The sequence below is a fragment of the Curcuma longa genome, unplaced genomic scaffold, assembly GCF_044706935.1.
Source record: "Curcuma longa cultivar G26 ecotype Majalengka, Jawa Barat unplaced genomic scaffold, ITB_CL_G26_1.1 utg2798_np1212_758248_RagTag, whole genome shotgun sequence".
NCBI lineage: Eukaryota > Viridiplantae > Streptophyta > Magnoliopsida > Zingiberales > Zingiberaceae > Curcuma > Curcuma longa.
The window spans coordinates 1-240,726 of NW_027435600.1; the positions used below are offsets into that span (position 1 = coordinate 1).

At 37.5% G+C, this 240,726-nt stretch overlaps 28 protein-coding genes, 1 non-coding gene and 4 pseudogenes across 32 annotated transcripts; 15 read left to right on the top strand and 18 right to left on the bottom strand.

Moving 5' to 3' along the window:
• The first annotated feature begins 2,750 nt into the window (after positions 1–2,750).
• LOC141820249 (cytochrome P450 CYP94D108-like) lies at positions 2,751–4,490 on the top strand. Its single transcript, XM_074707540.1, has one exon. The coding sequence runs from the start codon at positions 2,756–2,758 to the stop codon at positions 4,397–4,399; it is 1,644 nt and encodes a 547-aa protein (XP_074563641.1). The 5' UTR covers positions 2,751–2,755; the 3' UTR covers positions 4,400–4,490.
• A 59-nt stretch (positions 4,491–4,549) lies between these two features.
• On the bottom strand, positions 4,550–8,781 carry LOC141820164 (putative prolyl 4-hydroxylase 4). The gene is made up of 7 exons (XM_074707438.1): positions 8,602–8,781; positions 8,464–8,521; positions 8,277–8,381; positions 6,264–6,321; positions 5,429–5,604; positions 5,152–5,221; positions 4,550–5,018 (listed from the first exon to the last, which is right to left on the bottom strand). Exons 1-7 carry the CDS (start codon positions 8,718–8,720, stop codon positions 4,723–4,725), a joined length of 882 nt encoding a protein of 293 aa, XP_074563539.1. The 5' UTR covers positions 8,721–8,781; the 3' UTR covers positions 4,550–4,722.
• Positions 8,782–9,717: 936 nt separating this feature from the next.
• LOC141820242 (uncharacterized protein At4g15545) lies at positions 9,718–16,224 on the bottom strand. The gene is made up of 9 exons (XM_074707528.1): positions 15,700–16,224; positions 15,549–15,617; positions 12,846–12,902; positions 12,619–12,682; positions 12,396–12,497; positions 12,111–12,317; positions 10,713–10,755; positions 10,183–10,261; positions 9,718–10,089 (listed from the first exon to the last, which is right to left on the bottom strand). Exons 1-9 carry the CDS (start codon positions 15,973–15,975, stop codon positions 9,997–9,999), a joined length of 990 nt encoding a protein of 329 aa, XP_074563629.1. The 5' UTR covers positions 15,976–16,224; the 3' UTR covers positions 9,718–9,996.
• Positions 16,225–17,108: 884 nt separating this feature from the next.
• LOC141820155 (uncharacterized) lies at positions 17,109–17,963 on the top strand. The gene has a single exon (XM_074707427.1). The coding sequence runs from the start codon at positions 17,109–17,111 to the stop codon at positions 17,961–17,963; it is 855 nt and encodes a 284-aa protein (XP_074563528.1).
• A 268-nt stretch (positions 17,964–18,231) lies between these two features.
• LOC141820229 (uncharacterized) lies at positions 18,232–20,887 on the bottom strand. The gene is made up of 4 exons (XM_074707516.1): positions 19,981–20,887; positions 19,040–19,247; positions 18,748–18,877; positions 18,232–18,666 (listed from the first exon to the last, which is right to left on the bottom strand). The coding sequence occupies exons 1-4, from the start codon at positions 20,760–20,762 to the stop codon at positions 18,413–18,415; spliced, it is 1,374 nt and encodes a 457-aa protein (XP_074563617.1). The 5' UTR covers positions 20,763–20,887; the 3' UTR covers positions 18,232–18,412.
• Positions 20,888–25,275: 4,388 nt separating this feature from the next.
• LOC141820139 (putative protein phosphatase 2C 35) lies at positions 25,276–26,505 on the bottom strand (annotated as a pseudogene).
• Positions 26,506–30,489: 3,984 nt separating this feature from the next.
• Positions 30,490–32,259, top strand: LOC141820219 (putative galacturonosyltransferase-like 4). Its single transcript, XM_074707506.1, has one exon. The coding sequence runs from the start codon at positions 30,922–30,924 to the stop codon at positions 31,972–31,974; it is 1,053 nt and encodes a 350-aa protein (XP_074563607.1). The 5' UTR covers positions 30,490–30,921; the 3' UTR covers positions 31,975–32,259.
• A 969-nt stretch (positions 32,260–33,228) lies between these two features.
• LOC141820137 (uncharacterized) lies at positions 33,229–38,268 on the top strand (annotated as a pseudogene).
• A 1,997-nt stretch (positions 38,269–40,265) lies between these two features.
• LOC141820168 (RNA demethylase ALKBH10B-like) lies at positions 40,266–44,228 on the bottom strand. The gene is made up of 7 exons (XM_074707441.1): positions 43,526–44,228; positions 42,288–42,418; positions 42,026–42,143; positions 41,739–41,840; positions 41,427–41,542; positions 41,168–41,322; positions 40,266–41,025 (listed from the first exon to the last, which is right to left on the bottom strand). The coding sequence occupies exons 1-7, from the start codon at positions 44,094–44,096 to the stop codon at positions 40,569–40,571; spliced, it is 1,650 nt and encodes a 549-aa protein (XP_074563542.1). The 5' UTR covers positions 44,097–44,228; the 3' UTR covers positions 40,266–40,568.
• A 7,719-nt stretch (positions 44,229–51,947) lies between these two features.
• On the top strand, positions 51,948–59,284 carry LOC141820169 (elongation factor Tu, mitochondrial-like). Its single transcript, XM_074707442.1, has 12 exons — positions 51,948–52,155; positions 53,028–53,103; positions 53,333–53,425; positions 53,501–53,575; positions 54,244–54,348; positions 54,437–54,527; positions 54,610–54,815; positions 55,069–55,152; positions 55,445–55,510; positions 55,596–55,658; positions 55,943–56,183; positions 58,794–59,284. The coding sequence occupies exons 1-12, from the start codon at positions 51,974–51,976 to the stop codon at positions 58,862–58,864; spliced, it is 1,353 nt and encodes a 450-aa protein (XP_074563543.1). The 5' UTR covers positions 51,948–51,973; the 3' UTR covers positions 58,865–59,284.
• A 2,104-nt stretch (positions 59,285–61,388) lies between these two features.
• LOC141820224 (putative serine/threonine-protein kinase PBL7) lies at positions 61,389–63,874 on the bottom strand. Its single transcript, XM_074707511.1, has 6 exons — positions 63,560–63,874; positions 63,229–63,470; positions 62,308–62,699; positions 62,084–62,216; positions 61,894–61,983; positions 61,389–61,817 (listed from the first exon to the last, which is right to left on the bottom strand). The coding sequence occupies exons 1-6, from the start codon at positions 63,852–63,854 to the stop codon at positions 61,608–61,610; spliced, it is 1,362 nt and encodes a 453-aa protein (XP_074563612.1). The 5' UTR covers positions 63,855–63,874; the 3' UTR covers positions 61,389–61,607.
• An 11,392-nt stretch (positions 63,875–75,266) lies between these two features.
• On the top strand, positions 75,267–82,448 carry LOC141820234 (protein ALTERED PHOSPHATE STARVATION RESPONSE 1-like). The gene is made up of 4 exons (XM_074707519.1): positions 75,267–76,468; positions 77,772–77,953; positions 80,589–80,812; positions 81,526–82,448. The coding sequence occupies exons 1-4, from the start codon at positions 75,406–75,408 to the stop codon at positions 82,334–82,336; spliced, it is 2,280 nt and encodes a 759-aa protein (XP_074563620.1). The 5' UTR covers positions 75,267–75,405; the 3' UTR covers positions 82,337–82,448.
• A 2,753-nt stretch (positions 82,449–85,201) lies between these two features.
• Positions 85,202–89,926, top strand: LOC141820206 (large ribosomal subunit protein uL3c). Its single transcript, XM_074707487.1, has 2 exons — positions 85,202–85,787; positions 89,485–89,926. Exons 1-2 carry the CDS (start codon positions 85,223–85,225, stop codon positions 89,772–89,774), a joined length of 855 nt encoding a protein of 284 aa, XP_074563588.1. The 5' UTR covers positions 85,202–85,222; the 3' UTR covers positions 89,775–89,926.
• A 556-nt stretch (positions 89,927–90,482) lies between these two features.
• Positions 90,483–93,007, bottom strand: LOC141820140 (TPR repeat-containing thioredoxin TTL1-like; annotated as a pseudogene).
• A 649-nt stretch (positions 93,008–93,656) lies between these two features.
• Positions 93,657–96,520, bottom strand: LOC141820222 (cation/H(+) antiporter 19-like). The gene is made up of 3 exons (XM_074707508.1): positions 96,326–96,520; positions 94,920–95,918; positions 93,657–94,834 (listed from the first exon to the last, which is right to left on the bottom strand). The coding sequence occupies exons 1-3, from the start codon at positions 96,518–96,520 to the stop codon at positions 93,716–93,718; spliced, it is 2,313 nt and encodes a 770-aa protein (XP_074563609.1). The 3' UTR covers positions 93,657–93,715.
• A 1,991-nt stretch (positions 96,521–98,511) lies between these two features.
• On the top strand, positions 98,512–103,322 carry LOC141820208 (shaggy-related protein kinase alpha-like). Of its 2 annotated transcripts, none has more exons than XM_074707490.1 (13): positions 98,512–98,678; positions 100,041–100,189; positions 100,266–100,358; positions 100,496–100,555; positions 100,684–100,956; positions 101,179–101,253; positions 101,777–101,833; positions 101,917–102,057; positions 102,141–102,191; positions 102,274–102,369; positions 102,600–102,683; positions 102,790–102,892; positions 102,983–103,322. In XM_074707490.1, exons 2-13 carry the CDS (start codon positions 100,082–100,084, stop codon positions 103,063–103,065), a joined length of 1,224 nt encoding a protein of 407 aa, XP_074563591.1. In that variant the 5' UTR covers positions 98,512–98,678; positions 100,041–100,081; the 3' UTR covers positions 103,066–103,322. The 2 variants fall into 2 exon arrangements, with proteins under 2 accessions (XP_074563591.1, XP_074563592.1); XM_074707491.1 differs by having other exon boundaries at positions 98,516–98,678; positions 100,060–100,189.
• A 1,741-nt stretch (positions 103,323–105,063) lies between these two features.
• Positions 105,064–106,879, top strand: LOC141820209 (polygalacturonase At1g48100-like). The gene is made up of 6 exons (XM_074707492.1): positions 105,064–105,468; positions 105,544–105,711; positions 105,783–105,827; positions 105,916–106,123; positions 106,196–106,277; positions 106,369–106,879. Exons 1-6 carry the CDS (start codon positions 105,064–105,066, stop codon positions 106,877–106,879), a joined length of 1,419 nt encoding a protein of 472 aa, XP_074563593.1.
• A 4,139-nt stretch (positions 106,880–111,018) lies between these two features.
• On the bottom strand, positions 111,019–114,798 carry LOC141820178 (putative boron transporter 2). Its single transcript, XM_074707452.1, has 12 exons — positions 114,350–114,798; positions 114,162–114,244; positions 113,877–114,069; positions 113,627–113,765; positions 113,220–113,385; positions 112,982–113,148; positions 112,718–112,891; positions 112,503–112,598; positions 112,278–112,415; positions 111,870–112,189; positions 111,512–111,779; positions 111,019–111,448 (listed from the first exon to the last, which is right to left on the bottom strand). The coding sequence occupies exons 1-12, from the start codon at positions 114,463–114,465 to the stop codon at positions 111,146–111,148; spliced, it is 2,163 nt and encodes a 720-aa protein (XP_074563553.1). The 5' UTR covers positions 114,466–114,798; the 3' UTR covers positions 111,019–111,145.
• Positions 114,799–119,717: 4,919 nt separating this feature from the next.
• LOC141820153 (uncharacterized) lies at positions 119,718–135,035 on the bottom strand. Its single transcript, XM_074707425.1, has 14 exons — positions 134,621–135,035; positions 133,539–133,651; positions 133,362–133,458; positions 133,085–133,209; positions 131,272–131,806; positions 130,863–131,048; positions 129,907–130,200; positions 128,500–128,652; positions 126,118–126,272; positions 124,967–125,072; positions 123,877–124,812; positions 123,702–123,783; positions 121,494–121,850; positions 119,718–120,428 (listed from the first exon to the last, which is right to left on the bottom strand). Exons 1-14 carry the CDS (start codon positions 134,723–134,725, stop codon positions 120,238–120,240), a joined length of 3,435 nt encoding a protein of 1,144 aa, XP_074563526.1. The 5' UTR covers positions 134,726–135,035; the 3' UTR covers positions 119,718–120,237.
• Positions 135,036–137,831: 2,796 nt separating this feature from the next.
• On the top strand, positions 137,832–144,669 carry LOC141820154 (pyrophosphate-energized vacuolar membrane proton pump 1-like). The gene is made up of 8 exons (XM_074707426.1): positions 137,832–138,057; positions 141,114–141,688; positions 141,853–142,232; positions 142,549–142,635; positions 142,755–143,085; positions 143,656–144,066; positions 144,172–144,231; positions 144,302–144,669. The coding sequence occupies exons 1-8, from the start codon at positions 137,832–137,834 to the stop codon at positions 144,509–144,511; spliced, it is 2,280 nt and encodes a 759-aa protein (XP_074563527.1). The 3' UTR covers positions 144,512–144,669.
• Positions 144,670–146,768: 2,099 nt separating this feature from the next.
• Positions 146,769–154,343, top strand: LOC141820180 (AMSH-like ubiquitin thioesterase 3). Its single transcript, XM_074707454.1, has 14 exons — positions 146,769–147,008; positions 147,816–147,880; positions 148,061–148,124; positions 148,201–148,368; positions 148,540–148,643; positions 150,154–150,259; positions 150,343–150,389; positions 150,490–150,808; positions 150,891–150,980; positions 151,098–151,160; positions 151,702–151,776; positions 152,369–152,431; positions 153,437–153,489; positions 153,802–154,343. The coding sequence occupies exons 1-14, from the start codon at positions 146,895–146,897 to the stop codon at positions 153,980–153,982; spliced, it is 1,512 nt and encodes a 503-aa protein (XP_074563555.1). The 5' UTR covers positions 146,769–146,894; the 3' UTR covers positions 153,983–154,343.
• Positions 154,344–157,389: 3,046 nt separating this feature from the next.
• Positions 157,390–158,713, bottom strand: LOC141820190 (uncharacterized). The gene has a single exon (XM_074707468.1). The coding sequence runs from the start codon at positions 158,690–158,692 to the stop codon at positions 157,583–157,585; it is 1,110 nt and encodes a 369-aa protein (XP_074563569.1). The 5' UTR covers positions 158,693–158,713; the 3' UTR covers positions 157,390–157,582.
• Positions 158,714–159,827: 1,114 nt separating this feature from the next.
• Positions 159,828–165,157, top strand: LOC141820212 (agamous-like MADS-box protein AGL30). 2 transcript variants are annotated; one of them, XM_074707496.1, is made up of 12 exons: positions 159,828–159,988; positions 160,106–160,406; positions 161,420–161,479; positions 161,566–161,584; positions 161,713–161,777; positions 161,857–161,872; positions 162,188–162,249; positions 163,371–163,467; positions 163,696–163,740; positions 163,812–163,939; positions 164,241–164,598; positions 164,812–165,157. In XM_074707496.1, the coding sequence occupies exons 2-12, from the start codon at positions 160,222–160,224 to the stop codon at positions 164,818–164,820; spliced, it is 1,044 nt and encodes a 347-aa protein (XP_074563597.1). In that variant the 5' UTR covers positions 159,828–159,988; positions 160,106–160,221; the 3' UTR covers positions 164,821–165,157. The 2 variants fall into 2 exon arrangements, with proteins under 2 accessions (XP_074563597.1, XP_074563599.1); XM_074707498.1 differs by having other exon boundaries at positions 160,148–160,406.
• Positions 165,158–165,968: 811 nt separating this feature from the next.
• LOC141820243 (exocyst complex component SEC15B) lies at positions 165,969–168,677 on the top strand. Its single transcript, XM_074707529.1, has one exon. The coding sequence runs from the start codon at positions 165,969–165,971 to the stop codon at positions 168,441–168,443; it is 2,475 nt and encodes an 824-aa protein (XP_074563630.1). The 3' UTR covers positions 168,444–168,677.
• Positions 168,678–172,380: 3,703 nt separating this feature from the next.
• LOC141820231 (ubiquitin-like-specific protease ESD4) lies at positions 172,381–188,058 on the bottom strand (annotated as a pseudogene).
• A 1,297-nt stretch (positions 188,059–189,355) lies between these two features.
• On the bottom strand, positions 189,356–195,038 carry LOC141820217 (uncharacterized). Of its 2 annotated transcripts, XM_074707503.1 has the most exons (6): positions 194,149–195,038; positions 192,626–192,769; positions 192,328–192,548; positions 192,063–192,138; positions 191,932–191,975; positions 189,356–190,008 (listed from the first exon to the last, which is right to left on the bottom strand). In XM_074707503.1, exons 1-6 carry the CDS (start codon positions 195,023–195,025, stop codon positions 189,883–189,885), a joined length of 1,488 nt encoding a protein of 495 aa, XP_074563604.1. In that variant the 5' UTR covers positions 195,026–195,038; the 3' UTR covers positions 189,356–189,882. The 2 variants fall into 2 exon arrangements, with proteins under 2 accessions (XP_074563604.1, XP_074563603.1); XM_074707502.1 differs by having other exon boundaries at positions 191,932–192,138.
• A 124-nt stretch (positions 195,039–195,162) lies between these two features.
• On the top strand, positions 195,163–195,278 carry LOC141820252 (U5 spliceosomal RNA). The gene has a single exon (XR_012601120.1). It is a non-coding gene; the product is annotated as a U5 spliceosomal RNA (small nuclear RNA).
• A 790-nt stretch (positions 195,279–196,068) lies between these two features.
• Positions 196,069–196,617, bottom strand: LOC141820218 (translocator protein homolog). The gene has a single exon (XM_074707504.1). It carries the CDS (start codon positions 196,615–196,617, stop codon positions 196,069–196,071), a length of 549 nt encoding a protein of 182 aa, XP_074563605.1.
• Positions 196,618–197,121: 504 nt separating this feature from the next.
• On the bottom strand, positions 197,122–198,113 carry LOC141820138 (uncharacterized). The gene is made up of 3 exons (XM_074707412.1): positions 198,020–198,113; positions 197,860–197,935; positions 197,122–197,778 (listed from the first exon to the last, which is right to left on the bottom strand). Exons 1-3 carry the CDS (start codon positions 198,059–198,061, stop codon positions 197,207–197,209), a joined length of 690 nt encoding a protein of 229 aa, XP_074563513.1. The 5' UTR covers positions 198,062–198,113; the 3' UTR covers positions 197,122–197,206.
• Positions 198,114–199,218: 1,105 nt separating this feature from the next.
• Positions 199,219–206,055, bottom strand: LOC141820220 (PWWP domain-containing protein 1-like). Its single transcript, XM_074707507.1, is given in 5 exon segments — positions 199,219–201,781; position 202,322; positions 204,778–205,520; positions 205,596–205,766; positions 205,769–206,055. Coding segments are annotated over 5 exon segments (3,366 nt in total). The 5' UTR covers positions 205,809–206,055; the 3' UTR covers positions 199,219–199,370.
• Positions 206,056–209,293: 3,238 nt separating this feature from the next.
• LOC141820248 (putative serine/threonine-protein kinase At1g54610) lies at positions 209,294–217,481 on the bottom strand. The gene is made up of 7 exons (XM_074707539.1): positions 216,873–217,481; positions 216,491–216,775; positions 216,110–216,427; positions 214,991–215,218; positions 213,824–213,924; positions 213,187–213,307; positions 209,294–209,873 (listed from the first exon to the last, which is right to left on the bottom strand). The coding sequence occupies exons 1-7, from the start codon at positions 217,260–217,262 to the stop codon at positions 209,535–209,537; spliced, it is 1,782 nt and encodes a 593-aa protein (XP_074563640.1). The 5' UTR covers positions 217,263–217,481; the 3' UTR covers positions 209,294–209,534.
• Positions 217,482–226,618: 9,137 nt separating this feature from the next.
• On the top strand, positions 226,619–229,628 carry LOC141820226 (kinesin-like protein KIN-14O). The gene is made up of 10 exons (XM_074707512.1): positions 226,619–226,898; positions 226,991–227,074; positions 227,141–227,290; positions 227,369–227,475; positions 227,566–227,756; positions 227,953–228,117; positions 228,207–228,431; positions 228,556–228,593; positions 228,664–228,791; positions 228,910–229,628. Exons 1-10 carry the CDS (start codon positions 226,772–226,774, stop codon positions 229,453–229,455), a joined length of 1,761 nt encoding a protein of 586 aa, XP_074563613.1. The 5' UTR covers positions 226,619–226,771; the 3' UTR covers positions 229,456–229,628.
• A 1,427-nt stretch (positions 229,629–231,055) lies between these two features.
• Positions 231,056–235,315, bottom strand: LOC141820213 (transport inhibitor response 1-like protein Os05g0150500). Its single transcript, XM_074707499.1, has 3 exons — positions 234,649–235,315; positions 232,522–233,014; positions 231,056–232,158 (listed from the first exon to the last, which is right to left on the bottom strand). The coding sequence occupies exons 1-3, from the start codon at positions 235,119–235,121 to the stop codon at positions 231,382–231,384; spliced, it is 1,743 nt and encodes a 580-aa protein (XP_074563600.1). The 5' UTR covers positions 235,122–235,315; the 3' UTR covers positions 231,056–231,381.
• Positions 235,316–240,726: the final 5,411 nt, after the last annotated feature.

The window sequence follows — 240,726 nt, forward strand, 5'->3', positions numbered from 1 at the left end:
CAATTCTTGTTGGCCAAGAATCCACTTTATAACAAATTCAACATTTTACTAAATCGTACATGCATGTTAGAATTTCTCTTTTCGCATTCATACTGTTGAAATTACGCAACGTGTTCCCGTTATACCCTTTTTTCATGAAATAATTAATTTTTTCTCTATCAATTCAAAATTTTATTATTTTAATATCAAATTTAAATAGGAGAACATAAATATTAAGACTTTTAAAAATATATTGATATTGATTTAAAATGATTTGAAGTTCTCTATATCAATAACTCAATTTCGAATGAAATTTGATAAATAGACTTACACTATTAAGTTAGTTAATAAGTATCATTATTCTATAATGAGTTTATAATAAATTTTATTAAATTTTTATAAATTTTTAATTTTATTATTCTTTTACTTCAATAAAAAGAAGAATCTGTCATCCAGCGGCCCTACACGGTCAGCTTCATGACCATCTATGAGAAAGTAAATCGAGAAGTTGTAATTGACCACGATGGAGGAGGGTATTATTTCGACTTTATCGAGATTTGACCCTTGTCTATTTCAGTTATTCTATTCCGTCATAACCAACTTAATTATATATGTCCTGAAAGAAAAAAAATAGTATTCTCAATTGATTTGAATGTACAAATGCCAAAACGGATATTGATATCATTATTGATTTCACGATCCGTCTCCACGAAGGACAAATCAAGTTTCATTTCTAGAGTTGAATAATTATAATTTGACCGTTGAAAGATTCTCCCTCGCATACATACAGGAGAGTTACAGAAGCAGTATTAATTTATAAATTAAAGACATTAATTAATTAATTAATTACAAACCTTTGTAATGTAATGTTAAAGGTAAGTAGGGGTGGAGGAAGGAAAGGTCCCAGAACCATACAATTACACGATTCAATTTAATATTATTTAAAATATTAAAATGTTATACGATGTAGTTTAATTTGCTTATAAAAATAAATTATTTTAGAAAATGTTAATAAGGTCAATTAGAAGAAGAAGAATTTAACTAACCCGCGCAATAAATTTGAGTCCATGGATCTTGGTCATTCCTCCTTCCCTAGGTTTACATCCATATAAACCTACCATAAAGTCCTAGGGTTGAACGAGTTTATGTTGGATATTGAACTTTAAAGGACCAATATAGTTCTGTGAAAAAATGGGGTGTCATCAATCGATGAAAGTCAAAATTGATTTCAAAATCGAAATATACGTTTTGCGTAGATAGATCTAAACTATTAATTTGCTCAAAACCGATTAAGAATAAATGAGAAATTAATTGTTCAAAGTTAGCCCATAATAACATTAATTAACAATTAATATTATAGAAGGAAGTATATGGAAATAGTCCCACATCGATAAATTTCATGAGCTTCTCTTCCTTATTTATATTGTTGTGTTAATGGACTTGACACAAAAAGCCCATGTGTTCTCTTCTCACAGGTGAGCTGCCACCCGTGCACCCCCACATGCGCGCAATGGGCACTTTGCTAGTGCATTTTGCATTTCGCATCGTTGCGATGGGCGACGTGTCAGGTTCACATATAATGTGGCAGTGCCTACGTGCCACTCGGGTGACGTGTCAAGTTCACATGTGACGTAGCAATGTGACATTCGGGTGGATAGGGAGAGATTTTTATGCTCCAAATGATGTGGCGGTGCCTACGTGGCACTCGGATGACATGTCAGATTCAAATATGACGTGGTAGTGTGGCATTCAGGTGGCAGGGAGAGATGACAGGACTGCTGACTGGGCAAACAGATGGCAACCGTTGGATCAAAGAGGTATGATGGATGACAATCCGACCGTTGGTGATGAGACCTAATTTGAGGCGTCAAATTGAATGAATCATTGGATCTAGATCTGACAGCCGATAACAAAAAAGGATCTGAAGGATTATAACTCTCTACATCTGCCCCAAAAGTCACAACTATTCATCAAAGGGTACCCTACCTCTTCACTTGGTATAAAAATCAACTCATCCATGGAGTCCAAAAGCCTATTAAAAAGTTCGTTGATTTCAAAATTTGAAGTGTTACTATTTTGAGATATCGTCGTTGTATCTTGGAAATGAATTACTACTATCCGTAAGTACATGTAGCAGAACAATATTATTTTATTGAGATAGTATTAGATATTAATCTTGATGATCTGATATCAATTTGCATTCTCTCTCGACATCCACTGACAGTTTATGCTACTAGTCAAAAACATGTTGTCCGTCGTTTGAAGGCTTTACATGTCACTAGGTAGCCTCTCTGTACCTAACTAAATACATCTCTGATGAGATTGCCCAAAAGTATAATCAACCAAGATAATTTTACTCACATAATCTTTCATAGCTTCTATGTTTCTAACTCTTCAACTTTTTAAATTTTTCTCGTTCTTGAGTTAACATCGTCTTAAATCTTTTCACAATATAAATTTTAAATTTTAAATTTATCTTAAATATATTATAATAATTATTAAATATCTTTTACATATTATAACATATACTCGTGTAAAAGTTATTCGCTATAATATTATTGGATCAAAATATATATTTGAAATAAAATAGAGAATCTATTTAATTTTAATTGAAAATGAAATCTGAACGGACGTCTAGTTAATTTTTATTCATAAATAAATGGAGGTCAATTTATTCACAAATAATATAATAAATTTTGAGAAAATGGACGCCAATTTCTATAAAGGCGACGCGTGGCCCTCTGCCTTATCACCTTCGTCTTTCCCTGGATTGTTCATGCTCTGTGTGAGATTAATTGAGGTAAAGCTCACAATCATGTTTACTGAAACGTTAATGGAGCATCGATTCCTACCGCCTCAATCCCAATCCATTCTCCTCCTCCTCTTCCTCTTCGCGCTCTCCATCCTCTACTTCGTCTTCCGTCGCTCCACTTCCGACGACGTCCCGGCGTACCCTCCTGGCCTCGAGCCGTACCCTCTCCTTGGCCACCTCCCGCAGTTCGTCAAGAACCGTCACCGCCTGGCCGATTGGTTCGCCGAGTGCCTCGCGGCTACACCTTCCAATTCCTTCGTCCTCTGCCGCCCTGGAGGGATCCGCGACCTCGTGACAGCCAACCCCGTCCATGTAGAGCACATCCTCCGCGGCCGCTTCGAGAACTACCCCAAGGGACCCCGCTTTATCTCCTTACTCCATGACTTCCTCGGCGACGGCATCTTCAATTCCGATGGCGAAGCGTGGCGCATCCAGCGCAAGACTGCCAGCTTCGAGTTTAACACCAAGTCGCTCCGCTCCTTCGTCCTCCGCGTCGTCCGCGACGAGCTTCTCGGCCGCCTCTTACCCCGCCTCAACCAAGCCGCCGCACAAGGCGCTGTCCTCGACCTCCAGGACCTCCTGCAGCGCTTCGCGTTCGACAACATCTGCAAGGTCGCCTTCAACCAAGACCCCTCCTGTCTCTCCCCCGACACCGCTGCCGCAGCGCAGGACCCCTTCTCCTCCCACTTTGAGTGCGCCTTCAACGACGCCTCCGATATCAGCTCCGGCCGGTTCCTATACTCCGTGCCGAAATTCTGGATGGTGAAGAAGCTGTTCGGCGTGGGCTCAGAGCGGCGTCTCAAAGAGGCGATTACTACCGTGCACGAGTTCGCCGTGAAAATTATTCGAGCGAAGAAGAAAGAGAAGCAGACTTCCTCTGTTTCGACGCCGTCCTCTCTGTTCAAAGCAGAGGATTTGCTATCGCGCTTCGTGGCCAACGAGGACCACTCCGAGGACTTCCTTCGAGACATCGTCGTCAGCTTTATGCTCGCGGGGAAGGACACCACCTCCTCCGCCCTCACCTGGTTCTTCTGGCTCCTCTCCTCGCACCCCGAGGTGGAGGCCAAGATTCTGGCCGAGATCAAGTCCATCCGCGCGCGGCGCCACTCCTTTGACGACGATGCGCTCGACTTCGAGGATCTCCGCGAGATGAACTACCTGCATGCCTCCCTCACGGAGTCGATGCGGTTGTACCCTCCGGTGCCCTTCAACACGCTTCACTGCCTGGCCGACGACGTGCTCCCGGACGGGACGGCGGTGAAGAAGGGGTGGCTCGTGACCTACACATCGTACTCGATGGGGCGGATGCAAGCCCTATGGGGGTCTGATTTCGAGGAGTTCAAGCCGGAAAGGTGGTTGGAGGCGGAGACGGGGGCGTTCCGGCCGGAGAGCCCTTTCAAGTACCCAGTGTTCCACGGGGGGCCGCGGATGTGCCTGGGGAAGGAGATGGCGTACATTCAGATGAAGTCAATCGCGGCGTGCGTGCTGGAGAGGTTCGTGGTGGCGAGGGAAAAGGAGGCGCCGCCGCCGGAGGTAATGGCGACGCTGACGCTGAAAATGAAGGGCGGCCTGGCGGTGCGCGTGAGGGGGAGGGAGAACTCATCCTGATTGATTGGTGGGGTTTGCCTGTATACGTAAGAATAAATAACAGTATACGTAGATGTTAAAATAGAATAAAAAGAAGCATTAGCATAACCATGTCCGCTGATTTACAACATTAATATATAACGAATAAAATTACTATAAAATTTTCCTTCGTATTTCCAAAATTGACAAATATATTTTTGTGAGAGCTCGATGCTCCAATGAAAAATACAGAGTAGAAACCGAGTTTGGGAACATGCGAAGGAGCAGCAAAACTCTCAGTAAGCATGAAAAGGTTGTTCCAATTCAGGACCAAAACAAAGATGAAAAGAAAAGAAACAGGAATTCTAACAAACATTGCAGCTCCTCCTGCAAAAGCCAGGCAATTCTGATGTTCCCACCATGTACTCCGGATTCTTTGTGCATTCTCCGAGCGCAGCCCACCTCGAGCAGTTGTCGTTCTCGTCGGTGCAGTTTCCTCGGCTAGTGATGATTTTGTCAAAGGAGGCCACATGAATCCATTTTGTAGCTGACCATTTCTCGCCTTCTAATACAGGACATCCTGCATGAAGGCTAAGTGGATCGGTAGTAGCATCTGGATGAAGGCTGAAGAATAGAAGAGCATCCCCTCTCTTTGGCTTAACTAAAAGGCCAATCAGATGCAATAATCACTATTATCCACAATAAACAAGGTGAAAGGAACCAAAATGTTCATTAAATCTCCATTACAGAGAAGAACAAAATATGAACGATCACAATATATCCTAAGCCATCACCTGCAACCCCTCGCCGTGCGCACTCTGATAAGTCATCATCCTTAACATGTGCTCCACGTTGCGACAGCTCCTACGAGGCACAAAATAAAAGTCAGCACCAGCAAAGCACGCGACTTGTGTAAACCAGTCAGACAGACAAGGAATAAATGTTTGAGTAGATTAGATTGACCATTTTGTTGGCTCATATAAGAGGAAATAGTCACCTCTTGCCACAATATATATCATGCTAACCAAAGTAGTAGAACCTAGCAAAGAGAAATGTCGCTGGAAAACTAACCTGAGCTGAAGGAAACACAGTTTCCCCACCTTTGGCCACATCTGAGAGATACATGAGTACAGTAGCTATTCGATGGCCACCACGAACAATATTAACTTTGTCCGAAAAGTAATCAAAGTGGGGTTCATACTTCTGTCCATGTTCATACCGTAAAACTTGTATGTCCTCACCATTTTCTGGAATTCATCAAACACTAATTAGTTAATCTTTCTTTAGAGCATAGAAATAGCTAAAAGCAATTTTGTATACAATGATCCCATTGCCAATCACCCAACAGTAATATCTTCAAGTCATTACTTTCTATACGGTAGAATCTAAACAATTACAGAAAGAAATGACAGATTTTTCCATGACAAGTCTGCTGATCTAAGGAAAACCCTTCATTACTTCTTCCCAGAAAAGACTACTCAATTGAGCTCCCAGTTCTCATTTAGCAGCAGCAAAGAGCAACCTTGTGATTCCACTGACTGTTGGGTTTTACAAAATAAGAAGTATTAAATCTATTAAATACTTATGGTCTTCACACTCAACAGAAATACTTTACTAGGCATGGCTCCTTTTGGGAGTCCTTTAAAATGAGACCACAGGAATACAAATAACAAATTATCAATAAAAATTATTACTGCCTTTAATGTGCATAAGTGAAAAGGGATCAACACTAGAAATGACAGGATAATCTCAAGAAGATTAGTAGCATTAAAAATAAAAAATGACACAAAATACATGAAGTGGAGCTATAATATCAGATGTTTTCCCTAAGACATACACTATTTTTAATTTAATTTATTTTTTGATGAAATACTTAACACTATCTTAAGGCAAGTAGAAGGCAAACCTTTAGGAAGAAATGTCCATGCTGCAATTTTATCCTCTATACCTGAAATGATTGGATCCTGCAAAGGGTTCATGTTAGTCACAACAAGCATCAACTACATTAAAACTTATCATCTCTTTTATCCTTTTTTTCCCATTGTCTCCTTTTCCAACATCCATCCAATTTTCCACTTTGGTTGAAAATCCTACTTCTATAGATGATAACACGTCTAATCTCCTATATTTTCCATTCTTTCCTATCTGAGATTTATCCATCCGTTCCATGAAGCATCACTAGGAAAGTAAAGTAAAAAAATGCAATTAAGCTACTTTTGATTTTCTTCATAGGAACTTATTCCAATCATATAAAAGCAATAAGATACACTGCCTTCATAGAGGAAGGAATTTGCATAGTACCCTTAAAGCATTGTTTAATGTTTTGATTAACTCTTAACTTGAGCAAATAGAAAAAACATCTGTGTACTGTACCTTTCGTTGCTCAAAATAGTTCAGAAGGATGCATACTAGTAAAACAAAAGGATATGAAACATGTCATCAGTGAACCTTTTTCCATTTTTCTCTACAATATACTTCAATGAACTGTGGTTTGAGAATAGAACAGGAGAGTGGAAGTAGTTCAATTTAAAGATGCCATATATAAACTCAATGATCATGAATCATAATAAGAAACATTTATATATCCAAGGGCAACGTTTTTGTTCTTTTTTTTCCATGTACATCTGTATGTTGTATGAATGCAAGGAATGATGAAAATTTTGTATGCTAGTCCATCCCACTATGACATGATAGATGTGTGTTTATTATATTATGAAATTGTCACAAATCTTGTGTCAGTGCAACAGGATATTCTAATACACTTTGTCTGGTGACAAGGGAAAAATTCCAAACTAATGCACTTTGGCTTGTATCCATTATCCCTTAATCTTCCTAATATTAGTCATTTTAGACCATAGATATATTGATTGGGACTTTGGGATAAGTCATCATCAAAAAATGTGAATATTTTGAATTGGTCACTCAAGTTTGACGTTTTTTTTTTGAAAAAACTCAATTTATCCCTTAAAGTTTATATTTTAGTTTCAATTTAATCCAATTTTCCTGAATTGCACAGTTTTTGATGATCAAGTGCAAGTCACATTCTTATTCAATTTAATTTAAATAGACCAAATGGTGTTATACAATTTGATGAGAGCAAACTATGTTTTAGTTTGAACCGGTTTCAGTTGCCCAAATTGTATAAAGTTTTTGATGAAGAGTAAGTTAGTAATCCTTTTAAATTCAGGTCCTAATTGATAATAGGGTTAAACTTCATGGGTAAATTTGAAAATCACAATAAATGCTAACGTGATATTCAAGAGTATGCCAAGACTGAATTCCTACCTTAACACATTTAGCTCACCTAATTGGTTTTTGTGATGTTCTCACCATTTTTTTTATTTGGATTCTAGTGATTTAATTTGCATACTAGACCATTAATATAGAAAATTTCCAAATAACTTATGCTGTTGCCATAAATAACTACCTGATAAACTTACAAGTATTGTTTGATATTTTATATACTTACTACTTTGAAAATGTGTGTAGACAAAATTCAAATGCCTTGAATACTTTAATGTATAGAGAAGGCCTGCAAATAGTTCGCACCAGCTTCCAAGGGTTGCACAATATCAAGCAAGAAAGGCCAGGATTGGAATGGAGCCACATTGGTGGGTTGGCGTGCCCTATAATATGAATTTACTACCACCAATTTAGATTAAGTTTTTTAGCCAGGTATTTACCACCACATTGGTGGGTTGGCATGGTTAAAGTTGGAACTGGCAAGTTGTGCATTTGGGATAATGGAATATGGAGTCAAGATGCGTCTACTACATTCTTTTTGCCCTTAGCATTTGAACCATGTAGTTCAAATATCAAGTTGAGCCGCTCCCCAGCAGGTTAGGTTATAACACAAACATAACAAGCGAGCTAACACAAGAACACAATCCAATTCCTCGAGGGCTAATAGATTTCACACCTTTCCCTTGCTGATAAACATCCCGGAGCTAGTGCGGACTTCGCTCAATGTGCTTTTCCCCGACAAATTATCTGCCACCGCCGACCTCTTGAGCTCCGATCTCGCCTGGCGAACAGGAAACCGATTCAGATGTCAGATCCGAACCAAAAGAAACACTACAAAGACACATGAAAATTGAGCTACTCACGATAGATATCAGGTGATCGCACTCTTCCTCATTCAAGAAGCCTTCGTAGACGAAAGCTCTGCTAAGCACTGATTTACTCTAAAATGGCACAGAAATTCAACTGGGAAATGAGGGAAGAAATGGGGATTGAGCACTGACCTGGGCTTCCACGAGAGCATCTTGGATTTGGAGGGATCGACGACGGGATCGGAGGAGGAATGCTGGAGGAGGAGCAGGAAGAAGAGAAGAGTAAGAAGAGGGCGGAGAGATGAAACCATGTCCTTTCTTCCGTGCTGGATTCTCTGTCGACGAAAGAGGGCGAGAAATGACAAGAGAAACGGAAGGGGGAGGATGCAGATCTGGTCTTCTGGATCATGGACTAGTAGTTGTGGAACAGCCGTCGAATTTCATCCAACGGACCACTATTTTTCTTATTTTTTAAAAAAAGAAAAGGAAACTGTTACTGACCTTTTGTTGCATTCCTCTTTTCTAAAATTAATTTTATATTATATATTTTAATTAAATATTAACATATTTTATATAATGTATTTTAACACTTAATCAACATTTTATTAAAATTTATTATCAAAATAAAGATAATAATACATAAATTATCAATATAGAGTCACAAATACTTATAATAGATATTAAATATACATCTGACATAATATATATTAAAGTATGAAAAAATAATATAAAAAAATAATTTGTAATTAAAATATGATTAAATATTTATAATCATTCATCAGATACAGAAATTTTATATTTCTCAGTAATAATATTTTTTTTTAAAAAATCACTAATTAACTTATTTAGCCGTCATTTTTATTTTTACATTTAATTAAGTTTTAATCGAATCTTAAAATTCATTATATACTAATTAAAATTTATACTAAGGATTCTATATTTTTTGATACTTTAAAATATTTTTAAATATAAGGATGGAGCGAATGGCAAGTTCTGAACGACAGCAATACGAACTCTTTTGCTATTGTGTAGAGGGTAAAACAAACTTGCCCTTCAGTTGTCATTTCACACACTTCTTTAACTTTAGTAATAAAATAAAATCTATCACTCCAATGATATCACACGATCAATCCTACAATGATATATGAGAAAATAAATTAAAAACTTACAATTGATCACTACGAATGAGGACATTATCTCGACTTCACTTAGATTCAATTTTTATCCACTTCAATAATTCTGCACCGCACTAATCAACTCAATCATGTCCCAAAGGCATTATTTCACACACAAAGGATGCCTGAGAAGGAGTTCAAACTTTAATTATTTGAATTATATCACACTACGATTACCTTTACATTAGGCAAAGTTCGAGCCATACTTCAGAATACAAGTAGACGAATTGGGGGCATTATTGATTGTAGCGAGCATCCATTATTGCTTGGATGCGAGAAACAATAATAAGAACAAGGTGATTGCGTGGTACAACTAGACATGATGACCAACTTTGTACATCTTCATCGAAACTAAGGCCTAACTTCCATGTGCATTCGGAAGAAATAGGTAATACTCGGCATTGCTTTGTTTTCAGTGGAGATTACGGGTGATCAGACCCTCGAATATGGTATAGAGATCCTTGTTGTCTGAGCCAAAAATCTCCCCAGCCTTTCGTAGCGTTTCCTGGAAAGCAATCAAAATAAGTTTTCCAGTGAGTTGAGTTGACAGTGGAAAATTTGTAAGACAACTGGGAGAGGCTTGTGGCAATCAAAATACCTCTCTCGACTGCTTGTGAGCATTCAATTCTTTGACATTGGACAGGAAAGCACTGAACTGCTCGTAGGACAAACGACTCCTACATACATGTTCACAAGCCATCTTAATCAAATAAATACAATTAGCTATAGTCAAAACTGCTAATTAAACTATTAAGTCCCTCCTTCCGTTGAACATATCGATTTGATAATAACAATTGGCACGAGTATCATGTAACTTGAAGGATCATTACCCTTGCCCACATACTTATGTTGTAAGGGAAAAACAATATATGTTTTGCTAAAAATGCAAAAAGTTCAGTTGGTGTTTGAAAAATCATTATATGGTTTGATTAATATACAAAAATTGTACAATTTATGAAAAAAAAAGTAGCTTATAAACGCCCCTTAAAAACATATAAAAACAAAAAAGACATCTCATTAGTAGGAAAAAATTGTCAGTGGAATACCATTGTATAGCTATAATATGATATTTATTGTCGGATCCGGAAAGTGGAATTGATATATGAAAAACTAGAGCCTTTTACATACCGCACTTGACGAAAAAACTCTTTTCCATCAACTCGAGTTCGTCCTGAAACAAACCAGGACCTTGAATCAATGAGGAGAAAAAATAATTGCAAGATTTTTCCATCGAACTAAAATTACTACAGTACATTCCTGGTCTGCTACAAATTACAGAAAGTATCATAATTATTTACCAGAGATTGCAGAAAACTATTTGCCTATTCTACTCTGAATTTTTCACATTCCATGTTTGAATTTCAGTGAACTCACACAATAGGAAAAGGAGTCTTCATTGGTCGCTATCCCACATTGAATCTTTCAGTTTAACCATAAGTTTAGATATACCACAAGCTTGAGAATCACTCATTCAACATTAGTGTTATTTGCTAGACCTGGCACCCCACCCATCACTCATTTTCACTTGATCATCATCAATCAAGAGATAAAGAAACCACTCCCAATTAGTGATAGCTCAAAATTTCCCTTTTATCGAATTTATGTTAATTCAGTAAAATATGATAAATTATTTAATGATATAATAGATATAATCTATAAAGTTATAGTGTGGTTATATCAAATGCTAATTTGATATTATAGATAATTATGATGATATCTTATATGCTATCATTCTGATTTTATCAGTTTATTATTTATTATGTAGCTACGGTATTATTAATAATTAATTTCTAATGATACACAAGATATTCTTCTTAAGATTTTAAACATCATTTGCAATGCCATATACGTAGTAATTTTATTTTATCTTTTTTCATTTTTTAAAATTTTCCAATTGACTCTGATTTCATTGATCCGAATGATCCAATACCAACACGGTACTTAGATAGTTTACTATTTGATCCTTATATGGAGACCTATTTTGACAACCATGATTCTAACTGCCAAATATAATGAAAAATATTGAAGTATGGTCAAAGCTAGATTGTCATCATCACTTCAGGATATAAATGACACTTAAAATTTCAGAACTGGTAAGGTAATTTTATCATTAGGTGAATGAGAAGCTCTTGTAAAGGACATATTTTTTTAATAATGAACACTAATAAAATATATAGATATTGGCCCTAGTTTAATGCGGTTCCTAAATATGTATTCATGCATCTAGTTCAATAAGTCAAGAACATCAACATCTCATAATATTACTTTAAAAACTGACGTCTCAATACGTTCCATCTCCATTAAAAATTTCTCCATCAATGAAACCATGCTATATTATCACTACATGCATTAAAAGTGGGCACGCTGATATTCTTCTATATTCAAATTTTATAGGCTATCAATACTATGTTGCAGATCAATAACTTCTCCCGGAAGCAAAGAAACTTGGCAACCTACTGTGGCAAGTACATATGCAAAAGGCTACAGAAGTACAATGACAAATCTTCAAGAAATTCAAAAACCTACCTGTTTGAGACACAGGGTCAAAAGGAGAGCTCACTGAGCTTTGGTGACTAGCTGGCAAGGAAGAAAATACTGATGACCTATCATCAAACATGTTCCTTGTGGTAGCAACTGAGATGGAGTGCCGCCTTGGGGGTGAACCTGGAGGAGTAAGTCTTGGTGTGCCACCAAGTGATGATAAAAAACTAGCTGGTCTGCTCTCTTTAAATCCTGAAATGAGGAGAACAATGAAAGTATGATAGCAATTCTGATGTGTTTCGAAGTGCTGCATGCAAAGTATCTGCAGACCATCTACTTCAGCAGAACCACCATGTTCTATAGCAGAACTTCCAGATGCAGATAATTGGCTTTGCAGGGAAGACTTAGTTGGGGTTGAAACAGTATCCTCATCTGAAATGTGAATCCCAGATCTTAGTCTACAAGTAGACCATTGAATTGATTTTTGAAAATGCTAACAAAATAATGAAATATAAGCAAATTTTTTTGTGACAATTACGACATCTGATAATACCATCAATACTAGAGAAACTAGCTGTTTCTGAAATCTTTGGCGCTACTCTGGCAACAACTCCTTGCTACACAGAAGGAAAATAATCAAAGCAACTGCTTAGTGGCTCCAAGTGGTATGCACTTATGACAAGGAACATTTAAAAAGGACCTGATATAATATTTCATTTACCAATAAAGTATTCATGAAAGAAGTGACCAAATCAAGATTTGGAGAATACAAAAATTTACCGGACTGTCATCTTCTTCTTGAAGTGATTGCATGAGCGTTTTCTTGAAAATTTCCAACTACACAAACCAAAATTCAAGAGACTACTGAGAATAAATATACAACACCAAAGAAAAAGTAGTAATAAGTGCTGGTCAATGATATACATATAGTTATGTGATTTTAGCATGAACTACTCACAAATTATTCATGTGATAGGATAAAAACTTACATGGTGATGATTATATATTCACAGTAGAAAAATATGCTCTGTGATATAGAGCATGATTATGCTAATTCATAAGGAAATTTTCCAAACCCTTTATTACGGGAATGAAACATATTACCACAAGCAAAGCAGAAGTCAAGTCTAATCCAGTGGTAGATTATGTTATATTTCTTACGATGTCATCCAAGCATTTGAGCCGATGTGTATATAGCTTATTGATCATATGTGAAAACTTGACAATGCTCCATAATTATTAGTGTATTTTCATATTAGTCATATGTTTAATAAATCAAATTGCAGAATATCTATGCTAAAGCATTCTGAATGTCAATAAAACTTTAGTTTAGGAGCACAAATAAGCCGTATTTGTCCCAACTATTTGGGTTCGGCTATATAAATCTTATCCCTTCATTTAGTTCTACGCAATACTATCTCATTAGTAACAGCAAACATAACAAAATAATACCAGAAAACTGAAGGATTTCTAGCAAAAGTTCATATTCAGAAGTCATTTTTTTTCCTTTTTTCTTTTTTGCATGATTATTATGAAATTTAGAGGATTAAAGAAGGGAACAAATTTTTTAGATGGGTTCAGGTTAACCTTATCATGCTATGATGCCATTAGAAATTATATATTTATAAATTTAATATTCATGATAGCCTTAGATGCCCTAGGAGATAAGAAGGTAATACGAATGCCTCAATAATACTTCAAGGATTTTAGTTTGTTGCTAAATTGGTGTGAAATAAATAATCCTTGGATATAATGTCATTAATACCAATGAGTTGATGTGAAAAGGAAAGATTGACTACATTGTTAAAAGCCCAAGAGAGAGTTGACTCTGATCCAAAATGTCAAGGGACTTAGGTGGGAGGCCTCTTGGCATCTAAGCATCCTTAATAAGTCTCACTTAGTAATAATGTGGGGATAAAAGGTCATTCATCCTCCCCTTCTCAATTCCTTCTTCGATATATATTTCAACATGCCCTTTTAGAATCAACATCAGAAAAGGTGAGGACATTAACTTTGATATCATGTTAAAACTATATGAGATAGTTCATTCCAACCAAAAATGTCAATACTTAGTAGGGAACCTCTTGGTATTTAGGCATGCTTATTAAATCACACTTAGCAAGTGAAATTAAGAGGTGGAGTTCCATCCTCTCTTCTTTGCTTCCTTACTCCCTTTAATATATTTTAACAATCAAATTCCTAAAATCATTTAATTGATAGTATGATTAATATGTGGCTGGCTTCATAGATGGCATACTCATTCTGTCACAGGAAAAAAACAAATGTAATATGTGATTGAACATAACTCAATAGTAGATGGGGAAAAGTAACACACCTATGCTTATGCAAATCAATATGACTTGCACATTAATAAATATGAATGCATATCATGTAGAAAGTGGAAAGAGAGGAAAGATCACAACTACAAAAGAAAGAGTGAAGGTAATGAAAGTTTTGAGCAGAGAATGATGAACCTGCCGAGCAGTACCAGTGTGTTCCCCATTGATTAATTACCATTAAACTAATTGAGATTATTTTCTATGTACTCTCACCAAATAAAGAGAGAGCAAAGTATAAGTACACAAGAAACCTTTGCCCTACAAATGCTACAGTAGGATTCCTAGTGAAATCTCATAGTCTTTGGGAATAAACCATGCATCATTGTTCCTCAACTGGTTATTGCTCCAGTTATACAAGCATTTGACTAGGTCCAAGCATCTCCAGTGTATCAAAATCCTAGACTTTGTAAATCAATATCATATGCTACAATAAAAGTCACCTACATGACACAGGAAGGAAAAAATATGCATAAGCATACATGATCACTGACAGAGCAGAACAAAAGAACAAATAATAACTGAGAAGAATTAGAAACAAACAGACAAAACAAGAATTGAAATACATGAAGCAGTGAAAAGAATAAGTTCCTGAATCAAAGGTGGTCGAGAATAAAACCATTCCTGAACAACTAACAACAAAAATCTAGATCAAACACTTTGGACTGAATTTAAGAGTTTTGCTATGACCCAAAAATTTAGGTCAGGACTGAAGACTTCTCAGTAGTGAAAATTGCAGGCATCAACAGCGTCAACTTAGTAATGAAGTAGATGTATCAAACATCTTGATTTTTTTTGGCGATAACTAATAAATTTATCTTGCGATTGTCTACATAAGATAAATAGCCAAGACTAAATTTAAGACCAAACAACTGAAATATATGAGATTTCAATTGATTCAAAAGATAATTTATTCTCATCAATGTCCTCTTCCCGAAAAACATTAACTACTCTCCTAGTGAGATGTTTAGGATTGGATAGTGATGGTATTTTCTCCAACATCCCCTATCTAATTCTTCTTTTTCTAACCGAAATCATTTTCATGCGAAGCAAAATTCTCATTCAGTGATCAATAGCAAGACAATATCAATGTCAACCTTTCATAGTCAAGGAAAACACGATATTAAATGGATAATTAATCCCCTACCCTGGCCACATCTCGGTTGAGCTTCTTTACAGTGTTGGAGAGAGAAGCGTTCTCATTCAAGAGCGTCTCCTGCGAAGACCGAAGCCCATGAAAACCGTCCAAAAAACTACAAAAGAAGGACCATTGCCAAGAGGGGAGGGAAAGGTCGAACCTTTTCGTCCTGGGCGTGGGCGAGCCGTTCGGAGAGCTCGGAGAGGGAAGCCTCGAGCATCTCGAGCTTGGCGCGGAGCTCCGCGACGAGGTCATCGCGCTCGGAGAGGCGGAGGCGGAGGACGGAGACCTCGGACTCGAGTCCCGAGATGCGGGAGGCGAGGGCAATGGAGGTGATCTTGCGGGCCACGTCTAGCAGCTCGAAGGGATCGGCAGGCAGCGCCGACAGCACTTCCTCGGGCAGATCGAAGTCGGGCGGCGCGGCCGCCCCTGCCATCTGACTTCCTCAGCCCTTATCCCCTTGATTCTCCTCCTCGATTCTCGTTAGTATCAGCTTGAACCGATTGAAACAGCCCAACAATTGGCACAAATTCCAGAACAAAAAGGAGAAAAAGAAGGATTTTTAACACTCAATAATTAAGATAAAAAGCTGTGGAGACGATTTGCGCGGATGGATATCTTGTATTCTTGTGGGATTGAGTGCATGGTAGGAAAGGTATGGATTGGAAACGGATTGGGTGGAAGGGATTGTATGGCTCCAGACCAATTTGGCATCCAGAAGTTGACATTTCATAGTTGGAAATTATAATTTTCCATTCAGAAAAAAAAAGAATTAAGGGAAATTAAATATTTATTATTGTAATATAAATATAAGAGATTTTACCATTTCGAAAAAATAGACATATGAATTGCTTGACAAATATTATTGTGAATGCACTTTTTTGTGGAACCCAACATATACAAGGATTGAGCTCTCGACATGAGATATATGTTTCTTGAGTGACCAAATAATGATTGAGCTAATTATTAAAACTAATTATCAAAGAATTGAGAATTAATTATTTATAATTAATTAGAACTATTTAATTGTGTTTGGAACAATCCCCGACTAGCCTAGATTCAACCAGATCGTTTCCAAACCCCAATTAATATTCTTAAATTTATTTAATGACAAGAGCTCAATAAGAATTTTACTAAACGGGAAACCGAAACACGAAGTAGACAGTGATCGCCAACCCATGCTTGCATCCTGTCCACCCACAACTGACTTGTTTACGAAATACCCACCATTTCACCCACCTTCCTGGGATTGCATACTAAGCCTCACCCATACAGAGGCTCGTAACGAGAACCAGTGAGAATATGGGTGGACGGCTTTATATAGGAGGGAGAAATTTTTGGATAAATAATTATAGAAAAGGAGAAAATAAATGAATTTGCTAATTAAAAATTTTCTTTTAATTATCTTGATCCGTCTACCTTATAAACACAAACACGTCCATCCTTTTCCCATCCCTTCTTCTGCCCTACCGATCGCGCTCTGTCTCCGTTTCCGTTTTCGGTAAGGGGGAAAAAAGGAGAGTGAAGTAATGGCGCTATAAGGAAATAAAAAAAGGGAATTAGAAAGCGATGCTGAACTTGTGTAGGAAGGCGCTTACTTTTCTGAGGCTCTCTGGTATCGATGTCGAAGATGGGCGGCGCAAAGATCCTCGCCGCCGATGCTGGAACATTCCCCACGACTATCGTGACGGGCTGCGAATCCTCGTCGGCGATCTGTCGCAGCCGCCGAATGTGGGGATGTCCTCTGCCGTCGGGAAGCCTCCGCGGGAGAGGGTGGACGCAGGCTCCCGCGGCCTCCATGACATCGTCTACGCCGAGGGGCTGCGCATGTGCACGGAGGATCTTGGATCAGAGAGCGGCGATGGGAGGATGGAAGCGGAGGAGACCGAGGCGCCGGGACCGAGGAGCGGGACTCTACCGTGGCGAGGGTTGAAGGAAGCTAGGAAGGAGCCACGGCCGCGGCCCCCGATCCCGCCGCCGCTTCCCTGGTTGGCTAACGGGCGGACTCGATTTTTAAGAGCGGTGAGAGAAGGTGGGCGGATCCGGATGACAGAGGTCTTGATCGAGCCGCCGATGGAGGTCCTCCGCGCCACCCGCGAGGGTGGACGCCTCCGTTTGGATCTCGTCATCCTATCTAAAAGAGAAAAAAAGAACTCCGCCGGCGGCGAACCGGTCGATGAAGTGCGAACCGGAACAACAAAAATCGCGGAGGAGGAAGAAGAAGATCAAGAAGATGGCGATTACGACGCAGAAGAAGATGCTACGACGGAAAAGACTACAGAAGAAGTGGAGGCGGAGGTAAGATCGCCGACGGCGATGGTGGTGATACGGACGAGGAACGGCGAGGAGCGGAGGTGTCAGGATATCGTGAGCGGTAACGGCGTCCCGACGTGGTGGAGTCACCGCACCTTGATGACAGCGTGAACCGCGCAGGTGCGTCACAACGGCGTCGCACGTGCGTGCGGCGTCACTTTCTTGTTCTTAGTTTGTTTATCGCCTTTCACTGTTTCTGCAATAACGGTTCGGTTTTCCAAAAGCGTAGGTCTGGAGGAGGAGGTTAATAATGACCGTCGCAGTTGCTGACATGCGGGTTAAGGGTTCCTAGAAGGTGAAAAGTTAGTGATTTTTTGCAGAAAAATTCTGTTTTTATATTTCCAGATATCTTCAAATTGACAATCCCAATCTTCCTATTAGTGAATTCTTTCTTCACAAAAACAAAAACATCAATTTTGGCTGCATTTCTTGGAAGCATAGCAATAGTTCTCTATGAGTTATGCCTGCCTTACAATTTTCACACTTCTGCATCTCAGTTCATCACTCAACAGGATTAATGGAAACCTGTGTCAAAATCTATAGACAAAAGAAAAACAGCATCACATATTAGTGTTCCAGATCCCTTTATTAGACGAAGAGGAGTCAATCTTTACAACTTTCTGTTGCCTCTGTTGGTGTCCATCATTGTTTGGATCAGTATTGGATATTACAATGTCAACCTTCACAATGTGGTGGTCTGAAGTCCCTTTTGACGAAAGGACACCATAAGAGCCAGGGACAAATTTGTAGGGTGAGTTTGGTGATGCAAGGATGTAATCAACTCTTGTCCCATATTTACAAGTCCCTTGCACATCTTCAATTATAATTAGAGAATACAGTAGTTAGCTTATAAAATGACAAGAATTTGGTCTAAGATCAGTATGTTTTTCTTTACCTTGGCCCTTGACCACTACGACAACAGCTTCGCATTCCCCTACAAAGTTCTTGGCATCCAAGTAATGTTTTCCTGTCATATACTTCATCACCTCAACTTTTGGTGTTGGCTTCCCAATCTCTTCATAATACTACAGACACCAATTCAAACAACTTCAGATGGACTTTTGTAAGTTGATACACTCTTATTTACCTGTGCTACATCTGGTTCATAATTCTTTTTTTTTTTTTTGCTGATTCAATCGATCGAATCTGATTCTAAGGCACTGTTATTCACAAACTAACATCTTTACCTTTACAATATCAGCCCATCTTTCTGAAGAGTAGTCTGTTTCATCAAGAGAATTGAGGCAGCCAGCCAAAATGTGAGGCCCTTCAGTCGATCTTAGTATCGTATTTATTTGTTTCATCCTCCAATTCTCATCGAGGTGATCGAGATGGGTGCATAGGAAGTTTATATCTCCTGCTTTCGGTACCTCGATTGTGGCTTTCAGCACATTCCTATCACAAGACAAGTTAGCCTTACAAAATGTGTTGTTTTCTTGGGCCATTTAGAATCTCTATTTCCTTTCTACTGGAAAACTATAGCGAAATTTTCACTAATTCAGAGTTTGAATATTATCAAAATACCACCGGATTTATTATTTTTCCTTGACGATCTTTACAATTTCAACATTGTTAAATGACTCACTAGATCTTATAAGGGTTAACTGACAAAGATTTGTTAACTGAAGAGGCAATTCTGATAATGTTTAAATTCCTTAAATTTTAGAGTATCGTCGGATAGTATTGAAAGTTGAGTAGATTCTCTAAAAATGATAAGAGATAGCAAAGTCAACATGTTGTCTCATTTAAAAATACTCTTGAGAAATTCTAATACAACCAGAAGACCAAAAGTCAAATTTTGGTTCAGACAGGGTGAGCTACTGGACGTTAGTGACGTCAAGAATGTACTTACTGAATGACGTCAAGACTGTTTCCTTTTCTTTCAGAAAATTATTTCTGAAAATTTTAAAATAATTAACAATTTTTTACATTTCATCTTTACCGAATTTTAGTATTATCATAAAGATTGGCTCACGATTTGATCAGATTATGAAGGAGATGTTATGGATTGCATCGCAATTTGATCTAAAGTGGACTTGTACCAACCAAGAGAGCATCAATGGATGAAATTGCTAGGAAGGAAAGGGAAAAAAAAACTCTTTTTGTAGAAGAAGATGACAGAGAGTACCTGAAATCCCTATCATCCAACATTTTCTGCACCTTCCACCGCTTGATCGGCCACTTGGAGAGTATGGCGTCGCCGTATTCCGGTGCCCAGCTCTCGGCGAACACATACTTCATCCCCAGTCCCTCGGCCAGCTCCGACAGCGGCCGCATCCCCTTCTCCTCCTCCACCTTGACGTTCTGGAGCCCAATTATGTCGGCCCCCACCTCCCTCAGCACGTCCAGTATACTCCTGTTGCTCCCGCCGCCACGGAAGGAAGTCGAACCGCCGGCGGGGCCATCGGAAGCAGGGGCCTTCCCTTTCCACGAGTGGCTCGCGCCCTCGCCCACACCGGGATTCAGCTGCCGGGAGCTCAGCTTCTTGCTCCTCTCCACTGAGATCTCGTTGTCGGGGAGATTGATGGACACCCTCAGCTTGGCCTTCGCCATGCTCGGCTGCTTCAGTATGCCTCGCGGCCGGTCGTTGGCGGACTTGCAGCGGAGGTCGAGCTCCTCCTGCAACGACGCCGGCACGACCGGGGCCATCGAGAACATGGCGGCGTTGAACGTGGCCAGCCGAATCGGCCCTAGCGTCGGCTCCGAGATGTCATGGCGGGACTGATGGGGTCGGCGGCGGCGGAGTGGCCACCGGAGGTTGGAGCAGAGACGGCGGAGTTTTAAAGTTGCTATTTTTAGCATGGAGACGAGGTGGTCCGGGCAGGGGAAAGATGGTGGTTCCCTTCCTCTTCCTCTTCCTCTTCCTCTTCCGATCGATGACATGGGTGTTGAAGTATAGGATGAAGACATCGAGGAACAGAGTTGGATTCGCTCAGTTTGTTTTACAGTGTGCTTGTAGTTTTTTTGGGGGAAATGGGAAGCTTCACTCTAGTAAGAGAGACAATTTAAGATATTAGGAGGTCACCCAACTACTCCAAAGAGAGAGGCGGGTCCCACTGTGGGCCCATCGGCACTGGCAGCTGAGAGATGGTGTTGAGGCCGCTTTTCATTTTTTTTTTTTCAAAGGCAGAAAACAACTGGCTGCCTCAACCACTCCAATGACCTCCAACCTCGCAATGCATGCAGCCATGGAAATTGCAGTCAGGATTCTTCCTAACCTTCTCCTCCTCTTTGTATTTCTTTATTGCGTTTACTTCACACTGTCTTGCAGTTGAACACCTCATTGAAAGAGAGAGGGAGATGAATAAAAATGTCAAGGCATGCCTCAGCAGAGTGGGATCAAAAACTGAGGTTTTATCAGGGTTAGTTTGTTAACTGGATTTTAATATTGGGATACCTTGACAAATATGACAATCATGACACTCCAAAGCAATCATATCTGACAATAACAGAGAATCAACATTTCCTTTTCCTTTTCAAAATGCCCACAAACAACTACCGGAAAAGAACAACCCAAAGAGAGAGAGAGAGAGAAGGGAAGGAAACAAAAGATGTAAAAGAAGGGGAAAGGGGGAAAGCCTGCAGAAAAGTAGGAAAGGAGACAAGCTACGAAGTCGGCAACAACATAGCTCAATATCAGCAAATTATCTAACAAGTTACGTTCAGAATCCATGATTTTTAGTTTTGATGGCTATAAGATTCCTGCTTACCCAATATCACTCACTCGCTAAAGTTAGTTTTCTTATGCAGGTTTGAGATGTGGAGCATCATAAAACTCTCAGCAACATTCTGGCGATTTCTCATGTAAGTATGTAATTAACCCATGAGGACCTGGTTTCAGATAATTGCACAAAACATTGTTGAAGGTCAGGAACTGAAAGGATGTTCTTTAGTTAATGGTTATGGAATTGATGCTTGGGTGGCCCTACTGAAATGAAAGATTTTTGACGAAGCTAAACGCGTTTCTTTTCGAGTTCCTCCCCTTTAATTTGTCACCTTTTGCCATCAAGTTTGGAAAGTGAAAGTATCAAAAAAGCAGGGACATCATGGTGGACCATTGTTTCATTGATGGAATAATTACAGTCATTTCCATTCCACATATATACAACAAGTTCTTATGTACCTCTCGAGCTATTACTCTGAAAATCAACTTAAAATCTTTCAACCATGAAAAAAAAAAAATCTAATCTCAGTTAAATCAAAACGCTCTGCATTGGCAGTCAAATAATAATATCATAAGAATTTGGTTTGAGTTTGAGTACTTAATTCATGAATGACATCAGTGGTGAGAACATTGAATGGTAAATCTAGCTCAACTTGTTTTAGTCAGTAGTAAGTTGGAGAAACATCTATTTAGATATATAAAATCAACATGGTAAGCAATTAGATATATTTAGGCTCTTTTAGTCAATTACTTGTCAGATTTTCGTTGACTGATTCCTACGAAAATGCGAAAGGTATTAATGAACTTGTGAGAACTGAATTGTGGAATGACATCAATGCCATAGAAAAACTTTTGTTTGCTTTGTATATACATTTATAAATGGATTATTACCTATCGCCTTATGAAACTTAAATACGATTCATTTCATTTATGATTGACATATGAATTAAATATAGTATATATATATATATATATATATATATATAGAATTAAATATATTGTAAATAGGCTGTGCCTCTTGGTATTTTTATTTTTATACACTTGAAATCCATTATCCATTATTATTTTTTGAATTTTTTATAATTTTTTTAAAAAAATAAGAAATTTGCTGGAATGATTATAGGAACTCTAATGCATTATTTTTAAAAATGTATTAAAATTTAGCCTTCATTACAAAATCGATGAATGATGTCAAATATCAATAAAATTTCTTGGGGTCTATTGAGGTGGATGTCACAATTTGATTGCCAACATCACCAACTCAAAATAGGCGTACAAGTTAGGAGGGAAGAAGACCCATTAAACCTCTAAAACAATTAGCTCTTTTCGCTTATTGAACTTAAGAGCTCTTTAATGAGATAACAAGGGTTTTATGTTGCCCAACATAGATAAGGAAGGAAGATATGAGATAGTTTTTTTCCCACATCCAGTTCGAAGGAGAGAACTCAGAGATAAGGATCTTTCGAGGGTATTGGGTTAGAGTCCAAGTATAAATTAGTAAAAGCCCTTAGGATTTTTTTTATCCACATATAAGCTTTGTTATTATGGCAAAATAACATATGATTTTAACAATGGTTGAACATGTTAGTACCGATGGAATCAAAATATCTCCACAATGGTATGATATTGTCCACTTTTGATTTAAGCCCTTATGGCTTTGTTCTTGGGCTCTCCCCAAAAGGCCTCATACCAATGGAAATATTTTTCATCTTTTTAACCCTATGATCTTTTCCATGTACTTTAGATGTGGGACTATGTTTGCTTTTTAACCCTATGATCTTTCCATGTACTTTAGATGTGGAACTATGTTTGCACCCTTGCAACCCAACAATCCCCCCTCAAACAAAGGACCACACCCTTGCAACCCAACAATCCCCCCTCAAACAAAGGACCACAGGCCCAGACCCCCCCTCAACGTTATTTTTGATGTCTGAATTTTCTTTTTGCCCCTCGGTCCATCCGACCTACTAGGACTTCTCACCTGTTGTCCCTCTGTCCAGGCCCCCCTCAACGTTATTTTTGATGTCTGAATCCTATTTTTGCCCCTCGGTCCACCCGATCTACTAGGACTTCTCACCTGTTGTCCCTCGGTCCACCCGACCTACTAGGACTTCTCACCTGTTGTCCCTCGGTCCACCCGACCTACTAGGACTTCTTACCTGGTGATCATGGCTCATCCAGCGGTTAATCCGGTGAAGAGCGGTCTTGCTCTGATACCACTTGTTAGTACCGATGGAATCAAAATATCTTCACAATGATATGATATTGTCCACTTTGGGCCTAAGCCCTCATGGCTTTGTTTTTGGGCTATCCCCAAAAAGCCTCATACCAATGAAGATACTTTCCATCCTTTTAATCTCATGATTTTTTTCATGTATTTTAGATGTGGAACTATGTTTGCACCCTTACAACCTAACAGAACAACTTATAGTGGAAAATAGATTTTGATACATTTTTAAAAATATAGGCCGGAAGTTTTCAAAGGTTTGAATAGATTTGAGAAAATGAGCAATTGTTAGGTTAAATTTATGTAATAACATATTGGGTTAATTGATAGTTGATGATTCAAAATTCAAAGTAAAATAAACTAAAGTAAAACAGACAGACTCTGGATTGATACAAAATCTATTTTAGCATTAAGTCGGACAAGGTTGATTTTCTATTTAAATGGCTATAAGCGTGCTGTAATAAAAGGTGCATCTGAGTTTTTTTTGGATATAATTGAGTTAATTACAATGAAATAAATTTATTGAAATGAACAAAAATGAATTTTGACGAAGCTGAGATAATACCCTCCTTTTCATGGTTAATTATAATTTTTTAATTTATTTTTTTATAAATGATTATGAGATTGATTGTTAAAATCGTTAAGATTATATATTTCACTTTTTACTTGAGGGGAAAAGAAGATGCACCTGAATCATACAAGTTACAACCACACCAACATATTGGATTCAATGATCTGACAAGCCTGTCCACCTTCGCCGAGTCTTCCAAACAGGTTTGCTCTGTCACTGCTGCTCTGCGATTGTGATTGATGGAGTTCGACACGATTAATTTCACGAAAAAGTAAATCGAAATATTATAATTGAGAAAGGATTTTTTTTTATCGAGATTTGATCGTCCTTTATAACAATATTTCAATCATGCCCGGAGAGCGACTTTCGATATTAACCTATAACAAAAGTCAAACAGACATACTCTGGATTGATACAAAATCTATTTTAGCATTAAGTCTGACAAGGTTGATTTTCTATTTAAATGGCTATACGCGTGCTGTAACAAAAGGTGCACCTGAATTTCTGGGATATAATTGAGTTAATTACAATGGAACAAATTTATTGAAGTGACCAAGATCGAATTTTGACGAAGCTGAGATAATACCTTCCTTCTCATGATTAATTATAATTTTTTGATTTATTTTTTTATAAATGATTATGAGATTGATTGTTAAAATAATTAAGATTATATATTTCACTTTTTACTTAAGGGGAAAAGAAGATGCACCTGAATCACACAACCAACAACAATTGGATTCAATGATCTGACAAGCCTGTCCGCCTTCGCCGAGTCTTCCAAACAGGTTTGCTCTGTCACTGCTGCTCTGCGATTGTGATTGATGGAGTTCGACACGATTAATTTCACGAAAAAGTAAATCGAAATATTATAATTGAGAAAGGATTTTTTTTATTTTATCGATATTTAATCTTTGTCCTTTATAATAATATTTCAATCATGCCCGGTTATATCGATATTAAGCTACTGACTGGGAATGGATAAATCTTTGATCTGCACGACGATGATTGTTATATCATCGGTTCGAATGTCTTTCTCTAACCACAACTTGTACGATTCAGCAGCCACCGCTGAGCAAGCGTTCCTCGGATCCGCAAAAGTAGAAACCTGTAGGGACAAAGACAATTTCGTCTGAGACAAGGAAGATAGATTTGTGTAAAACTTGGAGGAGTGCACAAGGAATCCGCCATTACCATGTCAACTACAGCTTGATTGGAGAGGAATTCGAAAACCCCATCGCTGGCTATCACAAAGAACGCATGGTTCTCCGTGATGTTCACCACCTTCACCTCCGGCACGGCCACCACGCCGACACTCTCTGCTATTGAATCCCCCACGCTCCTGGTGAAGGCCGTCCCCGGATACATCCCTTCCTCCACCCACACCCTCGGCGGGTCGCCGCCCTCCTCGCCCCAGCACTCTACGTTCGGATCCTTCACGCCGTCTATTTGATCTAACGTCAACACCCGCGCGCCGCACTGCTTCACCCTCTCGCGCTCGTCCCGCCGGAACGGGGTGTGGTCGCTCGACAGTTCCTCTGCCACCACACGCCCATCTTTCCTGACTCCCGCCACCGCCCGGGAATCCCCCACGTTGGCCACGAACAGCTTGTCGCCACGCACCAGCACCGCGATCGCCGTCGTGCCGCTCATCCTGTCGTCGATCGCTCTCTCGTTGAGCGCGCGATTCGTGGCCGCGAAGGCCGAGTTAAAGGCTTGTATCGGGTTCTCCCGCAGGCGCGCATCGGCAGCGAGGATGTCCGCGAGCTTGTCGCGGACGAACTCGGAGCACTGCGCGCCGAACTGGCCGTGGCCGTCGAAGACGCCGAAGAGGTGGAGGTCAGGGTCGCCCTGCAGGCGTAGCTTCACGCAGAACCTGTCCTCGTTGGCGCGGTCCGGGAGGTCGGGGTAGTAGCCACGCTGCGTGAGGGTGGAGTGACGCAGGCGGTGGCCGGCGGAGGGGACGTCGGCTGCGCTGAGCGAGGCGCCGGTGAGGACGTGGAGAGGCAGCCACCGCGGAGCTGTGAGGGGGCGTCTTCGTTGGCCCGAAGGCGTCGTCGCCGGCCGTAGCGGTGCAGGAGGTGGAGGAGGCTTGACAGTGGCTGCAGCCGACGCAGCCAAGGCAGTCGAAACTGCAGTTAAAGCAGAAGCACTTCTTGAAGTCCCCAAAGCACTTCCCGTGAACACAACCCATTGAAACTCAAATCTTATCTTTACATTAAGAAGAAGACGAGAGTCTTCTCGTTGCAGAAAGCAGAGAGAAAGGAACAGAGGTAGTCGATATGAAAAGAATGAAGATTAGGAGGGCAATAGACCATGAAGGGAGGAAAGAATCAGTAAGGATCAAGTTACCGATCTAGTGGAAGCCGAAGAATGCGGGACAAGATAAGCCTATACAAAAGCATGTTTTAGGACGAAGGACAAACAGCACAAGGTTCCTGCTGCTCTGCTGCACAGAACAGAAGCAATGGGGGTTGGAGCTTTCAGATCGAAACTGACAACTGACGTCGATCGAATTGGGAAACAGAGACGTGAAAGACAAATATGATCAGTGATGGTGCAGGGAGTGAGCAATCTGTTCTTCACGGGTGCAGTGCTAGTGCGAGAAGGATCTGAACAGTCGCACAGTCCTTTAGGTCTTTTCCCTAAAGCCATTTGATCACGAGCAGCTGCAGTTGTTGCTGCTTTACGTTGAAGACGACTCATTTCCTTCGCTGTGAACGCCGATCGGAAAGAAACAACTTCCGATTTGATTTCATCGTGCGTATATTAAGCGCAAGATAACGCACGGGGTGAGAGGAGGAACAGCTCGTCAACTTAAAATACGCCAAGCAAACACTATCACACTAGAAAAAAGGAATTTAATATCAAACATTTTCTATAATTTCCTTTATCATTATTACCCTTGAGCCATCTTAATTTTGAAATGATGTGCTCAAATATCTTACTTTGATAAGTTGATTATGGCGGAGAAAAGACGTAGAAGAGAATAAGAGTTTAAATTTCGATGAAGTCGTGGTCAATTATAATTTTTTAATTTAACTTCTCACATATAGTCGTGAAAGCGACCGTGTAAAATTGATGGATGATGGATTTCACTTTTATAGAAAAGTTTTTTTCTCCATCTTGTCAAACATTGACACCTTTGCTATCTAGCTTTATTTGTTGATATGTAATAGATTTATATGTTCTCATAATTAAGTCTATTGTGTAGATTTACATTCACTTTAATAACATTTTGGTTTAATTTGTATTGGTTTATTGAGTCAAAGTATAAAACTTTTATTTTGATCTACTTAGTATAATCCTACAATAATTCTTTACTTTAGTTCAATAAGAACTTAGGATTTTACCATTTAGTTCTTGTTTTCATGATCCTTGTAATTTTTCTTTATTTTATTTTTAATTTAGCTTGTTAAGAATTTAAGGGTTTAATTTGAATTTGTTTTATATCCCTTGCTTACCTCTTTCCTTTATGAGGAGAGGATATTCCTCTCTATAGGAGTAAGGGTTGATTTTTTTTTATTTTTCAAATAATTATAAGTAATGAGTCTATGATAATTTCAAATGTAACTAAACACAAGATCCTATCAAGGGTTGTCTCTGTATTCAAGGAAGTCATGATTGATCGAACATTATATATAAGAGGAAGTCCAAATGAATTATGTGAATTGGATATTTGACATGAGGCAGAAAGTTCAAGCGAGTCATAGTTGACCAGACACTTAGTGATTGGAAGTCTAATAGAGAATTGACACAAAAAAAAAGTTTAAGTGGGTCACGGTTGATCGGACATTTGATGATTGAAAGTCCAACAGAGTGTCAACATGAGACGTGAAGTCCTGACAGATCAAGGTTAATCAAATGTTAGATAATGAGGAAATCCTGACAGATCAAGGTTGACTAGATGCTAGGTAATAAAAAGTCTCGACCGGTTAAAATTGACTAGATGTTGGACAAAGGAGGTCTTACTAAGTTAAGGTCAATTGGATATCAGACAAAATAAGAATTCAACTTAAAAGTTGAAATAGAAGTATTAGTCGATTGATAGTAATGCGGAAGCGATAGAGCAAACTTTCAAAGGTCATAACTTTTGACTCAGATATTAGAACAAACTAAGACGATCATTGATGCGAAATGAAGCTCATTCAGAGCTCTTTATTACTCGATATCAGTCGATTGATATCCATGATCATATTGATGTCAATTAGAAGTGAACATAAGCAAGTTGAATTTGATTACTTGATTGACTAATGACATCAGTCGACTAATGGTAGTTTACAATGACCCGGAGTAAGTCAAATTTAATTGCTTAATTTGATTGATGACATCAGTCAATTGATGAGTTGCATATTGATTGATGTCGAAAGTCGAACAGAAGCATATCAACTCAATTGTTTGATTTTGTTAGGTCCCCAAGGATGTCCGCATCTCCACAATGGTATGATATTATCCATTTTGGGCCTAAACTCTCATGACTTTATTCTTGGGCTCTCCCCAAAAGGCCTCATACCAATAGAGATATCTTTCATGCTTTTAAACTCATAATCTTTTCCATGTGTTTTAAATGTGGGACTATGTTTCCTCAAACAAAGGACCACAGACCCCCCTCAAACGGAGGCTTCTTTCATCCTTTTAAACCCATAATCTTTTCCATGTGTTTTAGATGTGGGACTATGCTTCCTTAAACAAAGGACCACAGGCCCTCCTCAAACGGAAAGCCTCCGTTTGATGTCCGAATCCTCAACCCACCAAGACTTCCTGTTCCTCAGTTCACCAGACCTAGTAGGACCCCCTGCCCAGCCGCAAAGCCTCCGTTTGCCCCTCGGTCCATCCGACCAGGACTACCAGTCCTTCAACCCATAATCTTTTCCATGTATCCACCCGACCCCTCAAACTGAAAGCCTACCCCCTCAAATGGAAAACCCCCTCGGTCCATCCGACCTATTAGGACTTCCTTTTAGCCGCAACCCATAATCTTTTTCATGGTGTCTGGTCCCCCTCAGACACAGGATCATCCACTTCCTTTGTTTAAGGTTCAACCCACATGATATCCACTTCCTTTGTTTAAGGTTCAACCACATGATTAGATCTAAATCATGACTCTTTCAGTGGTTAGTCCGGTGAAGAGTGGCCTCGCTCTGATACCATTTGTTAGGTCCCCAAGGATGTCTGCATCTCCACAATGGTATGATATTGTCCACTTTGGGCCTAAACCCTCATGACTTTGTTCTTGGGCTCTCCCTAAAAGGTCTCAGTCTCATACCTGGAGATATCTTTCATCCTTTTAAACTCATGATCTTTTTCATGTGTTTTAGATGTAGGAATATATTTGCACCCTTGCAATCCAACAGATTCGACTGATGGAATCAGTCGGCTGAAGAGTTGTATCAATTGATTGATGTTCAAATAATCAATAAAATCAGACAGATTTCAGAAGGTTCAGTAGTTGTTCAATGGGTCGGAGATCATATCAATCAATTGATGTGTTAGATTAGTTGACTTATAAACGGAAATCAATTCCAACTTAAAAACAAGGAGTTTTTTTATTACCAATTCTTGAGAGGTTAAAAGTCATTAATTAAGGGTGCTTCCTAAGTGACAAGTGAGCATCCAAAATAAATTTCTCAATTGTAAAATATTTTTATTTTCATTTTCATTTGTATTCCGTATTATTGAAATTTATTTTGTAAGAACTTGTTATAAAAGACTTCTCCGTCTCTAGAAGACATCCGAAAATAAGAAGGCTCTTATAACAAGTTATACGCCTCTAGAAGACATCCAAGATCCACTTCTACTCAATCAAATTCATAAATATTCAGTTTAATACTGTTCACATTGAGTTACTCCTTTTTCTTAGCAGATACGTTAAGTTGCCAAGTGACAAGGAAAAGAAAGAAAGAGAACAAGAAGAGTCATCCCACAAACATCATTCATTTTCTACCTATTCTGTTGATTTTCTTACGCTCGATATTAGAAATTTCAATTCGACGTGGTTCAGTTACGTTGCTGGATTCGAACCACCTGGTCGTTAATTAAGCACGGTAACACGGAGGCACGCGGAGCTGCGGAGACGACGCGTAATGGAGCTCCGCGTTACCCTTTTTTGACCGCCCTTTATTTATCTCTCTCATTTACACACACTGCAATAACCATGCAATGACTCCCATTTCCCCTCTCCTCCTTTCCCTTGCCGTTTCCGTGCTTCCTCCTCCCTCCTTTCTTCGCTCCTTCGCTCGCCGCTTTCTTCATGTTTTTTTTCTTTTTCTTTTCCCCGCCGAGTCCTTGGACTAGTCCTGTTTCTTTCTGACTTCTCCACGCGCGTTCCGTTCCGTTACGCCGCCAAAAATAGCCGTCGCACACGCGCGCGTTTCCTTAATTCCTCTCTCTGAATTATCTCCCTTTCTTGGCGCGTCGTCCATGGCCGCAAAGCTCAAAATATATCCCCCGCGCTTCGCTCCCTCCCTCCCGTTCATTGCCATCGGCTCTCCTACCCTGCAGCTCATCCTCCGCCACCCGCCTTTAACATATCCTCCCCCCGTGGATTCTCCTCCTCCTCCTCCTTTACCTCCTCCTAATCTGACTTAGCTTTCCTTCATCGCGCGGCAGGATGACCACCTCCTCCATCCGCCGCGGCGTAATTATTGTACTCTCCTCCCTCCTCCTCCTCCTCCTCCCCTCCGCCTCCTCCTCCTTCCGCGTCGACGTCATCCGCCGCCCCACCCCTACCCCCTCCTCCGCCACCCCTGCCTTCCGGGAGGCCCCTGCCTTCCGCAATGGAGACGACTGCCCCGAATCGCTCCGCGTCGATGTCGCCATGACCCTCGATGCCAACTACCTCCGCGGCACCATGGCGGCTGTCCTCTCCATGCTCCAGCACACCTCCTGCCCGGAGAGCGTCACCTTCCACTTCCTCGCCGCCCGCCCAGAGCTCGACGTCCTCGCCGCCATACGCGCCGCCTTCCCCTACCTCGACTTCCGCGTCTACCGCTTCGACTCCGCCCGCGTGCGAGGTCGCATTTCCCGTTCCATTCGCAACGCTCTCGACCAGCCCCTCAACTACGCCCGTATCTACCTCGCCCACATCCTCCCCGCCGACGTCCGCCGCGTCATCTACCTCGACTCCGACGTCATCGTCGTCGACGACATCCGCCGCCTGTGGCAGGTCGACCTCGAGGGCCGCGTCGTGGCCGCGCCGGAGTACTGCCACGCCAACTTCACCAAGTACTTCACCGACGCCTTCTGGGCCGACCAAGAACTCGCCGGCACGTTCCGTGGCCGCCACCCATGCTACTTCAACACCGGCGTGATGGTGATGGACGTGGAGCTGTGGCGAGCAGGGGGATACACCAAGATGGTAGAGCAGTGGATGGCCGTGCAGAAACAGAGGAGGATCTACCAGTTGGGTTCGCTGCCCCCCTTCCTGCTGGTCTTGGCGGGAAAGATCAAGGCGGTGGACCACCGGTGGAACCAGCACGGCCTCGGCGGAGACAACCTGGAGGGCAAGTGCCGGAGCCTCCACCCGGGTCCCATCAGCCTTCTCCATTGGAGCGGAAAGGGGAAGCCATGGCTGAGATTGGACTCCCGGAAACCCTGCGCCGTCGACTACCTTTGGGCTCCTTACGATCTCTACAGGTCCTCGTCGCCGGCCCTGGAAGGCTAGCTAAGTAGATTGCATGGGGGGACGAAGACCGATCGAGCCGGAGAGAGGGAGAGCATTGGCTTGCAAATTAATTTTAACTAGGAGAGTTATATAAAATATTGGGGTGTCAAATGTGAATATACCGATTTGGCAATGACCCACAAGAACAAAAAAAAACAAAGGTCGGGAGCAGTGATTGCAATATTATTATCCAATTATGAAATTTTAGCTGCTTTAGCTTGAATAGGGGAAGAGAAAATTATTTAATTATTTTTTAAATTTAAATTTGGTTGTGTTTGCAGTTTACTTCGACTTTCAATTCAATTGAGACATAGTAGAACAACAAACTATAAATCAACCTTAAATTTTTTTTTATCTATGCCAAGTAATCATGGTTAAGTTTTTATATACAAAAAATAACTGCAAAAATCAGATTTTTTTTTTAAAAAAAATCAATCCATGTAATTGGTCAAACCCTAAACTCATCGGTCCCTTCACTTAACGGCTCCCCGGGGTAAATTAAGGGGGCGCTTGGTGTAAATTTGATAATGGGAATGGTAATGAATTTCATTGAGGGGTTAATGGCAATGGGAATGATTACCAAATTTTTGATGCTTGGTATAGATAGTGGAATGGGTATTATTCCCATTAATGTTGTTTGGTTTGCACCGTCTTCTCGCTTGTGACGGCCGAAGGGAGGCGGAGGCGGAGCGCGATCGCGTGCGAGGCAGCAGGGGATGATGATCGCGTGCGACGACCGAAGGGACGCGGCGGCGGAGCGCGCGGCAGAGGAGGGCGATCGCGTGCGAGGCAACAGGGAGGGCGATCGCGGCGCAACACGAACGCGGCGGAGCGCGCAGCAGGGAGGGCAATCACGGCGAAGTGCGCAGCAGGGAGAGCGATCCGAGGCGCAGCAGAGAGGGCGATCGCACGGACCGCGGGTGGGGAAGAAGAATCGCGGCAGGGAGGCGATCGCGAGGAAGGGGGAAGAATCGCGGCGGATGGGGAAGAAGAAAGGTCGCGGGATACTGTCGTCCACGAGAAAAAAAAAGTGTAGCGCGTGGAAATGGGTTTTGGCGATAACCGGGGGAGGAGTAAGGTATGAAAATAAGGATATCATATCCTTATTTGGATATCCATTCCTGTCTACCAAGCATTAAGAATGGGAATGAAATAGATTTCATTCCCATTCCCATTCCCTTCTCCTAAACCCGCGTACCAAGCGGCTCCTAAGGTCATCACTCTACAGAACGAATCGACGGACCTTCGCGGTATTCTCCCCGGGTTGCGTCGTCCCTCTCGACTCGCGCCCTAACCCTAACGCGAAGAGTTCCCTGCCTCCGCCATGGATTTCTTCAGATCGGTTTTCTCTGCGGATGCCGACCTATCGACGTCGCAAACGTCGCCTCGTGTCGATCCCGATCGCGACCACAACGAGCGAGGAGGCGAGGATGCATTTGGCGGCGAAAGCCGTAGTCCTATTTCTCCGGAAATCGATGTTGAGGACGGAGGCGGAGGCTTCGGAGGCTGGATATTCGGAGGACTAATCGAGACATTTGCATCGAAGTCTGAGTCCGTCATCCAGACATACCGCCGCGACCTGGCCGAATTCAGCTCCGGCCTTAAGGAGGAGACTTCGGCGTTCCGGGAGATTGCTGCGCGCGCTGTCCGTGATCTTCCTGGGTCACTCGAGGCTGGTGCCTCCATGGTCCAGGAGTCCCTGGAGTCTGTCGGGGAGGCCATCGACGATTTGGGCGGTTCAGTGTGGCGAGGGACTGCTGGAATCATTTCCCAGAGCAAGGAAGTGATCCTATCGCTGGAGGCTGGTGCTGATTCAGGAAATGAAGCGTCCAGTGAACCGAGGTTGCCGGCCAGTTCCGCTGCCTCTTCTAGGATTTACAGTCGGTACGAGATGCTGTTGCTTGCGATACAGTCGGATATGAGTACCTTCTCCGTAGACCCAGAGGACACCGATGACTTCAGCAAGTGGATATCGGAATTTGATTTAGCATCGAAGAAGAGGAGATGGAAAATCTTTGCAATGAGAATGACACTTTGGATGGGTTCCTAAACAAGCTGGTGCCTGGTGTTGTGGATTACGATACATTCTGGCGCCGGTACTTTTACAAGGTGCATAAGCTGAAGCAGGCTGAAGATGCAAGAGCAAAGCTCGTGAAGAGGGTGATTTCGAGAGAGGCCGAGGAGGATTTGAGCTGGGACGTTGATGATGAGGACGAGGAGAAGATGGATGAAAAACTCAAAAAGGAGGAAAATCCAGACAAAATTGGTGATGTTAATGTGTTTGGAAAACCAGAAGAGGAGAAAGATAGTGATGTGCAGTTAATAGTGGATACTTCAACAGAGCAAAAATCTTCAGTTATATCTGAAGATAGGACTTTGAAGGGTTCGGATGTGAAGGTTAATGAGAAAGAGATATCAACATCTGACAATGCTGAAGACAGTAAATTGATAGTTGATTCTTTGACCTCCAAGTTGGATGGAACTGTGCTGACTGAAGGAAAGACAGATTCTGCAGAGTCATCCAAGGACAGTGAATTTTCAATTATTTCAAGCCAGAATTCTCTACCAGAGGAAGATGATCTTGGGTGGGATGAGATTGAGGATCTACCAGAGGATGAAGAGAAGAGACCCGGTGGCTCCAATGCGACTCTTCTCAAGGTGAATCTGCACAAGAGGCCTGGTGCTGCTGAGGAGGATGAGGATCTGAGTTGGGATATTGAGGACGATGATGAACCCATCAAGCCTTGATTTGTGGGTATAGATATGTCTTCTTTGATTGTTTTGCATCTGTCTTATCCAATAAAATTACTTCTTTCATTCTGTGAATAAAATGTGAATAATTGCATATATGCTTGCTACTTAATTGCAAACTAAGTTGGTGTTTCCTCATTGAACATGGAATAGATGTACTATATCTTTATTTGGAATGTTAATGTTTGCTAATTTTTATAGAAAGCACTGTTTTATATATGAAATTTGTTTTATCTTCATTACTGTTAACAAGAACAAATGCTAATTGACTTGATAGGATACAGACTTCTCATTACCATATAACATGTTTGCTGAATGAGATACATATCTTGAACTAACATCTGGCGGTGCAAAGGATCTCTGTGATTAATTTGCTGCAAAATTATATGGAATTTTGAGGCATTAGTGTATCTATCGATCTAAGCTGAGTGATCTTAGCTTAAACATTTCAACTTTAAAAAAATGCCACGAGTTAGCTTCTTTTACCTGCCTATGAATCTAACTTCATTGCTGAAATAAGCAATATGGAAATCTTGTTTTGTAATTTTGTGTAAGCATACCTTTGGTAAGATCCTTGATCCAGTTGTTAGGTTGTATATGTTTACATTCTACTATGGTATGACAACATCTTGGTGTAAAAATCTGAGATGAAATTTGCGAAACACCTCTGAAGCTGTTTATTTTTCCTAATAATAGAAGTTCTCTGGTGAATATTTTAATTGTTTGCATGTACCTTCTAACTCTCTAAGTTTGGTTTTTTTAAAAAAACCCGTAGGTTATATCACATGCAATTGTTGTTACTTCCAATCAACTTATGTGTTAAATGTCAAGCACAATTCAATGGTGAAAAGCACTGAGATCTAGTGAAAGGACTGCATAGATTTTTTTTAATGTTCCAATTTATAGGGCTCAGAAAATCGTAAATGAGATTCATTTCCAGGGAGTTAAATTTGGATATTATCCAGCAAGATTTATCTATGTTATTCAATGCACAAGTTTCTTCTGTGGATTTTAGTCCTCTTACTTGAATGTTTATATATTCAATTTTTGCAGACATTCTCCTTCACATTTCTAGTCCTCGCACATGCTACGGTATTCTGATATCCACAAGGTAAGTCTTAAGTATTATTTGTGAATAAAGTTATTCTATATATTAAAACTGTTTTTTGGTTGGTCCCAATGTGACACATGGTGGAACAATTGGGCGCTGGGTGGCTTGAGTTTGAGAATTTTTTCCTACTCACTATAGTTCTATTCCTAAAGGACCTGCGCTTTGCTTTATCAAAATAAAAATAAAAATACAGTTTTAGGCCTTGTTTGACAATTGAAAATTTTCTATTTTTATTTTTGTAGTTTTTAGAAAATAAAATAAAATCATTAATGATGAAGAAGCAAAATATCACATCATTTACCTCTGATAAATTTAAATGCATTCAAAATACCAATTCTAAGAATTTAATTTATTTTTTTAATTTTATTTTTTTTAATGAGAAAAAATTTAAATTTTGTTTTAAAAATAGACAAGGTCTTGACAGTCCTTGACTAAGAACCATATAGCCTTGTTTAGTGGCAAACTATACTTAGGTTGGAGAGGTAAAGGAAGAGATACCAACTCTGCCTTTAACAACTTCACTTTTGAATTCTGCCACTTCGAGACTGATAGCACACACACACCAGCTTCTTCGATTTGGTTTGACAGGCCAAAGTAATGGTATAGTTAGAGGTGTTTGGAGCAGGCCTGGCTTTGGCTTGTGCTAAGCCAATTTGGAGGTCGGGCATAGCTCAAATTGGTCGAGGTTTGTCCTAGCATTGAACTCGAATTTGGCTAGAGTCAAGCTAGGTTCAGCAATAAATGTTTAATTTAACAACTAACTTAATTTTTTTATATAAAAAGGTGGGCTAGACTTGGCACACGGGCATGTTGAGTCTGATCAAGAGCCGGCATGTACCCGCAGGTTGTGACCCCTGTGGCTGGCATGGATCTTCACTTGGGTCCATGCTAGTGGGAAACTGACAAAAGACGAACTGCTCGTCTCCACAATCAAATTGGCACCACATAGATTGCCATGGATGTCAACAATGCATTGGCACCATGTTTGGCACCAACTTTGCACTTGCCAGCATCAACAACTGAACAAGGTGGTAGAGTTTCAAGGAGCCCACTGACCTCACCATGTTGCATGCCGTTGCAAGCTGAACCCCGAGAGTGAGCTCCAGTCTTGCCTGATGAATGTGAGCTACTCCTTGGCCATGTTGCAAGCTCTACTTGTTGGCGATGATGACCTTATCATGCACATTGCTACTCTGTTGATTGACTTCTGGCACAATATGACCCATGTTCAACCTGTCAAGCAGCAGTACATACACTTTGTTCTGAGAAGCAACACCCAGCTCAACTTTGCCTCCGCGATGGTTGGCCTTGGTGGCAGATTTCTATCAAAGGGCGATGTTGGATTCATCTGATGAGCTGTCTGGCAATATGCCCACAAGAAGAATGATTCTGGAGCAACAACTGGCGTGTAAAGGGGTTGAGTGAGCCATAGTGGAGCCAAATGAGATCTGCTACAACTCGCTGGAGTTCGGAAGCGGTTGGTTCAATAACTATTGCCAAAGGGAAATTTATTTACTTTCTCTCCATCTAATAATATGGTACATGCTGACATGGGTCTAGCTTGTGTTTGGTGCTCGGAAGAATTAACATGTTGGTTTTCGCTGCATCTTTCAGTGAACTACCTTTATATTGGGTCAATCATCCTTATTCTCTTTGCTGCTTCTCTTGATCTTTAGTTTGTTGATACAGTATTATTGAAGTTTTTCTTTCACTGGTTGCTGGTGCACATTTGGCAATAGACTTATGGGGAAGCAAGTAATTCTGCAGATTCTGGAGGAAGCAGAAGATTTTCAGGTTCTTCCTTGTTCTGGTAATTTTCCTTTTCCAAAAATTGGCATCATGAAAATTTCTGCAAATTTTAATGTAGTTTTATAGGATTTGACATATTTAAGATTGATAATCCAGTCCATATCATCCATTTTATTTATTTTCCACATCACTAGAGTGGTAGATAACAAGCGATGTTCTTGATGCCTGATGGATTGTTTGGTAAGTTTGAGAAGATTTAACTGGAAAGTGTAATTCACTGCGCTTATTGTCTGTAATATTTCTAAGTGAGCTTGAATTTTGTTTCAGAATGTTGGAAATGCAATTTTAACAGGTTCTATTTTGCTTGACCACACCATATGACACTCTATTTAATAGGTTCGATTTTGTTGCATGTTAAGTTGCCAGATTTATCTGAGAATGTTGTTTCAACTTCACAAGGCACTGTTTTTTCAAGTTGGATGTTTATGTTTCAGTTAGCTTGCTTGTTCCCTCTTCACACATGTGAATAACTTGATAAATATTGATTTAATTAAAAATTTAATGATGTTTTAGGGCTTAAAACTTTATTATTCGCTCAGAGTTGAGAATTTTGGAGTCAATTATATGCCTGAGACTTCCATTCACTGAAGGTTGGTGTTATTCTAATTGATTTTTAGTGTAGATACCGAACAAGTCACAGATGCCCAGTTCCCAAGGATGCGAACAAAAGGGTTTTAAAATTTTTGCTTCATGGATTATAGTTTTTTATGAATTGTTTTAGTAATAAGAGTTTTCCTTGGCGAAATTTCTGCTGTAAGAACTTGTATGTGGATTAATGTGTGTTTGAGAGATGATGTTAAAGACAATTAATTGATGTTCAAGATTTACCACATGTTCATAAGTTTTTTTAACTTTGTAAGGAGAAAAACTAAGAACAGTGGAAACTCAAATCAAACTAAAGGGGAATATATAAAATTTATTGTTCGGTGATTGTATATATGAATTATCTACAATGATATATTTGTATGGTTTGAAACTTTGATACTATTTGTCTTAAATCTTCAATTGCAAATAAAAAATCAATAATTTTGTAAGATTATTTGTATGAAATTTTTCTTAATATCACTTTTGAAGCACGAAACAGATGTGAAGGGTAACGGCTGCGATAACAAAACTTCAAAGTTATAAGAGGCTGGATTATTGTTATTTCGTAATTTGTCACATCAAAGTCATTGGTTGAAAATGTAAATGATGATTTTGTGTTCACTACTCAGTTGTTAGGCATTATTTGTTTATTGAAAAATAATTTATTTATGAAAAATATTTTATTTTTTATTATTTAGATGCAATATTAAAATCCATAGAAAAATATTTTTTATATGTATTTGATGCATAAATAGAAAAATAATTTTTTCAGGTTGAGTTAAGTCGGCAGTTGATCAAGCCAAACACCCCCTACAACTCTCTCTTGGCATGATTGGACCTTTTGGTAAAGTTGATTCACTAGCATGATCTAGCCGATTGATTCAATTGAGTTCCCTAGATCTATTGGTGACTTAGATAGATTGAGCTGATGGACCTGTTTGATCTGTTTGATCAGTCAAGTTTGATCAAGTTGATTCTTTTGATCAATTTGCCTAGATTGACCAACTTGCTTGCATCATTTGGATTGCTTGCCCTTATTAGATCCCTTGGCTAGGTTGAATCAAGTAGATTAATTGTTCTAGCCTTGACCATCTCAACCAGATCATTCAGCCTTGACCACTTGCTTGCTTCAATTGCTTAATGGCCTAACCAAATCACTTGATTTGCTTAGGTTGATTGACCATCCAATTTGATTAGATTACCTAATTCGACTGGATCAATCGACCCACATGGTTTGTTTGACCCACTCGACTTGTTTAGCCTTCCTTGACCAATCTCCGCGCTTGAACTGATCCACTTTGACAGATTGTACAGATAAACTCGCTTACCCTAGTTTTTGCTTGCCTTGCGTAGCTTGCTGATTGGTTTGTTATTAATCTGGATTCATCGACATGTTTAAATAAGACGAAATGTAGAAAATGAAAATGGAAAAATGATATCTATTATATAATCTCATGATAAATATGCACAAGGAAGATTGAAAAAGATTCGATTAGTAATAATAAAAAATAACATGAAGTCCATTTAGTGAAAGAAATATTTAGTTGTATATATTTTTAATTAATCATTTTTTGTTCGATTGTTAGTTGTTAGCAGTCCTTTCTTGCATAAATTTCATCGCACGCGCCGTGAATGCACAGTGGCTGCGTAATAGAGAGAATCTCTTCCTATATATATTCACAATTTGAAACAATGCAATTCAATATAAATTAATATCATAGTTAGACTCATAATGCAGGATTAAAAACTCAACACACTATCTTTTTAGAACATCTTTTTCATCCACCACTTTTTCATTCATTTTTTTCCAACAATATATAGGTGTTAGTTGATTAGTAGAAAAGATGGATCAAAATCCCTCTTGAGCCACTGAAAATTGAAACGAATGAGCATCCGTCCTCGAGTTCCCATTCACTTTTTGGAACAGGGGAAAAAACATAATAGGGTTCATGGCATGTGCCTGGAGATCTGGTTTTGAGTTAGGGTGTTCGAACAATTAGAAGAATACCAAATGACAAAGAAATGCAAACTTGAATTCGACCTAGGAAGAAATATGAGACCAGGAATCTATCTACCTTGGAAATGCATATTACATATCCATGAGGAGAGATTTAAGCACCCTGCCATTGCTATTCTAACATCAGAAAAAGAAATTCCTTGACATGAAATCCCTCTTCACCATTTCGACACAACCATAAATACATCCACTTCCTTACGAGACATGACTAACAAAGAAAATCCATCCCAAAGTTGCAATTGCCATCTCTATGATTCTTAAAAAAAAGACATGATGGCCAAAGCTAATCCACGCTTTTCGGTTTGAGTCTGCCGGAAGAATCTATCCTTGTGCTTCTAGTGGAGATGGCAAGGATAGCAGCCTCCTCTTCTGAATGCGTGGAGGGAGATGCTTGGTGTACTTCTTTGGGCCAATTGCCCATGGCAAGAAGACACCCGTTCCGTTGCGTGCAACCTTCTTAATGGGGTTCATGACAACTGCTCTAGGTGGTGGTGCCAGCATGACAACAGGGGTGCGGAGAGTCAAACCCCATGTAGATGGGATCATGGGATGAGACCCATAGGCAATGATTCCGCCATTAGGCACCTTTTGCGGAGAAGTCGGGTTTCCAGATTGCCACAAGGTCATTGCTTTGTTGGACTGGATGGCAGTAGGTGAATCTGCATGAAGTGTGGAAGTTCTGACTTTCACAAATGTTATGGTCATCCTCTTACTTGGTGATGCACACACAACATGCCTTGCCATGTCAGCACTATTCCCGCGCATAACTAGCAGCGACCTGCAGAATTTTATGCAGGATTATTATGTGAGAATTTCATAATTGAATTGTCTAACAAACTAATGCAGCAGGTATTATATTGAGTTCCTCGCAGTGTCTAACAATACAATTTTCAAAATGGAATTCAAGTCTGTTTGCATACCCTTCCTTAACTGGAAGGGTCAGAGATCCCTTATACTTTCCCTCATGATCGCTGATCAGAGACCGCCCAAATGCCATTGTAGTTTCAGAGAGGAGAAGCGTCGAAATGGGATTTTCCAGATGTGGAGGTTTGTAGTAGGGTTGTGAATGCTCATCCTGTAGAAAAACAAAATAAAGTTGGAGAGGCACATGAGGAAACTTGGACTTCAAACTTTAGAGATATAAGCATAATTCCAATTAACTCTATAAAAAAGTGTTACCTCATCAAAGAAGTTGATAATGCAGCTGTTGGGCTTCTTACTTTCTGGTACTAAGCGCCACTGAACCAAGTGATCAATTACGGTCTGCAAAGCAGGGGGGATCGATTCTATATTGCCTACATAAAAAAAAACACTTAGTCCATCAGTTAGGGATTGTTTTTTCTTTTTTCCTTTTCTTGTGAACATCATCATTAGTTAATTCTGGGATTGTTGAATGACCATAGTAGCAAGTTTTCATACTGCTCAAATTTTGATGCCAAATTAATTGAAATTAACAGAATTTGGAACAATTCTCAGAATTGTAATCTTTACTTGCTCCCTCTTCAGTAGCTGATTGGAATAATGGCACACCAAGTTGAATGATCTCCCTCTTGTTCCCCTTTATTTCCTTGTTAAAGAAAATAAAAGTTTCTCCTGAAAACATATGCACAAATGCAGTTATTCCACAGTTGTTAGCTCCTGATCAACTAAAGTAGAGAATGCCTCTAAAAATGATGGCATTATCAAGTATTTGAATTGATTAATGAAAAGCAATCTCATTAATAAGAAATGCAGTGATTTGATACTAGAAAGCAATAGAAGATAGAGCAGAATTTTACCAGGTAGTTCTCCTCTGCGTCCTGCCAGACGAAGCTCATTGATGTATTCAACAAGGCTTGGTAGCTCTGACTCTGAGAAAATGTTCTCATACAGCTTCAGACCTTTTACAACATTGACCTGACACAGTCACAATAATCAATATACTTGATCATACGGGAAGCTCGCTAATTTTATATGAATGCAAAACTTCTACTTCCTACAGCATCTTATATTGCATCTCTATACAGAAATTGTGTCCAATGATGTTAAGATAGAACTCGCCATATGCCCTTTCACTGATTCCTTCGCCACAAAACCCTTGGAGATCTTGATCCTCTCTGGGCGCACCAAGCAATCTCCACGGTCAGTACAAACGTTGACCTCCTCCACCGAACCTAGCTCCTCTCGCGATCCTAGCACGTGCAATTATAATATACAGTTAATGCCTGAATCAACAACTCAGAAGGATTTTGAAATTTCAACATGAGATTCATTTATGATCCAGGACTTCAACCACAGCAAAAAAAAGGCATGCCGTAGAAAACTTGAAATTGGTAGTTCAAACCTTCCAGATGTCCTAAATGCTTGCAAAAAGGAATTTTCCTTGCAGTCGCAGAATGGTCAATTACTAGTATTTAGGCGGCGGACATTTCCATCTTGGATTCCGTAGAGTTGTTGAACTCCACGCTACGATGCCACCTTTTCCGTCTCCTTGTGCTCCCTCAGCTCCAATAGAACTCCTTTCCGGTCCTGTGATTAAGACCACCGCAACGAGATGGGCTCCGCCTCCACGGACGCCACAAAAAGCCACCACTGGTGGGGCCCGGCGGTCTCCCGGCATGTGGGCGCGCCGCTACGCCGGATCCCTAACAACGGCGCGGCGTGGTGCCTGGGCCAGCACCACCAAACCCCCTTCCGCCCGGAAGGGGAGACTGGTTGACCACCAAACGGACTGCGGCACATGTACCCCTCACCCACCTCCCACTCGGCTGGTTTAGATCGTCCGATCGTTAATTACGGATCGAAACCCTCGTGGTTCGCGTCACACGAGAACGAATTGCCACGTGACGCCAAGGGAGCCGTGTAAAGCGAGCGCAGCGATCTCCCTTTTGGTTCATCCCCAATGCGATGCGCAGCTTCTCCACGGCTTCCGAGCTGATTGACTTCCTCTTCCGATCTGTAGTGCAGGTGCATAGTTTATTCTCGACTACCTAAAATGTCGAAGGAAAATCAACGATTCCCCATGTCTGTGGACGCTTTTCACTTAAAGGGGCTAACTCGATCCGGCCGCCGGGAGGCCGCGGCGGCCATAGAATCGACTGCTGAATGCTCAGAGGGAGAAGAGAAGCTCTGTCAGGGCCATCCTATCGAAGTGGAATTTCGTTCAAAGCTAACTTATGTTGGGGAAGAGATCTAGAGATTGAAAAAGTAGTGCCCGTGGGGAAAAAAGTGTTGAAATTTTTAGAGAATGATTGAAATGGCATCCGTTGATTAATTGATTTGATAAATTAATTAGTTACCTTTGTCAGCGTCGCCATCTTCAACTCCCTTGTGATCCGAAGCATCTCCTCCAGAATAAACCTCCGTCGCCGCCACCGCTTGCTCCTCGATCCCCGCAACTTCAATGCTACCGTGGGCTGCTTCATCCGAAGGTATTTCCGCCGCCGCCGCATCCTTTACGCCGATCTCAACGCCCTCTGCCACCGCTTCCTCCTCCGCGGCAATTTCCTCCTTCGTGGGAGGGATGTCGATCGCCTTAGGCTTCTCCTCCGGCCGAAACACTGCATGGAACTTATCCTTCGCCGGCGATCGATTGGCCGCCACCGAATGAAGCTCGGCGGAGATGTCGGCGATGGAGAAAAATTTCTGCATATGGAGCACCGGGATCCAGTTGAGACGCCGACGGTGTACGGCGGCGAAAGCCGACTCGTACTCCTCGGCACCCCCTATCTGCGCCAGGTGACTGCAAAGCGCGTCGATGATCGCATTCGCGGCCGCGAACTCGCTCCGGAACCACGCGATCATCGCGTCCCTCGCGTACAGCTCCGGTACCGCCGCCGAGGTACCAGCCCCTGCCACCACCGTCGCCATCACTCCAGAGATCGCTCAATGGCCGCTCTTCCTACGAATCCCGGTGAGAGCGAGCGAGAGAGATTGAGAACAGAAATATAAAAGAAAAAAGGATTTGCAAAATTCACAGTAATTCGCTGAGAGTGCAGACAACCAAATATATCGAGACCAAGAGGAGGAGACCCCAAGGCCCGTATATATACAGCTGGATCCAATACACGTCGATATACACGTCGTTTGGCACGTGGCGAACCAAAGTGGCCCGGTGCACCAGAACCGGCCGATCAAGCCAATACCAGATCCGACACGCACCTAAATCATGATAGTTCATCAATCATACTGGTACCTTCCCTCAAAGTGCCATTAACTGCTCACCCCCTCACAGAGCGGTGACGGGATCCCCTTTCCCTTTGCCCCCATCACATGTTGCACGTGGTCCTCGACTGACGGGTACATCGCGGCCTCCGCAGCCGGCCACGTGGATCGCGCAAATCTGGGCCTCTACTTCCAGGTGGAGTTTCGCTTAGTCAACAGACTCCAATAACGATTGAACGGCCGCGAATATCTTACGCCATTTGGGAACACACAGTTTCCGACTGATCGCAGAATTTATTTTAAAAAAAATTAAAATAGAAAAAATGACTAGTCTGCTTGGGATTCCGGTGGAGGATGACGTGGCGAACTCGTCAGCGAGCACGTCGGTCGAAGCTTGAAAGAGACACTAGCAGTCTTTTAATTTCCTTTTTCCTCCTCATTCATTATTTAACGCCCGTGGCGTGCACCTTTACGATAGCAGTTGGTCGATGGCGAATCTGACATCCCATCTGAGACAGCCAACAGAGCTCTTCCCGGGCCCCACAGCAGTGTGATTTCCGGGTCCTCCACTGATCGCTCTCCCTTCCGCGTTCCCTGTCTAAGAAACTCAAGCTCGACGTCGCTTACTTTAGACCGAGCGAACCGAAAAATCAGACCCGGTTCAGTGCCGAATGGTCCGAGGCGTAACTCATTGGCGAACCAAAGTCCAACCGGAAATTTCCAAATTAACACGAAAAGAATTAGGAAAGAGATTGAAAGGAAATTTGGGAACAGTGGTGGAGCACGTGAAATATTTTAACTGAGAGGCTGGATTTTGTACACGTGTGCGGCTTGAATCTAAAGCCCCCGATTATGTCAAGAGTCACGTGATCGCCATTTTTCTTTTATTGGTTTAAAATTTGGAAGCGATTGATTTGACCAAAATAATGCTGCCTGATTTTGAAGGTGATTCGCTGGCCATAATAGGGCCGGTTTATTTTATATCAATGTGGAAATAAATAAAGTTATATTAGTTTATTTGTGCATGATTGGGCAAAGAAATGAGCTACGTACATCTTTTAAGTCAATGTGTTTATTAGAAATATATTAAAAATTCTATATACGTAAAATATATAGAAAATTGTTTTAAGAAATATATATATATATATATATCACATAATTTGGAAGCTTTGCATGAAATGGGAATTCAAAAATAGCATATGAGGGAACTTGACTTCCCTATTTGGACCATCTATGCTTTCCCTTCGAGCCCTTTAAGTCATGATTCAAAACTATCTAATGGTGCGATCACTCGTCTCATCTTTACTACTTGCCAATTTTGCTAGGCTTTATATTCACATCACTTCAATTGTCATCTTGTTCTTCACCCTAAAAGAGGTTGAAAAGGATAAATTGTATGAAAGTTTATAAAAATTCCTCCCATTAGTTAACATAAAATTAAAGGAAGACAAATTTAAATTTTACCGGAACAATCTTGACCGATTTCTACACAACCTAGCCACAAGCTTTTAGCCGTGGGTTGGTTGTGAGCTTGTGATCGTAGAGTGACCGCAAGTCATGACCTCAAACTAACTACTAGCTCACAACCAAGCCATCATGAGTTGTGATCATGGACTCACTATGAGATCATGACTAAGTTATCATGAGTTGTGACCGTAGATTGACGATGAGCTCGTGGTCAAATCGCCATAGGTTATAGAAAAGATCAATAACTTACTTGAGATTATGATGTCCATGATATCATTTGAATCCATTTAAATTCTAATGTTACAGCCTTGCATGAGTGACCGATTTATTAATAAGATAAGATGAGTTCTTCACCCAACTAAAAGCCTTCTTTAAGAAAAGGAAAAGACATACATTTGTTCTTTGTCACATAAGGAGAAATTAGCAATGTGTACTTCATGCTTTGAGGAAGGAAAGCCAAACCTAAAATGAGATGGTGGGTACTTGGCAATTCATGTTTTAAAACTTTATGACCAATGCAAAAGATAGAAAGAAGAGGCATATATCAAAATCAAATTTTGTTTTGTTTTTTACTTTCTAGAGAAATGATGAGAGAAAATGGACTATGATAAGATTCATGAGAGAAAAATATAAATTTCATCAATATAACACTTGCCACATGAATATGCCATTAATATAACATCACTCCTCTTTCCAACTTCAGGAATATAATAATCAGTACTTGTTCTTATTATTCACTCATTTCATTATGATCGAATATAAACAATTGCGTGTTTGATTTGCCTCGTTAATATTAAAAATGCTCAACTAGATATGGTCCATCTACCTTTGGTGAACCTGTCGAATAGCATTGATTTAGAAAGCTCAAACTTTGAAATAAGCACAACCAAATCCTGATGAACTCAAATTGGAAGGCACGCAATTCAGTAAATAAATGAAGGGCAATTTAAGCAATCTTATCGCATCTTTGTCACTCTCACTTTTTTCCCATCTAAATTCATGTGCAGGACCAGCAACTTCTTTTAGTATTCTGAAAGAGGATATGAGAAAGATGTTGAGTAAGAAATTTCATCTCAAAAAGAAGGAATCCAATTAAGCCTCTTAGTATTCAAGTTTGATTTCATTAAATCCAAAATATAACAACATTATCATCACTCCAAAAGAGTGAAAAGATTTGGTACCCCAACCATGCGAAAGGGTGATCCATGTTGTGGTCCTATTCCTTGTTTCCTTCCAAGGAATAATCAACAGTGTGTGCCAAAGTTCGAAGTGCTCTTTGGATGGTGGAAACTAAAAGAGCAGCAGCACCACCAAATTAAAGATAGATACATGGCTCCTCCAGAGTGCTCGCCAGTCCCTACTCCAATCCCTTTGTGCTGCTCTCTTTTGCTTCTTTGTGCCAAACATAAAAAAGGCAACCATGCTTTAGAAAGATTTCTGGTTTGCTTGTAAAACTTAATCAGTATTAGACTGTTTCGTTTGGTACAAAGGACAGAAAAGAAAACATTCATGGCTTTGGAATCTCCATCCTCTGTCAATGTCCTTAAGAATCTATCATTAAATTAAAAGTGGAACAGGGCAGTTCATTAGTATCTTGATTACGTGCGCATTAAGGGACGTAGGATTAGAATATAACAGTTTAATTTGTTTTTGTTGTCACATCATTAATTCAAAGTCTCGAAGTCATTAATCTAACAAAGTAAGCAAGCATGAAAGATCTCGTTTCCATTTCTGTCTAGATTATTGTAATTGTAGCTTTTATATATTCCTTGATGTCGGTAATTCTCAGTACAACGATAATTAAACTTTGCAATATATGGCCATCCTTGTGATGTAACTAATGAAGCAAATGATCCCAGCAAACTGATGCAACTGTAGTAATTTAGTAGTCAAGTTGCAGATATTTTATTGCATGCATATAATTTTGATTTTGTTGCAATGATGCATGACCTTAAAGATAAATTATCCTATATCTTTAGGAAGAGTTGAGAAAGAGTTGTACTGAAGAGCTCAATTACTACCTACAATAAAGTTTATCCTATATCTTTATTGCAGAGGCCACTGAAGGTGCCTCTCAAGGTTCTGTCATAGGTATTCTTTTGCTGCACTCACTCATCATTCAAGAAGCCTTGGGGAGCACGAATGGATGGATCACTGGAAAAAAAGGTTCTTGACTCAAAATATGCTCTTTGTGAAGCTTTCATGTGTGCAAGTTGACTGTAGGAGGTAGCACAAAAAGAATACTTTTGTTCTTTGGAGTCCACCAATTGGGTGCTTGAGCTCCTGCCCTGTGCTTTCTATATGCATACTCATCATTGTTGGGCAGTAAGCAAATACAAGATATTGACACTTCATTGCTAGTGGCTAGTGTACTTGGATAAGTGTTTCACAAAGGTGCATTATTGTGCCAAATGCTCAAGAAGATGCTAAAGTGAGTAATGCAGGTCGCGCGGTACAAGTTTTATATGAAGGATCTCTTAGTTTCTAACTTAACTTTGTTGCATTATAACTCACAAGTATCCATCTCATGCAAGACCAACTAGACAATGTCTGACTAAGAATCGATTCCTCTCTATTTTCATACTGTAATCACACATAATTTAGTTGCACTTGAGAGAATCTAACCTTTCTTTTCTAGTTTAGTAAAGTAATTGGATGGTCCAGAACAACTCCTGCAGCACTTGCCAAGAATGATAAGCATCATTGAAGCTTTAAGCTTCCTAAGGGAAAAAGGAATCTGATACTTATTGCCTCCCCCAGTTCAATGTGTTTGTGAGGAAGTTCCGTGGAAGAAAGAAGTCTCCTAAGCAATCAAATCCATGAAGCAAGTAGATCTCCCTCACTCACTTCTACCATCCATTTTTTTGACCCACAAAGTATCCTTTCTGCTCTGACCAGTAGTGTCCTATAGTAAGGATATCGAAAGGCCTAGCTACTACAAGATTGCACTGTGTTGCATTGCTCAAGGTTATAATTTCATTATGATGATGATGAACAATGGCATTAAGGTCAGAAAAAATCTTCTGATTCCACAGGATGTCATGATTGGATGGTAAACTAAAGCACAATGTTTGATGGAAGGTGAAAAGCAAATTTGAGCTCAGAGCTTTTTTAAAAGACAAAGGGACTGGTAAAGCAAGCAAACTGCAAATGGAATACCAAACTATTTAGGCTTGCCTTTTAAAATGATGTGACAGCTGTAGTGAATCAAGTCTGCTAAACAAATATGGAGTCAACTAATCAGGAAATTTTATCAATCTTAGTTTCTTTAGGACATGCAGACTTCACCATTAATAAAATGTCAAAAGTCAGTAATATAAACATAGTGAGATTCAACTATCATTTTTTAACATTAGCATAAACATCTCTGTATTGACTAAATCAGCCTTCCATCTCCTTTAATATACTAATTATTAAGCAAAAAGCAATACTTGTAGATTAAAAGGTTATATAAATCCTTTTCCCGAACAAACAAGTTATATAAGTTGATATATGATCCATGTTAGTTTAGATGAGGAGCAAGAGATCCCTGAATAAATCCTTTATGATTATATCAGACAATCATATTGAATTAGAGAAATCTGACCAATATACATTCATGATGCCAGTATTTAAATATGATTGTGACAGACAATGACAGGTTACAAAAAAAAGAAGCCAGTAAACGTCACTCCTTCATAAAAGCTATCTGGTCCCAAGATGATATATGTCATTGGGTGATTGCACATTGAGATGAAGGTATTCAAACAGTAGTTGGCTACATTGTAATTTTTTTTTTTTTTTTGCTCTTTTTGTTTTTTGTCATAAACATGACAAGAACGCAGAAGAAGCAAAGAGACTAAGGCAAGGAGAAGAGGATCCGGAAGCCCAGAGAATATGGTGAAAGCTTTGGGCCCACTAGGAAAGAATATTTGTTGCGTACCAGAATTCATCAGACCATTGATTCATAACAAAAAAAACAAAAGCTATATTACAAGAGTCAAGAACAAGACTAGAAGCAAAGTGAAGCATCAACTTAATCTCAGTGATGTTTCTGAAGCAGTAATACTAAGTTAAGATTTTGTCATTAAGTTTCAAAAACCGATGGAGATGCAAGAGGCCTCGATGCTTGATAGACTCAACAAGATTTAGGATTTTGTCCTGTCTCACCACTTAATCATCAAGAAAACATAACACAGTAACTCCAGTGGAGTCAGTTTAATAATTTATGTTTTTTTCCCCTTTTGTTCTATAAAGAATGGTGAAGGAAGCTATTGTTTCTCATTTATGAACTTTTCGGGCATGCTACTTTTCTAATTAGCGGAACTACTTTCTTCATCTTTGAGCAGAGCTGTTGATTCAGCTGAATGAAAACAGTCATATATATATATATATATATATATGATAACAAATCACAAGCAAATGCAAGATTTAGCTTATAATTGTATTTCCCAACCTTATAATGAACAAGTGTTTGTAATAATGTAATTTAGCCAGCACACTAAAACCAGTATTCAAGGGAGTTTATAAGTCCATGCAATATATGACAACAAAGGCTAAGGAGTGTATGAAGTCTAGCTAAATCTACTGCCAATGGGTTGAGTTTTGGCATTTGGGCCATTCAGTGAAGTATATTGAAACGGACCTAATTCTAGGCTCAATGTAGCCACATCGATCTGACCCCAAAGTACAGGATGAATGGAATATATATAAATACATGTACTTAGTTTGATTTATGGAATGAAGCAAAAGGTTTATGGAATGAAGAAGAAGAAAATTAAAGTCCCCAAGAACTACCTTATTTTCAAGTTCAACTCTTGTTATTGTCTCCAGCCTACCAAATGATGGATTTTAACTTGGTACCTTTCTGTATTTGAAAATGCACAAAATTTGGAATTACACAATTGAAAAAGCAGAGGCACAATATTGGAGCTAGAACTGAAAACAAGCATGCATTCAAATGTTTGAAAAACTAAATGCTAGCTGTTAAATGAATGCGAGAGAATCCTTTAATCTGATATTTCAAAAATGAGGATCTTAAACGTAACCCAGTAGGAAATCTCTCTCACTCAGGTATTTTGGCAATTTCAACTATATTAAATTATCTGTTAAGCTGTATTAATAAAGTATTTTCTCACTTATAAAAATGATATTGAGGTTAAAGAGGAGTTGGTGATGAAGACATGATGAATTTTCCACTTCAATCTCACATCCTAAAATAAAAACTCTTTAAAATATACTTATAAATTACTAAGAGATTTTTTACCTAAGTATTTTGGCAAAATATGACATATAATATTGGGCTCGATGCATCACTCCTATGAATCCACTAAACTGACCTTTTTCATAAGAGATATTGCTCTTTCTACAAAATCTAAATATAGCCAGAGATGGATATCCTACGAGATATCAGATATCATAGTAGCATAAAAGCAAAAAATATTTGGATTGAAGTAGGAGTTGAGGATTTTATGAGAGAAATAAGTCCACTGAGATTAGGAGGCATGAATGCATGATTACAAGTGCAATAAATAGGATGGTGAAGTGTGTAAGAGAGAAAAATAATAGTAATGAAACAATCAAAGTCATAATATATAATGACAAAAATGAAAGAGATGAATATCACTTGAACCTAAAATTAAATAAATTATTAAAATTATTATTCTTTATTTGATTGTTTAATTTTTTTTAAATTATTTAGTCAATTAATGAATTTAATATTATAAATTTATTTATTTATATTTATTTGTAGGTTTATATGTTATTTATTCATCATCGGCTTTCTTTATAAATATTATCCGGGAAGAATTTGTAATCTCTATTTAAATTTATTTATTTAATTAAATTATTTAATTTCGTTTGATGTTGTATTTATTAAAGGAAGAGAAAAAAGCTTTGCGACACAATTGTCCATACGTACTTTTCTCAGTTCGCACCCCAATTTATTTATTATCCAATTGTGAAGCTGCGATGCTCCTTCCAAGCCCTTCACTTCACCAACACCTACGAGCCGGGACCGGTCCGGAGTCCAGACCGGTTCGAACCTCTCTCTCCCCAAAACCCTAAAACTCGAAACATCAGGGTTTAATTTCGTCAACCCACAGGCACCCTGCGCAGCGATCGTCCAGTTTCTTCCCATGGCTATAGTGGCTGCTCTGAGAAACCATAGTTCAAGGCGGCTTCTACGCTTCACCTTCGCCTCACCTCTCCCAACTTCATGCCTCCGCGCGGAGTCCCAATGTGTGCCCAGCCCCACCAGTGGAAGCGACGCCGGGGAGGCGCTTTGGTGGAGGAGGTCTATGGCTACCTTCACCCGAACGTAAGACTCGTAATGCCCCCTTTTATTAGTTGAGCTTTTGAAGCATGCCGAAAAAAATTTGATTTTTAGCGGAACGAAGGAGAAATCCTTCTTTTTGGCCGCAATGAGTGATCCGTTGGTTAGGTTTTTTTCGTAGGCTTGTCTGCTTGAAACGCAGTACAGATAACTTATTGACTCTCATGCTATTTGCTGTACAATCATGAATTATCCATGCTGTCCAAGTTATCGGGTTTAATCCTCCTGTTGCTTCAATGTCTTCTCTAGCTGGTTCCATCCAACAAATTCTTATTACTTTAACCTTTTTAATTCGATGATAATTTCTCGGTTTGCTGAGTAGTAGTAGTAGTAATGATAGAGTCAAGCAGCTCTTTTCCTAGTTAACCTATCCTGCGACTTGCATAGCCATTTGACTGGATAGCCCCGGCATTTGACCACACCAAATTTAGTTCTGTTTTCTCTTCTCTCTTTTCTAGTTTTCTTTTTGTTTTCTCTTCTCTACTTTAGTGGTCACGTTACGGTGGATATTTTGGGATTTTACATCTCATACTATGCAATAAGGCAAATTTAGATTTTTGCCTATTGGCTATTCATCACAATTCGCTACTTCCCTATTGAAGAGGATCCAATTGGTGCCCATCAATTTTAAGTAAGGTGTCATGGTGGTGATGTTCATTTTTATTTTTGTGCTTGTTGGATTCTTCAGTTATATTGTATTTTTAGTTTGGTTAACTACCCCTTTTTATTTATGTTCATTCAAATATTTGATGCATTTTGATAATCTTTTGTGTCACACTAATAATAGGAAGACACATAAGTGAAGAACTTTTGAGCGGTTTGGAGTTTAGATGTTAAGTTTTTTCTTTCTTTTCTAGGAAGCCTCATGTCAATGTTGGTACAATTGGGCATGTTGATCATGGGAAAACCACTCTCACAGCAGCAATTACAAAGGTTAGCTTGCCTTTCAGTTGCGATTTTTTTATTATCTTTTGTTTACTATCCAATTTGTTCATTTCTCTACATACTATTGTTGTTTTTATGGATTTCTGTTGTAAAGAATTTAGTTTTAGTCATTCTTTGTTGTCATAACTTCTATAAGTTAAAGCCAAATAAGTTTTTATAACTGTTTACTTTAGTTTTTATGTACATCTTTGTTCATTAAGATTTATTTTCTCTCTAGGTTCTTTCTGATGAGGGAAAAGCTAAAGCAGTTGCTTTTGATGAGATTGACAAAGCCCCTGAGGAGAAAGCTAGAGGAATTACCATTGCAACGGTTTGTTTTTGTTTTAAATTTCTTTGATAATTCATTTTTTATTTTATATGCAGATAATTTTTTTTTGTTTTGCAGGCACATGTAGAATATGAAACTGCAAAACGACATTATGCGCATGTTGATTGTCCTGGACATGCAGATTATGTTAAGGTAATATGGGAAACCCTTATGTGTCCTTGAAAAGTTTAAATTATTTGACATTAGGAAAGCCATTTGCATGATTAGCACACTCGAATCCTTTAAAGGCCTCCTACCTGTTTGCATAGTCTTGTTGGAGAAGTATTTAATGCCAATTGTTATGGTTGAGTTACAATCAACACACTTGATCTTCAATAATTTATTTTCTAATTTTTAGATTTTTATAATTTATCGAGTCTAAAATTTCATGCCAAAAACTTTTTTTGTGTGTGAAAAAGTCATGTCAAGAACCTGAAATTGTCTAACTTCATGTATCACTTCCAATGGCAATTTAATAGATTTTTTTTTTAAATTTAACTTTTAATCTCACATATAGGTAGTTCTGAAATTCCTCCCCTATTAAATGCAAAAAATTGCTCAGAACTTTGCCTGAAATAAATATTCTATGAATCCTTATTTCTAAATCCATTGAAGGTCTTGTTACTTCATGCATTCTTGCATGCTGCAACTATATTGTGCATTGCTATGTTTGTTTTTCCTCTCAGTAGTTAATTCAGATTGCCTAGTGTAAGCATCATCTTCAACTTGTCTCTTCTCATGAGCATATTTAATATTTTGTAGGAAAAACTGAAGTGCCAAATCTACTTAATATTTTGACTTATATTTTTGTTCAAAATTAGAATATGATCACTGGAGCTGCTCAGATGGATGGTGGTATTCTTGTTGTATCAGCACCTGATGGACCTATGCCTCAAACAAAGGAGCATATTCTTCTTGCTCGCCAAGTAATGTTGTTGTCATTCCATATTTGATTATATTTTTCAGACTATTTGGAGTATTTTTTATAGATTCAATTCTTTCCTCGTCATGTAGGTGGGTGTGCCATCACTTGTATGCTTTTTAAATAAGGTTGATGCTGTAGATGATCCTGAATTATTGGAGCTTGTAGAAATGGAGCTTCGAGGTATTGTGTTGGTTGATGTTTTTCCTTGTAGAAATTTGATACTCTTTCCATTGTGCTTGACATTCTCTTTGTTTAATTCTAGAGCTCCTTAGTTTTTACAAGTTCCCTGGGGATGATATTCCTATCATTCGAGGCTCAGCATTGTCTGCTTTAGAAGGAAGAAATGAAGAAATAGGAAAGCATGCTATTTTAAAATTAATGGATGCAGTGGATTCATATATACCAGATCCAATACGTCAGCTTGACAAATCCTTCCTCATGCCTATTGAAGATGTATTTTCAATACAGGTTTATATCATGACTTGATTAATTACTCAAATTTACTTTTAATCCTTTGCAAACTATTAAGGTTGTGAGAGTAATTTAAGATTATATGATATATGTTCTTGTTTTCAATTAGTCATATTGATTCTTTCAAAATGTCCCTTACAAATCAATCTTTTCATGACATGCTTTGTGTAGTCTTTGATGTTCTAATTTCACTATCTGCTTGTACTACTTAAAGATTTCTATCAAGAGCCTGGACGGTTGATGTTTGCAGGGACGTGGAACTGTTGTTACTGGAAGGATTGAGCAAGGAACAATTAAAACTGGTGAAGATGTTGAAATTTTAGGATTAATGCAGGTGAGAGTTGTTTCCCTTAAAATTAGAGAATTAACTGAATTGACTATTGTTGTTAATATTTGCAAGAATTTATCTTTCTTATATGTGAATTATTTTTTAAATGGAAGGATTTGAATATAATTTGTACAAATTATCACTCTTCTTTAACATTCTTCTCTTCTCGATTGATCACATTCTTTTCTTTTATTAATGATACTTTTTTCCCTTACTTTATATTATTAATATTTGTTTCTAGTTGAATTCTTCACATCCTAGAGCTAATATAATTATCTCTTAAATTTCCTTTTATTAGAGTGGACCTTTGAAAACTACTGTCACGGGTGTTGAGATGTTTAAGAAGATCTTGGATCATGGACAAGTGAGTAGTTAATTTTTTTTGTTTATTTTCTCCATTATACTTTCTTAGATATCAGAACATATTATATAGATTTTATGTAATCTAGGCCGGTGACAATGTTGGCCTTTTACTACGTGGGTTAAAACGCGGAGATGTGCAAAGAGGACAGGTGAGCATTAATTATCATAATTTTTCTTTAATCGCTACTTTGTGGCCTTGCAACATTTCCAGGAATATAACATTCTTTTATTGAAATTATCCATAATCAAATTAGCAAATGTTGTTCTTTCTCTTCTATTTCAATATGTGAATGTGAAGCCAACAATAGGTAAATTTGATACATAGGATTTCACATGAAACTAAGTTGGACTTCAAGACCCATGCTTTTGTGTTCTATGATTTGAATTTTCAGTTATGAATCAGTCTGCGACTTATAGTTTTTGACAAGTGTAGGTAGTTTGCAAGCCTGGTACAGTAAAGACATCTACAAAATTTGAAGGAGAGATTTATGTATTGACAAAGGATGAAGGTGGTCGTCACACAGCTTTCATCTCAAAATACAGTCCCCAGTTCTACCTGAGAACTGCAGATGTTACTGGTAAAGTTTTGCTTCCTGATCATATAAAGATGGTGATGCCCGGAGATAATGTGTCAGCTACTTTCGAGTTGATATCTCCTGTTCCCCTTGAACCAGGTACTTTATTGTGTTTTTCTTCGCTAGTGAAACGATGTTTCTACAAAATAGTTTGGTCATTTTGTCAACCGTGGTTAAGTGTCAGGTTTGCTAGACTTGTGTAGAGAAAATTACATGTATTAGTTGACATATAGCTCTTCATGTTGGAGGTTATAATTCCTGATGTGTTTCTTTTATGGATTTGTTGCATTTGCTTGAAAGGCTTTTATATCTTCCTCTTCTCTGCCAAACCACTGTTATGGTGCTTGTAGTATGTATTTACTAAACAATATGTCATGCGTTTGACACCTATACCTTGTGCTTATCTACAAGTTTACAGCTAAGATTTGTGCTAGTACAGCCCATATGTTAGTGTTTTTTCTTAAAATAATTCATCTCTTGATATCATTGAATAGGTTTTATATAATGTTAATTGGCTATCTGTAGGTTAAACTTGTTTTGCAATAGAAATCTGAAACCTGACAATGAAAACTTTCATATCCAGATTAGTACTATTTTGAATCTAGTAGATTACTGCAGTGTTTCTATAGTTTCCTATTTCTCTGTTGCTACTTACCATGTGCATAATTTTGATATCCAGATCAGTATTATCTTAAAACTAGTAGATTTGCTGCTGTGCTTTTATCATTTCATGTCTCAATGTTACTATTCACCATGTACATAGTAAAACTATTCACCATGTACATAGTAAATTTATGGTTCTTTTTCTTGTAATTTTATTGCAAGACAAAGGCAGAATGGTGCAGACACTTCCGAATTTAGGTTTTTATAGTTTTATATATTATTTATTCCAATAAAAAAATAGGTTGGGTGTAATGACTAAGTTTATACTTTATTACTATTCCTTCTATTTTGGAGACTAAAGCCTATAAGCATAATGGTAAATTATTCAGTATGTCAGGAATTTAGGAATAATTATGATTTTCGTATATTCTAGAGATACTCTTCCCTTTTGTCTCTTGTCATTAGAGTGCCTAATTAGTTATTAAGGTACACAATCTATGTTGCATCTACAATATCAGAACCAAAATCGTGCATCAATATGAAAGTGGGAGGGGCAAGTTAAGCAAGCTTTTAAAAAGCACATGCAAGTGGTATACAATCTCTCAATTGCATTGCATATATGTATACAGGGGCATATATGATCAATATTAAAATAATTAAAAATAGTATTGGTAAAAAAGGTCAGCATATATTAAAAGGGTAGTCTGGTGTGCATGAAGCTCCCTGCGGGGTCTCGGGGAAGGTCAGCATATATATATATTAAAATGTATTAATCAAATTATTCAATCAATGCATGCATTCAAAAACGAAAATTTATGTAATTGTACAAAAGAAAACACATGCTATATGACAATATATATCGATCAACATTGTAAAACAAATGAAACATGTTTAAATTAACATTAAAAAATTATCACACTGAAAAATTAGCTTATAGAGTGCTTTGCGATCATAGTTCTCTGAGGAGGAAAACATAACATAAAAAAACCATTATTGTTTGAGGAGAGAGACCTAATAATTAGAGTTTTATTGGATCTTGATCCACCCTAGGTTCGAATTAACTAGAGTATAATTTTTGGATGTATGCTTATGCTTTTATTATACCGAAGCCAATTACATAGACCACATTTTAAACAATGGTACAAGATTCACTGGGAGTGGCATGAATCCTTATTATGAGATTTGTTGTTAGATGCAAACAAACTCCTTTTTCAAACATGTGAAATCGCATGAGCTTTTTTGATCCATCTATCATTCAAAACATTATCCATTATAGCTACCTTACCTCCTTTCCACCTTTACTATTTTTCCTTCCTCCCTATAACCTTCCACCTATTCTGGTTCTTCCTTTGACTTCTTGATTCATTTCCTTAGCTTTGATGACAACAGTAGTAGAACAAAGACAGCCATTTCCATTGTTGATCTGCACATGGATTTCATCATTTTCAAATCTCAGCTAAGATGGATGTAAATGGGGAATTGCCATTGGAAATTTGACGTACTTCGGAATCTTAGGTTAATTTCTGATGATCTTTACATAATCATCTTGATTTCTTTTTCATAGTTGTATGGATGATGACAGAAATCTAGACCTACAGTTTGGATTCAGAGGTAATCATTCTACACAGGATACTCTTGAAATCCTGAGGTTGATAAGCTACCAATTGTCTGGTGTCTCCGATGACAGTATTGGTATGCTAGATTAGCATTTGGGTGTCTAAAACATATCTATATGCCTAAGTTTGAGTTGAATCTGATGCACTTCATACTTCCATGAAGATTATATTATGGTTCAAAGGTTTTGTGATGCCTTTTGAGATTATCCATATAGACCTTCAACAAGTCATGAGTGTTGATTACCTGACCAAGGGAAGAGGTGAAATACCATTCAAAACCATTCATTATTAGACATGGTGTGTAAGGGATGGATGTCTTCAACTTGTTGAAAGTAAGAGATGCATGGTTGCTTAACTCTGCAACAAGGAAAACTACCTTAATTGTTTGTCGATTCTTGATTCCTTATGAACAGGTTACATATAAAGCTAAACTACTTTTTCAGTGTTTGGGCCTATAACTTGAGCATAAAACTTTTATTTCCTGATCCAGGGCAAAGATTTGCACTTCGAGAAGGTGGGAGAACGGTCGGTGCAGGAGTTGTGTCGAAAGTGGTCAGCTGAGGTTTCTTCCCACTTCACTATATACCTTGCTATTTGCCTCAGATACGGGAACGGATTATTTCGCTACATATCAATTGGTTTTGCTTTCCTTCTGAAAGCATTCAGTGATGTGGCTACATGAAATTTTGAGGCGTCTGAAACGCCAATGAATCATTCTATGTTAGGCCATCATGAATAATAACCAAATGTTGTGAGCAAATTGGACAAACCAATAACCATGCGAAAATCCTCTCTTACAAATGTTCTGAACTTCTTATGGTACATGGTTTGATCACTAACTGATACGATTTAAATGTTGTCATTTACATTTTTTTTGTTATTATTAGATTAAAGTTTCCAGTTCTGTCGGTAGATGAATGACTGCATCAGTCAAATTTTGTGATTCATGCTCCTAAGCAATAAAGTTATTATTCGCTTTTATTTATCTCTATGGCCACATCACATTATGCTAAGAAGTGAATCTAAAGCTCCCAGAGCATAGTTGAGTTGGTTACGACGGAAGAGAATTGTAAAAGAGACCAAGGATTTGAATCTCGGTGAAGCCGAGATAATACCCTTTTCTGTCGTGGTTAATTGTAACTTTTTCAATTTACCTTCTCACATATGGTTGTGAGATCAATCGTGTGGGACCGTTGGGGTGACGGATTCTACCTTTTGTAGAAAAAGAAGTGAATCCAATTGCCAAGTTTAGCGTGTGATTCATGATGATTTCTATGCAGCAGTAAGTGAATTTTTTTCAACAAGGTAAGTAGAGTTATAAATGAATTGAACATCTATGAACAAATTTAATGTTTGGCTTGATAAGAATGTGTTTATGTACGTTTAATACATACAAAATCAATTAAATAAATAAGTTAATAAATAAATAAATTTGAATATATATGTGTTCAGTTTGATAATATTCATGAATAATATTTGTGAACAATATTCATGAATAATATTTATAAATTAAATTCATCCATAAAATTTTTATTAGAAAGTTTTAAAATGAACAAATAAATTTGTATGATCAAATTTAATAATTAATTAAACAAATTTAAAATGTAAAAATTTTAAATAATCAAATAAGTTTGAATTGAGAGTTTGATAACATCGAAACAAATCAAGTTCAAATCAAGTTTGAACTTTAAGCTCATAAAAAAAAACTAAATCAAATTTGAATAATCATTTCAAAAGTTTAATTAATTTTAGACTTGATTTGATTACATTATCAAACAAGTTCAAACATCATAAAATTTGATTCGACTTAGTTTGTTTATAGCCCTAAAAGTAAGCTACTTAAAGAACGAAATCACACCCTCATAACTTTGGTACTCAAGTTAGCACATGCTACAACAGCCGGAGATTATATAGGTCCATATTTTGTACAAAGTCATTTTCAAGATACTGACAGGAATGATAGGAAGGATAGCTAACATACTAGGAGATCTCTTGCATCCAGCTCAAGTTGCTTTTATAAAAAGGCAGATACATTGCCAACAACATCCATGTAGCTCAAATTTAGAGGTTGATTAGCGCCTAGATGAGTGGTTTTCAATGGCCGAGGGAAGAGTAGCTAAAGCTTATGATTTCTTCAGGCTACTAAGGTAGAGACAAGCATGGGTGACTATGATATGGAAGACATATTGTGACTGTTGGCACATGAGCGGTTGCGATCTAGAGATAGAAAACCATGTGCAAGACAAACTCTGCCTTTTTTGTGGGGCTGAGGAAGAAACCCAAGAGCATCTTTTCTTCAGGTGCATAGTGGTGGATTCACTTAGGAGGAGAGTTAGAGACTATACAATAGCATGCTTCAGATCTTCAAGTTGCATTATTGTGGGTCTAGTATTTTGATTAAAGCTTGACACTTAACTATGTCGGTCTTAATTCATTTTGTATGACAGCCTAAGAATCGTAGCTTGTTTGAGGAAGAGGATTGATATAGAGAGGACCTATAAGAAAATATAAATTCATGTATGTATATAGAACTTTAAATATCTTTTCAGACATTGTACTCATTTTGGATATTATACATTTATCTTTATCTAAAAAAAAGTGAATCCAATGCAATATGATTCGCCCGTGAAATAAAACAGCAATACATTTTATAACTCTCAGATTGATTTTGGATGGGCTGATTGAAAAAAACCCTCAGAAATATCTTCCTCTCTCAAACGTTCTTTCTTTCTCCAGCTACAAATTCGAGCTGCAACTCTTCCTCAACTTCGTCGGCCCTCCGGATTAGAGCCCGGTCGGGTAACACGTGGCTCAGCCCTTGCTGAAGCTCTTGGCTAGATCAACATGTTATCTTCTTCTTTGCATCTTCACCTACGTCGGTGGTCCGTCGTCAACGAGCTCGATCTCTCCTCTATCTCTGGCTTTCTGAAATTTGCAGTCTTTGTCCACTTGCTGTGCTCTCTGCACTGCAATGCGTTTTATGATATATGGAGATGCATTGTTTGTTTAATTGGGTTCTTTGGCCGAAATTCATTCGCAAATTTGCCGCTTGGCAAAACAGTATTGTTCAATGAAACAGTCATAAATATATGACTAGCACATAGAATCTACAACAAGGAAACAGTATTGTTCAAAGAATTTGACATCAAGTGGCATCAACTAATTATGCAGTATACATCAACGGGCCACTCAGCCATATGTATACGACTAGCTAGCACACAGAATATACATCAAGGAAACAAGAGCTATGCTGATGATTGATTGAGGCTATAATATGGCTAGAAGATGTCTCCAAACTGTGCTTTCATTCATTATGCTGACCTTCCAGATCCATCACTGATCCTTCTTCTTTCTCCAAAAATGATGATCTTGAGACCTCCAGTTTGGAGGGAGTAGCAGGGGTCACTGCCACGCTATTTTTGACGACGAGCGGGATGAGCGATTGCACGACATCGGTCATTAGAGGGCGATAGTCTGCTTCTGCTTGCACGCAGACTGCAGCTATGGCTGCAACCTGAGGATATCAACAAATTATCACAGAACCTGCACGTATTTTTTTTTTCAGTTTTGTATTTGTCAAATAATCAGACCTGGATTAGCTCTTTTTTTGAGAATTGCCCACTTAGAACTGGATCTACCATGTCCATAACCTTCTCTCGGTTGGTAAGCCTTGGAAGAGCCTGCAACAGTTATCAACAGAGAATGCGTAGGTGTCTTAATGAAAAGCAATCTAAGGGAATTACTGTGATACAAAAGGACATGATGCACAAAAATATCAACCCATGAGACTAAGACGTGCTCTCCTTGGGGTCTTGCTGGATCAATTGGCACCCTGCCAGTTATAAGTTCAAGAAGAACCACCCCGAAACTATAAACATCTGACTTGGTTGTCAATTTGCCAGTCGATGCATACCTGTTCAATTCACCACCAAATTAATTTCTCTATTCTAACAAATGTATGGACACGTATATATATATTCTGAGTCGCATGCAGTCACACTCACTCGGGTGCAACATAGCCAGTAGTTCCCAAGACTCTAGTGAGAATCTGGCCATTGATCTTATCTGAGCCAACCTTGGCCATGCCGAAGTCTGAGACTTTAGCTCTGCAGTTGTGGTCCAAGAGGATGTTGCTGCACTTGAAATCCCTGTGGATAACGGCTGGGACGGTGTGCTCATGAAGAAACTCGAGAGCGCGAGCACAGTCGAGTGCGATGCTGAGCCTCGTCCACCAGTCGAGAGGTCTGTGATTCTGGTTCTTCGATTGGGGGTGGAGGTGGTGTTGAAGGTTGCCATTAGGCATGTACTCGAACACTAGCAGCCGATGATGTTGATCCGCACAGTAGCCAATTAGGCCAACCAAGTGACCGGAGTGCAGTCGGCTAAGTAGATCGACCTGCAACGTCATGAGTTTTTTTTTTTTCAGAAAGAAGAGGACAAAATGTCTAAGAATTTTACTTGTGTGTCTTTTCTCAATAATTAGGAGCATCAAAGTCATAGGCAAAAAATATAAAATAACAGAAACATCAATACAAGTCATATTAATGATTAAGGATTCAAGATGCCTCTTGCCCCAGTCTTATGTTCACATGTAGCATGTTAAATGTCATTGATAGAAAAGATTGGTAAGCAAACGTCTTCTCAAAGCAACTTGGGCATCTTCTCTCTTTGAAAACCTTGTGTATAATGGACAAATGAGAATGTCTGTTAGGTGCACCTTCTCCTTCTTCATTTCCTCATGTAAATGATTAAATTGTAGTAGTTCAGATTAAATTCACATCTAGGATTTTAGAATTCTTATGTGTTTGGAAAACTAGAAATCAACATCTGATCTAATGCTCAACGTTTTTTAGAATTATGCATCCTACAATTTCAAAAGGAAAATGAATTAAAAAGAAGAAAGGTAGTATCTGAAAGTTAGCTACCTCTGTCCTGAAGTCTCTCTCGCCTTGCTTCCCTTCTCTTTGCAGCATCTTGATGGCTGTCACTGTCCCATCGTTGAGGGTTCCCCTGAACACCAAACCAAATCCACCATTTCCGATCACATTGCTCTCACTGAATCCTTCTGTGGCCTGCTCCAACTCCTTGTAAGTGAAAACCTGCCCTCTCCTACACCTGACTTGCATGGGAAACCCCAGTTTCTTCCCTTGAATGCAACTCCTAACATCTGGATACAAATGGCCTAGTTAGATGAATCAATGCCCAATACATGTCATCATAAACAAGCTAAAGAATTGGGGTAAGCGAGTTAACTACCTGGGCTATAGCCATAGCTGATGCCATTGGTGGAGTAAATAGGAATTTGGGTCCTATCAAAGGTTCCTTTCCTAAAGCTGCTAGCGCAGTTGCTGATGTTGCTGTTCTTCCTAGATTTAACTCTGCAAACTATGACCAGCAACGAAACGGCGGCTGCTAGAACTACAATCACCGTGAGAGGCCCAACGACGAGGACGACGGAATTGGAGCTGAGAAAGCTTTGGCTGCTCCCATGTTGAGGTTCACTGTGGTTGGGATGGCGCAAGAATGGCGGAGGGGAAGAAAGCACAGCCATTTCTGGTGACTAGCAATGGAGAAAGGATAAGGAGAGGCGTGCTACTAGTTAAGGGATGGTGCCTTTAACCGGAGGGTCAACAGGAAGCGAGCGCCATATAAGTCCAATCTTCTTTCACATGCTTCGTGCCCACCATTAATTCCCCAACTCTTTCCCCGGCTCCCTCTCGTGACTTCCTATTTATTATGGAGCTGTGCTTGATCCAATTGAGTTGTCATTTCTTGTAGAACATTGGGCTCCTTTCCCCACCAATCCAACTGTTTTCTATTAATGAAAAAATTGACGCTGAGTGACGAGATTGGATGATTAATGCAAAGATTCTGGTTCACGCAATTGCCCAACGCTGCTTGCTAACATTTGATATTTAGGACTTTGGGACCATAGGCAGCTCTTTTCAGCTAAATGCTGGAGGGACAACCACCGCATGGCACAAGGACATCAGCGGCAATCACAAGGCTCTCCGGCGGCTCAGAACAGTTTGCGGAAGGGCGAAGCGAGCTCTCTCCACCGCCCAAACCACGGTCGAGTCGACTCTCAGTTCGAGGGCATCCACTTCTACAGTCCACCGTCGCCCGAGCTCGATTCGAGGAGCTCAACGTGGACCTCTCGATAAAATTCTTGGAGCTGGCGCAGGAGTGGTTGACCCAGAGCATCAACCCGGACGAGCTGCAGCCCACGGTGCCGCCGTTCAAGCCGCCATCTTGAGCGGCAAGGGCAACGAGAAGGTGCAGGACCTGCTGCTCCTTGACGTCACGCTCTCTCTCTCTCTCTCTGAGGCTGGAGACCTCCGCCGGCGTCATGATGGCCTTGATTCCGAGGACACAACCATCCCCACCAAAATCGAAACAAGTTTTCCCCACGTACTCCGACAACCAACACGGTGTTCTGGTCCAGGTCTACGTGGGCGAGCGAGCTGGAACCAAAGGCAATAACCGCCTCGAAATTCGAACTCTCCGGCATTCCTCCGGCCGACAGAGACGTCCCTCAGATCAACATCTACTTCGACATCGACGCCAATAGCATCCTCAACGTGTCCACCGAGGACACGACCACCGGACGGATTAACAATATCATCATCACCAACGACAAAAGGCAGGCTCAGAAAGGCAGAGATCGACAAGATAGCCCACAAAGCCGAGGAGGAGACGTACGGTATGTCCAACTCCCTCCCGACGGGGTGGACATTGACATCCTACATGACGCAACGAGAGAAGCCCGCGGAGGTTGATTCCTGAAACATACTGCTGTTGTTTTCGGCGCTCTCCTGTGGGGTGGCCTTTGCTTCTGCTCACTTTTCAAGACTTTGTTTTGCAAATTTTGATTTGTGGATGTTTTAATTTGATTTGCAGATTAAGGCGTGGCTTGGCAAAATGATTATTTTATATCTGCTTAACATGCAAGTGTACTTGCGGATCCATGCTCTTCTGTATAACTAATGTTTGATGAAGCTTGATGTTAATTATCTTTGTCAATCTTTGTCTCATTCTGAAGTTGACCGGATTGAGTTTGTCTACCAACTCGTCTAATTAAGTATACATCAATGTCGCAACTCAGCCATAAATATATGACTAGCACATAGAAACGAGAGCTTTGCTGATGCATGCGAGGCTATAAAATAGCTGGTAGATGTTTCCAAACTATGTTTTCATACGTCGTGTTGACCTTCCAGATCCACCATTGATCGTTCTTCTTTCTCCAAAAATGATCTTGGAACCTCCACTTTGGAGGGAGTAACAGGGGTCGCTGCTACTATGTTTAACGAATTAGAGGGCGATAGTCTGCTTCTACTAGTAGCCATGAGGTTGATCGGCGCAGTAACCAATTGGGCTAACCAAGTGACTAGCGTGCAGTCGGCTAAGTAGATCGACCTGTAATGTCATGAGTTTTTTTTTTCCAGAAAGAAGAGAGCAAAATTAAAGGTCTGAGAATTTTACCATCTGAAGTGGGGACAACAGTTGCCAGAGGGTTGGCATACTTGTGCGTCTTCCTCAATAATTAAGGGCATCAAAGTCATAGGCAAAGGATTAAACAACAAAACATCAATACAAGTGATATTAATGATTGAGGACAAGATGCTCCTGGTCTTATGGTCACATGTAGCAGCATGAGTGTTATTGACGGAAAAGATTTGTAGGCCAACCTGATCTGCTTTAACCAACATGGGCATTCCTCTCTCTCTGAAAACCTGTGTGCCACAGGCAATGAGAACGTTTCTCACCTGCACATTTCCCATTTCCTTGACCTATATACTTATGCCAATTGTAGTAGTTCAAATTAAATTCGCATCTATATATTGTTGGATGATAGAACTTCTTGATCTTAGGATTTTTAAAGTATTTGGAAAATTAGAAAACATCATTTCTATATAGAATCTGTTGGAGCTAGTTGTTCGTGGTAAACTAAATGTTATACCCAAATACTATCATCAAAGACAGAAAAAGGATAAAGAAAAATAATAATGGATTGGAACGATAGAAGGAGACGTACGTGAAGAGAATTGATAGTTGATCGATCCGTATGATTAGATTACTGGGAAGAGCCTTTTATTTATAAGCATGAAATCATGATATTCATTAATCTTGCCTCTTAATGACCATTATTCAGTCATTGTCCTAGTTCGCTAGAGAGGCTTGACTGTAAACTAGTTATTGGCAGATAAACTTACTATGTCAATAGTTTGAGTCGATTAGAATTGATTAAATGTTGAAGCTAGCGGTCAATTCACCTGGTGTTTAATTTAACTCATAATTGGTCAGTATTGATAAGAGTTTTGTGTATGTATTTCAATCAATTAAAGAGGCATTTAAGTCAACTAAATTTAAATAGAAGCATTCGATCGTTTGATCTACCTTATCTGTTGATTTGCTATATAAATAGAGATGCAAAGTACCTCAAAATACAACAATAATTATCATGAAAACCTCTCATTCTTTTATCCCTAAGCGTATTCAATGACTCTTAGAACTAGAAATCTTTGAGCACGTGAAGATTTAAGATCTTGTGACACTTTTCTTGTACTTAGTGTCTTTATGTTTTTTGTTTTTTGGTAGCTATATTCATCCCCTCTGCCGTGCTATTCAATCCTACAACATCGCGACGGCGACAATAGAATTGGATCTGCGAAAGCTTTGCCTGCTCTGATGCTGCGGCTCACTATGGTCGGGATGACGATGCAAGAATGGTGGAGAGGAAAGCATAGCCATCTTCTTGTGACGAGCAATTGAAGGGGGAGCGAGATGCCTTTAAACTGGAGGATCGGATAAACAAGGAGCAAGTGCCACATGCATACAATCTTCCTTCACATGCACGCACCCACCATTACTACCCCAACCCATGCACCAAATTGTAATTGTTTATCACTTGATCCAATTTGGTTGTCATTACCTTTGGAATACTGGACTCTTCCCGACCAATCCAACTGTATTTTATTAATGAAAAATTGACATCGCGACGAGGCTGCGTCATTGATGCAAAGATCCTCCCTCGCTCCTGCTATTGCCCAACGCTGCTTGCAAGCATTTGATAATTAGGCCTTGCAATTGGGACCATATATATAAACAACTCCTTTTCATGCTCAATGCTAGGACAACAACGTTCATATTAAACAACTTAATTAACTTGAAACATCAAATGGGGGATTCATCCATCTTGAGGACCGGTAGATGCTTGTGACTTACTACTCTTCTTAGTACAATTATGTGGATGCTGATCGGGGTTGCAGTATATAGACTAACTACAACATCAGCCAAAAGGATCCACCCGGATGTTTAGAGTTGAGAGAGAGATCAGGAAAGAGGCCACGAGAATTAAGGTGGTTTTCAAAGTGCTATTGGGTGGTGTCGAATCGATATAGCAATCGTACGTCCAAAGTGAAGAAGTAAAGCAAATTTTGGTAGATAGATGGATTAAGAGCCTACCTTCTCCATTCGCCCACGTGAAGTACCGACAGCATCCTCATTGACGAAGACGGCATTATATTAGCGGTTTGTGAAGGAGACAGCATCTACGGCTTGCGGGAGAGATTACGCCAACGATCGTGCGGATGAGGGAGCAACGATAAGCACAATGAGAAAAGTAAGAACGAGAATTAAGTTTTTAATTATATTTTAAAATATATATAAATTTATTTTAAATTTTAAAAATTATATTTATTTATTATATATATTACTAATTTAATATTAATTTATTAATTAATATAATATTTATTAACCTAAATCAACTTATTGCCTATAACATTGGTTATAACATTAATATTGATTATGTGATTAAATTGATTTTTTTACAAATTGAATCGATCAAATTTTGATACCAAAACAAATCAAATTGATTAATTTGATCGGTTACGAATTAATCAAAATGTTTATATCAATCGACTCATATTGATGATGTCATCAATCGACTAATATTAAACAATTTAATCATATTCGAATTGTGTACTATTAATCAATTGATTATAATATATTAGTTGACCGATGATGTTTCAGTTTAATCCGTTTACGGACGTCTAAGAAGCTACTAACAAAGAACATCCTATTGATTGATTGATGACAACTTGATCTATCATGGAATTGAATCATTGCTATCCTTTTCTTTTTCACTTTTATAAGCTTCCTCTATGACATTTAACTTATGCTACAACCATCCCGTGGTTCGCCCTGACAAATATTGCTTCCAATCGAGTCATTGTCATCACAACTCAGAGTCCTTGGATTGCCCTAGTGGTGAGGGCAGAAACACAGCGCATAGTTCATATTTGCCAAGCATCGTTCATTGGCATGGCTTCAATGGTCCCCAAGCTAAGCATTTTGGTGTAGTAAAGAAAAGAACAAGACCGTGAGAATGTATAATTGAACTTGCAAATTAAAGTTGGAAACAGTGCCACCAGACCTGTTTATCGTTCGGCTTCTGTACGTAATAGGCATGAATAGATTACTAATAGTCACGTGTGAACCCTCAACGTAAGGACATGTGGCATCCGCCATGTTATTAATCATCATCGCAGCCTTCCAACGCCCTACGTCTCTGGAGCGCTGAGCATTCAAGCACTCTCTGTTAAGCACCCTTTCTCTCTAGATAGCTTGGCCAGGAAGGGCAACACCCTTCGCGCTTCAGGCTCCGTCAGCTACAAGGGAACCTACCTCTAACGAAGCCTATCCTACTTCCTGTCGAATACAATCCGCAAGATTGATCTATGGACAATTTGATGATGAACTGAATCATTTTTTTACACTTTTTTTTTTCACTTTCCTCTGTCAGATTTACCTCATGCGCTACAGTCAGCCCTTGGTTCCCTGACAAATATGACTTCCAATATCTAGTCATTGTCAATACAACTCACTAAAACCTTCCCTGGCATAGTCCTCCTTGGATTACCCTAGTGGTGAGGGCAGAAGCACAGCACAATGCTCACAATCTGCTAATAAGCATTATTCATTGCCATGGCGTCGTATCGATTGGGGACCCCAAGCTATTTGCACTCCCTCAAACTGCTGTAGTAAAGAAAAGGACAAGACCGTACGTGAGAATGCATAATTGGGCATGATGGTGAAACCTAAAGTGGGAAGCAATGACACCAAACTGTTCATCTTTCTGCTTCTGTAACTAGCAAGCATGAATGGTCTATTAATAGTCACGTGTGATCCTTAGTCATATTTCGATCCAATTTATACGCAAGCTAAAACAAACTTGTATGCGAGCCATCTTAATTATTACTAAGCCTCACATACAAGTATTTGGCTATTTTATAAATTTTGTATATATTGAGTGTGATCAACAGAGATATTAAGGTTTAATTTGTTTAACAAAATTAAAAATTATAAGGTTCTGAGTTCTGAAAAACTAAAAGTTGAATGAAGACATTGTAGATTCGTTTTTATCCTTTGACTATATATGTTGAAATAGTTACAAAAGAAGAGTTGTTGTATTAATTATATATATCATATATATGATAGCCAAATCCTAATTAAATAATTATATATATGTGACATCACGTTAAATCTTAATTATGTATAGTATGCGTGTCTTACGTGTTTGTCTTACATGGCAACAACCCTTAATTTTATGTGTGAGTCACAACCTACAAAAATATTTTAAATTTGTTGTAACGTTACTTGTACGCGAATATGTGTAGTCAAGGATCAATATAATATGAGTAGCAAGTGACAATTATATTAGCATACACAAGGATCAAATCCAAGTTAGCTAGGACAATTGAATAGATCTAGTAATTAATGGTTTTGTATAAAATTAATTGTCATAATCGATTTGGATGTTTGTTTGCGATTGAGACCATTGTATCAATCACTTGTCCAATATCAAGATTATGAAAAAAAAAATCACATGTGAAATCATAAATTTCATGAAGATAGACACCATCTTCATCCATCAAGATCATAAACAAGGGGGGAAAAGTTGTGAACAACTTCTCCAGCCCAACCAGATGATAATGCAAATATATACCACTAAACAATATAACTTCAACTTATATATTGATACGATAACAAAATTAAAAAAGAGAATTTAAACGACTTGTTGTCTGTACTGTACGTATGATAAGGTCTAAAGTTGTATAATTATCTCTCTCAAGCAAGAAAAGAGAGAAATAGATCAGATCTCTTCTTACACTATTTTTGGATATATAGTTGTTGAACGTAACTAGAAGCATTTAAAATTTTTAGTGAAAAAACTAGATGTGATTAAAATTTGATCATCCATAAATTGAGGAAACTATCAAATGACCTATTGGAAGTTCTCTGTCTTAGTAAGTTGGAGATGGAGTTGGGGATGGACATTGAACTTCCCTTTGCTCTATTTGCTTTGTTCTTCTCTTTGATCATGAAGTGTAATTCTCCTACTATGGAGTGAAGCAGGGGGGAATATTAAGCTGCAAAGCGAATCCAAACTCCCTTCTTTAAATCCTGGTTATTCAGAGTTTGCATCGTTAGAACGAAGGACACAACCTAGCTATACTTCTTGCTTGGTTCTGTATATATATTTTGTCGTGGCTCCAATATTTCTTCCCTTTCTGTTTGTGTTCTTTGGCCTAGCATTTGTGGTGTTTCGCCATCAGGTATACTGTTCAAAGTGTCCAGTTTGTCTTCTTTAATTACGTACTTTTGTATTGACATCTTGACTGAGATAATTTTAGAATTTTTCACTTACCTGTCCAGTTTCTCATGGCATCGATTAACTATATAGTTAAGTTTATCTGTTTCCAACAATTTCCTTTTTTCTGAATCTGCATTGTACTCAGGAGTTCATTTAAAATTATTTTTTTCTGTACAAATTTAAATTTTAATAATAAAAAATATTCTTAATTTAACTAGAATTCATGAGCTTTAATCCATTAGCACCCTCTAGCCACTAAACCAATAATCTTCTTTATTATAAATATAAAGTAGAAAATATGTAAACGACAATTTTAGATATCAAATAAAATTTTCATTTAAAAATTAAATGTTATTCATTCACCTAGGTGCTTTCTTTTTTATTCACAAATATATGCAGCGGATGGTGCGCGCGCGGCCAGCTGGTCTCCGGAGGAGGATTCCGATAAACAGTGATCCGGTTTGAGAACATGGAGATGGACTGACTTTTCAACGCACCCACGCACGACCAAGCTCTTTCAGGAGGTCAGATGCTCGTCTAGACCGTTCTTCTAAGGTCGATTTCTATCAGGTTGTCTCGGTGAGATTGACTCTTATCGAATTTGACAATTGCAAGTCGACAATCATTGGGTCAGCTTCTGTCGAGTTGGTCTCTGTCCGATCGACTTCTGTTGAATTGGTCTTCGTCGAGTCAGCTTATGTAGAGCGACGTGAGGACTCTAACGAAGATCTCCGGCACTGATGATTGAAAGGATCAGAGGGATGTTAAATGGGAGTTAAGGCATTTTCTAACGTGGCCATTATGATGTTCAAATCAGATTTGTAGAGAGATAAAGGATAATGTGAAGTGAAAAATAATGGATATAATCCTTTTCTGTTCTGAAATTGTTGTGCGTGATTGAACTCGGGCAAGATTTGGGTTGAGTTCAGTCATGAGTCCGACTAATCGAGCTAACTTGGACATGACTCGCCTGATCCTGATCCACCTTGAGCTCAGACACCTTGTCAAGTTGACTTAACTTAAGTCGGACGGGTGCCGAGCTAACTAGAGTTGAACTCGGAAGAATTGGTCGGACATGACTTGAGTTCACTGTGAACTAGGTCAACTTGACCGGAGCTATGTCTTGAATCAAACTGATCGAGATTCACGTTGATTGAGTCCTAAACATGCTACATAGTGCTTGCCATTCCTGCCACATCCCGGTCAAATTGTATTCGACAAGTGACCAAGGAATGCACTTAAAGTTACGTAATTTCCAAAGAACATACTACAGTTTCAGAATTCCTAAAGGGCCCTCTGCCTTTCAACCGTAAATTAAAGAAAATTTTAATTTTCTTTATTTAAACTGAACCGAACCAAACAAAAAAAATTTAAAACCTAATTATTTCATCAAGCAGTTTTATAAAAAATCATTAGACCTTAAAAAGTTCATTTTAAAAAATAATTAAATCATTAAATTAATGATGATCTCCACAATTTATTCATATTTTAAAAAATAAATTTTAATAAAAATTTTAAAATACAAAAGAAGATTAATAAAAATTATAGAATTAAAGGAACGTTAATAAAAGTTTTAAAAAATTAAATTTTTTATCCTTTTTAAATAGCTAATTATAAGAGAAAAATGAAACAAAATTAAATAAAAGAAATCACAAATTAAAAATTAAATAACTAAAAAGAAGTTACTTTGGTGTCATTTTTATTAAATCATCATCGCACTTTAATATTGATTTCGTCAACATTTCATCATATTTATGTTGATTTCTTATAATTAGCACCACCTTGATATTGATTTCTGAAGTTCAGCATCATCGTAGTGTTATTATTCAAAGATCAAACCAATGAAATCTGTTGATCTCGTAAACGGTGATATTGATTTCTAAGAATTAATCTACTATGGTATTGTTATTCGAATATCAAAATCAATTTAAACTGTTGATGTCACAAAATGATGGTGTTGGTTTTCAAGGATCAACACCACTATGGTGATGTTATTCGAATATCAACACTAAAGTCTGAAACTTTAAAAATCTTTTGAGCACTATTATGAATGTTTTCAAATTGATAACTTAAGACATATTTCAACTTGGGCAATGAAAAAACCTATTGAACTTAGAAAGAGTCTAATCAAAACTTGCTAGATCTATTAATGGATTTTGACTCAAATCTATTGATAGGCCTAGGGGATTTAGATATCTGAAGAATTGATATGTACTAGAAAAGGATAATGTAGAAAAGATATTTATGATGTAGAATTTTAGTTTTGAGACTTCTACAAAAACTTTTGGATCTGGGTTAGTTGCCTCAGGCCCTCAAAGTCTGAAACATTAAAACTTTTTTGAGCACCTTTGGAAATACTTTAAGCTAATAATTCAAAACACATTTGGACTCTGAGCATTGTAGAAATCTATTGGACTTGGAATGAGCCCAATCAGACCTTACTAGGTTCATTAATAGATTTTGATTGAAATTCATTAATAGACCTAGGAGATTTTGATTTCTGAAATATGGATATGTACTAAAATAGGGTAGTATAGGGAAAGAATCGATGGTGTAAAATTCTGGTTTGAGACCCCTTTAAGAAGTTATGGATCTGTGTCAGTTGTTTCAAAATCTGAAACTTTAAAAATCTTTTGAGCAGTGTTGGGATGCCTTAAAGTCGATAACTCATGGCAAATTTGAACTCACGGGCTTGGATTGGATCTAATCATAACTTGCTAGGTTCATTAATGAATTTTGATCGAAATCCATTAATAGACCTAAGAGATTTGAATTCCTGAAAAATTGACATGTACTAAAAGATGGTAGCGTAGGGAAGATATATATGGTGTTGAATCTTGGTTCTGAGACCCCTACAAGAACTATCTATGCCAATTCTATCAATTCAAACCCATGATTTACAATGTTCCGTTGATATCACAAAGAGAAGAAGTTGATTTTTAAGGATTAATACCAAGGGAGGTAGGTAGGGGCCACCGCCCCCCAACTTTTTGATTTATTAATGTATTTATTTTAAAATTAATAATTAATTATTAAATATTTAAAATGTACTATCTGCCTCCGCCCTTGTATAATGTTGTATTCGAAGAACAAAACTATATAATGTACTGTTGATATCATAAAATGACGGTGTTGTTTTACAATGATCAATATTATTGTGGTGTTGTTATTCGAAGAATAGAATCATGATGTTTCATAGATATCACAATAGGATGGTACTGGTTTCTAAGGATTAGTACCACTGCGGTGCTGTTATTTGAAGATTAGCACCACATTGTTATGTTGATTAACTTAAGGGTGGTGTTGATTTTCAAAGATTAGCATCACTGTAATATTGTTATGCGAAAAATAGAATCATAGTGTATTGTTGAAACCATAACATGTTGATATTAATTTTCAAAGATCAATACCACTTTAGTAATGTTATTCGAAGAACATAACCACCGTGGCGTTGATTTCAAAGATCAAAACTTATGTGGTGCTATTGTTCAAAGATCATATTTATAATGATGTTGGATATGAGAAATCAACACTCGGATGATAATATTTTGACGAAATCAATATCAAAGTGATGGTGATAATTTAATTAAAACAATACTAAAGGAATTTATTTATTTCTAGTTATTTAATTTTTATTTTTTCTTTTGTAATTAATTATTTAAAAAAGGAAAAAAATAACTTTTTTAAATTTTTTATCAACGTCCTTTAATTATATATTTTTATTATTATTCTTTTATATTTTTATTAAAATTTTAATTTTTTATAAAAATATGGATAAATTTAGAAAATGATCCTGAGTTTAATAATATAAATTAAAAAAATGAACTTTTTAATATCATCAATGATTTTTATACAAATTTTTTTAATAAAATAATTAATTTTTTTATTTAATTCAATTTAATTTAAATAAAGATTTTTTTAAAAAAAATTAGATTGAAAAATAAGAGGGGTATAATAAAAAATAAGTGTGCTTTTTTGATAATTCTGATGCTCTCAGAATATATAACTTTTAAGTGCCTTTCGTTAATTGGCGAATTTTATTTTTCAAAGAAAAAGAAAACTTTTCTAAACTAAACAAACAGGTCTTCGAGTGCCCGCCTATCTTTACGGGTACAATGCAGTGGTAATGATAGAGTACTTGAAGAATAAATAAAGTGGTGTTCAAATGGCGACGAATATTCGAGGTTGGCCCCTGCTCCCATATTTACCATGGGAAGCAGGGAAGGGGATAACGGGCCTCGATTATATTTATATATATAAAGAAAAGAGGAGTATTTTAGTTTTAATTACTTTTCTTGCACAAAATCAAGTATGGAAGCTGCAATCGGCGAGATTCGGTGATTCACCGCAACAGCAGTTGCAGGGCTCCCATATTTGCCGCAACAACGTCTCATCCTTGCCGATGAGGCGAGGAGGAAGGTGAAGAGCGGACACTGCCGCTGCCATGGGATGTGCGCAGTCCCGGATCGAGAACGAGGAGGCGGTGGTGCGATGCAAGGAGCGCCGACAGTGGATGAAGTCGGCGGTGTCCGAACGCAACGCCTTCGCCGCCGCCCATTCCGCCTACGCCGTCGAGCTCAAGAACGTCGGCTCTGCCCTCGGCGAGTTGGGACAGGGAGAGTCCTACGACCCTAACCGACCTTCCTCCTCTTCCTCCGCTGTTGCCGAATCTTCCGCCTCCGTCGCTCCGATCCAGCCGCCCACCGATGCCTTCTTACCGCCGCCTCCGCCGCCGTCAGAGTTTTCCGCAGCCCCTATCCAGCGCTCCAGGAGCATGCCCGACCTTCCTAAGAAGCTCCCTTCGAAGATCAAGCCGGAAGCCGCCATCCGCGAGGACGATGACGAGGGGGAAGAGGAGGCCGAGGCCGACGATGAGGAGGAGGAGGAGGAAGAAGAAGAAGATCGTGGGATTCGCCTCAAAAGGCGTCATCGGACCACCAGAGGTACCGCGGGATTCGTATCGTCCTCTCCTCCCCCTCCCCCTCCCGTTCCCTCGCCGCCGCCCCCTTATTCCACGCCCACGCCCCCTTCGCTGCCGACGGATACAAATCCGAATGGCATGGAAGACAAGTGGGATTATTGGTTGCCCATGGACCATAACATGTTGCCGCCGTCGCTAGACCCGCTTGATGCGATCCGTTCTGAAAGAGCGGATGCTCCAGATGAGAAGCTTAACACACCATCTCCAGCGCCCCGCACTGCGAATCACCATGATGATGAGCCTCTGACGCCAGAGAAGGTTGTCATCGAGCCTACGCTGCCACCAAAGTTGCCAAAGAAACTGAAGCAGGGGCGAAACGTGCACCATCAGCACGCTCAATCTGCATCAACGCTGGATGCCAAGAGGGGGAAGATAGTACCGGCAACTCGCCCAAGCGTTAGTCTCTCAAAGGTTCTTTTGGATCTCGATGACCATTTTCTTAAAGCATCGGAGAGTACGCACGATGTGTCAAAGATGCTCGAGGCAACTAGAATGCACTACCACTCTAATTTTGCAGATAGCAGAGGTATTTAATTATTTTGTGAATTAACTCTTAGGAAATTTATTTATTGCAGAGAGTCAGATTGGATTGTAGCGTTGCTGCTAGATACCATGCCTAGTCTATTTCTGTTACGTAGACTGCATTGGATTAGCGAGAATAAGCATGCCAATATTTCTGGATTTCTAATGTTCACTTCCACTGGTAAAATGTGACATCGGAGTTCCCTTTCAACAACGAATAGTTATAGGTTGAACAAGGACCTTGCCAAAATAATCAATCTGTTTATCTTCTCTTAGATTAGCATCACTTTTACATGAGATCTGGTGTATTAAATACTAAAACCGTATAACAAACTTTAGTAACACATCTGTATGAGTGGAACATGGTAGGGGTGACTACTTTTTTGTAATATTTCTGATCCTTGCGACTTCTTCAATTTGATTGTTTAATAAAGTCAATATATTTGAATTTGAGATCAGTCTAAGCGTGATTCTAATCACAATACCTTCTTTTAGGCTATCTATCTTACTAACAAATTTTGAGGTTTCAAATAGTTTAGAATAAAGTTATGCTTTATAATACTTTGCTAGTAATTTGAAGGAATAAATTTAGCTATGCAAACAAATAGAATCATAAGTAAGACTAAGACAACTATGAAGTTATTAAGAGATTTGTGTTCTAAAGAAACCTGGAATTTTCAGTAGTTACTCCAATGGGATAGGATACATTTCTGCATATTTCTATGAAACTTAGTGGTTTTCTACTTTACGGACCAATAGGGAAATGAAACATATCAAAACAAAAAGACAAAATGGTGGTTAGCCTTTTGATGTCCTTTTGTATAAAGTGTTCTTGAACCCACGTTCAATATTTGCAATCCATATGCTAATGATTAATATTTTGCAGCCAGGGAATTAATTTATCCACGATGTTAATACATTTTATACAATTTCATTAACCTCAAACTTATACTGTGATGGATGATCATGAAGCATCACTTTTAGTGGTAGCCTTAGAGATCGAGGACTTAAAAGTTATGTAGGTTTTTTTTGTCAAAATACCATTTGAGGTCTACAAACTACAAACTGCATATAGTTGTAGAAGACTTTCTTGGCATTGAACTCCATATTTATTCGTCATGATCAGAGAAAATGTTGGGGTAGCTATAACATTATATGATTTAAGATAAAGGTAGTCCACATAATCTCAGCTAAGGCCAAGACTCCGTTGGTATTCCATACTTTCTTGGCATGATGCCCATTGAGAAGTCGCACATTGTAGTTACCTTTTTCACTGTTGTGATATCTCGTGACCTACTATTTTGCAGGTCACATAGATCATTCTGCCAGGGTCATGCGTGTTATTACATGGAATAGATCGTTTAAAGGTGTTTCTGGGACAGAAGGTAGTAAGGATGATTTTGATGATGATGATGATAAATGGGAGACTCATGCAACTGTGTTGGATAAGATCTTGGCATGGGAGAAAAAGTTATATGAGGAAGTGAAGGTGTGTATTTCACTATAATTAAATGATTGTGAACTGCATAAAAAGACATCAAGCTGATTTTCTTTGTTATTCAATGACTGATTTTTTAGCTAATTCTCTTTGCTATTACTCTAGGTGCTTCAGATCACCCAGTTTCTTTCTCATAATTTACATTTTTGTTTCACCTAGGGTATTTATTTATTGAGATATATTTGGTTGCATTTTTGTTTCTCATAATTACCTGTGCCACATATTTGGTTGCATATTTATTTAAAATGCAGTAAGCTTGATATGCACTTTTATGAAGAGTTCTAATTGAATGATTGCAATAAATCATCTCATGACAATTTTATGACAACGAAATGAATGCTTTAAAAATTCTCTGCTGATGAAAATTCATCCCTATCATGTATGAAAAAGATTCATCTACAGGCTTCTGGTTTTGATGCACTGCAAAATTATTTTGATAAAATGCATATACTATTTATGGAGCCAAAGTGAAAATTGTCACGCTTTATTGCTTTTCTTCCATTTGTAAAAATGTGATATTCTGTTATATCCTGTTAAGAGTATTAGGTAATAGGGCTATCAGTGAACTGAGTTTAATCCTGCATTGGCCTTTTAGTTGTAGGTTTTCTCCTTGAGTCTTGTATGTGTTTGTTGATAATCACTCTGCAATTATCCATGCGAACTTTTACTTATTGGTTTCCACCTGATCTGCCTCTCTGTGGCAACAGCCTCATAAGAGATGTCTGTGCCTTATGATTTGTGTTTTTTCTAGATCTTGTTTACTTGCTAAATCCAGAGACTATCAGCCTAACCTTGCTGCTTGTTATGCCACTAGTCTCCCATGATGAGGCTGAAAGGTCTCTTCACTACACTTTCCTCTTTTCGCATTAGGAACCTTCAGAAATCGCTCCTAATGATCATCTATAGTGTGAGATCAAGGGCTCGATGGCAGATCTGCTCTTCCCTCTTGAGCTTTTGGCATTCATCTTCTTTACGTTTTCTTTATTGCTACAAAGATCAGCTGGATGTCTGCTACTGGTGCTTGCATTCTTATCGTGTACATGAGAAGAAGCTGCTGGAGATGAGCTTGCTCCACTGGCATGAAGACTGAGTCTATCTCTGCTTCAACCATCTTCTTGCAAATGTGTCAGTCATAGACTTCTACTTCTTGTCTCCCATGTGGGTTTTCCCTCTTCACAGAAACAGTGACTGTTACATTCACCACTTTAAGGGCACCTTCCTCCGTGCTCATAATTCATCTCTGGTGTTGTTCCTCTCGTTCACTGTTGATGTTATTGCATGAAAGGTTTTCTTTTCTGGTGTCCCAACTGGTGGAATACCATCTCCCTTTTGTTGCAGCTGGTTGGAAAGGATCAATAATCTATTCTGTCTGATGTATCTTTCATGGAATATATGTTCTCTTATAAAAACAATTGCCTGATCCGAAGGTGCTGTTGGCTTTCTATGGTTTATGTTCTTTGGTTTCTGCTCTTTTCCAACACCAGATCTATGGTTTTCTAATTCAACACTAGCAAGCAAGACCAGTTTTTTCTCCAGCATAGAAGTACTGTAGCCTCTTCAGCACTTATCTTCTTCAAGTTACATCCAAGGGGGAACCTTTATTCCTTTTCTTCCTGCTTTTAGCTCATTGGCATCCATCTCTTCTCCTTCTTAGATCTTATCTCTGCATCTTCTTCCAGCCTTGTCATCGACCTTTCTTGCCTTCATCTTTCTGCCTTAATCTTTTGATCAACTCTATTTAATTCACATGATGCATATGCGCGGCCTAAAAGTCAATGAAGACCTGAACAAAGAAAATATCTGGTTCCCATTTTGCTATTTCTAGCAATGGATTTGGACTGTGTTTTCCATCTTCTGTTAAGAATTGAGTCGAGCTGCGAAGCCATTTTTTCCTCTAGGATTCTTGAATGTTTTTTTTCCTTGGATAATTTTGTGCTATTGTATCTGCTGCTTGAAGCCCATTCAAGAAATTTGGTTTTGAGATCTTTTTTTATCCTACTTTGATTTCATCATTTCTCTTATTATCTTCTTTGTGGTCGAAGAGATCACTACTTGCATTCTCCAATCAACTATTCTCAAAACTTTGCTAATCTGAGACTGCATGCTTTGTTAACTCAAATTTTGTTTCAGCATGTGTGAATTTGTTTTCTTGTGATTATTTCTTTGTCGTGATTCGTTTCCTTGAAAGGGGTAATAAAGTTATTGGTGTAGTAGGTTTAGTCCTGCATTAATATTTTGCTTGAAAGTGGTAATAAAGTTATGCCCATGAACTTTATGGGTTTACTTTTTCCAATATTGTTATTCATCTTATCCAATCAACTTATTTATGATAAATCATTTAAGGTATTATTTGCATTATGCCATCATTACAGCACAGGATAACAATGACAAGAATTTGGGATCTGAAATCCTGGCAATTACTGAACCTTGTACTTATTAAGGAACCCCGTGAAAGACTGCACTGTCCAAACAAGTTTTACTAATACTACACTCAACAAGTTAAACTTCTCTCCAGTTATTGCATATAATCAAGCTTTTGTGCATCTTGATTATTCCGTTTTCTTTCTGTTTTTTTATCATTGTTGCCCTGCTTACACATTAACTAAACTGAGTTCATGGAAGACAGGCAGGTGAGCTTATGAAAATTGAGTATCAGTGGAAGGCTGCTTTACTTGATAGGCAAAAGAATCGTGGCGTCAGTACTGAAACACTGGAAAGAACGAAAGCAGTAGTTAGCCATTTACAAACTAGGCTCATTGTTGACATGCAGTCGGTGGATTCAACTGTGTTTGAAATCGAGCGTTTACGTGATAAACAGCTTTACCCAAAACTTGTGGATCTTGTTGATGGGTAAGTATTTTTTGAAGTGTATTATCTTAATGCATTATTTTATTATTCATCATGTTAAATATTTGTTTAGGACGCAAGTAAAATTAATGCTCCATTTATTGTCTATTTTTGAACTACTGTTCTAAAGATACTTAATATCTTCTCTTTACCTCACCAATGGTCTGCTGTCGTATTTTGAGGTTTTGAAATTTCTGGTTAATGTTTATTTTGCTCAGAATATATAGATGAGTTGCACCTAGTTATTTGTAAATATATCTGTTTCTGTATAAAATATAAATGATGCTATTATACATAAACCATAATTGTAAAATATTAGAAACTTGCCGTGGTTGGCATTTTTTTTGCTTTCTTGCGTTGGTATAACTGTGCACAGGAACCAACCAGTCTGTCTCCAAGCAAATACACACCACTGTAAGCACCATATTGGCAGTGTGGTTGGTCTTTTAAACGTAATGCTGCCTAGGGTAAATGCCTTGAGGTTTCATGTATTATCAAAAGTGCGTGATGCACATATCTATGTATTCTAAGAAGCCTACTGTAGAAGATGACTCAAATTATTCTGTGTTACGTGCAATAACCATAGTTACGAGCATTGTGCAAACTAGGACAGCCTGTTCATCCTGCCCTTATTACATCCTGCCTTCTTCATGCTACATATTATATCCTCCTGGTTTCTGCTAATATCACTAATGAATACCATCTTTCTTTATCAGGATGGCTAAGATGTGGCAGGTCATGCTCAAGCATCACAGTGACCAGCTAAAGATAACTGTTCACCTTAATGCCCTTGACATTTCGAATGCTCCCAAGGAAACAAGTGAAGTACAATATAAGCGCACATTACAGCTGCACCAAATCGTCAAAGCGTGGCATACGCACTTCTGTAAACTTGTTAGTCATCAAAAAGCATATGTGGCCGTTCTTAATAATTGGTTGAAGTTGAACATCATCCCAATTGAAACCGGTTTGAAAGACAGAGAGAAAGAATCATCTTCGCACAGACCACCGATCCAACCTTTCGTGCATACATGGCATGATCATCTGGAAAAAATCCCGCATGAGCCTGCAGCCAAAGCTATCCAAAGCTTTTCAGCTGTCATAGAAACAATCCTGACCCTCCAAGATGAGGAGATAAAGCAGAAAGAAAAATGCGAGGAGATGCACAGGGAGTATTTGCGAAAGAACGGAGCTTTTGAAAACTGGCACCAGAAGAATGCACATAGGATGATGAAATCAACAGTAGGTGCACCCGAGGGTGCGGAAGGGGCAACCGTGAAGGACCAGATGGAGGAAAGAAGGTCGTATGTTCAGTCTCTCAAAACTGCACTAGAAGGAGAACTTGATGCCCACAGGACGTTGCTGAAGCAGCTGAGGGAGAAAACTGTTACTAGTCTCAAGACGCACTTGCCTGAACTTTTTCGAGCTATGTCAGAGTTTGCTGATTTATGTACCAGGATGTATACTAGTTTGAAGTCGATCGCCGATCAGAGTCAACAACGCAGTCACTCACCAGTTGATAAGTGATAGAAATCGTGTCTTATGGTTTTTTTCCTAAATATTTTCCGTTTGATTGGGTTGTTCAGATTGGTGACTGGTAAATGTAATTAGCTCATTAGGAATGTACCACTGTTTATAATTGTTTTTTCTTTTTCTTTTTCAAAAATCATTGATGACTGTTGCTGAAGTGAATGACTATTGCTCGACACTTGAAGTGAAAATTGTAAAGTATGTGCAAAACAAAAATTAAGAAATGAGGAGGCCTTCTCGATCTGGGGTGAAACCCTCCTATGCCACACCCAACGCCAAATTCGATAAGTGAAGTGAGATCGGCGTGTGCTTTTTTCTGTGTCGGTTTAGCTTTTCCAATAAATTTTCATTCCAGATCCTTGACTGTGCACTTGGGCACAATGAGTCTGCACTATTCAGACCCATTGCGCATAGCAGGAGGTTGAAGAACGTTTTTTTAATCTCTGGTCTGCTGACTTGTGCATTAGTTACGATAGGACTAATTTTGTTATGTGGTAGACGAATTCAAACAATAGACAGTTCTACATAACACTATCATCTGTCCAATACTTTTAGGCTGGTAAATCTCACACACATTAGTGGAGCCTTTGATTTTGACTGAAAAAGGTATACCTACAAGTTTCCTAATGTTTATTCTCTTTTATATTCTTGATTTGGACATGATGATTGATGATGAGCGTTGATTTCTATATTAGCAGAAAAACACTTTGAACAATCAAAGCAGAAGAGGCTTCAGTTTAATATCAGAGTTCCTGCATGGTTTTATTTTTGGATCAACAAATGTGCCAAGATTTTTTTAACAATGACTTTGATTGTTATCCCAACACCTGCTAGGATCAGCAATTTAAATGTGTTTAGAGACATGTTAATCATAAATGGAGGTTTCCTAATCGCTAGAGGACTTCTCACCCTTGAAACTGACATTTGATGGATGTTAGAGTTCATTCAAAACTTTGCTAGAGTTGCACAACTTATGGACATTCATGGATATGCTATGCTTCTCAGGTTATTGATAGTTTGTTTTCATGGTTCCTGAACCAATTGATTCCTGCAAAACTAATTTTGTTTGTATGATACTAATACAAGATATGGTTTAGTATTGCTAACTCATTTTTTCATGTGCAGACAGCTGAGGCAGCTATGTCTACTATTGAATCAACATTCGCATTAGAAGTCAATTTGAAATTAGACTGGTGAAGATTAAATATGGAGATTCTCTCTAACACTAGTTAATCTTTCTTTACTTGTGCTAATTGTGTTGTTTATGCATAATGACATTTCTTTTCTATGTTAAGGCCACACAATAATAAATATAAAGGTGTTCAAAGTATCACCTCACTTTAAATATATTTATAAACAAACGTGTACTTTATGATACAATATCAACTTAAGATGAGCATGCCCCAAAGGATTTACACATCCATGAATGTAAAGGCAAGTTGGATCCTTTCTTTCAGTTTAAAGTAAACCTCAGATAACCATTCTGAAAACAACATCTAAATCAGGAGTTCGATTTGTTTAACCTTATTTTCTTGATATCCTACAATTTGGTAAAAAGAGCACCATTTCAGGGAAGAAATTGGCAGCCAGAGGTTCGTGTTCCTGTTTATTCTGGGAGTTCAAGAAATAGCATTGCCATTCTGCTGGTGGGCTTTAGTCTTCTTGTATTACCTTTAGTTTTGTGTACTCTGATAGTCCTTTTGTCCAAAATATACTCTGGTTACAGTAATTGCCGTTTCTCATTTGATATATGATCTTGAATCAGGTGAAAAGTCTTCTTACTGTTCATGCAGAGACAGAGACGCCAGTTACTGCTGTTTCTATCAGAAGAATTCCAAGGTTTCTACCTTTTACCATTAAGCTTTTACTAGGAAGCAGCCGTATGGCTGCTGTTAAAGCTAAAGGCAGAAGTAAGACTCTCCTGCTTGCAAAAGGAGTGAAATGGGAGGAGAAAACAAAGAATCCACAGAACCTCTGAATTGATGGCTCCATTGTTATGTAAAGACGATGAAAACTCAAATAGTGTTGTTGTCGACATTGACAAATAGCATAAAAAACAGGCTAACAGAGATAAACTAACCTTCCAGCAGACTGATGCTGCAGCAACTGTGCTCGATCGCTCGGTTAACCAAAGAAATAGAAGATGGAGAAGTCATTGGTATCATCACCCTTGAGGATATTTTTGAGGGACTGCTTCAGGAATATAAATCCTAACATACCAACGATATTAGTTTCTATGTTTCTCTTGTCACCAGTTGAATCTTGCACATAATAACAGTGGCTGTTGAGTTGTGATGGTTTTGTTGTTCTTAATACTGTTCAATAAGAACAGAGGATGGAATGTTTCATGCGGGAGGAGATAGTTTCAACGAATGATGTTTTATCTTCTTAAATCTGCATTTCTGAAGTCTACACAGATTAAAAGTAATTAAAATATTTTAATTTAACAAAAATTGTAAACAAAAATGTTTGTTTGAGGCAAGATTTTTGATTAAAATACTTGATGACATATTACCTCACTAATGTGAAAGATCAGGATGTCTTTGTTCCTGTGGCATTAATAAAGCATAGTCAAGAAATTTTGACTAAATTACTGGTACGAAGTCGAGATAATATTCTCATCTGTCATAGTTAATTATAATTTATCAATTTATCTTTTTATATATGATCATAGGACCGCCACTGATCGTGTGAGATGGTTAGGATGATCGGATTTTATTTTTATTTTTTTGTAAAAGTGGTATATTATGTTTTTTTATAATTTTCCAGTAGGGGCAGAAACTGTTTAAATGAATGATTTAGGTCCTTTGTGTAAATTGCCTCTAAGGCTTGATATCGCTGGATAAGAAGATAAGAAAATCGAACGCCCTCGTCGAAGCAACAATGGCGCTGTCGGTGACGTGCAGCGGCGTCCGCTGCTCTTCCTTCGCCTCCGCTCGCACCGAGAAACCTGTATCCTCTCTTCTACCCAGTCCTGCCCTCCTCTCCTCCCGCTCCCCCTTCCCCTCCTTTCTCCGCCCTCTTTCCACCGGAAACCTCCCCCACCGCGGCCCTCGAGGAGTGACGGTCATGAGCATGGAGGCAGGCATCGGCGTCATGGGAACAAAGCTCGGCATGATGACCTACTTCGAACCTGATGGTACTGTCGTCCCCGTAACCGTCGTCGGCTTCCGCGAGGGCAACATCGTCACTCAGGTGAAGACCGCTGCAACCGACGGGTACGATGCCGTACAGGTGGCGTACCGCCGCGTCCGCGACCGGAAGCTCACTAAGCCCGAGCTGGGCCACCTTGAGAAGGCCGGCGCCATCCCTATGCGCCACCTCCAGGAGTTCCGCCTTCAGTCCGTCGATGGATTCGAGCCTGGCCAGAGGCTCGTCATCGAGGATATATTCAAGGAGGGAGACCTCGTGGATGTCTCCGGCAACTCGATCGGCAAGGGTTTCCAAGGTATCGTGATTCCAACCTGTCTAACTGACCATTTTTGTTCTCATTCGCGTTGGACTTCATTTTCATTTGATCTGATGGCACTTACTCTCCCAATCACTTCAATTCGTTGCGTATGTCAATTGCGCCAACATAATTTTGTAGTTTTAACCAGAGAGAAGGCTTCTAGAAGAAAAACAAGAAAATATCAGATATGGTTATGATTTGTTTTTTTTTTTTTCTTTTTTTGAGAAAAGATTGAATTCTGTGAGTTGTTGGTGGTTTTCTAGAAAAGGAAGCATATTTCGGCCTGATGATATCAGTTGAGAGATTACAGCCCATAGGCAGCTTCTTGCCAAAAGATGATCATAAGTGAAAAAACCAACCTTCTACACTCTAAGATGCAATCCAAATGGATCAAGGAGCCTCAAATCAGAAGTCAACAAGGGTGTGCATCTGGAGAACCTGAGAAGTGTTACTACACTCAAGATCAGATTCAGGTCTAGAGGTAAGGAAGTCATTCTAAGGATTCTTGCAATATATGGCTGAGAGTTGGACTGGTCTTTAGGCCTATTTCCATGAAGGGATAAATTGAAGGATGGATTGGGAGTTAGAGATAAGTTGAAGGATGGAGGCTTGAATGTATTGAAGTAAAGTTAGAAATCTTCTAATTCAAAAATTAAATTAATATTAAATAAATGGACAAGTTAAATAAGTAAGCAATAGAATTAGCCTTTTGAATGAGTCATTATGGGATTGCTTGGGCTAATAAATGAATAAGTATATCCTATATGGCTATGGGATCCATCATCAACATATTTCTTATAATCAAGATTAAGTAATGCAATTCTTCGCTTCGTATCAACATATGTTTCTTTCATGCACACTATAGAACCCTCATTCTAGTGGATAATGGTAGAAAATAAAACAAAATCAACAAAAGATGATCTTTAAACATAAAAGTGATTGTAAATGGATATGTATTCGTAAATTCCTTAACATAATGGTTATAAACAAAGCTTTCAATTGCTAAAAGACAAATTCAAATTTCTAATGTTTTTTGTTTATTTTGTTTATGTGGTTATCTAAGTCTCTAGGGTAGTGTGTTAATGATATGTTGAATGTTCCTTTAAGGTGGTGAATTATCATAGACTCTTTTAGGAGGTTTGATTAAAAGATCATTGGTATTAGGATATAAGTATTTGAATTATGTAAGAATTACAATGGTTATGTGATTAGTGTCATGTTGAATGCTTTCCAAAGGGAATGGTTTTTTGGGATGCTCTTTTGGGATTAAGCACAAGCCAAGGTTCAAAATCGCGAGCTGTGCTAGTGTTTCGGTCTTTGACTGGAATGATATTGTTTTAGTATCGTACCAATATGCCAATGTATGGTGTCAGTGGTAAATTGGAGGTGGAAAGAGGAAAGAGATAAGAAGAACAAGATAAGATAACTATATAGTTAAGTGTAATGTTTGATTTCCATATGAAATACTACAATTTTGACATTATCTTGTATGGAGATAAACTACAAAACTAAAAAATAGCAACATTATTTAGCATGTCAAGGAGTATTGAGGGTTGGCATGCAATGATACTCGTCGACGTGATTGACATGACACAAGAGACATTATCTCAATGCTTAGTATCGAGTTTCAAGAATTTGTCAGAACGATATGTTTTGCCTGACATGATATGCGATTTCAAGCCATGATACATGGGTTAATAAAAGGTCTTTGCTTTCAAGAGAAGAATCACTAAGTGATTAGTATCATGAATGTTTTTCAAAGAGAATAGTATATTAGGGTGGTCTTTTGCGATTAAGTACAAGGGTTAATTAAAGACCCTTTGCTTTCAAGAGAAGAATCACTAAGTGAGGTAGAGACTATCTCTTGTAGTGTGAAGATTAGTTCACGACGAGGACAAATTAAGTCATCAATTGGCTTTCTGAAAGTCATATCTTTGGGTTCTCCCAGGAGATGGATGACTCCAAGAAGGTGAAGCTTCAAGTGTTGACTTTTAAAGTTCTTGGGTTAACATTATTGCTAGATCGTTTCTTTCTTTTTTAGGATGTGTTAATGTTAGGGCATAAGGGGCTTCCTTCATTACTTGCAGTATAGGTTTAGATTTTTAAGAATATTATGTGATTTTCTTTCCTTTATATTTCAAAGTAAATGTATTTTCCTTTCCATCATTTGTTATAAAGAGATCATACAACCACTATCTACTAAGGATGATATAGACAATGTTCAAAGGGAGAAATTCATGTTTAATCAGTAATGGATATGACTTAGACATCTTTTTGTGATGCACAATGATTTTAGTCTACCAATACATTTGGTAAAGATTCAGTTGAGGTTTGGTGTGAGTTGGATCCTAATAAAGGACTTCATGGAAATAATATCCATGCATTTCCCAAATATGTATGAAAATTTTACATGTTTTGTCAACAAATGAGATGTATAAATGAGAAATATTAGTGTCATTTCATGTGTCATCTGATATGGATGAAATTAGGTATCATACTGTGATAAGTCAGTGTCTATGTCATCTTCTTGATTTCTATTTCATCTTCTTCTTTGTTTGATATTTCAATCTAAATTCTAAAGAACAAATATCTTTCTTCCATTCCTTTCTATTAAGCAATTTAAGTTGTTCAAGTTAGTGCTTCTATATCTAGACTCAGTTTGCATTTTTATTTTAGAACCTTTGCCACCTGTATATATCTTACATCTCTCACAATTATGGTGGTATTCTCTCATCATATTAGTCTATGATTTTTGACAAATGATGACAATTATATAGGAAAATAACATTACTATACTATGTAGAAAATATCTTTTTTGTTTTTTTTATAAATTGATTGATAAATTAAATAAAAATATTTTTAAAAATAAACAATACGATTGCAGAGGGATCATGTGTCACAGTCAATGAAGGAGGCTTTTTCTTATAATTTTGCAATTCACCATGTACCAAATCCAAATACTGGATCCTAGTTGGACTTGCAATGGTACTTGGACTAGATCTTACCCTATAGATCCTTATTCTTTTGAAGTTGTGAAAAGCCAAAAATTAGGCTAATCTGTGATTTTCCGAGCTATAAGGGCTAAATAAAATACAGATCTGTTTAAAATCAGATATAGATTTGTTCTCCACACCAATCAAATAGATCGAGCAAAATTTGACTATAATGGAAAGGGTCGGGGTAATAATCAAAAGGAAATGATGACCATAGAGTTCCTAGTGGCTTATAAATTGTTTACATCAACAACAGATTCCAATTATTAGGGATCCGTTTGTCATATACTGTTAATGTAGAAGGAAAAACTTGTTCTTTTCCTTTCTTAATTATTAATGTTACTATTATCAACTATTTTGAGGAGAGGAAAAATTTATTGATTGGTAGAATTGATGTTAATACAGATTGGGAAACTAATTTTTCCAATGTTTTATGAAAAATGTAAATTGTTGATCTTCCATGCAAATCCACATCACGTATTATTCACGCATATATGGGCTTCAATCTATGTATCTTTTTCTTGCTTGAACTAGTGACTTGGTCAACTAAAAGAGTATGTTTCAACCATCTTCATGCTGCAACCAAATGCTGAGTAAAATCTTCATCTAATTTGAACATTGGTCATGTTTGAAGAAAGCAAACAATCAACTGCAAGGACCTCTGAGTTGAACATGAACATTCAGCATCTTCTCTTTTTCAGGTGGAATCAAAAGGCACAACTTCCGTCGTGGGCCAATGACCCATGGCTCCAAAAGTCACAGAGCCTTGGGTTCAATTGGTGCTGGTACTACTCCCGGTCGTGTATACAAGGGAAAGAAGATGCCTGGTCGAATGGGAGGAACCAAAACCAAGATCAGAAAACTGAAGGTCGTCAAAATTGACAGTGAACTGCGTGCGGTCATGATTAAAGGAGCTGTTCCTGGTAAGCCCGGCAATCTTCTTCGAATAACACCTGCCAAGATCGTAGGGCTAAATATACCCAAAAGTTAGCACTTATTATCTTGTCGATGCAATCTTCATTATTATTTTCTTTGTTGAGAGCTGGGTGGCTAATGCTCGATTTCTGTGGTTCATGTTCAATTTCTTTGTATGAATTTTGTTCAACTTTTATTAGTCTTCTATGGTCTTGGTTCTTACTTTCATGTACGCTGATGATCCGGTAGGAGTTATACTCCATTTTTGCCGTGCAACTTCTGTGTTCTAAACATGGTTTCACACAATTAATATGGTTTACACTCTCGCTCTCATGTTGCCTGTAGTACGCCCACTGCTCGATAGATGTATTGTCTGACTACGAGGATGCTTAGACACTAATATTTCAAGTAAATACTTAATATTTATATCGATTACATATAAATAAAGTTTATACTTGTCTCAGATATTCGATCTATACTATACTCATATTTAGTCCAACTAACATAACAAATTAAGTTCTACAACAATAAACAAAAAAAATCAAGAACCAGTATAGGGGAAAAGAGAAGAGTTTGATTTGCCATATATGCACATACACAACAAAGATCTGTAATGGGGAAAAACAACATAGCTTCTAAGTTACTTCTCTATAGTTATGTTTATTTGCAGGCACCGTTAGTTATATCGATACTAATCTTTACATTCTCCTCTGACTTTGTGAGCTGAATTGACTTCATCAGTTGCACTTGGTTCTCTCTGTACATGTTAGCTGATTTGAGTTCATCACCTGACAAAGGATGCTAGCAAGGTCTCAAGCTGTGCCTGGTCGAGCCCATCCATGTCCCTGACCATGGATCCGTCCTTGTAGATCGTAAACACCGGCACAGAGCAACCATAGTCCCTCAAGGTTGGGTGCTCACCGATCTCCAACTGCAAACACTTTGCAGTTTAATTCAATAGGAAACGTTCGACGACAAACTTGATTGTCGATGACACCAAGTAATAATTCACCTTGAGAAAGTTAACACTAGGATATTTCTTGGACATTCTCTCCATGAAAGGAATTGTTTGCCATGGGAGCTCACTTAGTTTGTTGAAAGATAAGGAAACGCATACCCCTGAAAATTAGTCAACACAAATGTAACAACTAAAAGAAAAGGCAAAACTTTTATTTTGAATGATGGGAGAAACTCACCTGGTGCAGTAATGAGCTGTTTGAATTGATCTTTGCTTGTGACATTGATAAAATTGTTGGCAAATTTATTATAATCTTCGCCTTTGGGTTTCTTGAGCTGCTGTTGTGCCTCGATCAAGGCCTTGCCCACCTCTTCATCTCCTGGAAGCTGTTGAACCAAAGCTTCATAATCTTGTACCGATGCTTCCCATCTCTCAAGCTATGAAAACACAAACACGAAGACCCACCTCAAAACCATGCATTAGTTCTCCATTTCCAAACATGCAATGGACAAGCTGAGCTAGAGCACCTTGGCATTGCAGTCAGCTCTTCTAAGACGAGCTTTGGCATAGGAAGGGCGCATGATCAGAGCTGCATTGCAGTCTTCGATGGCCTTCTCCCACTGGCCAAGCTTCACTCGGCACGCCGCCCGGTTACAGAGTAGAATTGCATTCTGGGGGTCATGATCAAGGCCTTCGCTGTAGGCCACAGAAGCTTCTTTAAACTTCGATGCCTTGAAGAGATCGTTGCCTGCCGAACGAGCAGACGCTACTGCCCTCGTCTTGCGTGCTATGGCGTTGACTTCCCTGCTGCCCGGGTCGAGCTGAGCAGCTTTCTGGGCTAACGTAACCGCCTCGTCGAACCTTATATCCAAGAACCGACGAAATGTCTATTTAGTTCATGAGAACTCAGATAACCCGATCACTTAGCCCTTACCTGCCAGCAGCCATTTGAACTTGTGCTCTCACTGACAGCAGGTAAGCGGTTCTGGAAGGACCAAAGAACTTGGCAGAGGCATCGATGTCAAACTTGACCGCAGAATCTAGCGTGCTCTCTGCTTCTTCCGGCTTGCCGAGTGCAAGCAGAGCCTCCACGTTGGCACCCAAGATCTAGAGAACAAAGCCAGAGGGATCTAGTTTTGGAATCTTCTGATTCAATCATGTGATATCATGGAGCAGAGGATTGAGAGACCTGCGGATCTGCGTCAGCACCAGAAGCCACAGCCGCTTGCGCTTCATTCAGCAACGAGTGCCAGTCTCTTTTCTTGCGCGCTTCTACGCTCTTGGAAAGATGGCCTTGCAGTCGATAAGCTTGCGCCATGTCCTGGGAGGTTCGCCTCTTTTTTTGCCAATTTGAAGTGATGGATCGCCTTCTCGGCTTCCCCTAATCTGCGGCCAACTTTCCAGAAGGGATTTAGTTGGAATTGGCAAGTGTGGTTGTTGATGAGGAATTTAGTCGAGTACCTTAGGTACAATGTGGCCAAACGGCGGTGCGCCCTGCCATAGGACGGGTCTATTCTCACAGCCTCCCTGCACTCCGCAACGGCCTCGAGGAGCAGCCCCATGGCCATGAGCGCCGCCGCCTTGTTGCTCCAGTACGATGCCTTGTGAGGGTCCATCACGATGGCGCGGTCGTATAGCGCCACTGCCTCCGCATACCTCCCGTTATTGTACTCCTCGTTGCCCATCTCCTTCAGCTCCTCCGGTTCCAGCCTCTTGGACAGAGCGCGACAGAGCACCTCGGGCGGCGGAGCCTCCTCCTCCTCCTCCTCCTCCTTGTTGTTGCGTGGAAGGGCCACGGAGCTGGCGTTGGGCCGGGGCCTATCCCTAGTAGCCTCCTTCTCCCCGTCCTTCTCCTTAGCCGTCTTCGGCAAATAGTCGAGGACGTTGCGGTTGGGCGCGATGGCGCCGGGGGCGCGTATGTTGCCGAGGTTGCCGAAGACCATGACGTTGCCGGAGGAGGCGCGGACGAGGGTGCTGCTTCCCTTGCTCCGCTGATGGTCGTGGATCAAGCTGTCGAGTTCCCCAGACAAGCCCAGTGGGCCAATTTTGCCGCCGCCCTGCGCCTGGCGGCCGGAGGCTTTGACGTAGCCACCACCGGAGGCGGCAGCCTTGGGCATGGAAGGAGCCGGCGTGGCACGGACATTGGGTGCGTTGGTCGACTTCAACAGGGATTCTTCGTAGAACGTGGAGCGGCGCCGCTTGGGGTCGACCGGGGAGACCCTGGTGCTCTGAGGGGCCGACGGCGACTGCAGGGGGCTCAAATTCGGGGCCTCCGTCCCACGGCGGAAGAAGCTGTTATAGAGGACGGAAAGGCCGCATCCGAAGACCTTCTTCCCGTGCTCCTCCTCCATCACAATAACATCAACAACAATGGCGGTGCAGAGCTCCAACAATATGGTATTGAACCATCGACGGTAACGCTGGAGTCTCAGCGAGTTTCACGACGAGGGAGGAGGCGGAGAATGCCTCAGGTTGACCTGAGCTGCATTGCATGGAGGAAGCTGGAAGATCGTTAGAGAAGAAGAGATCAGAAAGGAAAGAGGAAGGAGATGAGTTGCGTCACGTTGGGGTGTGTGGGAGAGCGGAGGAAGCGGGCGCGGGAGAGATTTGGTTCTCTGTTAAATGGTGGCATGAAATCTTTTAATGGAATTATTTCGTAATATATGTAATTATCGCTATTTCGGGTGGGACAAAGTTATGAACTAGAGGATCCGCAAGTTAAGTGATGCGGATCTTTTGGGAGGATCGATTCGGTTCCACGAAAATTTTTCATCGACCATCAAGATAAATCAAAAAGTGCACACGCCTGACAGCCCCACCGCTTCTTCGAATTCGTATTAAAGGGCTTTCTTTTTGAGTGAAAGGAGAGACAAAGGAAAGTATTGAAAGTATTGAAAATATGTATTCAAGGTTCTATTAATTAAGGTTTTTTATACATCTGTATAATATAGACTATATATACTTAAAGTGATTACCTAATATAACTAAGAAGATAATAACTATCAAATAATTAATACCATGTTAACCACTAATTATTATACACTCTACTTATCACAATCCTACACCAGAGTCGAAGCTGCGACCTTGGAACCGTATCGTTGCATTACTAGCACCGACGTAATGGTTGAGAACTCTGGCAAGGCTAGGTAGCCACCTACAGGGCCGAGCTCCGGGCAGTCGCTCTTCTCCGCCAGCGGAACCGCCGAAGAAGAGCGGCCCACGAGGAACAGGTCGAACCGCCCAAGGCGCTTGATGGCCGCTATAATCCCGGCACTGTCGGCCGCCTCCGCTTCCTCGAACCTGACCGACCGCTCCGCCTCTGTGGAGGACTCCAAGCTGGCCCTGAACTTGGCTATGCACGCCTCGTCTTGCTTGATGTCGTCTGGATTTGCAGCCGCGGAAAAGAAGCGGAGGACGGTAAGGGCGATCCCCGGGTGCTCCGCCATGCGCGCGCCGTAGGCGAGTGCCTCACGGTCATCGGCGCCACCAAAGAAGAGGACCGCGGCAGCATAGGAGATCTCGCTGGAGGCGACCTGAGTGGTGCCACCGAGGCCTCGATCCACGAGGACGGCAACGGAGCAGGGGGCATGCTGGAGGACGCGCTGGTTGACGAGGCGGAAGGCGTGGCCAATGGACTCGAGCCCACCGTCCATCTGCTGCACCTTGTGGAAGGGCAGGATGATGAGAGCGGCGCGCTTCTGCTGAGCGCTGGCAACGATGTCTTCGTGGATGGTTTCGAGGTCGGAAATGGCCGTGAGGGGACGAACGGTGACGGAGCTAAGCTGGCGGTAGGTCTCGAAGGCGACCACCAGCTGGTCGGAGTTACCGCTGGCGTTGTTCCAGAAGGGGAGACCATTTCGGCGGACCTTGTGGACCATGGAGATTGAGGAGGAGCGCTCGGAGAGCTCCATGAGGTGCATGGCGTATACGGTCAGGCGGCGGCGGCCAGTGCCGCGGGAGGACTCCACCACGCTGATGATGGTAGGAATATTGCGGCTGCTGTGGAAGCAGGCGAGCATACGGAACTCGCTGTCCAGGTCGCCCCTCTCCACCATCCGGTGCTTGTATGGAGGGGCTCGCCGAGCCGGCTTGTAGATGCTCACAACGATAGGGGTGGTGATGAAGGTGGTGAACAGCGCCATTAGCACCATGATGGCGAACGTCTCGTCATTCAGCACCTGTTCGATGAAATGACTGTGAGAACAAGGATTTGAACATATCGAAACAGAGTATTAATTCGTCTATAGGGTTTTTGAATCAAACCTTGCGATCTCTGCCGATGTTGAGGACGATGAGTTCGACAAGGCCTTTAGTGTTCATGAGGAAGCCGAGTGTAACGGCTTCTCGGATGGGAACCTTCGCAATGAGGGAGGCGACAATGGTGCCGACGATCTTGCCGATGCAGGCGTTGGTGATGACGAGGGCGCAGAGAGCCCAGGAACGCGCGCCGCTGATACTGGCGACGTTGGTCTTGAGGCCGCTGGAGACGAAATAGAGTGGAAGGAAGAGGCTGGATACGAGATCCTCGATCTTCTCGATTAGGACACCGGCGAAAGGCCCGTCTTTGGGCACGACCACGCCGATCACGAAGGCCCCGAAGAGGGCATGGATGCCGATCGCGTCGGTGGTGAATCCGGCCGCGAGGACGATGACGAGGGTGGCGCAGATGTAGGACTCTTTTATGCTTCCCCTGTCGTGGGAACGGCGGGTCATCCAGGCGAGAACCGGCCGGACGAAGATGGCTGCGACGGCTACAAAGGCCATTCCGGCAAGCAGAACCCAAAGGGTCACGATTGGGGAGCCAGAGTCGGAGAGGGCGATGGCGAGGGCGAGGAGGATCCAGGCCGCGACGTCGTTGAAGGCAGCAGCGGACATGGCCATGCGGCCGAGGTCGGTGGTGAGGAGCTTGAGCTCCGCCAGGATGCGGGCAAGGACGGGGAAAGCGGTGATGGAGAGGGCGACACCCATGAAGACGAGGAAAGGACCATAGCGGGCTCCCTTGGCGATAGTAGAGTGGAACACGACGGAGGTGCCGACGCCGAGTAAGAACGGGAGGGTAATTCCAGCGATGGCGATGCAGAGGGCGCCCTTTCCGGTGCGGCGGATGGTTCGGAGGTCGAGCTCGAGGCCGACGAGGAAGAGGAAGAAGATAAGGCCGATGTTGGCGAGCGTGTCGAGCACCGTCAAGCTCCGCTTGGGGAAAACATTGTCCATGAACCTCGAGCTGCGGCCCAAAGCCGACGGCCCAAGTAAGATTCCACCCTGCATCGGCATCCAAAGTCAAATTCTACTATATTATTGAATTAATTAATTAATTAATTAATTAATTAATTTGGAGCATCTTCACCCTTTTCCTTGCTGTTTCCAAATCTCTAAACATGTGACTTGACTTGTAAAGCAATAATGAAGGTTACGCCGTTGAAAGTTCGCAGTCAATGCGAACAAGCCACTTCATTTTATTCGTTCTTTTATTATTTTTTCATTTCGAATTATTCATTTTTAAGTATGGCAATTCACAGTGATACACGTGCTAATGCATTAGCTTACCGGACGATATATTTATTCATGAACATCTTTAAACGCATGAGTAAACTATGATTGTTAAGCAAACAGCTATTGAAAACTAAAATATCAGTTTGAGAGGTGTAATTCATGGGATCGCGACGTACGATGATCTCGGCGATGACGCGAGGCTGGCGGAGGGGGCGGAGGAGGAAGGCGAGGCTGCGAGTGACGACGACCACCAGGCAGATCTGCAGGATGATGAGCGGCAGCGCGTGGCGGAGGGGATTATCGCCGTCCCACGACCCATTCGAGGTCACCGGTGGCGACTCCGGGCACCCGGTACTGCTCGTCGTCGCCATGCTCCCGCGCCCTCTTTTTTTCTCTCAGGAGTTCGATCGAACACCTCGCGAGCAGTCGACGACCCGGCTTCGTGGGTCTTCTCAGTTTGCGATTTGTATTAGTATGTGCATGGTCATATTTAATTAAGAAATTTCTCATATTATATGTGGAACGCATCTGGTCATCGCCAAGTTTGAAATCTCATGCTGATTTTTAATTTAAAAAATGTTATAAATTTCTTGTGCCCTGAAGTCAGCCATTGACAAAGATTGTTTTGCGTAGTCAATCAAAGCAAAAGTTCATCAAAATCAATAACATATTACTATATAGAATTTAAACCATTAATTAGAAATTAAATAGAACTCTGTCCTGATAAAAATAATAATAATTAGTAATATCAGAGATCCACTCATTAACTTGTTCCTCGAGTGTGGTTCCTTCCTGCAATGGACTTGTTTCTCATTAAGATGTATATATATATATATCAATTATTTAATTTGTATATTTTGGATCCTCACTAGAAGCAAATACATTGTTGAGAAGATAAATAATTATTAATAGTATAAGTGAGTAAAAAACTTAACCTCATACTATATATAAATATCTAACCCTATGTGAGTAGAATGTTAGTTAAGAAAGCTTCAAATCCAGTGATAAAATTTGATGTTACTGTTGAGATCGCTTCTCAGACACGTCACTAGTCATGCAACACTAGAGTTGACCGTGTGAGGATGAGGAAGAAGACAATGAGCTCGGGGGCCTGCAAGCAATAACACCGTGAGAAAGAAGGTCAGGGTTACCCTGGCTCGATTACTCTGACACTCAAGTCAATCATGGGGAGAAAGAAGAAGAAATTGGAAAGAAGAAGCGGGTTGAAGATGGTGAGCTTGCGTACCTGTATGTGCACAGAAAGAGAATTATAGGAGAGGTCATACCGGCTTGTCTTGTTCTTAATTAAAAAGAATATCCGTACGGTGAGATTTTGTTAGAGAAGATGTCTTATCAATGCGTGGAAAATATCTTATTCTGATCATTATGATGTGGAAAATGTTCTCTCATTGTCATAATAACATCATGTCGCATCATTAAGCATGATAACAGAGGCAAATTGTCATGTCTCATAACTTCTTGACGACGATGTGACTGACTGAGAAAGATAGAAAGGGGAGTCAGTCTGTTGTTGGATAAAACCTCAGTAGAAAAGTGGATCGAGCATGGCCAAGTGGAGTTCGAGTACTTAATTGAGAGTTCAAGTGATTAATTGAGAGTCCGAGTGCTTGATCAATGTCTCAACAAGTCGAAAGCTAGGGCTCTCGCTCTTAGTCCGTTGTTCGGGCAGGGTTGCGTGAGCTGAGTTAGAACCTAAGGTGGGAGTCAAGCTCTTGAGTGGACAGAGTGAGTGATCGAGTAGGATTTGCATTGTTGAGTCAGAGTGGGTGGGGTCAAGTCAACATGATCAAGTCAACTTCCCGTCTGATGTGTCTTAATCTTGGACTCATCTTTATGGGTCTTGTCATAACACCCATAACATTTGATCTTCCTAAAAGCCCGTGCTATTCCCTTGCATTCCAGAAAGAGGAAGGATGATTAATCAGAGATGTGCTAACGAAAGCTATTGTGCCAAAAAAATCCAACGTACTTTAAGTAGAGAGGCAAATTGGAAAAAAGAATAAAAGATGGAAAGATAAAAAATTGAAGTTGAGATCTTTTATATCTTAAGATAAGATATTAATCTCTTGGATGATAATTATTTTCTAACCAGTTTTTTAATGACTAATAAATTTAATTTTTTTACGACCATTATAAATTAAATTAAGAAAATGATATATATATATATATATATATATTCTCCTCTTTTCCTTTCCGTTCATGTAAATAAAGAATTAATAATTTTATTCTTACGACGACGAAATTGTGAAAAATGGAAAAGGAAGAAAATGAAAACATGATTCTAGGGGCTTAACTGAAAAAAACTGAAAAAATGGAGGAGAAAAATGCGCGTGAGAAAAAGTAAAATGAAAGTCCGATCTCGCGTTCACACCGTTCTCTCCTCCAACCCTAGGAGGAGGCTGGAGAAGGATATCCACGGGGATCGATGAATCAATTGATCACATTCTGTTAGCCGAATGTATTCTTCGTTGTTTTTTGTTTGATAATTTGTGATCTAAGATCGGTCTGGTGAGCGTTTCTCCTGAATGTTTTTTTGTTTTGCATCTCTTGGGTCATTTGAGATGTTTGTGCATCTTCTTCTACAGATCTGTTTTTTTTGGTCCATCTGATTGAAATTCCTTGGTACCTCGTGCGTTGCTTGCTCTTGGTCTGTGTGTATGTAGATCTGTAATTAATTGGAGTTCTAGTGCTGGAGGAAAGGGATCTTGTTTATAGGATGTGCTTTAAAAGTCTTTCTTTCTGATATCTCGTCAATTATGAGAATTCAAAGCTCAAATGTCATTTTAGTTCACTTTTATTTTTCTTCGGAGCCTGGGTTTGTGAATTTTGGATTTGAGCGCCTTTTACTTCAGAATTTAATGCTTGTTTTCAAAATCTTGCTGATGGTAATTTTTTGTTCTCTTTGCTTCGTGTTTTACATTAATATATGTGTTGTCCCAGAGCAATATGGCGCTGGTATTGAATGTTGAATATCTTATAGCTTATATTTGTCTATATAATCATTTATTTGCACGGGATTGGCATCGTTACCTATTTAATTTTCTCAAAGCTGAAATCAGTTAGTCTCATCTGTGCTGGATGATTATTTCTAGGCATATTGATTTTCTTCAGGTTGTCTTTTGAGTACTCCACATTGGACCTAGTTGGCCGATTGGAATAATCTTTCAATCATTCATCTGTATTCCATATATGGCAGGATTTTTTATTTGCAATGCAATCAGTTTGGTTTGCAATCATTTTCCTGTATAAATGTAGATGGAGGCTAGTTTGGCAACTATTAATAGTGATTATACTGTCGTAGTTGCTAAAATTTGTTAAAGTTGTTTTGATACTAGCTTGTTTGCCACCATATCTTGTTTCTAGGGTTATTTTTCACCAATGGGATTGTCACAAGGGAAGTTTTGAATACGTATCCTCTCTTGCTAATAATTATTGCTGAAAGTTCACAATGGTTAGCTTGATAAAAAAATTAAGAACATAAATTTTAACGTCTACTATTTATTACTCAGTACCTGTAAAAACTTGTATATAAAATAGATCGAAGAAAGCTCTACATATTTTATCCTCAGTGCTGGCTTCATGTTTCTAGTATCAGTTTTATTTGATTTTGATGTAGGGGTAATACTGATTCCTTGGTATTTTTTGTCTTCATATGTAAATATTCTGTATAATGTACATTTGGGGAGTGAAGGTTCTTTTACTAATTGAGTTTATGCCTATTCACATGCTTGTATATTGAACTTATTTTAGGTGCTTGGTTGATTGCACAATTTTTGAGCATTGCATGAATTCACGTAGTTTTTTTCTTGAAATAACACTTCTAGTCCAGCATGTTGATACTATCCTTTTCTATCTGGCATTTGCTTTTAGGATCTTTACTTTTATGTAGAATTGAGTAAATTGAAGGCTGGATGGCTTCAATGGCACCCACATCAGGGCTAAAAAATGCTAGTGGTAGTAGTATTTCCATGGATAAGTTACCAGATGAAATGAATGATATGCACATAAGAGATGACAAAGTGAGTAACATTATATAAACTATAAGTATTTGAAAGTTTGATTTGTATATTTGATCTTCATTTTATTTTAATTTAGGATGTGGAGGCTACTGTAATTGATGGAAATGAGACAGAGACAGGTCATATAATTGTGACAACCATAGGTGGCAGAAATGGCCAGCCAAAACAGGTACATTCTTTATTTGCAAGCATTAATCCGTAGTATGGGTATAATAACTAATAAGTTTGACAATCAGGTCAAATATTTTTTCCTGCAGTTCTCCATTTATTCTGATTTTATCTGTTACTAACACTGAATGCCAACAGACTATAAGTTACATGGCTGAGCGGGCAGTGGGTCATGGATCATTTGGAGTTGTATTCCAGGTAATGTCAGCATAACACTTAAATGCTACTTAGTTGCTTTAGAATGATGATCTTTCAAACTACTTGCAGTTTTGCATATCTATCCTTGCTCCATTGATATTTTCCCATTACATTTCTCCGGTTGTTAGGCCAAGTGTCTGGAGACAGGTGAAACAGTAGCTATAAAAAAGGTTCTTCAAGACAAAAGATATAAGAACCGTGAATTGCAAACAATGCGGCTTCTTGATCATCCTAATGTTGTGTGCTTGAAGCACTGTTTCTTTTCGACAACTGACAAAGAAGAACTTTATCTTAACTTGGTTCTTGAGTATGTGCCTGAGACTGTTCATCGAGTAATCAAGCATTATAACAAAATGAACCAGCGCATGCCATTGATATATGTGAAGCTCTACATGTATCAGGTAACCCTAAACTTGTGTAACTCCTTTCCATGCTTCATTTACCAGAAAAACTTGTCCTTTTAAGGTAACTATTTTGGCATTGGCTGTTGGCCAATTTGTTTGATGCGTATGTTGCGCCCAGATAGTGGCCAATATACAGTACCTAATTATTTATGACTGTTGGAAGAACAAATTGAAATAACTTCTAAAAACATGAATCCAATTATTTCTTTCCTATTGCAGATTTGTAGAGCATTGGCCTATATACACGGTAGCATTGGAGTTTGCCACAGGGACATCAAACCACAAAATCTTCTGGTATATTGTCCACATTTTTTTTATGGATAAATTGTTCCTGTTTGCTAAGATCTGCTTGCTTGATACTTTGTGAAGAGAATATGCATAAGAGACATTTTTTTTTTTAGAAAATAAAGGTGGACCATGTAATCAAGAGACAAAAGATGTCAAATCCATGTGATCATAAAATGTTCAATAGCTTTCAGATATAGTAGGTTTGCTTTGATGTCTATATTTATGTGGATCACTTCATGGCTGATAATGGGTATACGTTGATTCATATTTGTTTGACATGCTGTGTCTATGCATGCCATATGTATATGGATATATCAATCACTTATGGCATATGTAATCCACTAATGAGTTTGCTGTATTGGCTTTTAATTGAAATAAAGATTCACATGTTATATGAAATATTCATCGATTGTAATCCCTTGTAACATTATGCATATCACTATATGTGGATGTTATGTATGTTCGTCTGTATGGCTACAGTATGCCATATGCTATCGATCCTAAAAATTACTAACACTACGTGTAACAGGTAAACCCACATTCACACCAGCTGAAAATATGTGACTTTGGAAGTGCCAAAGTTCTGGTACATATTCATCTCTTGTTGTGGGCTATAGAAGGCTTTCTTTAGTAGCTTTGTCTGAATTTTGAAATTTGTTTGCTTATCAGGTCAAAGGGGAACCAAATATATCATACATATGTTCTAGATACTATCGAGCTCCTGAACTTATTTTTGGTGCCACTGAGTATACAACGGCTATTGACATCTGGTCTGCTGGCTGTGTTCTTGCTGAACTTCTCTTAGGACAGGTATAATGCTTAGTTATACTCTGTTTTTTTTTCTGAAAGAAAAATTCATCCATGCTGACAATTTCCTTTGGAGTCATCAACAGCCTCTCTTTCCTGGAGACAGTGGAGTTGATCAACTCGTAGAAATTATTAAGGTACCTTGTTCATTTTTCCTACGTCTGATTTCTTTCCATTTTTAATGTCATCTGTTTTAGTCAATTGTTTCCCATGGTCCAGATTTTGGGTACCCCGACAAGAGAAGAAATTAAATGCATGAATCCCAATTACAATGAGTTCAAATTCCCCCAGATCAAAGCTCACCCATGGCATAAGGTATATCCATCAAGGCTTCATTTGGTTTTCAACATCAACAAGCTGCTGTCTTTAGTCCCAACTATTCAGGATTGCTTGCATAGATCTTAATCCTCCACTGATTTCTATACAAGATTATGTCACTTGTAATTAAGGTTCTATTGTGCTTCTTTCTCAAAGTTGAGCATATCCTGTTTTCATATAACTGCTCCACGTGCAGTTTCAGTAATATCTTTATCTCATTTTGTCAGATTTTCCATAAGAGAATGCCACCTGAAGCTGTAGATCTTGTATCTAGGCTACTTCAGTATTCGCCAAATTTGAGGAGTACTGCTGTGAGTATATTGTAGAATCTCTTTTATGTAGTTTATCCAAGGCTGTATACCTAACTGCATCTCAAATGAAAAGAAACGGACACCATATTAATTGTCTTTCGTGCAGTTGGAAGCATTGATTCATCCATTCTTTGATGAACTTCGAGATCCAAATGCTCGTCTACCAAATGGCCGATGCTTACCTCCTCTCTTTAATTTCAAGCCTCATGGTAAGTCTGAATAACTGGAACGCTTATCATTACAAATTATTAATCCTGTTGTAAAATCATATTGTTTTGGCACTGCGTGATGATAAACAGAACTGAAGGGAGTCCCAACGGGAATTATAGGAAAGTTGGTTCCAGAGCATGCACGAAAGCAATGTCCCTCTTTAGCACAGTGATCTGCCTCATCATGTCATTGCAAATAGTTGATGTATGTTTATGAGGTAAAATTTGGGGAAAAACTTTCCTCTTATTATTAAGTTTGTTGGCACGTGTAACCCCTCGAATCTATATTTCTTCGTTGATGTTATTACTATTATCGTCTCTCTGCAGCCCCTTGTAACAACCTCTCTGTGTCAAAACTGCAGACCGCTTTTATGAAACGTCTTATTCATGCAGATTGATTGTGTTATATACCATATTATCACGCTTAACATATTTGTTTTGCAGAAATAGCCATTCTATGAACTGTTACTGAATAATTATTTCTGCCTTTAATTACAAAAGAATCCGAAATGCAATTTTTGCAGAATTGAGTTATTCATTGTGTTAAATTTAGAAAAACTTACTTTGGCAAGTTGAAGTTCTTGTTCGGCGTTCTTATTCTTACTCTGTCAATATTGCTTTTAAAAGAGAAACTATTCTACTTATCAAACAACCTTTTAGTTTCTCTACTGGTTCAACAAGTTGAATCAGATCGATTCAAAGATGTTGGGTAACTCGGTCTGTGACCACTTGGGTTTGGTTAATTTTTATCATCCAAATTACAATCCTTAAAATTCCAATTTTTCTAAGCATTTTTTTTTTTTGGCAACTAGGAGTTGGTGATTCCAATTTGCCTGCAGTCTTCTGACACGTACGCCTGGCATTAGAATATTTCTTAGGCCCCTATTGCTTATGCCGCCATCAACAAATCAAATCCAAATCAGTGGGTCGATTCCAAATCCTAAAACTAGCAGGCACTACTCTCCACTGCTACCTCCAAATCCCACACCTCCCTCACTCCCAAGTAAGCTTCTGCTTCTCCCTCTTCCTTTTACATTTGGCCTTTTGATGCATGTATATGCTGTCCCTTTCCCTGTCCTCCACTCGTACCTCCTTTTCCCAAACTTGCTCTCGTGAACCAAACACCAAATCGTGAGACCCAACATAAGTTTCTGAAACCTTTCAGCCCCCGTGACACACCTAGACAAACCGAGCATACCATGAAATGCTCTGTCTTAATCAATGTCTCCTCCAGCAAATTTCCACTAACAACATAAAGATATCTTATTATAGTCATCAGAACACTGATTCAAACTGTATAAAGACATCTTATTACAGTCATCAGAACAATGATTCTAACTGTATAAGTGAAATCAGATTGGAGAAGTGACTGCACATGTGCCATTTTATTAGACAGTGTTTACAGTAGAGTTCAACAGTTAGACTCGATCAGTTATGGCAGGAGGACTCTACCACACGTGAATGTTAATCTCTGTGGTTTCCTGCTGCAATCTTTTTCTGCTCAAGTTTTTCCTGGCCACGAGAAGAGACTAAAATACATAGCAGCATCACGGGGTTCTCTGCATGAGCATGCTTAATTTATACCTCTAGTTTCTCTGCTATACAACTTTTATTAATTCTTCTTTAATTGCGCTCATCTTTCGTAGGAACTTTGTCTCTTCCATACCAGTTTTGCCCATTTCCAAGTCTTTTGACTATTGGTCCAAATCAACCAAAGCATATCAATGTTTTTTGATAGAAAAATCTCTGATAAATGCCTTCAATGCAAACAAGAGTTCTTACTGTTTAACATTTTCAAGGTTAATTCTGTAACTTGTCGCAGAGCTCTAGAACATTCTTTTGAATATAATTCATGCATGGATTACTAGTTTCGAGACATAATTCCAGTTCCATTTAAATCCTAACTCACAGAGCTGGCCGACCCTAATTTTTGTTTCTTTGCCTGGATGCCCTGCGAGAACTGTTTCAGAAAAAAATGAAAGATATGGCGGTTCCTAAGATTCATGTGATGAAATATTTTTGTTTAAAAAGTAAAAAAAGACGATGCTTCATTCAATGAGAGAGCAGCACATCACTTGCAGTCACCATAAATAACGCTGCACCTGTGAATTTGTGATTGCCAATTCAAACCTCTCAGAGCTTCTGTATCTTTCCTTGAGATTTTCTGCACAATGCCAAATGGCCACCCATTACTATACGCCTCCATTACCACTCTTGCACTTCTTCTACTCAGCCTTGAGAAATGTGAACCAAGGTATCACTACCACAAGCACCACAGCAGCGGCTCCAAGTTCAACTCCGGTAACCAAATCTCCCTGCCGCCGGCAAGTGCCCCAGCAGAGCCACCGTCTATGAGCAAGGATAGAAATAGCACTGTGTCGGAACACCAAGTGTTTGATGTGCGATCCTACGGGGCGATCGGCAATGGCTCGAGCAACGATGCCCAAGCCTTTCGGGCTGCCTGGAAGGCCGCGTGCATGGCAGACTCAAGCGTGCTCCTCGTGCCGTCAGACGGTGTCTTCATGGTCACATCCACTATTTTCTCGGGTCCATGCAGACCAGGCCTTGTGCTTCAAGTAAGCTACCTGGTTTCACCAACTACTTGTTTTCAATTGAATTATAAGTATTAAATCGTTGGTCGGAGAATGTAGATAGACGGAGTTGTTATGCCTCCGGACGGACCATCCAATTGGCCAGCGGCCGACAGCAAGAAGCAATGGCTGGTTTTCTACAGAGTCAATAACATGACTCTCCAAGGAGGCGGCACCATCGATGGAAACGGCGAGGATTGGTGGAATCTCCCCTGCAAGCCTCACCGAGTATCCATCTTTTTTACTTCATTTCAATTTCATTATGGTACAATCTTAATTACCTTAGTCAAGAATTGTAGGGGCCTCATGGAAGCACACTACCGGGGCCTTGCGACAGCCCTGCGGTGAGAGAAATATTGACTAACAAACTAACACTTGTCCTTCTTCCTTATCGATCATCCATATCATTAACCTTTTACGTATCTTTTCTAGCTAATCAGGTTTTTCATGAGCTACAATGTGACGGTAGGAAGGCTCCGCGTCAGGAACAGCCCGCAATTTCACATCAAGTTCGACGGTTGCGAAGGGGTGCACATCGAGGGCTTGTCGATAAGCTCGCCCTCCTTCAGTCCAAACACCGATGGCATCCACATAGAGAATACCAAGTCTGTGGCCATCTATGATTCCACCATAAGCAATGGTATAAACCTAATACCATCTTATAATTAAGCAATGTTATGTGCATGCGTATGATATGATGATGCTAGTGCAGGCGATGATTGCATCTCGATTGGACCGGGCTGCTCCAACGTGGACATAGCCAACGTGACATGTGGGCCGAGCCATGGCATAAGGTTAATTAAAAAGAATAATTATATATGAAGAGTTTAAAGAAAGAAATAATAGAAATAATAATAGGAATTAATTGGGTGCATGCATATGCAGCATCGGGAGCCTGGGCGTGCACAACTCGCAGGCGTGCGTGACGAACGTGACGGTGCGGAACGCGAGGATCCGGAACTCCGACAACGGGCTGCGGATCAAGACGTGGCAGGGCGGGATGGGGTCGGTGTCGGGCATCACCTTCGAGGACATCGCGATGGAGAACGTGCGGAACTGCATCATCGTGGACCAATACTACTGCCTGAGCAAGCAGTGCCTGAACCAGACGTCGGCGGTGTGGGTGACGGACGTGGCCTACAGCAACATCAAGGGCACGTACGACGTGCGGAGCGCGCCGGTGCACTTCGCCTGCAGCGACACGGTGGCGTGCACCAACATCACGATGTCGGAGGTGGAGCTGCTGCCGCACGAGGGGGAGATGGTGGACGATCCCTTCTGTTGGAACGCCTACGGGGTGTTGGAGACGCTCACCATTCCGCCCATTTATTGCTTGCAGGAAGGCCAGCCGCAGCCGCTGGCTCTGCAGGATAACCCGGCAATGGGATGCAGCTAGCTAGCTAGCTAACGACCAACCCTCTTGACTGACTCTCTTGACTCTTGAGATACGAGAGCCCTTGTCATTAATTAATTAAGTAAAGAATAGTGGACTGGAAAAGACAAACAAAAATGCTGGATCATCGTATTCATCGTTACAGGTTCCTAGTTGCTCATGAATTTTTGAAGCATGCATGCAACGATACTATTTACAAATCACTTTAATAAGTCATGCCATCATGATCAGATACAAAAGAAATTAACGCCTTCAATAGACGGAAGGATATATGATCTCTTATAATAACAACATTCATCCTAGCTATTGTCCTAAATCAACGAACAAGAATTTTATGGAAGAATCCAATGGAAAAGGCAAACAGCTAGCTAGCGAGGAAAAAAATGGAATCGCTGCGACCGCTGAGGGCGCTCTTTGCTTGTTGCTTGCTGCTTGCTGCCAAGGCAACACAACCTTGCTGGATATAATCGATTTGAAGAATTGCATTATCAAAAAAAAAAAAGTAGACTTAAAAGTACTAATTAATCAATCTGTTGATCGATTAATTAATTCTAAACTACCATTTAAGCCGCTCAAAATCAAATGAAAAGATTCTTTTTTTCGTTTCAACTTTTAAAATTCTATTGGATCGACTGTCAGGCGTATTTGGATAATTTTGATCTACTTGATATCTCACTCAATCAATTAATATATTCATCAAAATCAAAACCCAACTGTCTGGAACTGATGCGATGGTAGAGGAGGTGAATTGTTTCTTTTCGCGTCGACTTTGAGAATGCAACATAAAACCTTGACACAAGAAATGAATGATACAACACAATAGATTTACTTAGTTCACAATTTCCCAAAACTGTTATATCCAAAGCCTAAACTGAGTATTCTACCACTACAAACAATCTTTCTTCTTGTCAGACTAAATCTAGAGGTGAAGAAACCTCTTACATAAGTATTACCGCAATAACAAAAAGCTGAAGCAAGGAGAATACAACAGAGTTTACTTGAAGAAATGGGCTTCTCCTTTTTCAAAAGTTTGCACCAAGATTAGATATTGATCTCAAGAAATCTTAGCAAGAATCAACATGAAAATGTTTAGCTTGAGTGTGTATCGCTCAAATCAAGGGTGTTTGCCTTCTTATATGAATGCTCAACTTGAACAGATCAGCTGGATTTTCTTCAGACATCAGTCAACTAATTTAGTCTTTGACAATTAATGTATCTATTGAACCGTCTCTGAACATTTTGACACCCATTTGATTTTGTCGATAATTTAAATGGCAATCGACTATTACTTCCCTTCAATAGAATGATTTCAATTAATCGAGTGTAATAGTCAAACTAGTTTCATCTTGTTCACTTCAATAATAACATCAATCGACTAATTCCAACAATCAATCGACTAATACAAGTCGGTCAAGTTGGATAATCGATCTAGAAACTTTCTGTTCACTGCTTGATCAAAATCAATGACTGATATTTATAATCAATCGACTGATATCGATTAGTCAAGTTGGTTAGTCGATCTAAAATTTTTCTATTCAATTCATGATTGACATCAATTGACTGATACCTATGATCAATCGACTAATATCGATCAGTCAAGTTGGTCAATCAATTGAAAAACATTATGATTCTTTTACCATTTGATCAATCGATTGATATACTTGATTGTTGTCAACCCTTCAACATGATTTAGAACAGAAAACTCTTTTTTGTTTCAAGAGTATCAGTTGATTAATACACTTGTATCAGTCGACTATTGACCTATTTTCAACCATTTTAATAGTTGAGTTCGTCTAGATCCTCGACTCTTGTTTACCTCATCGTGCTAAAGAATCATGTTCTCTAGACTTTCGTTTCTGGAAACTCCATGTCTCCTATAATCTTCATTCACCCTATATCCAATCTCTTGATCTCAATCAATCGAGTGTAATAGTTGAACTATTTTCATCTTGTTCACTTCAATAATAACATCAATCGAGTGATACAAGTCAGTCGAGTTGGATAATCAATCTAGAAATTTTCTATTCACTAATTGATCAAAATCAATTGATTGATATTTATAATCAATCGACTGATATTGATCAGTCGAGTTGGTTAGTCGATCCAAAATCTTTCATTTCGATTCATGATCAACATCAATTGATATTTATGATCAATTGATTGATATCGATCAATCGAGTTGATTAGTCAATTGAGAAACATTTTGTTTCCTTTATCATCTAATTAATCGACGTCTGATAAACTTGATTGTTGTCAACCCTTCAACATGATTTAGAATAGAAAATTCCTTTTTGTTTCACAGAGCATCAGTTGATTGATACACTTGTATCAGTCGACTATTGACCTATTTTCAACCATTTTAATAGTTGAGTTCATCTAGATCCTCAACTCTTGTTTACCTTGTGCTAGAGAATCATATGTTCTTTGGACTTTCGAGATGGAAACTCCGCATCTCCATATCTTCATTCGCCCTAGATCTAATCTCTTGATCTACCCAGGCTTCTCTTCTTGCCAAGAATTCGACCTCTAACCTTCTTAGATTTCACTATCCTACATCTGGTTATCTGACGTGTGAAGACTTTCCTTACATACTAATAAGAAGGTGAGATATCATATTATTCATCTTAACTTAAATACCATCAAATATCAAAATTACATGTTCTAGGCATGTTTGTTCCAACAAACTGAACTCGAGCTTGATCAATTAAACTTGATCAAACTTGACTAGAGGTCGATTGCATCAACATAATTTATAATTATTATAACATGGACTCTTCAATTTTAGTCAACACTAGTAATAATATGTTATAATAATTACAGTTTATAACTGTTATAATATGGATACTTTATCTCTTATTAATATTATATTATAATAATTATGATTCATAATTATTATAATGTAAGTATTTTATTTTTGGTTAATATCGATCATTATTATATTATATTAATTAAGAGATCATAATTGTTATACAGTTATAATACTTATAATTTTATAATTACTACACTAATATTTAAAACAAAAGTATTTTTGAAAAAATACGACTCAGACGAGAGAAGATGATGTTTTGATCGTAAAAATATATATATAATGTCATTTTAACGATTCCAAATTTTTACTCATAAATTTCATCCTTAGTACTATCTATTTATCTTTTAAAATAAAAAAAGGAATAAAAGTCCTGTCCAACTATCTTAGATATCCTTTAGAATAAAATAAAAGCTATCTACGACTACGACTTCGTGTTGATGCTGTCGTGTCTTTTTCGATCAAACTTTGTCGCGCCCATTTACCGCCACTATGTGGGCCCATCAGTGAAAAAAATCTAGGAGCCGACAGCTGGCATGGGCTACAGTCTACAAGACGTTCCACTAAGTTCAGGTCAACGAGTTGAAAACTACCTCTCTCCGACAGACTGATATCGTCGAGACACAAAACCATTGGCTCCATCGACAAGGACTACAATCATTTAGATTGGAGAGATTTCCCAAGATTTCCCACTTGCTATCTTCATGTACCTGAAGAACTAGAACCGCCAATTTCTTCTGACTCCACGGCATCTCAAATTTTGGACTGTGGGATAAAGAAAAATCTTGTAAGGTCAGAAATTAGCTACATGCATGTCTTTATCCACGAGGAGAATCAGAAGTTTGAGAAGAAAGAAGAAAAGAATCCTGAATGAAGTCGTAACATGCATGGCATTATTGTGGAAGAATGATGTGCATATGAACGAACAGCATTGGCGATGAGATCAGAAGAGCTGCACATAAACAGCTCTTGGAGATAGATAATTAATCAATTACAGCTATTCAAATCTATTCTTTCTCGGAGAATTGCTGTTGGTTCGATATTGAAACAAATTGTCTTTGATCACCTTTGGATCTAGGGGTCATTTTATGAGGTTGATTGATAGTGAAAGCAGTGCCCATGAATCAGTGAATCAAGGACAAATTTAGTTCAAAATATGCCTTGTCAGATACCATTACGTACACTTTTTTGCACAATTTAATTAAATATCCCAGCTAATGTAGTACTGAAGCAACAGAGTTTGCAAACCTTCGAGTTATTTAATTATTTGCTAAACTCAGGAATTACACAAGTTCCTCTATACGAAGAGGCCTTAAATTGACTACTATTTCACATATTTGATTCACGAAAGGTAGTAAATGGAAGCATATCTTGAGCACTCGCAAGCTAGAATTACATGGTAAGAAACGCATTTAGGAAGATGCATGCCATCCTTGTAGCAGAATGGATTTGTGAATCCATGTCTACTTGGAACCTTCTCCTAACTTGGATGATCTATTTTCTGCCATCCTCGGACTGAATTGCCTTTCGACACTCAATCGAGGACTACGCTCTGGCCTAAGCTCACGAACACGGGGGCTGTAGGCCTTCTCTGTTGCTGATAACCTAGGACTGCTGAAGCTCCTCATGTCGGTTACTGGTGTAGTTCCTGAACTAGTCACTTTGGGGCTGTTCATACGCTTAATCTCGCCTCGGCTTCTGGTGACCATCTCGTCGAGGACCTCTCTACTCTCGGCAGAGGAGTACCTTGCTCCCAAATCAACCTCCTGATAGAATCAAAACATCAGAGGTGTGAAAATGTCGAAAGTGAGATGCGGTGGTAGTAGTACCGTTTGCAGGTTGAAGGTGATGGCTGGTAGTTCTTCATATTCTGCTGCATCTAAATCGGTGAGATGTGCTCCTTTGAAGAGCTTCGGGAGAATGTACTGTCTAACAGGCACCAGAAGCATGATCATGGGAGGAAACAGGACTCCAGCTATAGGAATCCACGTTATCCCAAAGCACACAAGCAAGTACATGGATTGGAAGAGGGTGAAAGTAGTGATTGCCTTGAAAGGCACTGTTTCGACGAAGCTCGCGTGACAGTCCTCGAGCACTCTGTAGGACCAAAGCTCACGATTAAGGCTAAAATCGCACCATCAAGGGAGAAGTATATATATACCGATGATCATCAGTATCGATCCTTACTTGTATCTTCTGCTTGGTGCAGTGAACAGAAGGAGAATCCTTTCCCAGAACTGGTTCCCAGGTAGGCTTTCTATGGCCATGAAAGCAAAGTATCCCCATAAAACAGATGTGGGGATCTTCTTGATGAAGGGCATAGCTGCCACACAAGCTGCAACCATCATGGCCTGCAGCAAGTTGCTCAGACGCTGCTCTTTCACCTCGACTGGCAGGAGATCATCGATTTCTTTATCGATGTCGAATAGCGAATCGTCAACCGGTGCATCCATGCTCCCCAAGCTTGAAGCCAGCTGAATTGTAGAATCCTTCAGCTCTTTCAGTCCCTGCATGCATGATGTAAGTAAGGCTCATCGATCTTCAGTCCACAAGGAATTCAGGACGACAGCAGCGTGGATTAATTAATTCACATACTCGTGCTGATGGTTCTTGGTAGATTAATGGCGTCTGCATCTGTCTGTAAGCGTCTTGCATATTTCCATACAGTTGAGTCAAGCTTGAATTTTTTTTCATGCTTTGGCGTGCAGTGGCTACCAGTCGATTGCGAAGCAACTATGAGAAAATTTCCATGAAAAATATCAAATAATGCTACGGAGAGAATTGAAGCAATTAATCATTCACAATTTGGAGTTTAATTACTTGGTGTTTGAGGGTGGCCAAACTTTTGGTGTGCATTGGAGATTGTGGGATGACACCATTTGAAGGTGGAATTCCAATAAGACCACATAACAAGGTCTGGCTCAGCAAAACCAAGTAAAAGATTCAGGAGTCAAGGCCATGTGAGAACATTTAACCAAAGAAGAGGCAGATTAAGGTCCAGAATATAATCAATGAACAAGGAGAGTGATGAGTACCAAGAATCCCAAAATAAGTAAATCATAATGGAATGATGGCGGCTTTCTGAGATTGAACTCCTTCTGTTGTGCGAGTTGAGAGGCCACACTATGATCAAAATAATACAACACTGCAATCATTGTGGCTGGTATGAAAGCTCCAAGAATGTAGAGCAAGGGCACATTCAACATATCCTGTCAGCACTAAGTCTTAAGATTCTTCTTTTGCTGAAATAGATTAAAGAGCTAGTATGAACAGGGAAAGAGGAACACAGAAGAACGCACCTTTAACACAGTCCAGTTTTCATAGGCTCCAGGTGACCAGGGATTTGGGCTGAAGAGTCGTCTAGGAATTCCCTCTGGCACACCATTAGAAGGGATGTAAGAAACTCCAGTCCATGCGAGTACCATAAGTGGCACTCCATAGTCGGCGATGAGACCTCGTAGCCAGCCTGAAACAAAGTGAAACAAGAAGACATATTCTCCACGAAGAGGGAACAAAAAACATTTAACTCGAGCACACCAGCCCCGTAGCGCCATGATCGTGCCTTCCTGCTTCTTAACGCAGTGAGCAGAAGCCCAAATGACAGAACTAGTGCAAACATGCCGTTGGCAAACCTCCAAGATGGTGCAAATTCTAGTGCATTTCGGTTGTCTCTTTTTGGCACTCTGAACTCATCAACAAGCCCCTGTGACAACCAAAAGTATTATATATATTTTAGACCATCGTCGTCGAATATAATGATGCTTGCACACTTTAAGCATGGACATAATTCTTCTAATATAAACTCAGACATTGACTGTGGATTGGCCCGACATATTCAATTATCTAAACTACTTAAACCATCTTGTCATTTGCAAATATCAACTTCTATCTGTATTATTAAAAAGAAAGGGAATTACAGAAGTCAGTAATATATATGTTCTCACTTTGATGGCCTGTTGCATAAAGAGCATTGCAATCAGTAGACCGAAAAGCTCGCCGGCTAATCGAGTAAATCGGTTGATTATGGAACATGCTCCTAGAATGGCTAATAGGAATAGCAACAACGAGGTCCAGACACATACCCTGTAATTCAAAAACCAAAAAACTAAACAAGCTGCAGGGAAAAGAAATTTCACAGTTTCTTCCTGATCTATCATTCATATAAAGGAGGGATTATCTTCATAATTAGCTTACCATCCAGTCCATGCTAGGAACATGTTCTGGCCTAAATCAGCCCTTTGTTTTGCAAAGTTGAACATGAAAGTGTACATAAGCACAGTGGGTTCTGCCACTCCAAGAATCAGCAAAGGCTGTCCTCCTATTATAGAGTGAATGATGCCACAGAGGGCAGTTGATGCCAAAGTCTGAACTGCTGTTATAACCCCATCTGCCAAAACCGTATAGGAATTTTATTTGATTTATACTTCAATTTTCAGTGCATCTGCTACTGCTAGATTTGAAAATTTTGATTTCACTCACTAGTGTTTCTCTCCAATTGTTCTCCAAATGAAATAACTGGGATTGCTGAGGCGAAGAATATATATGTAGTCGGAGCCAGAATCCTGAAACATTAGTATTGAAGCATAAAAAGGAAGCATTGTTCGAGTACAAGTCCATCCGCAATCGTAATAATTCAGATAAATTTCTGAAGCAACGATCGATGATACCTGATGCCTGCACTGAAACCACTGGTCCAATCTTGCCTGTAGCACATCAATCGCCCTTGAAGATCATTCTTGATTCCACGAAAAGGCTCGAACGTTTCCTCCATGCTCGTGCTCATTTTAGCAAAATATACTCTCAAAAGTAACTTTTGATCAAATGAGAAGAAGGAAAGCGCTAAAAGAACAATGGCAAAAGCCACATTAAAAAATACATATGTGGATTCCGGTTGACTGGATGCAAAACTGAAACTACATGATTGAAACAGAATATAAGCAATTGAAGCTACAATGTCATGTGTTCGAGGAAGAACGCTCTAATGGAAATCAATACTAGTGCTCTCAGAAGTTCGGTTGAAGACACAACTCTCGATCTCCAGAACAAGAGCAGATGCTGATGAGGATCGTCGGAGAGAAGCCTTGGCTTTTCTTGCATCAGTTCATTCACAGGTTGAAGTGGATGAAGAAGGACACTGAGAATGCTTAAGGAGTGTGCTAAATATATAGGCATTAAAGCCTTCAGAAAGAAACATGTAAATGATGAAGAGCAATTTGGTCACTGTGACAACCGCTACACATCACCATCAGTGCCTAAAGGCTCCAAGCAAGACAACGGCTGATAAAGAATACAAATCAATGAAAGGTGTTGATCACTTACAGAGAATCAGGGAACGACCGAACGACTGTTGTGTATATGTGAGTTGGAGTGGAGGTATGATATATATCATACAAATTTTTTATGTTTGGAAAAGAAGACGAGTGCAAATGGCTGGTCAAAGAGTGATCACATGAAGGGGGGCTGTCTTAATTATTTTATGGATTGACAGTTCTTGATAAGCTGGCTGGAGGAAGTGACGACCAAGAACCTCCTACTGTTGATCTCATTGCAAAACTTAATCAAAAAGGTGCCTCTTTTGCATTTATGATTAAAATACTGCCCATTCCATCTCGAACCATTTTATTTTCAAAAATACCTTTAATTTTGATCATCACAGTTAGTTATAATTCTTATAATATAATATTGATTAAAAATGAATAATTTATGTTATAACAGTTAAGATTCATATTCATTATAATATAACGTTGATCAGTATTAACTAAAGTTGAATATTCATATTACAAAATAGTATTATTAGTATTGATCAAAATTAAAACTTTTATATTATAATAGTTATTATAGTTGATACAACAACATGGAACAAGATTATTTTCGAAAATAACAATGGACTGAGACAGGATAAAAGTTGTTTTGATAATAAATAAAAAAGAACATCCGATTCTAATAAAAAGGAGCACTATTTTAATTTTAAGCATTGCTACGGTTCAAGTTAATTTTCATTGAACTCCTCAACTTCTTCACTTTATAGATGATGGTCCCTGTCTGTGGTGATTTAGGGAGATTCCTTTCAGCTTTTGGGGGAATAAGGTTGGCAATCATGCACAGTTGCCTTGCTCAGTCGATTCACCTACCTACCTTTCACTCAGAAATTAAAAAAGAAAGTGCTTGATCAGAAAAAATAAAAAGGAAAATTGCTTCTTTTCATGTGCCATTCTTTCAATCTTCTTCTTTTCTTCTGCAGAAAAAAATAAAGTGTTTGATCAGAAAAAATAAAAAGGAAAATTGCTTCTTTTCATGTGCCATTCTTTCAATCTTCTTCTGGTGCTTGTGTCATGATGCCCAATTTATATGCCAGTACATAAATGAGTCAGTGCCAATAATATATTATCGTACATAATTCATATATTTTTCGTCGTCATATCTGACAAAAGGATTACTATGAATCACTTTTTATTTTTACAGTGTGACTCCATAAGGTGATTAAGGGAAAAAGAAATAGAAACTTTATTAAGGACATCAACCTCACACAAGCAATAAACAAACAATCATTAAATATTATTGTTTATAATGCTTTCTCAATGTGTAGACATTCACAAGTATAGCAAACATTATTAGAGATGATTGAATACACTCCTATTGGCAGGGATCATAAGTATGATATGTACATGAAATTATTTCTCATTGTTTACATTAAAAAACTTTGTCCATATATCGCCTGGAATGCAAACTTGTTGATAGACGTTCTTGAGGCTTCAATTTGCACCACCATCATGGTACATAACTAAGGTGCAATTAGGATTCTCTATCTACTTTCACTCTTTCCTTTTTTTTTCTTTATGGTGAGGAATTTGCTGCTTGTTGTGCATTGAACTTAAAGTGATTATATGAACTATACACCATTTACGTTTATCGATCTTAGATCGTTAAATCGCTTGGACGAAACAGAGAGAACAAGTTGAAGCACTGATTGAGCCTGACCCATCAGATATATAGGTTGAATTATAAAGCTCAAAATGGAAACTACACAATGAAATCTGACTGCATCAATATCTCCAACCTTAATTAATTGGTGAAGGTGAACTTGCCTAAATTTGGAGAAGCTGGATTTTGATTTGTGCTCACTCTCCCCTAAGAATCTTTAGGTTTGGGATGTGTTTCCTATCATTTTTTTTAGCTACTGGCCAAAATCTATGCTGGAAAATTTGGTACAGCTTCCATGTTCACTCACAAGGATCCCACCATTGCCATAATTCAATGATTCTTGTTTGATGAGATTAAATATTAGATGGTTTTGGAATGTATCAACCTCAAAGGCATCCAAACTAATTAGTGAAAGTAGGTATTTTCGGAATCATAATGCTTGTATTATTCGTTTGTCGTCAGCATTCTCATTTGGTGTTCAGCATTGTACCATTCTTAATTAGATTGTTCATGTCTTCCTCGAAAATAAGTACCTAGAATATGTATTTTATTTCTATATGAATAGTAGTATAGTTTTATTTTTGAAAAGGATTAATTAAACATCTTCTCTGTAAAAGAAATGAAAAATTATTTACTAATATATATATATATATATATATAGCGCACTACGTCAACATCGATCTCACTAGCTAGGTTGTAATGCTTCATCATAATGTCTCTTCTTAGATCATGAAAAGTCAATTTTTGAAAAATTAGCACCATGATCTTATTGTTTAAGTAAAATTGTGCTGACCATCATGATGCCTAATTAAACTTTTAATCGTAAAAGTTCATTCTAACCTATGCAAGATAGCACAATAACAAAACACTTTATGATTACCATTTATTGGGCCAGTGGCCAAATCAAAGTTCTTAGAACTCTAGCTTTTGACGTTAATTGAAGGATAGAAATTGATTTTTGACTACTTTTCATAATTGAAGTTTCCTGTGCTAAGATCCCACTTATGATTATGAAATCCCATCATGAGAAATATTGGTAGTAGTGCACACCATCAATTGTGGTTTATTTTCATAATTTTTTTACATGAAAATTAAACTTTAATCAGAGATGAAAGCACTGGAATTCAACCAAAATATCTCGAGGGGCCAAATTGGTAGAAAGTGAAAGAAAAGACACACACAAATAAAGACACCAAATTATGTCCTAATTTTTTAGATCCATTTTATAAATATGGTTCTCTTCATTAAACATTTGTAAAATTAATTATATTACTATAATAAAAGTTCAATATATATTAGTAGTTACTTTATAATACATACTCTAATATAATAATTAAATTTCAACATTTACATACATTTCAAAATAAAAAATACTTTAAAAAAATCTATACATTGATTTATTTTAAAATTCGTATGTAAATTGAATTTGATGTCAGCTGTGGCATGGATAGCAAAGCACAAAGAGGCAAAAAGCTCAGAGGCAGCTCAAGCTCAATTAGGTTCAGGGGCAGTATATAGACAACCCGGACACGTGGATTAGTCGAATAAAACTATAAAAAAAATATTTATGAATAATTTTATTTTAAAAAAATATAATTGTGTTCTTTTCGAATGAATAATATTCATAAAAATGTTCATGAATAATTTCAAATTTAATTAGGCTCCATAAAATTTTTAATAAATAAATAAAAATAGCTAAAGTTGACCTGACTAATCACTGCCAGGTGCATGTGCTAGCACTGTTGACCGCTGTGCAGCCTCCGCCCGACATGGACGCCAATTATGCGATCGTGCCGAAAAGACCATCCAAGTTTGTGAAAATTGAGTCAACGCTACAGTGTCCTCTATTATGCTCGAAATGACAAATGATGTTGTTTTTTTATTTTGTTAATCATCGTCGTGAAAAAAGATTTAAATAAAAAGAAAGCAAGAAATTAATTACACAATTTATTTCGCGAAATAATTTCTTTGAAGATCTAACTCAATTTCAAACTGTGCTTATTTAAAAATGTGGGAGACAGGCTCCATGTATTTAGGAATTCAACTGTAATAAGTATTCCTCGTACAAGAAGCTAGACCATGCCTCTCCTTTTACTCTTCCTTCACTTTACTCTTTACTACGTGGCCAGCACTCAATAAGCATAATTTAATTAGCTTAATTAATTAATTAATTATCATTGTTCATCTGAAAAAGGAGCGAATCTCATCTAAAGCAACTAAATCGTGCCCGACAATGAATGATGAGGAGCACCCCTAGTTAAATATATATTGTCAAAATGTCTATGTAATTCTACTATTATCATTTTATACTCTCTCTCCCTCCCTAACACTTTCATAAGTATTATTGATTTACTCCTCGATTAGTATAAATGACAAAGATATAGAGCTAGGACATTTTGGGTAAAATGGAAATAATTAATGAAATAAGTTGTTAAAAAACTAATAAAAATCAAGGGGTAAAACAAAATTTACTCTAGATAAAAAAAATGATTTCAGTTCCGAGATTTTAATACTTAAATAAATGAGTTAATTGACACCTTCAATTAATACTTTAGTTTTCTCTAATTGTTACCATATTTTCTTTGCTAAAGACATTAGTATGCAAGAAGAGCAAAGTTCTTATGATCATATGAAACATTTTAATTAGTTCTAGTTAATTAAGTTTGACATTGACTTCAAAATTAATTTCAGGCTAATTTTGGAAACAACTTTTGATGAGAAAATTTATTTGAAATCTTTTACTAGAGTTCATTTTCACCTAAACATTCATATCCGAGTCAACATTGGCTCCAGTCACATTGATTTTAAAATCAAGCATATTTAAATAAATTGATCAACAAGCTGAATTTGAAATCAAGCTACAACATTTAACTTAAAATCTTATGTTAAATTCGTTTCTAGTTAAAAGATTTTAAGATCAACCACACCGTAAGTGTCTGAACTACTTTGGCACAAATAATTTGATTATGAGATCAACTAATAAGCATAAATTTGTAAAACATACGACGCAAAAATTCCAAATTGGAAAGCTATAACTGAAAGAAAAATGTAGAACACATTTTATTTTTTCTTTCAAAAAGAAAAAACTAAAGTACTTGAGCAAGAAAATGAAAATCAAAGGCACATTTCATTAAATTGCCCGGTTCCTTTTCTCTTTAGGTGGGTTAACTAAGATACACGTTCTCAGATATTCTATATTTTGACTGTTTTGAAGCTTTGGTGTTGGCATATTGATGTCCTCTAATCAGGTTGATAAACAATCTAGTGAGCTTCTAAACATCCTTTTTCAACACAAAGGCTCGACAAGGAATCTTGGGTATGAATCCATTTCAGCTGAAGGGTCAAAATCCCTTAAATTATAATTATACACACCAAACAATATTTGACGACATCGGTAATGACAAGTCACAAAACCATCCTTGCTGAGAACTCTTCGTTGTTTTCATATTTTCCTTCTTTTTGTTCTGAGTTATTTTGCTCTCTTTAATTTCAGAAAGGGAATCAGGATTTGCAATTTACCTGCGATGAGAAACCTGAGGAATTCCATATCTATCAGAATCTACACATTTTAGTATGAGAGAAGGCTGCACCTAACAAGCATTTTCACTGGCAAAATTTCCAACTCTGCTAATTGCTAATTATCCTTGCCAGATCTTTTACCCTTCTTCAGTCTCTGCTTTAGCTGAGTCAAACCTGGCGCTGTAATCTTCACATTGCTTATGATTGCTGCAACCAATTCTGGATCTGTACATGCTTTCATGAGTTCCTTCTCCCGGCTTGTCACCTCTGGCATATGACTAAACAAATTCATTGCATTTTTGGCAGCTGAAAAAAAATATATAATTTGAAATACTGTTAGGAACATGGGTTCTTCCTTCAATGAGAAGAAGTAACGGCTGAAAAAAAAATTGAAATATAAACAGTTCACCATAAGGGCAAAACCTCCAAAGGAAATGAACAAAGCCACCAGCTACTAATAGGGAATTTGTCCATATCTAAAGGGTAAAAGGCTGAAGTACCATATTACCTTATCACGGGATAGAACACATATCACAAAGTAAAAACACATGAACTAATAGATAGTTGCTATGGAAAATTACAAAAATTGATAATTATGCAAATCTAATAAAAAAAATCTTTCGACAGAAGACAGGGTGTCAAAACAAATCTGCAGCTATCCAGCCCAAATTACAATTAGATGCTTTTCGTCATAATTGCCTTCAACTTGAGTAATCCAACTTGGACACCCTCATACCTACATTATTTTACCATCCATTCATACACTATTCACCATCTAACTCCTATTCATACAATTGAATAGCTACTAAAGTGAACTGGATTAAGTTTCCAGCTCACAGAATCGAGTCATGTAATAATATTTCTTTGATAAATATGTATCCTTAACCATAGAGGGCTTTTTTTATTCTCAAGTTTCAATGTCCTAAATGTGGATCACAAGTCATTCTTCAAACATTGAGACAAACATCCACCATATTGGCTTTTTGTTCCTGCAATGTCCCAACTCGATAGACATACTTTGCTTTATGTGACTGTCTTAATGGAAACAAAAATAGGTTGCGTGCATCTTCTAGTAGGAATGTTTTTAAACAATCATACATTGTTGATGTGTGTGTATAAAATTAGAAGCTGATTGTTCATATATAAAGTTGCACGAGGAAATAATACAGGTATCAGAACCTGCTGTGAACTGCACAAGCTCACAGATTTAGAATACGGAAATTTGCAATGCACAATGTATTGAGAAGATAGAAGTATAATTAGCTACTGCCTGTGGATGAATTACTAAAAAAATTGCTATCAAGATGCGTCTGAAATCCCAAGTGAGAGTCACTCTCCCATCATGCTATGAAAATAAGACCAAGAAAGTACCTTTTCCTTTTTTAGCAGTTCCTGGGGTTATTTTGACCCGATATTTGTATGTTTGCAGGGCATTGTAAGGTCCACAGACAGGTACAGCATAAAGCAAAATATCACTCAGAAGTGGATTGCCCGTAAAATAATCTAAGTCATTCAATTTTTCTCTCTCTTCTTCACCTATCTCATGCATGTCATCATCCTCAGTTGCAGCCATATCGATCTCACCATTGCCTTTATTTGGTGCATTTACAGAGTCTCCAGAGACATTGCCATTTGTCTGCTTAGGTTCCACATTATGTTCCTGACAGTCCTTAGAAAGGTGACCGGCCTTCTTGCATTTGAAGCATATTTTGGATAAGTTGTTCTCATCTGTATAGCAACAAAGGTTGGTCAAAAGTTAGTCAAGTACCTTTAAATAGGCAAGGATATTATATACTCTTGCATGCCTTCGAACTGTTCAGTGTTCAGTCATACAGGAGGTTGAAACTTAAAAATTAATGCAAATTGATTTGCACAGCTCATTAAGGCACGTTTCCAACAAAGAAAATAGATAGGGAAAAAAAGGTAAAAAAACTCCTGGGAAAAGGATTGAAAATAGTTTTCATCTGACCATTTCCTTAAAGGGGAGGAAAAAGAGAGGACAACTTATATTTCAAAAATTTTTAAGGAGACAGAAATGAATGGGTGCATGTTATGGTACTACACTATACAACCACAGTCAACAGCCAATATTTCAATTACTACTCACATCAACTGATTATGCCAAGCAAGTTTTCAATTCTAAACCAGACCTTATGTCAATGTCCATACAATCAACAGGAATCTTCTGTTGAACTATAAAATAGTACATAACACTATTCTTTTCCTAACTTGAACAAATATTTCAAAGTTCACAGAACATCCGAATGACAATTATACTGTTACATTTTATTGTCAAAATAAAGTTTTTGACAAAATGATATACCACAAGCAAAAGCAAATAATAGTACTAGGTGAAAATGGATTGCATATCAAATGCAATAAAGAAAAACAAGCTTAGCCTTATTGTTATCTAGAATTCAAAGTTGCATTGGAACTAAAGTGACAAAGAAACATAAAGTCAATACAACAACACATAACAAACAATAATTACAATTATTTGTGACCAGAGACATGAATATTTTCCCACAATTGAGCTGTGTTTCACATGACAAAACCCAACTCACAAATTTACAGATTTGGATTTGAGTTCAATAGACCGATTCACAAATGGGTCAATACAGATATGACCACAAATACACGAGCGATTTCATAAGTTGACCCATGACCCATTTGTTAATTTACATAATTTGTGAATTTAAACTCAAATATCTTGTTCTTTTAAAATAATATAAATTTATATCAATTCATTTATACTTTATTATATTATAATTAATATAAATTCAGTCAAAAGGATTAGGTCGAATGAAAACATTTATCATACAAGTCGTGTTTGGGTTATAAATTAACTTGTTTATTAAATGGATCAACTTTGGGTTAAAAATAAATAGATCATAGGTCAATGAAATATGACGTGTTTGTGATCCATTAAACTAAATTGCTACCCCTACAATATCTTAAATAAAGCAAAGATCATCTTTTAATTCTACTATGCTAAATTTTATTTACCTTTCCTTACAATATTAATCTTTATTAACTCAACCTCAATTGAACATGTTTATGCATCTTAACCTACTTTCTCTTGTTTACATCTGTTGCCCACAAATTTAGTCTTAGCTTTTTTTCTTTAGCACTAATTCTTTAATGTATTCTTTCTCAGCTAGTCAGCACTCTAAGCATAGAATGTGCTTGATTTAGAAACATACTAAATTTTCCTTTTAGCTTAAGTGAACACAAAGAGTATATAAAGACTCTTGAACTCCCTTTACATTATAACCTAACAGCTTTTATCCTATAAGTAACACCTCATCAATCTTGATAAGTATTATGCGAGGATAATACATTGGCTACTATCATAAATAGTGAAGCAATGGAACTAATTCCCTTGGTAAAAACAAATATAATTTTGGCTCACAGACAGCAATATATTGTTAAAATATATTAAACAACAATTAATCATCTGGCATAAATGAATGGAAAATTGCCAAGCACATATAAGTGCACAAAAGCACTATTGCTGTAGTTAAAACATGGAAAGTTGCATATCATTATAGATTTTGTTGATAAAAAAATGTAGATTACCAGTCAAAGATTTATTTAACTTGCCAGCAAAACTAACAAGTTTTTCTGGCTCCTTTTCCTTTTGTGGTGCTTTTCCAGAAGACTGAACCATCAAGATTACAGGTTATGATAAATAAAAAATAATAAAAAATGTGACAAGAATCTCTAAAACTAAGAAAATGTACATTTAACTTACTGCAAGCAAAGCCATGCGGATTCTCCTTTCTTCCTCATCCTGTTCTGCATATTTTTCCTTGATCTTCTTAAGTTTCCCCTTCTGCCCACGAGTAATCTTTGGATTAACTGGCCTCACCTTCTGATTGTCATCTAGTTGTGAATTGGCAGGACTTGTATCATTCTCATTTTCATCCGAGCCCTTTGTTGCATCAGAAGTGTTCTTCTGGCCTTTCTTGAGTTTTCTTCTTTCTGCTTTAGATATGTAAGGCTTCTCCCTACCTATACTTGTTTTCATTTCATTTGTCTGAGACTCAACTGTCGTCGATCCATGTGTATCAGATACAGCATTATTACTTGAAAGCTTAGCGAGCCTGAGGCCAAGTGCCTTGTCGATAAGAAGGTCAAGTTGTGAAGAACCAGAAGAGTCAATTACGTCATCTATATCTGATGGCCTTCCAGCATGGAAGTTTCCTTCTCCAGTTTCACCTTGAGAAAAAATTTCAGGTGGATTTGAAGATGTAGCCTCAGTGGTTAAAGTAACAATGACAGAATCAAATCCAGTGACGGTATCTGTATCCTCATTAGGCTGATGCCTAATTGGATTGAAGTGATTTTCTGTTTCCTTACTTGTATCTTCTACATCAATATCCTGCTCATCAGAGTCAGAATTATCCTGCTCCTTGTGTGATTCCACTTCCATCTCAAGAAGACCCTCATCTTCTCCTCTAACTCTCCTCTCATTCAAGTGTGGTGCCAAGGAGCTCTCATCCAAACGAAACATAATGCCAAAACCCATAACAAGAGGGTGAGGGGGAAGGAAATTTTTCCTACCACGAATCATAAAACTACCTACAGTGAGATACTCTCCAGAGGGAGCCGTCTTACTTACTTGATGTGGATAAACCCACCAGGCACTTGTGACAATTTTTGAGTCCCATGCTTGGCTATGGCAAACCTGTGGAATATGTCTTAGAACCTTTGTAGAAGGAAAGCTCCTAAAGCATCATATCTCCAACATTACAACAAAAAATGTTGAACTAACTACTAAGAACCTAATCACAAGAAAGGGAAAAAAGGGGATTACTGGTCTTAGGTAAGCCTCAACTCACAGTAAAACATCCTGCTTGATTTAATGTCAGAGGTGGTATTGGATTATCCAGTTTGTGATTCTTGATTACAGTACTAGAAGCTCCGTGCAAATCAGCATGCACATACCTATATTGTGAGATCATGTTAAGAATTGCCTCAAAAAATATATAAAAATTTTCTGGAAAGATGCAAGAGATTGGGAACATAAATCAAATATAAACAGATGTAACTTTCAGAATATCTATACTCAAATTTCACCTTATAGGTTCTAGATGCTGTAGTCTGGATAATTTTATTAACAAACCACAAAAAGGCATGGAAAATTAATCAGATAAAACACTATCCAGAATGTGGCACCTTATTAGGTGCATACAGAATTCAAACCATGAGTAAGCACAGGTTAGTATTCTTAGAGAGAAGAGATTAACAATCTCTGGGTACAAAGGAGAAAAGAGAATGACGGCTAACATTTTGAGATTAATACTTGCTTGATCGATTGAATGCATAGCCAACTTTTTCAACTTAGTCCAACTCTTATAAACTTGGTGTACAAAACACTTTATTTCAATCAATCTAAATAAAAATAAACCAATCAGAAAATAAATATATTCTAATGCTTTGGTTCATGATGGGCCAAATCAATATTAAAACTAGTTTCAATTACGATAACATAAATAATATAATTAAGATAAACTATTATTTGTTGATAATGTGGCAGAGAAGCACATAGCATACCTTCTACCAAATGTTGCACAAGGGCATTCCCTAATTCTTGAAATATATAATAAAACTCTAATGTTGATTAGTCTAATTTTTCCATCTAGAAAGTTTCTTGTTTTGGATGTTTCCAATAAAGAGGGGAAAGAAAAATTGCACAATAGCAAGGGATACAAAATGCAAGACTATTTAAGATACTTGTGATTTTCTTTTAAAATAACAAAAAAGGATAATTCAACATAGCATGGCTTTACATTCACTTCTTCTGAAACCAGAAGCCAAAACAACTTTTTCCATCTTGAATATTTATAGCACAGGAACAAGAAGAGATATTCCAGTAAGAGCCAAAATCTTAATAAAAGAATTGCCTGATGGATGCATAACCAAATATAACATAAACTCTTTTATCAATGTTGACTACAAGCCAGAAGAAGTACAGAACGACTTTACTTACAGGTCTCCCTTAGACATATATCGCTTGACTATCATCTCATTTTGTTGTGCATCACGACCACTTATCACCAAATAATTTTCACTGCTAATAAACCAGTTAAATTTCTCAAACCAATGAACTTTGCGCATGTGAGAGATGGCAGCAACAGTCTTCTCCTGCAAATACACCAACAAGAGAAACCAATTAAATTACAGAGGCCTACTTAAAAGAAGAAATCAAAATTGCAGTCCACCACGAGAAAAGTAATTTTGAACTTACATGTCATAAGACATTAGCAAGGATTGTCTCAATCAATCTTTGGCAATTAAGGATAACCCAGCTATTTTATAGTTTTCAAGGCTTGTGTTAGTATTATTTAACAATGGTCTGAAATTATAGAAAGCAATTTTACAGACAACAAAGTGCCATGTCATCGTGAAGAGAAAATCATAACATAATACTAAAAGGGGCATAGGAGCATGGAAGAAGTTTGCCTTCTTTTTAATTCTTCATGTAAAAGGGTAGATCCACATTATATGGACATATGCCCACAAAATAAGGGAATGAATACCTAAGGATACGATACAAAAATAAATAAATAGAGAGCAATAGTGAGAGAAGTAATAAAGATATCCTACATACAAGAATTCTATTCTTGATAGAGATATTCCAAAGAATATTCAAGAGATATAGTATGGCATGCTACAGTGTTGGATAAGCTGGAAATATTCTAGCATTTCCAACACTCCACATTAAATTGATGAATGAATATCAGTCATCTCAGATTGTTTGTAACGTCTCTGCAAACTTAATTGTAGATATGCCCTTCCAGCATTTCCAACACTCCACATTAAATTGATGAATGAATATCAGTCATCTAGATTGCTTGTAATGTCTCTGCAAACTTAATTGTAGATATGCCCTTCAACTTTCTTCAGCTAGAACTATGGGGAACACCTCATTAAGAGAAGGCACCTCTTCTTTTTTAAAGCTTTGAACACAAACTTGATCGAAGATTGGGTTATGTCCTGCAAGAAAATCACACACGATCTCCTTCCACAAGTGTTTGAGTATCTTTCTTTTTTGGATTCTTATATTGATCCATCTCCATCCATAATCTCTTCATAGAATTGAGATATTCAGTAATAGAGTCATTACCTTGCCCCGTATTTATAATCTTAGTCTTCTTGTACAAGAATTGATCACATTATATGATCACACACCCATAAAGCAATAAAAAAAACAGATACAAGAAAGGAGAAATTAAAAAAAAAAAAAATCCTTATATTATGAACTAGGCAACTGACTGGGCGACTAACTAGGACACCTAGTAATTAAGCGGTCTCCATTATGCGGTTTTTTTTAAAAAGTGAACCCGGCAAGCCACCTAGACCTCTTGGCTGGTCTAGGCAGATTGCTTAAGCGATCTCAGAAGGTTCATTACACAAAAATGGTTTATTTTCAGCAAATAGCTCAAATAAAATAATAAACCCTAATTACAGAATATACCAACCACACTTGATTATAAGAAAAGAAAGAGAGTGATAAAAAGGAATTTAATGAGAATTTGTATATAATGAACTTACTTGATTATAACATTATCGTAGTTATCAATATTTTGATATTGTATATTGAGACTAATTATAAAGTCGACCGATATGTTATATTGTTATATGCCTTTCTTGAAATGTGCCATTACATGATATATATTCTTACATATTTATTGTTCCATATATTTGCTTCATTGCAATGTGAAAAATGACATTTTGTATAATGTTGCTATGTGTTTATTATCAATTATCTACTTCTTAATTTGTAATTGTTAATCTTGCTTTGATTAATTCATACACTTTATTAGATTAATATTTTTTATTTAATACCATTTCAATGCCAACTGCTTAGGTGCTATGCAGTGACCCGACCACCTACCACCTGAAATCATCATCTAAACCCTTGTATACAAGTATTCCTATGGATAATGGAGATATCCCAAAGAAGGCATACGACCAATCAACTTCCTAAACATTGATAATTCACTAAATGTCAAATGAGATTGTAGAAGTACTGTCCAGCAAGTTGCTCAATGTAAATAATAGCTGTAGAATTTTCTTGCTAAAAGTTTCATAAAGAAGAAATTAGCAAGAGACAGCTACAATTCACAGTCTCACAGATAAGTCATGCTGATCAGTTTTTAGCATCCTAAGCATGTAAATTCCAATTTCTATCACAAGTTAACCCCTAAATTTATTTGAGGTATCACAACTATAAGATTCGATCTGTGAACCAATTAAACAAAACATGAAAGCATATAGAAAAGAACAAAAGCTCTGACACGAATCTGTGAAAGTTCATCCCATGTAGGCATGCATACAAGATCAGCTATAGGACTTAGAATATATATACCTGAGCAAGTTGAAGTTTAGTTTTCTTCTCAGCAGCTTTGAAAGCCTTCTCGTGTGCTTTAATAGTTTTGTCCTGCTTATTTTCCTGTCGTTTCTTCAATTCATACCAGCGACGAGCATTGGCATGTGCAGAAAGAGCCAAATCAACCTCAACCTGGAAAAAATGCCATCAACAAAATTTTCACAATGCTAGTCCAATATATCTCTGACCACAAAGAGCCTAAGCAAAAGACCAAAAGAAATATTGCATGAAAGCAAACAAGAAAGAAAAGACTATTGATTTGTAATATACACGATTACTAATATATGTCATGGCAAAGTAGTTCCAATTTCCAAAGTCTTCATTGTGTGCTAAACTTTAGCCCTCACAAATCCACTTGTGGAGCTATTTCTCCTTTCAATTGATAGAATCATATTTCCATATATATTTTTTCTCCAATTTCCTTTCCATGGATGCTTTATTGGAAAAATCATCAGAAAGCACTAATCTGAAATACCAATTCTGAAAATCAAATATTGTCCAATAATCATGATCAAATAAAATACATCTGCAAAGTATTTTCTATAAAATATACACAAGTATTTCCCAATTAGCCAAATATTGGGAAGAACATATCCATGACATATTAGTGAAAATGGTCCAAAGTCAACTTTATCTCATTACTCATATTTGATATTGTTTGAAATAACTAACCACTCAAGAGAAACACACAGAACCCTAATCTATTGTTTGGTTGGCATTGGACTGAATCAACTACAATGCTAGGGCCTGAGCATGGAAAACAAGCTACTACGTAGCCACCTATAAGGCTAAAAACCAGTGATCTATATGTCTTGCATTCTCAGAGCCCATCAAATCTTTTGTAACTCAAACTAATTAGGATGAATATTACGATCAGAAAAGACATTAAATGAATACATACTTTACACAAGCATAAGATACTCAGACTGACACCACCTCAATCTGTGAAAATATTTTCAGTCCAGACAGCCACCAAAAACCAAAAACAGGAATGAGATTTATGCAAACAATGTCTTTGATGTTTTATTATGTTGCTATATGCTTGATTCTTGTTCCATCAAAGTTTACTTCAAACTGTCAGCCACCAGGACACGTGTTAGTTGCTTAACAGTTAGTTCTTCCTTGACTAAGACACTGCACATGCATATAGATGCATCACCAAAATATCAAAATAATTAAATGTACATAAACCTTCGAGATTAAACATAAAAGACATATAGCCATGCTAATTGTTCAACAGCTAAAATATTTAGCAAACAATCATACTGGTGAGCATAGAAAATAATTAATGCCACACATAACCAGGAGAACAGGATGATACTTTGAAGTTATAGTAGGAATTTTTCATATGCAAAAAGTGCATTGATCTTGTTCTTCCACTAATACCTTCTCAACCGGGGCAGTTTTCTCATCATCATCCATTTCATCGAGGTTGTTACTTAATAGCAAAGTAATACAATTTCTATCAAGATAAAGCTTGTCAATTAAACCAGCTACAGGATTTCCTGATTTTCTCTCTTCTTTCACCATACGAGCAAGGTCCTCCCAGCTCATCCCATTTGCAAGTGCAACACGAACAGCCAATATTGCTGCATCCACATCTTCCAAGTTATACTCAATCAATTCAGCCATTCTGATTGAGTAGTCAACTTCCTTCTTTAGAGCATGAACACGGTTTTCCTGCATTTAAATAACAAACTGAAAAAGTAACTACCAAAAAAATGTATGGTTTTTAATAATGTTTTGCAGATATTTGCAAGAAAAAATAGAATAATGTTTTGCAGATATTTGCAAGAAAAAATAGAATAATGTTTTGCAGATATTTGCAAGAAAAAATAGAATAATCTGTCTAGTTTGTTGAAACCAGATGACATGTACAGAGTGGCAAGTTGACCAGATTAAAAACCAGGACAGAAAATCATAAAATATGTGAAGTCGCTGCATCACAACTACCATGCACTATCTTAATAAGTACATACATTGCAAGTACTGACAAGAACAAAAGGCAGTAGAAAACAACAAAAGCAATGAGTGACTTCTGATTCTAAATTTAAGCTCACTCTCCTATTAGCAGAAGCAGCCAAGACTTTTGGGAATGTGCAAATACATGCTGGCAACAAATTACAATACAAAAGGTGCATAGTTTTCCTCAACAAGCAAGATTAATCCTATCCTTTCGTGTATGATTTTCTATGGGTGCTGGAAAACATTGCTCCATCAGATCTGTGCATGTTTCTGTCATAAGTTCTCTTGAAAGTGTTATATTGATAATCATACAAGAATGCAATGACACAACTTTCAGAAATGCAAATTCATTCTAAAAGAATTTAGGTACTTAGAACCTGATCCAAGCGAATCTTATCAAGCTTTTGCATAGCTGATTCTTCTTTTGCTTTCCGCTGTTGTTCAGAGCGTTGACTTTCAATTTTACTGTAGAACTCATCTAGGGCATAGTCAAATACATCAAACTTTATGCATTCCCTTGATTTAAATTGGTTCAATAAAAGAGGACAAAATTCATCATAGATCTGTACACACAAAAAACATATACATTCAGCTTCAAAGAAAAACAAAATTAGTGCAGAAACAAACAAATGTATCAATAGTCCACTAGTCATTACATAAACTGATTATCTTAATCATGGATTAGATTATTGAACAAAAGATCATAAAGCTTAATGGGTACACCTATTGATGAACATCTTTGCAATGAAGAAAAGCATATGTTTTCCCTATGCAATCTTGTTTTACCTTGTCCACTTTAAGTTCTGGTGTAACTACATGCTCCTTCTTCCCAGGACCTTTACTCTGCATCAAAATGTATCCCTCTGGAATGGTAGGACCAGATATAACATCCTCAAGCCAGTCCTCAAACCTTGTGACAGCTTGAGCCAAAATCTCAAAATTTTCATCACTAATTTTGACATTGATATTTTCCCCAACTTTCATATTAGGAAGAAGACCAGCATCCAATATTATATGCTCAGATAGTGCAGGCCCATAGCTCAGTGCCTCACCAAGGATGGACTTTAATGAAGTTTTGTTTGGCTGTTTTTTCCTATTGGTTTCCTGAGTTGAGGGAGGCATGGTCTTGCTTTTACCATCACCACCATCTTCAGATCTGTCATGTATGTCCTCAATAGCCTCAGAGGTATTGCTTTCATTAGCCGGATCAGAACAAGCAAGTGCAGATTTCAATTTCATTAGATTAGTTCTTTCAAATACACGACAAGCTTCGATTGGGTACCGATGGCGTGACATTATTGCCAACCCCTTATCATCATCTCTGCGATATGACATAATTAGCATTTTGAAATAAAGTATATATTAACCAGTTCTTTTGTAATTCAAATACTGTCACATGGCACCTCAAAAGAAATATAAATTAGTTCTGCCAGTCAAAAAGATAAGATAGATCAACAGAACAAGTGACTGTAAAGATAATCTGTTGGAGAGCCATCTAGCTTGCGAAAGAGTTATATAAAATATTATCCGGAAAATGAGCACAAAGTTGGAAAACGAGCACAAAGTTCTAAAAAATCAAAAGGATGCATGACAAACTTAAAATTGGTGTGCTCAGAACTTTATGAAGGATTCTGAAACTCTAAAGATTGCATGAGAACTAGAAATGCTTTTATAATAAAATTTATATCAATTCATCTTAAAGGCTCTAGGTACCTCTAAAGCTTAAAGGAAAATTTTACAAAATGACGATTAGACTTGTTATATTACATAGAGTTGAATGTTGGACTATAAAGTAAGCACACAAGCAAAAGATGAGTGTTGCGGAGATGAGGATGTTAAGGTGGATGCAAGAACATTAGAGAGAAAATTGAGGTTGTGTTTATTGAGGAAAAATCCTAAAACACATATTTAAAATGGTATAGATACGTACTTAGACATCCAATGTGAGACCATGATAAATAATCACATTAATAGAGGATGAAAGAGACGAAAGAAGGCTTGGTTAGTAACAATAAACCAATATAAAATTTATTAAAATATAAATGAGAATATAGTAAGGGTATTGAGTCCAATGGCATACGAGGATTCATATAGTCAACCCCACTTATTGGGATAAATCTTAGTGGATGTTGTTGTATACTCCTACGTCAACATAACACCACATCAAAATTATACCATTCCAACAGAAGATCAAAATTTTGACATTGCACTAGATTTAAACCTTAGTCATGACACATTTGCTGCATACCGTTGAGATTTACCATGTCAACCACATACTAATGTAGTAGAATCTGTTTCATTCCTCAAGGCATATTACAAGCCCTCTTATCTTGATTCACTTATGTGGTGATGTAGAATTGTAAATAATCAATATGGTTAAGACATTCGATCAGATAAATATTTTAATGGAAATGACTACAAAGAAACCAAGTACTAGCATAAAAGTACAAACACGGGCAAAGTCAATCATCTAAATATTTTGATGGAAGTAACTATAAAGAAAACCAAAACTAGCATAATTTTTTTAAAAAAAAATGTGCTGCAACATTAGCGAATTTTTCCAAAGTTGCATTTCTTGAAATGCAGTAGCATCCAGTACCTGTGTGAACGGAGAAGTGTCAATACAGTAAATTCAGAATCCGTGAGAAGAATATTTCCTTGGGCATACAGCTCCAGAATAACAAAGTGAGCGTTATTTCCTAATCCAAACTGAAAAAGAACAATCTGCAAATAAAACAATAATGGGGGTGTCAAAGTTCCATCCAGCAATCAATTAATGTTAAACACCTTACAGAAGACCTATGATAGGGTATATGTTAAAATAAGGTAAACACATAATTGCTTATATGTCAAAGTGAACTATAAGAAATAATTACACGATCATATCCAAGTTGTCGAACATCTTCAAGTCTTCTTGTCCGTATGTGTCTCCGTAATTTTAGAGTAAACCCAGATGGAGTTATATTTTTGTCCCTATAAATGCCAAAAGAAATTCATGAAAAAACTGCAAAGATTAAGCAAGCAACCGTAGAATGAAAAATAAATAGCCTCACCGGACATATTGAGTAGTATGCAGCCTTACGCCACTTTCCATCAACAATAAAACTTTTTCACTCTCCCCTGACTCAGTTATTCCACTGCTATTCATCAGCTTGAAGAGATAAGTCTACAAATGAAGATTCATTCGCATTACATGAAGAAAGAGAACAGATAAATAAAGTTTTAATCACATCCACTGAAGAAAAGTAGAACCTTAGCAATATAACAGACAGACAGCTCTGCAACAAAATGCATGATAAGAATGCTAGATAGCGAAACCTTTGTGCCAAGTTTTACTGCAGATCTCAAGCAGAAAAATACTTGAGATTTATAAGAATTACAGTCCTTGAAGATCACAATTACAAAGTAAAGATGCTATGTTCAATTTCAAGTTGTCAGTTCATGTATGCAAGTCTGTTGAGCTTATAAGTACAACCTACAACATTTCAAGGAATTTTGTGTAATTTTTTTGGCGATACAATGAAATGAGCTCTCAAACTCTTTTCAGACTTTAATTCCCCCACCAGTAACTCTCCTCTCTACAGATATAGTATTGATTGTAATGGAACTTCAAGAATCGTGCCTGAAAGCCAACTGGAACACAGAATAACAAACCAAACAAGACATACAAAGAGAACCAAATCTGAACTTAATACAAGTACTCACAGTACACTTATGCCTAGCAATTACCAACAAAAAATTATAACAGAACTTTCTTTTGACGGACTGCCTGACAATATGTGTCATTCAGTTACAGTCAAGTAGCATGACAAGTTACAGTCAAGTAACATGACAATCGTAACTACGAAGGGAAATATTTTGAGGAGTACAAAGCATAAGCTGAAGATTCATTTCTTTCCTTAAAAATTTCAGTAACAGTAGATGCAGGCTATTGAAAACCGAATGTAGTTTACCGTCAAATTGAAACGGTATAAATATTCAAATTTTTAAAAAAACAAAGAAGGATCAAGGAAGAAGAGAGATCGTATCCGAATCAAAGAGACGAACAGGTGCAGGATCGATAGCAAATCGCAATATGTGCAAACAATGTAGTGGAGATACTGGCAAAAACAGTTCATTGGGTTATGTCCTCTACCTTAGGAGAGATATCGTAGACGTTGGCGCAACGCATCCCGATGAGCTTGCGTAGGCACTTCACCTCACCGGCCACATCGGCCGTGTTCATCCGAACCTTCACCATCTTCCCTTATCGGCAAATACCCTTTTTTTTATTTTCGCCTCTTCTTTCCTTTGTACTATCCCCTAGCTGCTTTGCAGCTTCGTCCTTCGACTCTTTTAATAGATTCTGAAGATGATTTCAGTCTCTCAGGCGCTGTGGTTCGATACTGAACTCGCTCTCCGCCCACCTCCCCCGCCTCAAATTGAGTCGTTGATGGCCGGCGCCTCCTTTCAAGGACGGAGGAAGAAGATGAGGGCCGGGAAACGAATTAGGGTTCACCCTCTCCCTATTTTGCCGATACCCGAGATCTCCCACGGTCGTCGATGTTCAACCCGCGTCACCGCCTCTCAGGATGCAACAGTAGGCGCTCGCTGCGGAGTGGTGATGGGTATAGAAATGGCAATCGGGCCGGGCCCGGCCCATGATCCGTGATAGGACCGCGGTCGGCGTCCCATGCCGGCACCAGCCTGAACTTGTCAGGTTGAGCCCAGGCTGGGTAAGACCCGTGTACTAAATTTGACCCAACATTTTTATATGAAATACTAATTATTAATATTCTTTAAAAATAATACTTAATAAAATATGTTATTTTTATAGACATTATTTTTTTATTACTTTTACGAATTAAAATATATTAAAAATAGATTTGGTGAGCTTAACATACACCTTTGAGCCGACACTTTTCAAATTAAGAAATATCATATTTAATTTAAGTCATCTTCTACAGAAATACGACCTTTATTCATACATAAAACTATAACGCAATTTTTATTTTATTTTTAAACTCATAAGTGTTATTAAATTGTTATATATCAAAGTATCACTAGTTTATTATTAAAGTGATTTAAAGGCTATTTTAAATTAATATCTTAATAATCATAGGCATTTTAATAATTTAAATTAGTGGTTGATAACTATTTAATAAATTTATAACTTTTATATTAAGAATTAGGAAAGCCTTGACAATAATTTAGTGGCACCTTATAACTATTTGTTAATATTCAGGGGCGAAACTACTATATGAATGAAACAATCACCCTTATGAGATTGATTATTCATGAAGAAGTTGCATGAATAATCCTATCAAAAGCATGACGCTTGAAAGTAGTGTGATACCTAATTACACTAAAGTGTGACATTGATGTATGAAGTATATATCTTACGTACTTGTAATTAAACTATTAGAACAAAATACGTTATAATCGTCAAACTAGCAACGCTATAGTATTGCTAAATTAGTAATGTTTGGTCATGGGTGACTAGAAATATTTAAATACTTCAGTGTAATAATCTTATGTCAATTTAAGTGTATAAATTTATAGAACTACGTAATTAAGTTTGTCGTGTAACAAAATTAAAGTGTTGATAGATTTATGATTCAAGATTTGTCACGCTAATGTGGAATCCAACTCACATCCAAAGAGATGTGTCGAGCAAAAATAAAAAAGAAGGCCTTTTTTTAAATTGAAATAGTTAAAAGGGCCTCCTTATATTAAATTGAGATGTGTCTGCAGAGCTTTCGATTCAATTTCCATGGGCTCTCTAAGTTTAACAAGGTATTCTCTAATATACAGTAACTTTTTTGTCTCATCCTTGTCAAATTAACTTCACTATCTTCGCTTTGATCGATACCAATGATAAATTACAGTCGAAGCATCTGATCATCAATATCTCTTGAGCAATGATGCTTACACTCACTTTAATACTAGCTATCACTGCACTAATTCATGAAAGCATCAAATGAAGTCATCCACTCTTAGTTTTTTTAATTACTCTCCTTGAACGAGAAAGAAGAAGAGAAGCAAATCGTAGACATCAGCAACCAAAATTAATGGTTTCTGCTGCTGTAGTTGGCCAAAAGCTCCTATAATTTAAGGCAGGGTTCTCCACTCTCACAGATTCAAGGCCAGCATGATTTCCACACTTAAAAGATATAATTTTTGATAATAATTAAGAGCACTAATCCAACTGCTTTTTGTAAAGTTTTCATATATAAACCAAATCTCCCCAAAATAGAGAAAACTGGAGTAATGAAAAATGTAAAGGAGGGAGCACCCAAAGGAATGAATATGATCCCTTCACAATCTGGGCTTGTGATATTATATTCCCATACTTTGGATAGCTGCAAACTGTTATGATTAATACTATACTTTACGCCTAATGACTCTCATTGCTTCATCTACAGTGTCCACTCAAGAACATAATCTAGCGTCGAGTTTATTTAATTTACTAACAAATATTCCTGAGCCATTAGAAATGTTGAGAATAGTCACGATGTTTGACAGGTGGAAAGTCTATCTATGTAAGTGACTAGTCCTTGTAGTAAGTTAGACATTGCTAAGTCAGTAAGTTAGACTTATAGAGTAAGACTTAATTAAACTTAGTAGGTCATACGAACTACAGATAGAGTTAGGTTGTTTATTTGTTGTATGTTAATTTTGTAGGGACCAGGAGCTAGAAATAAGATGGGGAAGCATAAGAGAAGCAAACAAAAGTAGTTGAACCAAGTTCGAATCAATTCAGGTCAAATTTGAGTTGATTGGATTCGAACGCTTGAATATTATTTAGACGTCCGGACAATCTAGACGCCTCTGGATAGTCCAAGCACCTAGATAAAAAAAATCGACCCCGATAAAAATTGAAGATATTAGATCAAATCATATCAGATCCGATCTAGGTGTCGAAATAATTATATGATATGAATAAATATTACATATAGATATTTAATACTTTATCCATCGAATAAATTTAAAAGATTTCTCGTCCAATAACTTTTAAAAATTTTATTTCACATAAGAAAAAGACTCTATTATACTGTAATTGAAAGTGAATATTGAAGTATTTGTCACTTCCGTGCCCGATCGAGTGCACTCAGCCACACTCTTGATAAGAATAAAAATGATGATAATATTGTTAATGTTAATGATAATAATAAAACGGTGAAAAATAAACTTGAAAACCATGGCAGTTTCTTTTTCCCTCCAAATGGCAAAAGACAAAAGAAAAGAAAAAGGCAAAAGGCAAAAGGGGGAACGGTTTTACGTTCGGCCGTGCGTGGCAGCGCTCCTTAAATAGTCGGAGCCACGGCACCTCGTCTCCCAGAAGGCATTGAGTCGGATCAGAGCAGATGGGGAGGCTTTCTAAGCCCTTGGTGGAGGTTCTAATCGCTCTCGCGGCGTTGATCGGCATCGGCTTCGCTCTGCTTCAGTGGTTCCTGGTCTCCAAAATCAAGCTTTCCGAGCAGCCGACGAAGGGGAGAAAGAACAAGACGGACGATGGCGTCCACGATGACGAGGAGGAAGGATCCGAAGCCGTCCGAAAGTGCGCTGAGATTCAGAATGCCATCTCCATCGGTGAGTGCTTCGTCTCTGAATTCCTTTCTATTTATGGAATGCCGAAACCTAGGAGGGGATTCTAGTCAACAAAATTGTAGAACTTCTATAGAGTACAAGAAAGTTCTTTTTTGCCTTATAACATAAAATGCAAGAATAGTTCAGTAAAATTCCAAGGCGGTTAAAATTCTGATGATCTACTTCTTGTTTATCTAATCAGAATAATTTAAAATTATTCTCGAGACTTCGTGGTATTGAGGTAATTGGATTTATTTTCTTTTAAAGATGGTTCCAAATATACTGAACTGCTATATGAGTAGTTACTTGCTTGATTTCTTATTGATTTTTTAAACTACTGTTAGTTTTTTCTTATTAATATTATTAAATTTATTTTTATTGGTCTTGGTTAAAATGATCCTTACTCCCTTTAACACAATCCAGTTTAGTCACCTGCTATCTTATTTTTCCAATCAGATTCTTTCTTTGGGTTCACATGCAGAATTCATACACTTTTAAAATTAATTGTCTTATGGGTCAGTTTCTTGAAAAAATTAATTAAAAAAAAATATTTTAAACAGTTTCTTAGTATTTTTTTTTTGGTGATGGAACTTTTGAGGGAAATGACTTGTGGACGACATTTTCTTTACTCAACCTTTAGCAAATAATTTAGAAAAGAGAATAAATCATTTTCTCTATCCATCCATAATCTTTTCACTTTATTAATAAATTTTTCTTTGCCCTCTACTCTCTATCCTCATTTATATAGATTGATTAGGCCAAATAGCCCTCAGGGTATAGTTGAATTAGTTATTACAGGACAGATTTACTAAAGTAGACAAGGATTGAATCTCGACGAAATCAAATGGTCATGGGACCGACTGCGTGGGGCTGCTGGGATGGCGGATTTCACCTTTTATTGAAATGCTGAAGATTAGACCAACCTTGAGAAAGGAAAAATATTTTCTTATATATGCATCAAATATTTGAAATTATTTTTCTAATATATTTTAATAAAACATGCAGACAATAGAAAATAATCTATTTTGCTAAAAAATATTTTTTTATTTCTAGAAAATAATTTAAGCATAAGTCTCCATATCTTCTTATTTGTATCAAAAGAATAAAAAATAGGCTCAATAAATGACATGGAAAATAGGCAACCAACACAGAGCAAGAATCACACGAATTTATATGGAAAATCTTAGATGGAGAAGAATTCACTATATAGAAATTGGTATAAGAGAATTGCAGTGGCTTCCCATTACATAATATAACAACAAAATCCTAATCATATATATGTGTGAAAGAGAGACCTTAATTACCTTTTCGAGTCAGGCCCAATAGAATTTGCATTATACATTCTAACAGTTTTTACCCAAACAATGCTATTTGGTCATCATATTAGAAAGATTATCTTGAGTATTGACTTTGCTCTTAACAATATCACAATTAGAAATTTTTCTATAGCACCTTTGCTTGAGTTTCACATCTAACCACAAGATGTTTCACTTCTCCTTAAAGAATAAAATATCATATATTTCATTCAGAGTAAGAGTATCATGTCTATAAAATAGTGTATTTGAAAGTTGAATATGATAGAAATACAATCTAACGTTCTTAATGCATGAACGTCAAGAAATCTCTGAACGATTCATGACAAGATCGTATATCATTGATGTATAGCAATTTAAACAAAGAACAACATTAAAAAAGAGTTCAATTTTGTCGCTTAACTATACCATTCTGATGTGGTTTATCAGGCATGATATACTGAGGTATTATCTCACATTCAACAAAAAGACCTAGGACATTATTCTCCGAATTTATTATATCTATCATAGTACTCATTACCACAGTTAGATTTTACGATGTTAATCTTTTTGCCTAGCTGATTTTCAACTTCAATTTTGAAAATTTTTAACATGTCTAGGGATTATGATTTTTCATGAATAAGGTACAAATAATCATATTGCGAATTATCATTTATGAAACTAATAAAGTATATTTGACTATTCCATTAAATCTTAAAAAATAATCCACATATATCAGTATATATTAGTTCCAAGACTTCATTATACCGATTTGCACCTTTATTCCTTTTGTTAGTTGTTATTTCTTTAACACATTCTATGCGGAAATCAAAATCTAACATATTAAGGGATGATTTGTCCAAATATGAAATAAAAATCAAATTCCATCGAAAAGATAGTACTATAAAAATATTTTTCAAATTCAAAATATATTAGTATCCAAATAAAGTCTAAATATATCAAATGCTTTCACTTTAGTCTTTTTGTCATTTTTCGTATAGATGCATCTTTTACCTTTAATTGGTTGTTGGCTCCTAGACAATCTTACATAGTGACATTTACATAAATGGTAGTTTCAAAATATATACATCAAGTGGCATTAGACACAGTAGTCAAATCTATACAACAAGCATGAAAAATATACCTTTCTTAGGCATACTTATGGCACTCATTTCTGTGGCCATTCTTCTTGCAAAAGAATTGAGTTCACGATCATGGTTTTTTTTGCATCTTATGGTTTCAAGTCTTAAGGTTTGCAGTTTGCTTCATATTTACACAGTTTAATGCCCCTTATAGATTCTTCAGATTTAGCATTGATCAATCAGGTGTAGCATTTTCTTATCAAGGGTTAGTGAATACCAAGGCACACAAAACAGTGAAGTTATTTTAGATTTGTACCGAAAGAATTAGTTCTTGGAAAGTCTAGGCAGTACTTGAAGCAAGAATCGAGACTAAGTGGTTATTCAAAAAAGGGAAAAAAAACTACAACAGGAAGAAGTAGAAGTAAAATTATCTTCCAACAGCCATAGTTTTGCAAGACAAATATTAGCTCAAAGATTGTTAGAAAACTTATCACTCATCAGTTACTCAATGCCTTTGGTGCTAATCACAACATTCATGCAATAACAATTTAATGCTTATATGCTGTGCTTATCTCGTAATTGTCTGATTTGCAGGCATTTTTGTAGGGCACACAACTATATGCTAGTTAGGGTCTTAGTCCTTTTGTTGTCTTTCTGATAATTAGCAATGCCATTGTTCCTACAGGTGCTACTTCATTTCTCATCACTGAATACAAGTATCTTGGAGTTTTCATGTTTGCTTTTGCTATTATAATATTTCTCTTCCTTGGATCGGTGAGAAACTATAGCACTCACTCTCAGCCCTGTCACTACAACAAGAATCAGATGTGTAAATCATCATTGGCGAATGCTGTATTCAGCACATTGGCTTTCCTTCTTGGCGCTCTAACTTCAGTTCTTTCGGGTTTTCTTGGGATGAAAATTGCAACTTATGCTAACGCCAGAACAACACTGGAAGCAAGAAAAGGTGTTGGAAAAGCTTTTGCTGCAGCTTTCAGGTCTGGTGCTGTCATGGGTTTCCTTCTTGCATCCAGTGCGCTCCTTGTTTTATATATCACAATCAATTTGTTCAAGATATACTATGGGGATGATTGGGAAGGTCTCTATGAGTCAATTACAGGTTATGGGCTAGGTGGTTCCTCAGTGGCGCTCTTTGGTAGAGTTGGAGGAGGTATATACACTAAAGCAGCAGATGTTGGTGCTGATCTTGTTGGCAAAGTTGAAAGGAATATTCCTGAAGATGATCCAAGAAATCCAGCAGTAAATTTCTACACATACATTTTCGTTTAGGTCTTCCGTAGTAATTCTTCGTAGATCATTTAGGAGTTACCTTTTTTGAAGCTTACAATGACGCATTCCAAGCTTACAATGACGCTTACAGTTTTTCTTGTAGTGTTCTAATCAGGATTTGTGCCCATATACAGGTGATTGCTGACAATGTGGGTGACAATGTCGGAGATATTGCAGGCATGGGCTCTGATTTGTTCGGATCTTACGCAGAGTCATCTTGTGCCGCGCTTTTTATGGGTGCAATCTCCTCGTTTGGCCAAACTCATAACTTCTCAGCAATGTCTTACCCTCTGCTGATCAGCTCAATGGGCATCATTGTTTGTTTGCTCACCACCTTGTTTGCCACCGACTTAGTTGAGATCAAAGATGTTAAGCAGATAGAACCTGCATTGAAATGGCAATTGATCATCTCCACAGTTCTCATGACTGGAGGAATTGCCATTGTTAGCTTTGTTTCACTACCATCTAAGTTCACTATTTACGATTTTGGTAACCAGAAGACTGTGAAGAATTGGTGAGTTCTTGTTATTATTAGTTGGACCATGCTGTTTTATTAGAATCTAGAACAGTTTGAAACTGCTATTATATTAATGGTCTGTTAATATTTATCCTAATCGCTACTATGATTAAATCCCGTCCCAAGAAATTTAATGCTAATCTCTATATGAAACTAAACAATTTTGCTGGGATCCATTCATACTTGTTTATGTCTAGTCTGTGCTAATTTTTACTCTGCAGCTGGACTATTACTCAATCTTTATCATTACGTTTATCTTTCTTCTTCCTTGTTCTTTTCTCTTCTCAATTAATTCTGTCTGTTCTTGTATCAGGCACCTTTTCTTCTGTGTATCGGTGGGGCTCTGGGCAGGTCTCATTATTGGTTACAGCACTGAGTATTTTACAAGTAATACATACAAGTGAGTTATTTTTCAAATTATGAGTATGAATAGTTTTCAGAACTTGCTGAATTTTTACTCTAATATATTGTTTTTTTTGCTATTTTCACTAAAAGTTAAGTGATATTTTTTTTTTGCAGGCCAGTTCAGGCTGTTGCAGATTCTTGTCGAACAGGCGCAGCCACTAATGTCATCTTTGGTCTGGCTTTGGGATATAAATCAGTCATCATCCCGATATTTGCCATTGTTGTAGCCATTTTTGTTAGCTTCAGCTTGGCTTCCATGTATGGAGTTGCTGTTGCAGCTTTAGGAATGCTTAGCACAATAGCCACTGGCCTCGCCATCGATGCTTATGGACCCATAAGTGACAATGCCGGTGGAATTGCTGAGATGGCCGGGATGAGTCACATTATTCGTAAGAGAACTGATGCTTTAGATGCTGCAGGCAACACCACTGCTGCCATCGGCAAGGTACGTACGTAATTAATGCTACCAATTTCATTTAAAGCTTAATTTCTCCTTCCACTTCACATGAATAGTATCCTTATGTTATATACCTTAGATTCTTTCAGAAAGATCATGATTAACACAGTTCTATTTATTTTGTACAGTTGTATTTATATTTATTTATGATATGTGAGATAAGGTGGGTAAGTTATATCACGTTTAGCTTAATTCTGCTATATCACTCGAATTGATCACTTTGTCGGTCTCTACGTCTGATGCTAATAACTAGCCTCTATATATGCAAAAACTTTTAAAATCTCGACTCTAGGAGAGTGATAATTGAATAAATCTAACATAAGCCATGAAACACGATCGATTCTTTCTTCATCATTTTTAAAGATGTTAAAATGGTCCTCTGGTTGTGTTTGTTTCAATATGAGGGATGGGATTGGAGCTCGATACTCTGGTTGTGTTTGACACAAGATTGTGTCGTGTCAAGAACAATCTTAATGAAATAAGAGATGTATTCCTCTCAATTTTATTAATGTCACCTATTGAGTTCTTTAACATGCTAAAATAACACTTACAAACCAGGGATTTGCCATCGGATCAGCAGCTCTCGTGTCTCTTTCCTTGTATGGAGCCTTTGTCAGCAGGTCAGGCATTGACGCAGTCAATGTGTTGACCCCAAAGGTGATCATAGGACTCGTCGCGGGAGCCATGCTTCCCTACTGGTTCTCTGCCATGACCATGAGGAGCGTGGGCAGTGCAGCACTCAAGATGGTGGAGGAAGTCCGGCGCCAATTCAACACCATTCCAGGCCTGATGGAAGGCACCACCCAGCCGGACTATGCCACATGCGTCAAGATCTCAACCGATGCCTCATTGAGGAAGATGATTCCACCTGGTGCTCTCGTTATGCTCACCCCTTTGATTACTGGAATCTTCTTTGGCGTGGAGACCCTCTCTGGGGTTCTTGCTGGTGCACTGGTTTCCGGTGTGCAGGTTATACATAGATCATTGAATTGTTTTCTTGGGTTCACCATATATATCTATTCGTCTTGGCTTATTGTTTCCTGCTTTTGCCATTATGCCTTCGTCTCTATGTAGGTTGCTATCTCAGCTTCAAACACCGGTGGTGCTTGGGATAATGCAAAGAAATACATAGAGGTATCCATTAATCTGTCATGCAATTCTAAACAAGCTAAGTGACATTGAGACTCCTTGTTGTTGTTAACAGGCAGGTGTTTCTGATCATGCCAAGTCACTGGGTCCAAAGGGGTCTGATGCCCACAAGGCTGCTGTAATTGGGGACACAATAGGGGACCCTCTCAAGGACACATCTGGCCCCTCCCTCAACATCTTGATCAAGCTCATGGCTGTTGAGTCCCTCGTGCTTGCCCCTTTCTTTGCTGCCCACGGCGGTCTGCTCTTCAAGTGGTTCGGTTAATTCTCAACTCAGATGGAAAATCTGAGATGTTTTAGCAACTTGTAGCTAGCTAGTATGTTTCAACTCTCAAGCATATGGCAGTGAGGCTTCACCTTTCAACAGCCTCTGGACCTCTTCTTTTAGTTTGCAACCCTTGGGATAGTGACTTCCTTGGAACTCTTTTTATGTACTGTTGTAAAAGCAAGTTTTTATAAATCTGTCAAGTGGAATAACAGGACCTGAGATGCAGAAAAGATTTAGGTCGTAGAATTGCTTAACTTTTGCTAGCTGTTGTTGGTTTGCTAATGATGACAATAAGAATTAATAATAATATATATATGGTAATATTACATAATAATTGCTCTCTTAAAAATCATTTAGTATGGAAGACTCAGTTAGGAACTTGATATTTAATTGCTCAAGGGAATATATATCTTCCTAAAGTTTCTTTCATATGTTGGTGGAAGACTCATGAACATATTTAATTGCCCAAGGGAATATATATCTTCCTTGAAGACACCTTGAGTATGATTTATACATCGATCAACGTAACATTAATTCTATCCTTGAAGACACCTTGAGTATGAGTTCGTCGAAAGAGAATATCTCCTTATGGGCGTATACATGTTGTGCACTCCAGTGTCTACCCACTAAAGGTTCTCACCAACTTATAATCATTAATCCTTGAATCACATCTTTAAGATGTCAACACACCCTTTTAGATAAATACAAGGTCAAGATAAAGGTTAAACCCTTTCTATTTCCTTTTAAGATAATATATATTGTCTCACTCAAGTGTTAATGTGTTCAATATATCATCTTCCAAGAAACAACGATCTTTAATGCAACAATAAGAGCATTTTAAATTTGAAGTTCCGATGAACTTTCAATCCTTTAGAACTCTTAGAGAAGGGAAGAGCAGGAGGAAGAATTCAAGAGGCACATTGAGAATTGAATGAGTTGAAAGTAAAAGGAGCTAGTTTGTTATATAGTGATAAATAAGGGTTGACCTGAAGAGGTGAAAAGACACAATTAATCGATGAAAGCAAATAAATTCAAGTGATGTATTTCCATTTAGCCCCTTGACTATTGGGATGAACAAATGTTTAGTGCATGTCGTTGGTAGAGGTGCTATGTCTCCGCTCTATTGTAGTTGTTCAACTATTTGAGTGCGATCAATTGTTTTAGTCAATCGCTATACAATTGAATCCCAATTAAATCTATCCTTGATCTATCATTCAAAATGAGATTTATCAATCTTAATTTCTTAAACAAATTGAGTTGTAAAATCTTAGGGGCTTTTTTATTGGTTCCAAAAGAATCAATATCTACATATATTCAAGTTAGTGTTTATCACGCATGCATATTCGACCACACTCATATGTGAACTCATGCTTTGATTTGATAAGTTGGACTAAATCAATCAATATTATAGTTTTTTAATCACTCAAATAGCTTTAGATATTAATTGTTTATTCAAATGATTTAGGATAAATTATTTATAAAAATAGTTCATTCATATTTCTATTTGATTAATTGATTACATAGAATAATTTTTGACTATCACTTTTATTTGGAGGTAATTGGTTGAAGATTTTAGTCATTAAAATGTCACTTTCTTGCACTTTCTATTGTTGTCGATGACTTGTAATTGCAACATATAACAAATCCAAATTAAGACTCTCACGAATGCTACGGTTGGTGTCCAACATAATATTCTTCTATATACATATATATATTTTGCTCTTGATACATACCATAATATAAAATGACAAACTTATTACCGTATGACTTGAAGGTCACGGATTCAAGTCTTAAAAGTAACCTCTTGCAATATAGGATAAGACTGTGTATATATATAATATATCTAATATGGTCCGATCCTTCTTCAGGACGTATGAACTAGAGGTCATGAAAATCAAGTTGTGAAAATAACTTCTTGCAATAAAAGATAAGACTGCGTATAATAGTAGATGTAATTCAATCCCTCTCCTAAACCCTATATTATTAAGAGTTTTGTGTATCCTTTATACATACCATAACGTAACATATTGCTAGATCTTTATAATTTATTTTTCTTAATTGGTATAATTATTTTTATCATTACATCTGTATTATTTCCACAATGCGTGCAGTGGAAATTGACAGCCCATTTGCCCTCTGTGAGCCGGCCCAACATATCGGCTATTATACTTCACGATCAAGAAACAACTGCCCTGCCGTAAAACTATAAATCCCAGCATAATCGATAGCAAGCTGAAGCCTTTCTGCGATTACCACTGACATCTGCTCGTGGGTTGGAGCGGAAGCGAGGAGCAGCTGCCGATTCCTCCGCTATTTGTTGCGACGAACACCGGAGGTGGAGAAACCCTCGATCGGCGCCGATCGCAGGCGGACGGTTGCGATGAGGCCTTACGTGAGGTCGATCGACATCAACGCCCTCGCTCAGAGGGTGGAAGTCGACAACCGCATCTCCCTTCCCTTCTACTTTCGCATCGCTGATAATCTCCTCAAGCAGGTTCCCTTGCTTATCGACACCCGTTCCGATCCCAATCTTGTGCCCTTTTTCTCAATTCGAACTATCGCTATATATATATACTTTTTTTTTTTTTTACAAAAATCGAATTTTGAACGGATTTTTATCTCAATTGAACTATTATTTAAGAAATTCGAAGATACCTTTATGAATAAGAAATAAGAGGAGGAGGAAAGGAAATGTTGATGGTCAAAAAGGAAATGTTGATGGTCGTTTGATATAAATTTTGCTGCTGGATATCTTTTTGTGGTAATAAACTTTCATGTTCTGTCAAGTAGCTATATTGTGAAAATTACAGTTTTTTATCCTACTAATTTCTGGGTAGCAATTCTCAAAATGGAGAAGGAACGAAAAACTAAAAACCCATATGACTTTCTAAGGATGGTACTAAACTTTTGCATTCGTGCAAGGTTTCTCGCAAAATAATATGAGCTTATGACAGAATCATAACATCCGTATAAAATATACTACGGTTTGTTATTATGTCTTTTAAGAAACTCCATGAAACTTAGTCTAACAATACATTTATCGAGGAACATATATGAGAGAAAATACATAATAGAAGAATCAAATGATTCACAAGATTATACTTGGTCCATTACGGCCTTTTTGATTTCTAATGCTTGTAGACTCTGTGCTTGTGCTTCAATTTTTTGGCACATTGACATTGAACTGTTGAGGTGGACTTAATTATATTTTGTTCAACAAGGCCTTTTTGATTTCATTATTCATTGCCAAATTAAGTGCTTTAACAGTACACTAAATTCAAACGCTTTCTTTTATCTTCAGGCTAGAATTTATAGGGAGGAGAAAAATATCATTGATTTGTACATCATACTTCTCAGATATTCAAGGTATGAATCCTGTCAACTAAGATACTGTTTTTATGCTTTCTTTCCACCAATGATTGTCACTAGAAAAGTATCTGTCCACAATCTTCTACTTTTTTGGTTTTTCCCTTCTATTTCAATTGGATGCACACTACAATTTGTGGTTTTTGCTAAGAGTTTTTGGACTTAAACCTTTGGTTGCAGCCTGTTGTGTGAGACAATACCCTGCCACCATGAATATCAGGCACTTCCTCTTGCTTTTAAGGAGGTTGGTATGGCCATTTTGCATTTTCTCAGCCTTTGTAGTATTCTATTAATTGATTATTATTAGTATTTTCCAATAGAAATTGTTGGCTGTAATGAATGAACTAGAATCGCTAAAGCCAGAAGTTCAACGTCGAGTTGATGAACTTAACCGTGAGCATATGATACTAAATTCTAGTCAGAAAAGGATCTCCACTAGTTCAGCTCCGGCTAAGACACAAATCCTCACTAATTCACACATTGAGCAGGTATGCTTTTGCTGTTTCTCAGATAGTTGAATGATTGAATACTGCTTAATCAAAGAAAAGTTTGCTTGAGTATAACACTGTCAATGATGATGAGAGTACTTGATTCACCTCTGGCATAAATCCTAAATTTGAACTTTGCTACTAATTATTATCTTGTTCTCATAAATGCAGATGCCTGTAAGTAATACATCTTTGTCCTCATGGAGGCCTTCTAACAATAAGATTCAAATTGTTTCGCCAAACAACTTGCAGACAGAGAGACCATTTCAGAAAATGTATGTAGATAAAATTATTTAATTTCCCTTAAACATTGTATTGCCTAGTTTTGATAGGAATTTTGGAATTATGGAAAGAATCATTAAAACCAGAAGCTGCAACAGATTCAGGTGAAAGGAAAGGCATTTCAGAATGCTTCATTGGATGTTTGATGTTGCATGAAAAGCTTAAATATTTTGTCAGAGCTAACCAGTATATAGCCATGGCAAAATACATAAAGCAAATAGAAATTAAATAAAAGATAATTCTTTTGCTGATAACTTGGTCCAATAAAATAGAACTATTCAGGGGTATAGATTTTTTTTACAAATTTATTATTTCTATTTTCACTATCTCTAGCAAATTTAGTCTATTTTATCTTTGCCTTATTAAATGGCTATTGTAAACCCTATACAAGAGGGCATCATTTCATTATTCTATTCATTTAAGCAATAATGCAAAATTATCTATTTGGGGCCCCCCCCCCCCCCCCCCCCCCCCCCCCCCCCCCCCCCCCCCCACCCTCCTTTCCTTACGAGAGCACCAACTTAGGCTTGCAATCCTATAAGACCAGAGAGTATATCCTCCATTTAACATTTTTATTACTCTGTTGTCATCTTTAAATTTCAGTGGCTCATATGCCTCAAGTTCATTTTTTGTCACAAGATCCTCAAGGTTTATATACCTCAAGTTCATTTTTTATTATTGCAATGTCACATAACTGTTATATATTGGTTAGATATTTTAATTTTTTTTTTCCATTTTTTTGTTTATCTTACGATGTACATTAGTAGAGCATACTCTCAGTAATAATTTATTCCAGTGGTTCAGGTAGGATTGTGGACACCAGAATGGTTAGATTTTGTAGTATTCAATTTCACAGAACACTTGTAGTGCACCTCATACCATCTGTGCGCTTGATAATAATTAGTTGGTAATGCAGGAGCACATTTCGTCATGTTAACTGATTACATTGACTTGGAGTGGACTTGTATGTTTTTTATTCTCTTTTTGAGTTTTGATTGGAGATGAGCTCCTTAAAGGAGAAGCCACAAGGAATGTAATATTATCTTCACAGGCCTACAGGAATTCCATCTGGTTAGATGTACCTATTGGTTCTTCTTGATAACTCGTTCTGTTGTCCAATAAGGGGATTACATCTTTTATCTTTTAAGAATTGATTGATTATCCAGATTCCTGTTGTCATGAAATTAGCATGTTGATCATGATTGTCTGTTGCTTGTTCTTAAGGACTATAGTGTCGAATGAGGTGTAGGCTATTGGGAATTTCAGAATTTTTATGGATTCTAAAGTATGTCTTTAACATTTACTCAGTTTCCATGGCTTCTTTCTATAGATTGGTTCAGGAAGTTATTTAAGATGTATCACTTTAAAGTCTTTATCATCTTTTTCTATTGAATGGTTTATAAAACATTAAGCTGCTGTTTGTTTATCTCTGTACCACTGCCATTGATACTGTGCTAAAAATATGCTTGACAAGGTCTTAATCTATGAATACTTATTTTACAGATCCCTTGGCCTACTTCATCCAAAAGAAGAAACCTTATCTAGGCACTCCATTTTAGGGTCTAATGGGCTTTGGGGTCATAATGCAAGACCAATTACTGGTAGAAGGGTAAAATCCTTTTATTCTTCACATATTTTTAGCCCGCCCTTAGCATAGTTAATGGCCCTAATATTTTCTGCTATTTGGTACAGGTCCAGTATCCAAGCAATTCTGAGTTAATTCAAGATGCAAATTCAAGGTGAAAATGTTTAGCCTTGATGCTTTACAAACTGCTGTTACATGCTTTACTTGTTTGAATAGCATAAAAAGAACCACTACTTTGTCATAATGTCAAGCAGGCTGATTCAAGATGTGCAATCCAGTTCAGCTGTGATAAATGAGGGTGATTCTAGAAAGAACAATTATGATCTGGAGTCAGTTCTGTCCCTTGATGATGGTAGATGGTCTATTGCTGTAGAGGAATCTGATTCTATTATCAAAACTGCAGCTCAGCAAGATTTTGCTCATTTGAACATAAGGCAACCATCTCCTCCTCCAGTTCTAGCTGAAGTGCAACCTCAGTCGTTTGCAATTTCTCCATCCAGAGTTGCTGATCCAAGACCTGGCCCTGCAAATCCTTCACAAGAAGGAACAAAGGCTTTTCAACATTTGCATGTTGTAAGCACTCTTCCTGGTTTATGTGTCACTCAAAAGCTTGATTAACATAACCTAGTTAAACAATAAAAGCTTTCATTTACAGCCAGTAAAGATGATGGAATCATTTTTGCGGCTAGCAGAAAAGAATACTGCCAAGAACTTGGAAACCTGTGGAATTCTTGCAGGTGCATTGGTAAGTAACCTTAAGTTACATTATCTATGATTTGCAATAAAAACAAACAAAAAATAGCATTATCTAACATATCTGATTTTGCTTGATTCCTGATGTTATCCAATGTTTTTCTTGTAGAAAAATAGGATGTTTTATGTGACTGCCTTAATAATCCCAAAGCAAGAATCAACATCTGATTCGGTATGAATCTTGTTACTCTTTCTGATAGATTATGATATTATACCTACAGCATATTGTGATTGGGCTTGCCAAATTTTTTTTTATCTTTGTAATTTGATTGCAGTATGACAAGCAGCTTAGTACCAATGAGCTTTTGTTGCTAGTTATATATGTAATAATAGAGAATATCTGTTTATATCTAAGTGTTGTGTCATTTCTAGTGTATTAGTTATCTGTGCATATTGTCCATATCAGCTCCTGCTCTCAAGCTTTCACACAATTTTATTTGTTTACTTTCTCTGTATAGTGTCTCTTGATTTTGTCATGTCATCCCCCCTTTCCCCCAGAAATTATTCTGGTTGTTGGTGCCGGAGAGACTCTTTGAAATGACTCTTGGATATAACTGACTTTGGTCTTAAGGGCCCTAGTTGATTTGATTATACACATAATTACAGATTTATGTTTCACTTGTTAATTTTTGAGCCTTGTAAACATTTCCAGTCTTGATGTTTTTCCCTATTGTTAATCACTTGTATGTAATAAATGTTTTTTTTTCTTCCAGTGCCAAACTACTGATGAAGAAGAAATATTTAATGTCCAAGACAAGCTTTCTCTGTTTCCTCTTGGGTGGATTCATGTAAGTCTGCTACGTCACTTGTGCTTAGCATAAAAATCATTTCCCCCCTCATTTCTCATCCAATTGCATTTTGAAACAATAATTGAAGTGTGGTTAGGCTTTGCTCTTCATCTTCTCTGTTCTTGATGAATCTGAAGATCTCAATCATATTTTGTATGCTTATATACTTGTCTTTTTTTGTTTTCCTATACGTGAAGTGATTATAAGCATTGAACATTTCTTTTTCTAGTTTGTGTTTTGCCATGAGTATTTGTCCTACAATTATTGTGTGAGTAGGAATCTCCACTCTTTCAAACTGTGATACCACCATTCAGCCTCACAGGGAAAGATGTGACTGATTAGGGTGTTTATAGGTTAATTTTAGTATTTGTGTCTAATAGCTGAATCTAATAAGTTCATAGGTCAATTTTCTCATTTCAATGGATTGTGGCACAAACATGTAGAAGCTTAGATGTGATTATTTATTTTCTTATTCAACTATTTAACACATTATGCTTCTTTTGGTACGCATGACATGATTTTTGGTGAATTCTATGCCTTATATGATGTATGACTTGTTCATTATAAGTCAATTCATTTGGATTATTTTCAGACTCACCCAACGCAGACGTGTTTCATGTCATCAATTGACCTCCATACTCATTATTCGTATCAGGTGAAACTTCAACACCTTTTGTACTGCTGCTTTTTGTTAATTATTATTATTTATATAATTTACAAAACTATTAATCCATTTTATATCATTTAACCATGATGTTGTACTGTGCTTAATAATTATATGTAGTTTCAGTTACAAACTGTGCTTAATAATTATATGTAGTTTCAGTTACAAAGTAGATCTTTGCATCTTTTAAAAATGTTTGTCCTCCAACTTACATATCATTTTTAGGGCATGGCTTAAAAATGACAATATATCCAACCCCAAATAGTTATATTTAGGCATTTGGTTCAAAGGAGAGGTGTTCAAGGGAAAGTTGTATTTTCCCTATTCATTTTCAGTATAGATTATCTTTTACCAGTTGATTTCACCTTTTTTTTTGGGATGAGCTCACAAAAAATAAATTGGTATTTTGTATTCCAAGATTTCTATTGTGCATTCTTAAGAATGACTAGAGAAGTGTGCACTCTCATTGCATCTCATTCCTGAGTTCCATCATGTCTTAGCTCCATGTTCTGCCTCACACCTCTGATAAAATGGTTTTAATGATGCTGTCAAATTTTGTCCTTCAACTATTTACATCTCCATTGCCTATCTGTCAGTATACACATTACATTTCCCACTCACTATTTCAATAATGATTATTTTTCATGATGGTAATTCTTATGTAGTCGGAGGCTGGAAGAAGTATGACTGGAGTTATAGGGAGATGGCAAGGTTTGATCAGTCATGTTGCTGATACTGCTTTTGATCATAGTTTTTCATCCTAAACTACCGAAGCATATACTCAACATGTTGTCTTAGTCTATTTTCTATTAACCATATATTAAACCAAGGGTTTAGTCAACAATCATTTGTCCTCACATCTATGTACATCTTATTTTTTTCCCCACATTAGTTGGATGTAAACGAACACCAGTGTCACCTTACATACATCTGTTGATGCTTTTGCTGAGATTAATATTTTGAAATTATTTCTAAGCCTTAACCTTGTTTTAACAGATTATGTTACCAGAAGCAATTGCAATTGTTATGGCTCCAACAGATACATCAAGGTAAGCATGCAATTTATACTTAATCATGGGCATATAATCTTTTCATTTTCTAGCCATGCGCCAAGAGGTTAAAAGAAGGAAACATTCAATAACCTCTCATACATACAGTAAATAGTTGTAGCAGTCAACTAAAACTGATCTAGTTAATTCTATGAATATTTGGATATATCTAAATTCTTTTTTTATTAGTGAGTATAATTTTTTGGATTACTATTCTATGGTTTTAACACTAAAAAATGGAAGCCTAATGTAGTTTCTCTACATTATATATGCTTTTTATGGAGAAGCTTCATGTTATTTTCCTTTCTACAGAACACATGGTATATTCCATTTGACAGATCCAACAGGTGTTAATCTGATACGCAATTGTCAAGAACGCGGATTCCACCCACACGAGGAGCCTCTTGATGGCATTCCTATTTACCAACACTGCTCTCATGTTTACATGAATACCAATATGAAATTTGATGTCATCGATCTTCGTAGCTCGTGATTCAAACATCTTGCCAAAATGTGTCCAACACACTGGAGATTGCAGAAGCAACATTCTGTTTATATTGCAGCAATTTGCTTGATGCATCCATGCACGTATCCATGCTCAAATTCGAACTGATATTCTCATGCCATATGTTCATGTTACCCTATACATGTATCCAATTGTGAGTGACGAGCGTCAAACCCAAGGGAAGCATCTTGTATTTCTTTGATCTGGGTGTTATGTTGTTTAGCAGTTGCTTATATTTCATTCCTCCAACACTTAGAACCTAAAAAATGAGCCTATCTATGCCAAGTAGTGATATCTTCTAATGGTTGCAATGGATGTTGTGGCTAATGACAGTGATTTTTATCCGTGAGTGGTGATGATGATGATTGGATATATTATTTTCTTGTCAAAGATGATTAAAGTTGTGACCAATCTGGTTGGGTGTTTTATTGAATGTCTTCAAAGAGACTATGGTGAACAACCTTACTTCTCTAAAAGTCATGTGAAATCTTAATTTAATTTGCTAGGAGAATTATTAACTAACAAAGATTATTTATAAACTTGGATGACAAACTATTATTAATTGATAAAAAATTTGCAGCGTGGCTTTCAAATAGCATTGGAGATTGCTTGGGAATTGCTAATTGTTGATCATTTGTAATATAATAACCAGGCGTTCACCCGTTCATCATTGAAATTGTAAATTTATTATTAACTTACACTTAAATTTATAATTAAAAAAATGGACTGTATAATTATTTTTTAAAATATAAATCACTTTTATTTTTAATGTGTATTAATTGTGAAAAGAATAGTTTTCAGTTTTACTAATATACTAAGTTCATTAATAATTCTAAATTTAAAATGCATTAACTTTTTTTAATTTTTTTTATCAAACTTATAATTTCTTGAAAAATTGATATCTAAAGTGGAATACTGAACCCTTTTGATAAAATAAAAATATATAAATGAATATTAAATATAAATTTAAAATTTTATTCAATTTCTAAATATTGAATAAAAATAATTTTAAATATCTTAAGAAAACTTTAGGAAGTACTAAATTCTCTAGGGGAAGGAAGAATATGGATGAGATCTTTCGAGTAGATGCTTTTGGTCCCATTTTATTATAATTTTTTTGTTGATAATTTAGATATCTGAGTCTTGGATTTAACTAATCCTAAAAGTAAACGGACCTCATCCCTAGTTTGTCCACAGATAAATCTAGGAGTACGAAGCTAACATCATAGATTTTTCATTCCAACGAAGGAATCCCACTTTACTATAATACACTTGGTGTAGGAGTCTATCCCATGGATTGACACATTATCGAATATCTTGTGGAATTTCTAGTTTTCATGAGAGTGGGCATCTAAGAAATAGAAGTGAAATTTCTTTTAATTTAGAATTTCATGCATTGAAAAACACTTTCAATTATTATTACTCTTTTAACCTCATTGTCCACAGATCACAGAGATAAATTTATGTGGGGGCGTAGGAAGACTTTTTATGAATAGATCTCCATTCATCTCACTGATAAAATCTTAATCCATCATATTTTCAAACGCTAGTTCGTTATAACTTCCAATTAAACCCTAAGTTAGAACTTTAATTCTGTTTTTATCTTTAAAATAGAAAACAATATTTTTTTCATTATAAGATTATAAATTTTACAACATGCAAGTAAATTGAAAATGCATATCCGCACATCATGCCCTGTTATTTTCGTGCAATATCAAGTCAATGATTTCCACATTTTCATGATAACTACAAAAACATGCACCGATGTTTATAATCATTCATGCAAATTTTGGATAATCAGTGAGTTATTTTTGACTATCAAAATGTCTTAACTCCAAAAAAAAAAAACCTTGATAGTATTCCTAGAGTTGGACTCACCATAGAACAAGTTCAACTCAAAACTACTAAATAACTTTCCACAACTCTAAAAGAATTTTTTTCCCCATCTATCCCTCGTTTAGTTCAGCATTAAATTCACCAACAATATTGACTCGACAAGGTTCTAAAGGCAGATTTCTACCCCAGTCACATCGACCAACATAGCTTGGCAAGAAGGAACATGCATGATCAAACAAGTAATGCTTCTGCAAGTCAGAATAAAACTGATCTGATTGTCACCCTCATCAACAATCATGTTTCCACATTTACGATAAGAATGACGTGACTATGACCTGCCACGGTCATCAGCTCAGAGCCAACCTGAATTGGGTGGTTGGAACCTAATCAATCCAAGAAAAAAAAAAAACCCCATCGTCCTCAATGATCCACCAATACCCGCAGTCACGAGAAACCCACCCAACCACCCACCCAACCACCCATCAATATTGAATCCAGTACTGATGAGTGTTTGGTTATATCATCCAAGAGATCGATACGTACAACTTTATAAAGTGCCCCGTACCAGTCAGAGCTTAATATTTGAGCTCATACACAGCTCACACAACTTCAAAGAGTGGGTGGATTCTCCCTGCCTTTGTCACCTTCCTGCATAGTAGAGGTTAACGAGCAGCACAAGGAAACAAACCTCTTTTTTAGTACTCAATATTAACAGCTCTGCGCTTTGGTAGATTCCCATATTGTCACATGCACAACAGCCACCTTTCTTTCTGTGCTGCAAGTAATCTATCTCCCCATCCATTGAACCAAGGAAAGCCATTTTTGTTTATTTTAGCAGCTAGCTACTGCATCCGAAGCTTAGCTCAAGTGCTCAATCACACCTAGTGACATAAAATATATATGGTAAGTGATACTTTGGCACACCAGAAAGTTAACAAGTTGTAAGCCCGAGATAGTTGTTAATCCAGAGCATCATTTTGTTGGCACGGGATGTGATCCAGAAACCCTAAACGAGTGAAGGAATTAATGGTAGGGCAACATAAAATGAAAGGAGAGTACCTGACATTTGTTTGTTTAGAGTGAGCAGAGCCCCACTGCCAATGATGTGGTCCTTTCCTGAACGGATCATGTGCGTGCATGATACAACACGCTAGTAAGGATTGAAGAAGCCACCACCTGGCATCTCACCAAACTTGATAAGCTTCGGATTGGTTGCGTGACCAACTTTAGCATCAAGTTGAGCAGTTGATTTGACTCCAGTTCATGTACACTTGGCTGAAGGATGCACAAACTGATCTCTAAATTGACACTTGTACTATATGGTTGAACAATCAATAGCTTAGGCTAAATAATAGGCCAGAGCAAAAGTCCATGGGACTGTATAGAGAAGTGAAGTGAGCTTGGTTAATCAATCAGGGAAGCAAAGCCTAACAATCACAAACACCACCGTCTATACCCCTGGAAGAACAAATGACATGACAAATAACATTGGTTGATTCAGTACCTATTCTGCAACTTTTGTTACAACGGAGAAGCAAAGCCGTGTTGCAGTTGATCAATTAATTAAAGCAAGCAAAGAACAAGGTAATGATAAAACAAACAAAACCAAACAGACGACAAGAAATCGTCGCGGAATTGGCTTCGTTGCACTGAAACTTGAATGATTTAGGAAATACAGCAACAATCATAAGATATTTACTATACAGAACACCATTTTTGTGGGGGTATTTGGGGGTAGTAAGAACCTACGAGTTACCTCGAGGAAACGGAGTTGAGGGAACGGGCGAAGCTATTAATGGCACCGTAACTCCTGGAGCTAAACCATAGGCAGCCGAGGAGGTCCTGGCGGTAAGGGAGGAAGGTTCTCCGTCTCATTTCCTCCGCCTGTGCTCGGTTCGCCGTGTAAAGCCGCTCGTGCGCCGACGGAACGGTCCTCCGCCGCCTCCCCGTACCGTTCATTGGCCTCTGTTGCGACGGCGGAAGCTGACGCCCTTCCTCTCGCTTTGACGTGGATGTGGTTGGCTGTGGATTCGTTTCTGGCTCTGAGAGCGCCATGGGCTTCTCCCTGGCTTTGGAGGACGAAAAGGATATCCCATTCCAGAACTTTTTCCCCTGGCCACCCGCTTCGCTCTTGCTACGGTGGAGGAAATCCTTGAGAGAGATCCACTGCTTTGAGATCCGCCCTGAAGAGGAGGATGACGACGTTGACGAAGAGGACGAGGAACGGGAGGATGCTGAAACTGGAGGCGCCGGAACTTCCTCTGCTTCGATCTGCTTCGGATCTGGAGTCTTCTCGCGTTCTTCACCCCACTCCTCCCTTCCCTTGCCATGCTGCCACCAGCGAAACTGAAGATTCCTCAGCGGCGACATTGATCTGGCCCTCCGATGCACGGACCTACTCCGGAGCTTCAGATCCCGTCCGCGTACCTCGATATCCATCGCCTCACGGCTGCCCCGCGCGTCATCCTCCGCGTTCTCATCCTCCTCGGCCCCGAGATCTGGAAGTGGTGCGAGGGACTGCGGGCGCTGGAGATGGGAAGACAGTTTCATCGGCCGGATCTGACCGTTGAGGAACAGTTCGTCGGCGGAGGCCGCAGTGGAGTTTGGGTGGACGCGGGAGGAGAATTCGAACTCGAAGGAAAACTCACCGGACGCAGGATCGAAAGGGGAGTCCTCAGGAGAACAGGGAGAGGTCGCGGAAGAGAGGACGTAGTGCATCGGGCTAGACGGGGCGCTGAAGAAGAAGAATCCCGCGACGGCGGAGGACGAACCGCCGCGACCGGGGCTGGAGGGCGCACTGGCAAAGGGGGTCGAGCAGGCGCTCTCGAACTCGTCGCCATGGCTAGGGCTTTGGAGCTCCATAGTGGGGCGTAGAAGTGAGAGAAGGACGGCGAGAGCGTCGGCCTCTTATCCGACAACCAGAGTTGGGCGGGGTTGGGGCTTTTCAAGTCCTCGACGCCTAATTTCCGACTCCGATGAATTTCCATTAATACCCTCAATAGTTATTTTGAAGGACTATAACGCAAGACTTTCAAAATAGGACAAGAGTTCGAATCCTGGTGAAGTCAGACAATACCTTTACTGCGTCGTAACCAACTGCACTTTCTCGATTTACCTCCGTACAGATGATCATGGGACCGACCGTGTGGGGCCGTTAAGGTGGCGGATTCACCTTTTTGCAGAAAAAGAAGGACTATAACGCGCTCCCGGGACATAACTGCATTGGTTACGACGTAGCAGACTGGTTTGAATCCTGGCGAAGCCAGGTAATACCCTCTCGTGTCGTGACCAATTATAATTTCTCGATTTACCTTCTCACAGATGAGTCGTGGGATCGACCGTGTGAGATCGCTAAAGTGGCAGATTCCACTTTGCAGAAGAAAGACTATAACGCCATAAGTGTAGTAACTTAATTACAACCTATGGGCTTTGGATTCTCTACTGATTCAAGTATCTAAATGTCTACTATAATTACAATTATGTGTATGGAATAAATAGCATATTCTAATCTGCAATTTGAATTATTTCCTTATTAATCTGATTTTTCGAGTTAACTGAGGCCAATAATTACCATGTGCATGACATAAATGCTTTCCCATTATTGATCACTCAATCTTAAATGAAGCATAAATAAATGCCACTTTGCCTTTAATATTGCTCATAAACCACTAATTAATGCACATGGCATGAGTTGTAGCCTTGTAGGAAGTTGATTGAAGGAGAACCGTTGGATTGGAAGGGATGGATTGAATATTCGATTAAAATTAAATTAAATTAAATTGATATGATATCGACACAATTACATTTATATTACTCTTTTCATTTTAATAGAAAAAAATTAATTTGTCTCAATTAATATGTCGTAATAATGACGTAGTAGTTATGTATTGTTTCAACTTACAATTCGATTTGTTACCAAATTAATTATATAATAGATGATCTAGCATAACCATTGTGAATGATTTGGTACAGAGATTTCCTAGGAAGTAGCTTCGGTTGGACGGACTCGCGGACCCTTTTCTCTCGGTCTTTCGTCTCTTTCTCTCTCCTCTCACATTCGTTATCCCCTTACTTTTCGGTTCGTCTCCTTTCTTAGATTGCCATCCAATCTCTAGGTTGCTTGCACTAATACCCCAAAAGATTGATTCTTGAGAGGAGGTAAGATTGCAATTTGATGAATCGCGATCCTTTGACACACTTATTATTGTTCCAATTTCTTTTATTCATTTTTTTATTGCTCCGAGAAATGAAATCAATTTAAGGTTTTTGATTCAGTTTCTCCCTTCGTTGGTGTCCGCCCACACGCGGATCATTAAGGTACTTTGCCTCCTCTCGAGTGTTTATTCGGATCGGGACCGAAAGATTGCAACTTTTCGTGGAAGATTGATTCAATGGGAAGGGTGAAATTAAAGATAAAGAGGTTGGAGAATAGCAGTAGTCGACAGGTCACTTATTCGAAGAGGAAAGCGGGGATACTAAAGAAGGCAAAGGAGCTCTCCATTTTGTGTGACATCGACCTTCTTTTGATCATGTTTGCGCCGAATTCAAAAGCTACTATATGCGTCGGAGATCGTAGGTAAATGTTTCTTTCCCCCCATGATCAATTTACATACCACATTTACATTTGAGAATCTTTATCTAATATTTGACTAAATTGAAATATGTTCCTTTCTCGACAAGATCATTGGATTGAATCGATGTGTACTTATTTATCTCTGGAAGGAACTAACCTTATTCCCTTGAACTAATGGTCTATTAGTGTATATATATTCTTCTCGCTTGTAATTTTTTACTGAAATATGTCCAAGATATTGTAGAATTTCCCCCCTCAATGTCAAGTTATTGAATTTCTCATCATTGTAAATAGTCTCATCTCATCGCATGAAGTACTTTAAAAGATATATCTATTCGCAATCATCTTAATCAGTCATAAAAAATCATCTAATGTTTTAGTTACTCGAAATTGTAAATAATAATCTTCTTCTTACTTTTAAGTGTTTTTTAAAAGGTGCATGCTAGTTTTCTCTCAAGATACCCAAAGCTAAACCCTCTTAATGTTTTTTTTAAACAAAAATACTACGAGACTTACATTTGGATGAATAACCTGGCTTAGCAACCACTCTTCAAAACCTAGCTAACATTCTCCGCTTTGATGATATTTAATGACTTCTTTCTAGTTTGTATTTTGTCAATCGCAAAATCCAGGTCATACTTTAACAAATTAAGCCCTAACTTTTAAAAGTGAAAAAAGACTTTACACATTCTCAATTTTATAATGGTTAGCCAATCATCAATTCTCAATTATGTTCAACTAATGAAGCTATCTTTTTTTTTTTTGTTGAGGCATGTGGTTTGTGACTCAGCCTACGATCCAATTACCATGGGTCTTCTTTGACTTTTACGACAAAGGATCCCTCAAATTTATCCTACTAACTTTAAAAATTTACAATTATCATTCACTTGTAATATTATATAGCAACTACTTAGGAATGTTTCTTTTAATGTTATTCAACCCTACCTATATTTGAACAAATTGTGATCTAAATCACTCTGTAGACCATTTACTTTATATCTTTTTTTGTCAACTAGCAATATTGAGAAGGTCGTTGAAAGGTTTGCTCAAGTATCACCACAAGAAAGGGCAAAAAGGTATACATCTATTCTCATGATTTTGCTTTATGTTTCTTCCTTACCATGATTTTTCAATGAGAAATTTTTTCCTCCTAATTTGATAGGAAATTAGAGAGCCTTGAAGTAAGTTTGTTTACCGTTCTACATTAATCATCAAAAAATGAGTATGATCATTCCAACTTTTATTTGGAGAAGACTGAATTCACACAATTAAGTTGTTTTCACATTTTAAAATTATATCTTTTCTTTAGGCTCTTAAGAAAACATTTAAGAAGTTGGACCATGATGTCAATATCCAAGAGTTCCTTGGTCCAAGGTATTGTTTGTGCTTATATAATGAATTTATTTGCATAATGCCCTAAATTAGTTCTAACATAATTTATTTTTTCTTACAGCGAAGAATCAATGGAGGTATGACATTGAAATTTATCCCTCCGTCATCATTGAAAAATAGAGTAAAATTTAATTTTAGCCTTTTTGAAGTTTAGTCTAAGTTTCTATTTGACCTTGAAATTTTAAATATATCTCACTTATGTATAATCATATCCAATTTTAAATTGTAATTAATGGTGCTAACTAGTTCGTTTGAGTTTACTAAAGATTAAAGGAAATTTGAGATATTTAAAACTCATTTGTCAAATTGAGGCTTAGTCTAAACTTCAAGGGGGGCATACTAAAATATCCCTTTTAATACACCTTTCTGATCCTTGATATATCTTTATGCAGGATCTAACAAATCACTTGAGGTCATTGCATGGTCAATTACAAGAAGTACAAAACAGATTAAGGTGCTATTTTTTTTTAAAATCTATCCTCCTTCCTACATAAATTAGGGCTTGCAAAAACAATTAGTTACTTTTTGTCTTAATAAGTTGTACCTTGATTGTTCATGGTGATAATTCATAGTTCATATGCAATGGTATGCTAGAGATAGTTCTACCATGTTACATTAGTTGTCATGTAACATCAAACAATTGGGTAGCTAGATTATAACTTGCCCAAAGGGAAGGTTTCAAATTTATCTTTGTACTTGTGACATTTTTATATATTCATCAACTGTGTCATGTTGTTATAATGACTTAACAACTATTTGTGAATGTGTGATTTATGATAAAGAAGGTGGTGTGCCAACCCAATATCCTAAAGTGAGCATTGTTTAAGTGGTGGCCATTATGCATAGTCATTGATAATTGTGTATAAATAAGTGAAGACTAAAGAAAGATTTCTTATGCAACTAAAGAATAGACACTTGGATTGCCACCAGAAGGCCTTGAGTTAGTTTGGAAAGACGTTTATTGTCTAGTATGTCCTTACCCAATACTTGTTGGGAATGTAACGAAGGGAGAGGAGGTCAAGGATGCCTAAGGGAGCCATGTTGTTTGATTTTTTTTTTGTGAAGATTACAAATAATATGGCTAAAATAATCTTGACCTAGTACCTCCCTTCTTGAGTGGTTTAGTCATTTAATTCATGTTTTATCTTGCTTATAAGATATCTACTAGTAAAAAAGAATAGAACATCGGGATAATTACATAAAAGAAAACCATAATTAGGTAATGTGAAAATGATCCTAAGTTGTATTTTGTCAGTGGATTAGTTAATGGAGATAAATAAGAAGAAGAAAAATAGATTACTTTTGTATCATACCTTGTATTGTACAAAACCATTTCTTCTTGTGTGTGCTTTATGAAAATACACAAACTTGTGGGAATATTGTTTTTTCTATATTATATATATAGAAAGAATAGCTTTTGCATATGTTATTTTCTCTTTGAGCCATCTTTTTCCTCCTTTATCTTCCACCTCAACAAAGTTTCATTCAATAAGAAAATCATGATATGATGTTAAATACTTCAAAAGACGTATGGTCAAGAGTAGTTTACAATTACAATTTTACTTTCTATTTCAGTTATTGGGCCGATCCAAATAAGATTAATAACATAGATCATATCAGAGCTATGGAACAATCACTCAAGGAATCTCTAAACCGAATTCAGGCACATAAGGTATTGAAATATCTAAACTCAACATCAATTGCCTGGTAAATGCATCATCTTATAGTATACTTTATCACGTCTGTTGCAAATTTCATATGCATGTTAACTTGTCCAAATACTTATCATATTATTTGTTGCACTTGAGTTTCTTTCTCATAAGCAACAACCCAATATATTGTTGTGTTGTATTTTATTTTAACATCTTCTAAAATTATTTAATTTTTTCCATCTTGACAGGAAAATTTTGGGAAACAACTTATTTCTGTAGATTGCAATGGCCAAGTATACTAGTTTATTTTTTGCATTTTCGTCACTTTGGAAAGTAATTGATGCATACTTACTCATATATACAGTTCCAAAATGACATGCATTTGCCATTGGGACTAAGCTATGCACAAGGAGCCTCATCGGTGTCATGGTTGCATAACACTGATGGTCAACATTTAATGCTTCCACAAGATGCTAATTTGATATCTCAGAGGTGAGAAAATAATATGTTTTGCTCTAAAATCATCCTTTAGTTATAGGTAATATTTGAAATTTTCTATAGTTTAGATCATTGTATATCCTTTCATTGTAAATATAACTCATTGATTCTTTGTGCACGTTCAAGAACTAGACTTTGTTTGCTTCTAATGAATCTCAGTGTAGGAAAGTAGGACTGACTTCATGATCTAAATTCCTAAAATAATTTTATGTGTATATTTTGATGTCTTAAGATTTGTACTTGCAAAAATCGATGAAATGATTATCAATTTGCGAATTGTTATTTTTCCTTGTAGGAACTTAAGATGCTCCTCGGATACAGGTCTTCCAGATTATCCTGCTTACTTCAACACAGATAAACAAACAGAGGCCAGTGAACTAGTACCAGAGGAATCCCTCCATGGTTTTAGCCCAAATGCTTGTTTGAGGCTACAACTAGGAGCACAATTCCCCTACCAGACGTATGGTCATAATTTGTTGAATGAAAGGATGTTCAAGCCCGAGGTAGAACATAGTTTACAGGAACACACTCTTGATTATCAAGTGAATCATTTCGAGACACCCGGTCCAGGTTATGATGCTAGCTTTCAAAATTGGGCTTCTACATCTGGGAATTGTGAAGTTGCGATATACGATGAAAGGTCATACACCCAAGTGAGTATTCTGAAACAATAACCTTGTACTACTCATAGTTGGTTCACTATAAAATATAAATGAAGTATAAAGTAACAACACAAGTCACTTGATTTAGTCTACTGCATATATTATTTCGATAAATTATTATCTTCCAATCACAACTATTAAGTTCTTTGAGTCATTCTCAATCTCATAATTTTACAATTACAGTATTTTGATATCATTTTGCAGCAACAATAACCACAAGGAAGTCCCATCTCATTGTCAGAATTGTTACTATTGCAAGATTTCATTCTCAAATTCTTTACTCTTCATTGCAATGGAAAACAGAAGAAGCTTTGAGTTGTGGTGACTCCATCTCCTTCACACAAGCCGTGATCCTAGAAAAATAGATGATACGAAGTGGAATTATATACTGTCATGTATATTTTTATTAGGAAAATTAAGCATCTCTCCTGTAAAAAAAAAAACATATATTTGCTCTTTCATTATGTTTAAGATCTTTCTACGTAGATCAGGAGGTTTTCTCCTCTTGTAAATTTTCTTATGTACTTATTTTGTATACTTACTCATTGTAACACTATCGGGTCATGATGTGATGAATAACCTTTAATAATAATTGAGAGTAGTTAACTTTGAATTGAATAACCTTTGACCATTTATATACAAATTTTAAAATAATTTATTATTAAATAACCTTAATATATCCATTAAATCTCAATATATTTGTTACTTGTCATATATTTTTTTTTAACTTGAAAGTCTTTCTAACTTTCTTTTTCAATGAAGATATTTCTATTGATTTTTTAAAGATCATTTTGAATTTATTTCTTTTAGTTTGAAAGAAAATTAAAATATCTTTTTAATATGAGACGCGTTAATTTTTAGTACAAAAAGACCATCAGCGTGAGTTGGCGCTGCCATCCGCACGATGCGGCGTTTTTGATAAGTCGCACCAAACCATTCCGTCCGTCCATTTCTTCTCCCATTTGTTCAGCCAACTGATCTCCCTCGAATCCCGTCACCGCCATCCTCCTTTTACCTGGCACACGCGAGCAGACGGAGCTCAACAGTATTATGGTAAAGAGGCGACACGGTTCTCCGCCCCTTCTCATGTCCCAGCTGGCTTCCCCCGAGATGGGAAAGCAACGAGGTAATTCTTCAATGGATGTTAAAACCTGTATGGTGTTTGGTCGTGACAGGGAATATTACTTCAAATCGACCCCACTCGTTCGGTCAGTAAACCCGACCGAGGCGAGATCAAGGGTAGTTTGGTAAATTAGGGCGGTTATTTCCATTTCCATCCCCCCTGCTTTCCAATGAAGCAACTACGCATAATAGTCCATCCGCTATTTCTCTCTCATCTACGGAGAAGAAGTGGGCGAGCGATGCGGCGGAGGGTGGCACCGGATTCTTCGGCGATGGTGGCGGGAGGAGGAGGCGGGGGAGGGTGGGCGACGGAGGCGGAGCGGCAGGAGCAGGTGCAGCTGTTCTCCGCGATCAGCAACGGGGAGGACTTGGGCCCCTTCGTCCGCCGGGCGTTCGCCTCCGGACGGCCGGAGTCGTTGCTTTCCTCCTTGCGGCACTTCTCTCGGTCGAAGGAGTCGGAGATCGAGGAAGTGTGCAAGGCGCACTACCAGGATTTCATCCGCGCTGTGGACGATCTGCGCTCCCTTCTCAAGGACGTCGACTCGCTCAAATCTGCCCTGGATGACTCAAACACCGCCCTCCAGTCCGCCGCTGGCCCTCTCCTCGCTGCTCTCGATTCCTACCTCGAGGCCCGCGCTGTCGCCGACAATCTATCCGCCGCCCTAGATGCCGCCCGGCTCTGCAGTCGTCTCTTCGCGCACCTCGCCCGCGCCAACGAGCATCTCGAAGCAGATCATCTGTACCTTGCGCTGCGCGCCGTCGCTGCCACCGAGCGGGACTACCTCCCCTCCACCGCGCACCCCACTATTCGACGCATGCTTCTCCGCCTCATTCCCGCTGTCCGTGCCCATGCGGAGCGCAAGATCTCCAAGGAGTTCTCTGATTGGATGGTCCAGATCCGCGTCGCGAGCCGCCACCTCGGCCAGATCGCTATTGGTCGCGCATCCGCCGCACGCCAGCGCGAGGAGGAGCTGCGCGCTCGCCAGCGCCTAGCAGAGGAGCAGGGCCTCCTCCGATCCAGCTCTGTTACGTCCACTCCTGCCCTCCGAGATAACACCTACTCCCTCCGAGTTGAGGAGGATGATGATTGGGCCGGCGACGATGCGGATGATCTCGCAGCAGCCGCGGCTGCTTCCTCGGAAGGCAGTATTCCGGGCCTCGATCTCACCCCTCTCTATCGAGCCTATCATATCCACAAGACCCTCGGCCTCGAGGAGCGCTTCCGGAGGTACTATTTCGAGAACCGCAAGTTGCAGCTAACCTCAGACTTCCAAGTCTCCTCTTTGACCCCGTTCCTCGAATCGCACCAGACCTTCTTCGCCCAGATTGCTGGCTTCTTCATAGTAGAGGATCGAATCCTCCGCACGGGCGGTAGCCTCATCGCCAGACCCGACGTTGATTCTCTCTGGGAGACTGCCGTCAACAAGATGGTGTCTGTGCTTGAGGAACAATTCTCCCGGATGCAGACGGCCAACCACCTCCTTCTCATCAAGGACTACGTCAGCCTATTCAGCGTTACCCTCCACCGCTATCGATATGCGGTTGACCCCCTCCTCAACGTTCTCTCCAAGCATCGGGACAAGTATCATGATCTGCTCCTCTCTGATTGCCGCCGCCAGGTTTCGGAGGCCCTTGACGCAGACAAGTTTGAGCAAATGTTAATGAAAAAGGAGTACGAGTACTCAATGAACGTCCTCTCCTTTCAGATCCAGACATCCGACATCACTCCGGCCTTCCCCTATGTCGCACCCTTCTCCTCCAGCGTTCCAGATCTTTGCCGGATCTCTCGATCCTTCATTGAGGACTCTGTCAGCTTCATGTCCCATGGAGGGCAGCTTGACATCTATCCTATTGTCAAAAAGTACCTTGAGCGACTCCTTATTGAGGTTGTCGACGGCTCCATTGTTCGGCTTATTGACGCTGGCGGGCTTGGTGTTTCCCAGGCAATGCAGGTGGCTGCCAATATGGCTGTCTTGGAAAGGGCCTGTGAATTCTTGTTTCGGCATGCTGCCCAGCTCTCAGGCATTCCACTACGTAGTGCAGAGAAGGGAAGGAGGGAGTTCCCATTGAAGAAATCTCGTGATGCAACTGAACGTCTCCTGTTGGGGCTGCTGAGGATTAAGATTGATGATTTCATGATGCTGACAGACAGCATTAGTTGGCTGGGAGAGAGCCCGCCACCAAATGGGAATGAGTACTCCAATGAGGTGATCATATACCTTGAGACATTGGTCTCTACTGCACAGCAGATATTGCCTATCAGTGTTCTATGGCGGGTCCTTCAGGGGATTTTGAGCCATATATGTGACAAGATCATTGGTCTTTTCTTGAGTGATATTGTTAAGAGATTTAATTCAAATGCCGTGATAGGAATTGATATAGATCTGAAGATGTTTGAGTCGTTTGCTGAGAATCAATCTCACTTGTTCTACGATTCTGATGATTCCAGTGCAAATGAGTTGAAGCTTGCATTGTTAGAAGCTAGACAGTTGGTTAATTTGCTCATGAGCAATAACCCAGAGAATTTTCTTAACGCAGTGATCAGAGAAAGGAGTTATAACAAGCTCGACCACAAGAAGGTGGTTATGATAACAGAGAAGTTCAGGGAATCATCGGATCGACTATTTGGAACTTTTGGTACAAGAGGGGCAAAGCAGAACCCAAAACAAAAATCATTGGATGCCCTAATAAAAAGGCTTAGGGATGCAAGCTGAACCAGTTCAATGGTAAAGTAAAATAAAATGTTTTTTATCTACCCTTTTGCCTGTGTGGTTTGGTGTGAATTACAGTATGGTTTATTTCCTTGCTTAGATCCTAGCATTACTATGATTCTTAAAAGTTATCAAATTCTTGTCGTCTAGATGTATCTCTAGTTGTAAACATGATACTTTGTTTGAATAGACATTTGATTTTGATTCATGATTACCTACTATTTTTTTTAATGCAAATTGCAATGTTTTTTTTATATAAATTTTTTGAAATGCTTGGTAGATTGCTTTTCTAAGTTGAACTTTATTTTGAGAATATTTCTTTGTCAACAAAAACAGTTGTTGTGTGTAAAATCTTATGATGTAATCCATGTTTTAATTGATACTGAATCCTTTAAAGAAAATAGGTTACTTTGTGGAGAATATTTATTGATCTATTGGCAATATTATGCCAATCCTAAATCATGATATCCTAAGTTCTAGATTGAAAGTTATGTGTTAGTTAAATGTTTATGAGGCTTAATGAGTCTATTATTATTGTGAAATCTAGATTTTGGACCTTGATGAGAACATTAAAGCCTTATTTACTTGGATGGAAGTCAGGAAGGGGAGAGAAAGATATAAAATTACATACAGAGCTCCATTATTCATGTACATTTTTGTATCACTTTCCCTTGACCTCCTCATTTCTTTCATCCAAGAAACCGGCCATAAGTCTAAGTAGGAAAGATAGTGACCCTCAATTTAGTTCGAAAAAAGAAGACACAATTTAGTTGAGAATTTCTATAAGGTGTAGAAAATGGTTTATAACACTTAGGGAAAATGGTTTGTGATGGTTTTGATATTGCATTCCCATTGCAGAAGTGCTATAGGTGAATTTATTTTGAAAAAAGTGGAAGCAGTATAATATTCAATAATCACAACTTAAGTGTTGTTGAGCAACTTTATCCTATGTAAATATGTACTTAAATTTTTTAAACTTTAAGTAGAACAAATATAATAAAATACATGTATAATGATTACCATAAAAAAGAACTATACTTCTTTAAAATTTTGAAATTTACATATCTAGTTAATTACATTATTATTTTGTATTACAATGACTTTTATCTTTTATGTTTATCATTGTCTTACAAAAATTGGCACTTCACTAGTCAAAATTAGAATCCTCTTCCTAGGTTTTAATAATTTAGTATTATCATTTTTCGTACAAAATATATTTATTAATTTTAATAATTTTAGTAAATTTGCTCAAATTTAATTGTTAATGTAATATATTAAATTTAATCAATACATAAACAAACTTTTAAATAATAGAAGTAGTTTTAATATTAAATATTAATTTGTAGGGTAAAACTGCAATTTGACATTACTTTATTTTTAAGGTATTTTAGGCTTCAATAAGATTTATCAAGATCAGATTAAGCATTGCTAGATCTCCATAATGTTCTTTTCTGTATAAAAGATTTCTTTTAGATGCTTTTTGCTAGTTCGAGTGGTTTGAGCTAATGGCAGTTAGTTACATTTGCTAAGACATATCAATAGTTAATAATGTTCAAAGTAATTGGGATAATATCTGATGTAATTAACGTCTAAATTTGTTTCTTGTGCTTATTGGATTTTTTTTTCTTTTTGCCACTTGTACTATCTTGGATCTATTTCTTAATAGCTTTTTTTTTCTTTTTTTTTTTCGTGTACGACCTATGCATAAATTTGTGTTTCTGGTTCCTTAAGTTTGGATAGTTATTGTTGTGTGTGTGTGCGCGCGCGCGTGTTTTTCAACTGTTAGTTTATTGACTTCTTAAACTTGATTTGGTTTTGGATCTGCATGGTCTTTTGAATCTGAGACTAGGCCAAAGTGCAAGTTGGAGGGTCCAATCGTTCTTTATCTGTTTCTTATTTTCTGGTTATGCATCTGAGATTTTGATGTTGAGATTGTTAAGCTGAACTTCTGTTTACTAGTTATGCTTTCATATTGTGGACTCGACATGCAAGTGCAAGTTGGAGGGTCCAATCGTTATCTGTTTCTTATTTTCTGGTTATGCATCTGAGATTTTGATGTGAGATTGTTAAGTTGAACTTCTGTTTACTAGTTATGCTTTCATATTGTGGACTCGACATGCAATTTTGATATGGTTAACACTTTGAGCTAAGTGTTTAAAGTTATCTTTTTAGGATTTGCACTGTTTAAAAGTGTTGGATTTTTTCATGTCGTGGTTTGTTCTATATGATTGTCTCACCTTTTAAGTACGGTTGTTATATCGTGTTTTGTTCGTATAACATAATGTCATATTATGGTGCAAACGGGAAATTAATATCTTTAAACAAGAGAAACTCTTCGACACTTTGTCCAAATGTCAACCTCCACACATGAAAGCATTGTTATGGTTGTCCAAATGTAGTTTTATTTGTCATTTTGTCCTCCTCACTTTGATTTTGTGTTGTCCGAATGTCTTATGATTATTATTTTACCTTCCTTCACTTCATATGACAAAGAGGTGAATCACTAACACTCATGAAAGCATTGTTATGAAATTTGAATTGGGAATCAAATTGGCTAGGTTTTGGGTCATTAGCTTATGGTTGGATCGATCCATCAATTGGTGAATTGTATATGGACTTGGATATTTATTCGGTCATCCATTAGTCACCCTAATCTACCTCTCTGGATTGAATTATAAATTTATTAATTTTATTTTCACATGAATTTTATGTAATAAAAAAGATTATAAAATTATATAGCATAAAAACATTTTGTATTATGAAAAAATATATGTTTCCCTTGATTAAATTGTAAATTTATTAGTTTTGATATATAACATGAATATAAGTAATAAAAAAGATTATAAAATTATATCACATAAATAAGTTTTATTTTATAAAAATTATATGTTTCCTTACATTCTAATTTTATCTATGGTAATAAAAATAATTAAAGATTAGCATGCTTATAGGTAAAATAAAAAGTACCCTTTATTATTATTTTCGGTAAAAGTTTTTTTTTGTGAAAAAAAAAAGAACATTAAGATAAGATTGTTAACCCAGCTCGAATATAAATTGTTAAATCGATTGAGAGTCGAATCCAAAATTACTATTTTATTTTTATCGCTTGTCTTGAGCTTCAATTCTCTCTAAGCAACGACGATAACTACTCTTTCTTCTTCTCCAATCATCTCCCTTGAGTTTGTCTTTTAGTTTTTTTAATATCTAATATTCTTATTTTCAATATTTTTTTTTTCACAAGTAAATAGCTTCATATGTCTTCAAGGTGTGTCTGTTAGCTTAATATCCCTTGTCTTTTGTTCTGATCATAGCAGATGATTACGGTAATTACATAATTATGAATTTCTATAATAAAGGTGAATTATTACTTGGAAAATAAGTGACTGTTATTAGAGCATCTGGAACACAGATACGTTATAACACCACTATTAATAATAAAATAATAAAAAAATTATATGTGGGCCTAATAATAAAATAATAAAAAAAATTATATGTGAGCCCCACTGATGAACGCGTTCAAACTATGATGCCATTGCCACATGGGCAAGCACTGCTGACTCATCCTCTTTCTCTTTGTTATTAACGCACCATTAACGTGCATTACAAATGCTCTTACATATATGTGTGAGCTGATTTTATACAGTCGCCTAAGAGTTTCGTATTTTGTTTTATTTTTTTTAATAATCCGGTATTCATATCCTACCTACCCAATTAATCATATAAATATAAATCCAAAAGCACAACCGACTCAAACTCAGAGTAGAGTTGCTCTTATGAATCCACCTGCAGCTCTTATTTGTGGCCATTTTAACAAAACTTGAAAGCATGAAGAAAACAAGAAGAGAATTCCATTTAAGCCAACAACACTTTTCCTCTAATTAGGTGTGGCATGCCATATTTTTAAATGAAAAAAAAAATCTAAGCTAACAAAATCATGATCTTTACAAAACCAGTTGTTGAATTGCTTAATAAAAGACAACGTAGAGAAAGACAAGCTCACACAAAAAGGCCTAGAACCAATGGACACGAAAGAAAAAAGCCCGTCACCTCTGCTGAGAGAATATTTGCAACATCTTATAATTGACATATATATATAGGTGTGTGCAGATAATTCAATGGATGCATACTGTTCCATCTTTTCCCAATATCCAACACTCCTTGTGAACTGTTAGATCATTTCTTAAAATAGAGCACTTTTCATTTGCCTGCATGGTTCACTAAATCTTCCCATTTTATCATCTGCTCTGAAGACTTCAGCTAAAACTCATGCCGAAACTTGCTTCTTATTCAGTATTATTTTCCCCCTTTCAATCAGCTTTTAATCTAAGAATCTCCTTGGCAGTCCTCTTCCTGAAGTATGGCATGTTTTCCTGAGAAAAGGGCATAGAATATTATGAAATGTACGACCACCAGTACAAATAAAACCTAGACTAATGATCTGGCAGCTTCACCAGGTAGGGACAAGTGATCATCTAACTCAGTTTTAAGTACCTGCTGAAAAAAGAGGTTTAAACCACGGCTGTAGAAATCTGTATACTTGAGCATGAACATTCCACAATCCCACCTATTGATATAAACAATTATTTTCAAATTATTCAAGATAAAAAATAATGATATATTAAGTTGAACAGCCATCTATCAAGTAGGGCCAACACAGAAGCATAACAGCCCGGTTTTTACTAACTGCAGTAAACATACAAATGATTCAGTGTTAGAAATTAACAACTAATCAAACAGAAGAAAGATTTTCCTTTCTATGTAGATCAGATATAAAAGATTTATCAGTTAAGAAATGCCAATTAATCAAATTGAGTCCGCAAAGATTATACAAAGAATCATAATACTTTCAGGTCAAGCTTGATGTGTATTACTAAGGCCACTTAAAAGTTGGATCAGAGTTAAATATGATATTTCCGTTATCAGGCTTCATCAACGATCCTCAACAAGCTGGAAGACAACATACTGTAAATCTATATGTTTAATAATACTTAAATCAATTACACCACTTTGAATTTAGTTTCATTGATTGGTCTTATCACTTGCACCTACAAATCTAATTAATTTCCACTTAACCAACTAGGCACTAAACTTAAAGTTTTCATATGTTAAAATTCTCCTAAAATATTTTAAATTTTTTATTTCACTTTGTTTTTGTAGCCAAACTCCACTTTTTTGCCCTTCAAAGCCTTTTAAATTTTTTTATTCCACTATTTAAATTTCATTTTAACTCTCACAATTGTACAATTTCACTATTTACCTTGTCAACCTAATCAAACATTAGTTCAATTGTCAACATTATAAACTTGTTATCTCATAAAGATATTAGAGCCTCTATCTGACATGTTGCCTTTGTCATGGCCATGCTCTCATCCTCAACATTATTATTCCCCATGTCATGATTAATAAGAGCTATAGAAAGTATATTCCTAATAGTGATCAATCATATCATTTTCTTATTAGAAGGAACGATCAACAAAAAGAAGCAAAAGCTATATTCATTGAAGGTTCAAGACTCAGATCGAGTACTCAATAGTAGTAATAATACCCAAACTGAAGATATTACCAACTTGCCTACTACTTGCCTAGGTTTGAGCTCTTAGTGGGATAGTATGATTAGGATCAGTGATGAAGGTTTAGCTTAGCAGTTTTGAAGTTGAAAATTTTGAATGCTACAAGTTTTTATTAGAGTATGTCAAGAGAAAGTAGATAATTTCTATTACTATTTTGGAGAATAAGCTATTTAGAGAATAGGTATTTGCCACCAAAATTAAGTAAATTTAAATTTAGGAATCTTTCATCTCAAATTCATTTTGGTTTTGACTAGATACCTTTAAAATAGACTTCGATCCCATAAATTATTAAGTCACCTTTCAATTTAATAAAATTAGAATTTTAATGAGCTGTTGAGTTGGTTCTCAGTGCTGCATCACCACAACTACGTATGACCAAAGTAGGCACATATAAAAGGCATCATATTTTTTAGAAAAAATAGAGAAAAAGGATCAAAAGGTGGGAAAATACAAACAGATCATCATGTAAGCTTATTGCAACAATCAAGGAATTTTAATCTTCCACGTGATAGCAAAAAGCTAAATATTCAAGAGAAAAACAGTACAGAATAAATGCAATAGAAGGCAAATATATGGAAATTCAATAGCGCCAGACTAATAGCAGTGGTTAGAAACAAGTACCCATTCTTCTGCAAAGGTAGGTCAACAACTGCTTCCACTTTCCAAGATGAAGTGTCGACCTGATTCACATTCTTATCCTTCACTTCATCCATCAGATATTTAGCCTGAAATTAAAACGATCTAATATCAGATATTTACTGGATGAACGGTTAGTTACAATAAGGTTATAGTTTCAAGTTGGCATGTTAGAATCACAGTCTATGAGATTAGAGAACCTATTGATTATTACAATTGAACATGATAAAAGTGTAACTTGAGCGAGCTGAGAAAAAAAACCATTTTGCAAAATCAATCATACCACACAAGTTTATTCTCTTAGTCATGCACAAACTCAAGGATTAGCATCATTCCATGCAAAGGCATCAATTTCTACCTGACCTGGAACAGTAAGATTTTGATACCATACCATACTGACACTCAGCACTATTTGACACATTCTGAGATGAATTTGGATGAGTCTTCCTCTTGTAGTGCTATACTATTTGGCTTGTCTATTTCTAATCCTAAAATATAAATAAAATTTTCAAGAAATAAGTTAAAAGGAATAACCAAATTCTAAATTAAAAGGCAAAATGATCTCTCTATTAATGTTTTATTAGCAAGTCTTTACTAGTAGTACCACAATGAGCATATACATCCAACTTGAGCAAGATCATCCAATAATCAAATTGAATAATACTTATTAACTTCAATGTAGATATAAATTAAGTAGAATTAATTAATCTTATAGGGGCAAATACATATCTACCATTTTAAAATTATGAAATGGCAAATTTTTTTAATAGAAAAAAATTAATATTACATATATATATCTTTTCAAATCAATAAATCTTTCATAAATTCCATTATTTTAAAATAAACTCAATTTAGTGATGTTTGGTTAAGATTATATACTCAAAATGTTCTTATCATTATCTCGGCAAATATTTAACTCCACCTTTGTTTCTTTCTTTTTCTATTCAATTTGTATTCTATATCCCTTTATTGGTCTTTCCTTGCATTCAAATACCATGCTAATATACTAAATATATAATAATAATAATATAATAATAATAATAATAATAATAATAATAATAATAATAATGGATAAGTAGATAAATCCAAACACACTAGACATAATAGTGAATATTGTCAATTACAATCATTAAATTACTAGGTTAAGATAGATAAAATCATATACATATGAGATTTTGATATAGAATGATATATATGTAAAATAAATAAATAAAATGAAGTGGTAAAAATGCAAAGCTTTGTCCACACTTATTATAATAGCTTATAAAGATAGAGAATATTGATATTAGCAAATGGTAACCTTCAAAGTTAACTAAAAATATATAGCTATTAATTTAATATAGCAATGTTAGTCTATATAATGAATAACATAAAGACATAAAGAGTAACCCGGTGCATGAAGCCACCGCCAATGTGAATTTTGAGGAAGAGTTAGACCACATTGAGTCTATTGTACGCAACGTTGTCCTACATTGCAAGAGATTATTTTTGCGACTCGAAACTGTGACCACAACATCACACGGTAAATTATTTCGATGTACCAAAGTTCCCCTTCTATATAATGAATAACATAATTAATAATAAAAAATATCGATTTATCTATATTGGTGATTAAAATATAATACAACAAAACAAAAATCTATTTTGATTAAATTTAATCAACACAATTGTTAGTAAGTCATATATGAAGTTATGTGACTAATGGATAGCTATGACATTATAAGGTTATATTTTTAATTTAAATAAAAAATATATTATTGCTAATAGATGTAAAATCATATTACCCCAACAACACCCATATTACTAATTTAAAATAGAAATTACAAGACATTAATATCATATCATCAACAATAATTTTATTCATATACATCTGAAGTCCATCTGTCCTCTAATTGCACCCAACGCCTATACACATTTAATTGATATTGAGATATAAAAATTGCGCCTCTTTGTATTACATAGCTTTCAATTAATAAAATATTCATTTAATTCTCCGTGTAAGGTTTCTCTTTTATGTGAGATAGATATCCCCTTTGTTTTATCAATTTTGTCCAAATTCATCTCTGTGTGTGTGATTCAGGAGTTCAATTTTGGTACTTAATAGCTGAATTCCTATTTGGTGTTCAACACTTCAACATCTTCCCCTAAACTTCCATCTTCTACACATCTACCATCCATCACCACCCACCATCTCACTTTAACTTCTGACCTGCACTGACGAACAAGAACGTAGATCTTTGCCTGCAGATCTAATCTTCTCCCACATACTTCACGCATTACTACAACAAGAGGAAATCCCATATCGAGGAGAAAGCTTCTGTCAAATCTCTCCATTTGGTCATCCTTGCATTCTTCACCAGCAAAAAGAGGGAACAAACCCTTAGATCCAACAAGAAGTTTCCTCATGCAATTAGGGCTTCAACTGTGTTCTGCCATACACAGCAATCCTGCCACTTCCCATGCAGGCCCACTCGATGCCAGCCAATAGTGGAAGACTAGTGCAGCCCCCAGCCATTAAGAACCCTCTTGAGCATTGGATCTCCACTTTCCTAATTGTCATCACCTCCCAATCTTGTAGCACTACCAAGGTCCATGTGCCATTGGCATCAAGTTCCCTCGACCCTAGTTGTGCTATGACCAAGGTTAACCGTGCCCAAGTTTTGATTTATGACCAGAGATACAATTTCAGTATTGTGTCGTGTCATGCCAATACAGTTTCAGTACTTTAATACTTATTATTAAGTTATCTTTGAGATGTTGAAAATTGAGTTTGAATTTTGATATTGTCTCATAAAATGTTTGATGCTCATTGAGTAAAAGTTATCTTAGAATTAATTAAAGTCCACCAAATAGACATGACAGGATCAAATAGATTTAATTTAATTTAGATTTATTTTAATCAATTTAAAAGTAAACTAAATTTATATATAATAATTTAACTCATAATAATATATTTTATAAGGTTAAATATTATATTATATTTTTTCTAATTATTTGTTTTCTCCATCTTAAAGAGTTTTTTTTTTCTATTTACCTCGTGGATAAATAGAAAAAAAAAATCCATTAAGAAAGATTTCTTTATTCACAAATAGCGGTTGGGGGGGGGGGGGGGGGGGGGGGGGGGGGGGTGAATAACCATTATTAAAGAGGTAAAGAGGGTTTTTCCCTTTCTGTTTACCCTAGTAGACAAATGAAAAAATAATAATAATAAAGGAGGAAAATAATTAATGGATATAAAAATTTTTATAAATAAAAAAAACAAAGGCAATCGCGAGGTCAGGACTATCTCCGCAACCTCAGGGCTACCTCCACGACACCGTGAGGTCGCAGCTTCATCTGCAACACCATTTCGATACCAATTTGTGGGTGGAATGAAAAATTCCGCCCATGCCAACCGATTAGCATTTAAATCTATAACTATAACCTAGTCTGCTCCTCCATCTACAACTCCAAGAAGCTTTGTGTAAGCCAACAACAAGCAAAGGGATATTCTCCTCTGCCGCCTCATTCACATGCAACCCTATTTACCAACGACTTCACTGCCATTCCTGCAATAATCAAGTTTAATCCATTCAATCCTAATGCAGGAAGCAACCTTTGATACCTCAAAAGTGCTTACTTCACATTCGTTGTTTGCCTACTTAGTGAACACCACAACATGCGACAACCTCATTTCCACGCTATGATTAATGGCCTCCTCACACATGTGAGAGACAAATTGAATCCCAGTTAGGGATCCAATTTAGTTAGATTAAAATTTAAAAAAAAAAGGATCAAGTGATGAAAAAGAAGAAAAAATAATAAAAAGAGATTAAGCTAGGGTCAACAAGTAGCACCGAGTATTTTGAAAAACAAAAGTGAGGGAAAAAAGTGGTGGATTCGGGATTCAATACAAGTTTGGATTTGGAGCAAGGAATTGTAAAAATTGAAAGAAACTTGGCATACCAATTCATTGATTAAACTCAGACCTCATGATAATGTCAACATCAAATTTGGCTCACATCATCTAGGTATAAACATATTTCCTCTTTTTAAAAAAATCCTTTTGTTTATTTAAGTTGGTTAATTTAAATTTATTACGTTTAATTATTTATTCTTACAAGTTGTTGCATGTTATCATTCATTATTTGTTAAAAGAACATCAATAAGTAAATTTCTTGGTAGTATAAATTTCTTAGTTAGTTTATTTATCATTAAAAAAGGGAAAAAGAAGACATAATCGTGTCATTAACATCCTTATAATAGCATCCTCTTTACTTCAATTTTAATTTGTTTATCATCTTTACTATTTTCTTGCATTATATTTAATTTATTGCATTGCTTGATTTTATAATCTTCATTACTAGTCAATACTTAGATTGATATGATAAGAGGAACCACAACCACCTATACATACTTGAGAGATGAGACAAAGCCAACTAATGGAGGACAAGATTAACTTTATAACTAGAATTCACCATCCAAATAATTATTTGAACCCATAATTTCAAAAATACTATGCCCACTTATAGCAATCACATTGTTCTATACTAAGAGAAGGTGCAAGTCACTTTCCTAAAAATAATGATCAATATTGGCATGAATATGTTAGAATCAGACATCTTTAGTTTTGATGAACAATCGGATCCCAATATAATTTCAATTGAATGAACATGATTTACCAACAATAAATTCATAAGAGCTGCTGGAGAATTTTGGTAGTTTTCATAACCACTATTATATAGCCATTTATCTATCACATATTGGCATGAAATAAAAAATAATAATAACAAAAAAAAAGTTATGTCATTTTTAAGAGATGATCACCTAATAACTTTGTGAACCCAAAACAATTTCCTTAAGTGAATCAAATCCAAAGAAAATATCTAAAGCCTCTAGTTCACTCACAATCAAAGAAATTTAATTGAAATAAAAAAAAGTTAAATTTAAAAAGATAGTTGATAACTTAACCATAAAAGTTCCTTCCCCACACATTTTTAGGAAATTGCTCTGAAATGCTTTAGGAGAGTCCTCAATGATACCTCAAATAAGCCCCTTAATTATATAATCTTATAAAAGCCTCACTCAATTGACTTGACCCTTGTCAAGGATAATCGACTTGATAGCGATCATATCTAATTTATTTGGTCATATTATGAGAAAAGATAATCAGAAAGCTTGTTTATTTGACTTGCCAATTTATCTCAATTGTCAAATTGGAGGAGATGCTAATTTTCTTAGAGATTTTTGAGCCTTCATCCTTTTATGTTGATTTTATCATTGGTTTGTTTATGTAAACTTATCCTCAACATTTTTAATTTCACAGATACACAAGCATAAACATCATCTACACCCTATGATAAACTAATATGTTTTCTTTGTTGGGAGAAAGAGAAATTTAAAAAGGAAGAAAAATGAAGAGAGGTCAAAAGAAGAGAAAAGATGCACCAATTTCTAACCCAATGGAAGGGACGTCCAAAGAACAAAATTACCATATTTAAAGACTTCAAATTGTGTTACTCCTAGTCATTATTCACTGAAAAGGATAATCTAACTAAAGATTCTCATAGCTCACCTAGAAGGATAATCTAACAAAATCAATAATTTTGAATTTGTAATTGATCTAAGTAATTGTTTAAGTATTAATGTCTTTTACTTAGGTAATAGTTTAATAGGTACCTTTTTGATTTGACAAGAGCTTATCAGGATTATTGTGTTTCTAATTAATGGCGCTCTTTTCCTAATTCAGTTGCTATTGAGTTATAAACTTGACGCATCTCGTTGTATTAGGAAGATTAATCAAATTCTCTTTCAATTATGTGTCGATTTCTTCCTTACATGAGCTTCTTTATCCCTTTTCTTTATCAATTTCGTTGTGTTTCTGTGTGATTCAAGGAATCAGTTTTAGTGATGCATTACAGAAATAACTAGTCATTTGCAAAAGAACCCAAAAGCTAATAAGTCCATAAGAAGTATCACATCTCCAAAATAGGTTTCCATCCTGTTGGCTTTGAATATGTACTTAAAACATACCAGTACTCTCAACACTGTCATATCCATTCCACCAAGTGAATCAAGATATTGGAGCTTCTTCTCTTTTACATGGATTACGGCCAAACACCAATGTATTTCTTTGTGTATTGGAACAAATATCTGCGTTTAAATAATAAAGAGGTTGATGCAAGGATAGAAAACTAATGCAAGTACATTGAAATGAATGAAAAATTTTACTTTGTCACATTCAATAAGGCTATATCCAAGCTTTCTTTGAGTTGTCCACCTCCTTACAGCCTTGTAGTCATATCCATTTCTTCCGCTTACCAACTAAACAAAAAAGAAAGAGAGAGAGTGAATTACAACATAAGTAGGATGCTCAATTTTGTTTAATAAACAAAGGTGAAAAAACTAGCAGATAAAGGAGCAACAAAAAAATAAATTAAAATATTAACAAAACAAAAAAAAAAGGATGGTTCTAAGTCGAACACCACATAATTGACAGCTTTCCTCCAAAGAAGAGAAATATAGATGAATTTTTAAGCATTTATGAGCTATAAATCAATTGGAGTCAACCCTACCAATCAATGAGAATAATCATAAAATTCATCACAAGATGATCATATATAAAATCTGAATAAGTATTAGTTGCAGTGATTACCAAAGATCTGCTTAATTGAAACCACGTATTAGACTTGTATTTTCAGAACTGATAAAAACAAGTTATTTAAAATTGTGAAAATGATGCGATGAAATATATTAATCCAAATAAACAGATTCAGAACTATAAAAATATTATTTTTATTCATTCAAACTTTTCCTGTATAAGTAACACTCAGTTTAAATCGCAAATAGACCAACTATTCTGAAAGAGGCTCTATCCTTGTTTAAGGCATTCAATAAACAATACAAATTCCATGTGACCGGGTTCACCTCAACAATACCAGAGTAACTCCGTCCCTAGCTGACAGCCAAGCTAGCTCCACAAGAGGCAGGATATCCACCCGGACAGCTTACCTGAATCAACCACCACCAAATCCACCCTGTTCATTGTTATTGATGATCCCACTACACAACAAACATCAATCAACTATGAAACCACCTCCTATTGTTGCCCTCTCCATTGAACTAATTGCAGCGCCATCAGGTCATATACTACTACCCCAACCAAGGTCCCCATCAGTGCTTTTCTAAAAACCCATGACCAAGAAAAGTCTTGCCTGCCACCTTCTCCCACAGAGACTTTGCCCGCCACCTTCTCCCACAGAAAGACTTTGCTTGCGCATTGCATGCCAGAACTGAGTTTGCTGGGATTTTCCATCACCATCACCACACCAGTGCTTGAGCTTCTTCAAGCATAATGTCACCAACTTCTTAAGGAAGACAAGACACCTACTAGAGTGCTACCATCACTATCATTGTCATCAATTGAGAATGGCTCCTTCAGCAACCAAATCCACTAGAAAAGAGTGAGATTTACATCCTAGTCCATTAAATAGATAATTCCCTTCATGGATATAAGACTAGTTACAAGGGCAAGCCCTTGAGAGTCTGAAAAAAATATATGCTAAGATCGAATGTAACAATATATTTAGAAATATAATCAAGATTGCAAAAGAGAAAACTTACCTTCAGCAGACAGACAAACTAAATTGAATTGATAAGGATTTGAATGAGTAGCATCTTAGACAGTAGACTCTTGTTTAATTTTGTTGTTAGTTTTTTTTATTATGCAATTGAATTAATTTTTTTCACCAAGAAATTTCCATCTTATATTAATTTCTCACAAACAAAACTCCATCTCACTTTATAAAAGAACTCCCACCATTTTAGTCCCAAGAAATCTACATCAACAGATGGCTGGAGGAAACAATACTACCATTCTGAGAGATGAAGATGCTTGGTAGAGAATCGCAAATCAAATACTACAATATGAACAGAAGGGCTTACAAATAGAAAATTTTAACGTCTAACAATCTTGTGAAAAGCTATTAGTTGAATCAACTGAGTAGAGAGTCTAACAGGATGACATTAATAAATAAGATCTTATACATGCACTTGGACCCACAATGATATTAATCCAAGTTTAATGAAGATTTAAGTCAATGTCCTAAAGATCACAATAAATGTATGAGTCAGTATTGTAGGCACCAGAACAAACCTAGGAATCAATTAAGGGGGATCATAAAACACGTTAGTCAAAGATACATGTACTTGTCAATTAAATCCAAAAAATTTCAATGAAGGATCAGATGATATAGAAGAGTATTTTGCTCACTGTTACTCACTGTGGCATGAATAGCCATCAACAAGAGCAGTTTGTTGAAAAGAAGATTGTTAGGACCGCTAAAATATATAGTAAAGTGTTCAAATCAGCTTATAATGACTATAAGAAACACTTATCGCACAATGGATAAGATGAGACTGAAGGAAAAATATATTCCAACATACTTTTAAGTCATAGAATACCCAAGTACATGTGTTTTGACATTAGAAACCTACAGATTCACTAATGGACAGAAATTCTAGAGAGCATTCAGGGTAACTGGATAACCACAAAAAAAATTATACCCACATGCCAGAAATATATCATTTATTTTTATTAACACCAAAAAAAATTTCCTTTGTTCAAGTGAAGTCATCTTTTATCCAAGCTAGGCTGTTAACATTATCTTTAGTCTTCTTTTGCATAGATGCATAGTCTTTTATCCACGGTTATCCGTTAGCATGATAACAAATTGTTGGTGCAATTATGTGTATTTATTTTCATGTTTCTAAATTTATTAGCATGCTTAGAATGTTATTTATATATTTATCTTTCTCTTGTGAAAGACCTATAAATTTTCTCAATTTTTTAAGCCAACTAAATCAACCAATGTCAACATTTAACAAAGATACCAATCTTGTAGCACTTAGATTTGAGGATAATTTTGTAGAAGATAATTTAGTTCATTTCTGATTTCGATTAATTCAATATTTACATACTTAAATCCAAACAAAAAATTAATAATTAGATTTTTAAGAATTCTTGTGTTATAAATATTACTATTAGATCATGCTCGAAGCCATACTGAAACAAACAACACTTATGGTAATAAAACAGTTGAGGAATGATTACCTTTTTATAGAAAAATGTGTTGAAGAAATGGCATTTCAGAAATTTCTTAGGTTCTCTTTTCTCTCTCTCCTTCAATAATTCAAGGTAGAGATTTATGACCTACACGAAAAAAAAAGAAGATAATGTTCGTGGATAAGTAAATGAAAAATTACTAAGAAAACAAGCTCATCAACAACTGAGGGACATCAAGTATCCAATCCAAATAGAATATAATGCTATATAAGAATTACCTCATCATTTAACCAAGCGTTCGGGCTTAAACAACGCAAAACCTCTTTGGTTATCTCAATGTTAGAAGGTTCATGTACAACTAGGACTTCATGACTGCAAAGGGACAAAAGAACCTCATTTAGAAGGAAGAAAGTAATCAACAAAGCTGTACGAAATATGAACATATGTTTTTACCTGTTTTTACCATTCAATGCACGGTAAACTTCCTCCTCTTCTTCATTTGTGAGTGGGGAAAAAACTTCTTTTAAATCCTATATTTATTAAAACAAAAACAGAAATTATCCAGATGCATAAAGGAAAAAATACTAATTATTTGTGCATATTATTCTAGAACTCATGTACCTAAAAAAAGCATCACATGTCAATTTATCAGAAAACTAGACAATAAAAAAAATTGTTAGAAGAATACCTAGCTGAAAAGAACTTGTGGAGAGCTTTGCCTTTATTAATTAACATACTGCGAGTGGAGTATATTTTCTGTTTTGGTATTTTTGGGGATGATTCCTTTTCGATATTACACTGCTACATTTTAGATGGAGGTCTAATTTGACATTTTGCAAGCAATAAGAAATAGCCTTGTTGATAACAAAATTTGAGAAAATTGGTATCGACATGTTCAAAGACAATTCTTAGGTTCCCAGTTTTAGACAGATTGACATAACTAGAGATGGAGTGAAAAGGGAGAGAAACGGAAATTGCACTGCACATAATTTTAAAAACGCCTAAATGACCTAACCATATTATTGAAGCAATGTTGTGAGATTAAGATTGAAATCATGAATGATTTTTGGTGAATTATTGTTTAAAACATAAATCATGGAGTTCAGCTAAAAGAAATATAAAAATGTTAAGTCTTCTTGCCTGAACAATACAATGTAATGTCCTCTCAAATGAAGCAATATTACTCATGGAGCACATTGGCATTGACTCATTGCAAAAAAAAAAAATACTTGTTCAATTATCTTACATTGTTTAAAAGCAAAATTTCTTGTCTTTTAACTTCATTAATAGAGGTAAAACGTGCATCAAGGCAGTTCAACATTAATTCTTGCCTCTAGTCATCACTCCACTCTCACCGTTAACTCAGTTTCAATGGCATAAAATAAGTTAAAGAGAGTAAGGCATAGACAATTACAATGATACATGAAAAATAGAGTTAAAGAGAGTCAAACTGCCCCATGCAGTCTGCAACTCAAGTTGGGAACATCACAATTCTAATCCATCCCCAGCCCAGCACAGAATCAAATTCGCACAGCCTACTGCCGAGCTTAGCTTGCCCCAAATGCTATCTGATTAATATGTTTTCCATAATATTTAATAAAAATATCATAATTAAATATCATTGTTAAATATTTTCAATAACATAATCAAAAATTTAATTAAAAATTTTAATATCAAATAATTATATCTTACATGCCGGATTATTGCGATGCAATGTAGTGAAGCCCAACATCAAATTGGTGGTGGACAGAGATACTGTCCATTTGGGTGTGTATTTCAAATGCCTATTTTCAAACAAAAAACTGTCTAGTTTGGTTTGATCCAATTGATTGGATTTTTAATTTTTTATGCCTCCTCTATCCACCACAAGACAATTTATCTTCTTCTATGCCTTCCATCAACTTTGAGCACGTGATGCTACATGCACGCTATCTTGCATGCAGAATTTTTGTGATGCAATGTGGTGGACCTAAGTGATAGACTGTCAAAGGACGAAAATGACATCCATTTGAGGCCCTTGGAATCCACATAGCACAAAGAGGTATGGCTCTCATGCTCACTAGGTTGCATGCTCACCCTCGATTGAGCGGGCCACACGTAAAAGTGTGTCCAAAGAAGGTGGATCACCAACTCTTCCCCTATGTTACTCAGACTTAGATACGAGTATCTGACAAAGTGTGAATCCAAATGTCTAACACAACTGTTTTTAAAATGTTTACTGTGTAACCAATAGGAAAGTTAAGTGTCCATACTGAATGTTGATGTACGAGTCTCTGTTAGACACATGCACAAAGAAGATAGATGAAGAATCCAAGTATCAAAGTCATCTACTTCATTTGTGTAACAAAAGAAACCTCCTCTCTTTCTTCTTTTATAGATGGCTTGGGTATCATTTACATCTATTTGGTTTCATTTAATGGTTTAGCTAAGTCAAAATTGATTTTAAATGATGTATTATACCTCTCGGCATCAAATTAAATCATCATAAATCTTTTAAATGTTGAGTATATATATGATATCGATCATTTTTGCATCTTGACCATGATGAATCACATAAGAAGAATTATGACTCATGATTATATAGATCAATGATGAAAATTGATGAGTCAAGTTGATCCCAAATAGTTGAGAATTGTTGTAAAGGGAAATCAAACTAAACATCCAAGCCCATTCTATATAGTTGAAATAAATAACCTTTATCATCATTCATAACAAAGTACTTTGCAAGAAAGAGTTCTTGCAGAATTCTAAGTTATAATGTTAGTTGACTAAAATCTAGATCTCGTGTTGTGGATTTTAGAGGTTATGGGTTTTAGTGCCATAAAATGAGTGAGAATTTACTACCAAAGTTTTGTTAGGTCAAATATTAGGTATATCTTCAGCACCTAAAAGGAATATCACTGCCTAAAAGCAATTTCGTTTTTTTTCAACAAAATATGTAGCTTGTTGTAAGAAAGTTGCTTTTTATGAAATGCATGGCTTATAGTATCCTTAACAACGCTAAATGAAGAGATTTTGTAGTCCATGAAGACATTTAGATAAAGGATGAGCATTGGAACTCTCAGCATCATGTTAAATTCAAGACAATTTTTTTAAATTATATGTTCTTTGGTGTTTATTTTTCCATGAGAAATTTTGGTCCATTCAAGAGTTCATGATATAATAGTGACAGAAAAAGATTAACAAAATAGGCTCATCTACTTATTCTCTAAAAGTAATTGCCTTGTAAGTCCATGCAAAAGAGAGCTCAATAAGTAATAAATTAAGTAGATTAAAGATTTATAAATCATACCGCTTCAAATTGCTTCTCTTGCTCATGGTGTATCAAGCGGAAGGAAGATATCTTCTTCTCAGCCAATTCCACCTCAAGGTCCAAGCTCCTCAGTTTTGAATCGTGTTTTCTAGAAGACTCTATGTACAGCTCTCTATACAAAGGACTTCTCCTGTCTGACGTTTTATCCTCTCTTGCTGGAGAGGATTTGAAAACAAGTTTAGTCGCATCCTCTACTTTGCGATTTACTAAATGTAAGTTGGGCGTCTCCTCGGACTTCTGTGTCACAATTCTCAGGTCTGACAAACCAGATTTTGAGAAAGGAAATACTGCATTGTTGTGACTCGTCTCTGGAACCAAGTTACCATCTTTCACGTTGATAACCAACTGAACATATTGATCCAACCCTAACCCTTCATGAGTCCCATCGTTATCATCCGAACCCCGACTCATACTGGACGGAGAAGACGCGTGGTCCCTCTTTCCCATCCTCCATGGTGTAAAGATGGCAGGCTTTCTTCCCCCGGAGGAACTGCGACACGAGATTACCCATCTCAACGTCTTTTGGCTTAAGAGGCGACGGCAGAAGGCGGGATCCGTTGGCCGACCCAAGGCCAAAGGCTCTGAGGATGCGCTGGGGGCCGTGGACGGGGCGCGGAAGAGGAGCAGGAGGAGGGAAGCTCCGCGCCGCGGGGGTGGGGGTTTGCGCTACCTGCGTCAAAGGCGCGATAGCAGAGAGAGAGACAGGTGGGGAGAGGCGCTTGATCTTTTTGGAGGGAGGTGATGGCTCGGCAGCGAGATGGAAGATGGGGTGAGCGGAGGAAGACAGTCGGAGGTCGACAGCGAGGCGCCGCTTCCGATTCTCCGTTAGGGCTCCCATAGCAGTGAGATCGCGACCAGAGCACGAGGAAGAATCACAGTCGAGAGCAATTCCATGGACGGCCCTGCTACTCCATTGATCAAAAATAGAGAAAAGAGAAGAGGAGCGAAGAGCGCGAAACGGAAGAAGAAGTAGAAAAAAAAAACCCTAGAAATTTGCTTCGAGGGCAAACCGGAAGCGAAATGCTTTCTGAGGGTCTCTTATTAAGTTTCCGTCGACTTTGTTTTCATGGAAAGAAGGCGAAGAGAAGCGGAAAAACAAATTAAAATTAATTAATTATATTTGTGTGTTGGAGATGAGAAGAGAGGGGAAAAAAGGCAGAGGAAAAATTATCCACTTTTATCTCAATTTTATTAAAAAAGAAAAGAAAAAAAAAAGAAGAGATTCAAGATTTATGAAAAACATGTTTCCATAAGACAAATGCCCAAATAAATCTAAGAACTTAACCAAAGTTAAAGGTCTTAACCTCTTGATAGTTTACTCTTTTTTTAATCTTTAATTTTCATCTTTAGAAAGATGTGAGAGTTATTTGTTGAGAGAAATTTCAATTGGGGAGAACTTATAAAATTTTATTCTTTGGATTAAAGTATTATTCTTAGAGGTTTTGAATCTTGGCTTATAGAGGTTTTACTCTATTGCTATATTTTAAAGAGTGTTTTAGAGGTGTCTTTGTTGTTTTTGTATTTTAGTTTTGTGTGATTTCAATATAAAAAAAAAAAAATCATACAATTGACAACCCTAACAAGATGATATAATTCTATGTGAGTTTTTTTTTCTTCTTATAACTCTTCTCATCTAAAATTAATTGGATATGCAAATTCAAAATTATTATTGGTTTATCATTGTTATTGTTGTTGTTGTTATATGATTTGGTTAAGTTAATAAGCAAATTTGGTTTAGATAGTATCATTTATAATAGATAGGAGGAGCTAACTAAAAATAATTGAATGCATATTCTAACTAAAGAAATATCACAGTTCAATTTTAATTATATGGGAAATATAGATAGTTTTAATTTGAGATTTAAAAGTATTTTATCTCATCAAACACATGTCAAATAGATTGATATCTAAAATAACTCATTCAAACATTCAAACTCAAACATATATAGATTTAACTCACACAATTTACTGGATGTAATAGTATGCTTCCTTTGCTTGCAAATTATTCAAAAGATATTCCACCTGTTGCTTCCTCTGCTCAAAAAGCGTCTGCGCTAACCTCTGATTCTGATTTTCACGACAGAAACTTAAAAATAAGCATCAGCCAATGTGTTTCAACAACAACAACAGCAAACAACAAAAAAAACAGCAATTTGATTCGAGCAATAATTGGATAAAACTATTCAAAGGTACATACGTAGACAAAAGAGTACTACCTGTCAATGTAGAATTCCAAAGCAAGATCGAACCACATTGTGTTATTGCACACCGTCTTACCGTACGTTACAAGAAGCTGTTTTAACGATTCAAATATATGATCACAAAATCACATGATAATAATTTTACAATTGTATCAGGGTTCTCATTCTCAACAGTTTGCTGAAGTTAGAATACAAAATTATTGCATTATATTATGGAAGCAAAATTTCCGTGTTTATAGAAAATTTAAATCTTGGACACACAATTTACACCTAAAGAATTCGTGACCAAACTAAAGTGAAGCCTCAAAGAGAAGGGAGAGGAGGTTTTATGATGCTCTTCTGCGATACATAATCCTTGGCGTATGTGAGGAAAACTTAGATACGTAGGACTCCCAAGTAAATGACTAGTAATTCTTAGGATCAACTCCTGCACTGATAAATTGATTAATCAGTAAAGGATTTGATGTCCTGTCTAAGAAAAAGACCCAAGTCCTAATAACTCAGCTTGTTTTTTCCTCAAAAATTTCTGATTTCTAGTGGACCTCTCAATAGGATCCGGCCCGGGTCAGACATCAAATTGCTTCAATTATCTGCAAGCCCCACAGCGAATCCAGCAGCAATGGCGGAAGTGTAAAACAGTTTACCTAGATATGTAAAGCAAGAGTAAATTGTAGTTTCTTTAGTTCAACAAAGAGCGTATCTCGTTCTCAACTTCAGTGAGAGGCTGGCCAGCATATAGACGAATCTGTCCCTTTCTCACAACAACTAGCTTTGAAGCATCCGAATTTAGTGCCTCTGTAAGTTCCTGCAGATGCCAATCATCTTGATTCAATATCATGCATTTCCGAGGAAAAATTCATGGTTCAGTTACATTTATTAGCATTAAAAAATTGCTTTGTGCATTGTCAACTTTTAAGATACGGCTACAAAGAGGGGTAAATCTTATACAACCACTAAGAATTAATTTTTATTGCATCAGTGAATTAGTTGACCTGTTAAGTTTGGGAAAAGAAATATTGTATTATGAAATAATTGTTAATCCTAACTCTAAAACTACTAATATGGTACCAAACATTGTACCTAATAAGTAACCTATTAACTCTAATACTCGTAATCCTCCTGGTTGAGTTTAAAGTATAAATATTATCTACATACCAACTTGTTACATGGACTAGAACTAGAAAATGTAGACTAAATCGAATCGTCATAAATAATCGTAGCCAAAAATTCCTGGGACCTCAGATCATCGTACAATCAAATCAACATAAATAGGATAAATGAAATGCATTTTTGATGAAGAGAAACCTGAGGAACAAATCTCTCAAGTATCATTTTCCTTAAAGGGGAGAATTTTAAGAGCAAAGGAAATTATTTGAAGGTCACGAAGAAAAGCAGGATAACATAGCTTAACTCTACTAGAACTATAAAATACCTTTTTGTATATTTAGATCTTCCCTGGAGATGGATAGTACACTCTTTGCTAGAATTAGCAAATTAGAGCAAAATATTTTAGTTGCTTGGTCTATTGTAGATGAATAGGATGTGCAAAAAGTAGAAGGTAGTCAAAGCAATATCTAAAAGTGTTTGAAATAGGATATGGAAGAAAAGCAGAAGCATGTTTTTGTGGACTTTTAAGAGGAGGATTTTGCCTATATGAATACACAGATTTAGATGCAGTAGCAACATGGACATAGCCAAAGGCTTCATTGTAGAATTTAGGATGCATTTGGTACCCATAAATGGAATTAAAATGGAATGGTTTTGTTGCTTAATGATTCCATTTGAATGTATGGATAGATGAATTGAGGGGGAATGATTCATTCCAAGAAATAATTCAATCCACTAAATTTATTTTAAAGTCCACTCAATTTATTTTATACTTTAAGAAGGGGAAAGCTTTGCTCCACCTGTATTAAATATATTATTTATTAAAGGTTATCATCCCAAAATTAAAATGGAGATAAATATAATGAATGACTAAGCATGTCAAGTGTACTGGGCATGGACAAGCGAATCAAGCTGGGTTGGTTGTGTTGACTGGATCAACCAAACTAGTTGGACTCATTAGGTTGAATTAGACAATGATTGATTGGGTTGGGTTGACCGCATTGGATTCATTAGGTTGAAGACATGGAGGATCACTAGCTGGACCTGGCTTCTCTCAGTTGGTCAACTACTCCTGGATGTAAGGAGGGGAGCAGATGCTGTTGACTTTCCAAGAGAGGGGTGAAGCAGCTTACTTGGACAATGTATGCAACAAGCTTCCTTAGGAGGAAATGCAAGGTTGTGTTGTGTGACAAGGCCTCCAGTGTTACTCCAGTGTGTAACGGTCACTCTTTCACAGGGAAGGAAATCACAAATGAAGGTCGTGCAGATGTTGCAAGTTGCTGCAGCATATTACATTATAAATGGCAGCCTCACCCTTTGGGAATACTTCATTTTGAAAAGTCTTAGCCTAAGAAAGAGTTTGATACCTTGTTAAGTTCAGGCAAACTCAAAGAAACATTCTATTGCATTTGTTATGTGATAACCATGGCATCAATATATAGAACGAATGATAACATCCTATATCTAAAAGTACCAGTATGGGACTAAACTCATTGTATCTAAGCAATTGACTCTACTATTATCATGAACAGAAAGTAAACATGACGGCAGATAATTTCACCGAAAGCAATTTCTTAGATTTTGTTTCATTTTAATGTACTAGTTCAAAGAGGAACCTTACTTGGATTGTCAGTGGAACCACATCAGCACTAACATCTCCCAGATCTTCAAAAAAGGACTCCAATAAGAAGCAGAAATTCATAGCATCACCACGATCTTGGAACACAATGGTATAAGAAGCACTTTCTTCACCTAATGAGGGATTTGCCTCCAAAGAATAAAGCCCTTCAGGGCCACTACCATTAGATCCTCTCCGCAAAAGAATACCCTAAATCAAGAGTAATCATTCTATTAGTACATATACAAGTTTATCAGTTTGAAATTAAGACATAAATCAGCACCAAATTGGCTGCAAGGATACAAATTGAAGCCAGTACACAACTAAAAGGAACTGAAAATATTTGTTCATAGAGAAAGATTAAACTGCTGCAGAAATTATATTCTGGGAATTGCTTACTAGAACATACGGCAGTTTTAGCCACCAAGGGTTGTTTAAAAAATTCAACTGGTTTTGTTTGTCTTTATTGACAAATGATCTGTCTTCAATCCTTTCAGCATGTAAATTGCACCTTGGTTTATCAACTTTCTCAGTCTCCAAGGAATTTGTTCTAGTAATTTCTTTGGAACTTTTCTCATTCTTTCGGAAGGTCTCAGCAATGTCATTGGTGGAATTGGTTCCTGCAGAGGAAGATATGCCCTCAATATCATCCACATGGTTATTATTCATCCAAGTCTACTTATATCAATATGACCACCTTTACTAACTTGTCTAACTGCCTCTTGACCTGGGAAAGCCACAACATCCATGATATCATGCAGGATTTGGGTCTTCTCAGGAGCATGGGCGTTGCCTTGTTCATGATGCCATGCAGCTTCTTCAGCAATCTGGTGAACACCACCTAAGATGAATACACATGATAGTTTCATTTATTTGACAATTAGTTGCCAAAGACTCATGAAAAGAAATTTCTAGAGATCAACATTAGGCTTAGTAGTGAAAAAGTTCAAGAAAAGTGACATCATGGAAGACAACATCACAACAATGAAATTTTTTACAATGAAATCTAACTTATTCGTCAGAGATACAATAAATTTTATCATTCTACATATCAAACTTAGATGAAAGTGACATACAATTCCTTTAGAGGCAATATTTCAAGCTCTACAAAAGTTAACAAATAAAGCAACTATTTATGACATTTATCTGAATTAGTCCACGTTTCTGAACCACAAATTCTTGCAAAGGACAATGTTACAGGAATAAACAAGGCAAAAACATCTTATATAACAATATATGAGCATATCACTCAGAGAATCGTGAAAAATTAAAGACCATGTAGCATATGCTCCCATCACCAGTCTAGACAGCAAGTCAAGTCAGTGCAATTGAAGATTACTTGTCAACAGCAATGCTATCATAAATCACTGTGGAATATGATGCTGCTGAAAGCAACAAGGCACTCCATGGACATTGACAATCTCCTTGGAAATTTAACAAGAATATCATCTCTGGATATTAGAAGTAAGTTTTGAGATTTTCAGCTTGTACATCAGTGGAATGTAATCTTGCTTAAAGCCTGACAGCAATTTTTATGCAGGGGTAATCAAATCTAAGTTCTGATATGCTGATAAAATAAAACTATCTTGTGATCAAATCTTTCATGCTATTCAGGTAACTAGATGCTCATGAAATAATTCTAATATAAAATGATTTTGCTTCGCAATTATGAAGGCCTAACTAGATTGCTGTATCAGACCTTACACATTGATTGGCCTCCTTCAGTGAAGAAAAAGCATCAAAAGAACTGCTCTTCAATTTCTAAAGACAGGATGTTTTAGTGTATCTGAAAAAGAACATGATATGGTTCATCATTGTGCATAATTGGAAAACAATCTCAGCCAGTGGCACTAATATAGATAAGCACACTCTTTAATAGCTAGTATGGGTAAAACTTGTTGCATTGACCCTCCCTGGATCTCATACTAGCAAATAACCGCAATAACCAGTTTGATTATAGGATACAAGCTATGTTACAGAATGAAAGTACTGCAAAAAGTTAAACACTGAAATGGTAAGGGCTCATTTTACTTAGGGAAACCAGACTACTAGAGTACTGGACTAGAATGAAAATCACCAGCACAAGAAATGATTAATAATGAAGTCATTGGTTGAGAAAAATATATCAGAATAATAAATAAGAAAAAATAAATTAAGACCGAGATCACAATTATAGGAAGAAAGTTATCTTCAGTCGTATGAATCAAGGAAAAGTCATACCGTTGCTTCCTTTGCCAGGCTCTTGCTTTTTTCCCGATCCACCAAATCCTTTCGGAACATTTTCAGATTTCCTTATGGATTTCAAAAAACCACCCTTTCTCTTGTAGTTCAATTTTTTGATATCCGTGTTCTGCTCGGAATTGAGCTTCTTTCCATCCATTTCCTCATCCACATTCTTGGAAGCCAGCGGCAAAGACACAGAAAATCTATTATCGTCCAAGATGACCTTCGGAGATCTCTTTCTCAACCTACTAATCTTCTTGCTCAACTCGCCCTGGACTCCACTCTCTTCAGAAAGCTCCCTCCTTTCAGTCTCCCTCGCCTCCTTAGCCATCGCTCTGATCTCCAGGATCTTCTGAAACTCAGTTACTTCGCTCGCTGCACTCCCAACCCTGCCTTCCTCGACTTTCAGCTTGCCAGAGCCATTCCCCTGCTCGCCTCCAACGCCGCTCAAAAACCAGACCGCAACAACAGTCTGTACCGCCACAAGCGCCGCGAAGCGCAGAGCTATACCGAAGGCCTCTCGAGGGAGCAACCGAAGGTCGGCAGCGGGGTCGATCCCCACCATTGCCACTGGCGCCTCCTCGACCACCTCCGCTGCGTCGACTTCCTGGGCCACATGTTCGACAGCGTTGACCTCCTCTTCGAGAACCACAACGCAGGGCTCATGGGTCTGCAGCGTCGAGGGAGGAGGAGGGGCTTGGAGTGGCTGGGGCTTGGGAATTAGGGTTTTGAGGCGGAGATAATTAGGGCGTTTGGTCCGTGGCTTGGGCGAGGGGAGGGAAGATGCTCTGAAAAGCCCTTTGGCTTTGGAGGGCAGAGGCGTGGAAGCGAGAGAAGCCAGGGAGAGCGCGGGCGCCGCAGAGGATCGAATCATGGTATTCCGTAGCCCGTAGGTCTATTGGTGGTGCTACAAAAATCAGGTTGGTTTTTAGTCCCACATCGCTTGTTTTTCCAAGTTTCCCACATCAGATACTATAAATAGATCCGAAGCTCAACTTTTGAAAATCACGCAGCTGCGTGGTGTACACAGAGCGAATTATTCTTTCGCCTTTTACTAAAGAATACCGTGTGTACGCCACTTTAAGCAGCATACGCCAATTTTTAGAGGGCGCTTTGAAAAAAAGCCCCGACAAATTAAAGTTTTAAATTTTTTATAAATATTACCTGTCATATCTAATAAGTTTTTGCAACTGTATTTTTTTTTAAAGACTTAGTTCCTAGTAATTAAAATTAAGGAGAGTCTCGTGGGATCTTTATTACAATGTTCAAATTAAGGATCAGAATGTTAAAGAAAATATTAAATTAATTAGTATTTGTTGGACGAATCTATTAGGATTTATTTAGATTAAGTTGCCTTGCTTTTTATTAAATGTCATATGAATTATGTGCTATTAAATTCTTGAAAGGTTCTTTTTATTATTATAATTGTATTTTATTAGTAGGCATTATAATTATTTTTTATTAGTTGGGGGTGCATGTAATGATTTAATTCAATTTCATACTCTTACCCATTTTAACAATTCTATTCCATATTCCATCATAATCAATTCTATTCCATATCCCGTCATAATTAACTAAACTATGTTCATCACTCAATACTTTTGCACATTAACTTCTCAATCCTTTGAAAATTTTATTTATGATAATTTATATACTTCTCTCGGTTTCCAATCAAAATAAACTAGATTTTAAGGATGGAATTAACAAAATTAAATGCACCAATTTAATTGGTTTAATCCACAAACTAGATCTTATAAAAACATAGCAAGGACTTTTACATTACCTAATTATAACCATATAATACAGCACTTCATTGCCCTCAAACAGTATGCTATTAATTGGCACAAAGTAGAAGACTGACGGTAGCTCTGTTTACATTCGTATAAACTCACGTACAAACGAACTCTTCGAAACATCTCAGAGGAGCAGGTAGTTAACGACGGCCAGGAAGGATACCCAGGCAAGGTAGGGCTTGATGAGGTCGGCGGCGACGGGGTTGACGTGGCGGAAGGACTGCGCCAGCAGGAAGAGCACCACGAAGTGGGCCGCGCACACGGCCATGGCCGGCCAAGCGGACCGGGAGCCGAAGAGCAGCGGGGCCCACAGCAGCTCCATCACCAGCTCCGCCAGGTACAGCGGCAGCGCCTCGCTCCGCCCGTGGAACCCGCCCTTCGCCCACACCAGCCAGGCCGAGAGGCCCAGCAGCCCGGACATGAGGAGCGAGCCCACGTGGAAGGCCCACATCAGCCGAGTCCCCGACGGGGACGCCGCCACCGCAGCGGAGATGGAGGTGCCGGCGACGGATATGGAGGCGGCGGTGGCGACGGTCGGGATGGCGACGGCCACGGCCAGGGAGCGGAGGCCGCGCCTGGCCAGGGCCAACTTTTGGTCTTTCGTCGAGCCGGCAGTGGCGGTGGCCAGTTCGTCCTTTGGCGGTGGCCGGTGTTTGAGAGTCTCGGAGGCCATGAAGGAACAGGAAATCCGGAACGGCGAGCGTGCGAAATACAATAATGAACGCACGGCCGCTTTGATCGTTTAAACTAAGACGAGGATACGAGGGGCCAGGAGGGGCTTGGTGGGGTGGAGACACGTGTGGGGACGTGGAGGAAGTGAAAGCGTGGCACGTGGGGCGGAGCCCCAGGCGTCGGGTACGTGCATGGTTCGTGTATGGGCTCATAATTTGCCGGTTCATTCCTCTCGGTGTAAATTAATTTCAGTATTTTTTTTAAAAAAAAACAATCAATAAGACTATTTAATAAAAAAACTAGAGCAGATGAATTTGCCTTTTACACACTTTAGCATCGTCTCCGTATGTGGCAGGACATTCATGCACAGCAAACAAAAGAGGCTATGCCTTTTCCCCCCTGAATGATTCTTAGGTAAACAACAACACAAGCTACATGATGATCTCTTTTGCTCATCAATTTCATCCAGGTTCATAATCATCAGAAACCTTTTTACTTGTCTACACCATTTTACACAAACAAAAGAGGCTCCAATTCCATCATCATCCACCATTACACTAGAACTCTAGTATTTTTACTACACGATCGAACTACATGATGCTGCAGCCATTAGCATTCTCTTCGTTGAAGAGCTCACAAGGTCGGGGCAATGGCGGATAGCTCAAGTACCCATTCTCCTGCATCGGCATCTGGTAGTGCGCTCCTCCATAGCTCATGCTTGGTTGCACGGAGCTATAACTGACCACACAAGAAGGGAAGTTGAGTGGTTGAGGGATCAGAATGGTTCCACTTCCACCTCCCACGTCCCTGCTCGGAACTGCTTCAACCTCGTTGATGTTTTCCTTCTTCCCCTTTTTCTTACCGCCACCAGCACCTCCACTCTTGGCCGCCTGCTCTGGTTTCTCTTCAGCGGAGTTGGGATTGGCAGGAGAGCTTTGTGCTTTTTTCTCAGGGTTTTGTGGCGGCTTGCTGGCGTCGCCATCATCAGCCTTGTTATTTTTCTTGCTCTTCTTTTCAGTGCTGTTCTCGCTGGGCTTTTGCTCAGGCCAGAGCTCAGCATGCTTCCCTGTCTTTGTGAGCTTCTTCACAAGGGTCTCTGCCTTGACATTGCCAGTCACCACTACCTTGTGCTGCTGGCTGTCAATGCAAATCTTGTAAACACCTAGCAAGCATAAAAAAACAAACAACAGATACAGTTCAATGAGGAATGGGTAAAGAAAATGGGACTGTCTTTGTTCCGTACCATCTATATGTTGAAGGGATTTCTTGACTTCTCTCTTGCAGCCTTCGCAGTGGATGGAAACCTTCAAGGCAAAGGTCTGCTGCATCACTAAGAACAACGTTACTCGAACCAGCAGAGGAAAGAAGGCAGAGGGAAATATTCAGACGAGAGAAGTGTTAACCTCGTATTTCAGTGTCTCAGAAACTTGTTCAGTAACTGCCATGAGGGATCGAAGATAGAGTTCGGAGCTCTTCCAGTGGACAAGAGAAAGGCAAATGGTGAGGGGGAAAAGGATAGGAAAGGTGAAGTGTTGGGAGAATGTGCAAGGGCTTCGTTTAAGCTTAACACGATCACTTCAGAGATTTTTTTAAGGCTAACGTTTTTTTCTCAAGTTGGTCCTCGTAGGAACAGTTAGGTGTATGAGCAATAACTATTATGCTATTTAATTTCAAAATATCAGGAAAAGATCCATTTAATCGTACAATTATTTCCAAACTATTCACTGTCAGAAGGTACTTTTATGATGTAATTGCTGGGAATTGTCCAAACGCTGCAGGAATTTATTTATTTATTTTTTGTTTTTGTGTGTGTGTGTGTGTGTTCTTGGGAGAAAAAAAATGCTGTACAAAGCTGATTTGCTTCTCTAGAACTAAGATTGAGATTGGAGTGTGGACAGTGGCCTTAATGGTGGTTGACATCAGCTGTTTCAGAAGAAAAGGATGGAGATTGACATGCTCCATAAGGCTCTTATTTAATCTTCCTACTACTGCCCCTTCCTCTCGGCATTAACTTTCCTCTGCCAGAACAAGACAGGAAAAGCTAAGCCAATTAATTAAGTTGGTACTCATTCTGAACCAGAAAACAAATTCATGCAATTAGCCCTACAGTCTAAAACCCTAAAATTCTTGACAATTTCTTCAAGGAAGAATAACAAGGATGATTATAAGGTTTTATGTTTCGAGTACTTTTTGAAAGTGTTTTGGATGAATTTAAATGATTGATGGAAAATTCAAAGGGTTGCTGTTTGACACGTCCTATCCTCTATATACTTTTAAAGTGATTGAATCATTGAAATGCCTTTATATAATTTCTATATCTTTATAAATATTAGAGATTCACCACACTGTATCAAATATAAAGTGTAAAATAATAATGGTAAAAAGTAGCTATAAATATCTCTCGAGATGGATAACTTTTTTTCTTTTAATTTCAAAATAATATCTATTGAAAATAGGACAAAATCTTAGTTTTGTTCTCCATCCTCCTAGATGACAGCGAGATTTGTGGTGATGAGAACATCTAAGACTTGCAGAAATAGCACATTGGATTTTGCTGAGACGGGAGCTATTATATCGTTGGACGAGGCTCGGAGAAGCAAACAAGCAGCTTTCATGGCATTAAAAGTTAATGTTTTGTAGAAGTACAGAAGCAAATCATGAAACAGCATCGACCATCAGTTCATGTTTCTATTACAATTCCATCGTCTGCATTAGCTAAATCGAACTCATCAGGATGAACGACTTGACTCCCTCTTACAGTGGATGGTAGGGAACGTATCCTAGCGACGATTTGACACTGCTCACTATATCACTGCACCTGATCATCAGGCTCAGCATTTGGTTCGCTAAGTCCTTGTTCGCCATGCGCCTTCCTTCGACCTCGCCATGCTGCATATAATTCTGCGGCTGGGCCGCACCAGATGGAAGCCCACGAAGGGAAGACAGCGGCGAGGGAGCCACCCTGTGCGATGCAGGCAGTGGTCGCGGTGGAAGCGAAGCAGATGAGACTGGAGCCACCGGCGGCGGGGGTATGTAAGCAGAGTTATCCACAGTCCTTGAAGGATAGGAATGAAGCGTAGACAGTGGAAGCGCCAGCGGTGGTGGCGGCGGGAGTAGAGCTCCAGACTTTGTGGTCTTATTGATGACAGAATCTGAAGGTAGGAGGGAGAGGGGCCGTGCTTCGGCATCGCTACGACTGCTGCTGCTGCTTCCTGCAATCGCCGGCGACATCGCTGGCTTCCCGTCCACATTGTCCAACATGAATTTTACGCGGGGTGCCTCTCTACTGCTGCTAGGGCCAACGTCGTCACCGGGCTTCTTCAGGATGGATTTCAGCTGCCCTGCCTTCTGGTTTGGATTAGGTAACGCCCTCAAAGCGGTGCTCGAGCCGTTCCCGGGTCGGAACTGGACTCCTTCGGCAGGCCGTGACTCCAGCTTCTGACCTCCGGCATCAGCGGACTGCTCCAGCGCCTGTGCGTCGGCGTCGCGGAGATAGAAGTGTACTTTGCCCTGGCCAAAAATTTCGTTAACGCGGGCGTAGTTGAGGGCTGACTCCGCGTCGGACTTGAACTTGTACACCACCTTGCAGGTGTTGGATTTCCAGTACACGCGGGTGCCGGAGAGATCGAGCGGGCCGAACCGGGCAAACCTGGCTTTTAAGAAGGCGATGGACGGCAGCGTCGTCCGGGGTGGGAACTTCATCACGAGCGCAGTTGGACAGGGAACTCGAGGCGGGGGAGGTTCTTGCTTCTTGAGGGGCTTCATCAGCATTGCTGACGGCGTTGCGGCTGCTGTAGGTGTCGCCGGGGAGGCACTGCCTGCTTCCTTCTGGTTACGCTTCTGGCTGATCGCCGATTTCTTTTCACTGGGCGAGGCTTTGACTTTGACCAGTTTCTTTGGCCTCTTTGCACCCATATCCTCTTGGAGATCAGATGGAATGCGTTTCCGTCCAGCGACCACCGGATCATCGGGCCTAAATCCTGGCTTCGGTGGCTTCGCAGTGGCAGTTCCCTCCCTGCCCTCCTTCGCTATTTTCGCTGGAGCAATCTCCGCCGTCCCAACAACTACAACAGGCTCCTGCTGCTGCCGAGGAGGTCTGTCCGTTTGAATCTCCGCGACTTCAGCTTCACTGTGGAGCGAAAGGGACAAGCTTTTCTGGTACACCGTCGATCGGAACTTAAGGAAAACATGGAGCGCTACCACCGGAGCATCGCGGTCGATGCCATAGAAAGGGTTGAGTGCTAGTTCATGCAAGTCGGCCACCAGCTCGGGGAGCTGCAGGTTGCGGGAGCTCAAGTCAATCTCGGGAAGCTGAAAGGCGACGGGGAAGGACATGGTGGCACTCTCGACTCCATAGGCTCTCTTGGACTGCTCCGGCCCAATGCTAATTGAGGCAGATTTTCTATGAGGATCGTCATCTTTCGCCATCTTTACATGGTCAGGTAGCAAGTCAGCCCCGTCGCTCTGTTCCCTGCTCTTCTTTTTCATCTTCTTCTTAACATTTCCAGCATGATCTGTTGGGTCGGAGCTAGCAACATCGCGCAGGCGCTTTTTGATCTTCTTCACCTTTGGTATTCCACCGACGACGCCAGCGTCGTTCGGCTTCCATCCTTCCGTGAGCCGGACCAACAAGCCCTCCTCTTTAGCATCCGCAGCTACGTCGGAGACAGCAGGATTCAGCTTCCGGAACTCAATCACGCTCATCTGCGGCACCTGTCGAGGGCTAATAACAACGGGAACATCCGCCACCGAAATGTCCGGCCTCTGCTCCGAGACGAGAGGTCTCCCCTGTGCATGCAGGCCAGGTGAGGCTTGCGGCAGCTTGTCGTCGACGATAACGGAAGGTTCCCTCCTCTGGAGCACGTAGTCACCGTGTACCGAGGCATCCTGGAAGGCGAGACTTGGTTGGGAAGGGGGCTGCTGAGCGGCGGGGAAGAGGTTGTAGAAGGTGCGATAGGATTCGGTACGGGAGGTGAAGTCCGGCAAGGGAGGACCAGCGACTGAGGCGGTGGTGGAGAAATGCTCATCCCTCCGCTTCAGCACGTACTTGTTCTTTTTCGCAGATGGAGGTTTGGGCGCTTTGGGCGCGGAAGCGAGCTTTTGGACGGAACTTCTCTTTTGGCGGAGGGGCTCCGGCATCACTAGTTGACCGCTTAGAGGCGCGGCTGAGAAGAAACACAAATAGAAGAAGACGTCAGCAATACGACCGGTCAGTTGGTTCTGTTGCCTTTAACAAATAATTAGAAGTGATAGATTATTAAATAACCAGAGCAAACAATCAATCTGTTATGTATATAAAATGGTTGGATTAACTTAAAATTAAATTAATTAGAAGCAGATTAAGGCTAAGATAAAACCTAAATATATTTAGGTTGTTCGACACGTGCGCTGGAATTAATTAGAAGGCCATGTTCGTTTATTGTAGCATCAAAAATACTTGCGAAACAATTTCCCTTTGTTTTAAATTATTTATTTAGTATTGGATAAATAAAGAGAGTGGCTTTCGAAAGCCTGGAGCGGGTGGGGACAGGGCTGACCGCGGCCTCTCCTCTCCTCTCCTCTCAGGATATAATACAAGGAGTCGAGCCACGGACGCAGGAAAACACGCCGCAACACCTGTAGATAGAACCCTAGATAAACATACGGAGTCTCCAGAGGAAGTAGCCCAACGCTAAACTTTCAGAGACTCGTTCCTGCTCTTAAACCCTAATGAAACTCATATTTCGTCCTGTAATAATGGGCTACCTGGAGCTTAAAGTCTTAATTGCACCATAAAGAAACAGCAATCCTAATGCTATTCTGTTGTGAATTAACAAATTGTGCCTGCACATCCAATCTTCCAACGACGGGTCACTATCCACTGAACCTATCTTTCAAGCAAAAAAAGCATATCTGAACAGTAAAGGAATAGGGATCGACGTCTATTTTTTTTTCCTTGTAATAATCATAGAGTCACCAAAAGGCTAAAATGAAGGATGCAACCACACTAATAGAATTAAGATTCGTTTAAGAAACTAGGGTCAAAAATAGGAAATTTCCCACATGCTGCGCAACCAGCCTGACTCAGATTTCATTCAAAAGCATCCAAAAATTTTCATTCAAGTTTAATATGTTTACGGTTTGGACAGGTTAAAATAGGAAAAATCATGTTAGGTGTTTTTTTCCTTCACAATAAAAGATGATGGGATTGACAACTCTACCACAATCTACTAAGACTCAGGAAACTTTCTCCACATACATGATTCTGTTCCCTGTTTCAGAACTTAAAAAACCAAGTTAGACTGTGAAGATACTTATGGTGATCGCTCATTCCGATCAAGTTTCCAAAGAGATATTACCCGAGATGGGTGATTTTGTTATACATTCTACAGGTTGACAACTGAAAATAAATATTAGATGGCAGACCTGTTCAACCAAATTAGTCAGTAGCTTGTTAAATTTTCATTAGTAATCTTTCGGTTATTACTAACAAATTAGTCTGTAACTTGTTAAATTTTCATTCTATAGTTTAATAGGTGCTTCCGGATCCCTATCTATACAAATTCCTAGTTCTAGATTCCATATTTGAAAATCTTGTCCAGAATATTTGTTATTCGAGGTCTCAGGGAATTTGGAACTATATTGCATCATAGAACCAAATAGTATGAAATGTGTATAAAAAATTCATATGCTCTACGATAGGAAAAAAAAATCCAACAAGAAAATAAGTATGCTTTGATTTCCTTGCTAGCTTGGAGGAGCTATCCTGTGCAAACCAAGTTGCACAAATCAACAAAAGGAAAAGCAATTTTGAATTGGGAGAAAATCAAGTTGCACAACACAAGATGAAAAACTATAAACCAGGTCGATGGAATCTCAGCATTTACAATGTCAGTGAAACAACAATGCTTTACGATAATTTTTATTATATTTGCCCAATAAACTGCACCGAGCAATCTGAGAAGGGGATGAATCATAATCATAGAATCAAAAGGGTCATTGCAATCAACAGCATGGATTGATTGACCACTTTTGGTTAAATGTCTACTTTACATGAAAACAAGTTAAAAAAGAAAAAGACTAGAAACCAAGCATCTGCCTTCCCTGATGGCTGAAAATGATTATATGCGTGTGATCGCATTGTAGCTTCCCGATACAATTTTGCATATTTATGAATGTTTCATCCTCCAAAATGCTTGTTTAAAATAACAGCCATTGAAATTACTCAAAATATTCAATTTGAAAACTGGAAGCCTAAAAAACATTTAAACTGACGTTAAGAATCAGCCAACGAATACAACAAAAAGAAATATCAAAGGAAAACCCATCGACGTGAAAGAAAGAGAGAAAACACAAAGCCGTTAATGGATTAGAAAGAATAATATACCAAATAGAAGATTTTTTTAGTAGTCAGAAACCACTAAAATGGACTAACTATTGGTCCCGTGAAATCAGTTACAATAACTAAATCTGAGACAAAAAAAGAGTTTAAAAATCTCCCATTTTAATGAGTAAAATATAAATATTGTGTTGGACTTGGATTAAAAAGATACGCTAGAGGGCAACTAGAACCCATTTTGATGTGCAACATTTTTTACATAATATCATTTGAAGCTTAATGAGATGTTAGAGCTTTTTTGTGTAACAATGTGATGCTAGACTTTGAAGAGTGGAAATTTCCTGTGTCAGTGTCGTTTGTTCAAAATTTCTTAAACTGTATCTAGTTGGCAATGAGTTCAAAGGAATGTTAACATTTTTTTCAATCAGCAATGAGTTCTATTTTTTTTTTTCATTTTGTTGTTTCTTTTTATTATGAAGGTAAGGCTATCATTGATCCAGATAATTTGACATTCCGTTTCTGCCCTAACATACAGTCATTACTTCAAACCCCAACGACCACCTTTCACAATATATTATGACATTATACCACCACAACAGCATGTACTGAAAGAAATGAGTAGCATATAGCATAATAGTGAAATCAACAGACATCCATGACAAGCATCTATAATATTCCAGAGTCTGCTTAATGTAAACCATAGCCAGGAACCAGGCATAAAAATTAACTGGTTTAAAGATATCAATTGCACCAGTACCATGAAATTACACAAATGTAAATACAAATTATATCCATGTGACAGCCTAAAAGCAGGGTAACAAAAAAGCATGCAATGATTAATACCTCGGGGGCAAATCTTTCAGGATGATCTAACATAGACCCAGTCAGAGATGGCCGTACTGGTTCGACACCAAATGCTTGTGCATATGTCTCATCAAATTCTTCGAAGATGGCACGGCGGTAAGCAAGCATCTTTGCCACGTTCTTAATCTGATCTATAGCAGGAAAACTCTCTTCCAGTGGACACAAGGCCAACTGCTTTAGAAAGAAGAGAGATTGCTCAGGCACAAAGTTTTTCCGAGCATCCTCAATCTGCTTTGATGAGTAAATGCCCCATGGTTCGAATCCTGGGACATCAACATGAAAATATCCCGGGACACGTGCTGAACCAAAATTGGATTTATTCCGGCAGTAGCAAGCCAGACCAAGAGCCTCCCTGCGGCTTGCTTCATCGGCTGCCTCTTCAACTGCCTTAACAAATGGCCGCAAGGTGGTCTGTTTAGACTTCTCCTCATAGTGGGGGTCAAACGGGACGAGCTCAGCAGGGTCAAACCATCCGTAGCTGCTATCACCAAAGAAGGCTACCAAAACATGACCATCTCTTCTTGTTCTTCGAACAGAAGGCGAACCAAAAGCCTCATTGAACAAGTAACCAGGCCACCATGGATGTGATTTCACCTTTCCCCACACCATGTTGCCCAGCTCGAACCCATTCATCCAGTTTCCATCCGCCCTGTGCGGCACCCTCACCCCATCTGAAACCACAACCTCTTCAGAGGCACTGTCATCGTCGAAACCCACACTTTCTGCGAGAGAAAACTCATCTACGTCATAACCAGGGGCAGAAATCCCTTTACCAAAACGAGATTCAGAAATAATACCTGGATCCATCACTACTACGTCTCCGTGTGCGTCCTTGGAAGATCCAGAGAAACCCGCCTCGCCGCGATCTAAAACCAAGCCATAAGCCTCTTCCTTAAGCTCCACCGATTCGAGCTCCTTGAAAACCCTTGATTCACCAAATCCGCATCCAAAACCACGTCCATCTGTGTCTCGTTTCCATCTAGGGGTCCTTGCGAACTGTCCACCTCCATGTAAGGATCAGCGATAGCACAGCCGATCTTGACTTGGTCGGCGACGAAGGTCTCGATGAGAGCAGCGGAGAGTTCAGAATCGAGATCGACGACGAGCAATTGAGACTAGCCCTAGCATAGAGCTGGAAGAGACCTCCTTGCATCGAGGTCGAAAACGTAAGAATCGAGCGCCATGGCGAGAGGGAAGGAAGGCGAGAGGAAGCCCTAGAACAACGCTAAAGGAGAAGGGAGATTGGGAAAGCGAGTCGGCGGCTCGCACAAGGGTTTGCGTGATTGGCAGGAGATTTGAGGAGAAAAAAAACAAAAATGGAATGATCCGGAACTTGAGGAGGCCGTGGAGCAATCGGACGGCCGAGAGGCAGCCACTCGGCCCATCTCACGCCTGTCTTGCTCTACCGTCATAGGCACGTTCTCGGCACGTGAATGAAAAATAGAAGAGACGATTTGTTTTAAGCAACTCTCATTGAGTAATTTACAACGCTCGGAACCTAACGCTTATTTATAAATCAACAACAATTTATTTTTCTATAAAATAATAATCTTTAATAAATTCTTAATTATCTAATTAAATTTTTAACGAACTAAATTCTCCGCTTCTTATTTCTAAAAGATAAAAACTAAACACTTTTTTTAAAAAAAAAATTCTATCAAATTATCAAAATTAATGACTTGAACAATTTTAAACATAATTAAAAAATTTAATTGTATTATTCTACTTAATTGAAGATAATTCAATACTACACCAAAAAAGTAGAATTCGTCACTCCAATTGTCCTACATGATCGGTCTTATGATCATCTGTGAAGAGGTAAATCAAAAAACTATAATTGACTACTATAGAGAGGACATTTTCACTATCAAATGCGAAGATGGAGCGATTAAAAATATTATATGTAAATGTAAAGGGAAGACATCTTGTTTATCAAATAATTATTAATTTATTTTTTAATTATTATTTTTTATCCTATTTCAATAAAAGATGAAAATTATCACTCCAATAACTCCATACGATCAGCTCTACGACCATCACAAAATTATCCTAAAATCCTTTCTAATCTTTTGCTAATCAAGGTCAAAGTTTCCAAGTGCTTGAATATGGCTAGAGATTTGTCCCCGGGGCAATAAAATCCTTTCTAATCGTATTTGTAATAATTTTTCTCAAGGATCAAAGTTTCTGGTGGTCGGTGGGAAAGTGCTGTGCTACTGGGATTATCATTTTTTTTAATATGGCTAGAGACTCAACCCAAACACCTAAGTAATCTTCTTTACTTTAGTTTTGTATTTCATTCTCGTTAAGACGTGTGAATTCAAGTGATTATAAAGAAGTCGACCTCATTACTTTTAGTGTAGACAACACCATATAATTGAATTTATATTTAGATGTATCTATATTTTGATATATGACAAAAGAGTTCAAAGTTAATTGTATAAATTTTAACTGATATGTTAAGTGTGTAGGTGTAAAAAATGTAATACAAAAAGTCTTAGTGAGTCACAATGATCAAACACTAAACAAAAGGAGAAAACTTGATAGATCAAGAGTACTAGATACTAAGTAAGAGAAGTCCTAATGGACTAGGAAAATTAGATATCAAACAAAGGAAGTTCAGATGGGTTAACAAATTAGACATCTAACATGACTCAAGAACGGTGAGTTGCTATTTATTTTATGATCCTATGACTAAGTCGATTTTCGAATCAAAAAATGCTCAATTCTTTGAGAATGTCGAGTTTATAGGGAGAGATATAATTTGAAGAAGAATATATTGATATTTTTACAAGTGTTATTCTTGATCATGTTCAAGACACAATAGATCAAGACAACGTCAGAGAACCTCTAATTCAAAATTTATTCTAAAAGAACAAACTCTACTATCTTAAGAACTCATGTCATTAAAAAAATCTACTAGATAAATGAGAAATACAGTGTCAAATGATTACATTGTACTTTTGAAAAATATGAGATTGACATTGGAGTGATGGAAGAAGATCCAATCAACTTCTATCAAACCATACAAAATTTTAATTCTCAGAAGTGGATTGATGCTATGAATGAAGAGATGAAGTCCATGAAGAATAATGACGTCTGATATCTTGTCCCATTGGTAAAAGATGAGAAGTCCAATGATGCAAATGAATATTTAAAGTCAAAAGGGCTTCTAAAGACAATATGGAGAGGTACCAAGTTTGTCTTATCGCAAAAGGTTTTACATGGAAAGAAGACATCGACTATAAAAATATTTTCTCACTTGTTTCTTTGAAGGACTTTTTCAAGACCATAATGACATTGGTAGCTTATTTTAATCTTAAGTTACATCAGATCAATATCTAGCCACATTCCGCAATGATGATATTGATGTGATAATTTATTTGGTGGTACTAGGAAACTTTATGTCAAAAGATTTAAATAATATAATTTACAAATTTAAGCAAATTCATCTCGTTTTCTTTGAGATGAATTTGATCGATGATTTGAGATGAATTTGATATTGTATATGCCATAAGTTTTGTGGATGCAAGTATAATTTTCTTTTTTAAGAATGTAAATATATTACAGAATTAATAAGAGAATATACATCCCGGAGTTCAAACATTGAAACTCATGAGTTAGGCCTTAGAACATCCTATTAACACTTGATACATTACCCTCAAAATTACATTGATTCCAAGCTTGCCAAATAAAATAATCATGCATAACATCGCAAAAAATAAGATTTGCACTTGTTTAAATTGTATATGTATCCCTTACAATATAAGAAAATCAAAACCTACATAGTTCTCTTATCTTTTACTCTTACATTAGGAAGTGACGTTATTACTTACTTTCATATAGTGTTAGTTTCTTTGATATTAAATTCTTCTACTTAGTCGTATGAAAGTTGCATCTAAAAAAAAATCTTGAACCATTATGAACTGTGAGACGAATCGTAATCGGATGTTTTGAATCATAATCATCTTTAAAGGTTAAAGGTCAACATTCTTGAAATCGTCGAACCGAACAATCGAATCTAAACCATCGCTTTTGAATAACCATCGATTTTGAATAATGATCGGGTCTATTTATATGTAAAATAATTATATATTATAAGCTATCAGAATTAAAATGATCAACTAAGATTTTGAATATCTGACCTTTAAGGTATTTGAGTTAAAATAAAAAAAAATACCAACAGATAATAAACAGATAGCCATTTTCTATTCTCTCCTAAATCACAAGGTTGCTGAGAGAACATTGAAGAGGTTAAAAAAATAATGGTGATCTAATTTGACTGACCCAACAGGAAATTAGAGTTTTAGATTCAAGTAGGCTTTAGTATATTTATTGATTAATTTAATAATTAAATAAGAAAGATTTAGGATTTTATATATGATAGTTTTAACAAAAGGATAATCATGCTCTTATTGTAACAACTAGCCCTTGTTACCACATCAAAGACTAGTTTTTGCAATGTAATCTAACAAATTAAGACAACTACACATCCATGTCGTATCAAAATTACCAAACTTGGCATCTAGTTCTGGCATAATTGGAAAAGGGCAAAAAAAAACATAGATATACTGTAATGATGCTTCTTCTCAAACACTATAACAGGCGGCTAACTATGAAAATTTTATATTCATAACAGAAAATTGATTTAAAAAAAAAGGCTACTATGGTGGCAGATTCTCACAAATGCTCAACATAGTGATATAGTGGGGCAAATGCAATTTGAACCGGCTAGCGATTTATCGGACTCGCACTCTTCCCTTATCTTTGTGATCATCCCTGGTAGAATGAACTGTATCAAACTGTTTTGATTGAACAGAGTTGCGCACACTCGCAGCCAGTTGCTTCTTTCTCTTTAGTAGGCCTCCAGCAGCAGGATCGCCTAATGGTCCTGACCATGCAGTTGTTGGTCCCTTTTGGTAGGGAAATATTGTGCTGAATGAAGCATCTGAATTATCAAACGAAGCATCCACATTATGGGAAGGGTCCAATGGATATCCAAGAGCACCGTCCTGGTGTGGAGGAGGGAATTTTTCGCTCTTGCTCTTCGCATTTGCTTGAGTAAGAAGACGCATTTTCTGTTAATACCAAAAGTAGCTGTGAGGTTTAGATCCAATCCTTACAAGAATGTAGTCATATGAATCACCACTAGAGAACTGGGACAAAATGGCAATAACCGTTTGATTTGATGAATTATTCACCTTTTTAGAAAGCTAAACTGCAGATAATATTAATACGAAGTTTTAACTAATTTCATACCAATTTGCATCGTTGATGTAATGAAAGAAAATCTACTCAATGCCAATAATGTATACTAACCCCATAACATGAGATGCCAAATTTCAGAATACAACTGGGCAAATTGGGGAAACAAATACAAGACAATTAGCAACAGAGAAGGCATCTAATGAGCACTTTCTCATGATAAGGACTAATAAATCAGCATCAAGCAATGCTCTGTAACAACATGGTAGATGGCCAAAGAAACTGGACCCAAACATATAACATTGAACTGATTATGACAACCTGGTCTACTCTGACTTTTCCATTTCTGCTAAAAGAAGATTCCATTCACCATGTATAGCTCCAGGAGAAAGGGATATTTAGTAAGGAAGTGACTTTCTCCATTGCAGCCTTAACAGGTAGGTTCTAACCACACCTACTTTTATTTTATTTCAAACCTAATTGCTCAACTTGTTAGAGGATGACTGGCTGCCACTACTTTCACATGCAACTGTGCATAACCATTGTTTCAATGCTCAAAAAACAACTCAGGCAAGATGGTTGTTTTCATTTCTGGCTTCTCTTTTTACCTTAAGACGTAACACAAATAAGGAATTTAATTTTTTACAAAATTAGTTTGAAAAAATTTAGCAGAAAAGTTTATCAAGGAAATTTTAATTAGGTAACTATCTTGTTTAGACAATATCAACTTATTACAACTTTAATTGAGTGCCTTTTAGTATTGTTTTTTTCTCAGAATATTTTAATTTATTTTAAATTTTGTTTGGATTGAAAATTTTAAAATCACATCAATCCCACATGTTAATCATCTTTTGCATAAAAATATTCTTCTTTATGAGTTTATTTCTACGTGAGATTGTTCCATTTTGGTGCTAGTATCAGACCTAAACCATGATTCACCTTAATATCCTCTTTTATTCTCTCTCCTACCTTTGGTGCCCAGATTCCTACTGGTTCTACCCTCACCATGACTTCTGCATCCTGCCCGTCTTCATTGTCACACACTCATGCAAGGATCCAGCTCATACAATCTCTCTACCGCAATAATCATCAAGTTCCTTGTGCGCCTAGCTCCCTTTTTCCCATAATCCTCATCATCCAACCAACACAGCCAGACTTGCCTTTCTTTGAATGTTGCTTTCCTGATCCTACCTGCACAATCCACTGAAGTGACACCCTCCCTATGTGCCACCATCTCCATCTCCTGAAGAACTCAATGGAATCAACCCCTCTTCTCTAAGGAAATTCTCTTGGCCTCCTATAAAACCTAGAGCAAGCATACCTTTTGCAGGCTTGCAAAGTAGACCCACAGCAAGTCCTTCTTGTTCTACAACACCAACACCAGCACATTTGTAGCAGCCAATGATCTGTTTTTCCTGCTTCCTACCACTTGCTCCTGCATAGGATTTCCTTTCCTGCTTGATGTGCGAATAGGAAACCTCATGTCTGATTCATGTTGCCCACTACTTGAGTGAAGGTGTCCACTAGCCAAAAGTGCTCAAGTGTTCCTTTTTCGTTTCTCATACACAGCCTCTTCTGCCTAATTTATAATTGTGCCACATACAAACCTCAACCATGCAGAAGAAGCCACAACAGACCAGATCTATTACCCAATTTTGGAGAAACACCAAGTTTGCTCACCTATGTACTATTTCCCCCCACCAAATCCCTCCTCTTCAAGCCTATTTCAACATCTCTCTGCTTAGACCTAGTCTATGGGGATGGATACTCCCTCCATGACTTGCTATCTTAGATCTGCACAGGAACCTCCTGCAAGCACTCAACTTTAGCTTTATCTTCACCTCACACCATCAACAATCTCACCCATCTGCTGTCTGTTGGTCACAATGAATCCACCAGCAGCACTATGGCTATTATGGATGTGCAACATCACTTTCTCCATGTCATCAGTTTCATTATTTTCTTAATCATTGAGAATGGCAAAGTAAAGTCAAGACTTAATTCCTTGAGGAACATAAGAAAAATTAAGTTGAGAATAAAGTGAAAACTTAATTCCTTAAAGAAAAGAAGAAAAATTAAAATGCAATTATTCCTCATCATTAGAAGGGTCATTAAAGAAGAATATCTGGAAAAATTATGCTTCTTGAAGGTCAGACTCAGAAAGCTCAGTGAAAAGGACATTCTAATTGAAGTTACAGACAATTTACCTAGAGTCAACCTCTTAGTGAAGAAAAATAATGCAAATTAAAATTTTAATGTTTAAACATTTTAGATTTTAAACAAGTTTAATTCAATAGATTCTTTGTTTAGTTAAGGTAGTTTCTGATTTACTAGTTAGTAAACTGGGGGTCTCTTCCAAGTTTGATCAAGTCTTAAAAAGGGTACCAATCTCCTCATGTCAATATTTTTCTCATAACAATATTCCGAATTTTGTTCTTTGCGTGAGATTGCTAGATTTCACTAGAACTAAGAAGTATATTATAGATAACTAAATAGGAGAGTCTGTTTATGTGTGCCCACAACACAACAATGCAGTAGTATGTAACAAGGGACTTGCAATGTAAAAAATTACACTATAAGTAGAGGGTCGATGGCATCAATTTATATACATTATTCAGAGCATGTTACCATGACTTCCATTTAATTCATCTATAAATGTCTCAAACCAATATCAAGCTAAGGTCTCCATCATGGAACTTCTAACCAATCACTTGCTGCTAAGACTAATTTTTCTGCTGTGGCTCCAGGGTGAGATTGGCCTTAGTATAAAAAGGATATTTACGTAAATATACCAAGTAGCTAAACTTAAGTAAAAAATATTTTTACTTCTCAATATTGTGACAAATCCATTGTTGAGAACCATTACAAAATCAAGCTAAAGATTCAACATTAAGTGTGCAAGTTCTAAAGTTTTGGTGATCTACTTGGCTTGTCGTCCAGGATCTCGTATTGGACAAAGAGTCCACCAGCTCAGCCATGCCAACTTAAAGTCTAGAGAATGCCTATGCTATACCCTGCTCAACTCATTATTTATGCTCAACTCATTATTTCATGCTTTTGCTTGAAAAGTGTAAGAGTATGGAAACTATCTTGGGTAACACAAACAATGATTGAAATGACATGCTAAAACTCAAGAGAATAATAATAAACAGTAAACAGAGTAGAACTATTAGGCTTTTGACATACATCAATATTTGCTTGGAGTTCAGCATTAGCTTCTGGAGCAGGAACTGCTCTAGGAGCTCGATCACGTGTGCGTATCTTTTGTGATCCATTGGCTTGGGCCTTTCCACCAGCAGCCCTCAACCTGCATTAGTAGATTCAATTACAACAAAAAATATATGGAGGAATTATTTTTCAATATATTGGAAACACTTATGATAGAAATTGATGGATGTGTGTTATATGCATTCCTAGGCATATTCACAAAAAACAACTGAAGGATAAGAGAATCATTTAGAAAACAACTGAAGGATAAGAGAATCATTTAGCAAATAAAATTTGTGTTCAAACTGTATAACTCATCACTAAATGATGAAAAAAAAAATTAGGTGCCATTAACTTTTATGAATCATCCTAGAGCAATCTCACTTGTTATTTAATAACTTAGGCTAATTTTGTATCAAAGAACCTTCATTCTGCTCTTACAACCCATGCAAACAAAATAATACAGACACAACAAACATAGACCTCCTTCATTTCCTTGTAACAGAATACAGTGAGATGTTGTATGAAGATGTAATTAGATAATTTAAAGACAGGTTGATGCATTGTGTTAAAATGCTGTAACCCACGAACATGATGGTCTGGGTCAATCAAATACCTTCTGGCTTCTTCATCTCTCATTTTGGCATCCATCTCCTTGCTTGGAGGATATTTTGGAAGGCTCGAAGGATCACAAGCATACGGTTCTGTATTAAAAAACTAAAAGCAAGTAGAAGAGGTCAGTCAGTGACAGACAATCAATGTACAATAGAATTTTTAGTTGTGCAGAGAAACATAAGTGTAGTATTCTGAACAGATATAATGGGATGCATTGGCCCCAACAAACTGAATATCGGGTCCCAATCCCTGTTTAGATTTGGCAATTTGATCCTTCACAACTGAAATCCTAGCAAATGTAAGTTCTTTCATTTCAAAATTTCAGAGAAATTAATCAAGATAGAAAGAAACTTTGCATTACCAACTGTTTGATGCTAATCAGGATGTTCTATTATTAGATGCAAAAAAAAAAAAAAGAAGAAAAAAGTTCTAGAAAGCACAACTACACTGGCCTTTCATCAATTTACAGAGTTATAGCACATATGTCAAAAACATATACAAGTTGCAAATGCTAACCCTGATCAACAAGGATTGCACTTTTTCCTAAATAATAATAATAATAATAATAAAACCAGCTTCAATCTCTATCAGTTACAAACAGTGACTCCTATTCCTAAACCAAGAAACACTAAACAAAGGGCATATTAGATGCTTAGCTGTTAAAGCACCTAAATTCATCAAATTGATGTTTCATCAAGAATACAGCCAGACTTTCTATATCATCAGACTAAGCCAACGCCTGAAGTATTAGTTCTTCTATGTTCAAAGCTCGAAGTATTAGCACTTCTATGTTCAAAGCTTTGAAGTATTAGTACTTCTATGTTGATTTTCCATTTCTACTTTACATTCATATCAAAAACTCATCAAGTAAAGGCTTCATTTACCACACTTCTAATGTAAACTAATCAACATGGTAACATTTACACAAACCAATTGATGTTAAAACTGTTCATGCTGCATTATTTCAATGATGCAAAAATCTAAGCCAAAAGATCAAGTTTTAAAACTACATGACATAAATAGTCATTATTTGATTGCAACTAAAGATTGTGCAATGTGCTCAAAGTAATCAAGAACAAAAAATTCATGTACTTATGAAGCCATACAGAATGCATAGCTCAAAGCTTATGTGATAAGAGAAAAGCTAATTAAAAATAAAAGATGTTACCTCACTATTTAAAGCAGCTGTAGCAGTTTGACGTTCAGCTGGATCTATTCCAAGAAGAGTTTCAACCAACAGCAAAGCTGATTGAGGGAAGTCTTTAAATGATTCTCTAATGCAACATTTATAAGGTTGCTGAGGTTTAAATATTGTAGCATGTGGTAGTTTTGACTTCTTCCAATATTCTTCTGAAGGAGAGCCGCATAGTTTGAAAATTTTGTGCAACTGTTCAACCTGATGATCATATTTGATCTTAGAGAAGACTTACAACAATCTTTATGCTAAAATTAACTCCTAAGGATAAACAAACCAAAATTTGACTTGTCACGGATGCATCAAACACAAGCAAATTCGAGGTTGAAATATGAACATGAATTTCCACACCCAAACACTTTACAAACTGGTTTCTTATTAATTCAAAAAAGTTACCCACCATACCATGAAGCTAATCGACTCATGCACTCTGCTTCCAGAAGCAGTATTTTATTTCATTGCAGCTGTGTTTTGGTAAGTCATTTATGTACAACTCAAAACTCCTACATTTTGGACATACAAATAGCTTACATTGATACTAGAGGCATCTACTGTCATAAATTGTAGCCCTCATTACTGTCTTAAAGTGATCCTGAACTATCTAGCAATAAATAATTGCAACTTCAACCTAATCCAACATGTTAATACTGATTGGATCTCCATTTTTCTTCTATGGTTGAGTGATCAAAGTGACCTTTTGTTCTTGCTTGTTATAAGATTTCTTTCTTGTGGATACAGTAAGAACAATGTTAATCCTCTTTGATTGTATGAGTGTTCTTACAAAGTTTACAAATTTAGGTGCCACTGGAACTGAGTGACTATGACTACGAGGTTGTTTTTGCGACTCGAACCCGTGACCTCAAGGTCATATGGAAACAACTTTACTATCGCGCCAAGGCTCCCCTTCAGCATAAGAATCCTTTTATTCATAAATAATACTTTACTGAACAACGAATAGTTTATGTTCTTCGACAATTTATAGGATTTTTTTTACAGATACAACAATCAAAGAACAATCTCCTTAAGTAATATAGAGAACCACACAAGACTAATGAGCATCATTGGGTACGCGTTCAAAGTGCCAAAACGTACCTCAGTCCTCCCAGGCATAATAGGCTTCCCTGCCAGCAATTCTGCTAATATACATCCAGCACTCCATAAGTCTACGCCAGCAGCATAATCAGTGGCTCCAAGGAGCAGCTCAGGAGGACGGTACCAAAGAGTAACTACCCTGCTTGTCATAGGATGCTTGCGATCAGGATCAAAGAAAGTAGCCAAACCAAAGTCCGCAATCTTGAGTAACCCTTCGTTGTCGAGTAGGAGATTTGAACCCTTAATGTCACGGTGCAGCACACCATTGTTGTGACAATGCTCCAATCCAGACAACAGCTGATGCATATAGCACTTCACCTGCGCAAAGCCAAAATTCAAACATGAACTACAAGAACGATCACGCTTTGATTAGAATCGAACCTGAGGCACTGTGAACTTGATGGTCGGGCTGGAAATAAGACCAGCGAGATCATGCTCCATGTACTCAAAGACCAAATATAAACTACAAGACATCCTGGAAGTCACCAAGCCCTCCAGCTTCACGACATTGGGATGATCCAAATGCCTCAATATAAGAATCTCTCTCGCCATAAATTTTACGCTCTCCGGCTCCATAATATCGAACCGGACCTTCTTCAAGGCCACGATTTTGCCAGTCAATGTGTCTCTAGCCTTGTAAACATTACTATATGTTCCTTGTCCAATCTGAACAAGCAAAGAAAATGGTCACAATTAGTAATTAAACGAATAAAAGATGAAAAAAAAAGGGGACTAGAGGTTCACAGAGGAATTTTGCTCTTGCCTTGTCGATCTTTTCAAAGGAATCAGCCCGGCGAGGTGTCCATCCCTGGAGGGCCTCCCCGGCGGCCTTGGCAAGCCAGGGGGGCCAACCGGCGGCGACCTGCTCGCCATGAAGATGCCCCGAGGGGTTACTCAGCCTAGGGTCCGGCCTCGATCGGCGCCTCCTTGGCTGCCGCTCCCCAGCCGGCCTCTCTACCTGCTCCTTCTCCTCCTGCCGGGCGACAGCGTCGGGCGCGTCGATGGAGGTCTCGACCCTAGGGAGGGAGGCCTGGGACTTGCGACCAGAGGCAAGGGGGCCAGCCGCAGCAGTCCTCTCCTTCTCCCGACGGCGGCGGCCGAGGGAGGCCGGGGAGGGGGGAGTGGAGGCCTCCTTGGCTTGGACGCAGCCCATGGCTCAGCTTTCCGCCGCCATCCCACGGTCGCGGGCAGATCGAAGCGCCGGCGAGAGAGGCGATCCGAGGATCCGCTACCGTGTCTACCGAGGGGGACGGAGTCTTGGTGAAATAAGCTCGGTGACAGGGACTGAGGCGGTGAGATGTTTCGCCCAAGTGGCGTGCTGTAAGGAAGAAGGCAGAAGGAAAGCAGGAAGGAGAGGAGAGAGAGAGAGAGAGAGAGAGAGGCGAATAACGTTGAATTGAATTGCTTATGCGGGAGAGAGATGGAATTGATGAGAATATCGTTGAACCGATTTACTGCATTTATATACTAAAGGAGATTTGGACTTTCCTAATTCTCAAAAATAAATTTCCATTTTTATAAAATATTTACTTCAAATTTACATGGCGATTTACGTGCACACCAACTAAATATAATTTAATATTTCGTTTTGACTTAAATCTTTTCGATTTTAAAACCACATTAAAAACCGAATAAGCCAACTGCAAAATATAAAATCGAAATAAAAAGAAGACTAATTTGAAAGGTCATTTTAAATATAAAAAAATCGAATACCACTACAATTTTTTATCTTTTATCATTAAATATTTTATTATTATCGTTAATTCATCTAAAATAATAACGTGGTGAAACAATTAAAGTTTTAAAGGGTTAAAATTTTCCAATTTTAAAATTAAAAAATAAATTTCAAAAAAGTAACCTTTTTACTGGTGAAATGATTTTTTTTTTCATCCATATTTTATTGAAAATGAAATTTCAAATTTGGTTTTTGAATTTTATGGTACATTTAGTCATGCAAATGATTTTTTTATGTGTATTTCCATAAAAAAAATTATGTTTGACTGCAAAAACAAAATAATTTTAGTAAATGCATCTACATTATACTTAAATACTTTATTTGATTCAAAATTAACTATTGTTTTTATTTAATCCTTTGAATATTATATCGGAGTGCTCCAATTAGATAAGTTGGATGGAACTTGAGTTAGCTAATTGAGCTAGGGAGGTTAAGTAAATCGAGTAGGCTAGATGAGTTGATTGGATTGATTCAGTTGAACAGGCTAGTCATTCTAATTGGATTAGATAGATTGAGTTAGCTAGGTAGCCTAGTTGAGTTAGGTAAATTGGTAATCAAATTAGTCAATTAATTAGATAGTTAATTTCGCATTAGTTGATAGGCCTAATCACTTAAGCTAATCAATTGAGTCCATTAATTTGTTGGGTTAATCTAATCACTTGATTGACTTATTTAGGTGCGTTGATCTAGCTTGTTGATTGAGCTAGTCCCTTCAATCAAATAGCTTATTGAGGGCAATTGGACAGTTGAGGAAAGCTAATTGGATCATAGAGACCAAACTAAAAAGGCTAGGGTACTTTCAATCATTTATGCTTAAGCAATCAACTAGAGGATACTTTTTTTTCTGCAAATCTGTTATGTCGTAACCAACTTAATTATATATGTCCCAGGGACACTAGAGGTTCCATGAGAATATTTTTTAAAACTCCTCTCAATACGAACAACAATACTCATTGCACTAGCCGATCGATCACCAAGATCTTCCCCTCTAGCACTATTCAAACTGAGTTGTGGATTGATTATGAAAGATTTGGTAGGTGACATAGAAGAAGAGAATCGCATATAAAGGTACTTAAAAGATCAATAGAGGATGATTTTATTGTTGTAGTCTTCAAGGGAGAACTACCCTCCTCTATATCAATGTAAAGGAGACAAAGTAGGTGCCTTTTGTTTTTTGCAAGATGCTCCAATTCAGGCCTTTCTTAAAATTTGTCCAACCACCTTTGCCACCACACTTTAACTATATATCTATCAATTGGGATTTTTCAACAAAGTTGTTTAATTTGATGGAAGTGCTTTCACAGAAGTCCAGGCTTGACTTACTCAACCCTCTAGAATTGCTTTCAAATGGCATGGCATGGCATGGCGTGGCATGGTTGATAGCCTCCACTGAATCGTTCAAAGATATCGTCCGTCCATGGACTCTTCTAACAATCCTTCAATTCTGACAAAGAGGTTTCGTCGACTTGCTTCCTCTCCCAAGATGAGGCCTAGAGATTACTTAACCACGTACGACTTGGTTGAAAGAAACCGACCTATGGGATTCAACTTGCAAGAGGACTTTGACTAATTCAAGTCTAGCTAGGAAATTGTTTAATCAAATAAAGTAGTAGTAGTAGTAGTAGGTCATGTTGTCAACGAAGGCCATCTAGAACAATATAATTCATTGCAGTGCAATTGGAACGACTTGCTACGTTGAATTGATATATAGTTTATATATATAAAATTTCATCGTTACGATCGATATGCCGTACGTTGACAAATTTTTGACATCCATGGCAGTGTTCTTCCATTTTGCTATAGGGAATATGAAAGTCAAGTTGAAGTACTGTCGTCGATTTTCATTTCCACGCGCGTTTTAGAAATTTATTTCCAAAAAATATTATTATTTTTTATTGTTAATAAAAAAAATCTTTGTATTAGATTATATTAGAGCGCAGAACAATCCTTAAAAGAGATATCTTTGTAGAAGCTTCCAAATAAATGTTTAAAAAATCAGTATCATTATAATTTTGATCAACTATATGACATTTCAAATTTAGAAGTATTCAGTGAGTGAGATTGATATTCTACGTGTAGTTTACGCTTGTTAGATTTCTTTCTTGTGTTCCACCTCGCGGTTTGTTTATTTTCAAAACTTTGAATTAGTTTTCGGGGTGGTCAAAATTGCAACGATATAATTGATGATTGATAGATATATTGTTTATTACAGTATATATGTATGTATATATAAGAGGCCACGTGTATATTTGAAAAAGGGTTAGAAATCGATTATAAACTCTGCAAATAGAGTCACAAATTAAGTCAACGGATATAACCACCAGACTTTCCAACCTCATCAAATTAAAATAATATTGAATGGAATTAAAGATCAAATTGAATCATTGCACTGTTCAATTGAATCGACAATTTCTACCTTGTTGAAAATTCAAGCTGAGTAGCTGACACATATCAAATCGACATGCATGAATTGATAACTAGAAAAGTACTCTTCTTATAATTGAGCTAAGCATGAATTTCCAAATCGAACCACGTTAAATCTTCAAAATTATTGAGATTGCTAAATATTTTAGAAAATATCTGAATAAAATTTCAAAACTTTGAAAAACATAAAAGAATAATTCGAAATTTTTAATAATCTTATACATATATATAAAAAAAACTCAAAGAATTAGAAAAAAACTACAAAATAAAAAAGGAATTTCTAAAATTCTAAGAAATTCAAAATAGTGGTTTTCATATCTCCAAATCATTTAATGATATGTTTCCCCCAAATTTTATTGATGCATTCAGCATCATCAAAATTAGATAATGCTTCAAATATTGTTATTGAGTCATGGTTATTAATATTTTTAATGATGCTTCAAATATTGCAAGCACAATATTTTTGGGCCGATTTTGCGATGGAAAATTTTTTTGTTACTAATTTTGCGATGAAAATTTTTATTGCTAATTATATTATTGATTAGCGATGATTTTTTTTATTGCTAATTTTGTTATAGATTTGCAATGAATTTTTTCATCACTATATAAATCTTTATTTATTTTTTAGTGATCTCGTAACCAAAGGATCGAACTACTCTCTTTGGTTGGGACAGAATTGATATTCTTAAGGCATCTATACTTTAAGTATCATCCTCACAATCGAAAGATTGAGTTCCTCTCCCTAGTCGAGACAAGATTGGTGTTCTACGACCCTTAAAACTTCACTGTCCTTACTATCCTTGGCTGAGGTGGAATTGATATTCTTTAAGACATCTTTATAAATCGTCTCAATGACCGATGGATTGAGTTCCTCTTCTCGATCGAAGTGGGGATTGGTGTTTTTAAGCCCTTAAACTTCACCTCCACGAAGGTAAGCAAAAGAAGGGTTTTTCTTCTCTCACACGAGGGTTATTCTTTTTCTTCTTTTTCTTTGAGCTCTTTTGCTCTCTCTCGCATGCCGGCAAGCTTCACATATCAATCCAATTTGACCATTGGAGGGGTTACGTTGGCAATATCAACCCCCAGCTAACGTGCTTGAACTTGTAAGACTCCAAGGGTAGATCCACCGGAGGACAGACGTTGTCGCAACTCCAAAGGAGGAAAAAGAAGAAAAAAGAAGAGTCGTCCAACTATAACCCATAGTCAATATGAAAATATATTATATATATTTTTAACTACCTTTACACAAATAAGAACGAACATGATTAACAACTTAAAATAGATAATAGTTTATAGTATTTATAAATATATATTATTGTGAGAAACTTAACCACACCCTGAACCTCAAATGAAAAACATCCAGTCATGTGTGCATGTTTAATTTTACTAACTTACCAATTAGTCAATTAACCATTTAACTGTATTTTATCTGATAAATTAAAACTAAACACAATTATATAATTGTAGTATTCAAAAAAATATGAAGATATCTGAGTAAGTTTACTCAGAAGCTAAGTTTATGTTTAATTTTTTTTTATAGAATTGATCATGTTTTACTTTTATTGTCTTTAATTTCACCCAATCAATATAATCAATTGTACTAGAATGGTACTTTTAACTCAGTTTCAGATTAATGCATATCTTAAACAACAACAAAAAATACATATTATAAACATTTATAATATTTTTTCCTATTGTGTATCACTACGATCTACTGGCTGTAGCATTGTTAGAAGAAGAGATGCTTGTGCCTTAGCATATGCTTCAAGTTTGTTGTTGGTTGGAGCTTCTGTCAATTCATCCATTCAACTAAATCCTTTTTTTTCGTCTCTCATTGGCACCAAGAGCTATATGACTTAGTGAAGCCTTTCTCTTATTCTGAAATCATAGATGCATTATTTAGCATGTCTAAGTCTCAAATCACCTGTGCCAGATGAATTTAATTCAGAGTTTCTGAAGGCTTCTTGGTACATTATCGAATCTGATACTCTTCTATTATTTTAGCAGTTCTGTAAAGGCGAATCGCAGCTGAGAGAATCAACCACGCTCACTCACAATTATTATCCAGAGAAAGGCGGAGGGATTTAAGAAAATTGCGTGATCAAGCTCCTAGCCGAGGTCTTAGCAAGAAGACTGCAGGGGGTTTGGACAACTTGATTTCCAGCTTTCAGCTTGCTTTTAGAAAAGGTAGAATCACAACAGATTGCTTTTTCTCAGCCACTGAAGTTTGAATCAGTGTCCCATGAAGAAAAAGGACGTGACTATGACAAAAATTTATTTTGAAAAGGATTTGATGAATGTCCTAAAGTTAACTAGAAGCTACTGATTACCAGTGCCAATGTAAGTATTTTACTCAATGGAATGACTGGTTTAATCCCCTTGGGGTAAAACAAAGAAGGGGAAAGAGAGGAGTTTAAGTGAGTAGGCTTGCAGATGATAATCCTATATTCCTACAGTATGTTGATTATACCATCATTTTTGTTAGTATCTAAGCAAGTAGTAGCTGCTTACAGTGATTGTTGCATGCTTTTCATGTTTCAATGGTCTTACCATCAATTTTATACTCCAGATCATCTGTCAGATACTCAGGGGCTGATCAACCCAAAGGCTATTTGTTCTACCTAAATGGCTCATCAAGGACATTGCTAAAATTAGGAGGAGGTTCTTGTGGAGTAGAGTTCATGACAATGCAAAATCCAAAGGAGTTATAGTTAATTGGCAGTGAGTGCCAAACCTATAAGGACCTCTGTGGCTTAGGAATTAAAGACCTAGAATTCTATATATAATAAATCACTCTTATGCAAGTGTTGATCTCTATGCAAATAATAATCTAAGGGTAAATCCCTCTCAATTTCACCAAGCTGCTCTCTGAAACTGTGCCCAAATTGTTACATCTTTTGCTCGGATAAGAACTTACTCGACTAGTTTGAGCTATGCACTTATTGGCGAGCTAAGAGACGAGACCCTGTTGGACCAATTCCGACAGAAAATCCTCCAACAAGATAGGTGATGACAAACTCACATGATTATGGTGTGATAAATGGAATATAAATATGCTCTTATGTAATTAGCTAACAACATCGTTTAGGATATGTGCCAACAAGAGCATAACCTTGAATTTGAATTATAAAAAGTAAATGAGACCTCAATCTTATAGATTCAGATGTGACTTCCTATCTGTAGAAGCTCTATATGCTCTTACCATATCTTACTCTCCTAAGTATCTGATTGTTTAATTTTAGTGTAGCCTTGACTTATAATTCTCGTATTTCCAGGTGCACCTCACCAGAGGAAAATTCAGATCACCACATGCATGGTTGGCTAATATGGAAGAATAGACTTAACACCAAAGATCAAGGGTGATGCCTCTATCATCATTGAGTTGTGATATCTGCAGTAGTTCAGTCAGAAACTCAGGATCATCTATTTACAAATTGCAGAATTGCTAAGAAGGGGCAGAGAACTATTAGCAGTCTTTTACTCCGAGCTTCAATGCTCCGAAGCTTAATTCCTCAGTTAAAAGTCTCCATTTTTCAGCTCTATTTTTCAGTTATGATTTGATCATTATGGATTACCTTTGAGGAAAATTGCCATAACATTGCAAGATGCTCTAACAAGCTGTGTTTCAAAGCTCCTTTGTTTTTCTTTGTAAAGATTATTGAGCAACTTATGGAGGACTTGCAGTAATGACATTAATGCTTGATAAGATTGTTCAGCTGTCACTAATCCTACGATCTGTGTATGGAATTTTATTCTTAAGCATCTCTACATAGCCACTGGCTTAACAAAACTCTCTGGCTTCTTTCTACTCTATTTCATTTCTGCATTATAGAAAATGGTTCAGCCATTAAATGAGTTGTTGATGATTGAACTTTCAGAACCCCACAAGCATGTTTCTAGTGGCTTGGCTGGTATCGCACAATCATGCCAAAGGCAAATGATGTCTCTCTCTCTCTCTTCACTCAGGAATCTTGTCCGCTCTTCTGTTCCACAGCCACACAATTGAAACATGGCATGTTTGTTTAATTTCATCGTGCAGAAAAAAAACAGAGAAAGAAAGGGCAATGATTACTCATCGAGTCCTTATCTGAATCCTTCCACGTATATGATCTGAAGTACGTACAATAATTGAGACTCTGGACCATCTCATTTTTACCATGGTAAATATATATGTTAATTATATTCCTACTTTTGTTTGCAGGAGATCCCACTAATTAATTTCCTTAATTACTCGTTTAATTATTGTTTTTAACGTTTTAAAAGAGTAGATGATATGATATTAAGAAAGGCAAATGCTCGTTCGTTATCTATTGCTAGCAAAGTTAGACGACGATTGATGGTTACAAGTACAATGATATTGGGCTCTGATCATGCCAAATTCCTCCTCCATTAATACAATCAACCTCATGATTTAGACCGCATTATTTGATCTTGCACCAAAATGATATATATCATTCCTTTTGTGAGTCGACAGTTGAGGTTGCATTGCATGGTTGTTGGCCCGATTGTCCAATTAATTGAGGGCATTAAATCTTAATTTATTTAGAATTTATTTTTGCAACATGTGGACATTGATTCGTCTTATTTTTATATCATATATTTTATACTTATCTTGATGATCATATATCCATGTCGAATTATATTAAATTCTTTTTTAACGTATTTATACTGTTTAAAAAAAAAGGAGATAAAAATTTCACCACATACTTTATCATAGATATTTCATTTACATTGTGAAAGCATTAGATTTGGATATAGAAGTGCGAACTAACAAAAATGATATATAACAAAGCTAAGGTTGCCAAATCTTAGAGTATTTATTACATTAAGATGTCATTATATTGCAGGTGGAGTAGAGTCACATAATTATTCAGAGGTTAATTTGATTGAAGGTGCAATTTATCTTTTAGCTGTTAAGAATATTAGATTAGTATACTTTCTTTGTATACAGACTCTTCCATTGTCAGTTAACAAGAGATGTGAGATCGATGATGAAGCTTAAAGAGGTTGATATGGGTGTATTTGTTTAATTCTTTTATACAAACTCTTCCAAGTTAACAAGAGATATGAGATCGCTTAAAGAGCTAATAAGTCATTAGAAGAGAGACTGCATGCCATTAGAGCAATGATTTCAGCAGCATAAATTTAGATTTGAGTAAGGGTAGGAAAGGAAGAGATAGATCTCTAATGCATCGACAATTAAATTTAGTTTACATGGACAAGCTGGCACAACAAATCCTAAAATATGAGGAAGAATTTAATTTCTTCACTAAGAAGATAAGATTTAGATGGGGGTACCAGTAGATTTTATGGTAGATAAATCCATGTTTTTATATAATAGAAAAGTCAATATGATCATTCGGAGACATCTCCACATGAGATGATTAATACATGTACAGCTACCTCATTGGTTGCATAATGTATCTCATTATCATTATACTAGAAAGGTAAAAGATATGGTAAGTAGGATATTGTTTGAGTTGATCGAGTTGGTTCGAGTTCAATGAGTTAATGGGCTAGCGAGGATACTTAGATCGATCGAATTTGACAAACTAATCATATTAGTCAGTTAATCGAGGCTAGCAAGATAAAAGATCAATTGGTCGAACTAGATAACCCATTAAGTGTTAGGATAGGATGATTAGTTAGGCCAAAAGGACTTATTAGATCGTACTAATAGGTTGATTGAGTCGATCAACCAATAGAACCAAACAAGCACACAAACGCATGAATGAATTGATCAAGAGTCATCATTTCAAATAAATAAGTAGATTAGTACATTGGACATAGATTGACGAAAGAATTATTTGAATTAAATGGAAAATGAATAATGTTATATATTATTTATACTATTTTCCTTCTAATTTTGCACACCGAACGCAATCTAACTAGATACGCCATTTCTTTCTCTGCCCACATTTCTGGAAATGTGGGCAGCGAAACCAATTGATTCCCACTGAAGCTGCGGGGCTTCCCAGTGCAGCCGCCTCTGCTCTTCTCTGTCGATCGTCTCGCTGAGCACCCACCGGTCCATCATTGCCACAAGCTTTGCCGTTAACTCCAAGACTGGCCTTCTCCACCTGACACGCCCACTACTGTCCACTCCATTGACGCAGTCAGAGCTCAAGCACTGCGCCAATAAACAAGTCATTGTGAGAAAATAATGTATAAGAAATTCTATGATGCTGGTCTTCATGTGCCCACTCACAGATCACACCTGTCCCCGTGTCGTTGCTAATCTCTAGGGTTGTTGGGAATTATAAAAATCTACTTCGATGAGAAAGCGGAAAACCCCGCCCTTGATCTGGTTCTGTTCTGGGACTCATTTCAGAGTGACTAGATTTCGCACCTAAAAGTGGGGGGAAAAAAAGACTTTTTTGTCTTAGATTTCAGCAGCAGATGCGTGGATCAGAAGACATTAAGTAGATTCTCGGGTTCCTTTTGCTGATGCCCATTTGATCTGTGAGGTTCGCCTGTTTCGGCTCGATCTTGACTTGGAGGAGATGGTCCTGCAGCTGGAAAACTTCAGTTTGGATACTTCCTCGCCGTCCGTGGTCTACATGGACGTCAACGTTGTGCCTGAGCACGACGACGAAGCATTATTGGCTTCCACGACCTCCGCCCTGCAAGGCAATGCTACTTTTTTAAATTTATTTTTGTTTTTAATGGTGCATTCCTCGGCTTGGAGTAGTTAAGTTTTTGTTTTTTTCCTATTGTTGCAGCTGAGGTGAAGGAGTTGTTAGCGAAGCAGAGGTTTCTTGATGCTAAGCGTCGAGAGGCGCTGAATAGAATCTTAGATATCAAAGGTGAGTTTTTTTGGTGAAAAAGAGACCCTGCTATCGCCATTAATGACTCTTTTTTTTGCTTTGCAGGAAGCATCAGAGTCTTCTGCAGGGTGAAGCTCAGGGATGAGAAGAAGGCATTGCCCATCTCCATTGAAGCAGACAAGATCTCTGTTAGACCACTTGGAACCTGCAAAGACTGCATTGTGGATCGTGTCTTCCCTCCGGAGTCAACGCAAGGTGATTAAATTGTTCTTGCTCTTGGGTGAGATTTAATCACGGAGATCATCGAGCTAACCCTAATCTTTTGAACCCTAGATGATGTGTTCCAAGAAGTGCGCCCAATCCTCAGATCCGCGCTGGATGGCCACAATGTTTGCGTCTTGGCATATGGCCAAACTGGAACTGGGAAAACTCACACCATGGTAGATTGATCTTATTTCAATAAAAGAAAGAAAAAAAAAGTAGAGATCTTTGTGCAGTGAAGCTAATTGTTGGAAGAGAGAGATTTGTAGGAAGGAAGAAATGGGCAACAAGGAATCGTTCCTCGAGCAATCGAAGAGCTCTTTCACCAGATTTCTCAAGACAAATCTGCAAAGTTCAGACTGTCCATGAGTATGCTGGAGGTTTACATGGGAAGTCTCAGAGACCTGTTTGTTCATAGACCTTATTCTTCAGCTAGATCAACATATTTGATCCCTAAAAGGTGATAATTCACTTCAATCTAGAACTATTTCTGTTCGAGTCTTCAGTCTTCAATTTGGTATTACAATGACCACAGATGCTTTGAAAGAATTAATAATGACTAAATCTTCAAACACCCTTAATAGAACCATGTTCAGTCATTCTCTTTGTGGTATGGCCATTCTTTGTTTCACACATTGCTTGTTAAATTTCACCAGTAACCTCAGCATCCTCAGCAGTGCCAATGGCACCATTGAGATTGAAGGACTCATGGATGTGCCAATGAGCGACGCAAAACAGGCCCACCGATGGTATGCAAGAGGAAAACACGCCCGCTCGACATCCTGGACAAATGTTAATGATGCCTCAAGCCGATCTCATTGGTCTGTCACTTGGCATGTACATGTTAACCAATTTCTAATGCTTACTTTGGTTAGTAATTATGTCATTTCTCTTAGCTTTGTATGTGTAGCTTGACTAGAATTACCATCTGCCGGTCGAGTAATGACACCGGGAAAGCTGCTGTTGAACAAGTAAGCAAGCTTTGGCTGGTGGATCTCGGTGGAAGTGAGCGTTTGCTGAAAACAGGAGCCAAAGGACAAACACTTGATGAAGGGCGTTCTATCAATTTATCTTTATCAGCCCTTGGTGATGTTATTGCTGCACTAAGAATGAAGCGCAATCACATTCCTTATAGGTACGCATGCATTCAATGAACTAGTTGAACTTTTGATTTTGTCTCATATCTGACCACCTTTGTTTCACCATGTTAGATTTCATGATACCTGATTGGATTTTGTTTTCCCCTCACATACTTGCAGGAACAGTAAGCTCACTCAGATTCTGAGTGACTCATTAGGTAAGTGAATTTGTTTATGAAATTGGGTTGCATAACTTGGGATTAACATTCAAGGCTTTGGGTTTAACAGGTGACGGTTCCAAGGCTTTGATGATAGTACATATCAGTGCCAGTGAGGAAGATATAGGAGAGACTATTTGCTCTCTTACATTTGCCAAAAGAGTTAGAGCAGTAGATTCCAGTAGAGAGCTTTCAGAGGTAACTGTCTCCTGCATCAATAAATCCATTCCACATTTTGATGCAAGGAATTAGTCTAGAAATTAATTTATAGAGTTTTTATGATTATGAAACTCTACATAATCATGGTGCAACTCAGGAATCCAAGAAGAGAAAGGAGCAGTGCATCAACGAGCTCGAGCAGCAGATACAAGAAGCCGAGGACGAGCTCAAGAAGGTGAGAAGCCAAATTGAGAAGACCGAGAGCTTGATCAGAGAAAAAACCAAGCTCCACCAAGTTCCTTCTGACATGAACAATGGATCACCGAGGAGCACTCTAATTCTCGAAGTCGAAGAAGAGAAGCCAATCCAAAGATCGCAAACTCGAGCTGCTCCTGGCTTCATGTCCTCCACCGAGTGCAGCAGGCAGAGGCAGAAGCTAGCAGTGTCGACGACCAAATGGAGGTCGATGAGTGCATCAACCAGGAAGCCACCAGATTTCCTGGGACCGCAAACTCTGAGCTTCTCCTCGTTGCCAAAGAAGAGAAACATGGCATGTAAACCTAGTGATCACTTGAACATGAGCCAAAACAGCATTGATTCCAGAGGATCAACATCGTCAAGAGCCAAGAAGGTTTCTAATTCTAATCCTAATTTGATGGTCGCGTTGCATAAGCACAGGAGAAGGATGTCTGCTCTGCTCTAGCAAAGCAAATTTGTTGGAGAGCGAGCATTCTTTGTACAGAACTGACATATTGGGATTTGAGTTCATTTTTCCTTTCAACGCTCTCTCTCTCTCTCTCTCTCTCTCTGAGGGAAGGCATTGACAATTACTGGTTGGTTTTTTGTTTGTTCTTTGTAGTTCTGAAAACTAATACCTTGGTGGTGTTTTGAGTTTGAATGATTGCCATATGTATGGGTGCCAATGGGCTTATTGCTTGGTGCTAGCTAGCATTTGGTCGTCCTCATGAGCTCGAATGAGGAGGATGACCCTCTAGATCTTCTCTAATGGCACAGATTAAAGTGGTTAATCTTTTCAAGCAATGTTAGTACTTGAATAATCTTATCAAGCAATGCCCTAATTGTACTAGTCCTCCCTAAGTAACTTATAATCTTTTCAGAAAACAAAGAAGCTGGCTAGGGCATCTTGCAATGCTATCACAAATTAAGCAAAGTGTGCCAGTGCTGAAATACACCTTATCTATCCACTTAATAATTTTTCAAACATCAATTCATTTCTATGTTAGCATAATGCCCAAAATCATAATTGGCACAGCTGAAAATATTGGAGATGTTTACCTGAGGAAACCTTTGATCGTTGAAACCTGTTTAGTAGTAAATTTAAAATACATGATCATGGGTTTTGATTGCATGCACTATTCCACAAATCACATGCAATTCAATGACGATGAAGGTATACATCCCTTTCATCAATAATCGATCTTTGGTGTTAATCTCATCCTTCCATGTTCACCATGCGATCTGAATTCTCCTCTGACATAATGAAGACCATATATCAATGGAGAGGTGCATCAGAGATACTAGAATTATTATAAGACCAGGCTACATTGAAATAATCATTTGAACTCAATCTTCAACTAAACTTATTAGATATTAAAGAATCGCCGCCCCCTCTCTCTTTATTTTTAGAGATAATTAAAGTTTTATTAGAATACGTCAATTAGAATTTTTTATTGAATAAACTAAAATGTTGCTTTAATTATTTTTTTAGGGGTTAGATTAAGTCATATTATATATGCTACTGTAGAATGAGTTATGTTTTCAATCTATAAAAAGGACCATTGAGTGTTTTGTTTGAGTGTAATAAGAGTTCTGAGTGATTAAGAGTATGAGAGAAGAATTTTGTACCAATATACTATTTATCATTTAATCACTACATGCATTAAAATGCTATGGATAAATTATAAGTTTTACTCAATAGCCTTTGTTTACCTCAGCAGATTGGGAAGGATAGGGAAGGAGAGAAAAAACACTAATGCAACCATTTGACCGACCAAACGAATCTTGAAATACTACTAGTTGTACATAACATTCAATGGAAAGAAACTCGTTGTCCAAGATCAATTTTGAATCTCTATGATGATGAGGACTATATCGTACTACTATCCATGACAATGTGAGTCAAGATTGTGGAGACTGAAAGAGATTAAATCAGAAGGTTAACTTTAAGCACACTGAAAAGAAAAAAGAAAAAAAATATAAAAGGACCACTCTAACTTTATTTGTAGAATCAGGTAAGATCTACTGATTTAGCACTGAACTAGTTGGCTGTGGATGTGGTGAGCTAAGCAACATCCAATGGTAATATATTATGGTCATATAAAATTAACTTAAGCCTTAAAAAACAAAAAAACATCGTCTCTGGAGACCTACAACATACGTAAGTCTTGTTACAACTTACAAGTCACAATCCCACAATTTAACGATAACAAAAGCTGCAAGTGTTGGTAATTCTTTAGGAGATTGCTGCATGCCATAATAATCTCATACCAAGCTCCATTTGATCTTGAATCAGCCTGTCCTCCGTTTGATCAAGTTATAGCACATACTTAATGAATGCTGATCGACCAAAGGTAGAAACAATAGTACTTGAATACCTAGTGATGACACCTTAAACAGTCCAAACACATTGCGGGGTGTCAGTTCTTGGACCAGCAATAGTGCGGTAGATGTAGAGCTTCTCGACTGGGCAATTATCAGGCTGTGCCGCCAGCGGTCCTCTCCCACTCTCATTGATGACCTCCACATTTAGACGCGGCATTGCCCGGGCCAGCTGTCTGCATGCCCCCAATGTCACAGAGCATGATGACATCCAAAGGGATCGCATTGTCTCCAGTTTAGATGCATTCTGAAGCAATGGCTTATCACCAAATGGGCAGTCCCTGATCTCCAGCTTCCTCAAGTTCTTGCAACCAGAGAGAATGTAATGTAGACCCATATCTCCATCACCGGCAAAAGCTATTGAAAGCATCTCAAGATAATTTGCTGAGGCCCCAATGGATTTAAACACGAGGTCAGTGAGAAGACCAGATAAGGAGAGTCGACGGAGATCCTTGCAGGATTCTACAATTGCACTGAAGCCAGTATCTAGGGGCTCCTGAGTGACATAATCACGGGTATGAGGCTCAATGATGCACAAACGAAAGCATGTAAGATTAGGGCGATTCTTTGCAACAGTAAGGAGGGCTGCATTTGTCATCTGCCTACAAAAATATAGAACAGAGTGGAGCATCGGGCAACCAGCAGAGACAGCAACAAGACCATGTTCAGTAAGAGAGACAGGCTCTGCTGCATCATACGGATCGGAAGGGAACACCCGCAATTCTTGAAGGAGCTTGCATGATGATGCCACAGCAACAAGGCCACTGTCTTCAATTAAATCCATAACCTATAAGTTTCATGTCAGTAAGCAAATTAATGACCACGTGGAATTTTATATGGCCAAAGAGAGTCAACCTAAACTATGGCAAGCTATCAAAATTTCACCTTTATGAAATCTACCAGTGCAATTCGATTTCTTTCATAGTACAATAAAATCATTGCATTGTTTTTATTAGTAGTTGTTAGATGAGATGAAAAAGATGTGGAGAAAGGAAAGAGGAAACATGCAAGCAAATGGGCCATGGAATCAAGCTAGAGAAGCTGTGCCTTGCTATCAACTTGTTAATGGAACATACACAAGAATCATGCAGTTTCTCTTAACAGTCAGAAAATGAAGGGTTGAAAATGAAAAATAAAAAAGCAGACATACCAATAATCGTCGTAGATTTTTGCACCGGCTGATTATCTTTACAAGCTCTGGGTTCTGAACGGTAGCATAATTCAAGTTAAGTGATGTAAGACCTTCACAAATTGAGTAGACTGCTGGAAGATAAGTTAATCCAGGTTCCCAGAAACCAGAAAGGCTTCTCAAATTTTTACAGCCTACAATTGCTGACTCAAGCCTAGAGAAAAGCTGTGGATTATGACGTGCAGAAAACTTGCCAGTTCCAAGATCCATTAGCTGAGGAGCTCTCTGTAAGAGTCCAACAAGCCTTTCTAGAGGCACAGAATGGTTGAGTCTGAGGGTCATGATATTTGAACATCTACTAATGAGGCGTTCAAGAATAGAGGCATTCACCTCGCCTTCTAAGCAGGCAATATCCAAGGCTACTAAAGAAGTAAATGGCTCTGGAAAATGGCTGATCCAGTTCAGACAAGTTTCTTCCACTTCACTTTCACGTAGGTTTAACTCCCTAAGATGCCTGGCATCATAAAAAAAATACAGAAAAAAAAGAAATCCAAAATATTAATTTCATTTGCCATGAAGGTATCACTATCAATATAGTTTTAAAAAATAAGAAAATGTAAAATGTGTAGTTCATTGTTCTTTTGGAAACAAGTTTCCAATAATCTGAGTTTCATTTGTTATGTTAGAGGATGAAAATACAATGTTCTACTTGTCCTTCTTAAATATCAAATATAAGGTGGTTACCAAGTAACATTCATCTGAACATGTACAGTAGAGTTGGATGTCATTCTAAGAAGCAAGTATGATTTACGACCTATGTGTATACATGCCTGCATATGTGCACTCATACAGCTACCTCTTTTAACTCAAGGATGGAACATTAGAACATTTCCACTCTCCTCTATTGTTGGTTGCAGAAGTACTGACTGTTGTTCTCAACAAATCTGGGCATATCCTACATAATTGTAGTACTAGTTCCCCCTGTGAAACTCTTATTATATATGTGTGAGTGGGGCTCTTCTCCCCATTGTTATTTCTCATCTTTCAGTTGTTAATTGAAATTTGCTGCTTCCAAGTCTAACCATGTTTACTTGGTGGGGCCAAGTATCTTGCAGCTACTAAAATTTTTACTTGATTACTGTGAACTACAACAAGCTTGTTCATAGTTAACTAACTCCTCTCTCAATTACATGAAAGTAAACTAAAAACACATTCTATCTTTTTGTGGAGACATACATGCTAAATAATAAGAGTAATCCTGTTATGGATGGTGTACCTATCAACTTTGGTTTAAATTTGTCCATCCCAACAATCTCGATATCCAAAAACTTAGAAAGGGTATCAACAGAAAAAATAAAAATGTTCCCCGCAGAGCAAAACACTATGTAGAAGAAAGCAATAAAAATAATTTTCACTTTTGTGAATATTAGAAATACTACCACCTAACTGATTCCAAGTCAATCTCCCTGTTCAAGATCAGAATCTGTCTTATTGCCGAGTTTCAATCTCCAATGTACAATATGTAAAGTTTTTATTTGCTTTTTCTAAATTCTGATACTGGAAGGAGAAAACAAATAATTGTGACCTTGGAAATATAAGTTTCTTAAATCTCTTCCTTATTGTCCCTTGCAGAGAAGCCCTTTAAAAGATATAAACTAAGATTTACCTATCATTCACTCTCTAGTATGATAGATCTGAAGAGCCTCCCAGAGTTCAATCTTTCAAGGAGAAGAACGCTTTCCATCAGCATGTCAGACGCAGATTTATGAGAACATTTATCGATTATATGATCTAGATTCTGTTAATCAAGCTGTTTGTTTATTGAGTCATCAAAAAACAAAAAACAATAGAAGATTCTACACGCATAAATCACTAAATCAGAAAGAGAACCGTATCTTTAAATATCCAATAAACCGATCAGGAAAAAAGGGCTCACGCCCACACTCAGTTTCGCTTGCTTGTGGAAACAAAATTATAAGCTTCAAACCAAATGTATGGCAACATATTTATAAAGAAACTAGCAGAATGGTTGTCAGCAGCATTTTTACCGCCAGATCCAAACACAAAAAATGGATTTTCCAGGTCAGAATGCCAAGTCCCATCACAAATCTGCATCAAGAGTTAGAAGAAAGGAGAGACAAACCCTACCTACAGTTGGCGGCGATCGCAGCAAGTCCAGAGGTGCTGAACCCGTCGCAGGAAACGAGAGACAGCACCTTGAAGTTCTTGAAAGACCTGGCAATGAGATCCAAGCAGTCATCAGAGACAACCATCCTCTTGAACCGGAGTTCCTCTAGGTTCGGCCATCCCTCAGCCATTGCCTCCACCCACGCTTCTGCTCCGCCGCCCCAGTCGCTGGGCACTAGGTTGAAGTCAGCGAAGTGGGGCTTCCCCTTGATCACGGCCGCTCTCACCTCCGGGAACAGCCGCACTGCCACCGTCGGTGCCACCGAGTAACAGTTCCCGACGAAGACCCTCTTCCGCGACCGCCGCTCGATCCGGTTCCAGTTGCGGCAGACGAGCGCTGCAGCGTTGCGGTCGCCGTCCGACGTCAGGAACGAGAACACGTGCTCCCACACCTCGTCGGGGAACATAGCCGCCCACCTAAAGCGCCCCACCATCCCGGCTGCTTCCGCCGTCGGTATTAGGGTTCCAGGCCGGGGAACGGCAATGCGAGGACGATGTCCGAGGAAAGACTTTTCATGAGAGAGAGAGAGAGAGAGGAGAGAAATGAGGGGATGACGATGGTCTCTTCTCTTCTTTAGCTTCGAAGCGAGCTCGGACCACGAGATGGACGGTCCCCATGCCCAACTGCTGTCAGAACAGGGATCTGAGCCGTCCGATGCGTTCGTGTGGGACGCGTACTTATCCGCTTGGCGACGGCGAGGCGACACAAACAGGAAACACTCGAGGGGAAACGTTGATGGCCGCTTCAATTCCGCGATTCCCCCAGCAGTCCGGGAAACCATGACACAAGCTGGGAATCGGGGGCCCGGTCGGCGTGGAAACAGAGGGAGCGCGGAATCGATAAGCAGAGAAGGAGCGTACGGTGGATGTGAGAGCCTGGTGGGGCCTCGAACTCCGTGCCATGATTGGACGGTTCAGATGAGTGCAGTGATTGGTGGGTATATGTGAGGTGGGCCTTCTCTGACGTGATGTGAGGAGGAATCTTTTTCTTTTTGAACCCACCACCACCGCCATCACCATGAGAGAGAGGAGTGGTCCACCCACTGGTCCCCTGGGCAAGATAGAGAGTGACATTTTTATTTTTTCTTAAAAAAATAAAATATTTTTATTAAAATAATAATTATTTTACATAAAAGAAAGCGATGGGTTTATTTATTTTATTATTAGTTTTTGGCTATTTCTACTTTGATTTTCCAGTTTGTTGTCATATTGTTGGAATTTACACTTTCTTATCGATTGATTTACTCTTAATTTTTTTTAAAGAAAAGAAACTAAAAGTAAAAAAAAGGAAAATTATGTAATTATTATCTAAGTTTAGTTTAAATTTCTTACATTTTAATTTTGATCTTAAGTAATTTTTATTTGAGTGAAGAGAAAATTGTAAATCTCTATATATTTATTATTTACTTGTTAGTAAAAATAAAATTTATTTATCTAATTAAATTTAATCAGAAATATTATATTCATATATTTTCTACATTTATTATAAATTTATTAACATTTCAGTTTTATTTTTATAAAAAAATTTAGTTATTAAAATGATGTTTATTTTGTTGTGATTTCTGGACAAATCTGTCCTTACAATTAATTAAGTGGAATGGAACAGAGAATCTTAAATTATGAAGTCAAAGTTAGTGTCTACATTTGAAACGATGACATTTTTATTTGCAATATCTATTATATTAAAAAAAAACAAGACTGAAAAGAAAGAATCTTTAAATTAAAAGTCAAAATTAGTGTTTGCAACACTGCAAAAAAAAATTTATAGATTAACGATTAAATTTTCTGTTACTAATTGATCATTAAAAAAATATAATGATTAATTGACGAATGAATTGGTTAGTTGCTATGAGTTATCGATCGAAATTTATAATTCGACCGCTAATTTAATAATCTAAACAAAATCAATCATTAAACTTTAATGACAATTAAATTTAACGATCGAATTTAAGTTTTATTGTTAATTTAACGATAGAATTTATATTTCGATTACTAAATTATGAATGAAATTTGAATTCAATCGTTAGTTAACTAACAACTAAATTTTAAATTTGATGATTAAATTAATTATAGAATTTAAATTCGGTAAATTAACCATCAAAATTTATATTTGATTTCTAAATTACTGACAAATTAAATTATATATATCCATCGTTATTTATTTATTCTGTCAATCTAATACACTTTAATTTCTATTTAAACCGGTACAAATTATAGATCAATTTCAAATCATACTACCAATATTTATCTAAAAATATTCATATTCCTAAAATACAAAATATAATCGTATTACACAAATATTAATATGTTCTGAAATATAAAATATAATCACATTACACTATATGGTACATGCATATCAAAATATCTAAAATATAATCTTAACTGGTCGTGTCTCATGTGAATCAAAAAGTAGAGATAAATTAATTAAGGAAAAAAAGAAAAGATTAACTTAGATAAAATCTCATTATAAAATTGACTATCTCTAATATCGTCATTCTCCCCCTTCAACTCTTTAACTTTTTATCATTTTTTTCTGGTTTCAAATTGACATGTCCCTATACATTGGTAGTAGAGTATGCTTTTCTTTCTCTAGGTGTGTATAAATTTTTATATAGTTTTTAATAGTATGAATTTCATATTGCATTAAAGTATATCTCATGATTAAACTTCCACGTATATCTTTTCTACCATATTATCGATAAAAAATAATATAATAATTATTATAAAATATTAATAATATTAAATTTTTTTATCAAAAATTCAGTGTATTAGAATGCTTTAGTCTCATCATCCACGTGCTCCCTTGTATGTCCAGAAATGAATTGGTATTTTTTGAATTTTGAAATTATATTTGTCATACCTTGTGACTATTTGGAATAAAGTTGTATACAAAATTCTTCAATATTTTAAATAATAAAAAAAACTATCACACTAAATTAATAATAACATTATTTTAAAATATAATGAAAAATTTATTTATTATTGATAACTTGCTCAACTAGTTCTATAAAATCACATTATAACAAATACAAATTATTTATGCATTTAGTAAGTTTATTATCATCGTCCTAAAACATAAGCTTAATAAATTATTAAAACATAATTAATGATATATATCTATATATATATTTAAATCAAGTACATGTAAAATGGATAGGAACTTCAATTAAAATTGAAATTTTATTATCTCTAAGGATAACTTCTTTTTTAAAGAAAAAAAAAATCAATCTCTAGCAACGCTCGCTTATCGAAAGATTTTCAATATTTGATACTGCAATTTGTTGGGGTGTTAGTTTCCTAAGTGTTAGTTTCCTAAGTGTTAGTTTTAAAAATCAACATCATAATGTTAATTTGTTGTGATACTAATTTTGAAAATCAACATCATGATAGTGTCGATTTGCTCAAAACCAACACTATAGCACATGTTGTGGTTCTGATTTTTTAATTTCTATATTTTTTTTTGATGTAACGAATAATGTGCCCTTACAATTAATTAACTCACAAGGAATAGAGAATCTTAAATTATGAAGTCAAAGTTAGTGTCAACATTTGTAACAATGACATTTTATTTGCAATATCTATTATATAAAAAATTTTAAAAAAAAACACCACTGAAAGAAAAGAGAATCTTAAATTATTAAGTCAAAATTAGTGTCAACATTTGCAACAGAGACATTTTATTTATAAAAAATAAAAATCACATATGATAAAATTTAAAAGATTAAATCTACACATAAAAAATGTAAATATGAAACCTTTTATTGGTCTAATTCTAAGTAATTACCTTAAAAATTCAATTGTTTGTAAGCCAAACCTCTATTTTATCAAAATCTTTTTTTATTGGTTTAATTTTAATGATAATTATTATGTATTATTAATTCATATATTAACCCATCAAATAGAGATTTAATCCTTCAATCGAGTCAAATAAATTAGCCTATAGAGCAAATATTGGTCGATTCGATCGAGTTAGTAAACTAGCTAGATGAGTCAAATAGACCAATCAGGTTAGCTAATTAGGTTGGATAAATTAGTCAAGAAAAAAAAAGTTTAGATATTATATTTGAATTTGATATCAGAGAGCTTGGAGGTTTGGAACCATTAACCATGACTTAAAATCTTGATTTGAAATTCTTTCGATATTATTTGAATTAGGATTTGATTTAAATCGGAAAATATAAATTTTAAAACTATCAAATGAATGGACTTTAATATGATTGAAGAGAGCTCTAAAATAAAAATATTTATATAATTTTGAGCTAATTGATTGACTTGGCCAGATGTGGAAATTTTAATCTCAAATCTAAAATAAAAAATTTATTTAAATGTGTTCTATTTAAGATTAATGTAGAAATTTAAGGCAACCTGTAAATATTTTTATGAAATTAATATTTTTTAAAAAAAATCTTTATTAAATGTTTATGGATTATTTTAAAATTTAGCACCATTGGAATTTAATTCATTCATTAGTAAAAATCAATCATATATATGTTGTGGTAAATTGTTCAAATTATCTATATAGGATATGAACTAGTCAATCTTTTTTGAAATTCATAATAATTTCCTCTTTTATCTGAATTTGTCATAATAGATTGAAAGATTATTGTGCAACTGTTATTCCAAATATGTGGAATATGTTTGTGAGAAACTCGTACACATATAAATTTCTTTTATGGTCTACAATTAAAGTTATACGATCTATCTACTTCTGAAAGGTGTATTACCCAATCAACCATCAAAAAATCTAGAGAATATAATCTTCTAATTGACACACATAGTGGACCATGCATATGAAAAAAGAGGTGTAGTTCAACATCTTCTTTTGTCTTGTCTCCACACATGATGCAGTAGTCATTGGTGGAAGCTGCATGCATTCTTCTCTCTCTTTTACAATTGATTTTTCCTTGATAATTAGCTAATTAAATATCTTACTTTTGATCCAAGAGTGCAAGCATAAGATCAAACATATATTCCATCAAATATCTTCATCTTATATATATAGATTTAACTGTGAAACACTCGCAATGGTCGATCCAAGCTCCTAGTAGTGCATCTTAGTTAAGACTCGAACCTTAAATGCTTGATTATCTATAGGAAGGCATGACTGCTGCACTGTAGCCCTGCAGAAACTTTCGCAAGAGTATGACTATTTTATAATACCATGTATATTTATTTGAAAAATAATTACTTAGTTTTTCAATAGCATAAACCATCATAGAAAATATTAATAATTTTTTATTTGAATAAATTATATACCACAACAAAAACCTATCTCTAATGCATATAACCATCGCAAAAGACCTATCTACGATGATTCGATGATATCTTTGTGACAATTATGTCATTGCAAATATTGGTTGCAATAATTCATGCATTGCCACCACATCTTTATCTTTTTGTTATTTGCAAGGTCCAAGTTGATTTGTTTTTAGAGTCACAAACTTATTTATAATTTCTGCCAAAATTAAAAATCTATAAAAGTTGATTTAGAAAATAGTTTTAGAGCACAAGTTGATTTACAAATTTAAGAGACACAAATTGATTTGCAAATCAACTTATTGAATAACAATGATAATAGAAAATTAGCAAACAATAGACTAAAAAAAACGAGGATTATATAAAAACTATAAAGGTATATTGAAAGAAAAAGATATATAGCAAATTATGAGAAGTAAAACAATTAATTTATCAAAAAAAAATCTTCGAAATTCTTCTGGTGGACGATTAATTCGTGGTCACAGTCTCAATGAACTCTTGTGTAGATTGTGTATACAGCTAGCAGTAATTAAATTCCATTACAATCTTTAACAACAACAACAAAAGACAAAAACAATTCTTTTACAGTGAGTTGGAGGAAAGGGCCAGCAAGAGGAAAGACAAGGGGAGGGGACCTGTTGAGCTCCTACCTTGTGGCCGTGGCCACACATGTCAATTACTTGTTATCTTACTCATATTGCCATTGCAGATGGTCTCTTCTTCTTATCCAGACATGCACTTGAGTTTTCTGTTTTCTATTCTCAGGAGAATTAGCAAATTCCC

Coding starts and splice junctions, on each gene's coding strand:
- LOC141820249 (XM_074707540.1), top strand. CDS start 2,756: ATGCTCTGTGTGAGATTAATTGAGGTAAAGCTCACAATCATGTTTACT.
- LOC141820164 (XM_074707438.1), bottom strand. CDS start 8,720: ATGGTTTCATCTCTCCGCCCTCTTCTTACTCTTCTCTTCTTCCTGCTC. Junction 8,382..8,463: donor GCGATCACCTGATATCTATC/GTGAGTAGCTCA, acceptor CCTGTTCGCCAG/GCGAGATCGGAGCTCAAGAG. Junction 5,019..5,151: donor CGCACGGCGAGGGGTTGCAG/GTGATGGCTTAG, acceptor TTGGCCTTTTAG/TTAAGCCAAAGAGAGGGGAT.
- LOC141820242 (XM_074707528.1), bottom strand. CDS start 15,975: ATGGCAGGGGCGGCCGCGCCGCCCGACTTCGATCTGCCCGAGGAAGTG. Junction 12,683..12,845: donor AAGAAGAAGATGACAGTCCG/GTAAATTTTTGT, acceptor CCTTCTGTGTAG/CAAGGAGTTGTTGCCAGAGT. Junction 12,498..12,618: donor TAGTTTCTCTAGTATTGATG/GTATTATCAGAT, acceptor TTCACATTTCAG/ATGAGGATACTGTTTCAACC.
- LOC141820155 (XM_074707427.1), top strand. CDS start 17,109: ATGCTGAACTTGTGTAGGAAGGCGCTTACTTTTCTGAGGCTCTCTGGT.
- LOC141820229 (XM_074707516.1), bottom strand. CDS start 20,762: ATGTCTTCATCCTATACTTCAACACCCATGTCATCGATCGGAAGAGGA. Junction 18,878..19,039: donor GATGGGCTGATATTGTAAAG/GTAAAGATGTTA, acceptor TGGTGTCTGTAG/TATTATGAAGAGATTGGGAA. Junction 18,667..18,747: donor CGTAGTGGTCAAGGGCCAAG/GTAAAGAAAAAC, acceptor TTATAATTGAAG/ATGTGCAAGGGACTTGTAAA.
- LOC141820219 (XM_074707506.1), top strand. CDS start 30,922: ATGACCACCTCCTCCATCCGCCGCGGCGTAATTATTGTACTCTCCTCC.
- LOC141820168 (XM_074707441.1), bottom strand. CDS start 44,096: ATGGCGACGGTGGTGGCAGGGGCTGGTACCTCGGCGGCGGTACCGGAG. Junction 41,841..42,025: donor ACGCAGAGGAGAACTACCTG/GTAAAATTCTGC, acceptor ATATGTTTTCAG/GAGAAACTTTTATTTTCTTT. Junction 41,323..41,426: donor TTATCAACTTCTTTGATGAG/GTAACACTTTTT, acceptor GTTTTTCTACAG/GATGAGCATTCACAACCCTA.
- LOC141820169 (XM_074707442.1), top strand. CDS start 51,974: ATGGCTATAGTGGCTGCTCTGAGAAACCATAGTTCAAGGCGGCTTCTA. Junction 53,576..54,243: donor GACATGCAGATTATGTTAAG/GTAATATGGGAA, acceptor GTTCAAAATTAG/AATATGATCACTGGAGCTGC. Junction 56,184..58,793: donor TCCTGTTCCCCTTGAACCAG/GTACTTTATTGT, acceptor TTCCTGATCCAG/GGCAAAGATTTGCACTTCGA.
- LOC141820224 (XM_074707511.1), bottom strand. CDS start 63,854: ATGGCTGTGCTTTCTTCCCCTCCGCCATTCTTGCGCCATCCCAACCAC. Junction 62,700..63,228: donor AGAGAGACTTCAGGACAGAG/GTAGCTAACTTT, acceptor ATGACGTTGCAG/GTCGATCTACTTAGCCGACT. Junction 61,984..62,083: donor AGCACGTCTTAGTCTCATGG/GTTGATATTTTT, acceptor TAACTGTTGCAG/GCTCTTCCAAGGCTTACCAA.
- LOC141820234 (XM_074707519.1), top strand. CDS start 75,406: ATGGGATGTGCGCAGTCCCGGATCGAGAACGAGGAGGCGGTGGTGCGA. Junction 76,469..77,771: donor TAATTTTGCAGATAGCAGAG/GTATTTAATTAT, acceptor ACTATTTTGCAG/GTCACATAGATCATTCTGCC. Junction 80,813..81,525: donor CTTGTGGATCTTGTTGATGG/GTAAGTATTTTT, acceptor TTTCTTTATCAG/GATGGCTAAGATGTGGCAGG.
- LOC141820206 (XM_074707487.1), top strand. CDS start 85,223: ATGGCGCTGTCGGTGACGTGCAGCGGCGTCCGCTGCTCTTCCTTCGCC. Junction 85,788..89,484: donor GATCGGCAAGGGTTTCCAAG/GTATCGTGATTC, acceptor TCTCTTTTTCAG/GTGGAATCAAAAGGCACAAC.
- LOC141820222 (XM_074707508.1), bottom strand. CDS start 96,520: ATGGCGACGACGAGCAGTACCGGGTGCCCGGAGTCGCCACCGGTGACC. Junction 95,919..96,325: donor GCGTCATCGCCGAGATCATC/GTACGTCGCGAT, acceptor ATGCCGATGCAG/GGTGGAATCTTACTTGGGCC. Junction 94,835..94,919: donor ACATCGGCAGAGATCGCAAG/GTTTGATTCAAA, acceptor TTCATCGAACAG/GTGCTGAATGACGAGACGTT.
- LOC141820208 (XM_074707490.1), top strand. CDS start 100,082: ATGGCTTCAATGGCACCCACATCAGGGCTAAAAAATGCTAGTGGTAGT. Junction 100,359..100,495: donor GAAATGGCCAGCCAAAACAG/GTACATTCTTTA, acceptor GAATGCCAACAG/ACTATAAGTTACATGGCTGA. Junction 101,254..101,776: donor TCAAACCACAAAATCTTCTG/GTATATTGTCCA, acceptor TACGTGTAACAG/GTAAACCCACATTCACACCA.
- LOC141820209 (XM_074707492.1), top strand. CDS start 105,064: ATGCCAAATGGCCACCCATTACTATACGCCTCCATTACCACTCTTGCA. Junction 105,469..105,543: donor GACCAGGCCTTGTGCTTCAA/GTAAGCTACCTG, acceptor CGGAGAATGTAG/ATAGACGGAGTTGTTATGCC. Junction 105,828..105,915: donor GGCCTTGCGACAGCCCTGCG/GTGAGAGAAATA, acceptor TATCTTTTCTAG/CTAATCAGGTTTTTCATGAG.
- LOC141820178 (XM_074707452.1), bottom strand. CDS start 114,465: ATGAGCACGAGCATGGAGGAAACGTTCGAGCCTTTTCGTGGAATCAAG. Junction 114,245..114,349: donor GGTTTCAGTGCAGGCATCAG/GTATCATCGATC, acceptor CTAATGTTTCAG/GATTCTGGCTCCGACTACAT. Junction 113,386..113,626: donor TTATGCAACAGGCCATCAAA/GTGAGAACATAT, acceptor TGGTTGTCACAG/GGGCTTGTTGATGAGTTCAG.
- LOC141820153 (XM_074707425.1), bottom strand. CDS start 134,725: ATGGTGAAGGTTCGGATGAACACGGCCGATGTGGCCGGTGAGGTGAAG. Junction 133,210..133,361: donor GACAACTTGGATATGATCGT/GTAATTATTTCT, acceptor TTTTATTTGCAG/ATTGTTCTTTTTCAGTTTGG. Junction 131,807..133,084: donor ACACTTCTCCGTTCACACAG/GTACTGGATGCT, acceptor GTCATATCGCAG/AGATGATGATAAGGGGTTGG.
- LOC141820154 (XM_074707426.1), top strand. CDS start 137,832: ATGGGGAGGCTTTCTAAGCCCTTGGTGGAGGTTCTAATCGCTCTCGCG. Junction 141,689..141,852: donor ATGATCCAAGAAATCCAGCA/GTAAATTTCTAC, acceptor GCCCATATACAG/GTGATTGCTGACAATGTGGG. Junction 142,636..142,754: donor TTTACAAGTAATACATACAA/GTGAGTTATTTT, acceptor TTTTTTTTGCAG/GCCAGTTCAGGCTGTTGCAG.
- LOC141820180 (XM_074707454.1), top strand. CDS start 146,895: ATGAGGCCTTACGTGAGGTCGATCGACATCAACGCCCTCGCTCAGAGG. Junction 150,809..150,890: donor CTTTTCAACATTTGCATGTT/GTAAGCACTCTT, acceptor TTTCATTTACAG/CCAGTAAAGATGATGGAATC. Junction 153,490..153,801: donor GCTCCAACAGATACATCAAG/GTAAGCATGCAA, acceptor TCCTTTCTACAG/AACACATGGTATATTCCATT.
- LOC141820190 (XM_074707468.1), bottom strand. CDS start 158,692: ATGGAGCTCCAAAGCCCTAGCCATGGCGACGAGTTCGAGAGCGCCTGC.
- LOC141820212 (XM_074707496.1), top strand. CDS start 160,222: ATGGGAAGGGTGAAATTAAAGATAAAGAGGTTGGAGAATAGCAGTAGT. Junction 163,468..163,695: donor ACCGAATTCAGGCACATAAG/GTATTGAAATAT, acceptor CCATCTTGACAG/GAAAATTTTGGGAAACAACT. Junction 163,940..164,240: donor GCTAATTTGATATCTCAGAG/GTGAGAAAATAA, acceptor TTTTCCTTGTAG/GAACTTAAGATGCTCCTCGG.
- LOC141820243 (XM_074707529.1), top strand. CDS start 165,969: ATGCGGCGGAGGGTGGCACCGGATTCTTCGGCGATGGTGGCGGGAGGA.
- LOC141820217 (XM_074707502.1), bottom strand. CDS start 195,025: ATGATTCGATCCTCTGCGGCGCCCGCGCTCTCCCTGGCTTCTCTCGCT. Junction 192,549..192,625: donor AGTTAGACAAGTTAGTAAAG/GTGGTCATATTG, acceptor CTTCCTCTGCAG/GAACCAATTCCACCAATGAC. Junction 192,139..192,327: donor TAAAACTGCCGTATGTTCTA/GTAAGCAATTCC, acceptor CTCTTGATTTAG/GGTATTCTTTTGCGGAGAGG.
- LOC141820218 (XM_074707504.1), bottom strand. CDS start 196,617: ATGGCCTCCGAGACTCTCAAACACCGGCCACCGCCAAAGGACGAACTG.
- LOC141820138 (XM_074707412.1), bottom strand. CDS start 198,061: ATGGCAGTTACTGAACAAGTTTCTGAGACACTGAAATACGAG. Junction 197,936..198,019: donor CTGAGACACTGAAATACGAG/GTTAACACTTCT, acceptor GTGATGCAGCAG/ACCTTTGCCTTGAAGGTTTC. Junction 197,779..197,859: donor ATCCCTTCAACATATAGATG/GTACGGAACAAA, acceptor TATGCTTGCTAG/GTGTTTACAAGATTTGCATT.
- LOC141820248 (XM_074707539.1), bottom strand. CDS start 217,262: ATGGGCTGCGTCCAAGCCAAGGAGGCCTCCACTCCCCCCTCCCCGGCC. Junction 213,925..214,990: donor CAGCTGCTTTAAATAGTGAG/GTAACATCTTTT, acceptor ACTTGCTTTTAG/TTTTTTAATACAGAACCGTA. Junction 213,308..213,823: donor AGAGATGAAGAAGCCAGAAG/GTATTTGATTGA, acceptor CTACTAATGCAG/GTTGAGGGCTGCTGGTGGAA.
- LOC141820226 (XM_074707512.1), top strand. CDS start 226,772: ATGGTCCTGCAGCTGGAAAACTTCAGTTTGGATACTTCCTCGCCGTCC. Junction 227,476..227,565: donor CTGGGAAAACTCACACCATG/GTAGATTGATCT, acceptor AGAGATTTGTAG/GAAGGAAGAAATGGGCAACA. Junction 228,792..228,909: donor CCAGTAGAGAGCTTTCAGAG/GTAACTGTCTCC, acceptor GGTGCAACTCAG/GAATCCAAGAAGAGAAAGGA.
- LOC141820213 (XM_074707499.1), bottom strand. CDS start 235,121: ATGGTGGGGCGCTTTAGGTGGGCGGCTATGTTCCCCGACGAGGTGTGG. Junction 233,015..234,648: donor GCGATCGCCGCCAACTGTAG/GTAGGGTTTGTC, acceptor TTATGATGCCAG/GCATCTTAGGGAGTTAAACC. Junction 232,159..232,521: donor AAAATCTACGACGATTATTG/GTATGTCTGCTT, acceptor TGAAACTTATAG/GTTATGGATTTAATTGAAGA.